Source organism: Ranitomeya variabilis, chromosome 2, assembly GCF_051348905.1.
Source record: "Ranitomeya variabilis isolate aRanVar5 chromosome 2, aRanVar5.hap1, whole genome shotgun sequence".
NCBI classification, from domain to species: Eukaryota; Metazoa; Chordata; class Amphibia; order Anura; family Dendrobatidae; genus Ranitomeya; species Ranitomeya variabilis.
In genome coordinates this window covers 565770552-565992081 of record NC_135233.1, presented here as the reverse complement: position 1 = coordinate 565992081, position 221530 = coordinate 565770552, and the positions used below count along the sequence as shown (strand labels likewise).

Below are 221530 nucleotides of genomic sequence, written 5' to 3'. Positions count from 1 at the left end.
GGTTGACAGCGACGCAACCAATCACAAGCCGGGACGTCACGGGAGGCTGGACTCGCGCGAATTTTAAAATGCGCGCGTGTCCAGCCTCCCGGCTTGTGATTGGTTGACAGCGACGCAACCAATCACAAGCCGGGACGTCACGGGAGGCTGGACTCGCGCGCATTTTAAAATGCGCGCGTGTCCAGCCTCCCGGCTTGTGATTGGTTGACAGCGATGCAACCAATCACAAGCCGGGACGTCACGGGAGGCTGGACTCGCGCGCATTTTAAAATGCGCGCGTGTCCAGCCTCCCGTGACGTCACGGCTTGTGATTGGTTGCGGCGCCCATGTGACTGCGACGCATCCAATCACAAAGCCGGGACGTAATTTTAAAATCCTTAAGGACCTGAAATTACGTCACGGCTTGCTGTGATTGGTTGCGTCGCCCATGTGACTGCGACGCAACCAATCACAAAGCCGGAGCGTAATTTTAAAATACTGAATGACCTGAAATTACGTCACGGCTTGCTGTGATTGGTTGCGTTGCAGTCACATGGGCGGCACGCAACCAATCACAAGCCGGGACTTCACGTAAGGAAAGAAAAGCGCGAATTTTAAGCAAACAACGCTGCCGGTTCCCTCGGAGAGGTGAGTATAGCAATATTTTTTATTTTAATTCTTTATTTTACACATTAATATGGTTCCCAGGGCCTGAAGGAGAGTTTCCTCTCCTTCAGACCCTGGGAACCATTAGGAATACCGTCCGATACTTGAGTCCCATTGACTTGTATTGGTATCGGGTATCGGTATCGGATTGGATCCGATACTTTGCCAGTATCAGCCGATACTTTCCGATACCGATACTTTCAAGTATCGGACGGTATCGCTCAACACTATTTATGAGTACAGTGTACATGGAAAGAAAGCTGTCAATCAGTGGTGGTGGCAGGTTTATACAGATAAGTGATAGATCTGTAGCAATAAAACATTGATTTGATCAAAATGACAGCAAGCAGCTCAGTAAGGGATACATCACTGGAATCAAGGTCTCTGCTCCTACATCATACTGCTATCAGATGGGATAACAAAAACCTTCTTACAGATTTCATTTAATGAGCAGCACTGACCTAACAACTGGATAGGCCATTTTTTTTAAAAGGGAACCTATCAGCTGATACTTGATGTCCAATCCACCAGCAGCATGAATCAGAGACAAGCTCCCTAATTGCAGATATCAATGTTTCAGTCTGAAACAATGCAGCATTCCAGAGGAAGTATAGTTTAGATAGGAATAAGGTCATCAAGGTTGAGCAGCTCTGCTTTCTTCTCTGTCAACTCAGCTATATGGGAAGGTCTCTCATATATGCGTATAATGACTCACCTAGTTAGCCAACTAGGCAAGTCTCCCAATTTGTCAACTATGCAAATCTCCCAATTTGTCAACTAGGTGAGTCTCCAAATTTGTCAACTAGATGAGTCTCCCAATTTATCAACCAGGCGAGATGACCTGTTGAAGCGCAATGTAAAAGCGAAACGATCGTCGTCTGTATTTGCTCCATCGTTTTATCTGCCTGCTGTTGGTATGTTGATGCCACAATAAAGGATTTTGTTGCACGGGACGGTATGTGCCTGTCCGCTTTCTTCTATATGGACATACAGAATCTTTTTCTTTGGAAGTGGCACCTGTAATCCCTGGTGTGTGTGCAGCTTCATTAACCTGAGGTCATACAGCTGTGCCTCCGCCCTGCTTCTCCCCTATGGCTCCCAATTTGTCAGCTAGGTGAGTCTCCCAATATGTCAACTAGATGAGTCTCCCAATTTGTCAACTAGATGAGTCTCCCAATTTGTCAACTAGGTGAGTCTCCAAATTTGACAACTAGGCAAGTTTCCCAATTTGTCAACTAGGAGAGTCTCCCAATTTGTCAACTAGGTGAGTCTCCCAATATGTCAACTAGGCAAGTCTCCCAATTTGTCAACTAGGCGAGCCTCCTAATTTGCCAACTAGGCGAGTCTCCCAATTTGTCAACTAGGTGAGTCTCCCAATATGTCAACTAGGTGAGTCTCCCAAATTGTCAACTAGGTGAGTCTCCCAATTTGTCAACTAGGTGAGTCTCCCAATATGTCAACTAGGCGAGTCTCCCAATTTGTCAACTAGGCGAGCCTCCTAATTTGCCAACTAGGCGAGTCTCCCAATTTGTCAACTAGGTGAGTCTCCCAATATGTCAGCTAGGCGAGTCTCCCAATTTGTCAACTAGGCGAGCCTCCTAATTTGCCAACTAGGCGAGTCTCCCAATTTGTCAACTAGGTGAGTCTCCCAATATGTCAACTAGGTGAGTCTCCCAAATTGTCAATTAGGTGAGTCTCCCAAATTTGTCAACTAGGTGAGTCTCCCAATATGTCAACTAGGCGAGCCTCCTAATGTCAACTAGGTGTGTCTCCCAATATGTCAACTAGGCGAGTCTCCCAATTTGTCAACTAGGTGAGCCTCCTAATTTGCCAACTAGGTGAGTCTCCCAAATTGTCAATAAGGTGAGTCTCCCAATTTGTCAACTAGGCGAGTCTCCCAATTTGTCAACTAGGCGAGTCTACCCTTTTGTTAACTAGACGAGTCTCCCAATTTGTCAACTAGGCGAGCCTCCTAATTTGCCAACTAGGTGAGTCTCCCAATTTGTCAACTAGGTGAGCCTCCCAATTTGCCAACTAGGCGAGTCTCCCAATTTGTCAACTAGGCGAGTCTCTCAATTTGTTAACTAGGTGAATCTCCTAATTTGTCAACTAGGTGAATCTCCCAACTTGTCATCTAGACAAGTCTCCCAATTTGTGACTTTTTTTAAAAGTTTTCTATGGAAAGTATTATTTCAAATAGAGAGACTGTCCTTCCCTGGTTTATTCCGTGGTTGTGCCGTGGTTTATGCCGATAGGTTCCCTATAAGAGAAATTCAAATTCTTAAAATATGGTCTGCAAATCTGTCTTGTATCTATAGCACAGGCAGAACAGGAGTAAACAACCTGCATCTGTTAAAGGCATGTGCAGAAGTTGATTTCCCATGCTCTGAATCATTCTTGCGATTGGCGTACATAGAACAGAGGGTGCCCTATGACGGCAGGTTTATAATGTTACATCCCACCATAAGTACAATTATACAATATGATCTTTACAATGGTTCAGCCCATCTATATTTTTTTTTTTACAAAAGTGGAAGCTGGTAAGTAACCAAGCCATGGATATGAAGTGTATGAGGACTATGAATGATGTAGGAGTAACAGATTTCACTGTTGTAAAGGGGAACATAGGACAGGAATAATGGGCAAATTAGGAAATGAGAAGGCCTGCCTGAAAAGATGTGCAATTGACAATGTTTGTTTGACATTGTTTTCAGAAGTGTTGACCTGTTGATGTTTGCTTAGGGAGAGATGATGTGCTTTTAGGTCTGATGTGTTAATTGACTAATAATGGACTATGGACACTTCAAAGATCTTGACCCTTTTTCTCTTTTTTGGGGCATGCCTAAGGGTACCGTCACACAGTGCCATTTTGATCGCTACGACGGTACGATCCGTGACGTTCTAGCGATATCGTTACGATATCGCAGTGTCTGACACGCAGCAGCGATCAGGGATCCTGCTGAGAATCGTACGTCGTAGCAGATCGTATGGAACTTTCTTTCGTCGCTGGATCTCCTGCTGACATCGCTGGATCGTTGTGTGTGACAGCGATCCAGCGATGTGTTCGCTTGTAACCAGGGTAAACATCGGGTAACTAAGCGCAGGGCCGCGCTTAGTAACCCGATGTTTACCCTGGTTACCAGCGTAAACGTAAAAAAAACAAACAGTACATACTCACATTCCGGTGTCTGTCCTCCGGCGTTCTGCTTCTCTGCACTGTGAGCGCCGGCCAGCCAGAAAGCGAGCACAGCGGTGACGTCTGACGTCACCGCTCTGCTTTCCGGCCGCTGTGCTTACACAGTGCAGAGAAGCTGAGACGCCGGAGGACAGACACCGGAATGTGAGTATGTACTGTTTTTTTTTTTTATGTTTACGCTGGTAACCAGGGTAAACATCGGGTTACTAAGCGCGGCCCTGCGCTTAGTAACCCGATGTTTACCCTGGTTACCCGGGGACTTCGGCATCGCTCCAGCGCCGTGATTGCAACGTGTGACCGCAGTCACGGAGCGATAATCATACGATCGCTGCGACGTCACGGATCGTGCCGTCGTAGCGATCAAAATGGTACTGTGTGACGATACCCTTAAAATGTGTTAAAAACACAACACTAGGAACATAGATGGTCAAAATACCAAACAGTCTAGAAACGTCAGCTTAGAAGGCGCAGGGAGCACTGGCGGTGACACTGGAGGACCTTTATTCTAGAAGAACCTTGACTGTAAGTGGTAACATAGATAATGCTATGGGCATTGTGGTTTGTATGGCTATGGGTGCATTGTGTGTCATGCTAGTAGCTGTGTGACTGTCCTAAGCTTGGAGTATTGTTACATTGGATATTATGGGTGTTTTCCCCTTTGTTGGTGTCAAAAGAGGAAGAGACAAAGGAGTGCCAGGGTGGGCCACAATGTTAGAAGGCTCTACTGGCCAAAAGCATAGCCTCTCTGCTTCCAAGCCAGCTAAATCGTATGACAATGATAGCCACAGTAGATGACAGTGATGAACAGGATGCCTGGATATGTCCTCTCTAACCCCCCCAATACACTTTAGGTTGCTGTGTGCCTAATGACGGTTTGGCCAATTTTTCAGCCAGCAGCTATATCACCCAGCACTCCCATATGCAGCGCCCCAGAGTCCTGGTCGTTGCAGTAATGTTGTTCTTCCACCAGGGGGAGCAATGTTACGTCTGAAGGCAATAAAAGAGATCTTCTGTCCAGGTATCACAACCACACACAACACACTTCACACTCCAGCCACCAGGGGGAGCAAAGGTTCTATTTATTAGGCCACTCCTCACAGTTAGGTAAAACTGGTAGTTGGAGGGAAAGTTAGAGAGTTCCTGGCTGGGGACCGAGACAGATCAGTCTCCAGAATCGAGCTGGCTGGAGGGAGTTCCAGTCAGATCCAGACTGCGGTCTGAGGAGGACGAGGGTCCACGGAGCTGCGCCTGCCCCACGTGCGGCAGCATCCAAAAGAAAGAGATATAGAAGAGAAGTGTATTGCAGTGAGTGAGAAACGAAGGCATAGCAACAAGTGGATACCAGAGAGGAGAGTGGCCGAGAGAAGCTGGTGCGCGATCTGGTAGCTGGTATACCAAGGGAGTAAGTGCTCTACGCCTTGCTTCGGAGACCGGCAGGGCAGGTGATTCCAAGTTACCTGTCTGCCCTTTATACACAGGAGGCAAGGTGGCAACCTTAAAGAGGCCGGGGCGTGCTAGAGTCCCTAACCAAAGTCTCAAGTCACCGGTCATACGTGTTTTGTTCTATCCGACCACGGGGAACAGTGAGAGGAGTAATAATGGTGAGGACCTTATTGGAGCTTATGCAAGTAAGGACCTACTGTGTTACTGTGTGCATAGGAAGGCTATTGAATTCCACCTGGATAAGGGGACTCTGGATGTGCCTTCAGACCGGCCGGACTCTGCCTACCCTGTGGTCCGTACCCTGGACTGTGGACACTGATGCCCTCAGTAAAGGTAAAGAGACTGCAACCTTGTGTCCTCGTTATTCACTGCGCCTCACACCATTCACCATCTACACTCTGGAAAGCCCTGGGGATACACTTCACCTGTGGGAAGGTATACCATCAAGCTGCCACAACATCACCCCAGCGGACCCCTAAGCAACGTCGGTCACTCTGACCGAATACCACAGGTGGCATCATGAACATTTCCCCTTTAAAGACCTTTCCCATATATAAACTCTTTTACTGGACACCCCCGAGAGCCATGGACCGGGTCAGCCACCATGACCTTCCCCCGAACCGAAGGACCCGGTGCCGAGTACCCCATTGCCCTACTCTGGGGGCGATTCACATACACAGCACCCAACTGCCACGTGCTCCTGTATCCTCTCTTAGAGAGCCACTGCCAGACACCTCTTATAGACCGAAAGGATTGGAAGTCCCAAATCGGATATGATGGATAATTCTGCCCCCTGACATCATCTGTCGGGGACAGGATGAAGTTCCCTATACACATTAAACTGTCAACTAATCCTGTTGATATTGTGAGGGGCACCAGGGCCGTAGTCGTGGCCCGCAATGATAGCTGCTGGAGCACACCCTGGCCACTTGACACAAACATACACTGTCCCATTTGTGGCATACCTTCTGTAACGTCTCCTGCACCATCAGGGTCCCCTCTGGTCTGCTGTGGGCTCACTCCTGCTGGTTCCACACAAAGAGAGACAGAGTCCAGTTTAAACTTATAACAAACAACTTTACTTGCATTCTTTTGCAGTACGTCCAGTTCAGTTACAGAAATTTCACAGGGAACATCACAGTATGCATCCTTTTCTTTTCCTTTGCTTTGCCCTACTTCTTCCAGAATGCACCGGGGTCGTACCATTTCATCCAGTACTGCAGCTCTCCTTCTGTCCAGCTTCACTACCTTTATGAGTTCCCCTGTCCGTTTTGCAACAGACATAAGGGCATCTGCCCATGTAGTAAGCTGCCACATCTTGGTGCTGCCTTGCCTACCACTGTTGCTGTTTTCTTCAGTTCCCAAGCCCTGGATGCCTGGGCTCCCAGCTTCAAACATTAGGGGGCCCACTGTGTTTTCCGGGCTCTAGGGCCCTAATGGACTGTCTGGGCTCCCTGGCCCGTCTGGGCTCCCTGGCCCTACTGGGCTGTCTGGGCTCCCTGGCCCTACTGACTAAACACAGGAAATGCTCCTGTCTTACCCTCAGTAGATCCCTCCTATGTTAACTAGTTGCTATTCTTCTACTATCTAGTCCTAACATGCCCCCTCTAGTGGGTTAACCTAGTACTGCACTCTCCCTGTATACAATAGCAGCATTACAATATATAACCATATATACAGAGTGGTACATTTGCACTTAACAAACGTTTAACCGAAATATGTGTGAGGTTTAGAACAGTCTTTGTTACCCCTTGCAATATCAGTCAGTTAAATGTTAATCTAATGTAGTAAGTCTTAAAGGGAATCTGTCAACAGGTTTTTGCTATGCAATCTGGCAGCAGCATGATGCAGGAGCTGAGATCCTGATTCCAGCAACATATCACGTAGGTTACTGGGTGCAGCAGGTGTGTTGCATCACTATTTTCTTTGCTGCAGATCTAGCAGTTCCCTAAATGCTGAGCTGTGTATAACCCCACCCAGACCACTGATTGGCTGCTTTCTGTGTACACTGTAAATTGACAGAAAGTTCCTAATCACTGATAGGGGCGTGGTTGGACCTGAGAGATGCTTGAAATCTAATCTAATCTAATCCTGTAGTGATAATCTCCTGCTGATAAAACACTGATTTTATTGAAACAGCAACACAGCCCACTCACTAAGTGACACATTGCTGGAATCAGAGTCTCTGTCCAAACATCATGCTGATCTCGAATTACATAACGAAAACCTGGTGACAGATTCCCCTTAAATCATAAGGGTTTGAAACAATTTTAACATTTGGTCTAGATTATATTTTTTTGGTCACTCGGGGTCTGACTCCATTGTCCATCATGAAATGAAATAATTGCATTCTTACCTTCTGGACTGGTGTTATTCTTACAACCACAGTGGTTTGTCATGTGATACTTTAAGGGTACGTGTCCACGGTCAGGAAACGCTGCGTGTTTGATGCTGCGTGGGGCCGCAGCGTCAAACACGCAGCGTCCAGATGTTCCAGCATAGTGGAGGGGATTTTTTGAAATCCCGTGTCCACTATGCGTGGAAACATGCACGCGGCGGCCCTGCGACTCCGGACATGCTGCGCGTCTTTTCAGATCGCAGCATGTCCGTGTTCCTTGCTGCAATGCTGCGTCGCCACAAGGAATAACACAGGGCCCTATGCGAGGGTGCGATGATCCCGGATGTGTACAATGAACACATCCGGCATCATCACGTCCCAGAAGGGGGCGGGGCTTAGCACAGAGCGGCTTTGCCGCTCCGACGATACCGCCGGTCATCCTGATCGTGGACACGTACCCTTAGGGTATGTGTCCACGTTCAGGAAACGCTGAGTTTTTGACGCAGCGTTGAGCAGCATGCATAAAAAATGCAGCATCCGGATATTACAGCATAGTGGAGGGGATTTCATGAAATCCTGTCTCCACTATGCAGTAAAAGACGCATGCGGCACACCCGAGAAAACTCACATGTGGCGCGTCTTTTAAGAACGCAGCATGTCCTTACATTGCAGAAAAAACTCAAGGACAACGCAGGTGACCTGCCAGTGACCTCAGGTGCAGATTTGGTCAGGATTTTACCTGCATAAAATCCTGACCAAATCCTGATGCAATCCTGAACGTGGACATATAGGGTATGTGTCCACGTTCAGGATTGCATCAGGCTTTGGTCAGGATTTTCCATCAGTATTTGTAAGATCATCGCCCCCCTCCCATAGGGCCCTGTGTTATGCCTTGCGGGGACGCTGCGTCCCCGCAAGGTGTACGGACATGCTGCGATCTGAAAAGACGCGCAGCATGTCCAGAGTCGCAGGCCCGCCGCGTGCGGGTTTCCATGCATAGTGGACACGGGATTTCAAAAAATCCCCTCCACTATGCTGGAACATCTGGACGCTGCGTGTTTGACGCTGCAGCTCTGCGCAGCGTCAAACAAGCAGCGTTTACTGACCGTGGACACACACCCTAAGGGTACGTGTCCACGATGAGGATGGCCGGCGGTTTCGTCGGAGTGGCAAAGCCGCTCGGCGCTAAGCCCCGCCCCCTTCTGGGACGTGATGATGCCGGATGTGTTCATTGTACACATCCGGGATCATCGCACCCCTCGCATAGGGCCCTGTGTTATTCCTTGCGGCGACGCAGCGTCGCCGCAAGGAACACGGACATGCTGCGATCTGAAAAGACGCGCAGCATGTCTGGAGTCACAGGGCCGCCACGTGCGTGTTTCCACGCATAGTGGACACGGGATTTTAAAAAATCCCCTCCGCTATGCTGGAACATCTGGACGCTGCGTGTTTGACGCTGCGGCCCCACGCAGCGTCAAACATGCAGCGTTTCCTGACCGTGGACACGTACCCTAAGGGTATGTGTCCACGTTCAGGATTGCATCAGGATTTGGTCAGGATTTTTCATCAGTATTTGTAAGCCAAAACCAGGAGTGGGTGATAAATGCAAAAGTGGAGCATATGTTTCTATTATACTTTTCCTCTAAGGCTACTTTCACACTAGCGTCAGGCTCAGCCCGTCGCAGTGCGTCGGGCCGAGGTTCCCGATGCTAGCATTGTCTCCGCCGCACAACGGGGGCAGCGGATGCATTTTTCCAGCGCATCCGCTGCCCCATTGTGAGGTGCGGGGAAGTGCGGGGAGGTGGGGGCGGAGTTCCGGCCGTGCATGCGCGGTCGGAAAAAGAGGACCGTCGTGAGCAAAAAACGTTACATGTAGCGTTTTTTTGGTCCCGACGGTCCACCACAACACGGCGCAACCATCGCACGACGGTTGCGACGTGTGTCAATCCGTCGCAATACGTCGCTTAATGTTAGTCTATGGGGAAAAAACGCATCCTGCAAGCACTTTTGCAGGATGCGTTTTTTCGGCAAAACAACGCATTGTGGCGGATTGCAGTTAACGCTAGTGTGAAAGTAGCCTAAGGCAGGAGACACACTGGTGCGAGATACGGCCGAGTCTCGCTGGTTATGAGCAAGCTGTGGCACCTGCACTCCGGAGCGGAGCATGCAGCTCCATGTATTGCTATGCAGCTGCACTCTCCGCTCCGGAGTGCCGGTGCCACAGCTTGCTTTTAACCAGCGAGACTCGGCCGTATCTCGCACCAGTGTGTCTCCGGCCTAATTGTTCCACTCCTGGTTTTGGCTTACAAATACTGATGAAAAATCCTGACCAAATCCTGATGCAATCCTGAACGTGGACACATACCCTAAAGGGAACCAGTCCAATGACAGCATGAATCAGAGCCTGGCTACCCAGTTGCAGCCAAGTATACTTTTCTCACACAACGAGAGACCTGTCAATCGCTTGGAGCAGAGCTGGGAAAAGCTGAGGTTTGGGCAGCATGAATCACGTGACAAGTCCTCTTTACGCTTGAATTTATTTTAGCTTCAGGTCTAGAGTCTGAATTTTTTAAGGGTACTAGGGTCTAAATACATTTTTGGGGTTCGGATGTACATTAATTATGAACTATCATGAAGGGGTCTTAGTTCATTTTTCTATTTGTAAGCACAAGTTTAGCTTTAATAAAAATTGAAATTATTATGATTCCCCACCAATTTTATAAATATTGGATTACTTATTTGATGCTCATCCTTCATGCACAATTTTTCTTGTTGCTATTGGAAACAGATGTGAAACTTGACATATATACCTCTGAACTGAGCTCCAAGGGCATTTTTTTAGATTACCACCCACTGCTTAATGTATAGACTGTACTTTCCAGGATGCTACTCTCCAAAACAACCCCTCTGTAGATGTTAAACCTGCTAGAAAACCATTAAATGGAATGTGTCATCAGAAAATCAGCTATAGTTCACATTTGGCTTTGGTACTAAATCCATTTTCTTAAAAAAAAAAATCTTTTTTTTCATATGACAATTTGCATTAAAAATAAAAAAAAATTATTGTGCTCCTTTTACATTGGCCACTAGGGACACTTCCTGTTGTTTCTGGAAATGTACATATCAGACCCTATCTTTTGAATTGAAACATCTAATGAGTGTGTGAAAAAATTCACTGTGAAAGGACAGAGATGATGTAAACTGTGACATAAACTATTGTGGGTTGTGTATCCTATGTTACAAGCTTTGTATAAGGGTATGTGCACACGTCAGGATTTCTTGCAGAAATTTCCTGAAGAAAACCGGAAATTTTCTGCAAGAAATCCGCATGTTTCATTTTGCGTTTTTTTTCTTCAAGTTTTTTCGTGTTTTTTTTAGCATTATGCAAACGGAATTAGCTTGCAGAATGCTAAAGTTTTCCAAGCAATCTGTAGCATCGCTTGGAAAACTGATTGACAGGTTGGTCACACTTGTCAAACATAGTGTTTGACAAGTGTGACCAACTTTTTTCTATAGATGCAGCCTATACAGCATCAATAGTAAAAGATAGAATGTTAAAAATAATAAAAAAAATAAAAAAAATGGTTATACTCACCTTCTGCAGACAGCCGATCTCCTCAGCGGTGTCTGTTCCTATAGATGGTGTGTGCAGGACCTTCGATGACGTCGCGGTCACATGTCCGCGACGTCATTGCGGTCATGTGACCACGACGTCATCGCAGGTCCTTCACACACACACCAGCTATAGGAACGGAAGCGGCAGCATGCACCGCTGAGAGGCGGGAAGACTCCGGGGGCCATCGAAGGTGAGTATATGACTATTTTTTATTTTAATTCTTTTTTTTTTTTTTACCAATTATACGGTGCCCAGTCCGTGGAGGAGAGTCTCCTCTCCTCCACCCTGGGTACCAACCGCACATGATCTTCTTACTTCACGCATGGTGGGCATAGCCACATGCAGAAAGTAAGCAGATCAATGTATTCCTAGTTGTGCGGAATCCCCGCAATTCCGCAAATTTAATGAACATGTTGCTTTTTTTTCCGCGATGCAATTTTTTCACGGAAAAAATGCAACATTTGCACAAGATATGCGGAATACACTGAAAATATTGGGAGGCATATGTATGCATTTTTTTTCGCGTTTTTATCACGTTTTTATAGCGAAAAAACGCGAAAAAAACGCAAAAAATACTGAACGTGTGCACATGGCCTAAAGGTGTTACCCGTCATTGTAATCGCTCCTCTGCTGATAAGGAATGCCCTGCAGAAAAGTCTTCCTCAAAGAACAGAAGGTATAAGTATAAAAAAGCCATTGTAAATATTGCAAGATTACTAATTAGCCTATTCAAAAATTCATGAAAAGAAAATACAAATGTCAGTGTTCGTGGGAGCGCACGTATTACACGGACCCATTAAAGTCAATGGGTCCGTGTAAAACACGGACCACACATGGACCTTCTCCGTGTGCAGTCCGTGTGGCATGCAGGAGACAGCGCTACAGTAAGCGCTGTCCCCCCCACATGGTGCTGAAGCCGCCATTCATATCTTCTCTGCAGCAGCGTTTGCTGCATAGAAGATATGAATAATAGTGTTTAAAAGAAAGATCTATGTGTCCGCCGCCCTCCCACCCCCTGTGCCCCCCCCCGCTGTTCTGAAAATACTCACCCGCCTCCCTCGCAGTGTTCTGTGCTGGCCGCCCCTTCTACTGTATGCGGTCACGTGGGGCCGCCGATTAGAGTCATGAATAGGTGGCTCCACCTCCCATAGGGGTGGAGCCGCCTATTCATGACTGTAAATGAGCGGCCCCACATGACCGCATACAGTAGAAGGTGCGGTCAGACCAAGAAGCATCGACAGCCAACGAGGGAGCGGGTGAGTATTTTCAGAACAGCGGGGGGGGCGCACAGGGGGTGGGGGGGCGGCGGACACATAGATCTTTCTTTTAAACACTATTATTCATATCTTCTATGCAGCAAATGCTGCTGCACAGAAGATATGAATCGCGGCTTCAGCACGATGCAGTGTACCACAGGCGTGGGTACCACACGCTCCGTGTGGTACCCACTCGGCACACGGGCGGCACACGTGTGCCGCACGTATGGCCTACGTGAGCTCACGGGCACATGGACACGGATAACTCCGGTACCGATTTTTTCCGGTACCGGAATTATCTGGACGTGTGGGACAGCCCTAAAGGGAACCTGTCACCGCCCCCCAGTCGTTTCAAACTAAAAGAGCCACCTTGTGCAGCAGTAATGCTGCATTCTGACAAGGTGGCTCTTTTAGTTCTGGGTGCTGTAACTGCAGAAATAATCAGTATTATAATTTGTCTGAAATACCTGCTCCTCAGTCAAGGAGGCCGGCGTTTCCCCCCTGCTTCAGACAGCACACAGCTGTCACTCGCATCTTCTTGGCGCCGGGCGCCGCCTCCTCCACACAGCTGTTTTCAAAAGTAGCCGGCGCCTGCGCTCTTTTCCCCTGCCTGGTGCAGGCGCAGTGAGTGCTGCCCGTCTTTCCTCATATGCAGTCCAGCTGACTGCGCCTGCGCGGCCGCCCTGCCTGTGAATCCCAGCCCCGCAATGTGAATAAATCATAAGTCACTGCGGGGCTGGGAATCACAGGCAGGGCGGCCGCGCAGGCGCAGTCAGCTGGACTGCATATGAGGAAAGACGGGCAGCGCTCACTGCGCCTGCACCAGGCAGGGGATAAGAGCGCAGGCGCCGGCTACTTTTGAAAACAGCGGTGAGGAGAAGGCGGCACCCGGCACCAAGAAGATGTGAGTGACAGCTGTGTGCTGTCTGAAGCAGGGGGGAAACGCCGGCCCACTTGACTGAGGAGCAGGTATTTCAGACAAATTATAAAACTGATTAGTTCTCAAGTTACAGCACCCAGAACTAAAGGAGCCACCTTGTCAGAATGCAGCATTACTGCTGCACAAGGTGGCTCTTTTAGTTTGAAATGACTGGGGGGGGGGGGGGGTGACAGGTTCCCTTTAAAGGAGCTGCAGGAATTTCTGGCAAGTACTGGTTGTGTACTGCATGTGACAACAATCTCCTGTATTCTTCATATATCCGGCTTGTATGGTGGGTGGAAATAGGGAAGCCTGTTCTTACATAGAAAAACATCCAAGTTCGGCTACCATATACAGGTCCTTCTCAAAAAATTAGCATATAGTGTTAAATTTCATTATTTACCATAATGTAATGATTACAATTAAACTTTCATTTATTATAGATTCATTATCCACCAACTGAAATTTGTCAGGTCTTTTATTGTTTTAATACTGATGATTTTGGCATACAACTCCTGATAACCCAAAAAACCTGTCTCAATAAATTAGCATATCAAGAAAAGGTTCTCTAAACGACCTATTACCCTAATCTTCTGAATCAACTAATTAACTCTAAACACATGCAAAAGATACCTGAGGCTTTTAAAAACTCCCTGCCTGGTTCATTACTCAAAACCCCCATCATGGGTAAGACTAGCGACCTGACAGATGTCAAGAAGGCCATCATTGACACCCTCAAGCAAGAGGGTAAGACCCAAAAATAAATTTCTCAACAAATAGGCTGTTCCCAGAGTGCTGTATCAAGGCACCTCAATGGTAAGTCTGTTGGAAGGAAACAATGTGGCAGAAAACGCTGTACAACGAGAAGAAGTGACCGGACCCTGAGGAAGATTGTGGAGAAGGACCGATTCCAGACCTTGGGGAACCTGAGGAAGCAGTGGACTGAGTCTGGTGTGGAAACATCCAGAGCCACCGTGCACAGGCGTGTGCAGGAAATGGGCTACAGGTGCCACATTCCCCAGGTAAAGCCACTTTTGAACCATAAACAGCGGCACTGGACTGTTGCTAAGTGGTCCCAAGTACTTTTTTCTGATGAAAGCAAATTTTGCATGTCATTCGGAAATCAAGGTGCCAGAGTCTGGAGGAAGACTGGGGAGAAGGAAATGCCAAAATGCCTGAAGTCCAGTGTCAAGTACCCACAGTCAGTGATGGTGTGGGGTGCCATGTCAGCTGCTGGTGTTGGTCAACTGTGTTTCATCAAGGGCAGGGTAAATGCAGCTAGCTATCAGGAGATTTTGGAGCACTTCATGCTTCCATTGGCTGAAATGCTTTATGGAGATGAAGATTTCATTTTTCAGCACGACCTGGCACCTGCTCACAGTGCCAAAACCACTGGTAAATGGTTTACTGACCATGGTATTACTGTGCTCAATTGGCCTGCCAACTCTCCTGACCTGAACCCCATAGAGAATCTGTGGGATATTGTGAAGAGAAAGTTGAGAGACGCAAGACCCAACACTCTGGATGAGCTTAAGGCCGCTATTGAAGCATCCTGGGCCTCCATAACATCTCAGCAGTGTCACAGGCTGATTGCCTCCATGCCACGCCGCATTGAAGCAGTCATTTCTGCCAAAGGATTCCCGACCAAGTATTGAGTGCATAACTGAACATTATTATTTGATTGTTTTTTGGTTTGTTATTAAAAAACACTTTTATTTGATTGGACGGGTGAAATATGCTAATTTATTGAGACAGGTTATTGGGTTATCAGGAGTTGTATGCCAAAATCATCAGTATTAAAACAATAAAAGACCTGACAAATTTCAGTTGGTGGATAATGAATCTATAATATATGAAAGTTTAATTGTAATCATTACATTATGGTAAATAATGAAATTTAACACTATATGCTAATTTTTTGAGAAGGACCTGTACATACACAATACATATTAAAAGGTCATCTTGACATGGTTGGATGGCTTTTGCACGCTTTGATCAAAAAAACGCTCACTAAGTATGTTATGTTTTTAATGTTTGCAGCAATATTGGAGTTCATGTATGCTAGGGTTGGCGGAACGCACCGAATATATACAGTACAGACCAAAAGTTTGGACACACCTCATTTTTGTAGTGCTTGATGGTTTTTGCCACTGCACTTGGGTACACTTTCAAAGTTTTCCCAATTTTTCGGACTGACTGACCTTCATTTCTTACAGTAACGATGGCCACTCGTTTTTCTTTACTTAGAGAATGCCAAGCAGTCATCAAAGCAAAAGGTGGCTACTTTGAAGATCCTAGAATATAAGACACAATTTCCGTTGTTTCACACTTTTTTGTTAAGTATATAATTCTGCATGTGTTAATTCATAGTTTTGATGCCTTCAGTGTGGATGTACAATTTTCATAGTCATGAAAATACAGAAAAATCTTTAAATGAGAAGGTGTGTCCAAACTTTTGGTCTGTACTGTATATATATGAGACAGTAGGTGTGTTCGCATCCTGGGGTCCACCGTGCAGGAGAGAAACCTGCTGCTAGTAACAGGCGGTACTATATGGTGGTATAAGCAAACTCTGTTACTTCACAGATTCACTACGAAAAGAGAACGCTCTGCCCTGTTAACCTCACAGGAGATCACAGCTACCTAATAGAGCCAACAGTGGTCATGCAGTCAGAATAGCACACAAGCAGTTGGTGGAGCTGGAATTCTAACGGCTATACGCCAACCCTGAATCCACATACACCAAAACTCCTCACCGGAGGTGCCGGTATTCTAGGGGTTTATTTCAGCCACACCCACTCCACATACAACCATGACCACACTGAGGCTGAGCCCATAACATAGGTTTGATACTAGCGCATGGCCGTGCGGCCATCCGAACCTTATATAGTTTTAGCACTCAAGGACCTTCCTAGTGGTCCAACAGGAACCGCTTCAGGACCTGCGCATGTGACTCCCGACCTCCAATGGGAGGTTGTCCCATGGGCATGCCCAGTATGGGAAAAGCGGGACTTAGTCCCAGAAAGATTTGCTCGCTGCTGATCAGCGCTGGCTTCAAAGGCAGAGCCTGTAAGAACAATAGTAACCAGTCGCCCAGTATCAGCCTGAGTCAGAAGATGAGACCGACATCTCCGCTGAGCAGGCTCCACTGTGGCTGGAGAGGAATGGGAGACCGCAGTGAAGATGGTTCAAGATTCCCCCAGTGCAGAGGCGGGAACTCAACACCTAACATTAGGGTCCCTCCCTGGACCTTGCTATGCTCGAAGGCAGCAATGAGCTGCAGAGCTCGAATGTGCTCAACAGGCTCCCAGGACCTGTTCTCTGGGCCATAACCCTTCCAGTCTACCAAATAAAATTTTTTGCCACGTACCACCTTGCACCCCAAAATAGCATTCACCTCGTATTCGTCCGTAGACGAAGCCGATGTCCCGGCAGATGACTCGGAAAACCGGGACATGTATACGGGCTTTAAGAGGGACACATGAAAGGTGTCGGTGATACCTAGGGGTGGAGGAAGGGCCAGATGGTAGACCATAGGGTTAACCTGTTCGAGGACCTTGAAGGAACCCAAGTAACGAGGTACAAACTTAGTGGACTCAACTTGCAGCCTGATGCTACTGGCGGATAGCCACACTAAGTCACCAGGAGCAAAGGTCGGAGCAGGGCGCCGATGTGCATCGGCGGAGGACCTCATTCTCTCCTTGGAGACCCGGATGGCATCCTGAGTGTGGTCCTAAATGTCCCGTGCCTCCACAGCCCAGTCTGCCACCCTGGTGTTGGCGGAAGACACGGGCATAGGCACAGGAACCTGCTGATGCTGGCCGTAATTAAGGAGGAAAAGAGTCTGACCGGTGGAGTCAGCTATGGCGTTGTTAAGCGCAAACTCCGCCCACGTTAGCAAGGATGCCCAGTCATCCTGCCTGGCAGAAACAAAATGTCGTAGATATGTGACCAGAGTCTGGTCGGCCCTCTCTACCAACCCATTCGTCTCGGGATGATATGCTGAGGAGAGATTCAACTCAATGCTGAGTAGACGACAAAGCTCTCTCCAGAATTGAGACGCAAACTGGGGACCCCATTCACTGACAATTTTGTCTGGCATACCGTGTAGGTGAAAGATATATTTGATAAACAACGCCGCCAGAACCCGTGCAGAAGGTAGCCATGGAAGAGGCACCAAGTGCGCCATTTTGGAAAAATGGTCGGTGATCAACCAAATAATGGTGCAACTACGAGACTTAGGTAAGCCCACCGCAAAATCCATCTCAACCATCTCCCAGGGCCTGTCCGCCACCGGCATGGGGTGAAGCAGCCCAGCTGGCCATTGACGAGGAGACTTGTTCTTGGCGCAGGAGACACACGCCCGAACATAGTCTGCGACATCATAGGCCATATGCAGCCATCAAAAGGACACCTGAGCTACTGGCGAGGACCCAGTAGCTCAGATGTCCTTTTGGTACCAAAATGTCCACCCACCCTGGACGAGTGAGCCCAAGAGAGAACCTCCGGACGCAAACTTGATGGTACAAAAGTCTTCCTCAGACTCTCAGAAGGGACAATAAGCCGAGGCTCCTCTTCCTCCTCCTATGATACAACGGAGCAAGAGAGAGCGTCGGCACGAATGGTCTTCTCCCCAGAAAGAAAATGGAGGGTGAAATGGAACCGGGAGAAGAACAAGGACCATCTGGCCTGGCGAGAATTTAACCGCTGGGCTGTCTGTAAATAGACCAAATTCTTGTGGTCTGTGAATACTTGGAAGGGAAAACGAGCCCCCTCCAAAAGATGTCTCCACTCTGAGAATGCCAAATTCATTGCTAGCAACTCCCTGTTCCCGATGGAATAATTCCTCTCCGCTGGTGTGAAGGTCTTGGAAAAGAAGAAGCAAGGATGCTTCCGACCTTGAGCATCCTTTTGGAAGAGGACTGCTCCAGCACCAACGGATGAGGCATCCACCTCCATTATAAATGGCTTATCTACATTGGGGCAATGTAGGATGGGAGCGCTAGCAAAATGAAATTTATTAGAAGTGAAGGCCTTGGAGACCTCCTCAGACCACAATTTGGGATTTGCTCCCTTCTTGGTGAGGGCTACCAAGGGAGCTACCAAAGTTGAGAAATGAGGGATGAACTGGCGATAATAGTTAATAAACCCCATAAAGCGCTGCACCGCTTTAAGAGAATGGGGTTCTTGCCAGTCCATCACAGCCTGTAAGTTTGTCAGGATCCATAGCCAATCCCTGGGCAGAGATGATATAGCCCAGGAAAGGTAAGGACTCCTGCTCAAACACACGTTTCTCCAACATGGCGTAGAGGGAATTTGTTCGTAAGAGGTCGAAGACACTGCAAACATCTCTCCGGTGTTAATATCTGGAGAGTAGATGAGAATATCATCCAAATAGACTATGACCGAGGTGGAGAGCATATCCCGGAAGATATCTTTTACAAAGTCTTGGAAAACGGCTGGGGCATTACAGAGCCCAAAGGGCATCACTAGATATTCATAGTGCCCATCCCTGTTGTTAAAAGCCATCTTCCATTCGTCCCCCTCACGGATGCTAATCAGGTTGTAAGCACCCCGCAGATCTAGTTTAGTAAATGCCCTTGCTCCCCGAAGTCTATCAAAAAGCTCAGATATCAGGGGCAGGGGATACTTATTCTTAACGGTGATGGCATTAAGACCCCTGTAGTCTATGCATGGACATAGTTGCCCGTTCTTCTTCTGAACGAAGAAGAACCCAGCCCCTGCAGGTGACACTGACTTTCTAATGAATCCTCTTGCCAGATTTTCCTGGATGTACTGTGACATTGCCTCTGTCTCCGGGAGAGATAATGGATAGACTCCACCCTGGGGAGGCTCAGCACCAGGCAAGAGGTCAATAAGACAGTCATAGGGGCGGTGAGGTGGAAGGGTCTCCGCAGCCCTTTTGGAGAACACCTCCGCATAGGGCCAATATTGCTTGGGGATAGATCTGCGGGTACCTCAGTAGTAGCAACCTGAACGCTTTCCCCCTGACATCTACCCCCACAACCACAAGATTCACCCCATCCCAAAATTCTGCCTGTGGACCACTCAATATGAGGAGAGTGGTACCGTAGCCAAGGTATTACTAACAGGACCTCATTAATTCCCTCAGGAATGACGAGCAGAGATATAATCTCCTGATGAGATGGCGACATGGACAGAGTGAAAGGGATGGTCTGGTGTGTTATCTGTGAGAGCAGTGTCGACCCATTCACCACTCGTACGGTTACTGGTTGAGCTAGCATTACCGGGGGTACTGCGTAACATTGGGCGAAGGCAGAAGACATAAAATTGCCCTCCACCCCAGAATACACGCAGAGCTCTACCGAGTGAGTGAATGAGCCTATTGTAATTGTCCCCTTAAAGGACAATTTGGAGTCAAACGTCGCCGTGTCTAGAGTACCTCCACATACTACCACTAGATGCTGACGTTTCCTCGACCGATGGGAACATATGGTGGCAAGATGTCCTGACTGCTGGCAAACATGGCAGACCTTGAGTGCACGAGCGGTCTGGGACTTAGAAGATTATTATTATTTAGCCGGAGGGCCCCTTACTGCCATCTGCAGACTTATCCCCACAGCCTGTAACTGTCTCACTGCATGCGTTCTGCCCCTTGGGCAGACTGCCTTGGTGTCTGACAGAACCACGAAGTGTCTTTCCTATTGGAGCGCCCCCACGTTAAGGGCAATGGGGTACTCGGCACCGGGTCTATCTCTCTCAGTTCTGGGGATGTTACGGTGGCCTGACCTGGTCCGTGGCCCTTCTGAGGGGCATCCAATTAAAGGTGAAGTTTGTCTGGTGTTCGTGACGCCAGCTGTGGTATTCGGTCAGGGTGACCGACGCTGCTTAGGGGTCCGCTGGGGTGATGGAATGGCAGCTAGATGGTATACCTTCCCACAGGTGAAGTATGTCCCCAGGGCTTCCCAGATGTCCAGAGTACCGTTCACAGGGCAGGCAGAGTCCTGCTGGTCCGAAGGCAAATTCAAAGTTCCCTTAACCAGGTGGAAATCAGTAGCCTTCCTACTAGCGCCTGTGTGTTGTAGTACCTCCCTGCTGAGCACCACGGGATAGTCCTCACAAGTTTCGTGGATGTTTCTGATGTTCTCTCTCTCTCTGTCCTCCAGATGGTATGGATAGGACAACCCGTATGACTGGGATAGCCTGGGGCTTGTTTGTAGGGACCCTAGAGATGCCCCGACCCCCACAATTTGCCACCGTGTCTTCTTAGGTATTAAGGTCGGGCAGCCAACTTGGAATTGACTGTCCTGCCAGTCTCTGAAGTAATGCATAGAGACAATTACTCCCTCGTTGTTCCGGCCACCGGCTATGTGCCTCAGAAGGAGGCTGCCGATCTCGGGGCAGAACTCCTCCCGGTATTATCTCCTTGTGCTGTGACTTAGTTTCTCACTCTCCACAATACACTTCTCTTCATGTCCTTTCTTAGGATGCTGCCGCACGTGGGGCAGGCGCAGCTCCGTAGCTTTCTATCTCGTGCTAGGCTTCTGCCAGGATCCCACCCCTGACAGGGACCCTCTGTCTGCAGCTCAGATGTTCCTCCTTTTCCCCCTGTCTGCCTGACAGGTCCTCTCTGCGTCAAACCCAGGCAGCTTCTGACTAACTTCCTATCCAACACACCAGTTTTACCCGTGTGTGAGGAGTGCCCTAATAGATAGAAGCAAGGCTCCCCCTGGTGGACTGGAGTGTGAGGTGTAGTGTGTGACTTGTGATACCTGGCAAGGTGAACTCCTTTAGTACCATCAGACGTAATATTACTCCCCCTGGTGGAAGAGCGACATTACTGCAGCAACCAGGACTCTGGGGCGCTGCACTCCCCCCCGTTAAATCCAGTACTCCGGGACTGGGAAAAGAAGAACAACAATACATGTTAGCAAAAGACATACAACATTTTTGGAATGCTGTAAACAAATTAATTTAACAGTGCTTCCCTTTATGGGAGGTGAGGACACTTGAACGTTGCAAACAAGAACATATTTACATTGTGCAATAAGCAGATTGGAAACAGTTATTATCTATCTATAGAACCAATTACCCATACAGGTATTCTATCTACTAAATACTAAGTGCTATCTCTCAACAATAAGTTAACAATTTCTTTCCCTAAGTGCAAAGTTTATCAACCATCTATCTATGGCTCTCTAGAGGACTCACTAACCCCTACGGGTTCACTTTATTGAAATGCTGAACAGGCTTCACCTCCACTACAGGCTAGACCGTATCTTTCTTCCAACTTTCTCTTGTCCTCAATTTTATTTAAAGTACATCATTAAACATTTCTTATCACTAGCTTTCTAACTACATACTATTACTATGTAAAACATTATTACTATCTAACTTCTTAAGGCAACACTATCATGTTTTGACTAAGTGCAACAAGTGAACATTCCCTTTAAGAGGGAATCCAAGTCTTTTCAGAGGTAGTGCAAACAATCACATCATTAATTTTCAAGTTGGTTTAAAGCAGTATGACGTGATCTGAGGGACCCGTTACGAACCCCCAAATGTTGGTCTTGGGTGGGCTACAAGACGTGTAATCCTGACCCGGAATTCTGCCACACCAATGGGGTTTTTCGTCAGGTCTGTGAAGCAAAGCAGTTATTTTACAGCATAATTAACAGCAGTTTCTGTTAAGAGGCAGTCTCTGTAAAAGCCTGTTATGTAAAACCAGTAGAGAGCACCTTTAAGAAGGTGCAAACTATGTACAGGAACAGTTTGTGACCATGCACAGTTCATGATTCCGAAGTTCTTTGGAAGAAAAAATAGAAAAACTTGAAACAATAGGAATCCCGGGTAAACAAAGGGATCCCTTTAAGAATTAACCCTAAACGGGTTTAAGCAGCAAAGGAAGAACAAACAGTTAAAAGAACTATATACAGTTTTCGGTTCTCCGAGGTTTACTCTGGCGGCCTCCACCAGGGCTTTACCTCACATGTAGCCCTCTGTGGTTTGGGATAGTTCGCGTCCAAGCTCACTCCCGGTGCCAAGTACACTCCGTGACTTTGTTTCTCATGCACGGTCAGGTCATGCGCAGCGATAAAAGTCTGGGTGGTCTGGTGGATGATGCACGTTACAGCGGGGGTTGCCGCAGTCGCCTCAGCGGTAAGGTCTTCCTCCAGGGTCCTGGGTACTGCCCAGAGGGCTGTGCATTTCTGCACATCCCGGGCCCACCAGCTGTTTTCTTTTTGGTACCGGCGGTAGGTCACAGCATCTCCAGGTTTCAGGACGGAGTCCGCGCAGGCAGGACTCCACCTCATCCCGGTGAACATGGGCTCTCACCGATGACCCGATCTCCTGGATGAATCCCTTTTCTTTTTGAGGTTGGTATACCACCACAACACCCCACTTCGGTAGTAAGTCGTCCAGCAAGTCGCCTTGAGCCTCCCGCTCAACGTCTCTCTTGTACTCTGCGATCAGATGCCGCTAGTATTCTCCCCATGGGAAGGGCCCAAGGTTATGCTTGCGTAGTTCCGGGCCTGGTGACGGAGGCTCCGGGGTTCCAGCAGCCGCGGAGACAATCGAGGTAAAGGCGGGAGGGATGCAAAATCCCGGCATATCAGGGCACCGAGTACTGTCATGATCTCAATGGCAAGAGATCATAGCATCAGCATATATAGGAACTAGCTCTTGGAAGATGGAAACTGAGCTGACCATGAACTAAACCTAACGCACAACTAGCAGTGGCCGGGTAGCATGCCTACGTTGATTCTAGATGCCCAGCACCAGCCGGAGGACTAAATAAAACTAGCAGAGGAAAATATTAGTCCTAGCTCACCTCTAGAGAAATACCCCGAAAGGAGACAGAGGCCCCCCACATGTATTGGCGGTGAATCAAGATGAAATAACAAACGTAGTATGAAAATAGGTTTAGCAAATTTGAGGTCCACTTACTACATAGCAGAAGACAGGAAGGACACTTTCATGGTCAGCTAAAAACCCTATCAAAACACCATCCAGAAATTACTTTAAAACTCTGGCATTAACTCATAACACCAGAGTGGCAATTCCTGTTCACAAGAGCTTTCCAGACACAGTAACGAAACTACAGCTGTGAACTGGAACAAAAATGCAAAAACAAACATGGACAAGAGTCCAACTTATCTAGTAGTTGTCTAGGAGCAGGAACAAGCACAGAGAGGCTTCTGATAACATTGTTGACCGGCAAGCAACTAACAGAGCAGCAAGTTTATATAGCGACTCCCACATCTTGATGGGAACAGGTGAACAGAGAAGATGAAGACACCAGTTCAATTCCACCAGTAGCCACCGGGGGAGCCCAGAATCCAAATTCACAACAGTACCCCCCCCTCAAGGAGGGGGCACCGAACCCTCACCAGAACCACCAGGGCGATCAGGATGGGCCCTATGAAAGGCACGAACCAGATCAGAGGCATGAACATCAGATGCATTCACCCAAGAATTATCCTCCTGGCCGTATCCCTTCCACTTGACCAGATACTGGAGTCTCCGTCTGGAAACACGAGAGTCTAAGATTTTCTCCACAACGTACTCCAACTCACCCTCAACCAACACCGGAGCAGGAGGCTCAACGGAAGGCACAACCGGTACCTCATACCTGCGCAATAATGACCGATGAAAAACGTTATGAATAGAAAAGGATGCAGGGAGGTCCAAACGGAAGGAAACAGGGTTAAGAATCTCCAATATCTTATACGGGCCGATGAACCGAGGCTTAAACTTAGGAGAAGAGACCCTCATAGGGACAAAACGAGAAGACAACCACACCAAGTCCCCAACACGAAGACGAGGACCAACACGACGACGGCGGTTAGCAAAAAGCTGAGTCTTCTCCTGGGACAACCTCAAATTGTCCACCACCTGCCCCCAGATCTGATGCAATCTCTCCACCACAGCATCCACTCCAGGACAATCCGAAGATTCCACCTGACCAGAGGAAAATCGAGGATGAAACCCCGAATTACAGAAAAACGGGGACACCAAAGTGGCAGAGCTGGCCCGATTATTGAGAGCGAACTCCGCCAATGGCAAAAAAGCAACCCAATCATCCTGGTCAGCAGACACAAAACACCTCAGATATGTCTCCAGGGTCTGATTAATCCGCTCAGTCTGGCCATTCGTCTGAGGATGGAAAGCGGACGAAAAAGATAAATCTATGCCCATCCTAGCACAGAATGCCCGCCAAAATCTAGACACGAATTGGGTCCCTCTGTCAGAAACGATATTCTCAGGAATACCATGCAAACGAACAACATTTTGAAAAAACAGAGGAACCAACTCGGAAGAAGAAGGCAACTTGGGCAGAGGAACCAAATGGACCATCTTAGAGAAACGGTCACACACCACCCAGATGACAGACATCTTCTGAGAAACAGGCAGATCTGAAATAAAATCCATCGAGATGTGCGTCCAAGGCCTCTTAGGAATAGGCAAGGGCAACAACAATCCACTAGCCCGAGAACAACAAGGCTTGGCCCGAGCACAAACGTCACAAGACTGCACAAAGCCTCGCACATCTCGTGACAGGGAAGGCCACCAGAAGGACCTTGCCACCAAATCCCTGGTACCAAAAATGCCAGGATGACCTGCCAACGCAGAAGAATGAACCTCAGAGATGACTCTACTGGTCCAATCATCAGGAACAAACAGTTTATCAGGTGGGCAACGATCAGGTCTATCCGCCTGAAACTCCTGCAAGGCCCGCCGCAGGTCTGGAGAAACGGCTGACAATACCACTCCATCCTTAAGGATACCTGTGGGCTCAGAGTTACCAGGCGAGTCAGGCTCAAAACTCCTAGAAAGGGCATCCGCCTTAACATTCTTAGAACCCGGTAGGTATGACACCACAAAATTAAACCGAGAGAAAAATAATGACCAGCGCGCCTGTCTAGGATTCAGGCGCCTGGCGGTCTCAAGAAAAACCAAATTTTTGTGGTCAGTCAATACCACCACCTGATGTCTGGCCCCCTCAAGCCAATGGCGCCACTCCTCAAAAGCCCACTTCATGGCCAAAAGCTCCCGATTCCCAACATCATAATTCCGCTCAGCGGGCGAAAATTTACGGGAAAAGAAGGCACAAGGCCTCATCACGGAGCAGTCAGAACTTTTCTGCGACAACACTGCCCCAGCTCCGATCTCAGAAGCGTCGACCTCAACCTGAAAAGGTAGAGCAACATCAGGCTGACGCAACACAGGGGCAGAGGAAAAACGGCGCTTAAGCTCCCGAAAGGCCTCCACAGCATCAGGGGACCAATCAGCAACATCAGCACCCTTCTTAGTCAAATCGGTCAATGGCTTAGCAATATCCGAAAAACCAGCAATAAATCGACGATAAAAGTTAGCAAAGCCCAAAAATTTCTGAAGACTCTTAAGAGAAGAGGGCTGCGTCCAATCACAAATAGCTTGAACCTTGACAGGATCCATTTCAATGGAAGAGGGGGAAAAAATATATCCCAAAAAGGAAATCCTCTGTACCCCAAAAACACACTTAGAACCCTTCACACACAAAGAATTAGACCGCAAAACCTGAAAAACCCTCCTGACTTGCTGGACATGAGAGTCCCAGTCATCCGAAAAAATCAGAATATCATCCAGATACACAATCATAAATTTATCCAAATAATCGCGAAAAATATCATGCATAAAGGACTGGAAAACTGACGGAGCATTTGAAAGACCAAAAGGCATCACTAAATACTCAAAGTGGCCCTCGGGCGTATTAAATGCGGTTTTCCACTCATCCCCCTGCCTGATTCGCACCAAATTATACGCCCCACGAAGGTCAATCTTAGAGAACCACTTGGCCCCCTTTATGCGAGCAAACAAATCAGTCAGCAACGGCAATGGGTATTGATATTTAACAGTGATTTTATTCAAAAGCCGATAATCAATACATGGTCTCAAAGAGCCGTCTTTTTTTGACACAAAGAAAAAACCGGCTCCTAAGGGAGATGACGATGGCCGAATATGTCCCTTTTCCAAGGACTCCTTTATATATTCACGCATAGCAGCATGTTCAGGCACAGACAGATTAAATAAACGACCCTTTGGGTATTTACTACCCAGGATTAAATCTATGGCACAATCGCACTCTCGGTGCGGAGGTAACGAACCAAGCTTGGATTCTTCAAAGACGTCACGATAGTCAGACAGGAACTCAGGAATTTCAGAGGGAATAGATGATGAAATGGAAACCACAGGTACATCCCCATGAGCCCCCTTACATCCCCAGCTCAACACAGACATAGCTTTCCAGTCGAGGACTGGGTTGTGAGATTGCAGCCAAGGCAATCCTAGCACCAAATCATCATGTAGATTATACAGCACCAGAAAGCGAATAATCTCCTGGTGATCCGGATTAATACGCATAGTTACTTGTGTCCAGTATTGTGGTTTATTATTAGCCAATGGGGTGGAGTCAATCCCCTTCAGAGGAATAGGAGTCTCCAAAGGCTCTAAATCATACCCACAGCGTTTGGCAAAGGACCAATCCATAAGACTCAAAGCGGCGCCAGAGTCGACATAGGCGTCCGTGGTAATAGATGACAAAGAGCAAATCAGGGTCACAGATAGAATAAACTTAGACGGTAAGGTGCAAATGGAAACAGATTTACCAAGCTTTTTAGTGCGCTTAGAGCATGCTGATATAACATGAGTAGAGTCACCACAATAGAAACACAACCCATTTTTCCGTCTAAAATTCTGCCGCTCGCTTCGGGACAGAATTCTATCACACTGCATACTCTCTGGCGATTTCTCAGTGGACACCGCCAGATGGTGCACTGGTTTGCGCTCCCGCAAACGCCTATCGATCTGAATAGCCATTGTCATGGACTCATTCAGACCCGCAGGCACAGGGAACCCCACCATAACATCCTTAATGGCATCAGAGAGACCCTCTCTGAAAGTCGCCGCCAGGGCGCACTCATTCCACTGAGTAAGCACAGACCATTTACGGAATCTTTGGCAGTAAATTTCCGCTTCATCTTGCCCCTGAGATAGGGACATCAAAGTTTTTTCTGCCTGAAGCTCCAAATGAGGTTCGTCATAAAGCAACCCCAAGGCCAGAAAAAACGCATCCACATTGAGCAACGCAGGATCCCCTGGTGTCAATGAAAAAGCCCAGTCTTGAGGGTCGCCCCGGAGCAAGGAAATCACAATCCTGACCTGCTGTGCAGGATCTCCGGCAGAGCGAGATTTCAGGGACAAAAATAATTTGCAATTATTTCGAAAATTCTGAAACCCAGATCTATTCCCCGAGAAAAATTCCGGCAAAGGAATTCTCGGCTCAGATACAGGTGCATGACAAACAAAATCTTGCAAATTTTGTACCTTCGTGGCGAGATTATTCAAACCTGCAGTTACACTCTGAAGATCCATTGCAAACAGGTGAACACAGAGCCATTCAAAGGAGAGAAAAAAAAAAAAATTTCAGCAGACTACTTATTTCTCTCCTTTCTCAGCCAAGGATTTTAACCCTTTAGTGGGCCGGTCAAACTGTCATGATCTCAATGGCAAGAGATCATAGCATCAGCATATATAGGAACTAGCTCTTGGAAGATGGAAACTGAGCTGACCATGAACTAAACCTAACGCACAACTAGCAGTGGCCGGGTAGCATGCCTACGTTGATTCTAGATGCCCAGCACCAGCCGGAGGACTAAATAAAACTAGCAGAGGAAAATATTAGTCCTAGCTCACCTCTAGAGAAATACCCCGAAAGGAGACAGAGGCCCCCCACATGTATTGGCGGTGAATCAAGATGAAATAACAAACGTAGTATGAAAATAGGTTTAGCAAATTTGAGGTCCACTTACTACATAGCAGAAGACAGGAAGGACACTTTCATGGTCAGCTAAAAACCCTATCAAAACACCATCCAGAAATTACTTTAAAACTCTGGCATTAACTCATAACACCAGAGTGGCAATTCCTGTTCACAAGAGCTTTCCAGACACAGTAACGAAACTACAGCTGTGAACTGGAACAAAAATGCAAAAACAAACATGGACAAGAGTCCAACTTATCTAGTAGTTGTCTAGGAGCAGGAACAAGCACAGAGAGGCTTCTGATAACATTGTTGACCGGCAAGCAACTAACAGAGCAGCAAGGTTATATAGCGACTCCCACATCTTGATGGGAACAGGTGAACAGAGAAGATGAAGACACCAGTTCAATTCCACCAGTAGCCACCGGGGGAGCCCAGAATCCAAATTCACAACAGAGTACCCGCTCATGAGGTGACTCTGCCGACGCCACTCCATTCCTCTGGGGTTGGTGCCAGAGCTGGTACAGGCAGTGGAGGTCCTGTGGACAGCTCCCAGGGGTCCATTCTCTCCAGCGGTGGCATGCCGGAGTAATCCTCCGGTGACGGGGGTCTGTGCGGGGCCATTCTTTTGTGAGGGTCCCCTCTGATCTCCAGCTCTATTCCTTCCTCCCCTGGGGATCGGTTTCGTTTTTGCTGTCTCCGCCCACCATGGAGAATAAGGAGGCGGACTTCGGTTGCTGACGGACACGCCTTCAAGATACAGAAATATTTAGACTGGGCGGCCATTATTCTTCGAGCTTCTCAGTTCGTTCACCCCCACAACTCCACGCCCTTCTTCTTCTCCTGCGCTCCTCGTGGCGTCATAATGGCGGCAGTTTTGGCAGGAATTTTGGCGGAAAATGGCAATACACAGTCTTTAGGCAGATCACAGTTCCACTACAGTTCTGACACAGTTCTTAGGCACACATGACCTGATTTTCAGGCTTAAGTAGATCCTGTTCGTGACGCCAAGATTTGGAGTGCCCCCACGTTAAGGGCAATGGGGTACTCGGCACCGGGTCTATCTCTCTCGGTTCTGGGGATGTCACGATGGCCCGACCCGGTCCGTGGCCCTTCTGAGGGGCGTCCAATTAAAGGTGAAGTTTGGTGTTTGTGATGCCAACTGTGGTATTCGGTCAGGGTGACCGACGCTGCTTAGGGGTTCGCTGGGGTGATGGAATGGCAGCTAGATGGTATACCTTCCCACAGGTGAAGTATGTCCCCAGGGCTTCCCAGATGTGTAGGTGGTGATGGTGGACGATGTAAGGCACAATGAATAACGAGGACACAAAGGTTGCAGTCTCTTTACCTTTTACTGAAGACTTCAGCGTCCACAGTCCAGAGTACCGTTCACAGGGCAGGCAGAGTCCTGCTGGTCCGAAGGCAAATTCAGAGTTCCCTTAACCAGGTGGAAATCAGTAGCCTTCCTACTAGCACCTGTGTGTTGTAGTACCTCCCTGCTGAGCACCACGGGATAGTCCTCACAACTTTCGTGGATGTTTCTGATGTTCTCTCTCTGTCCCCCAGATGGTACGGATAGGACAACCCGTATGACTGGGATAGCCTGGGGCTTGTTTGTAGGGACCCTAGAGACGCCCCGACCCCCACAATTTGCCACCGTGTCTTCTTAGGTATTAAGGTCGGGCAGCCAACTTGGAATTTACTGTCATGCCAGTCTCTGAAGTAATGCGTAAAGTCAATTACTCCCTCGGTGTTCCGGCCACCGGCTACGCGCCTCAGAAGGAGGCTGCCGATCTCGGGGCAGAACTCCTCCCGGTATTATCTCCTTGTGCTGTGACTTTGTTTCTCACTCTCCACAATACACTTCTCTTTGTGTCCTTTCTTAGGATGCTGCCGCATGTGGGGCAGGCGCAGCTCCATAGCTTTCTATCTCGTGCTAGGCCTCTGCCAGGATCCCACCCCTGACAGGGACCCTCTGTGTAATAATTATAGGGGATAATTCAGGAGACTCTTTGCGTGGAACAAAACAACAGGACACAGTTTTATAACTGGTAAAGTTTATATTATCACACGGTGATTCAAGCAGGTGCAGAGAGACACTCAAGTCCACAACACTTGGTGCAAATAATAAACGCAGCTTAGCAGTCAATAGGAAACTTCAGAGGTAGATGCAAACAAACAGAAAGTCTATGAAGCACAGTTATACTTGAGGAAACTTGACATGAATAGATCCTTGACTTAGTCCAGACACAGATAGATACGCTATTAGGCAGTTCAAATGATATCTTAGCTCAACCAGGGAGGCCTGGTTAATAGTCTCAGGTTTTGCAGAGCAGAAACAGCTTACATGTCCAGCAAATGCAGATGGAAGTAACACGAGCAGCAGATGAAGGAGGATTACTGAACACTGGTGTATGCAGCAGGAACTCAGAGCAGAGTGGCAGGATCTCCAACACAGGTTCACAGGAGCAGGTGCAGGTGCAAGGCCAGGGAGTAATCAGGAGCTGGATGCAAAGCAGAATAATCTAGCACAGACTGAAGGCTGGGGTGGAGTTGTATAGCAGGAAGACAAGTGCACATGAGACCAAAGATGCCATGTTGGAAAAGGGCAGTAATGCACAAAAGGTAAAAAATGTTCAGAGTCCTGACATTACTCCCTCCTTAGAAGCGGCCTCAGGACGATCCTGGACCTGGTTTCTCAGGGAATCTCTGATGAAAACGAGAAATCTTCTGTTGGGCATTGATGTTTTCCACAGGTTTTGTCCAAGTTTTTTGTGAAGGAACATTTAACTTCAGATTCTTAGTTGCTAACCACACGGAATCTCCTACCTTAAACATGAGTGCAGGTTTACGGAATCTATCAGCTGATCTCTTATAACGTTCTTGAGCCGTGGTCAGGGATTCCTTAAGAACCTCCAGATTTTGTCTCATCGCAGTCAGCCTTTCCTCCACTGCTGGAACCGGAGAATTAATTGGAGACCTAGGTAAAATACACGGATGATAACCCAGATTGGCAAAGAAAGGTGTAAATTTAGTGGAGGCGCTCTGAGAATTATTATATGAAAATTCGGCTAACAACAACAACTCCAACCAATCATCCTGGGGATGGCTGACATAGCATCTTAGATATTGTTCCAGCGTCTGGTTGGTACGCTCAGTCTGACCATTTGTCTGGGGATGGTAAGCAGAAGAGAGACAGACATTAATATTGAGTGCAGAGCAAAACCCCTTCCAGAATCTTGAAGTGAACTGTACTCCACAGTCAGAGATGATCTCATCCGGCACCCCATGCAACTGAAAGACATTCTGTATAACCAAGTTCACTGTATCTTTAGCAGAGGGGAGGCCGGTGCATGGAACAAAATGAGCAGCTTTAGTCAGGCGATCAACTACCACCATGATTGTATTCATGCCCCCCGATGTAGGCAGCTCCACAATAAAGTCCATTGATATAGACCCCCAAGGGCAGGTTGGAACAGGTAATGGTTGTAGAAGACCCATAGGTGCCACATGAGGAGTCTTGTAACGGGCACACACCTCGCAAGAGAGAACATAGTCCTTGGTATCCTTCAGGCAAGTTGGCCACCAGAAGAATTGGTTCAGGAACTCTTGTGTCTTCTGTACCCCCCTGTGACCAGCCAACTTGGAGTCATGTACCAACTTGAGGATCTGCAGACGGATGACCTCCGGGACGTAGATACGTCGATCTCTGAACCACATGCCACCCTTAAAGGCAAGATTAATATCCACAGGTGAGTTGGCCAGAAATACATCACCTTCATAGGCCTCCCTGCACTCCTTCCACAAGTCCTGATCGTGGATAACTCCGATGAAATTGGCATCAGATAGAATGGTCTTGGACGGAGCTCCAGGTACGGAATCCACAGCATGGATTCGGTATAAAGCATCAGCCTTCCCATTACGAGAACCTGGACGGTACGAGATAACAAAGTTAAATTGATTTAAAAATAAGTTCCAACAAGCCTGACGAGGAGAAAGACATCTAGCGGATCTAAGGAACTCTAGATTGCGATGGTCAGTAAGCACTATGATCTGTTGTGCAGCTCCTTGCAGATGATGCCACCATTCTTTGAAAGCCGCAATAATAGCCAGCAATTCCTTGTCTCCCACGTCGTAATTCTTCTCTGCTGAGGTTAGTCTACGGGAAAAGAAAGCACAAGGATGTAGCAGACCCTTCTCTCCAGTTCTTTGGGAGAGAATAGCCCCCAAAGCATTATCAGAAGCGTCCACCTCCACAATGAAAGGATGTGTTGGATCTGGGTGTATCAACAGCAGTGCTGATGTGAAACAGATCTTCAGCCAATCAAAAGCTTCTTGAGCCTATGATGACCACTTAAAGGGCTTTTCCTTCTTTGTCAAGGAAGTAATGGGACGGACAATATCAGAAAAATTTCGAATGAAGCGTCTGTAGAAATTTGCAAAACCAATAAAACGTTGGACCTCTTAATGTTCTTGGGTGCCGACCAGTCAAGGATAGCCTGAATCTTACCAGATTCCATGTTCAGCCCCTGGGGAGAGATGATATAACCCAAGAAGTACCTCAGAACGATGGAACTCGCATTTCTCCGGCTTGATATACAGTTGTTTCTCTTTCAGACGTCTTAAAACAGTTTTGACATGTTCTTCATGTTCCTGTAGAGAGTCAGAAAAGATTAGTATATCGTCCAAATAGATCACCACAAACTGGTCCAACAAATCTCTGAAGATGTCATTAACAAGGTGTTGAAATGCTGCAGGGGCGTTACAAAGCCCGAAGGGCATCAGAAGAGATTCAAAGTGTCCATACTGGCATCTGAATGCTGTCTTCCACTCATCCCCTGGACGAATACGCACCAAATTATAAGCCCCACGAAGATCCAGCTTAGAGAACACCTTAGCATGGCGGACTCTTTCCAGTAATTCGGTAATCAGAGGCAAAGGGTAACGGTTTCGTACGGTTACCTTATTGAGTTCCCGATAGTCAACACAGGGTATCAGGGTCCCATCCTTCTTCTTTACAAAAAAAATGGGTGCCCCTGCTGGTGAGGAAGAAGGACGTATGAAGCCTTTGGCCAGATTTTCATCAATATACTCCTTTAAGGCTTGAAGCGCAGGTGCCGCCAAAGGGTATACGTGACCAAAAGGAATATCTGCCCCAGGAAGTAACTCAATGGAACAGTCATAATTAGTGTTGAGCATTCCGATACCGCAAGTATCGGGTATCGGCCGATACTTGCGGTATCGGAATTCCGATACCGAGATCCGATACTTTTGTGGTATCGGGAATCGGAATCGGAAGTTTCCAGTGTATGGTTCCCAGGGTCTGAAGGAGAGGAAACTCTCCTTCAGGCCCTGGGATCCATATGAATGTGTAAAATAAAGAATTAAAATAAAAAATATTGATATACTCACCTGTCCAGAGGCCCCTGGACATCACCGCTGGTAACCGGCAGCCTTCTTTGTTTAAAATGAGCGCGTTCAGCACCTTCCATGACGTCACGGCTTCTGATTGGTCGCGTGCCGCTCATGTGACCACCACGCGATCAATCACAAGCCACGACGTCATCCCTCAGGTCCTAAATTCCCTTCTAGGAATTTAGGACCTGAGGGATGACGTCACGGCTTCTGATTGGTCGCGTGGCGGTCACATGAGCGGCACGCGACCAATCAGAAGCCGTGACGTCATGAAAGGTGCTGAATGCGCTCATTTTAAGCAAAGAAGGCTGCCGGTTCACAGCGGTAAGGTCCAGGATGCGTCGGAGAGGTGAGTATATCAATATTTTTTATTTTAATTCTTTATTTTACACATTAATATGGATCCCAGGGCCTGAAGGAGAGTTTCCTCTCCTTCAGACCCTGGGATCCATCAGGGATACCTTCCGATACTTGAGACCCATTGACTTGTATTGGTATTGGGTATCGGTATCGGATCAGATCCGATACTTTGCCGGTATCGGCCGATACTTTCCGATACCGATACTTTCAAGTATCGGACGGTATCGCTCAACACTAGTCATAATGCCTGTGTGGAGGAAGTTGATCTGCATTCTTCTTGTCACAGAGGTCAGAGAACTCTTTATATGCTGGAGGTAAAGAAGATACCTGTACATGTGGTTCCGTAGCCATGGACTCAGGGACAGCTTCTGTTAACGCTGAGTTGCTCCTTGTTGGAAAGATAAACTCCTTTGTCTCCCAGTTGATAATTGGGTTCTGAGAATGCAACCAAGGAATGCCTAAAATCACAGGAAAATGAGGAGAAGAAATTAGCAAGAAAGAAAGTTGCTCCTGATGATTAGGCTCCAACAAAATTTCAAGGGGTACGGTCTCCTGATCCACAGGCCCAGAGATTAAAGGTGACCCATCCACTGTTTCCATGGTAATTGGAGAGGCTCTTTGCTGAATTTTAATACCATGTTCCTTGGCAAATGCGATAGCCATGAAATTGCCACCTGCACCAGAGTCAATAATAGCTGAACTGGAAATCCACTTTCCTGAACACAGGATCTTAATAGGGAGAGAACAGTGAGAGTTCTTTTCCTTCAGCTCCTTGGGGGGTGAAGTCATACAAAGTGAATGGAATACAGCGTTTAAAGGCAGGCTACATTCAGAGATGTCAGATTCATCATCACAGTTGTCATACTCCCCTATTGCTGCTAGCACCTTGTTAGGCCGTCTAGGACACTTAGGACAATTGATCAAGAAGTGGTCAGACTGGCCGCAGTAGAAACATAAACTTTCACAAAGGCGATGCTCCCGGCGCTCATTGATCTCGCGTCTCTGAACGGAATCAATTTGCATGGGCACCTCCTCCACTTCCCGAGATGTTTTACCTGCAGGCTCTTTGGAAGGAAGGGAAAAGTTAGAAATACGGTTATATGCAGCAAATTTCTCCTGCCTACGCTCAGTAAGGCGAATGTCTATGCGCACACAATGCTGTATAAATGTCTCTAGTTCTTGTGGTGACTCTGAGCGAGCTAGTTCATCTTTTACAATACTAGACAGACCCCTTTTAAAAATAGGCAATTGTGCATAACTGTCTCAATTGGTATCTACCGCCAATCTCCTGAATTCAGTGGCATACTCAATAACAGAACGTTTAGCCTGGTGTAAAGACAACAAAGCAGATTCAGCGGTTGCATGGCGATTAGGGTCATCAAACATTAATGCCATAGCGGCCAAGAAATCATCCAAGTCATTTAACCGTGGGTCACGAGACTCAATCATCGGATTCGCCCAGGCGAGCGCTCGTGAGGTCAGTGTAGCATTATTACACACAATACTTTGGATCTATCAGTAGGAAAATGGTCAGCATGCACATCAAAATATAGCATACATTGATTCACAAAGCCACGAAATTTGTCGCGATCACCATTAAATCTGAATGGGGGCAACTTAGGTGGGCTAGCTGGTGGCAGTTGCCCAGAGGGTAAAGTCACTTGTGCAGCTATTTGCGTGCTTATGTCCTGAAAAGCCCGTCCATACTGGGACTCTATGCCAGCAAGTTTGTTTTCCTGGGCTGCCATGCGATTGCTTAAGTCCTGCAAAGTTTGTCCAAACACTTGTTGATTGTGTTCAAAGCTTCCAAACTTCTTTTGCAGACCTTCCACATCTTTCTGCAGTGATCTAATTATGGAAAACACCTGCTCTAATCTGCTCTCTGCAGTCATTGTTCCAGCAGTCTCCTTTTTTTTTTATGGCTAGATTATCCTGTAATAATTATGGGGGATAATTCAGGAGACTCTTTGCGTGGAACAAGACAACAGGACACAGTTTTATAATTGGTAAAGTTTATATTATCACATGGTGATTCAAGCAGGTGCAGAGAGAAACTCAAGTCCACAACACTTGGTGCAAATAATAAACGCAGCATAGCAGTCAATAGGAAACTTCAGAGGTAGATGCAAACAAACAGAAAGTCTATGAAGCACAGTTATACTTGAGGAAACTTGACACGAATAGATCCTTGACTTAGTCCAGACACAGATATATATGCTATTAGGCAGTTCAAATCATATCTTAGCTCAACCAGGGAGGCCTGGTTAATAGTCTCAGGTTTTGCAGAGCAGAAACAGCTTACATGTCCAGCAAATGCAGATGGAGGTAACACGAGCAGCAGATGAAGGAGGATTACTGAACACTGGTGTATGCAGCAGGAACTCAGAGCAGAGTGGCAGGATCTCCAACACAGGTTCAAAGGAGCAGGTGCAGGTGCAAGGCCAGGGAGTAATCAGGAGCTGGATGCAAAGCAGAATAATCTAGCACAGACTGAAGGCTGGGGTGGAGTTTTATAGCAGGAAGACAAGTGCACATGTGTTGTGAATTCTGTTCTCGAGCTCCCTCCTCTGGGTATGAATGATACTTCGGTGAGTTCTGTTCATGGACTCCCTCTGGTGGCTGTGAGTGGAACTGCTGGTTCTGAGATTCCTTCTCCAGCTGATCTCGTTCAGGCCTTGGCTGGCTGCTCTATGTAACTCCACTCAGAGCTTTACTTGATGCCAGCTGTCAATGTCCTAGTACTGGTTCAGTTCTCTTGGATCTTTCAGATGACCTGTCTATTTCAGCAAAAGCTAAGTCCCTGCTAGCTTATTTGTTACCATTGTGTTTTTGTCCAGCTTGCTATTATGATTTAATCTTGTTTGCTGGAAGCTCTGGGATGCAGAGTGGCATGTTGTGAAATTGGATTTTGGGCTCCCCCGGTGGCCACTGGTGGAATTGAACTGGTGTGCATCATCCTCTCTGTTCACCTGTTTCCATCAGGATGTGGGAGTCGCTATTTAGCCTTGCTCCTCTGTCACTTCCATGCCGGTCAACATTGTAATCAGAAGCCTTTCTGTGCATGTTCCTGCTGCTAGACAACTCCCAGCTAAGTTGGGCTTTAGTCCTTGTTTGTTTTTGCATTTTGTTCCAGTTCACAGCTGTAGTTTCGTTTCTGTGTCTGGAAAGCTCTTGTGATCTGAAATTGCCACTCTGATGTTATGAGTTAATACTAGAGTCTTAAAGTAATTTCAGGATGGTGTTTTTTGATAGGGTTTTCAGCTGACCATGAAAGTGCCCTTTCTGTCTTCCTGCTATCTAGTAAGCGGACCTCAATTTTGCTAAACCTATTTTCATACTACGTTTGTCATTTCATCTAAAATCACCGCCAATATTTGTGGGGGCCTCTGTCTGCCTTTCGGGGAAATTTCTCTAGAGGTGAGCCAGGACTATATTTTCCTCTGCCAGGATTAGTTAGTCCTCCGGCCGGCGCTGGGCGTCTAGGGATAAAACGCAGGCTACGCTACCCGGCTACTGTTAGTTGTGCGGCAGGTTTAGTTCATGGTCAGTTTAGTTTCCATCCTTCCAAGAGCTAGTTCTTATGTTTGCTGGGCTATGTTCTCTTGCCATTGAGAACCATAACAGTTTGACCGGCCATAAAGGGTTAAATTAATTGACAGAGAAAGGAGAGATAAGAGAAGTCTGCTGAAGATTTTTTTTTTTTTTTTCCTTCAGTTCTGAGTGTGCTTGTAATTGAATCTCTTGCAAGTCTGCCTATATTGCAGCCTTTCTCTCTCTCTCTCCTTCTAATCCTGGAATGGCTCTGTGTTCACCTGTTTAAAATGGATATTCAGAGTTTAGCTGCAGGTTTGAATAATCTCACCACGAAAGTTCAAAATTTACAAGATTTTGTTGTTCATGTTCCTATATCTGAACCTAGAATTCCTTTGCCTGAATTTTTCTCGGGGAATAGATCTTGCTTTCAAAATTTCAAAAATAATTGCAAGTTGTTTTTGTCCCTGAAATCTCGCTCTGCTGGAGATCCTGCTCAGCAGGTCAGGATTGTGATTTCCTTGCTCCGGGGCGACCCTCAGGATTGGGCTTTTGCATTGGCTCCAGGGGATCCTGCGTTGCTCAATGTGGATGCGTTTTTTCTGGCCTTGGGGTTGCTTTATGAGGAACCTCAGTTAGAACTTCAGGCGGAAAAGGCCTTGATGTCCCTATCTCAGGGGCAAGACGAAGCTGAAATATACTGCCAGAAATTCCGTAAATGGGCTGTGCTTACTCAGTGGAATGAGTGCGCCCTGGCGGCGAATTTCAGAGAGGGTCTCTCTGATGCCATTAAGGATGTTATGGTGGGGTTCCCTGTGCCTGCGGGTCTGAATGAGTCCATGACAATGGCTATCCAGATCGATAGGCGTCTGCGGGAGCGCAAACCTGTGCACCATTTGGCGGTGTCTACTGAGAAGACGCCAGAGAATATGCAATGTGATAGAATTCTGTCCAGAAGTGAACGGCAGAATTTTAGACGAAAGAATGGGTTGTGCTTCTATTGCGGTGATTCAACTCATGTTATATCAGCATGCTCTAAGCGTACTAAGAAGCTTGAAAAGTCTGTTTCAATTGGCACTTTACAGTCTAAGTTTATTCTATCTGTGACCCTGATTTGTTCTTTATCATCTATTACCGCGGATGCCTATGTCGACTCTGGCGCCGCTTTGAGTCTTATGGATTGGTCCTTTGCCAAACGCTGTGGGTATGATTTGGAGCCTCTTGAAACTCCTATACCCCTGAAGGGGATTGACTCCACCCCATTGGCTAGCAATAAACCACAATACTGGACACAAGTAACTATGCGGATTAATCCGGATCACCAGGAGATTATTCGCTTTCTTGTGCTGTATAACCTACATGATGTGTTGGTGCTTGGATTGCCATGGCTGCAATCTCATAACCCAGTCCTTGACTGGAAAGCTATGTCTGTGTTAAGCTGGGGATGTAAGGGGACGCATGGGGACGTACCTGTGGTTTCCATTTCATCATCTATTCCCTCTGAGATTCCTGAATTCTTGACTGAATATCGTGACGTTTTTGAAGAACCTAAGCTTGGTTCATTACCTCCGCACCGGGAGTGCGATTGTGCCATAGATTTGATTCCGGGTAGTAAATACCCTAAGGGTCGTTTATTTAATCTGTCTGTGCCTGAACATGCTGCTATGCGAGAATATATAAAGGAGTCCTTGGAAAAGGGACATATTCGTCCTTCGTCATCTCCCTTAGGAGCCGGTTTTTTCTTTGTGGCTAAGAAAGATGGCTCTTTGAGGCCGTGCATTGATTATCGGCTTTTGAATAAAATCACGGTTAAATATCAATATCCGTTGCCACTGCTGACTGATTTGTTTGCTCGCATAAAGGGGGCCAAGTGGTTCTCTAAGATAGATCTCCGTGGGGCGTATAATTTGGTGCGAATTAAGCAGGGGGATGAGTGGAAGACCGCATTTAATACGCCCGAGGGCCACTTTGAGTATTTGGTGATGCCTTTTGGTCTTTCAAATGCCCCTTCAGTCTTTCAGTCCTTTATGCATGACATTTTCCGTGATTATTTGGATAAATTTATGATTGTGTATCTGGATGATATTTTGATTTTTTCGGATGACTGGGACTTTCATGTCCAGCAGGTCAGGAGGGTTTTTCAGGTTTTGCGGTCTAATTCCTTGTGTGTGAAGGGTTCTAAGTGCGTTTTTGGGGTTCAAAAGATTTCCTTTTTGGGATATATTTTTTCCCCCTCTTCCATCGAGATGGATCCTGTCAAGGTTCAGGCTATTTGTGACTGGACGCAACCCTCTTCTCTTAAGAGTCTTCAGAAATTTTTGGGCTTTGCTAACTTTTGTCGTCGATTTATTGCTGGTTTTTCTGATGTTGTTAAACCATTGACTAATTTGACTAAGAAGGGTGCTGATGTTGCTGATTGGTCCCCTGCTGCTGTGGAGGCCTTTCGGGAGCTTAAGCGCCGCTTTTCTTCCGCCCCTGTGTTGCGTCAGCCTGATGTTGCTCTTCCTTTTCAGGTTGAGGACGACGCTTCTGAAATCGGAGCTGGGGCAGTTTTGTCGCAGAGAAGTTCCGATTGCTCCGTGATGAGACCTTGTGCCTTTTTCTCGCGTAAATTTTCGCCCGCCGAGCGGAATTATGATGTTGGGAATCGGGAGCTTTTGGCCATGAAGTGGGCTTTTGAGGAGTGGCGTCATTGGCTTGAGGGGGCTAGACATCAGGTGGTGGTATTGACTGACCATAAAAATCTAATTTATCTTGAGTCCGCCAGACGCCTGAATCCTAGACAGGCGCGCTGGTCGTTGTTTTTCTCTCGGTTTAATTTTGTGGTGTCCTACCTGCCGGGTTCTAAGAATGTTAAGGCGGATGCCCTTTCTAGGAGTTTTGAGCCTGACTCCCTTGGTAATTCTGAACCTACAGGTATCCTTAAGGATGGAGTGATATTGTCTGCCGTTTCTCCAGACCTGCGGCGGGCCTTGCAGGAGTTTCAGGCGGATAGACCTGATCGTTGCCCACCTGGTAGACTGTTTGTTCCTGATGATTGGACCAGTAAAGTCATTTCTGAGGTTCATTCTTCTGCGTTGGCAGGTCATCCTGGAATCTTTGGTACCAGGGATTTGGTGGCAAGGTCCTTCTGGTGGCCTTCCCTGTCTCGAGATGTGCGAGGCTTCGTGCAGTCTTGTGACGTTTGTGCTCGGGCCAAACCTTGTTGTTCTCGGGCTAGTGGATTGTTGTTGCCCTTGCCTATCCCGAAGAGGCCCTGGACGCACATCTCGATGGATTTTATTTCGGATCTTCCTGTTTCTCAGAAGATGTCTGTCATCTGGGTGGTGTGTGATCGTTTCTCTAAGATGGTCCATTTGGTTCCCCTGCCTAAGTTGCCTTCTTCTTCCGAGTTGGTTCCTCTGTTTTTTCAAAATGTGGTCCGTTTGCATGGTATTCCGGAGAATATCGTTTCTGACAGAGGTACCCAATTCGTGTCTAGATTTTGGCGAGCATTCTGTGCTAGGATGGGCATAGATTTGTCTTTCTCGTCTGCTTTCCATCCTCAGACTAATGGCCAGACCGAGCGGACGAATCAGACCTTGGAGACATATTTGAGGTGTTTTGTGTCTGCAGATCAGGATGATTGGGTTGCTTTTTTGCCTTTAGCGGAGTTTGCCCTCAATAATCGGGCCAGCTCTGCCGCCTTGGTGTCTCCCTTTTTCTGTAATTCGGGGTTTCATCCTCGATTTTCTTCTGGTCAGGTGGAATCTTCGGATTGTCCTGGAGTGGATGCTGTGGTGGAGAGGTTGCATCAGATTTGGGGGCAGGTAGTGGACAATTTGAAGTTGTCCCAGGAGAAGACTCAGCTTTTTGCCAACCGCCGGCGTCGGGTTGGTCCTCGGCTTTGTGTTGGGGACTTGGTGTGGTTGTCTTCTCGTTTTGTCCCTATGAGGGTTTCTTCTCCCAAGTTTAAGCCTCGGTTCATCGGCCCGTACAAGATATTGGAGATTCTTAACCCTGTGTCCTTCCGTTTGGACCTCCCTGCATCTTTTTCTATTCATAATGTTTTTCATCGGTCATTATTGCGCAGGTATGAGGTACCGGTTGTGCCTTCCGTTGAGCCTCCTGCTCCGGTGTTGGTTGAGGGCGAGTTGGAGTACGTTGTGGAAAAAATCTTGGACTCCCGTGTTTCCAGACGGAAACTCCAGTATCTGGTCAAATGGAAGGGATACGGTCAGGAGGATAATTCTTGGGTGACTGCCTCTGATGTTCATGCCTCCGATTTGGTCCGTGCCTTTCATAGGGCTCATCCTGATCGCCCTGGTGGTTCTGGTGAGGGTTCGGTGCCCCCTCCTTGAGGGGGGGGTACTGTTGTGAAATTGGATTTTGGGCTCCCCCGGTGGCCACTGGTGGAATTGAACTGGTGTGCATCATCCTCTCTGTTCACCTGTTTCCATCAGGATGTGGGAGTCGCTATTTAGCCTTGCTCCTCTGTCACTTCCATGCCGGTCAACATTGTAATCAGAAGCCTTTCTGTGCATGTTCCTGCTGCTAGACAACTCCCAGCTAAGTTGGACTTTAGTCCTTGTTTGTTTTTGCATTTTGTTCCAGTTCACAGCTGTAGTTTCGTTTCTGTGTCTGGAAAGCTCTTGTGATCTGAAATTGCCACTCTGATGTTATGAGTTAATACTAGAGTCTTAAAGTAATTTCAGGATGGTGTTTTTTGATAGGGTTTTCAGCTGACCATGAAAGTGCCCTTTCTGTCTTCCTGCTATCTAGTAAGCGGACCTCAATTTTGCTAAACCTATTTTCATACTACGTTTGTCATTTCATCTAAAATCACCGCCAATATTTGTGGGGGCCTCTGTCTGCCTTTCGGGGAAATTTCTCTAGAGGTGAGCCAGGACTATATTTTCCTCTGCCAGGATTAGTTAGTCCTCCGGCCGGCGCTGGGCGTCTAGGGATAAAATGCAGGCTACGCTACCCGGCTACTGTTAGTTGTGCGGCAGGTTTAGTTCATGGTCAGTTTAGTTTCCATCCTTCCAAGAGCTAGTTCTTATGTTTGCTGGCCTATGTTCTCTTGCCATTGAGAACCATAACAGTGGCACCACCGCGCCGTGAGTCGGTGCGGTGGTTTCTTTTGCACCCTCTGCGTGGTTTTTTGTTAGTTTTTTATGCTGACCGCAAAGATACCTATTCTATCCTCTGTCTGTTTAGTTAGTCTGGCCTCCTATGCTGAATTCTATTTCATTCCTGTGTTTGTGACTTCCATCTTAACTCACAGTCAATATATGTGGGGGCTGCCTATTTCTTTGGGGAATTTCTCTGAGGCACGGTAGGCTGTATTTTCTATCTTTGGGGGTGGTTGGCTCTTGGGCTGTGAAGAGGCATCTGGGTAGAGTCGGGAACGCTCCACGGCTGTTTCTAGTTGTTGTGATAGGATTAGGGGTTGCGGTCAGTAGAGCTCCCACTTCCCAGAGCTCGTCCCGTATTGCTAGTTTGGTCATCTGGTCATTTCTAGTGCTCCTAACCACCAGCCAAACATAACACACATGAGACCAAAGACGCCATGTTGGAAATGGGCAGTAATGCACAAAAGGTAAAAAATGTTCAGAGTCCTGACACTCTGTCTGCAGCTCAGATATTCTTCCTTTTCCCCCTGTCTGCCTGACAGGTCCTCTCTGGGTCAAACCCAGGCAGCTTCTGACTAACTTCCTATCCAACCCACCAGTTTTACCCGTGTGTGAGGGGTGCCCTAATAGATAGAAGCAAGGCTCCCCCTGGTGGACTGGAGTGTGAGGTGTAGTGTGTGACTTGTGATACCTGGCAAGGTGAACTCCTTTAGTACCATCAGACGTAATATCACTCCCCCTGGTGGAAGAGCGACATTACTGCAGCAACCAGGACTCTGGGGCGCTGTACTATATCTCCCTGCTCTGTGCTGCTCTGCTCTTTGCCCCTCCCATCTACTTAACTCCTTGCATCCTGTGCCTTAACTAATACTCTTATCTATCCTATTCTCAGTATATAAAAAATGCATCACATTACAATATATGACACTGAACATTAGCATCAGGGAACATGAATAACTGTCAGGGTGCCGCACGTGACACATGTGCTCAGTGTTCAGGAGAGAGGAAGCACACGAGGGTCACTGCCACCTCCTTACAGAGACACAACTTGGAGTCTCCACATTTCAAAAAATTGTTAGTAACATCAGCATCAGTAGCAACAGCAGGCACAAAAGCCATGACAAAGGTGTCACAGACTGGAATAAAGCAAGATCAATGCAGCACATTAAAAACTACACAATCGCCTAGTCTATCCAGTCTGCTACTGGAGTATAAGGGTATGTGCACACGTCCGGATTTCTTGCAGAAATTTCCTGAAGAAAACCGGAAATTTTCTGCAAGAAATCCGCATTTTTTTTTTTGCGTTTTTTTTTCTGTTTTTTTTTGCGTTTTTTTTAGCATTCTGCAAGCGTAATTAGCTTGCAGAATGCTAAAGGTTTCCAAGCGATCTGTAGCATCGCTTGGAAAACTGACTGACAGGTTGGTCACACTTGTCAAACATACTGTTTGACAAGTGTAACCAACTTTTTACTATAGATGCTGCTTATGCAGCATCTATAGTAAAAGATAGAATGTTTAAAAATAATAAAACAAATAAAAAAATGGTTATACTCACCCTTTGCAGACAGCCAATCTCCTCAGCGGCGTCCGTTCCTATAGATGCCGGTGTGGTTCAGGAACTTCGATGACGTCGCGGCTTGTGATTGGTCGCGTGAGTCACATGAGCGGTCAGGTCACGCGACCAATCACAAGACAGCGACGTCATCACAGGTCCTGAACCACACCATCTATAGGAACGGAAGAGAGAGCATGCACCGGAGAGGCGGGAACACTTCAGGGGCCATCAGAGGGTGAGTATATCACTATTTTTTATTTTAATTCTTTTTTTTTTACCAATTATATGGTGCCCAGTCCGTGAAGGAGAGTCTCCTCTCCTCCACCCTGGGTACCAACCGCACATAATCTGCTTACTTCCCGCATGGTGGGCATAGCCCTGTGTGGGAAGTAAGCAGATCAATGCACTCCTAGGTGTGCGGAATCCCCGCAATTCCGCATTTTTAATGAACATGTTGCTTTTTTTCCGCGATGCAATTTTTTCGCGGAAAAAAATGCCACATTTGCACAAAAAATGCGGAATACCCTGTAAATAATAGGAGGCATACGTAAGCGTTTTTTTCGCATTTTTATCACGTTTTTATAGCGAAAAAACGCGAAAAAAACGCGAAAAATCCTGAACGTGTGCACATGGCCTAAAAGTCATTGGAGATTTATGACTTGTTTATCTGTATGAAAGTTAGGTGGTCTGCACTTTCAGTGGACAGTCGGATGCACTTATCCCTCAGGACATCAGCAGCATAGCTGAAGACAAGTTCTGAGAGAATGCTGGCTGCTGGGCATGACAAGATTGACAGGTAAGCTTTTTAAAGACCAAAATGCCAAAGGGTTTAAATCCCCCTGATGGAATTGATATTGAGCTTGAGATACTCCTGCACCATCCTCACCAGTCGTTCACTATTTGTCAGACTTGTACTTTTTTCTGCTGGTGCACGGGCTGGTCTAAAAATGTGTGAAACGACTCATGGAAATTGCTTTGGCCACATACACTACTGCTGCTGTTTTTGCCTCATCAGTGCAAAGTATGAGAACTGATGCAAGGATTCCCGACTTTCCTGGTGTCTGTTCGCCCTGATCCAAGATGGAGTCTTGGATCTTGCCCTGTCATGGATCTTCCTGTCTGTCCTGATTATTTAAGTCCGGGTCTTGTGTTCACCTGTGCCTGAATATTTTGTGCTGCTGGCTCCTGAGCATCTGCCTGTTTGCTGGTTAACTCCCTGCTTCTGCTGCTCACTACTCAGATCTGCCTCACTCCATTCAGCTACCTCTCGCCTCTGGAACTGCCATGACGAGCAGCACACCAGTGGAAGGATTTCCTTTGTGTACAAAACTTTTCCCAGTGTTGTGCCTCTTTGCACCACACCAGGTGAGCAAGATTCAAGCTGTGTTTTCTCTCCAAGAAAGTTCTACTCATCTACTACGCTTAGATGGCGCTCTCCCTCTTTCTCCCCTCATCCTCTTTTTTCTAGGACGTCATTCACATGACGCATCATCTGTGAACTATTGGACTCCTACTAACAAGAACTGTGCACACGTATGAGCAAGTGTTGCTGGACTTCATCATTTAAATACTGTGTGCATTTGCACTATAACCTTATTGGACTTCCTTGTTCAAGTGTCTTGTTTACTTCCACATAATTTCCTTGCTGGACTGGTTTACATTAGCGGTCGCGCCCTGCTACTCAGTTTGCTGTGATTTTCTATATAGAGCTGAGGACCTCGTTACAATTGCAAGAATATCTGTACTATGTTTTGTTTGCTATCCTGTTGGCTATTTTCTATATAGAGCTGAGGACTTCGTTACAGTTGCAGAAATATCTTAGTTCTGTTTACATTTCTGTTTTTGAGTAAATACATCTTTTGCTGCAACTTTGTTCTCAGACTGGCTTTATCCCATGCTATCAGATTCCGTAGTACCCATATAATTATTACAACTGATCTGGCTAGGCGAGAGGCTCTGGACTGAGGTCTAAGGGGTAAGGATTCTTCTTGTGGAGAGTGACATACCAGCTCTTGCTTGTCAAGGTAAGGAGTCTTATTTTGCACTGACGAGGGCAAATAGCCTGAAACACTGTGTCTGCAAATTGAGACACTGATTTGGCTTTTATCCTAAGTCATATTTCAAGACCCGTTAAAGGGTTGATTGTGACTTGTAGGATCACTACTTCCAACAGGTGGCGCTATAGAGTTCAAGTCCTCGTTTTCTCTGAAAAGGCAATTTGCATATTACATTTTCCAGAGGAGCATTGCACGGAGGATAAGCCTCCTTACCTTGACAAGCCAGAGCTGGTATGTCACTCTCCTCAAGGAGAACCCTTACCCCTTAGACCTCAGTCCTACATCTGCCACTCATCCATCTGTTACGGATCAATGTTTAAACTAGAAAAACTAGTCCAAGTACTGTCTCAGTCCCTGTCCCATGCATCCATGCTGCTTAATTATACTATTTTTACCCTGGGTCAATTGATTACACTTTTCCTGGTGTCTTTCACTAATTTGAGGTGTTTTGGCAGCTTTTTGGCCCCCTTGAAGCTGCTGTCTCTGCATTTGTTTTTTCCTCCCATTAAATTCAAAGGGGTTCGGATATGTTCGACAAACCTTTCAGCAAACATCGGGATGATCGCTGATCTGAACTGAACCTTGAAAGGTTTGCTCATCTTTAATGGCGAATAAGCCTTTTGTTCTGCTCTGACCTGGTCAAGCTTTGAAACCTGTCACTCACAGCCCTTTGACTCTCGACCCCCTCTATTATTGCTACTGTTACAACTGCACACTGAAGGGGTTTTTATAATGCCATGCCAAGTAGGATACAAACTATTGGCATGGAATTATATCTCCAATATTCTTCACATATACAGTATATAGATATTTATTTATATATTTATTTGGGAGTGGATCTATATCATGTCTTGATCTTTAAAGACCCTGGCAACACTCCTTGCTATTGGCATAAAAAATCTCAACATTTTACTTATTAGATGACAGTGCAGATTTCCATTAATCTAGTATCTTGTCTTTTTGTTGTTTACTAGTCTTTTGTTGTTTGTGATCCTCAGTAGTTTCCACTTTGCAGGAATTCAACCCCAAAGGCTTGCTTCTTGCAGTCTCCTCTGGAGAGTTGATGTTGAGAATGTGTCTGGTAATCCTGATGAACCTGCAGCACAGGTAATTCTTGGTCTTCCTTTCCTGTAGCGGTCCTCGTGAGAACCAGTTTCATCATTGTGATTGATAGTTTTCATGACAGCACTTGAAGATACCTTAAAGGTTACAGCAATTTCCCAGACTGACTGAGTTTCTTACCGTAAATTAATGATGGACTGTCACTCCTCTTTACTCAGTAGAGTTTTTAGATTGAGTAATAAAGTAGAGCTCAGCAAGCTTCTCCTGCTCACGCCAGGCTCTGTATATACTATGTCCAAAGATAGTGAGCTTATCACAGGAGGGGGTGTGGTCTGACCAGGGATCACATGCCATGTAGTCAAGGCAGTGATAATCTCCTGCTGATAAAACCTCCATTGTATGGAAACAACAGTACACAACCTAACATGTAACATATCTCTGAAATCAGTGTCTCAACCCATACCTCATGCTGCCCTCAGATTACATAGAAAAACTCTGCTGACAGATTCCTTGTAAATAAAAGTAATTCCAGGTGTTTAAGCAATGAAGCTTCTAGAAAGAATGCAAAGAGGGTGTAAAGCTGTCATCAAAATACAAGGGGGTACTTTAAGGAATCTATGGCTTAACTTGTTTACTTCATGTGTGTTTTTTTACGCCTTGTTCCCAAATGTGTCCCTTTCTGGTTTTATTGCTTTCAGCCTGAATCTACAATGTGCACATTCTGATAAGAACATGAAAAATCACTGCATGGAAAGGGGTGTCAAAAGTTTTGCATGATAATGTACATGTAAAACAAAAAAAGCTGATTTACACAACAGGTTCTGACAAAACATCTCCTTTTAAATGGTGATCACAGGTAAATATGGTTGTCCTCCTTTAACATTTCCCTAAAAAAAAAGTTCTGCTGTATGACGCCATGCAATGATTTGATACGTGCGCTCTCATAAAATGACCTTTCATGAAAACTAAGTTTGAAACTCGACAGCTCCATAGTACGAGCATGTTCATCAGATTCGGGAACACGGCCCTTTAACTGAGGGTGAGGCTTCTTCAAACATACAGCAACATCTGAACTTTTCAACTATTTTATCAACAAAGCTAAAGGAACAAAAAGATTCTTTTGTGGGAAACTCGAAAAGAATTACATGGCAGAGTTTTTATAGTTAAAGATCCACTTGGGATAAAAGGAATTTGAGGAGAAAACTTTCTTTTTTTTTCTAAGACTGACTGCAGAAATAGTTTTCATTTGAAATCATAGACTCAGTGTGTGAACCTGCCCATGAGAAATGGTCCGATGTTCTCACCGGAGAGAATCTAACCTCCCCGATCATCCACCATTAGCGGGACAGCAATGCCCTAAGTAACGGGACTGATCCAGCTGGCCGCTCCCATTTCAAGATTTCCAGCCAGCTACACATTTCAGATCTGTACTATATATTCAACACCCTGGTGGCACTAAAAGAGTAATCGTAATTTTTTTTTTCTTTTTTTTAGAAATCAACTTTGTGATATATGTTTTTTGGAGAAATCCGCTTCTTTCTCCTACTGGATTGATCTTTCATTCTCAAAATTCTCAATCCACGTGTAAAATCTGTGTTCGCTGAAGACAGATAGTAACACTACTGAAATAGGAAATGACAGTTAGTGCTCATAAAGTTCTATGGAGAACTGTAACTTCAGGAGATCTTGCAGTAGAATGTCTGGCTCCACCTCTAGCTCCTCCCTCCTCTCCAGAGAATCTTATAAGCACCAACCGTCATCTCCTATCTCAATCAATACAGATTTTACAATTTTTACCCCTAAATTGAGTATGAATTATCGAGAAAAAAATGAATTCTCCTATAAGATATATTACAAGGTTAATTATTTTCATGTGTGCTATTGAGTTACGAAATAAAAATTGAAAATGATGGTTACTCTTTAAAATGGGCCAATGAATGATTGTTCATCATTGATCAATAACTCCAAAATAGAGATCGACAAAAAATATTTGATTGCCCTAGGCTGTTGGCCAATGCTGTCCACGGCTGTTGGCATAGGGCAAGATTTACCTCTATGCCGGCAATCATTTGACCTGCAGTCCGGGCCACTCTGCTGCTTCTTAGGCTCCTGTGATGATATGACATTGTGGCACAGTGGACTCCATGATATCGCAGTGGCTGGGTAAGCAGCAGAGAAGGCCAGGATGCCAGACAAAGGATTGCCAGGGCAGAAGTGCCCCTGAGGAACGAACTACACACTGGATCAGGTGGTACATCGGTCCCTTTCTTGTGGTTCCAGGACCCTTTCTTGCAATTACATTTAAATGTTGTTTTTAAAAATAATTTTCTAATAAAAAGTGTTTATTATGGTACCATGGTTGAGATCAGTGTATTTCTTGATCAAACCCTCTTGTGATATATTTAATAGTAAATGGTACAGTATCCCCTAGGGGGAGTTATATCTAATATTGAGCAAATCACCGTGTATATATAACACTGGATCAGGGTAGTTAGAATCTTGGTGTTTAAGCTCATCCCAAACATATCAGATACCACATTGGACAATATAGAATTTTGTTCTGCGAATGATCATTTGCAATGTTTGAAATCAGCCAATTTATATGAGCATTATGTAATATGTATGGGCTCCTTACACCTCCCAAATCACATAGCACGATGGAGATCTGTCAGCTACATGAATGGGTCATGTTTTACCATCTAAAGGTGAAAGGAGAAATTGCAGGGCCAAAAAGAATACAGAAAATGGGCCTCTAAAAAGCTTTAAATACTGTATATCTTTAATCAAAATGTAATTGTGCCATTTGAGATCATTACCCATGATAGTAATGGCCGGTATGTATTTGTTAGTGATGGCCATTACTCAGCTACCAAATGGTTGAAATGAAACAAAGAGTGAAAAATGTAAAGGGTGTGAATACTTTCCGTACCCACTGTAAATGTATACGAGTATATATACATATATATATTTGTTCATTTTTTGATATGTCTGTGCATATGTGTGATATATGTAAACCTGTACGTTTATGCATGCTAAACAATTGTGGGAATCAGACCTACTGAAATCTAGACATAGAGGGCTTAAAGTGAACTTGTCATTTCCAGAAATGTTATTTACTTTGCAGATATGTGGTTAGTCTGCAGGGAAATAGCATTTAAACTCTCTGCCTTCATGCCTTACTGGATCAGCAGGTGCAGGGAGAAAATGAACTTTTATTACGGTGGTGCAGGGAGCAGGGAGCAGTTACAATCACTACACAATGAGTGCTGTAATCTCTCTGGCACTTTGGTTAAGAGCTTGTCATGCAGCATATGTGTATAGCATGTGTCCAAACTAGGCTATCAAAGTGCGAGGGAGTCATTACTGCACGTTCACTGTATAGTTACTGATGGCTGTAGCCACTCACTGCACCACCCTGATGACTGGACGCAAGTGGCTCAAGGGAGGATATAACATCATTGTCTCCCTGTAGCCGCTGCTCCAGTAGGGCAAGGAGGCAGGATTGTAAAGCCACTTACCTGTAGATTAAATTCAATATCTGCAAGCTAATAGTGATTCTGGACAAGACAAGTTCCTTTTAAAGGGAACATGACAGCTGTTACATGCTGGTCAATCCACAGGCAGCACGTATCAGGCACTGGCTGTATGATTTCAACCAGAAATGTTTGATTCTGGTGTTTCAGAAAAAAACATACATCAAAAGCCACTGGAGACCAAGCTGCATGGGAGACTAGTCGGACAGGCGGGTCCTCCGCCGCTTCTCTCCACCCACTGACATTGAGTGACAGGTCTCTCCTTGCGTACGTGTACAGGGAGACACCTACAAGTCATTGGCAGCGGACGGAGAAAAGCCCCTGGGGACCTGACTAGTATTCCCTGTGGGTCGGTCCCCAGAAATCTTTTAAAGAATGTTTTTTTGTGAAATGCCATGTTTCATCGTCAAACATTCATAGCTGTAATCATATAGCCAGTGTCTTATATATGCGTCCCGTGGATCAGACACCATGTATCAGTTGTGAGGTTCCCTTTAACATCTCGTCTACCTATATATACATGGACTAATCAGGACAAGTTTCAAAAATGTCATGAAATGTTATGTTATACACATTGTATTTAGACCTTGTAACTCTCCGTAGCTGAGAGAGACATATTTCTGGATGTTCTACTACGGAATCTGTTCAAAATTTGTTAAAGTATTAATGCTTAATACTCCTTCATGTCTTGTATCTATCAACAATTATAGAAAGAATTAAAACTGAACTATATGGTGAGTACTAAACAAAATGCAGTTTCTAGCTGCTCTCTGTGTTCTGGCAAGCTACCAATGAAATATTAATTGTCCTTTATTAAATCGATCACATCTGACACATCCTGACTGTGTAACATATCACACAGGTCACAATGGTCCATAATGAAAAATCTGTACAAAACTCCAGGGATTGAGAATAATATATTTTTCACAGGAAACATCCAACCTTTACAAAAGAAGAAAACGAAATACATCCTGAAAGGAAAAAGTTGGCAAATCAACAAACTCAGACTTTGCTTGAAAGCAAATCCATTATAACAAGCATCTGGTCCACTCCTTCGTTACAATGTAGGGTGCAATACTCAATATCAAGCAGCAGCTGAAAGAGCAGACACAATTTAGGGTTTAGGAAAAGATAGGCAAATCAATATGTGCCCCAAACATCATTTAAATCTTTTTAAACCACTCTTCTTTTTTATGCCATGTTATTCGTTGACATTTTTTGCACAAAATTCTTGAAAATGGCCAATGTGGTTCATGAATTTTGTGCAAGATCAAAAATGCCATTTATTTTTGTCTGGTAAATATTTTGCAACTTTTTCATTCATTTTTAGGCTCCGGACTTTAATATAAAGGGCTATAGTGATATAAAAAGATGGGTGATTTCATTAATAAATGAGGTGATGGGACCTATTTGTAATAGTAGGCTGGAAAAGTTGACAGATTTCACTTAGAAAAAAACATACCTTAGATATGGTTTTATGAACATGTACATGGTCATGAGATGGACCTTCTAAGGACTGTACAAATGACCAGGGAATATAATTTATGCATGGAAAGAAGATGACTCAATATGCTTATAGCTAAGGGTTAACTGAAAAATAATCAAATATCTTGATATTTGAATTTACAATTTTTCAATGGAAATTGGAGAATCAATTCACTGCAAGTCAAAAGTTCACCAAAGCCTCAAATTTTTCAATTACATTGTCCTGAGAAATTGATCAAACTATTCCATTTTCCTCACACACTAATCACTTCCACTTCTGTGCTGTCACACATTGTATGTACAGTTTGTCCGTGTTTTATGGCTTAGCTGAGAACTGTGATGTAACGGGCTGGGAACCACTGTGCCGAAGCTCAAGGAAGACCTGGAGGTACATGACTAGAATCCTTACCGAATCTGACCATGGATTCGCAGCAGCTAACGACACCGAGATCCGAGGCTAGGCAAAGGAGGTGGTCCAGGTGCTACTCCAGGACTGACCTTGGGTAGATGGCAGCTGACCCCCTAGGAACAGGTAGCTTGGATAGCCTGAGGGAATGTCCAACAGATGCAGGCAAGCAGAGTAAGATGACAGTTTCCACAGATGCAGATGGGACCAGCTGACATTGAGATTAGCACTGGCATTTGCAGCGGGATCGGCTGACATTGAGATGACAACTGGCAGGTGCAACTGAACTGGCTGATGTTGAGATGAGCACTGGCAGGTGCAACAGGACCAACTGATGATGAGATGAGAACTGGCAGGTGCAGTGGGAGCGGCTGCTGTTGAGTTGAGCACTGACGGGTGCAGTGGGACCAGCTGCCATTGACATGAGTAGGGTTGAGCGACCTTTACATTTATAGGATCGGGTCGGGTTTCACGAAACGCGACTTTTTCAAAAGTCGGGTCGAGTGAAATCGGCCGATCCTATAAAAAAGTCGGGGTCGGCCGAAACTCGAAACCCAATGCAGTGCATTGGGTTTCCAATGGTTCCCAGGGTCTGAAGGAGCGGAAACTCTCCTTCAGGCCCTGGGATCCATATTTAAGTGTAAAATAAAGAATTAAAATAAAAAATATCGCCATACTTACCCTCTGATGCGCCCTGGTACTAAGCGGGAACCTTCCTTCCTTAGAATCAGCCTTCCAGGACCTTGCGGTGACGTCGCGGCTTGTGATTGGTCGCGCGGCCGCCCATGTGACCGCTCGCGCAACCAATCACAAGCCGCAACGTCACCGTGACGTCACCGAAGGTCCTGGAAGAGCTGATTCTTAGGAAGGAAGGCTGCCGGAAAGAAGCCGAGGGTGAGTATATTCCTATTAGGTATATACTCACCCTCGGACACGCCCTGCTTCTTTCCGGCAGCCTTCCTTCCTAAGAATCAGCCCTTCCAGGACCTTCGGTGACGTCACGGTGACGTCGCGGCTTTTGATTGGTCGCGCGAGCGGTCACATGGGCGGCCGCACGACCAATCACAAGCCGCGACGTCACCGCGACGTCACTGCAAGGTCCTGGAAGGCTGATTCTAAGGAAGGAAGGTTCCCGCTTAGTACCAGGGTGCATCAGATGGTAAGTATAGCGATATTTTTTATTTTAATTCTTTCTTTTACACTTAAATCTGAATTCTGATACCAATTCCCGATATCCTAAACATATCGGGAATCGGTATTGGAATTCCGATTCCAGATTCAGAAGATCGCCGACTTCATGGCCGACCCCACACAGGAGTCGGGTCGGGTTTCATGAAACCCGACTTTGCCAAAAGTCGGCGACTTCTGAAAATTGCCGACCCGTTTCGCTCAACCCTAGACATGAGTACTAGCAGGATGAGTACTGGCAGGTGCAGCAGGACTGGCTGATGTAGAGATAAGCACTGGCAGGTGCAGCAGCTGGGATACGAGCACAACATTATACAGGCACCTCCATGTTGGAGAAGGTGCTTTAAATAGTAAGTGTCCTCCAGCTATTGGCTGGGGACACTTTTGAGGAATGCCTGCTGCTCCTTTAAGAAAGGGGAAGTGTGCACACGAGCATCCTAAAAACAGTGCTCGGGGACCCATGTGCAATGAACCCACCTTGGGTAGCAGCAGACATGGAAGAAGCAAGACGGGGAACGTGGCAAGGAGTACGCTTGCGTCTCTGCAAGGAGAAAGGGACTGCAGGTGGAGATGCCGACACTACATGTGACATTCTCTCACTAGCCAAATTCACCAAAACAATGGCTGCTACATTCCCTGCCTTGGCATTTATACTGGCTATGATTATCTTTCCTGATTGACTGTGAAGTGATCGCTGCAATGCATTATCGGGAAGCATGCCATAGATCATGTGATATTACTCGGGCTGATGCAATCTTTTGCAATATATAAAATGACCGTGTACATTTTAGGCAATTCATGCAAAGCAAATAGTAAATTGTACAAATTTACCGGCTTTAGAATACTCCTAAAAAATTCTGCACTAATTGAATTTGCATTGAATCAATTTGTTTATCATTAGTTAAAATTTGCGGAAAGTCTAGAAATTTCAAAATAAAGTACTGTACAATGCAAACGGATGAAGATAACAGGAAGTGAAAAAAATCTGTAACAATTTTAGTGAATGCTGAAGTTTTGACTTTTCTAAAAAAAAAAAAAAATCTGATTTGGTAACACACTAGTTAATTAGCTTATCCGCTTCTTCAAAAGATCAGGAGTTTGGGACAGAAAGATGGTTTTAACTATTAAATGCAAACGCAATTAGGCCAGTGAGGATGAGTCAGATAGAGATCCCCTTTCATGTAGGCATATAAAAGGATATGCATGGTTTTGTCTGAAATGACAACCAGAGCAGGTTTACTAATGGGTATCTAATAGAAAAAGAGAATTTTACGATGCTCATTAATTACAAAAGTGTCATGTGCTCCTGGCAGAGTGATAATCCCTCCCTGTAGATTAGGAAGCTTCCACAAAGGACTTCAAAGGGTTTCTCAGCCTATCCCCTAGGACATGCCTACTGCAAACTGCACAGTCTAACCAAGCAAGGCTAGAAGAAGGGTTTGCGGGTCTGCCTTAGAGAGAATACTAAGAAAAGATACAATAGGTGTATAGCCTGATGGGGAAGCAGTTTGTACAGTCAATAAAAACAAGATCTGGAAGCTTCTCTGTGTGGAAAAGTTTTGTTTAAAGTAAGGCAAAGCCAATTGATCATGTCTACATCATGGCACGAAAGATGGAATATAAATTGGAACTCATATAAAAGCCTAATTCAGACTTCTGTTTTTCACTTGTTCTCTCTGTAATTTTCAAGGATAGAACGCATACTCATTATAGTCTCTAGAGCTAGATAATCCAAAATACGCCAGTAAATAAATCAAACAATCAAAAAAATCTTACTTAAAGGGAACCTGTCACCTGAATTTGGCGGGACCAGTTTTGGGTCATATGGGCGGGGTTTTTGGGTGTTTGATTCACCCTTTCCTTACCAGCTGGCTGAATGCTGGCCGCAATATTGGATTGAAGTTCATTCTCTGTCCTCCGGAGTACACGCCAGTGCAAGACAATATTGTCTTGCGCAGGCGTGCACTCCGGAGGAGAGAATGAACTTCAATCCAATATTGCAGCCAGCATGCACCCAGCGGGTAAGGAAAGGGTGAATCAAACACCCGAAAACCCCGCCCATATGACCCAAAACTGGTCCCGCCAAATTCAGGTGACAGGTTCCCTTTAATAACCATGATTTTATTAATACAAAAGAAACTAAAAACAACATAACACAAAGACGTGATTACTTAAAGAAGTCATGGGAGAGCGGGAGAGGACCAAGTGATCTCATGAACATGAATCCTACAAATAGTAATAATGGTAAATGTATGAACCGAACCAGTGTTTTTATTGGCCAAATTAAATATGTATAATCTAAAAACAATTATTTAATATACCAAATTAATTATATGGAAACTAAATCAATAAATACATAATTTGTTAATATAAAAATTGATTGAATGTGATGAGAAAAGGTATATAAAATACATAATTAATTAGTATAGAATCATATGAATAATGTGCAACTACAGATCTGCAATAACATTGAACACTGGTTGGTCTAGCTAAATTAACAAGAAGTACAGTAAATGAATAAAATGCCCTAGCATGTACAGGCCTACGGCTTCCCATTGCCATGCCATGCACCCCAACATGTTTCACCTACCGCTTCCTCAGGGAGTGACCACATTTCTCTATTAGCATGTTTATTTATTTAATTTAGCTATACGAACCAGTGTTTACTATTATTGCAGGTATTTAGTTAGTTGTATTATTCACATTTATCTATTGGTTATACAGTGTTTGGCCATGGTCTTATACTTGCACTACAGCTGTTTTGAAAAAAAGCTGGAGGTTACTTCTTGTAGAAGAGGTCACCTCTAGTGATGAGCGAGTATACTCGTTGCTCGGGTTTTCCCGAGCATGCACGGGTGGTCTCCGAGTATTTGTTAGTGCTCGGAGATTTAGTTTTTGTTTTCCCAGCCGCATGATTTACAGCTTCTAGCCAGCCTGAGTATATGTGGGGGTTGCCTGGTTGCTAGGGAATCCCCACATGTAATCAAGCTGTCTAGTAGCCGCAAATAATCTAGCTGCGGCAAGGAAAACTAAATCTCCGAGCAGTCACAAATACTTGGAGACCACCCGAGCGTGCTCGGGAAAACCCGAGCAAAGAGTATACTCGCTCATCACTAGTCACCTCATCATCATTCAGTTAACTATAACTATTTATGTATAGTTAACTATACATAAAAAATCACATTATTAATACATAATGAATGCCTCAAAAAATGACCAAGGACCTCAGCAAAACAACACACAACCATTCACATAGAGTAGTTTGTAACACTAGATGATGTGGTCAAGTGGAGTCTATGAAAAACGGGACTAGGAGTACTCACAGCAAAAATTAAGGCAAAATGCCAATCATAGAACCGGAATAATTCAACCTAGCAAAATCAATGTTGAAGGGCAGCACGGTGGCGCAGTGGTTAGCACTGCAGCCTTGCAGCGCTGGAGTCCTGGGTTCTAATCCCACCCAGGTGTAATAATTATAGAGGATAACTCAGGAGACTCTTTGCGTGGAACAAGACAAGTACAGGACACAGTTTTATAAGTGGTAAAGTCTATATTATCACACGGTGATTCAAACAGGTGCAGAGAGAAACTCAAGTCCACAACACTTGGTGCAAATAATAAACGCAGCTTAGCAGTGTTCAGAGAAAAATGCAATCAAGCAGAAAGTCTATGAAGCACAGTTGTTCTAGAGGATTGTTATGATCCCAATGGCAAAGGATCTCAGAGATTACAGCAAAGTCTGCAAACATAAATACCAGCTCATAGGGACGTGGTAACTAGGCTGACCATATACCTGATCCTAGCACAAACACTAACAGTAGCCGGGGAACGTGCCTACGTTGATCCTAGACGTCTCGCGCCAGCCGGAGAACTAACTAACCCTATAAGGGAAAATAAGACCTCTCTTGCCTCCAGAGAAAAGACCCCAAAGTAATACAAGCCCCCAACAAATAATAACGGTGAGGTAAGAAGAAAAGACAAACGTAAGAATGAACTAGATTTTAGCAAAGAGAGGCCCACTGACTAATAGCAGAATATAGTAAGATGACTTATATGGTCAGCAAAAACCCTGCAAAATATCCACGCTGAATATCCAAGAACCCCCAAACCGACTAACGGTGTGGGGGGAGAATATCAGCCCCCTAGAGCTTCCAGCGATATCAGGAATCACATTTTGTACAAGCTGGACAAAAATATAATCAATGCAAATGATCAAAAATAAGAAAGCAGGACTTAGCTTATCTTGCAAAGAACCAGGACCTGAAGACAGGAGCAAACAGAAATGAACTGATTACAACGATGCCAGGCACTGGACTGAGAATCCAGGAAGTTTAAATAGCAACACCCCAGGCCTAACGAAGCAGGTGAGTACCAACCTGGTAAAAGACAATCCAAGTGCCAAATCACTAGTGACCACAAGAGGGAGCCAAGAAGTATAGTTCACAACAGTACCCCCCCTTTAAGGAGGGTTCACCGAACCCTCACCAAGACCACCAGGGCGACCAGGATGAGCAGCGTGGAAGGCACGAACCAAATCGGCCGCATGAACATCAGAGGCGGCCACCCAGGAATTATCCTCCTGACCATAGCCCTTCCATTTGACCAAATACTGAAGCCTCCGTCTAGAGAGACGAGAATCCAAGATCTTCTCTACCACGTACTCCAACTCGCCCTCAACCAACACCGGAGCAGGAGGCTCAACAGCAGGAACCACAGGCACAACGTACCGCCGCAACAAAGACCTATGGAACACGTTGTGAATGGCAAACGACACCGGAAGATCCAAACGAAAAGAAACCGGGTTAAGAACTTCCAAAATTTTATAAGGACCAATAAAGCGAGGCTTAAACTTAGGAGAGGAATCCTTCAGAGGGACATACCGAGAAGACAACCAAACCAAATCCCCAACACGAAGTCGGGGGCCCACACCGCGGCGGCGGTTGGCAAAACGCTGAGCCTTCTCCTGTGACAACCTCAAGTTGTCCACCACAAGATTCCAAATCCGCTGCAACCTATCCACCACGGAATCCACCCCAGGACAGTCAGAAGACTCAACATGACCCGAGGAGAAACGAGGATGAAAACCAGAGTTGCAGAAGAATGGCGAAACCAAAGTAGCGGAACTAGCCCGATTATTAAGGGCAAACTCCGCCAATGGCAAGAAGGTCACCCAATCATCCTGGTCCGCAGAAACAAAACATCTCAAATAAGCCTCCAGTGTCTGATTAGTTTGCTCCGTTTGACCATTAGTCTGAGGATGGAAGGCAGATGAAAACGACAAATCAATGCCCATTTTAGCACAAAAAGATCGCCAGAATCTGGACACAAACTGGGATCCTCTGTCGGACACGATATTCTCCGGAATGCCGTGTAAACGAACCACATTCTGAAAAAACAAAGGAACCAGATCGGAAGAGGAAGGCAACTTAGGCAAGGGTACCAAATTGACCATCTTGGAAAAACGATCACACACCACCCAGATGACAGACATTCCTTGAGACACCGGAAGATCAGAAATGAAATCCATGGAAATGTGTGTCCAAGGCCTCTTCGGGACGGGCAAGGGCAGAAGCAACCCGCTAGCACGAGAACAACAAGGCTTAGCCCGAGCACAAGTCCCACAGGACTGCACAAATGACCGCACATCCCGTGACAAGGAAGGCCACCAAAAGGACCTAGCCACCAAATCTCGGGTACCAAAAATTCCCGGATTCCCTGCCAACACCGAGGAATGAACCTCAGAAATGACTTTGCTGGTCCATTTATCAGGAACAAACAGTCTGTCGGGTGGACAAGAGTCAGGTCTACCAGCCTGAAATCTCTGCAACACACGTCGCAAATCAGGAGATATGGCCGACACGATTACTCCCTCTTTAAGAATACCAGCTGGCTCCGAGACTCCAGGAGAGTCAGGCACAAAGCTCCTAGAAAGAGCATCAGCCTTAACATTCTTCGAACCAGGCAGGTACGAGACCACAAAGTCAAAACGAGAGAAAAACAATGACCAACGAGCCTGTCTAGGATTCAGGCGCTTAGCAGACTCGAGATACATCAGATTTTTGTGATCAGTCAAGACCACCACACGATGCTTAGCACCCTCGAGCCAATGACGCCACTCCTCAAATGCCCACTTCATGGCCAACAACTCCCGATTACCAACATCATAGTTCCGCTCAGCAGGCGAAAACTTCCTAGAGAAAAAAGCACATGGTCTCATCACAGAGCAACCAGAGCCTCTCTGCGACAAAACAGCCCCAGCACCGATCTCAGAAGCATCCACTTCAACCTGAAAGGGAAGTGAGACATCAGGCTGGCACAAAACAGGCGCCGAAGTAAACCGGCGCTTCAGCTCCTGGAAGGCCTCCACGGCTGCAGGGGCCCAACTAGTCACATCAGAACCTTTCTTGGTCATATCCGTCAAAGGTTTAACAACGCTAGAAAAGTTAGCGATAAAGCGACGGTAGAAATTAGCAAACCCCAAGAACTTCTGAAGACTCTTAACAGACGTGGGCTGAGTCCAATCATGAATAGCTCGGACCTTGACTGGGTCCATCTCCACAGCAGAAGGGGAGAAAATAAAACCCAAAAAGGAAACCTTCTGCACTCCAAAGAGACACTTTGAGCCCTTCACAAACAAAGCATTATCACGCAAAACCTGAAACACCATCCTGACCTGCTTTACATGAGAATCCCAATCATCCGAGAAAACCAGAATATCATCCAGATAAACAATCATAAATTTATCCAGATACTTCCGGAAGATATCATGCATAAAGGACTGAAACACTGAAGGAGCATTAGAGAGCCCAAAGGGCATCACCAAGTATTCAAAATGACCTTCGGGCGTATTGAATGCAGTTTTCCATTCATCTCCCTGCCTAATGCGCACAAGGTTGTACGCACCACGAAGATCTATCTTGGTGAACCACTTGGCACCCTTAATCCGAGCAAACAAGTCTGACAATAGTGGCAAAGGATACTGAAACTTAACAGTGATTTTATTCAGAAGCCGATAGTCTATACAAGGTCTCAAAGACCCGTCCTTCTTGGCCACAAAAAAGAATCCCGCACCAAGATGGGAAGAGGATGGACGAATATGCCCCTTCTCCAAAGACTCCTTGACATAAGAACGCATTGCGGCATGCTCGGGTACAGACAAATTAAATAATCGTCCCTTAGGAAATTTACTGCCAGGAATCAAATCTATTGCGCAGTCACAGTCCCTATGAGGAGGAAGAGCACTGGACCTGGACTCACTGAATACATCCTGATAGTCACACAAATACTCAGGAACCTCTAAAGGAGTAGAAGTAGCAATAGACACCGGCGGAGAATCGCAATGAATTCCCTGACAACCCCAACTCGACACCGACATAGCCTTCCAATCCAAAACAGGATTATGGGTCTGTAACCATGGCAGACCCAACACGACCAAATCATTCATTTTATGCAGAACAAGAAAACGAATCACGTCCCGATGTTCAGGAGTCATGCACATGGTCACTTGTGTCCAATACTGCGGTTTATTTTCCGCCAGTGGCGTAGCATCAATTCCTCTGAGAGGAATAGGAACTTTTAAAGGCTCCAGGACAAAACCACAGCGCTTGGCAAACGACAAGTCCATAAGACTCAGGGCAGCACCTGAATCCACAAACGCCATAACAGGGTAGGAAGACAATGAACAAATTAAAGTCACAGACAAAATAAATTTAGGCTGCAAATTACCAATGGAGACAGGACTGAGAACCTTGGTTAGGCGTCTAGAGCATGCTGATATAACATGTGTAGAATCACCACAGTAAAAACACAGCCCATTCCGTCGTCTATGATTTTGTCGTTCGGTTCTAGTCAGGATTCTATCACATTGCATTGCTGGATCGGGGTTTCTATCACATTGCATTGAAACAGGTGTCTGTTCAGACAACACCGCCAGAGGATTAGCGGATTTGCGCTCCCGCAAACGCCGATCAATCTGAATAGCCAGCGCCATAGAATCATTCAGACTTGTAGGAATTGTGAAACCCACCATCACATTCTTAATGGCTTCAGAAAGACCATTTCTGAAATTTGCGGCCAGAGCACATTCATTCCATTGAGTAAGCACGGACCATTTCCGAAATTTTTGGCAATACACTTCGGCTTCATCCTGGCCCTGAGAGATAGCCAGTAGAGCTTTTTCTGCCTGAATTTCAAGATTAGGCTCCTCATAAAGCAATCCGAGCGCCAGAAAAAACGCATCAATATCCGCCAATGCCGGATCTCCTGGCGCTAACGAGAAAGCCCAATCCTGAGGGTCGCCACCCAAAAAGGAGATAACAATTTTAACTTGCTGAGCTGAATCTCCAGACGAACGAGGTTTCAAAGATAGAAACAATTTACAATTATTCCTAAAATTCCTAAATTTAAATCGATCTCCAGAGAACAGCTCAGGAATAGGTATCTTAGGCTCAGACATAGGACTGCTAACAACAAAATCCTGAATGCTCTGCACTCGTGCAGCAAGCTGATCCACACTAGTAATCAAGGTCTGAACATTCATGTCTGCAGCAAAGCTTACAGCCACTCTGAGAAAAAGGGGAAGGAAGAAAGAGGAGAAAAAAAAAAACCTCAGAACTCCTTTTCTTTTAATCCCACTTCTGCAATGCATTAACTATTCATTGGCCTGGCATACTGTTATGATCCCAATGGCAAAGGATCTCAGAGATTACAGCAAAGTCTGCAAACATAAATACCAGCTCATAGGGACGTGGTAACTAGGCTGACCATATACCTGATCCTAGCACAAACACTAACAGTAGCCGGGGAACGTGCCTACGTTGATCCTAGACGTCTCGCGCCAGCCGGAGAACTAACTAACCCTATAAGGGAAAATAAGACCTCTCTTGCCTCCAGAGAAAAGACCCCAAAGTAATACAAGCCCCCAACAAATAATAACGGTGAGGTAAGAAGAAAAGACAAACGTAAGAATGAACTAGATTTTAGCAAAGAGAGGCCCACTGACTAATAGCAGAATATAGTAAGATGACTTATATGGTCAGCAAAAAACCCTGCAAAATATCCACGCTGAATATCCAAGAACCCCCAAACCGACTAATGGTGTGGGGGGAGAATATCAGCCCCCTAGAGCTTCCAGCGATATCAGGAATCACATTTTGTACAAGCTGGACAAAAATATAAACAATGCAAATGATCAAAAATAAGAAAGCAGGACTTAGCTTATCTTGCAAAGAACCAGGACCTGAAGACAGGAGCAAACAGAAATTAACTGATTACAACGATGCCAGGCACTGGACTGAGAATCCAGGAAGTTTAAATAGCAACACCCCAGGCCTAACGAAGCAGATGAGTACCAACCTGGTAAAAGACAATCCAAGTGCCAAATCACTAGTGACCACAAGAGGGAGCCAAGAAGTATAGTTCACAACAGAGGATACTTGACACGAATAAATCCTTGTCTTAGTCCAGACACAGATAGATATGCTTATAGGCAGTTCAAATCATATCTTAGCTCAACCAGGGAGGCCTGGTTAATAGTCTCAGGTTATTGCAAAGCAGCAGCAGCTTACATGTCCAGCAAATGCAGATGAAGTAAACACGAGCAGCAGATGAAGGAGGATTACTGGAAACTTGTGTATGCAGCAGGAACTCAGAGCAGAGTAGCAGGATCACCACACAGGTTCACAGGAGCAGGTGTATAGCCAGGGAGTAATCAGAGGTCAGGAGCTGGATGCAAGGCAGAATACTCTAGCACAGACTGAAGGCTGGGGTGGAGTTTTATAGCAGGAAGACACAGTGCACATGAGACCAAAGATGCCATCTTGGAAGAGGGCAGTAATGCACAAAAGGTAAAAAATGTTCAGAGTCCTGACATTACTCCCTCCTTAGAAGCGGCCTCAGGACAATCCTGGACCTGGTTTCTCAGGGAATCTCTGATGAAAACGAAAAATCTTCTGTTGGGCACTGATGTTTTCCACAGGTTCCCAAGAGTCTTCCTCAGGGGGATATCCCTGCCATCTTATCAGATATTGGAGCCGATTCCTGCGAATCCTGGAATAAATAATTTCATCCACCACAAATTGTTCTTGCCCATCAATCACCACAGGCTGCGGAGGTGGCACAACATGTCCCTGGAAGGTATTAGGAGATACAGGCTTTAGTAAAGATACATGAAAAACTGGGTGTACCTTCATTGTCCTAGGCAGCTTCAGCCGGCAGGCCACAGAGCTCACAATACTGTTGATCTTGAAAGGGCCAATGAATTTCTGTCCAAGTTTTTGTGAAGGAACATTTAACTTCAGATTCTTAGTTGCTAACCACATGGAATCTCCTACCTTGAACATGGGTGCAGGTTTACGGAATCTATCAGCCGATCTCTTATAACGTTCTTGAGCTATGGTCAGGGATTCCTTCAGAACCTCCAGATTTTGTCTCATTGCAGTCAGCCTTTCCTCCACTGCCGGAACCAGAGAATTAATTGGAGACCTAGGTAAAATACACGGATGATAACCCAGATTGGCAAAGAAAGGTGTAAATTTAGTGGAGGCGCTCTGAGAATTATTATATGAAAATTCGGCTAATGGCAACAACTCCAACCAATCATCCTGGAAATGGCTGACATAGCATCTTAGATATTGTTCCAGCGTCTGGTTGGTACGCTCAGTCTGACAATTTGTCTGGGGATGGTAAGCAGAAGAGAGACAGACATTAATATTGAGTGCAGAGCAAAACCCCTTCCAGAATCTTGAAGTGAACTGTACTCCACGGTCAGAGATGATCTCATCCGGAACCCCGTGCAACCGAAAGACATTCTGTATAACCAAGTTCACTGTATCTTTAGCTGAGGGGAGGCCGGTGCATGGAACAAAATGAGCAGCTTTAGACAGGTGATCAACTACCACCATGATTGTATTCATGCCCCCTGATGTAGGCAGCTCCACAATAAAGTCCATTGATAAAGACCCCCAAGGGCGGGAGGGAACCGGTAATGGTTGTAGAAGACCCATAGGTGCCACATGAGGAGTCTTGTAACGGGCACATACCTCGCAAGAGAGAACATAGTCCTTGGTATCCTTCAGGCAAGTTGGCCACCAGAAGAATCGGCTCAGGAACTCTTCTGTACCCTGTGTCTTCTGTACCCCCCTGTAACCAGCCAACTTGGAGTCATGTACCAACTTGAGGATCTGCAGACGGACGACCTACGGGACATAGATACGTCGATCTCTGAACCACATGCCACCCTTAAAGACAAGATTAATATCCACAGGTGGGTTGGCCAGAAATACATCACCTTCATAGGTCTCCCTGCACTCCTTCCACAAGTCCTGATCGTGGATAACTCTGATGAAATTGGCATCAGATAGAATGGTCTTGGACGGGGCTCTAGGTACGGAATCCGCAGCATGGATTCGGGATAAAGCATCAGCCTTCCCATTACGAGAACCTGGATGGTATGAGATAACAAAGTTAAATTGATTTAAAAATAAGTTGCAACGAGCCTGACGAGGAGAAAGACATCTAGCGGATCTAAGGAACTCTAAATTGCGATGGTCAGTTAGTACTATGATCTGTTGTGCAGCTCCTTGCAGATGATGCCTCCATTCTTTGAAAGCCGCAATAATAGCCAGCAATTCCTTGTCTCCCACGTCGTAATTCTTCTCTGCTGAGGTTAGTCTACGGGAAAAGAAAGCACAAGGATGTAGCAGACCCTTTTCTCCAGTTCTTTGGGAGAGAATAGCCCCCAAAGCATTATCAGAAGCGTCCACCTCCACAATGAAAGGTTGTGTTGGATCTGGGTGTATCAACAGTGGTGCTGATGTGAAACAGATCTTAAGCCGATCAAAAGCTTCTTGAGCCTGTGATGACCACTTAAAGGGCTTTTCCTTCTTTGTCAAGGAAGTAATGGGACGGACAATATCAGAAAAATTTCGAATGAAGTGTCTGTAGAAATTTGCAAAACCAATAAAACGTTGGACCTCCTTAAAGTTCTTGGGTACTGGCCAGTCAAGGATAGCCTGAATCTTACCAGATTCCATGTTCAGCCCCTGGGGAGAGATGATATAACCTAAGAACTGTATCTCAGAACTATGGAACTCGCATTTCTCCGGCTTAATATACAGATGTTTCTCTTTCAGACATCTTAAAACAGTTTTGACATGTTCTTCATGTTCCTGTAGAGAGTCAGAAAAGATTAGTATATCGTCCAAATAGATCACTACAAACTGGTCCAACAAATCTCTGAAAATGTCATTAGCAAGGTGTTGAAAAGTTGCAAGAGCGCTACAAAGCCCGAAGGGCATCACAAGAGATTCAAAGTGTCCATACCGGCATCTGAATGCTGTCTTCCACTCATCCCCGGATGAATATGCACCAAATTATAAGCCCCACGAAGATCCAGTTTAGAGAACACCTTAGCATGGCGGACTCCTTCCAGTAATTCGGGAATCAGAGGCAAAGGGTAACGGTTTCGTACAGTTACCTTATTGAGTTCTCGATAGTCAACACAGGGTCTCAGGGTCCCATCCTTCTTCTGTGATACCTGGTCAGGTGAACTCCTTTAGTGCAATCAGACGTAACATCACTCCCCTTAGTGGCAGAGCGACATCACTGCAATGACCAGGACTCTGGGGCGCTGCACTCCCCCCGGTTAAATCCAGTACTCCCGGACTGGGAAGAAGAACAACAATACATGTTAGCAAAAGACATACAAAATTTTGAAATGCAATGAACAAGTAAATTTAACAGTGCTTCCCTTTATGGGAGATGAGGACACTTGAATGTTACAAACGAAAACATATTTACATTTTTACTCAAGGTTATAAATAACACTTATGACTAACTTGACTATAAATAACCATCATTACCCAGCCGGGTATTCTATCTACTAAGTGCAAATTTTGAAAAATAATTTAACTTTTCCTTTAAGGGCGTATAAGCTGAACCCACTAAAGGCTTACTATAAAACTCTAAAATATAAATTAACTTTGTCTTTATTTCTCTTTTCTAAATGCAACACTTTTCTTTATTCTCTGACTTTGAACATGCAGGACCGCCTGGCTACTCGTCCGGGCCTACTGCCTCTTTTCTTCTATAAGCTCAATTTTTATTCACAGTATAAGATCAATCAACCATTTCTCTATGGTTTCCAGGAGGACTCACTAACCCCTACAGGTTCACTCATTGAAATTCGGCTTTCAACTCTTTCCTGTCCTCAATCTCTAGTAACATCATCGAACATTTTCTATTATTTCTCAAATAACTACACACTATTCATTACTATTCAACGTTCTTAAAGTAACATTATACTTAAGTGCAACACCTGAACATTCCTTTTAAGAGGGGACCAAGTCTCTTTGAAGTAGTGCAGACTCTCTATCTGCAAGTCCGTTTAAGGCAAGAACTTCTGCGCTGTATTCAAGAACAGTCTCTTCAAAAAATTCTCCTTTTTGTAAAACCAGTAGGGGGCACCTTTAAGAAGGTGCGAACTATTTACAACACAGTTTGTGAACCATTCACCGTCCATGATTCGGCAGTCTTTGTAAACAATGATGAGCAAAAGCAAAAACAAAAAGCAAAAACAATAGGGATCCCGGGTAAACGAAGGGATCCCTTTAAGGACAACCCTGGTCGGGTACTAGCAGCAAAACAGTAGAAGACAAACAAATAACTATTTACAGTTCCATGACTTTGAGGCTTACTCTGGTTCTGGCGACAGCGACTTCACCTCGCCGACCACCCTTCTCAGCCGAGAACGGGTGGGACCCAAAGTCACACGATGGGCCTGGGCAGCCTGGTGGTCCGTAGCGGAGGCTTCTGTCATCTTTCCCGCAACGGGTACCGTCCCCTGAGTCTCAGTAGTGGCCTGAAGAGTTGCACACCGCTGGACGCCCCGGGCTGTCCAACCGGTCCCTTTTTGCCACCGGGTGTAGGTCACGGCATCCCCGGGTTCCAGGTCGCGGTCCGCATCGATCTCTCCATAGCAAGGCTCCACCTCACTCCGGGTGACGTGGACCTTTAGTGGCTCCCCAATCTCCTGGATGACTCCCCTTCCTTCATGGGAGTTAAAGATGACCACCACACCCCACTTCGATGGTGGGACCTCCACATCACCCGTTAGGTCGATCGTGGCCACAGGTCGGGGCCACCAGGTGTCGTCGGCGTTTCATCACTGGCAGGATCCTCAGGTCCGGCTCCCGTGGCTCACGATCCACTGGCAGGGTTCGTGGGTCTGCCGCGGTCGGAGCTGGTAGAGTGGGGGACACGGGGGACAGGCGGATCTCCATAGGATGGCCCAACCGGGAACTCACACGAGCATGGGCTTCTCGGCAGCGCGCCAGCTGCCGGGCTTCAGCTGCGGCTTCCCAGTCATCAGGAGACTGTCTGCTGGGCCTCCCCATCGGTTGCTCCGCGATGGTCAGTCCCTGCAGCAACGGTGAATCCGGGACTGCCGCGGGTGATTCAGCCCTGCGCTGGGCCTGGTCGTCCCCATGCGGTGCCCTGGAAGTCGCCATCTTTGTCCCCCCCTCTGGATCTTCTTCCCGCACTCTTTTTCGGGGGTGGCCCCGTCTCCATGGTCTCCACCCTCCATAAAGAATGAGGAGGCGGACCTCAGCCGCTGACGGACATGTCCTCAGGATACAGCAATACTTAGACTGGGCGGCCATTATCTTTCGCGCTCTTCAGCTTGTTTACGCCCACTTCCACGCCCTTCTCCTAATCCTGCGCTCCTCTCAGCGCTGTAATGGCTGCAGTTTTGGCGGGAATCGGCAATGCACAGTCTTTGCAATAAGTCACAGTTCAAGCACAATTCAGACACAGTTCCAAGGCACACATGACCTGATTCTTCAGGCTTAAGTAGATCCTGTTCGTGACGCCCCCAGACGCAGGGCCGCGGGGTTACTCGGTACCGGGCCTCTCTGTCTCGGTCCTGGGGTTGTCACGGTGGCTAGACCCGGTCCGTGACCCTGCTAAGGGGTGTCCAATGAAAGGTGTGATGATGGTGCGTGGTGCAAGGTGTGATGAATAACGAGGACACAGGGTTGCAGTCTCTTTACCTCTTTACTGAAGGCTTCGGGATCTGCCATCCAGAGCACTGCTAACAGGGCTGGCTGAGACCGGTCGGTCTGAAGGCACATCCAGAGTTCCCTTTGCAGGTGGAAATCAGTGCCTACCTTCTAGCACCTGTGTGTTGTAGTACCTCCCTGCTGAGCACCACGGGATAGTCCTCACAACTGTTGTGTCTGTTTCTGATGTTCTTCTCTCTCCGTCCCCCAGATGATATGGCTAGGACGCACCCGTATGACGGGGTAGGCCTGGAGTTATTTTATAGGGACCCTAGAGACGCCCCTCTCCCACAGTTGCCTCCGTTGTCTGCTTAGGTGATTTAGGTGAGACAGCCAACCTATAATTAACTGTCCTGCCGCTGTTTGAAGTAATGCTTAGAGCCCAATACCTCCTCGGCGTTCCGGCCACCGGCTACGCGCCTCAGTAGGAAGTTGCCACGATCTTAGGGTACGACTCTTACTGGTTCTATTCTCCTTTGTGCTGTGATCTCGTTTCTCACTTCTCCACAATAAACCTCGCTTCGTGTCCTTTCTTAAGATGTCACCGCAACGGGTGCAGGCGCGGCTCCGTAACGATCTGTCCTTTTCGCTAGGCCACTGTCAGGATCCCACCCCTGACAGAGACCCCCCTGAATCTTCCCAGGAACTCCCTCTCTCACAGGTTGTTGCCTGGGCAAAACCCAGTCAGCTTCTCTCTAACTTCCTATCCAACCCCCAGTTTTACCAGAGTGTGAGGAGTGGCCTAATACATAGAACCCTTTGCTCCCCCTGGTGGCCAGAGTATGAAGTGTAATGTGTGACTGTGATACCTGGTCAGGTGAACTCCTTTAGTGCAATCAAACGTAACATCACTCCCTTTAGTGGCAGAGCGACATCACTGCAACGACCAGGACTCTGGGGCGCTGCACTAGCGGGACATGTCGGTTTCAAGAAAACTCTTGATCTAATATCTCGTTACTACTGGTGGCCAACTCTTTTGAAGGATGTCCAAGCTTTTGTGGTCTCTTGTCCCTCCTGTGCCAAGAACAAAGTACCCAGGCGGCCCCTTCTGGGCTTCTTCTTCCTCTTCCAGTGCCTACCGCTCCGTGGCAACATATCGCAATGGATTTCTTAACTGATCTGCCTCGTTCCTGTGGTTGTACCGTCATCCTCGTGGTTGTGGACCATTTTTCTAAAATGGCACATTTCATTGCTCTTCCTGGTCTGCCTTCGGCTCCTGAACTGGCAAAGATTTTTTTTTAACATATTTTTCGCATTCATGGTCTTCCACAGCACATTGTTTCTGACCGGGGAGTTCAGTTCACCGCCCGTTTCTGGAGATCTCTCTGTAAGTCATTGAACATTTCGCTTGATTTTTCTTCGGCCTATCATCCACAGTCCAACGGCCAAGTGGAGCGTACCAATCAGATCCTGGTTACTTATCTCCGGCATTTCTCCAACGCTCATCAAAATGATTGGTCTGACTTACTACCATGGGTTGAGTTTTCTTATAATAACCACACCAGCGAAGCTTCTACCAAATCTCCATTTATTGTCGTCTACGGACAACACCCTGGTCTTCCTCTACCAGTTCCTCCTGTCTCTACTGTGCCAGCGGCAGATCTTCTGTCTAGAGAATTCTCCAGGGTTTGGCAGGAGACCAAGTCTGCTCTCGAACTAGCTCAGCATAGGATGAAGAGTAGTGTTGAGCATTCCGATACCGCAAGTATCGGGTATCGGCCGATACTTGCGGGTATCGGAATTCCGATACCGAGATCCGGTACTTTTGTGGTATCGGGTATCGGTATCGAAACAACATTAATGTGTAAAATAAAGAATTAAAATAAAAAATATTGCTATACTCACCTCTCCGACGCAGCCTGGACCTCACCGAGGGAACCGGCAGCGTTCTTTGCTTAAAATGCGCGCGTTTACTTCCTTCCGTGACGTCACGGCTTGTGATTGGTCGCGTGCCGCCCATGTGGCCGCGATGCGACCAATCACAGCAAGCCGTGACGTAATTTTCAGGTCCTCAATGCCTAATTCTAGGCATTCAGGATTTTAAAATTACGATCCGGCTTGTGATTGGTCGCGTCGCAGTCACATGGGCGACGCGACCAATCACAAGCCGTGACGTCACGGGAGTCAGGGAACGCGCACATTTTAAAATTACGTCACGGCTTGTGATTGGTTGCGTGCCGCCCATGTGACCGCGACGCGACCAATCACAGCAAGCCATGACTTAATTTCAGGTCCTGAATGCAGAATTAGGCATACAGGACCTGAAATTACGTCACGGCTTGCTGTGATTGGTCGCGTCGCGGTCACATGGGCGGCACGCAACCAATCACAAGCCGTGACGTAATTTTAAAATGCGCGCGTTCCCTGCCTCCCGTGACGTCACGGCTTGTGATTGGTCGCGTCGCCCATGTGACCGCGACGCGACCAATCACAAGCCGGATCGTAATTTTAAAATCCTGAATGCCTAGAATTAGGCATTGAGGACCTGAAAATTACGTCACGGCTTGCTGTGATTGGTCGCGTCGCGGCCACATGGGCGGCACGCGACCAATCACAAGCCGTGACGTCACGGAAGGAAGTAAACGCGCACATTTTAAGCAAAGAACGTTGCCGGTTCCCTCGGTGAGGTCCAGGCTGCGTCGGAGAGGTGAATATAGCAATATTTTTTATTTTAATTCTTTGTTTTACACATTAATATGGATCCCAGGGCCTGAAGGAGAGTTTCCTCTCCTTCAGACCCTGGGAACCATCAGGGATACCGTCCGATACTTGAGTCCCATTGACTTGTATTGGTATCGGGTATCGGTATCGGATTAGATCCGATACTTTGCCGGTATCGGCCGATACTTTCCGATACCAATACTTTCAAGTATCGGACGGTATCGCTCAACACTAATGAAGAGGCATGCAGATAAAAGGCGTCTCGATTCTCCTGTGTTCCATCTGGGGGATAAGGTCTGGCTTTCTTCTAGATTTATTCGCCTTAAAATCCCTTCACATAAACTGGGTCCCCGTTATATTGGTCCTTTTGAGGTTTTGGCACATATTAACAACGTTTCTTACAAACTTAAGTTACCTGCCTCTCTTCGTATCCCTAATTCCTTTCATATATCTCTCCTTAAACCTGTAGTTTTTAATCGGTTTCATACCTCGACTCTTTCTTCACCTTCGCCTGTTTCCGCAGACAATGTTTTTGAGGTTAAGGACATTTTGGCCATGAAAAAAATTAGAGGTAGACATTTGTTTTTGGTCTACTGGAAGGGTTTTGGTCCTGAGGAGAGATTCTGGGAGCCTCGGGAGAATATTCAGGCTCCTCGAATATTAGCTAAGTTTCTTTCTGGCCTAAATAGGAGGGGGTACTATCATACCGCTGCTGCCGCCTCCTCGCTCGCTCCCGGCCTCTGCTTCTCGTGCGCGCACGCATACCAGGTTCAGTGCTGCGCGTGTGCACTTCTGATCTTCTGTCGGCATCTCCTCTATGGTCCTGGAGGACTAGTACCCGGAAGTCGGTCCTCCTTATTGTCCTCTCTATGGTTCTGGAGGTCTGTTACCCGGAAGTGCTACCCTGCCTTTAGGTATTTAAACTGCTTCCTGCTGTCCCTCTGTGCCTGGTTATCATTTGTTCCTTCAGGTGTTCCTGGCCGCTCTTAGTCTCTGTGAAGTTCGTTTTCCCTCTGACTTTGGGTTTATCCGGTCTTTCCTCTATCCTGCTAGCCTCTGCGTTCCCTCAGTTCCTCCGCCAGTCCCTGCACTGCTGCAGTTTACCCACCAGTCCTATGCCTCTGCAGTACTCACCTTTCCTGTGGTCCTACTACCTCCGCCTCTTCTTGGTCTTCTCCCGTCCTGGTCCTCCAGCTTCCGTGGCGATAGTCCCTCACGGGCCTGCCCCTAACTCTCCCTGTATATCTGGTCAGCTCATCCGTGAGGGGTTCGTCGTCGCGGTCTAGAGGGTCCACTTTCCGTTTTCCCTCTTTGAATCGTCACACTCACATTTGGACTGCACTCGGATGACATCTGAGTGCAGCCTGATTCTTACAGCATAACATTTATGTCTAATACATCATTTATCTGAGTCCCTCTTCTATCTAATTTTTGGCAGTTTTTGCTTCCTTCTGAAATGAAACTGAAATTTCCATTTTTTTTTAATAAAAAATTTAATTTTGGTGTATTTAAATTATTATTTTATAAATCCTTTTAAAATTTTGCCTCACATACAAGTCATTATACTGGAAAGAATGTTTTTTTTTTTCCTGTACACTCCAATTTATTGTCGATTTTGAATGTTTTATTGTCAGTCCTTAAAGTAGAGCAAACGTGTAACACCATTGTTCTCAGCAGCAATATGTGAGTCAGAGTTGCTTCCAGGGGTCTTCCCCATACTGTTCTCCTTCCATTCAGCACTTTTTCCATCCATTTCTACATTTTCACTGTCCTCCAGACCTTCTTGTAGGGTCTACTAGAAAAATGCTTGAATTTCCTATTGACTCCCATTATACTCATTACTTGAAATGAGCATCCGAGCATAAAGAATTGCTTGGTTCGAGTAACGAGCATCCTAAGATTTTAGTGCTCGCTCATCACAGTGTCAGTGAGCATCTGTATGCATACTGAGGTGAAGGCTTTTGGAGGCTTGACTGGTGTCAAGAGGGGCAGCAAAGAAGTGACTTTTGTCTAATTACAACATCTAGGACAAACTAATAAACTGTTATTGTGCAGGAAATACAGGTATTGAACTGCATATATGGTTATAAATGAACACATTCAAATCCCTAAAATTGCAAACAATGTATAATTTTATGCCTCTTTAAATATACTCTCACAACGCCTTGTGTGATCTCGACAAAAAGATAATTTAATATTAGATGGCACAGAAAGCTGTACAATATACACTCACCGGCCACTTTATTAGGTACACCATGCTAGTAACGGGTTGGACCCCCTTTTGCCTTCAGAACTGCCTCAATTCTTCGTGGCATAGATTCAACAAGGTGCTGGAAGCATTCCTCAGAGATTTTGGTCCATATTGACATGATGGCATCACACAGTTGCCGCAGATTTGTCGGCTACACATCCCAAAGATGCTCCATACAAGGCAGGATGGATCCATGCTTTCATGTTGTTTACGCCAAATTCTGACCCTACCATCCGAATGTCGCAGCAGAAATCGAGACTCATCAGACCAAGCAACGTTTTTCCAATCTTCTACTGTCCAATTTCGATGAGCTTGTACAAATTGTAGCCTCAGTTTCCTGTTCTTAGCTGAAAGGAGTGGTACCCGGTGTGGTCTTCTGCTGCTGTAGCCCATCTGCCTCAAAGTTCGACGCACTGTGCGTTCAGAGATGCTCTTAGGCCTACCTTGGTTGTAACGGGTGGCGATTTGAGTCACTGTTGCCTTTCTATCAGCTCGAACCAGTCTGCCCATTCTCCTCTGACCTCTGGCATCAACAAGGCATTTCCGCCCACAGAACTGCCGCTCACTGGATTTTTTTTCTTTTTCGGACCATTCTCTGTAAACCCTAGAGATGGTTGTGCGTGAAAATCCCAGTAGATCAGCAGTTTCTGAAATACTCAGACCAGCCCTTCTGGCACCAACAACCATGCCACGTTCAAAGGCACTCAAATCACCTTTCTTCCCCATACTGATGCTCGGTTTGAACTGCAGGAGATTGTCTTGACCATGTCTACATGCCTAAATGCACTGAGTTGCTGCCATGTGATTGGCTGATTAGAAATTAAGTGTTAACAAGAAGTTGGACAGGTGTACCTAATAAAGTGGCCGGTGAGTGTACATTATATACAATGGGTACGGAAAGTATTCAGACCCCTATACATTTTTCGCTCTCTGTTTCATTGCAGCCATTTGATAAATTCAAAAAAGTTCATTTTTTTCTCATTAATGTGCACTCTGCACCCCATCTTGACTAAAGAAAACAGAAATGTAGAAATGTTTGCAAATTTAATAAAAAAGAAAACTGAAATATCATATGGTCATAAGTATTCAGACCCTCAGCTCAGACACTCATATTTAAGTCACATGCTGTCCATTTCCTCGTGATCCTCCTTGAGATGGTTCTACTCCTTCATTGGAGTCCAGCTGTATTTAATTAAACTGATAGGACTTGATTTGGAAAGGCACACACCTGTCTACGTAAGACCTCACAGCTCACAGTGCATGTCAGACCAAATGAGAATCATGAGATCAAAGGAACTGGCCAAGGAGCTCAGAGACAGAATTGTGGCAAGGCACAGATCTGGCCAAGGTTACAACAGAATTTCTGCAGTACTCAAGGTTCCTAAGAGGACAGTGGCCTCCATAGTCCTTAAATGGAAAAAGTTTGGGACCACAAGAAGTCTTCCTAGACCTGACCGTCCAGCCAAACTGAGCAATCGTGGGAGAAGAGCCTTGGTGAGGTAAAGAAGAACCCCAAGATCACTGTGCCTGAGCTCCAGATATGCAGTAGAGAGATGGGAGAAAGTTCCACAAAGTCAACTATCACTGCAGCCCTCCACCAGTTGGGCCTTTATGGCAGAGTGGCCCAACGGAAGCCTTTCCTCAGTGCAAGACATATGAAAGGAAAGATCTGCAAGGAAGAATGTCAGAGGATCCCCAAATCTAGGTGAGAAAAACTTGTTGCATCATTCCCAAGAAGACTCATGGCTGTATAAGCTCAAAAGGGTGCTTCTACTCAATACTGAGCAAAGGGTCTGAATGCAGCGCCCCAGAGTCCTGGTCGTTGCAGTACTGATGCTCCGCCGCTAAGGGGAGTGATGGTACGTCTGATGGCACTGAAGAAGTTCACCTGACCAGGTATCACAGACACCAATACACTTCATAGTCTGGCCTCCAGGGGGAGCTAAGGGTGCTATGTATTAGGCCACTCCTCACAATCTGGTAAAACTGGGGGTTAGATAGAAAGATAGAGAGAAAGCTGACTGGGTTGGAACCAGGCTACATCCTGTGGCAGAGGGTGTTGCAGGGGAAGATTCAGGGGGGTCCCTGTCAGGGGTGGGATCCTGACAGAGGCCTAGCGAACAGGAAAGAACATTAAGGAACCGCGCCTGCATTACATCGCGGCGGTATCTCAAGAAAGGACAAGAAGCGAGGTTTATTGTGGAGAGTGAGAAACGAGATCAAAGCAAAAAGGAGATAACACCAGTAGGAGTCGTGCTGTAAGATCGAGGCAACATCCTATTGAGGCGCGTAGCCGGTGGCCAGAACACCGAGGAAGTATTAGGCTCCAAGCAATACTTCAAACAGAGGCAGAACAGTTGATTTTAGGTTGGCTGTCTCACCAAAATCACCTAAGAAGACATAGGGGGCAACTGTGGGAGAGGGGCGACACTAGGGTCCCGGAAGAACTCCAGGCCTTCCCGTCATACGGGTGCGTCCTATCCATATCATCTGGGGGACGGAGAAGAACGTCAGAACAGACATAAGTTGTGGGAAATAACATCAGAAACAGACACAACAGTTGTGAGGACTATCCCGTGGTGCTCAGCAGGGAAGTACTACAACACACAGGCGCTAGAAGGTAGGCACAGATTTCCACCTGCAAAGGGAACTCTGGAGGTGCCATCGGACCGGCCGGTCTCACACAGCCCTGTTAACCGTACTCTGGATTGAGGACCTTGAAGCCTTCAGTAAAGAGGTAAAGAGACTGCAACCCTGTGTCCTCGTTATTCATCGCGACCTGCACCACGCACCACCACTTACAACTTTCATTGGACGCCCCTTAGCAGGGTCACGGACCGGGTCTAGCCACCGTGACAACCCCAGAACTGAGACAGAGAGGCCCGGTGCCGAGTGTCCCGCGGCCCTGCGTCTGGGGGCGCTCCATGAATACTTACGACCATGTGAAATTTCAGTTTTTCTATATTAATAAATTTGCAAAAATTACTACAATAGTTTTTTTCAGTCATGATGAGGTGTAGAGTGTACATTAATGAGAAAAAATGAACTTTTTTGAATTTACCAAATGGCTGCAATAAAACAAAGAGTGAAACATTTAAAGGGGTCAGAATACTTTCCGTACCCACTGTATATGTATGTATATATGCATATGAATGAAGAACATCGTCAAAGTACATGATGCACAGAATATATACTATATAGATAATGGCACGCACTCACTTCTCCTTCTCCCCATCCACCGGTATCTTTTTCATTATTTCATGGTATGCCAGGATTCAACGCTTGCAATTTCTATTTTTGTACACAACGATGTTGCATGTGCTGACTGGTGTGGCGAGGGAGGCAGAAACAATTATGCTGGAGTGAGTTAGGCATTCTGAACCCTGTACAAGACCGAATATGTTGGAATCCAATTAGCGGGCTGATTATATTAGAACTAGATGGCAGCCCGATTCTAAAGAATCGGGAGTCTAGAATCCATATATACTTTATTTATTCAAATGTAAGAATAATACAATTAATAAATAATAGTACGAAAGAACAAAAAATGGCTGCACTCACCAGCTCTTGACAATTCTTGACAGTACGGCACATTTCTGATTGGTCGCTCGCGGCAGGCGGCAACCAATCAGAAAAGTGCCGCGCACCACGAAGGCATATATCTTTGTCCACCCTGAGCGGGTGTAGGACGCTGGTGACGTCACTTATCTCCGGACATTATCTCCGGACAAAGCCACGGAAGTTGGCACAAATTGCCGGAAGTAGTATTCTAGGCAATTATATATTAGATTTTAATGTTATCAGTGTTTACCTTTGAACGTTTATATTGTATTGTCCTGTCACCAGCCATGTGTACGATTATCGGCCGAAAGCCTCTCTGGAACCAATAATCACCCCATGTAAAGGTATCTTTATAAGTTAAAGATTCAGAATACTATGACTTTTATCATATCCTGAACAGTCAAGTTTTTTATGAACCGTTAAGGTTTTCTGGTTGAAGTAAAAAAAACTCTGAGTGTTTACAGTTTGAAACCATAAAATGTTGAAAAATTATGTCATTCTTGAGTATATCACTCAATGGTGCTCATAAACGTGTCAAATTTGATCTATAATATACTTTAATATACGTTACTTTAATATACTTAAGAACAGGGCCCCAGACATCACACAGGGGGTCTGAAACACCGCACAGTGGTCCAAAATATTGCTGTGCTCTGCCTGGGGCCCCATATGCTGCCTGGGGCCCCTGTGCTCTGCCTGGGGCCCCATATGCTGCCTGGGGCCCCTGTGCTCTGCCTGGGGCCCCTGTGCTCTGCCTGGGGCCCCATGTTCTGCCTGGGGCCCCTGTGCTCTGCCTGGGGCCACTGTGCTCTGCCTGGGGCCCCATATGCTGCCTGGGGCCCCTGTGCTCTGCCTGGGGCCCCATAGGCTGCCTGGGGCCCCTGTGCTCTACCTGGGACCACTGTGCTCTGCCTGGGGCCCCATATGCTGCCTGGGGCCCCTGTGCTCTGCCTGGGGCCACTGTGCTCTGCCTGGGGCCCCATATGCTGCCTGGGGCCCCTGTGCTCTGCCTGGGGCCCCATATGCTGCCTGGGGCCCCTGTGCTCTGCCTGGGGCCCCTGTGCTCTGCCTGGGGCCCCATATGCTGCCTGGGGCCCCTGTGCTCTGCCTGGGGCCACTGTGCTCTGCCTGGGGCCCCATGTTCTGCCTGGGGCCACTGTGCTCTGCCTGGGGCCCCATATGCTGCCTGGGGCCCCTGTGCTCTGCCTGGGGCCACTGTGCTCTGCCTGGGGCCCCATATGCTGCCTGGGGCCACTGTGCTCTGCCTGGGGCCCCATATGCTGCCTGGGGCCCATGTGCTCTGCCTGGGGCCCCATATGCTGCCTGGGGCCCCTGTGCTCTGCCTGGGGCCCCATGTTCTGCCTGGGGCCCCTGTGCTCTGCCTGGGGCCACTGTGCTCTGCCTGGGGCCCCATATGCTGCCTGGGGCCCCTGTGCTCTGCCTGGGGCCCCATATGCTGCCTGGGGCCCCTGTGCTCTGCCTGGGGCCCCTGTGCTCTGCCTGGGGCCCCATATGCTGCCTGGGGCCCCTGTGCTCTGCCTGGGGCCCCTGTGCTCTGCCTGGGGCCCCATGTTCTGCCTGGGGCCCCTGTGCTCTGCCTGGGGCCACTGTGCTCTGCCTGGGGCCCCATATGCTGCCTGGGGCCCCTGTGCTCTGCCTGGGGCCCCATATGCTGCCTGGGGCCCCTGTGCTCTGCCTGGGGCCACTGTGCTCTGCCTGGGGCCCCATAGGCTGCCTGGGGCCCCTGTGCTCTGCCTGGGACCACTGTGCTCTGCCTGGGGCCCCATATGCTGCCTGGGGCCCCTGTGCTCTGCCTGGGGCCACTGTGCTCTGCCTGGGGCCCCATATGCTGCCTGGGGCCACTGTGCTCTGCCTGGAGCCCCATATGCTGCCTGGGGCCCCTGTGCTCTGCCTGGGGCCCCATATGCTGCCTGGGGCCCCTGTGCTCTGCCTGGGGCCCCTGTGCTCTGCCTGGTGCCCCATGTTCTGCCTGGGGCCCCTGTGCTCTGCCTGGGGCCACTGTGCTCTGCCTGGGGCCCCATATGCTGCCTGGGGCCCCTGTGCTCTGCCTGGGGCCCCATATGCTGCCTGGGGCCCCTGTGCTCTGCCTGGGGCCACTGTGCTCTGCCTGGGGCCCCATAGGCTGCCTGGGGCCCCTGTGCTCTGCCTGGGACCACTGTGCTCTGCCTGGGGCCCCATATGCTGCCTGGGACCACTGTGCTCTGCCTGGGGCCCCATATGCTGCCTGGGGCCCCTGTGCTCTGCCTGGGTGTAGGACACTGGTGACGTCACTTATCTCCGGACATTAGCTCCGGACATTAGCTCCGGACATTAGCTCCGGACATTAGCTCCGGACAAAGCCACGGAAGTTGGCACAAATTGCAGGAAGTAGTATTCTAGGCAATTATATATTAGATGGGCATTTCCTGAAGGAAATACATGGTGCTTGAACAGTGCTACCAGCTTTACAGCAGCACTTTTCACACACGGGACTGGGGGGCGCGCTTACTTTTGCACCCGGGGCCGGGGGCGCGCTTACTTTTGCACCCGGGGGCGCACTTACTTTTGCACCCGGAGGCGCACTTACTTTTGCACCCGGGGGCGCACTTACTTTTGCACATGGGGGCGCACTTACTTTTGCACCCGGGGGCGCACTTACTTTTGCACCCGGGGGCGCACTTACTTTTGCACCCGGGGGCGCACTTACTTTTGGGGCCGCACTTACTTTTGGTGGGCGGGGCTCCTCGGCCTCCGATTTGGTTGGTGGGGCCCCTCGTCCTCCGATTTGGTGAGTGGGGACCCTCGGCCTCCGATTTGGTGGGCGGGGACCGGCCTCCGATTTGGTGGGCGGGGACCCTCAGCCTCCGATTTGGTGGGCGGGGACCCTCGATCTCCGATTTGGTGGGCGGGGACCCGAGGCCTCCGCTTTGGTGGGCGGGGCCCCTCGGCCTCCGATTTGGTGGGCGGGGTCCCTCTGCCTCCGATTTGGTGGGCGGGGACCCTCGGCCTCCGCTTTGGTTGGCGGGGCCCCACGGCCTCCGATTTGGTGGGCAGGGTCCCTCTGCCTCCGCTTTGGTGGGCGGGGCCGCTCGGCCTTTGATTTGGTGGGCGGGGCTCCTCGGCCTCCAATTTGGTTGGTGGGGCCCCTCGGCCTCCGATTTGGTGGGCGGGGCCCCTTATCCTCCGATTTGGTGGGCGGGGACCCTCGGCCTCCGATTTGGTGGGCGGGGCCCCTCGGCCTCCGATTTGGTTGACGGGGCCCCTCGGCCTCCGATTTGGTGGGCAGGGACCCTCGGCCTCCGATTTGGTGGGCGGGGCCCCTCGGCCTCCGATTTGGTTGGTGGGGCCCCTCGGCCTCCGATTTGGTGGGCGGGGACCCTCGGCCTCCGATTTGGTGGGCGGGGACCCTCGGCCTCCAATTTGGTGGGTGGGGACCCTCGGCCTCCGATTTGGTGGGCGGGGACCCTCGGCCTCCGATTTGGTGGGTGGGGACCCTCGGCCTCCGATTTGGTGGGCGGGGCCCCTCGGCCTCCGATTTGGTGGGCGGGGCCCCTCGGCCTCCGCTTTGGTGGGCGGGGCCCCTCGGCCTTCGATTTGGTGGGCGGGGCCCCTCGACCTCCGATTTGGTTGGTGTGGACCCTCGGCCTCCGATTTGGTTGGCGGGGCCCCTCGGCCTCCGATTTGGTTGGCGGGGCCCCTCGGCCTCCGATTTGGTGGGCGGGGACTCTCGGCCTCCGATTTGGTGGGCGGGGACCCTCAGCCTCCGATTTGGTGGGCGGGGACCCTCGGCCTCCGATTTGGTGGGCTGGGACCCTCGGCCTCTGATTTGGTGGTCGGGGACCCTCGGCCTCCGCTTTGGTGGGCGGGGCCCCTCGGCCTCCGATTTGGTGGGCGGGGACCCTCGGCCTCCGATTTGGTGGGCGGGGACCCTCGGCCTCCGATTTGGTGGGCGGGGACCCTCGGCCTCCGATTTGGTGGGCGGGGCCCATCGGCCTCCGATTTGGTGGGCGGAGCCCATCGGCCTCCGATTTGCTGGGCGGGGACCCCCGGCCTCCGATTTGGTGGGCAGGGCCCCTCGGCCTCCGATTTGGTGGGCGGGGACCCTCGGCCTCCGATTTGGTGGGCGGGGACCCTCGGCCTCCGATTTGGTAGGCGGGGCCCCTCGGCCTCCGATTTGGTGGGCGGGGACCCTCGGCCTCCGATTTGGTGGGCGGGGACCCTCGGCCTCCGTTTTGGTGGGCGGGGCTCCTCGGCCTCCGATTTGGTGGGCGGGGCCCCTTGGCCTCCGATGTGGTGGTTGGGGCCCCTCGGCCTCCGCTTTGGTGGGCGGGGCCCCTCGGCCTCCGATTTGGTTGGCGGGGCCCCTTATCCTCCGATTTGGTGGGCGGGGACTCTCGGCCTCCGATTTGGTGGGCGGGGACCCTTGGCCTCCGATTTGGTGGGCGGGGCCCCTCGGCCTCCGATTTGGTTGGCGGGGCCCCTCGGCCTCCGATTTGGTTGGGGGGGCCCCTCGGCCTCCGATTTGGTGGGCGGGGACCCTCGGCCTCCGATTTGGTGGGCGGGGACCCTCGGCCTCCAATTTGGTGGGTGGGGACCCTCGGCCTCCGATTTGGTGGGCGGGGACCCTCGGCCTCCGATTTGGTGGGCGGGGACCCTCGGCCTCCGATTTGGTGGGCGGGGACCCTCGGCCTCCGATGTGGTGGGCGGGGCCCCTCGGTCTCCGCTTTGGTGGGTGGGGCCAGGCCCCTCGGCCTCCGCTTTGGTGGGCGGGGCCGCTCGGCCTTCGATTTGGTGGGCGGGGCTCCACAGGTAGACTATTAATCTGTTTTGAAACAAAGCTTTGAAGAATATCATCTTCCATCCATCTTTATCAGCAGCGTAGATTTGGACACCCGGTTTCACCATTTTGTCTTTGTTATTTCAGTGCTGTGATTGATGCCAATTGACCGAGGCTACCCAATTGAGGACGGGAAGAGGAAGTGAACTTTGTTTAGGCCTCCTTTTCTAGAAACTTTTCCATTGGAGCAACAAGTGCTGTCCCTGGAGAGGTCTGTTTGGATATCCAGGGTTCTGTCTAGTGATGCTGTCATTGCCAGGTCAAAATCCAATGACCAATATCTTGGACCATCTGTATGCAAGTTTGGAACTGTGGCTCCCTGTGGAGATTTTCCACCTTGGATTTTATCACTTACCTGTTACTGTAGGGTGTGGTGTTTGATGTGCGCTGAATCCTACAGATCTTTGCAGTGGAGTTTTTACCATGCGCAATACTGACCCTGCATTTTATACCCGAGGTTCATCTATAATTGTCTAGCAAGCAGCAATGATGACCTCAAGGTCTCAGGGTCGTAGGTGTTACATTGGAGTATACTTCTCCTAGATGGTGTAAGACAGCTGCTGGACAGGTCATTGAGAGGAGATATGTATCATCAAGGCTGGTAGCCTCAGTGGTGTAAGCCCAGAAAAGCAGGCTCCAGCATGTATAGTGCTGAAAGAGTTAATAGGGTGTGTTCAGGGCCTGGTTCTTATGAGCAGTCAGAGAGAAGGGTGAGACTGAATGCTCACATATCCTCACCGCTGGGCGTGATAAGGTAGATAAAAAGGGGACAAGTTATCTCATTCAGTGTCTGTGTCTGGAGGTGTGTAGACCTCCAGTATCGCTTGTGTTTGCTAAAGGACTCAAGAGCTGGACACTGACCTAAGCAAATGAACCTGCAATATTGTATGGACTATTTATCTTTTATCTCAGGGAACGGTGTCATTAATGTCGCCTGACCCAGTGCTCCATTCAAACTCTTCCTCTCTAAAACTCTCCCGTTTCTGGTTGGTTTGTCAGGGTCTCATTTCTTGTCTCTTATGTCACACTTTTTACAGTTTTATAACGTATGCATTCAAAAGTAGCAAACTATGTGGTTTTGCCATGTTTCCATAGAGGAGAAACTTGGGATAGAAGGGTGGCTGTTGTAAATTCTGCTTTTGGGCTCCCTCTGGTGGTTGTAGGTGGTAATGCAGTTGTCCCTGAGTTGCAGTCCTGGTCAGGTGTATCTGCTGATTGCAGTTCTGACTGGGGTATTTAGGCGTGCAGGATTCATTAGTCCTTGCCAGTTGTCCATGGTTGTTGGGAGGTTTTGGTCCTGGTTTGGTTCCATCTGCCTTCTGCCAAATCAGCAAAGATAAGTGTCTGGTTCTGTTTCTGTGGCACACATGCTGTGTGCTTAATAATTCTGTGCTATTCAGTGTTTTTTTTGTCCAGCTTAGATTGTCAGTATTTTCTCAGTCTTGTTGGATTCTCTGGAGTGGCAGATATACATTCCATGTCTTTAGTTAGATTGTGGAACTTTTTGTATTATCCGCTGTGGATATTTTTGGAAGGGTTTTAATACTGACCGCTTAGTATTCTGTCCTATCTTTCCCTATTTAGCTAGAGTGGCCTCTTTTGCTGAATCCTGTTTTCTGCCTGCGTGTGTCTTTCCTCTCCTACTCACAGTCAATATTCGTGGGGGGCTGCCTATCCTTTGGGGGTCTGCTCTGAGGCAAGGTAGTATTCCTATTTCCATCTATAGGGGTATTTAGTCCTCTGACTGTGTCGAGGTGTCTAGGGTTTGTTAGGCACACCCCACGGCTACTTCTAGTTGCGGTGTTAGTTTAGGTTTTGCGGTCAGTACAGTTTCCACCTACTCCAGAGAAAGTTCATGCGGCTCCAAAGTCACCGGATCATAACAGGTGACGTTCATTCATTAGAAGTGAAGCGCATCTCCCTATATGTGAAGGGAGGAGGCAGAGCTTAGTACTGCAAATGCTCACAGGCAGCTCTACTAACATTCTAGGGTAGGTTTCTGCCAGTGTAATAAAACAGGGGCAATTTTAATTCTATAGTGATTACCTCCCTTGTTAAAACTATTGTGATATGCTAATTAAATGTATTTAGGATTTTATTTATAACTAGATGGTGGCCCGATTCTAATACATCGGGTATTCTAGAATATGCATGTCCACGTAGTATATTGAACAGCCTACGTAGTATATTGCCTAGCCACATAGTATATTGCCCAGCCACGTAGTATATTGCCCAGCCACGTAGTATATTGCCCAGCGATGTAGTATATTGCCCAGTTATGTAGTATATTGCCCAGTGACGTAGTATACAGTACAGAGCCACGTAGTATATTGCCCAGCCACGTAGTATATTGCCCAGCGATGTAGTATATTGCCCAGTGACGTAGTATATTGCCCAGTGACGTAGTATATTGCCCAGTCACGTAGTATATTGCCCAGCCACGTAGTATATTGCCCAGCCACGTAGTATATTGCCCAGCGATGTAGTATATTGCCCAGTTATGTAGTATATTGCCCAGTGACGTAGTATACAGTACAGAGCCACGTAGTATATTGCACAGCGACGTAGTATACAGCACAGAGTCACGTAGTATATTGCCCAGCCACATAGTATATTGGCCAGTCACGTAGTATATTGCCCAGCTACGTAGTATATTGCCCAGCCATGTATATCACAGGTTAAAAAATAAAAAATAAACATATACTCACCTTCCGAGGGCCCCTTGTAGTTCTGTCGCCTGTGTGCGGTGCAGGCGGCAGCTTCTGGTCCCAGGGTGTGATGACGTCGCGGTCACATGACCGTGACGTCATGGCAGGTCCTTCTCAAGCAGGCGCACAGGACCTGTGATGACGTCGCGGTCACGTGACCATGATGTCATGGCAGGTCCTTCTCGCATACCATCCTTGCCACCGGAACCTGCCGCTTGCATGGAGCAGTCATTGAAGCGTCGCGAGGAGCGGGAAAGGCGGCGGAAGGTGAGTATATAATGATTTTTTTTTTTAATTATTATTTTTAACATTAGATGTTTTTACTATTGACGCTGCATAGGCAGCATCAATAGTAAAAACTTGGTCACACAGGGTTAATAGTGGCAGTAACGGACTGAGTTACCCGCGGCATAACGCGTTCCGTTACCGCTGGCATTAACCCTGTGTGAGCCGTGACTGCGGGGAGTATGGAGCGGGCGTCGGGCAGAGACTGCAGGGGAGTAGGGAGGGACTAATCGGACTGTGGCCGTCGCTGATTGGTCGCGGCAGCCATGACAGGCAGCTGGCGAGATCAATCAGCGACTTGGATTCCATGACAGACAGAGGCCGCGACCAATGAATATCCGTGACAGAAAGACAGAAGGACAGACAGACGGAAGTGACCCTTAGACAATTATATAGTAGATGACATTTTCTTTAGTTATTTACTTTTCTCTATTCCTGGTGAACCCAATAATAATAATAATTCAGTCTACGTATCATACAATCCCCACAGGTTTATGACCACTTCATTCATATTCACATTATTTCTGCAGATCTTATGTAAAAGGATGAATATAATTTAAATGCGAAATTTCCGAAAAATAGCACAAATACAATATAAAAGATATGCAATATAAAAAGGTATATACTTTATAGAGTTTTGCTTTCAACTGCCTTTGTAAATCTCCAGTGGAGTGGGAGAACCTGGAAACATTATAGTATGGAAACTGCTCTCAGTCTAGATGGAAATGCAAATATGTAAACCCCACTGTGCACAACTCCCTTACTTGAACAATAGCTCTTGTGTATGTGTAGTCATACCTTACAGCGATATATATATATATATATATATATATATATATATACATATATATATATATATATATATATATATATATATATATATATATATATATATATATATTGTGAGGTGCCAAGGGGAGAAGTACTAGAAAACAGATATGTTTCTCCCCGTTTCATTTCATATGTCTCCCAGTATTGATTGTGAATAGTGTTGAGCGATACCGTCCGATACTTGAAAGTATCGGTATCGGAAAGTATCGGCCGATACCGGCAAAGTATCGGATCTGATCCGATACCGATACCCGATACCAATACAAGTGAATGGGACTCAAGTATTGGAAGGTATCCCTGATGGTTCCCAGGGTCTGAAGGAGAGGAAACTCTCCTTCAGGCCCTGGGATCCATATTAATGTGTAAAATAAAGAATTAAAATAAAAAATATTGATATACTCACCTCTCCGACGCAGCCTGGACCTTACCGCTGTGAACCGGCGCCTTCTTTGCTTAAAATGAGCGCGTTTATGGCCTTCCATGATGTCACGGCTTCTGATTGGTCGCGTGCCGCTTATGTGACCGCCACGCGACCAATCACAAGCCGTGACGTAATTCTCAGGTCCTAAATTCCTAGAATCATTTTAAGCAAAGAAGGCTGCCGGTTACCAGCGGTGATGTCCAGGGGCCTCCGGACAGGTGAGTATATCAATATTTTTTATTTTAATTCTTTATTTTACACATTAATGTTGTTTCGATACCGATTCCCGATACCACAAAAGTATCGGATCTCGGTATCGGAATTCCGATACCGCAAGTATCGGCCGATACCCGATACTTGCGGTATCGGAATGCTCAACACTAATTGTGAAGATGTTTATTTCAATGTAATCCGGTCCTGGCTTCTTTAGTGATCAGCGTGGAAAGGACTGGTGCTTCCCCTCCACACATGCAATCCAGGTTTTGACTCCTGACTGCTTCAGCTGATATAATCAGAAGCTGCTGGGATCTCACTCTCATCATCTGCTGGTCTGGGGGAGCTGACACAGTAAGACGGCATGAACTTCTTTGTTATTGTGTAGGTTTATTTTGTAGTTAGAATCTTATTGTTAGTTAGTGGCCAGACAGCCTTTGACATTTTATTTTATGTTTAGTAAGCGTAACATTGTATGACAAGTTGTGTGTACAATAAATACACCTGGCTCATATCTGTGTGGAACTCGCCAACCTGCTATTGTCCATTGTGACTCCATAGCCACCTGCTTGGGCTAAAGGAAAGATCCCTGCTGAGTTATATCCCCACAAATGGTGTTTCGAATGCGGGCATAGTGGCTGTTGGACTGTGACTGCAGAGAAAGCGCTCTGTGTATGTCCTGGCTGAAAGCTCCTGTGTTTTTGAAGAGCCAAGAGTCCAGTAATATGGAGGAACTAGTGAAACAGTTATTGCAGGCAAATGTTCAACAACGGGAGACCAATACTTACTTCCAGCAAGCCCTGGACCAGCAAAACCAGATGCAGCAAGAGCAGTTGAATGCAATAAAGCAGGCTTTGGTTCGGCAGCCCCGAGATGAGGAAGACCGTGCACAAAGTGTTGCTAGTGCACGGAAAGCCGTACAAAAGACTCTGCTTAAAATGACTGCTGACGATGATGTGGAAGCGTATCTCACCGTATTTGAACGTATTGCAGAACGTGAGCACTTACCGGTGGATAGATGGGCTGAAGTGGTTGCTCCATTTCTGAGCGGAGAGCCACAAAAGGCCTATTACGATCTAAGTGGAGTGGATGCTATGGATTATACCAAACTAAAAGGCGAAATCCTGGCAAGGCTGGGAGTAAACACATATGTACGAGCACAGAGGGTACATTTGTGGACTTTTGTGGAGCATCAGCCAGCCCGCTCACAAATGCATGATCTCATCCATTTAGTAAAAAAATGGCTGCAACCAGAGACTTTGACATCCACACAGATGGTGGAACGTGTTGTTCTAGACAAGTACCTACGGTCCTTACTCGCTAAGATACAGAGGTGGGTTGGACAGGGGGACCCATCGACGGCCGACCAGTTGGTGAATATGGTCGAACGCTACAATGCTTCTGAAAGCCTACTCCAAGGGACATTATCACCTCGCTGGGCTCCCAAGAAATCGCCAGAAAATCCTGCGAAACCTACTTCATCTTCAAAAGAAGAGAACGTTGCAATGAAGGGTAGCCGACCCACAAAGGACTACGGAGGCAGTACGGTCTCACAGCAAGCCAGCAGACCCTTTCTGGGGTCCCCAGCAAGGAGTCAAGGACCTATACAGTGTTGGTGATGTCACGGGCTTGGCCATGTAGCAGCTAACTGCCCAATGACTACAGAGCCAATGGACTGTAACGCTATGAGGCGTCTTTCGTTATATGTACAGTCGGTCTGTGTTGCAGAGGTCCTTACAGGAGACAAACGACACGTGTGTTGCCTTGAGGTCGATGGCCATAGTGTGAATGCCGTCTTGGATTCCTGCAGTCAAGTAACTCTGGTACATGCCAGTTTGGTGGACCCTAGAGCCCTAACAAACTTAACCGTGGGCATTAGTTGTATCCATGGCGATATTAAAAACTACTCCACTGCCTGGGTCACCCTTGCCACGCCAATGGGAACCAAAAGACATCAAGCGGCAGTCCTAAAGTCTATGGGACATGACGTAATATTGGGGAGAGACTTTCCCTTATTTTGGGACTTGTGGAGCCTTAGAAATGGCATGACCACTCTAGTTGAAGACGGTGCCGTGGGGCTACCCCCTGACCCATTGCAGCAAAATGAAAGGGGACCCATCTCAGAGGAAACTCCAGAATCTGTAGACTCTCCTCTGGCTGTATATGCAGGCGAGGCAGATGAACTAGAGGAGGCTATAGAAATGCTGGGCCTTGAGCTGGCCCGTGGTAAGTTTGGGACCGCTCAACACCAGGATCCTACTCTGGCAAGGGCATGGGAAAATGTAAAGGTCTCTGAGGGAAGACCATTGTACCCAGGGGCTCAAAATGAGTTCCCACATGTGGCGGTGCAACAGGGTATGCTGTATCACATAGATAAAGTGTGAGGAGTGGTGGTAGAGCAACTAGTGGTGCCCAAGTCCTTTCGCCAAGTAGTTTTGGATCTGGCACATAAACATCCCTTGGGGGGACATCTGGCCAGAGAAAAAACAAAACACCGTATTCTGCAACGTTTATTTTGGCCGGGTCTAGGGGGAGACGTGACCCAGTATTGTCAGTCCTGTCCTACGTGACCGCACCTATGTCACATTTTAGAAGCCCCCTTGTGCCCTTACCAATAATAGAGGTGCCCTTCGAGAGGATAGCAATGGATATAGTCGGTCCATTAGTTAAATAAATCTACCCCGGGGTCATCAGTACATTTTGGTAGTACTAGATTATGCCACTCGTTATCCTGAAGCAGTACCCCTGCGGAATGCCAATGCGAAGGCAATTTCAAAGGAGCTTGTTAATATGTTTTCTCGCACCGGCATTCCGAGGGAAATACTAACGGATCAGGGGACCCCCTTTATGTCTCGTATACTTAAGGACTTATGTAAACTACTAAAAATCTCCCACTTGCGTACTTCAGTATATCACCCTCAGACTGACGGGTTGGTGGAGCGATTTAATAAAACCTTGAAGGGAATGTTGAAAAGGGTGGTAGACAAAGACGGGAGGGATTGGGATGCTCTCCTACCATATCTCCTGTTCGCTATACGTGAGGTACCCCAATCCTCCACAGGCTTTTCGCCTTTTGAGTTAGTTTATGGGCGATGTCCTAGAGGCCTGTTAGACATTGCCAAAGAGACTTGGGAACAAGAGGTGACTCCTTATCGTAGTGTAATTGAACACATAATGCTTATGCAAGATAGAATTGAGGCAGTCATGCCAATAGTTAAAGAATGTTTAGAAAGTGCACAACATGCCCAAAGTACGGTATACAACCGAGCAGCTAAAACACGAGTCTTTCAACCTGGAGACAGAGTGTTAGTATTAGTACCTATTGTAGAAAATAAATTTCTTGCGAAGTGGCAGGGCCCATACGAGGTCTTGGACAGAATAGGTGAAGTGAATTATAAGATACACCAGCCAGATAAGAGAAAAACTGAACAAATCTACCACATAAACTTGCTTAAGGCCTGGCGGGACAGGGAGAGCCTAATGGCAGGAGCTGCCCTTGATGGGGGACCTCGAAGGGTACCACCATCTATGGTAAATGACCCCCAGGTAGCACTGCCAGAAGTGGGTATTGCAGAGACACTATCCAAAAGTCAAAAACAAGAGACCAAAGAATTCATACAGAGAAACGCAGAGGTTTTCTCAGAACTTCCTGGCCGTACTCACTTAATTAAACATGACATTGTTACTGATCCACAGGCGTGTGTACGGCTAAAACCATATCGAATTCCAGAGGCTTGGAGACAAGCCATTGCCAAGGAAGTCGAGAAAATGTTAGAGCTTGGAGTTATTGAGGAGTCCCGGAGCGATTGGGCTAGCCCAATCGTACTGGTGCCCAAACCCGATGGGACTATTCGATTTTGTAATGATTTTCGGAAATTAAATGAGGTATCGAAATTTGATGCCTACCCGATGCCAAGAGTTGATGAACTTATAGAGAGACTGGGTTCGGCCAGGTACATATCCACTATTGACTTAACAAAAGGTTATTGGCAGATTCCCCTTACGGATTCAGCCAGGGAGAAAACTGCCTTTTTCATGCCCCAGGGACTGTTCCAGTACCGTGATATGCCATTTGGGTTGCATGGTGCCGCAGCCACCTACCAACGTCTAATGGATATTGTCCTAAAACCCCATGTCCAGTATGCGTCTGCATACTTGGACGATATCATTGTCTTTAGTGATGACTAGGACACACATTTGTCGAAAGTACAAGCCGTCTTGGACTCACTAAAAACCGCTAGTTTGACTGCCAATCCCAAGAAATGTACTTTGGGATTGGAAGAGGCTCGCTATCTGGGATATAGCATAGGGCGAGGAGTCGTAAAGCCACAGTCCAATAAAGTGGACGCTATTCAGAGTTGGCCACGACCGGTCACCAAAAAACAAGTTGGTACTTTTTTTAGGAATCGTTGGTTATTATAGGCTCTTCATCAAACATTTTGCCACCATCGCGGCCCCTCTCACAGATCTTACCAAAGGGTCGAAATCTGTCACAGTAAAGTGGAACGCAGAAGCAGAGGAGGCCTTTCAACATTTGAAAACTGTCCTCTGTGGCCAACCAGTGTTGGTTGCCCCTGACTTTAAATGCGAGTTTATTGTCCAAACGGACTCCTCTGATGTTGGCCTCGGTGCGGTGTTGTCATAGGAAGTGAATGGCGAGGAACACCCAGTGGGCTATCTAAGCAGAAAACTTACGAGGGCAGAAAAGCATTACAGTGTGGTTGAGCGGGAAGCCCTGGCTGTGAAATGGGCCCTATACACCTTACACTATTATTTACTAGGTGGCCAATTTAGGCTAGTGACGGACCATTCACCCCTAATGTGGATGTCCCGGGCAAAAGAGGGCAATGCGAGGGTGACACGCTGGTTCTTAGCATTGCAAGGTTTAAAATTTTCCGTTGAGCACAGTGCAGGCGCAGCGCACTGGAATGCAGATGTGTTGTCTAGAATGCACTGCTTGGCAACTCGTTGTGTCCGACCCTACGGGCTCGAACAGAGGAAGGGGGTGTGTGAGGTGCCAAGGGGAGAAGTACTAGAAAACAGATATGTTTCTCCCCGTTTCATTTCATATGTCTCCCAGTATTGATTGTGAAGCTGTTTATTTCAATGTAATCCGGTCCTGGTTTCTTTAGTGATCAGCGTGGAAAGGACTGGTGCTTCCCCTCCACACATGCAATCCAGGTTTTGACTCCTGACTGCTTCAGCTGATATAATCAGGAGCTGCTGGGTTCTCACTCTCACCATCTGCTGGTCTGGGGGAGCTGACACAGTAAGACGGCATGAACTTCTTTGCTATTGTGTAGGTTTATTTTGTAGTTAGAATCTTATTGTTAGTTAGTGGCCAGACAGCCTTAGACATTTTATTTTATGTTTAGCAAGCGTAACATTGTATGACAAGTGTGTACAATAAATACGCCTGGCTCATATCTGTGTGGAACTCGCCAACCTGCTATTGTCCATTGTGACTCCATAGCCACCTGCTTGGGCTAAAGCAAAGATCCCTGCTGAGTTATATCCCCACAATCTATATATATGTATATATATATATATAATGTCTGCTACTGTCTGCCAAACAAAACAATTACTGGAAATTAAACATTATACAATAGTTTGTAAGGAAGCAATGAAAATACTGTAATACACCTAATACAAAAAATATATAATTTTACAAAATAAAAAGTTAAAAGCACAGAGCTAATTCCATGGCATAGACAGTCACAGGAATACGGTTGAACGATCAATCGATGACAATGAGTTCAATGGGCAGTCTCAATCAATACACTCTCATACACAGAAACAGAAGGATTTCTGCTCTTTTAACTTTAAGTAGCACACAGAAACAAGTAGCGTGGAAGACATTATACAGCAGTACTGAGCAGTGTTTCTGTAAATACAGTTCTGTGGAAAGCTTGATCATTTGCAAGGAAGCTGCTGCTGGATTTATGTGCAGGCTTTAATACCGAACAGATTTGAACTGTTTGAGTGGATGGTGACTTCAGAATTCATTTTGAAAGAGAAAGGATCTATAATATAATGCTGGGAGTGTCACTCTGTCCGAAGCCTTTATAGACTGTGCAAGCGCAAGCGCTGGCGCAGTCTGGACCCCACAGAGTGACGCTCCCAGGAGATCGCGGTATGCGTAAGCACTGAACGCACACCGCGATCTCCAATGGAGAAGCAGGGATGTGCCAGGAGGGTGAGTATATGCTATATTTACTTGTCCCCGTTCCAGTGATGCGCGCTGCTCCATCCTCCGACTGCGACTGTTCAGTCAGAGGGCGGCGCGCATTAACGCGCTTAATGCGCGCCGCCCTCTGACTGAACAGTCACAGGCAGAGGACCCGGAAGATGGAGTGGAGCGCAGCAGTGGAACGGGGGACAGGTAAATATAGCAAGTGCCGGGGGCCTGAGCTAGCGGCGACTCCGGCACCTGACCCCCCCAGCGCGCCGGTGTCCCCGCCTGCTCAGGCCGCCAGCACTCAGCGCCCAGCACAGCCGCCCGCACTCACCACTGCCACGCACAGCCGCCCGCACTCACCACCACCACGCACAGCCGCCCGCACTCACCACCGCCACGCACAGCCGCCCGCACGCACAGCCGCCCGCACTCACCACCGCCACGCACAGCCACCCGCACTCACCACCGCCATGCTCAGCCGCCCGCACTCACCACAGCCACACACAGCCGCCCGCACTCGGCACCGCCAAGCACAGCACCGCCACACACAGCCGCCCACACTCAGCACCGCCAAGCACAGCACCGCCACGCACAGCCGCCCGCACTCAGCACCGCCACGCACAGCCGCCCGCACTCAGCACAGCCGCCCGCACTCAGCACAGCCGCCCGAACTCAGCACAGCCGCCCGAACTCAGCACAGCCGCCCGCACTCAGCACAGCCGCCCGCACTCAGCACAGCCGCCCGCACTAAGCACAGCCACCCGCACTCAGCACAGCCGCCCGCACTCAGCACGCAGGATGGGAGCACATGACAGGATGGGGACGCAGGATGGAGCAGCACATGATAGGATGGGGCGCAGGATGGAACAGCACATGACAGGATGGGGATGCAGGATGGAGCAGCACATGACAGGATCAGGGCGCAGGATGGGAGCACATGACAGGATGGGGATGCAGGATGGAGCAGCACATGTCAGGATGGGGGCACAGGATGGAACAGCAGATGACAGGATGGGGATGCAGGATGGAGCAGCACATGACAGGATCGGGGCGCAGGATTTGAGCACATGACAGGATGGGGATGCAGGATGGAGCAGCACATGACAGGATGGGGGCGCAGGATGGAGCAGCACATACCAGGATGGACACCATATACCAATATAAATGCTCGCCACCCGGGCGTAGAACGGGTTCAATAGCTAGTTAGGTATAAGAAGAGATGGACGGACCCCTGGATGTTCAGGTCTGGCGGGTTCAGCCGAACAGTAAAAAAAAAAGTTTGGGTACCAGAACAGTACCCAGACCTGAATCCCATTCACTTCCATGTGGGGCCTGAACATCAAGTGTTTGCCACGCTGGCATTTGCATGATAGCATGGCAAACATTGCTTCTGATCTGTGGTAAAATCATTATCGCTGGTCAAATGACAGCATGAGTCCATAGCTGTAGTCGGAGGTAAAAATTTAGCTTCCGCTTACTGGTGTTGGCTGATGGGACTACTGCTCCCTTCGGCCTATGACTTCTGCTGCTAATAACAGCAAGAACAGGAGCGGCTGATAGGAGTATTCATCAGCTGGCACCTGGTCTCTAAATAAATAATAATAATAATTTAAAAAAAAACGGCATGGGTTCGCCTGTATTTTTGATAACCAGCCAGGCAAAACTCACAGCTGGGGCTGCAACCCTCAGCTGTCAGCATTACCAAGGCTGGTTATCAAGAACAGAGCAGTCCCCTCGCTGTTTTTTTAAATAATTTAAATAAATAATTTAAAAAAAGCATTGGATCCCCTCATTTTTCACAACTAGCCTTGCAAAAGCAGACAGCTGGGGGCTGCTATTCTCAGGCTGGTAAGTTGCAATGGATATTCCCCCCCAGCCTATAAATAGCAGCCCTCAGTTGCCCAGAAAAGGGGCATCTATTAGATGTGCCAATTCTTGTGCTTTGCCCAGCTCTTTCCACTTGCCCTGAAGTGGTGGCAAGTGGGGTTCATATTTGTGGTGTTGATGTCACCTTTATATTGCCCGTTGACATCAAGCCCACGGGTTAGTAATGGAGAGGCGTCTATAAGACACTAGTAATGAGTGAGCATGCTCGGTAATGCTCAGTGTTTGCCCGAGCATCACAATGCTCGTGACACTCAGTGAGGGCTGACCATTTCCGGGGTTGCTCTGTGGGAGTTCAGCTCTCCACTCTTTAGAGCACCAATCAACATGCAGGGATTGTCTGGCATGCACTGTAATGCCGCAGCCATGTTGGTTGTGGCATTACAGTGATTGGCTGGCCACAGAGCGTCATCAGGTCTATATCAGACCTGGCACTGCCCTGCTCGTCACACAGCTCCGGAATCAGCCAGTGTAGGGACAGTTGCTGCAGAGATAGGGAGAGAATTGTATTAGAAGGTGTGGGTTTACCATTATTGAATACACATATCCAGCTAAACCAACAGTCCTTCTAAGGACTAATTACGGGGTATTTAGATATCAATGCTAGGCAGGCAGGCAGTGTATGTGGCATACTTCTTTGCATACAGCAAGAGGTCCATTCCATTACTGTCTGCTGCTGCTTATTACAAATATTGACTGCATATACATAGCCCCAGGTATCGGTGGCCAGGAATATTTTTTTAGTGTCTTAATCCTGATTATTTTATTCAAAAGCAATCCAGAGCACACATATTTTTTTTTACTTCGTTTGCTTGTTGGCACTGCAGAATAAAGCCAGATCCGTCCCATAGTACAGCTTGAAAATCCAGCTATTTTAAACAGGGGTTTGGCCATCACAGTGATCACATCTGAGTGCGCAGAAAATTCTGCCATTTCTGTGCTACTGTAAAAAAATTTTGGAGTGTCTTATACAAGTTCTTGACACCAGTTTGCTGCATAAAAAAAATTACCTACAGGGCAGATATTTTACACTGGGTTTTATTCACCACATGGATCGCATATCATTGTTCTCCAAATTGTGCCATTTGAGCCCTCGGTTGAATTTTTTTTGCTGTGTCTTAGCCTAGTTATTCACACCAGTTTGCTGCGAAAAAAAAAAAATACAGGCCAGATATTTTAAAGTGGGGTATCTCCGTCACATGCCTCAACTATCAGTGGGCTAAAAATTGTGACATTTGAGGGCTCCATTGAACTGTTTTTGCTGGGTCTTAGTCTAGTTATTGACACCAGTTTGTTGAAAAAAAAACTTGTTAACTACAGGCCAGATATTTTAAACTCTGGTTTTCCCGCACACGGATCACATATAAGTTCGCTCCAAATTCAGGCATTTGTAGTGAATGTGTAAAATATTGTAGTCCATTTAAAATGGGCAAGGCGCATGGCAAGGGATGGGGAAGTGGACGTGATGGTAGGCCGTGGGCAAGCTGAAATTGAGCCACAACAAACACCCACATCTTCTCACTCGACCTTCCTGTCACAATTACTAGGGGAGCACAGCAGCATACCAATATTGAACCCAGAGCAGTGTCAAAAGGTTGTTGGTTGGATAGCAGATAATGCTTCCAGTAACTTTGCCCCCACCACCACCCTGTCTTCCACACAGTCAAGTCTGAGTAGCCGTGAGTGTCGACCGCATATTCCTCACCCTGATCCTCCTTCTTCTCACAATGCCAAGTGCCCAGAGACAACTGATCCCACACTTGGACACTCCGAAGAGCTGTTCACTTTTCCATTTAGAGATTCGGGCCTCTCTCCCAGTCTACTTGAAGCAGAGCAAGAGGAAATTGTATAAAACGATGCCCAAATATTTGAGCAGCCACAGTCAAACAAATGTGACAGTTGGAACATGTCACAAGAGGTGGATGATGATGAGACACAATTGCCAGAAAGTCAGGAAGAGGACCAGGGTGCGGAAGTGGAAGACGAGGTGGTGGATGATATAGTAACTGACCCAACATGGCAGGAGGACATGCAGAGCAAGGACAGCAGCACATAGGGGGAGGGAGGCATAGCACCCCAACAGGCAGGAAGAAGCAGTGTGGTGGCCTCAGACAGAAGGCAGGCAAACATTCCCTTTAACACCAACACGACGGACGTTGGCAGTACAACTGTTAGGTCTTACAGAGTCTGGTTGTTTTTTAAAGACTCTGCCAATAACCCCAAACAGGCCATTTGCACCACCTGCCATGCCTGCATCAGCAGGAGTAAGAAAACTACCAGCCTGACCACCAGCATGATCAGGCACATGACAGCAAAGCACCTGACTTTGTGTGTCAAACCCTAGGGTCCAGGAACAGTGTCTGCGGGTGACACCACTGCTTCTTCCACTGTTGTGCATGCAAGCCAATCCTCTGTCCATGGTGCATGTGAAGATGCCTCCTGCCCTGCACCTGTCATTTCACACACTGAACTAGCACCATCATCAAGTATGTCCACGTCCTTGTCTAAGTGCAGCTTTCTGTTGTCCATATACCATTCCTTGGAATGCAAGTGGAAATACACTGCCCACGCCCCACAGGCCACACTACTAAATTCACATATTTCTCATCTGCTTGCTCTCAAAATGTTGCCTTTTAGGCTCGTGGAAATGAAAGCTTTCCGCAACCTGATGGCGGCGGCCGTCCCAAGGTACTCGGTTCCCAGCCGCCACTATTTCTCCCAGTGTGCCATCCCCGCATTGCACAAGCATGTGTCCCTCAACATTAGCCGTGCCCTCAACAATGCTGTTACTGGGAAAGTCCACATAACCACGGACACGTGAACAAGTGATTTTGGGCAAGGATGGTACATCTTCCTGATGGCACACTGGTTTAACATAGTGGAAGCTGGGACCCAGTCGGACCTTGGGATGGGACACATCCTCCCGATGCCGAGGATTGCAGGTCCTTTGTCAATCAGGGCCCCACAGTCTACAGCTCCTCTTCAGCCTCCATCTCTGAAATGACCACATCAGTCAGAAGTTGGAAGCAATGCAGCACTGCCTCAGCCAAGCGGCAACTGGCTGTGCTGAAGCTAATATGCTTAGGTACAAACTGCACAATGCTGAAGAGTTGTGGACAGCTCTGAAAGAGCAGGCAGATCTGTGGCTGACACCACTGAACCTACAGCCAGGCATGGTCGTGTGTGACAATGGCCCGAGCCTGGTGGCGGCTCTGAGGCGAGGCGAGCTCCTACACGTACCATGCCTGGCCCATGTGCTTAACCTCGTTGTTCAACGATTTCTCAAAAGCTACCCAAAGCTGCCAGATCTGCTTGTCGAAGTACGCCACCTGTGTGCCCTTTTTAGAAAGTCAGCTACAGCTTCCGCCGCCCTTGCCGTGCTTTACCGACTGGTGTGTGATGTCCCCATGCATTGGAACTCTACACTGCAGATGTTAGAAAGGAGTTGTGTTATGATGACCTTGTGGTTAGGAGCACTAGGAATGACCTGATGAGCAAACTAGAAATACAGGACAAGCTCTGGGAAGTGGGAGCTTTGCTGACCGCAACCCCTAAACCTATCACAACAACTAGAAATAGCCATGGAGTGTACCTGACTCTGCCTAGACGCCTCTTCACAGCCTAAGAGCTAACTACCCCTAAAGATAGAAAATAAGGCCTAACTTGCCTCAGAGAAATTTCCCAAAGAAATAGGCAGCCCCCCACACGTATTGACTGTGAGTTAAGAGGGAAGTCACAAACACAGGAATGAAATAGGTTTCAGCAAAGGAGGCCAGACTTAACTAAACAGACTTGAGGATAGAAAACCAAAAAACCACGCAGAGTGTGCAAAAGAGACCCCACACCGACTCACGGCGTGGAGGTGCCACTCTGCATCCCAGAGCTTCCAGCTAGCCAGGCAGAATCATGATAGCAAGCTGGACAGAAAACAGTGGTAAACAAAATAAGCTAGCAGGGACTTAGCTTTTGCTGGAGTAGACAGGTCATCTGAAAGATCCAAGAGCAAACTGAACCAGTACTAGGACATGGCCAGCTGGCATAAAGTAATGATCTAAGTGGAGTTAAATAGAGCAGCCAGCCTAGGACTAAACGAGGTCAGCTGAGGAAAGAACCTCAGAACCAGCAGCTCCACTCACAGCCACCAGAGGGAGTCCATGGACAGAACTCGCCGAAGTACCATTCATAACCACCGGAGGGAGTTCGAGAACAGAATTCACAACAGTACCCCCCCCTTGAGGAGGGGTCACCGAACCCTCACCAGAGCCCCCAGGCTGATCAGGACGAGCCAAATGAAAGGCACGAACAAGATCGGCAGCATGAACATCAGAGGCAACCACCCAGGAATTATCCTCCTGACCATAACCTTTCCACTTGACTAGGTACTGAAGTTTCCGTCTCGAAATACGAGAATCTAAAATCTTCTCCACCACATACTCCAACTCCCCCTCAACCAACACCGGGGCAGGAGGGTCGACGGAGGGAACTATAGGAGCCACATATCTCCGCAGTAACGACCTATGGAACACATTATGGATGGCGAAAGAAGCTGGAAGGTCCAAACGAAATGACACAGGATTAAGAATTTCAGGAATCTTATAAGGATCAATGAAACGAGACTTAAACTTAGGAGACGAAACCTTCATAGGAACATAACGAGACGATAACCAAACCAAATCCCCAACACGAAGTCGGGGACCAACACAGCGACGGCGGTTAGCGAAACGTTGAGCCTTCTCCTGGGACAATGTCAAATTGTCCACCACATGAGTCCAAATCTGCTGCAACCTGTCCACCACAGAATCCACACCAGGACAGTCAGAAGGCTCAACCTGTCCTGAAGAAAAACGAGGGTGGAAACCAGAATTACAGAAAAAAAGCGAAACCAAAGTGGCCGAGCTGGCCCGATTATTAAGGGCGAACTCAGCCAAAGGCAAGAAGGACACCCAATCATCCTGATCAGCAGAAACAAAGCATCTCAGATATGTCTCCAAAGTCTGATTGGTTCGTTCGGTTTGGCCATTTGTCTGAGGATGGAAAGCTGAAGAAAAAGACAAATCAATGCCCATCTTAGCACAAAAGGACCGCCAAAACCTCGAAACAAACTGGGAACCTCTGTCCGACACGATGTTCTCCGGAATGCCATGTAAACGAACCACGTGCTGGAAAAACAATGGAACCAAATCAGAGGAGGAAGGCAATTTAGGCAAAGGTACCAAATGGACCATCTTAGAGAAGCGATCACAAACCACCCAGATAACTGACATCCTTTGAGAGTCAGGGAGATCTGAAATAAAATCCATGGAAATATGCGTCCAGGGCCTTTTTGGGACCGGCATGGGCAAAAGCAACCCACTGGCACGAGAACAGCAGGGCTTAGCCCGAGCACAAGTCCCACAGGACTGCACAAAAGAACGCACATCCCGTGACAAGGAAAGCCACCAAAAGGATCTAGCCACCAAATCCTTGGTACCAAAGATTCCAGGATGACCAGCCAACACCGAACAATGAACCTCAGAGATAACTCTACTAGTCCATCTATCAGGGACAAACAGTTTCTCCGCTGGGCAACGGTCAGGTCTATCAGCCTGAAACTCCTGCAGCACCCGCCGCAAATCAGGGGAGATGGCAGACAAAATTACCCCCTCTTTGAGAATACCAGCCGGCTCTGGAACTCCCGGAGAATCAGGCACAAAACTCCTTGAAAGGGCATCAGCCTTCACATTCTTAGAACCCGGAAGGTACGAAACCACAAAATCGAAGCGGGAGAAAAACAGCGACCATCGAGCCTGTCTAGGATTCAACCGCTTGGCAGACTCGAGATAAGTCAAATTCTTGTGATCCGTCAAGACCACCACGCGATGCTTGGCTCCTTCAAGCCAATGTCGCCACTCCTCGAACGCCCACTTCATGGCCAACAACTCTCGATTGCCCACATCATAATTGCGCACAGCAGGCGAAAACTTTCTAGAAAAGAAAGCACATGGCTTCATCACTGAGCCATCAGAACTTCTTTGAGACAGAACAGCCCCTGCTCCAATCTCAGAAGCATCCACCTCAACCTGAAACGGGAGCGAAACATCTGGCTGACACAACACAGGGGCAGAAGAAAAATGACGCTTCAACTCCTGAAAAGCCTCAACGGCCGAAGAGGACCAATTGACCACATCCGCACCTTTCTTGGTTAAATCAGTCAATGGTTTAACAACACTAGAAAAATTAGCGAAGAAGCGACGGTAAAAATTAGCAAAGCCCAGGAATTTCTGCAGGCTCTTCACAGAAGTAGGCTGAGTCCAATCATAAATGGCCTGAACTTTAACAGGATCCATCTCGATAGTAGAAGGGGAAAAAATGAAGCCCAAAAATGAAACCTTCTGAACTCCAAAGAGACATTTAGACCCCTTCACAAACAAGGAATTAGCACGAAGGACCTGGAACACCATTCTGACCTGCTTCACATAAGACTCCCAATCGTCCGAAAAGACCAAAATATCATCCAAATATACAATCATGAATCGATCCAGGTACTTTCGGAAGATGTCATGCATACAGGACTGAAACACAGATGGAGCATTAGAAAGCCCGAATGGCATCACCAGGCACTCAAAATGGCCCTCGGGCGTATTAAATGCTGTTTTCCATTCGTCGCCCTGTTTAATACGCACAAGATTATACGCCCCTCGAAGATCTATCTTAGTGAACCAGCTAGCCCCCTTAATCCGAGCAAACAAATCAGACAGTAGCGGCAAAGGGTACTGAAATTTGACGGTAATTTTATTGAGAAGGTGGTAATCTATACAAGGTCTCAGAGAACCATCCTTCTTGGCCACAAAAAAAGAACCCTGCTCCCAACGGTGATGAGGACGGGCGAATATGCCCTTCCTCCAAGGACTCTTTTACATAACTCCGCATAGCGGCGTGTTCTGGCACAGACAAATTGAACAGTCGGCCCTTTGGAAACTTACTACCAGGAATCAAATTAATAGCACAATCACAATCCCTATGAGGAGGTAGGGCACTGGATTTGGGCTCATCAAATACATCCCGGTAATCTGACAAGAACTCAGAGACTTCAGAAGGATGGGAAGATGAAATTGACAACAATGGGGCATCCCCATGTACCCCTTGACAACCCCAACTGGACACAGACCTTGATTTCCAGTCCAATACTGGATTATGGACCTGTAGCCATGGCAAACCCAAAACGACCACATCATGCAGATTATGCAACACCAAAAAGCGAACATCCTCCTGATGTGCAGGAGCCATGCACATGGTCAATTGAGTCCAGTACTGAGGCTTATTCTTGGCCAAAGGCGTAGCATCAATTCCTCTCAATGGAATAGGATACTGTAAAGGCTCCAAGAAAAAACCACAGCGCCTGGCAAACTCCAAGTCCACCAAATTCAGGGCAGCACCTGAATCCACAAATGCCATAACAGAATAGGATGACAAAGAGAAAATCAGAGTAACGGACAAAATAAATTTTGGCTGTACCGTACCAATGGTGGCAGACCTAGCGAACCGCTTAGTGCGTTTAGGACAATCAGAGATAGCATGAGTGGAATCACCACAGTAAAAACACAGCCCATTCTGACGTCTGTATTCTTGCCGTTCAGCTCTGGTCAAGGTCCTATCACACTGCATATGCTCAGGCCTCTGCTCAGAAGATACCGCCAAATGGTGCACAGTTTTGCGCTCACGTAAGCGTCGATCGATCTGAATGGCCAAGGACATAGACTCATTCAGACCAGCAGGCGTGGGGAATCCCACCATAACATCCTTAAGGGCTTCAGAAAGACCCTTTCTGAAAATTGCCGCCAGGGCACACTCATTCCACTGAGTAAGCACAGACCACTTTCTAAACTTCTGACAATATACCTCCGCTTCATCCTGACCCTGACACAAAGCCAGCAAGATTTTCTCTGCCTGATCCACTGAATCTGGTTCATCATAAAGCAGCCCAAGCGCCAGAAAAAACGCATCTACATTACGCAATGCAGGATCTCCTGGCGCGAGGGAAAATGCCCAGTCTTGAGGGTCGCCACGCAGCAAAGAAATAATGATTTTTACTTGCTGAATGGGGTCACCAGAGGAGCGGGGTTTCAAAGCAAAAAACAGTCTACAATTATTTTTGAAATTCAGGAACTTAGATCTATCCCCAGAAAACAAATCAGGAATTGGAATTCTGGGTTCCAACATCGGGTTCTGAACTACATAATCTTGAATGCCTTGTACCCTTGCAGTGAGTTGATCCACACAAGAGGACAGACCTTGAATGTCCATATCTACACCTGTGTCCTGAACCACCCAGAGATTTAGGGGAAAAGAAAAACAAAACACGCTGCAGAGGAAAAAAAAAATGGTCTCAGAACTTCCTTTATCACTCTATTGAGATGCATTAACACTTTACGGGCCAGCTGTACTGTTATGATGACCTGGTGGTTAGGAGCACTAGGAATGACCTGATGAGCAAACTAGAAATACAGGACAAGCTCTGGGAAGTGGGAGCTTTGCTGACCGCAACCCCTAAACCTATCACAACAACTAGAAATAGCCGTGGAGTGTACCTGACTCTGCCTAGATGCCTCTTCACAGCCTAAGAGCTAACTACCCCTAAAGATAGAAAATAAGGCCTAACTTGCCTCAGAGAAATTTCCCAAAGAAATAGGCAGCCCCCCACACGTATTGACTGTGAGTTAAGAGGGAAGTCACAAACACAGGAATGAAATAGGTTTCTGTTGTGATCCGCTTTTTGGGCTCCCCTGGTGGTGGCTGGTGGTACTGGAGGCTTGTGTGTGCTTTTCTCCCTCAGCTCACCTGTTTCCATCAGTTTTGGGAGTTCCCTATTTAGCCTTGCTCTCCAGTCACTTCCTTGCCGGTCATCATTGTAACCTGAGTCATTCAGTTGCATGTTCCTGCTACTAGTCTGCTGATCAGCTAAGTGGACTCTTGTCCTTTTTGTTTTGTATTTTTTTGTCCAGTTTACAGTTTTGTCATTCCCTGTTACTGGAAGCTCTTGTGGACTGAAATTGCACTCCTGTGTCATGAGTTGACACAGGAGTCTTAAAGTAATCTCAGGATGGGTTTTTGAAAGGGTTTTTCAGCTGACCGTGAAGTCCTCTTTTGTATCCTTCCTCTATCTAGTAAGTGGACCTCGCTTTGCTAAATCTACCTTCATACTGTGTATGTCTTTTCCTCTGAACTCACCGTTAATATATTTGGGGGCTACTATCATCTTTGGGGAATTTCACTAGAGGTAAGCCAGGTCTGTTCCTTCCTCTTCCAGGCGTAGTTAGTTCTCCGGCTGGCGCGTGGCATTTAGGCAGCCGTAGGAATGCTCCCTGGCTACTGTTAGTTGTGTGGTAGATTTAGGTCACGGTCAGCTTGAGTTTCCATCACCCGAGAGCTAGTCTGTTATTTTGTGCTTCTGATGTTCCCATGCCATTGGGGAATCATGACAGTATGACCGGCCGCTGTTAAAGTAATTGGCAGAAGAAAGGAGAGTAAAAGAAGTCTGTAGATTTTTTTTTTTTTTTTCCTTCTCATGTTTGCTACTTAGTTGGCTCAGTTGTATTTCTGCTCTATTTATAGCCTTGCCTTTCTCTCCTTCTAACCCTTGAATGGCTCTGATCTCTCCGGTTTAAGGATGGACCCTCAGAGTTTGGCTGCAGGTTTTAATAATCTTGCTACGAAGGTTCAGGATTTACAGGATTATGTTATACGTACTCCTATTTCTGAACCTAAGATTCCTACACCAGAGGTATTTTCCGGAGATAGATCTCGGTTTCTGAATTTCAAATGTAATTGTAAATTATTCCTTTCTCTCAGACCTCACTCCTCTGGAGATCCTGTTCAGCAGGTTAAGATTGTGATTTCTTTGCTGCGAGGTGACCCTCAAAATTGGGCATTTTCATTGACACCAGGGGATCCTGCGTTGCTCAATGTGGATGCGTTTTTTCTGGCTTTAGGGTTGCTGTATCAGGAACCTAATTTGGAGATTCAAGCTGAAAAAGCTTTAATAGCCCTGTCTCAAGGGCAAGATGAAGCTGAGATATACTGCCAAAAATTTCGTAAATGGTCTGTGCTTACTCAGTGGAATGAGTGTGCCCTAGCGGCAAATTTCAGAGAGGGCCTTTCTGATGCCGTTAAGGATGTCATGGTGGGGTTTCCTACGCCCACAGGTCTGAATGAGTCCATGACAATGGCGATTCAGATTGATCGGCGTTTGCGGGAGCGCAAACCCGTGCACCATTTGGCGGTATCTTCTGAAGGGATGCCAGAGAAAATGCAATGTGACAGAATTCTGTCAAGAAGCGAGCGGCAGAATTATAGGCGCAAAAATGGCTTGTGCTTCTACTGTGGTGATTCCGCGCATGTTATATCAGCATGCTCTAAACGTACTAGGAAGGTTGACAAGTCTGTTTCTATTGGCACTTTACAGTCTAAATTTCTTCTGTCTGTAACTCTGATTTGTTCATTATCAGTCATTACCGTGGATGCCTATGTGGACTCTGGCGCCGCTCTGAGTCTCATGGATTGGTCCTTCGCCAGGCGCTGTGGGTTTGATTTGGAGCCTCTGGAAGTTCCTATACCTCTAAAGGGTATAGATTCTACACCTCTGGCTTGTAATAGACCACAGTTCTGGACGCAAGTGACTATGCGTATGACTCCAGACCATCAGGAGGTGATTCGCTTCCTCGTGTTGCATAATCTACATGATGTTTTAGTGCTTGGATTACCATGGTTACAATCTCATAACCCAGTACTGGACTGGAAAACTATGTCTGTGTTAAGCTGGGGATGTCGGGGGGCTCATGGGGACATACCTTTGGTTTCTATCTCGTCATCTATTCCCTCTGAGATTCCGGCTTTTTTGTCGGATTTTGGGGATATTTTTGAGGAGCCTAAAATTGGTTCTCTCCCTCCCCACAGAGAGTGTGATTGCGCCATAGATCTGATTCCAGGCAGCAAATTTCCAAAGGGTCGTTTGTTTAACCTATCTGTACCTGAGCATGCTGCCATGCGAGAGTATGTTAAGGAGTCCCTGGAAAAGGGACATATTCGTCCTTCTTCGTCACCTTTAGGAGCTGGGTTTTTCTTTGTCTCTAAAAAGGATGGCTCGCTGAGGCCTTGTATTGATTATCGACTCCTAAATAAAATTACAGTCAAATATCAGTATCCGTTGCCGCTGCTTACTGATTTGTTTGCTCGTATAAGGGGGGGCTAAGTGGTTCTCCAAGATTGATCTCCGGGGGGCGTATAATTTGGTGCGAATTAAGCAAGGGGATGAGTGGAAAACCGCATTTAATACACCTGAGGGCCACTTTGAGTATTTGGTGATGCCTTTCGGCCTTTCTAATGCACCTTCAGTTTTTCAGACCTTTATGCATGATATTTTCCGTGAATATCTGGATAAATTTATGATTGTGTATTTGGACGATATTTTGATTTTTTCTGAGGACTGGGAGTCTCATGTTCAGCAGGTCAGGAGGGTTTTTCAGGTCTTGCGGGAGAATTCTCTGTGTGTAAAGGGTTCTAAGTGTGTTTTTGGGGTTCAAAAGATTTCTTTTTTGGGGTACATTTTTTCCCCTTCTTCTGTTGAGATGGACCCTGTCAAGGTTCGGGCTATTTGTGACTGGACGCAGCCTACTTCTCTAAAGGGTCTTCAGAAATTCTTGGGCTTTGCTAATTTTTATCGTCGATTTATAACTGGTTTTTCTGGTGTTGCTAAGCCTCTTACGGATTTGACTAAGAAGGGTGCTGATGTTGCCAATTGGTCCTCTGCCGCTGTGGAGGCCTTTCGGGAACTTAAGCGCCGCTTTTCGTCTGCCCCTGTGTTGCGCCAGCCCGATGTCTCTCTCCCCTTTCAGGTTGAGGTCGATGCTTCCGAGATCGGAGCGGGGGCGGTTTTGTCGCAGAAAAGTTCCGATTGCTCAGTGATGAGACCTTGTGCGTTCTTTTCTCGAAAATTTTCTGCTGCCGAAAGAAATTATGATGTCGGTAATCGGGAGCTTTTGGCCATGAAGTGGGCATTTGAGGAGTGGCGTCATTGGCTTGAGGGTGCTAGACATCAGGTGGTGGTTTTGACTGATCACAAGAATCTGATTTACCTTGAGTCTGCCAGGCGCCTGAATCCTAGACAGGCGCGCTGGTCGTTGTTTTTCTCTCGGTTTAATTTTGTGGTCTCATATCTACCAGGTTCTAAGAATGTGAAGGCGGATGCCCTTTCTAGGAGTTTTGAGCCTGATTCCCCTGGTGATTCGGAACCTACAGGTATCCTTAAGGATGGGGTGATATTATCCGCTATTTCCCCAGATCTGCGACGTGCTTTGCAAGAGTTTCAGGCGGATAGACCTGATCGCTGTCCACCTGGTAGACTGTTTGTTCCTGATGATTGGACCAGTAGAGTCATCTCGGAGGTTCATTCTTCTACGCTGGCGGGTCATCCTGGAATTTTTGGTACCAGGGATTTGGTGGCTAGATCCTTCTGGTGGCCATCTCTATCTCGAGATGTGTGTGTTTTTGTGCAGTCTTGTGATGTGTGTGTTCGGGCCAAGCCTTGTTGTTCTAGGGCTAGTGGGTTGTTGTTGCCCTTGCCTATTCCAAAGAGGCCTTGGACGCACATCTCTATGGACTTTATTTCTGATCTTCCTGTCTCTCAGAGGATGTCTGTTATCTGGGTGGTGTGTGACCGTTTTTCTAAGATGGTTCATTTGGTGCCATTACCGAAGTTGCCTTCCTCGTCTGAGTTGGTTCCTTTGTTTTTTCAAAATGTGGTTCGCTTGCATGGTATTCCTGAAAATATCATTTCTGATAGGGGTACCCAGTTCGTTTCTAGATTTTGGCGGGCATTCTGTGCCAGGTTGGGCATTGATTTGTCTTTTTCGTCTGCCTTCCATCCTCAGACTAATGGCCAGACGGAGCGAACTAATCAAACTTTGGAGACGTATTTGAGGTGTTTTGTGTCTGCGGATCAGGATGATTGGGTTGCCTTTTTGCCGTTGGCGGAGTTTGCTCTTAATAATCGGGCTAGTTCTGCCACTTTGGTTTCCCCTTTCTTTTGCAATTCGGGGTTTCATCCCCGTTTTTCTTCTGGTCAGGTGGAATCTTCGGATTGTCCGGGAGTTGATGCTGTGGTGGATCGGTTGAATCGGATTTGGGGACAAGTGGTGGACAATTTGAATTTGTCCCAGGAGAGGACTCAGCGGTTTGCTAACCGCCAGCGTCGGGTTGGTCCTCGCCTTCGTGTTGGGGACTTGGTGTGGTTGTCTTCCCGTTTTGTCCCAATGAGGGTTTCTTCTCCTAAATTTAAGCCTAGGTTCATCGGTCCCTATAGGATTTTGGAGATTATTAACCCTGTTTCCTTTCGTTTGGACCTCCCGGCATCTTTCGCTATCCATAATGTGTTCCATCGGTCGTTGTTGCGGAGATACGAGGTGCCGGTGGTTCCTTCTGCTGAGCCTCCTGCTCCTGTGCTGGTTGAGGGTGAATTGGAGTATGTTATAGAGAAGATCTTGGACTCCCGTATTTCCAGGCGGAGACTCCAGTATCTGGTTAAGTGGAAGGGCTATGGTCAGGAAGATAATTCTTGGGTAACTGCCTCTGATGTTCATGCCTCGGATTTGGTTCGTGCCTTTCATAGGGCTCATCCAGGTCGCCCTGGCGGTTCTTGTGAGGGTTTGGTGCCCCCTCCTTAAGGGGGGGGTACTGTTGTGATCCGCTTTTTGGGCTCCCCTGGTGGTGGCTGGTGGTACTGGAGGCTTGTGTGTGCTTTTCTCCCTCAGCTCACCTGTTTCCATCAGTTTTGGGAGTTCCCTATTTAGCCTTGCTCTCCAGTCACTTCCTTGCCGGTCATCATTGTAACCTGAGTCATTCAGTTGCATGTTCCTGCTACTAGTCTGCTGATCAGCTAAGTGGACTCTTGTCCTTTTTGTTTTGTATTTTTTTGTCCAGTTTACAGTTTTGTCATTCCCTGTTACTGGAAGCTCTTGTGGACTGAAATTGCCACTCCTGTGTCATGAGTTGACACAGGAGTCTTAAAGTAATCTCAGGATGGGTTTTTGAAAGGGTTTTTCAGCTGACCGTGAAGTCCTCTTTTGTATCCTTCCTCTATCTAGTAAGTGGACCTCGCTTTGCTAAATCTACCTTCATACTGTGTATGTATTTTCCTCTGAACTCGCCGTTAATATATGTGGGGGCTACTATCATCTTTGGGGAATTTCACTAGACGTAAGCCAGGTCTGTTCCTTCCTCTTCCAGGCGTAGTTAGTTCTCCGGCTGGCGCGTGGCATTTAGGCAGCCGTAGGAATGCTCCCTGGCTACTGTTAGTTGTGTGGTAGATTTAGGTCACGGTCAGCTTGAGTTTCCATCACCCGAGAGCTAGTCTGTTATTTTGTGCTTCTGATGTTCCCATGCCATTGGGGAATCATGACAGGTTTCAGCAAAGGAGGCCAGACTTAACTAAACAGACTTGAGGATAGAAAAGGTATCTTTGCAGGCAGCATAAAAAACTACCAAAAAACCACGCAGAGTGTGCAAAAGAGACCCCACACCGACTCACGGCGTGGAGGTGCCACTCTGCATCCCAGAGCTTCCAGCTAGCCAGGCAGAATCATGATAGCAAGCTGGACCGAAAACAGTGGTAAACAAAATAAGCTAGCAGGGACTTAGCTTTTGCTGGAGTAGACAGGTCATCTGAAAGATCCAAGAGCAAACTGAACCAGTACTAGGACATTGCCAGCTGGCATCAAGTAACGATCTAAGTGGAGTTAAATAGAGCAGCCAGCCTAGGACTAAACGAGGTCAGCTGAGGAAAGAACCTCAGAACCAGCAGCTCCACTCACAGCCACCAGAGGGAGTCCATGGACAGAACTCGCCGAAGTACCATTCATAACCACCGGAGGGAGTTCGAGAACAGAATTCACAACAGAGTTGTGAGCAGATGAGGGCAGTTGTTGACTACCAGCATCAACAAGGCTATCGGTATTCAGTTCAGACTCCACACATAAGACCTTAGGAGTGGACATGCATGTCAAACATATGTACCATCCTACAAAACTTTGAGGAGTCCACCAAGATGGTGAGCGGCAATGACGCCATAATTAACGTCACCATCCCACTTCTCTGTGTTCTGAAACACTCTCTGCTCACAAAGAGGGTGCATTGCAGGTGGAGCAAGATGAGACGGAGCAAGGAACCATACAGGATGATGACACACAGCACAGACTCATCTCCCAATGTGGATTGGGGGACAATGAGAAATTTGAGGAGGAGGTAGAACAGGAGCTAGTTTCATGCACTATAGACAGTACTACAAGCACAACTGTCATACAGTCTGTTCAGCGTGGATGGCCTGAGGACATGGAGGAGGAGGAGGAGAGCATGGTAAGTCATTCACTTGGTGAGGACACGGATGTCTTGCCTGTTAGCAGTCTGGCACTCATGGCTGAGTTTATGTTATGCTGCCTTTCCCGTGACCCTCACATTCTCAAAATTTTGGGTGACAGTCATTACTGGTTGGTGACATTTCTAGACCCACGCTGCAAGGAGAACTTTCTATCTCTTATTCCAGAGGCAGACAGGCATACTAAAATGGTGCAGTACCAGAGGGCCCTTGTTGTGGAATTATTAAAAAGATTCCTATCTGAAAATGCTGGTGGCAGAGATCACAGTTCGTTGGACAACCAATGAGTACAGGTGAGAGAGACACAACTCAAATCCAGGAGAGGCAGGGTAACACAGGTAAAGTTCTGGGAGACTTTTCTAAGACCTTCCCATCACACTGGCACTGAATCGCAGGGTACTCTCACAAGGAGTGCAAAGTTTTGGAAGATGCTGAGGGAGTACCTTGCTGACTGTACCAACATTCTCCATGATTCCTCTGTGCCTTATAATTATTGGGTATCCAAGCTGGACATGTGGCATGAACTGGCGCTCTATGCCTTGGAGGTCCTGGCCTGCCCTGCTGCTAGCGTTTTGCCACAGCGGATATTTAGTGCTGCTGGTGAAATTATAGCTAATAAGTGCATCTGCCTGTCAACTGAAAATGCTGACGGGCTGACTCCTATAAAAATGAACAAGGGCTGGATTGGGCAAGAATTCTCTACACCACAAAATAATAGCATCAAAACAAACTCAACTTTTGGGACATCTATTCCCATGCACATCTTCACACCCACACATGGGTATACACTTCCTGATTTGGACTATTTGCTGTTGTCGTCCTACTCCTTCTCCTCATACTCATCATCCATCAGAAATAGATCACCATGGTGACCATGGACCATGATGCAACACCCACGTTATTGTTTTTAAGGGTGTTTATGATGCCCATAAACCAAATGTTTTGACAGTATGATGCTGTACACCCCCCAGTGTGAAATGTTTGTCAGCCCATACACTTACTGCAAGGGCTTTACAAGTATAGGAGACTTGCTCCTTTGTAATGGTAAAAGATTTTTAGTAGGCCATCCTCCATGTCTCTTCATCCACCACCACTTGATCAACAGGGTTACTATGGTCCGTGATGCAACACCCACATTATTGTTTTTAAGGGTGTTTATGATGCTCGCAAGCCAAATGTTTTGACAGTATGTTGCTGTATATCCCCCAGGGGGAAATGTTTGTCTGCCCATACACTTACTGCATGGGCATTACAAGTATAGGAAACACGCTCCTTTGTAATGGAAAGAGAAATTTAGTAGGCAGTCCTCCACGTCTCTTCCAAAGGGTATTGGGGTGCATCCAAATTTGGTGCAGGCATTGCATTCACTGCGTAGTCAAACAGTAAGGGAGATCCACTTCCTAATAATGTGAACTTTGTTGGTTGGTCAGCTTCAACAACGCAATTCTCCACTGCCAGTTCTTCTTCGGGCTCAACACTTAAATGCTCCACTGCCGGGTGTTCAGCCTCAACACTGCAATTCTCCACTGCTGGTTCTTCGGGCTCAACACTGCAATGCTTCACTGCAGGTTCTTCAGGCTCACCACTGCAATTCTCCACTGCAGTTTCTTCTGACTCAACACTGACATTCTCCACTGCAGGTTTTCCAGTTTTAACACTGACATTCTCCACTGCCGGGTCTTCATCCTCAACACTGCAGTTATCCAATGCAGGTTCTTCAGGCTCAATAATTAAATGCTCCACTGCAGGGTGTTTAGCCTCAACACTGCAATTCTCCACCACTGGTTCTTTGGGCTCAACAATTTACCGCATAGCCACACAGTATGAGAGTACCAAATTTCTACTAATGGGAACAATTCTTTCAGGTGGCCATCCAGGACATCTGTTCAAAGGGTTATTGGGCCTGGTCATTAACGTGCAAACCACCCTTGGGTGTTAAGGGGATAAGCAAGCATTAACCCTCAGACAATCAAACAGAGATAATTCCCCAACAATACCACAGTTATCACAACTATGAAATTGCATTTAACTAAGGACTTATCTGCAACCACGGACTTACTGACAGTCCTCACTCCGCTCAGCGGCCCTCGCTTGTAGTCTCTGGAACTTGCAGTCCACCCAACAGCACAGGTGTTTCTGCTGGAAAGTTCTGAAACAAACACTTACCTCACAGATGCCCGATGTGATATAATGTCACTGGTGATCACTGTATTACCTGTACACTATATATAGACCTCCTGTGTGCAATGTCACTGGTGACCACTGAATTACTTGTACACTGAATCTATACACTGTATACTATGTACATTGCTCCTATGTAAAATGACACTGGTGACCCCTGTATTACTTGTACACTATAAATAGAGCTCCTGTGTATAATGTTATCAGTGATCACTGTATTATTGGTACACTGACACTATATACAGAGCTCCTGTGTATAAGGTAGCTGGTTATTACTGATTACCTGTCCACTACACACTATATACAGAGCTCCTGTGTGTAATGTCAATGGTGAGCCACTGTATTACCTGTACACTGACACTATACACTGTATACTCTGTAAAGAGCTCCTGTGTATAATAGCACATATGGTAATATTAGTATTGTGCTTTTTTAATTAATGATCAATATTGTAGTACTAGATGGTGGCCTGATTCTAACACATTGGGTATTCTAGAATATGTATGTAGTATATAGCACAGCCCACGCAGTATATAACACAGCCCACGCAGTATATAACACAGCCCACGTAGTATATAACACAGCCCATGTAGTATATTGCACAGCCACGTAGTAGATATCACATCCCACGTAGTATATAGCACAGCGATGTAGTATATAACACAGGCCATGCAGTATATAACACAGCCCAAACAGTATATAACACAACCAACATAGTATATTGCACAGTCACGTAGGATATAGCACAGCCCACATACTATATAGCACAGCGAGGTAGTATATAACGCAGCCCACGCAGTATATAACACAGCCCACGTAGTATATAGCACAGCGACGTAGTATATAACACAAGCCATGCAGTATATAACACAGCCCACGCAGTATATAACACAGTCCACATAGTATATAACCCAGCCCACGTAGTATATAGCACTGTGGGCACCATATCCCTGTTAAAAAAACAATTAAAATAAAAAATAGTTATATACTCACCTTCCGGCGGCCCCCGGATCCAGCCCAGGCCTTTAGCGATGCTCCGTTCCCAGTAATGCCTTTTGGCAATAACCCGTGATCATGTAGCTGTCTCGCGAGACCGCTGCGTCATCATCTCGCTACGTGATCTCGAGTCATTGCCGCAATGCATTCTTGGGACTGGAGCATCGCGAGGAGAGGGAAAGGGTGCCGCGGACGCCGGAAGTTGAGAATATAATGTTGTTTTCTTTATTATTATTATTATTATTATTTTTAACATTATCTGTTTTTACTATTGATGCTGCATGGGCAGCATCAATAGTGAAAAGTGAAGCGGTGTTTAACTCCCGCCCCGTTATTGCAGAATCAGCGACCCGGGATTTCCGTTACGGAAGTTACAGACAAACAGACGGAAGTACCCCTTAGACAATTATATATATAGATTTGGCCACTATGGGATGGAAATATGTGGTCTGGTGATGGTGTGGCGATATTTGTTCCTTGTATGTTGTATAATTCAGTCACTATGAGGTGGTAATATGTGGTCTGGTGATAGTGTGGCGGTATTTGTTACTTGCATGTTGTATAATTCAGTTACTATGAGGTGATAATATGTGGTCTGGTCATGGTGCGGCAGTATTTATTCCTTACATGTGGTATTATTTGGTCACTATGTGGTGGTAATATGTGGTTTGGCCATGGGGTGATGGTGTTTTTTTCCTTGTATGTGGTATTATTGATCATTTTAAGAAATGTATGTGACACATTCCCTTAAAGAAAGATAAATAAAAATATCATATAAAGAGTGTTGGGTATTTTTACAAATGTTTAATAGGTTAGAGTAGAGTCGGGCCTGCCAAATGAGTCTAATTTGTCATGGTGGTGGCTTAAAAAAATCTTTTGACCAAAACAAAAGCTGATGGCTATATATGTGATATGGTGTTTGATAAGAACTGTTAATGTGTGATTGGTGAGGACGGAGTGCAGAAGTCGAGTTTTTCCGAGAGTGGGCAATGGGACTGTGGAAGGTCTCTGGGGTGCAGGCGGAAGTGAAGTTTTAAGGGGGCCGGAAATTTTGCTAGTATGTGTGTTAGGCATCAGGATTCCCACGCTGTATGGTATAGATCCCTAGCCTTATGTGTCTCTGCAGTCTCCCATTCAGGTTCGGCTGCTGCTGAGCATGGACATCGGTCCCAGCATTGTGCTCAGGCTCATGGTGTTCGTTTGGTTACTGCTGGCTCACCATTCAAGCCTATGGTAACCAGCGATAGGCAGCGGCAATCTGACACTCTGAAGCCTAAGTCCAGAAATCACCTTACTGAGCATGTCCATGATGTGGCGTCTTCTCATTGGTGGTCGGACATCAGCTGCTCTGGTGATGTGGCAGTGCAGGATTGGTCCATGGGCAAGGTCCTGTTCAACTAGACATGAGCCTAGTGCATAAAAGGTTCTCAGAGGCACACGCCGGTGCACTAGTATCATTTATGTGTGGCTGTTGCCAGTGCATACTCTACCACTCTGTCTGCATGTGTTGTGTGTCTGTCTAGCCTTGGGACTGTACACGTAGGCAGGCAGCTAGTGTCAGTGGGGGCAATTAGCAGTTGGCTTAGCATCTGGTTCCTACATGTGTGCGGTTAGCAAAGCAGAGTTCCAGAGCAAGCACAACCCTAGTCAGGGTATTATGCAGAGCATCTGTTCCATTTCTGTGTGTGTGACACAGCTCAATTGCAGAGCACCTCTTTCATTTCTGTGTGACGTTCACACTGTGTGGCGTTAACCCAGTGTGTACGGGTAATTGCTCGCCGTGTGTTCCATCATGTTTCACTAGCAGCAGTTTTCCATCTTTGCACGGTGGACTCCGGTTTGCGATTGCGCTTTATTATTTATTTTATTTAGCGCAATCTGCCAACCCTAACAATGTGTCTTGAAATTCCTGGTGGCAGCCATGATCAGAGATAACTAATTTACAACTGATCTCTGCATCTAAATGGTTTGACAAACAGAGGCACCAAGATTAGCAAGCAAGGACTAAAGGTACCTTAACACATAACGATTTTGTTAACGATATCGTTGCAACGTCACACTTTTTTGTGACGTAGCAACGATCCCGCTAACGATCTCGTTATGTGTGACAGCGACCAACGATCAGGCCCCTGCTGGAAGATCGTTGGTCGTAGGGAATGATCAGGACCTTTATTTGGTCGCTGATCACCCGCTGTCATCGCTGGATCGGCGTGTGTGACGCCGATTCAGCGATGTGTTCACTTGTACCCAGGGTAAACATCGGGTTACTAAGCGCAGAGCCGCGCTTAGTAACCCGATATTTACCCTGGTTACCATTGTAAAAGTTAAAAAAAAAAAACACTACATACTCACATTCCGATGTCTGTCACGTCCCCCGCTGTCAGCTTCCCGCACTGACTGTCAGTGCCGGCCGTAAAGAAGAGCAAAGCGGTGATGTCACCGCTGTGCTCTGCTTTACGGCCAGCGCTGACACAGTCAGTGCGGGAAGCTGACGGCGGGGGACATGACAGACATCGGAATGTGAGTATGTAGTGTTTTGTTTTTATTAAACTTTTACAATGGTAACCAGGGTAAATATCGGGTTACTAAGCGCGGCCCTGCACTTAGTAACCCGATGTTTACCCTGGTTACCCGGGTGCTGCAGGGGGACTTCGGCATCGTTGAAGACAGTTTCAACGATGCCGAAGTCGTTCCCCTGATCGTTGGTCGCTGGAGAGAGCTGTCTGTGTGACAGCTCCCCAGCGACCACACAACGACTTACCAACGATCACAGCCAGGTCGTATCGCTGGTCGTGATCGTTGGTAAGTCGTTTAGTGTAACGGTACCTTTAGTACCCTCCAGTTGTACCCTGTGTATATTCTGATTAGATCCTGTTTTAAGCAGATGGTCAGAACAACAGTCGGTCAGTGTGTAGCACATTTTACATCAAAAATCCATCACTGATTTTTGTGTCGACTTATCCAATTAGATAGATAAAATTGTTTGCGAAATCTGCCACATAAATTGACAATCTGAATATCCGCGCCACAGGTCAATTTTCATGCAGAAGGGTTCTGCAGCATCTGCAGTTTGTAAAAGTATTAGGGTACGTCTCCACGTTCAGGAAACGCTGCGTGTTTGATGCTGCGCAGAGCCACAGCGTCAAACACGCAGCGTCCAGATGTTACAGCATAGTGGAGGGGATTTTATGAAATCCCGTCTCCACTATGCGTGGTAACACGCATCCGGCGGCCCTGCGATTACGGACATGCGGCACATCCTTTAAGATCGCAGCATGTCCGTTTACCTTGCGGCAACGCTGCGCCGCCGCAAGGTAAAGCACAGGGCCCTATGTGTGGAGTGCAATGATTCCGGATGTGTGCAATGAACACATCCGGCATCATCGCGTCACAGAAGGGGGCGGAGCTTAGGGCGGAGCAGGTTTGCCGCTCCATCCAAACCGCCGGCCATCCTGAAGATGGACACGCACCCTTCGGGCTCTTGCACATGACTATATTTTGGGTCTGAGTGCACGCCTACAAAAACATCGGATGGTGCTCAGACCAATGTTATTCTATGGGGCCATGCACATGTGCAATTTTTTCCTCCCAATAAGCCAGTCCGTGGAAAAAAATCACAGCATATCTGATTTAGTTCCAATTATCGGATCACACATGGCCCGGCAAGTCAATGCGCCCTTGGAAAAAATTGTCCTGCACTTGGAATACATCTGAGTGCAATCCAACTTTCATGGACTGAGATAACGGAGAACATATCTGATTTTTTTCTCCATCTTCTCTCCCAAGAGAATTGGATCACACTATGCTCATATTCTCAACAAAATCTAATCAGAGTTTGATGAGAGTGTGAATAGCATAATTGGCCCGATTCTCTCAGATGAGAGAAAATACGCTGGTGGGACCCTGGCCTTACTGTAATTTCCTGTGGATTTTACCTGTGCAAATCAGGAGATAAAATCTTCAGCATTCTCCCTTGTTTGGCTACCTAGTTCTCACGATGAGTCTTTTGTGCGTTTTGTCCACTGCGTACTTTTGTGCATAACAGACTGGTGTATTACAGTTCTAGCAAAGGGGATGCGACTTATGTAAAACTCATGCCAACTGTGCTGTTTTTTAACAATGCAAACAGGAATTCTAGTGCCACCTATTGGATGTAACAATACTAAAAGTCAATAGCGACCCTCTAAAGGGCCTTAACATATAGATCAGGATAAAAAGCCAAACCAAAAGCTTAATTTGCAGACACTATTTTTTTTTCCTAAGGTGTTTGCCCCTTATCAAAGCAAATGAGAAATGTTACCCCTTAAATCCACCTTTCAGAGGCCTCTCACTCTGCAAAATAAGTGCTCCTACTTTGCACTGATGAGGGGCAAACACGCTAAAACATGTATATGCAAATGGAGATTCTGGGTTGGCTTTCATCCTAAGTCATGTGGCAAAGTCCTTTAAAGGGTCGATAATATCTTTTAGGGTTGTTTGTAGTGTTGAGCATTCCGATACTGCAAGTATCGGGTATCGGCCGATACTTGCGGTATTGGAATTCCGATACCGAGTTCCGATATTTTTGTGATATCGGAATCGGAAGTTCCCAGTGTATGGTTCCCAGGGTCTGGAGGAGAGGAGACTCTCCTTCAGGCCCTGGGATCCATATTCATGTAAAAAATAAAGAATTAAAATAAAAAATATGGATATACTCACCCCTCCGGAGGCCCCTGGACCTTACCGATGTAACCGCCAGCCTCCGTTCCTAAGAATGAGGAGTTTAGGACCTGCGATGACGTCGCGGCTTGTGATTGGTCGCGTGAGCGGTCACATGAGCGGTCACGCGACCAATCACAAGCCGCGACGTCATCGAAGGTCCTTCACTGCTCATTCTTAGGAACGAAGGGTGCCGGTTACGTCGGTAAGGTCCAGGGGCCGCCGGAGGGGTGAGTATATCCATATTTTTTATTTTAATTCTTTATTTTTTACATGAATATGGATCCCAGGGCCTGAAGGAGAGTTTCCTCTCCTTCAGACCCTGGGAACCATCCAGGATAGCTTCCGATACTTGTGTCCCATTGACTTGTATTGGTATCGGGTATCGGTATCGGCGATATCCGATATTTTTCGGGTATCGGCCAATACTATCCGATACCGATACTTTCAAGTATCGGAAGGTATCGCTCAACACTAGTTGTTTGATCTAATATGTGGCTCTAGAGTTCCTATCCTCCTCTCAAAGAGGTCTGAAGAGGCTATTTGCCTATTTATATTTTCAGGGATTCATTGCATGGCCTGTAGGTCTCTCTACACCAACTTCACTCTCCACAAGTAGAAACTTTACCTCTTAGGGCTTGTTCACACCATCCTTTTTGTCCTGCAGATTTTTCAGGTCCTGATTTGGAAATCCCGCAGTGCAAAACCGCGGTGGATTTCCGTGCTGTTTTTTGTGCGGTTTCTTCTGCGGATTCCACTGCGGTTTTACAACTGCACTTTCCTATTGGTGCAGGTGGAAAACAGTTGCAGAATCCGCAGAAAGAAGTGACATGCTACTTCTTTTTTACCGCAGAAAATCAGCGCGGATTTTCCAGCGGAAAACAGGAAAGTGGGAACAGCGGATTTGGTTTTCCATAGGGTAACATTGTACTGTACCCTGCATGGAAAACGTCTGCGGATCCGCAGCTGCAAATCCGCTGCGGATCCGCAGCAAAAACCGCAGTGTGTGAACATATCAAGATAAAGATACAAAAAGCATAAATATTTAATCTTAGCCAGGAGCATAACTGTGATTACTAGGGTTGAGCGACTTTCATTTTTTTAAGATCGAGTAGGGTTTTTGGGAAACCCGATTTTGTCCAGAGTCGAGTCGAGTGCAGTCGGCCGATTATCGCTAAAAGTCGGGGATCGACCGAAACACGAAACCCAATGCAAGTCAATGGGGAAGCATAGTCGGCAGTGAGTGGAGGCCAGGAAAACACCTACAGTGCCCATTTTAATGCCAAAAACATCCATTCTTGTTTCTGAAGCTTGCCAATCTTAATTAACTGTATAATAATAGTTGGGCATAGGGAATTGGGGGAAAGTTGTGGGGGGAGTAGGGCTGGCTCAAGTTTTTCGTGGGCCCAGGAAATGCGGACTACGTCACGGCGGTGTTGCAGGGAAAGGTAAGTATTTAAAAGTTGCAAGTGCTGTGATCCTGAGCAAGCAGGGGGGGGCCCACTCGTTCGCATTGCCACTGGCACAGGGCCCCTCAAAGTACGGCGGTGTGTTTGCATGGCGGGGGCGCCTCCCACCAGCAGCGACACTTTTGCGTACTCTGAGGGGCCCTGTGCCAGTGACGTCGCCAACGAGTATGCCCCCCCACCTGATGAAGGAACCTGCACTTTCATCTGCACCTTCCTCTTTGTCCCTGTGTAAGGTGGTATAACATGCGGGAAGGGGAACCTTACTTTCAGCAGGGTCAGATTCTGGCTGTGTAGAGTACAAGGGGAATGTAGTGGTCTAGGTCAATGTACCAGCAGACTCATTTAGCAGTGGCTGGGCAATGGGCAGGATGAGGAGGAAACAGATATAGGGCCAAAGAATAAAGTAGGCTACATGCAGTTCAAAATTGGTAACAGGACTAAACAGGCGGCATTGCTTTGTTCAGTGGAGTAGCAAACCCAAGAGCAGCAGACACTGTTTCAAGGGCCTAACCACACTAGTAGGCCAAATGCAGTTTAATATCTGATAGTATAGGGCGAAAGCCAGAATGTGGAAGCTCAGCTTTGTTCAGTTGAGGACAACACCAGGGAGGGGCAGACACCTTTAGTAGGCCGGAAAAGCCTATTGCATTTTTTAAAATGGTAATTTGGAGCAGAAGGTTGAAGCTCAGCTTTATTTAGTTGAGGGCAACACCAGGGAGGGGCAGAAGCCGTTAGTAGGCCCTAACCACCATTTTTTTTTTTTAAAACCACTTAATGAGAGCCGGAAGGTTGAAGCTCAGCTTTATTTAGTTGAGGACAACACCAGGCAGGGGCACACAGACAGACACCTTTAGTAGGCCGGAAAAGCCTATTGCATTTTTTAAAATGGTAATTTGGAGCAGAAGGTTGAAGCTCAGCTTTATTTAGTTGAGGGCAACACCAGGGAGGGGCAGAAGCCGTTAGTAGGCCCTAACCACCATTTTTTTTTTTTAAAACCACTTAATGAGAGCCGGAAGGTTGAAGCTCAGCTTTATTTAGTTGAGGACAACACCAGGCAGGGGCACACAGACAGACACCTTTAGTAGGCCGGAAAAGCCTATTGCATTTTTTAAAATGGTAATTTGGAGCAGAAGGTTGAAGCTCAGCTTTATTTAGTTGAGGACAACACCAGGCAGGGGCACACAGACAGACACCTTTAGTAGGCCGGAAAAGCCTATTGCATTTTTTAAAATGGTAATTTGGAGCAGAAGGTTGAAGCTCAGCTTTATTTAGTTGAGGACAACACCAGGCAGGGGCACACAGACAGACACCTTTAGTAGGCCGGAAAAGCCTATTGCATTTTTTAAAATGGTAATTTGGAGCAGAAGGTTGAAGCTCAGCTTTATTTAGTTGAGGACAACACCAGGCAGGGGCACACAGACAGACACCTTTAGTAGGCCGGAAAAGCCTATTGCATTTTTTAAAATGGTAATTTGGAGCAGAAGGTTGAAGCTCAGCTTTATTTAGTTGAGGACAACACCAGGCAGGGGCACACAGACAGACACCTTTAGTAGGCCGGAAAAGCCTATTGCATTTTTTAAAATGGTAATTTGGAGCAGAAGGTTGAAGCTCAGCTTTATTTAGTTGAGGGCAACACCAGGGAGGGGCAGAAGCCGTTAGTAGGCCCTAACCACCATTTTTTTTTTTTAAAACCACTTAATGAGAGCCGGAAGGTTGAAGCTCAGCTTTATTTAGTTGAGGACAACACCAGGCAGGGGCACACAGACAGACACCTTTAGTAGGCCGGAAAAGCCTATTGCATTTTTTAAAATGGTAATTTGGAGCAGAAGGTTGAAGCTCAGCTTTATTTAGTTGAGGGCAACACCAGGGAGGGGCAGAAGCCGTTAGTAGGCCCTAACCACCATTTTTTTTTTTTAAAACCACTTAATGAGAGCCGGAAGGTTGAAGCTCAGCTTTATTTAGTTGAGGACAACACCAGGCAGGGGCACACAGACAGACACCTTTAGTAGGCCGGAAAAGCCTATTGCATTTTTTAAAATGGTAATTTGGAGCAGAAGGTTGAAGCTCAGCTTTATTTAGTTGAGGGCAACACCAGGGAGGGGCAGAAGCCGTTAGTAGGCCCTAACCACCATTTTTTTTTTTTAAAACCACTTAATGAGAGCCGGAAGGTTGAAGCTCAGCTTTATTTAGTTGAGGACAACACCAGGCAGGGGCACACAGACAGACACCTTTAGTAGGCCGGAAAAGCCTATTGCATTTTTTAAAATGGTAATTTGGAGCAGAAGGTTGAAGCTCAGCTTTATTTAGTTGAGGACAACACCAGGCAGGGGCACACAGACAGACACCTTTAGTAGGCCGGAAAAGCCTATTGCATTTTTTAAAATGGTAATTTGGAGCAGAAGGTTGAAGCTCAGCTTTATTTAGTTGAGGACAACACCAGGGAGGGGCAGAAGCCGTTAGTAGGCCCTAACCAAAGTTGAAGGCCAAAGGCAGTTTAATTTCTGATACTATAGGCCGAAAGCCAGAAGGTGGAAGCTCCGATTTAGACAGTGGAGGACAATTTGAATTAGGGACTGCAGACAGACTTAGTAGGCTGTCCCCTGTGGACCATGCATCCACCACATTAACCCATTGCGCCGTAATGGACACGTAATCTTCCGTGGCCATGCCTACAGGTCCATGCGTCTGTTGTCAGGTGCACCTTTGTACTCACAGATTGCCAGAGTGCATGGACAAAGCGGTCTTCTACATGCTGGTGGAGGGTTGGGATGGCTTTTCTCGCAAAAGAAGTGTCGACTGGTTAGCTTGTAGCGTGGTACAGCGTAGTCCATCATGGCCTTATTAATAGTAAATAAAATATATAACTAGGCTCTATGAACTTTTAAATAGGTTCCAGGGGTACACGGGCAGCATTGGTGTGGTCAGTGGAGGAGTATTGCAAGTAGGGGCTGCAGACAGGCTATCAAAGGCCTAAAATAACAAACAGTAGGCAGTCATGGCAGTTTTACATCGGTTACATGGATACACAGGCAGGCACTCCAGGCAGCATTGTGGTCAGTGGAGGAGTATTGCAAGTAGGGGCCGCAGACAGGCTATCAAAGGCCTAAAATAACAAACAATAGGCTCATTGCAGTTTTACAGCGGTTACATGGATAGACGGGCAGGCAGCTTGGTGGTGAGTGGAGGAGTATTTAAAGTAGGGACCGCAGACAGGCTATCAAAGGCCTAACATAACAAACAATAGGCTCATGGCAGTTTTACAGCGGTTACATGGATACACGGGCAGGCAGCTTGGTGGTCAGTGGAGGAGTATTTAAAGTAGGGACCGCAGACAGGCTTCAAAGGCCTAACATAAGAAAATGGGCTGGCTGTAGGCACTTTATAATTGGTTCCAGGGGTACACGGGCAGCAGTGGTCTGGCCAGTGGAGGACTAGTGGAAGGAGGGACCGCAGACAGGCTTCAAAGGCCTAACATAAGAAAATGGGCTGGCTGTAGGCACTTTATAATTGGTTCCAGGGGTACACGGGCAGCAGTGGTCTGGCCAGTGGAGGACTAGTGGAAGGAGGGACCGCAGACAGGCTTCAAAGGCCTAACATAAGAAAATGGGCTGGCTGTAGGCACTTTATAATTGGTTCCAGGGGTACACGGGCAGCAGTGGTCTGGTCAGTGGAGGACTAGTGGAAGGAGGGACCGCAGACAGGCTTCAAAGGCCTAACATAAAAAAATGGGCTGGCTGTAGGCACTTTATAATTGGTTCCAGGGGTACACGGGCAGCAGTGGTCTGGCCAGTGGAGGACTAGTGGAAGGAGGGACCGCAGACAGGCTTCAAAGGCCTAAAATAACAAACAATAGGCTCATGGCAGTTTTACAGCGGTTACATGGATACACGGGCAGGCAGCTTGGTGGTCAGTGGAGGAGTATTTAAAGTAGGGACCGCAGACAGGCTTCAAAGGCCTAACATAAGAAAATGGGCTGGCTGTAGGCACTTTATAATTGGTTCCAGGGGTACACGGGCAGCAGTGGTCTGGTCAGTGGAGGACTAGTGGAAGGAGGGACCGCAGACAGGCTTCAAAGGCCTAACATAAAAAAATGGGCTGGCTGTAGGCACTTTATAATTGGTTCCAGGGGTACACGGGCAGCAGTGGTCTGGTCAGTGGAGGACTAGTGGAAGGAGGGACCGCAGACAGGCTTCAAAGGCCTAAAATAACAAACAATAGGCTCATGGCAGTTTTACAGCGGTTACATGGATACACGGGCAGGCAGCTTGGTGGTCAGTGGAGGAGTATTTAAAGTAGGGACCGCAGACAGGCTTCAAAGGCCTAACATAAGAAAATGGGCTGGCTGTAGGCACTTTATAATTGGTTCCAGGGGTACACGGGCAGCAGTGGTCTGGTCAGTGGAGGACTAGTGGAAGGAGGGACCGCAGACAGGCTTCAAAGGCCTAAAATAACAAACAATAGGCTCATGGCAGTTTTACAGCGGTTACATGGATACACGGGCAGCTTGGTGGTGAGTGGAGGAGTAGTGCAAGGAGTGTCTGTCCCAGTACTCCCAAAATATAAATAGATGTTAATGTCTCGCAAAACAACCAAAACAAAAAAAAAGGTGGCATACTTAGGTACAGGGGTGGGCTCATCTGCTGAGTTTCTGACATAGTAATTTGGCAGTAACTATTTAATGGTGCCAATATAGGACACAGACACAGACTACTTTAAGTTGCATCGTAGATGTCTACAAATTTGTATTGTCAGTGCCAGACATTGAATGATGTCAGCGAATAGACTAAAGATTGGTGGAGCTGTGCGACATAATTTTGCATGTGGTAGAGCACATTTTGAGCTGGGGTAGGGGGGAACTCTCTAGAGGCCGGCGGGACCGCCCCAGGGCCCCTCATGTTACAACGGTGTGTCTGACGTTGGGTGTGCACCACCACCGCCAGAGACACTACATTGTACTATGAGGGACCCAGTAGCAATGCCGTCAACCAAAAGCGAGCACACCCACCTCTTCAGACAAACAGCAGTCTCACGGGTGCTTGCGCCAAGTCGCGATACCACGGCCCCGTGTGGGGAGTTTGGCCATTTAGGGAGGTGTAAACATGTCGTATGCTGTACAATCAGCTGCAGCAAATTAGACATTAGAAAAGTAATTCACAGGCAAGAGCCTTTCATAGGAAAGCTAGGTGTCGGCCGGGCAAGGTGGGGCAAAAGATTTCGAAATCCAGTTGTGGTTCATTTTAATGAATGTTAGATCGTCAACATTTTGGGTAGCCAGACGAGTCCTTTTTTCGGTTAATATTGAACCTGCAGCACTGAATACTCTTTCTGATAGGACACTTGCTGCCGGGCAAGCAAGCTCCTGCAATGCATATTCTGCCAATTCTGGCCAGGTGTCTAATTTGGAGGCCCAGTAATCAAATGGGAATGACGGTTGAGGGAGAACATCGATAAGGGATGAAAAATAGTTAGTAACCATACTGGACAAATGTTGTCTCCTGTCACTTTCAATTGATGCAGCAGTACCTGTCCTGTCTGCGGTCATAGCAAAATCACTCCACAACCTGGTCAGAAAACCCCTCTGTCCAACGCCACTTCTGATGTGTGCACCCCTAACACTCCTAGTCTGCTGCCCCCTGGAGCTCGTGTGAGAACGATCACGTGCGCTGTGTGCTGGGAATGCCTGAAGCAAACGGTCAACAAGAGTTGATTGTTTGGTTGCTAATATTAGTTCCAAGTTCTCATGTGGCATAATATTTTGCAATTTGCCTTTATAGCGTGGATCAAGGAGGCAGGCCAACCAGTAATCGTCATCGTTCATCATTTTCGTAATGCGTGTGTCCCTTTTTAGGATACGTAAGGCATAATCCGCCATGTGGGCCAAAGTTCCAGTTGTCAAATCTCCGGTTGTGATTGGTTGAGGGGCAGTTGCAGGCAAATCTACGTCACTTGTGTCCCTCAAAAAACCAGAACCCGGCCGTGACACGCAACCAATTTCCTGTGCCCCCGGGAAAGGTTCGGCATTAAAAATATACTCATCCCCATCATCCTCCTCGTCCTCCACCTCCTCTTCGCCCGCTACCTCGTCCTGTACACTGCCCTGACCAGACAATGGCTGACTGTCATCAAGGCTTTCCTCTTCCTCTGGTGCAGACGCCTGCTCCTTTATGTGCGTCAAACTTTGCATCAGCAGACGCATTAGGGGGATGCTCATGCTTATTACGGCGTTGTCTGCACTAACCAGCCGTGTGCATTCCTCAAAACACTGAAGGACTTGACACATGTCTTGTATCTTAGACCACTGCACACCTGACAACTCCATGTCTGCCATCCTACTGCCTGCCCGTGTATCCTCCCACAAATAAATAACAGCACGCCTCTGTTCGCACAGTCTCTGAAGCATGTGCAGTGTTGAGTTCCACCTTGTTGCAACGTCTATGATTAGGCGATGCTGGGGAAGGTTCAAAGACCGCTGATAGGTCTGCATACGGCTGGCGTGTACAGGCGAACGCCGGATATGTGAGCAAAGTGCACGCACTTTGAGGAGCAGGTCGGAGAACCCAGGATAAGTTTTCAATAAGCACTGCACCACCAGGTTTAAGGTGTGAGCCAGGCAAGGAATGTGTTTCAGTTGGGAAAGGGAGATGGCAGCCATGAAATTCCTTCCGTTATCACTCACTACCTTGCCTGCCTCAAGATCTACTGTGCCCAGCCACGACTGTGTTTCTTGTTGCAAGAACTCGGACAGAACTTCCGCGGTGTGTCTGTTGTCGCCCAAGCACTTCATAGCCAATACAGCCTGCTGACGCTTGGCAGTAGCTGGCCCATAATGGGACAACTGGTGTGCAACAGTGTCATCTGCCGATGGAGTGGTTGGCAGACTGCGTTCTGTGGAAGAGCTGTAGCTTCTGCAGGAGGACGAGGAGGAGGAGGAGGAGGGGGTGCGAACGCCTACAGCCAACTGTTTCCTAGACCGTGGGCTAGGCACAACTGTCCCTAAATTGATGTCGCCTGTGGACCCTGCATCCACCACATTCACCCAGTGTGCCGTGATGGACACATAACGTCCCTGGCCATGCCTACTGGTCCATGCATCTGTAGTCAGGTGCACCTTTGTACTCACAGATTGCCTGAGTGCATGGACGATGCGCTGTTTAACATGCTGGTGCAGGGCTGGGATGGCTTTTCTGGAAAAAAAGTGTCGACTGGGTAGCTCGTATCGTGGTTCAGCGTACTCCATCAGGGCTTTGAAAGCTTCGCTTTCAACTAACCGGTAGGGCATCATCTCTAACGAGATTAGTCTAGCTATGTGGGCGTTAAAACACTGTGTACGCGGATGCGAGGATAAGTACTTCCTTTTTCTAACCAGAGTCTCATGTAGGGTGAGCTGGACTGGAGAGCTGGAGATCGTGGAACTTTCGGGTGTGCCGGTGTACATGGCAGACTGAGAGACGGTTGGAGACGGTATTGTTTCCGCCGGTGCCCTAGATGCAATATTTCCTCCTACAAAACTGGTGATTCCCTGACCCTGACTGCTTTTGGCTGGCAAAGAAACCTGCACAGATACTGCCGGTGGTGCGGAAAATGGTGGCCTTACAGTGACGGAAGGGATGTTGCGTTGCTGACTAGCTTCATTGGCCGAGGGTGCTACAACCTTGAGGGACGTTTGGTAGTTAGTCCAGGCTTGAAAATGCATGGTGGTTAAGTGTCTATGCATGCAACTAGTATTTAGACTTTTCAGATTCTGACCTCTGCTTAAGCTAGTTGAACATTTTTGACAGATGACTTTGCGCTGATCAGTTGGATGTTGTTTAAAAAAATGCCAGACTGCACTCTTCCTAGACTCGGATCCCTTTTCAGGGATTGCAGACTGAGCTTTAACCGGATGGCAACGCTGTGCTCCAACAGGTTTTGGCTTTGACACGCGTTTTGGGCCAGATACGGGCCCGGCAGATGGAACCTGTTGCGATGTTGATGCCTGCTGCGGCCCCTCCTCCACCTCCGCTTCTGAACTACTGCCGCCTGCACCCTGTTCCCCCAATGGCTGCCAATCGGGGTCAATAACTGGGTCATCTATTACCTCCTCTTCGAGCTCGTGTGCAACTTCGTCTGTGTCACTGTGTCGGTCGGTGGTATAGCGTTCGTGGCGGGGCAACATAGTCTCATCAGGGTCTGATTGTGGATCTGTACCCTGAGAGGGCAATGTGGTGGTCTGAGTCAAAGGAGCAGCATAGTACTCTGGCTGTGGCTGTGCATCAGTGCACTCCATGTCAGAATATACTTGTAATGGGCATGGCCTGTTAAATGTTTCACTTTCTAAGCCAGGGACGGTATGTGTAAAGAGCTCCATGGAGTGACCCGTTGTGTCGCCTGCTGCATCCTTCTCTCTTGTTGTAGTTTTTGCTGAGGAGGACAAGGAAGCGACTTGTCCCTGACCGTGAACATCCACAAGCGACGCGCTGCTTTTACATTTACCAGTTTCGGAAGAGGAGGCAAAAGAGCTAGAGGCTGAGTCTGCAATGTAAGCCAAAACTTGCTGTTGCTGCTCCGCCTTTAAAAGCGGTTTTCCTACTCCCAGAAAAGAGAGCGTTCGAGGCCTTGTGTAGCCTGACGACGAAACTGGCTCCACAGCTCCAGACTTAGGTGGAATATTTTTATCCCCACGACCACCTGATGCTCCACTACCACTACCATCATTACCAGCTGACAATGAATGCCCACGACGACCTCTTGCACCAGACTTCCTCATTGTTTTAAAATCTTAACCAAAGTAACTTTATTTGTTGCTGTCAAACAACTTACACGGTGAGCTATAACTTCAGTATGATTTCAATATCCCTTAACAGGTTGGTGAGACCACAAGGAAAATCAGGCACAATGTTACACACTCTGTTTTCTGTGGCACAAAATCACAGAGATGACACACACGCAGGACTGTCACTCAAGCACTAATGTCAATATTAATCTCCCAAATAATTTATTTATTTTTTTTCTCAGGGAGACTTTAGAAACCAAATAATATTAAAAAAAAAAAAAAAAAAAAAGGCTTTCTATGGCCCACAATTAGAGAGAGAGAGGTGGCACACCCAGGAGTCAAGACTGGCGCACAAGCTGAAAGGGCAATATTACTCTCCCACTGTTTTTTTAAGTTTTTTTTTTATTTCAGGGAGACTTTAGAAACCAAATAATATAAAAAAAAAAAAAATATATAGGCTTTCTATAGCCCACTGAATGAGAGAGAGAGGTGGCACACCCAGGAGTCAAGACTGGCACACAAGCTGAAAGGGCAATATTACTCTCCCACTGTTTTTTTATGGTTTTTTTTTTTTTTTCAGGGAGACTTTAGAAACCAAATAATAAGAAAAAAAATAAATAAATAAATAGGCTTTCTATAGCCCACTGAATGAGAGATAGCACACACAGCAGTGGCACACAAGCCCTGACTGAGGCCAATATTTTTCTCCCACTGATTGATGTAGTGTTTTTGTGTTGAGGTAGATTTTAGAACACAAATCAAGGAAAAAAAAAAATGCTTTCTATGGCCCACTGAATGAGAGAGAGGTGGCACACCCAGGAGTCAAGACTGGCACACAAGCTGAAAGGGCAATATTACTCTCCCACTGTTTTTTTATGTATTTTTTGTTTTTTAAGGGAGACTTTAGAAACCCAATAATATTTAAAAAAAAAAATAAATAGGCTTTCTATGGCCCACTGAATGAGAGGGAGAGAGGTGGCACACCCAGGAGTCAAGACTGGCACACAAGCTGAAAGGGCAATATTACTCTCCCACTGTTTTTTTATGTATTTTTTTTTTTCAGGGAGACTTTAGAAACCCAATAATATTTAAAAAAATAAATAAATAGGCTTTCTATGGCCCACTGAATGAGAGGGAGAGAGGTGGCACACCCAGGAGTCAAGACTGGCACACAAGCTGAAAGGGCAATATTACTCTCCCACTGTTTTTTTATGTATTTTTTGTTTTTTAAGGGAGACTTTAGAAACCCAATAATATTTAAAAAAATAAATAAATAGGCTTTCTATGGCCCACTGAATGAGAGGGAGAGAGGTGGCACACCCAGGAGTCAAGACTGGCACACAAGCTGAAAGGGCAATATTACTCTCCCACTGTTTTTTATGTATTTTTTTTTTTCAGGGAGACTTTAGAAACCCAATAATATTTAAAAAAAAAAATAAATAGGCTTTCTATGGCCCACTGAATGAGAGGGAGAGAGGTGGCACACCCAGGAGTCAAGACTGGCACACAAGCTGAAAGGGCAATATTACTCTCCCACTGTTTTTTTATGTATTTTTTTTTTTTTTCAGGGAGACTTTAGAAACCCAATAATATTTAAAAAAAAAAATAAATAGGCTTTCTATGGCCCACTGAATGAGAGGTAGAGAGGTGGCACACCCAGGAGTCAAGCCTGGCACACAAGCTGAAAGGGCAATATTACTCTCCCACTGTTTTTTATGTATTTTTTGTTTTTTAAGGGAGACTTTAGAAACCCAATAATATTTAAAAAAAAAAAATAAATAGGCTTTCTATGGCCCACTGAATGAGAGGGAGAGAGGTGGCACACCCAGGAGTCAAGACTGGCACACAAGCTGAAAGGGCAATATTACTCTCCCACTGTTTTTTTATGTTTTTTTTTTTTTTTCAGGGAGACTTTAGAAACCAAATAATAAGAAAAAAAATAAATAAATAAATAGGCTTTCTATAGCCCACTGAATGAGAGATAGCACACACAGCAGTGGCACACAAGCCCTGACTGAGGCCAATATTTTTCTCCCACTGATTGATGTAGTGTTTTTGTGTTGAGGTAGATTTTAGAACACAAATCAAGGAAAAAAAAAAATGCTTTCTATGGCCCACTGAATGAGAGAGAGGTGGCACACCCAGGAGTCAAGACTGGCACACAAGCTGAAAGGGCAATATTACTCTCCCACTGTTTTTTTATGTATTTTTTGTTTTTTAAGGGAGACTTTAGAAACCCAATAATATTTTTTTAAAAAAATTAATAGGCTTTCTATGGCCCACTGAATGAGAGGGAGAGAGGTGGCACACCCAGGAGTCAAGCCTGGCACACAAGCTGAAAGGGCAATATTACTCTCCCACTGTTTTTTTATGTATTTTTTGTTTTTTAAGGGAGACTTTAGAAACCCAATAATATTTAAAAAAAAAATAAATAGGCTTTCTATGGCCCACTGAATGAGAGGGAGAGAGGTGGCACACCCAGGAGTCAAGACTGGCACACAAGCTGAAAGGGCAATATTACTCTCCCACTGTTTTTTTATGTATTTTTTGTTTTTTAAGGGAGACTTTAGAAACCCAATAATATTTAAAAAAATAAATAAATAGGCTTTCTATGGCCCACTGAATGAGAGGGAGAGAGGTGGCACACCCAGGAGTCAAGACTGGCACACAAGCTGAAAGGGCAATATTACTCTCCCACTGTTTTTTTATGTATTTTTTGTTTTTTAAGGGAGACTTTAGAAACCCAATAATATTTAAAAAAAAAATAAATAGGCTTTCTATGGCCCACTGAATGAGAGGGAGAGAGGTGGCACACCCAGGAGTCAAGACTGGCACACAAGCTGAAAGGGCAATATTACTCTCCCACTGTTTTTTTATGTATTTTTTGTTTTTTAAGGGAGACTTTAGAAACCCAATAATATTTTTTTAAAAAAATAAATAGGCTTTCTATGGCCCACTGAATGAGAGGGAGAGAGGTGGCACACCCAGGAGTCAAGACTGGCACACAAGCTGAAAGGGCAATATTACTCTCCCACTGTTTTTTTATGTTTTTTTTTTTTTTCAGGGAGACTTTAGAAACCCAATAATATTTAAAAAAAAAAAATAGGCTTTCTATGGCCCACTGAATGAGAGGGAGAGAGGTGGCACACCCAGGAGTCAAGACTGGCACACAAGCTGAAAGGGCAATATTACTCTCCCACTGTTTTTTTATGTATTTTTTTTTTTTCAGGGAGACTTTAGAAACCCAATAATATTTTTAAAAAAAATAAATAGGCTTTCTATGGCCCACTGAATGAGAGGGAGAGAGGTGGCACACCCAGGAGTCAAGCCTGGCACACAAGCTGAAAGGGCAATATTACTCTCCCACTGTTTTTTTATGTATTTTTTGTTTTTTAAGGGAGACTTTAGAAACCCAATAATATTTTTTTAAAAAAATAAATAGGCTTTCTATGGCCCACTGAATGAGAGGGAGAGAGGTGGCACACCCAGGAGTCAAGACTGGCACACAAGCTGAAAGGGCAATATTACTCTCCCACTGTTTTTTTAGGTATTTTTTTTTTTTTCAGGGAGACTTTAGAAACCAAATAATATTAAAAAAAAAAAAAAAAAAAATAGGCTTGCTATAGCCCACTGAATGAGAGATAGCACACACAGCAGTGGCACACAAGCCCTGACTGAGGCCAATATTTTTCTCCCACTGATTGATGTAGTGTTTTTGTGTTGAGGTAGAATTTAGAACACAAATCACGGAAAAAATAAATAGGCTTTCTATGGCCCACTCAGTGAGAGATGGCACACACAGGGATGGCACTGTAGCAGAAATGCCAATCTTAATCTCCCACAAAAAAAACAAAAAAAAAACAGGGACTGTCCTACAATTACTATCTCCCTGCAGTAATGTAAGCCAGGTATGGCAGGCAGCAATAGGAGTGGACTGATGCACAAATTAAATAAAAAGTGTGGACAAACAAAAAAGATAGCTGTGCAGAAAGGAAGGAACAAGAGGATATGTGCTTTGAAAAAAGCAGTTGGTTTCCACAGTGGCGTACACACAGCAATACAGCTATCACGGAGCCTTCTAGGGCAGCCCAATGAGCTACAGCGCTGAGGGGAAAAAAAAAAAAAAATAGCTTCCACAGTCCCTGCACACCGAAGGTGGTGTTGGACAGTGGAAATCGCTGCAGCACAAGCGGTTTGGTGGTTAGTGGACCCTGCCTAACGCTCTCCCTGCTTCTGACGAAGCGGCAGCAACCTGTCCCTAAGCTCAGATCAGCAGCAGTAAGATGGCGGTCGGCGGGAACGCCCCTTTATAGCCCCTGTGACGCCGCAGACAGCAAGCCAATCACTGCAATGCCCTTCTCTAAGATGGTGGGGACCAGGATCTATGTCATCACGCTGCCCACACTCTGCGTTCACCTTCATTGGCTGAGAAATGGCACTTTTCGCGTCATTGAAACGCGACTTTGGCGCGAAAGTCGCGTACCGCATGGCCGACAAGCACAGGGGTCGGATCGGGTTTCATGAGACGCCGACTTAGCCAAAAGTCGGCGACTTTTGAAAATGATCGACCCGTTTCGCTCAACCCTAGTGATTACTCCTCTCAATCTATACCACAAGTCCAAAAAATGGTGGACAATTATATACTATTGCCAAAAAATGAGTACTAAGTACTCACAGACCACCATACTACCAAAGATAAAATCAATAAAGTTTATTGAAACAACAGACACTCCCCTTGAGAAAGCACGTGAGTTGCGAAACGCGCGTCGGGGCGTTCTTACAGCGGCACTTGTGATGGGTAAGCACTGACAGAGAACATTTTCTAACTGCTTTTTGTGCTTTCATTGTGCTTAAAGCTCTATCTATCCGGGTACAACATATTACTTATCTGCCTTAAAGGATTTTTTATGAGCTGCACCTTTAGCACAAAGATATATTTTACATCAATAATGTTCATTATTATGTTTACAACTGCTGCTGGGCATGGAATTTAGACTGACTCTTTTTGTATATATCCTCATACAGTATGATGTATTATTTTAAATGTTGTTTCAATAAACTTTATTGATTTTATCTTTGGTAGTATGGTGGTCTGTGAGTACTTAGTACTCATTTTTTGGCAATAGCGTGTGAACATAGCCTTAAATTCCCTATTTAAAACATGACACACCATAAAAGGGATTAAAAATGTAGCCACCCACTTGTCATTAAACATAAAAGTGTACACTCACCGGCCACTTTATTAGGTACACCATGCTAGTAACGGGTTGGACCCCCTTTTGCCTTCAGAACTGCCTCAATTCTTCGTGGCATAGATTCAACAAGGTGCTGGAAGCATTCCTCAGAGATTTTGGTCCATATTGACATGGTGGCATCACACAGTTGCCGCAGATTTGTCGGCTGCACATCCCAAAGATGCTCCATACAAGGCAGGATGGATCCATGCTTTCATGTTGTTTACGCCAAATTCTGACCCTACCATCCGAATGTCGCAGCAGAAATCGAGACTCATCAGACCAAGCAACGTTTTTCCAATCTTCTACTGTCCAATTTCGATGAGCTTGTACAAATTGTAGCCTCAGTTTCCTGTTCTTAGCTGAAAGGAGTGGTACCCGGTGTGGTCTTCTGCTGCTGTAGCCCATCTGCCTCAAAGTTCGACGCACTGTGCGTTCAGAGATGCTCTTAGGCCTACCTTGGTTGTAACGGGTGGCGATTTGAGTCACTGTTGCCTTTCTATCAGCTCGAACCAGTCTGCCCATTCTCCTCTGACCTCTGGCATCAACAAGGCATTTCCGCCCACAGAACTGCCGCTCACTGGATTTTTTTTCTTTTTCGGACCATTCTCTGTAAACCCTAGAGATGGTTGTGCGTGAAAATCCCAGTAGATCAGCAGTTTCTGAAATACTCAGACCAGCCCTTCTGGCACCAACAACCATGCCACGTTCAAAGGCACTCAAATCACCTTTCTTCCCCATACTGATGCTCGGTTTGAACTGCAGGAGATTGTCTTGACCATGTCTACATGCCTAAATGCACTGAGTTGCCGCCATGTGATTGGCTGATTAGAAATTAAGTGTTAACAAGAAGTTGGACAGGTGTACCTAATAAAGTGGCCGGTGAGTGTATATTCGCGCTTAGACCTCAAGTCCTAGTGGGATATGGTGTACCTTATGGGAACCCTATTAGCAGCCAAAAATAAAAAGGGTTAGAGCAATTAAATCAAGAAAGCAGGATGAGAAACAGTATGGGCTGTAATCTAGGGAAACCCACAAATAAATCACAATAACAAGCTCAATGGCTCTTGTTACACAGGTTAATAGCAATCTGGCATTTGGGTTAAAACAAATGTTAGTTCCAGTTGATGTCCATGTAAAGTATGTAAACATAGAGAGACCTCCTGTAAGGTGCACTTGTGCCTGCTGACCCTGAAGAAGGAGACAAACGTGTAGGAAGTTTGGTCCTCCTCATGCTCCGTAGCAGCTTCAGTCACATGCCGTTGACATCACACAGGTCCTGCATTGACCAGAAGCAGATTCTACCTGAACAGTGTGACCGGCGTATCGTGTACTGCGGGAGCCCGGAGCTGCTGTCACCGGCCGGGAGAGCGCTACCTTTTTATCAGTCTAAATAGACTGCAACGTTCCTACTAGAAGCCCCAGACCAGGATTTTACCTAAATCCTCGCGGAGACATTTTTGCCTGGACATCTGCACAGGTATTAATACCCTCATGCATTCTCATTGACTTTACTACCCTGGATATAACTATTGTTCACCACTTTACCGCCAAGTAAAGCAGTTTATATTTCAGCAGGCACAAGTGCACCTTACAGGCGGTCTCTATGTCTACATACAGCAGGGGTGTCAAACTGCATTCCTCGAGGGCCTCAAACCATGCGTGTTTTCAAGATTTCCTTAGCATTCCACAAGGTGCTGGAATCATTCTGTGCAGGTGATTAAATTATCACCTGTGCAATACAAGGTAATCCTGAAAACATGACCTGTTTGCGGCCCTCGAGGAATGCAGTTTGACACCTCTGACATACAGTATGTTACATGGACATCAACTGGAACTAACATTTGTTTTAACCCAAATGCCTGATTGCTATTAACCTGTGTAACGAGCTATTGAGCTTATTGTGATCTATTTGTGGGTTTCTCTAGATTACAGCCCATACTGTTTTTTTTTTTTGTGTGCTGCTAATAGAGTTCCCATAGGGTACACCATATCCCACCGGAACTTGACGTCTAAGCGCGAAGATACACTTTTATTACAAAATGAGAGTGGTCTAAGTTAGATAATTTTTGCAGAAAATCTACAGAAACAAATACTCACTGTGGGAACACAGGCCAATACTGACAAACCTAATAATTGAATATTTCGAGTTCTAGAGTCGAATCAGTATTGGGCTGCTAACCAAGCATATATCAGGATCTGATGTATCCGAGCAAAGGAGGCACAGTTCTTGCCACACTGCACATAGTGGATCGGACATTTTTGCCCCTTTGCCTTTATTACTTTATGAACAATGGTTCTCTTCAGCATTCACTGTTGCACCTGTACTTGAGACATTGCTATCTTCTTTACTGGGGTGTCTATCTATCAATGTTTTTTTGTTGAACACCTGGAATATTAGTTGGGAAACACATATTACAGGCTTGTACCCAGATCACGCACTAGTCTATTAATAAAGAATAAAAGACTATTCTGTGATTAAATAAAAGTGACACAGTGTTCTTTATCAATCCCTTATGCTTTTCATGTTTTTCTTTGCAGTCACTCAATTAAAAACTTCATTTTTCTGGTTACGTGAAGGTCAAATTACATTTAAACTCGGTAAAAAATTCATAAACAAAGTGTATCAGAAATTTGTAAAACTGTAACAGCTCTTTAATTCAAAACCAGGCCATTTACACCTATTTTTGGGATTTTTCATATATGCAGTTCAAAGAGCTGTGTATTTTTTTCTCATATAGATATTCAATTAATTTTTTTTAACAAATACATGGAGTTTAATTTTTATGTCATTTTCATACTTTTTTCGTTTATCTTTTTCCCAATTTCTAGCGATATCAGTGGGAAATTAAAAGAAATGTGTCTGTCTTTACATTTCTTCATTTGTTTTTTAAAACCAGAAAGGACTTAACTCTTACCAAAATTTGTCCTTACCAATCCGTCATGAATGCAGTGGCAAGGATCATATTTCTGGCTAGTCACCATACCGATGTCTCCACCTTGTGCCAGTCATTGCACTGGTTACCCACTTGCTACAAAATACAATACAAATACATTGCTCTCACCCATAAAGCTCTCCATAGTTCTGCACCGCTCTACATCTCCTCCCTCATCTCTGTCCATCACCCTATCCATGCTCTACATGGTGTAACTGGTCTAAGGCTAGCATCTTCCATAATCCGAACCTTCCACCTCCGTCTTCAAGACTTATCACTTGGTGCCCCATTTTTCTGGAATGCAGTAGCCTGGAAGCTCTGATTGAGACATGGTGGCTCAGTGGTTAGCATTGCAGCCTTGCAGTGCTTGGGTCCTGGGTTCAAATCCCACCAAGGACAACATCTGCAAGGAGTTTGTATGTTCTCCCTGTTTTTGTGTGGGTTTTCCGGTTTCCTTTTAGAGAAATCTAGATAGTGAACCCCAAAGGGGATAGTACTGATGATGGTCTGTAAAGCACTGTGGAATTCATAGGGCTATATAAGTTTGTAACATCAATAAAAAAAACTAAATAAGACCCAGCCCCCAAATTTAAAAATACTTCTCTTTAGAAAGACCTGTCACCTCACATCACTGATCTAACTGTTCCCCTTTCTAATTTTTCCTTAGAATCTGGTCCATCCAATTCATCTGCCTCCATGTACCCAGTAGCACTTGGTAACTGTACTTAGACAGATATTGGCTGGTGACCGGATCCTGCAGCTTTATATTATAACCACTATATATCTATATATATAATTGTCTAAGGGTTTTTCTGTCTGTCTGTCTGTCTGTCCCGTTTATTCATTCGCTGATTGGTCGAGGCCGCCTGGGCCTCGACCAATCAGCGACGGGCACAGTATCGACGTAGAAATCCCGCGTCTCTGATTGGTCGAGGCCACCAGGCCTCGACCAATCAGCGACGGGCACAGTATCGACGTAGATGTCATAATGGTTGCCATGGCGATGATGATGTCAAAAAGGTTGCCTCGACCAATCAGCGACGGGCACAGTCGGAATCCTCATTGTCCATATACTACGGGGACATGCATATTCTAGAATACCCGATGCGTTAGAATCGGGCCACAATCTAGTATATATAAAATTGTCTAAGGGGTACTTCCGTCTGTCTGTCTGTCTGTAACGGAAATCCATTGTCGCTGATTGGTCGCAGCCTGGCGGCCGCAACCAATCAGCGACGACCCCAGTCCGGCCGAGAATTAGTCCCTCCCTACTTCCGTCCAGTCAGTGCCCGATGCCGGCTCCATACTCCCCTCCAGTCAGTGCTGACACAGGGTTAATGGCAGCATTAACGAACTGCGGTATGCCGCGGGTAACGCACTCCATTAACGCTGCTATTAACCCTGTGTGACCAACTTTTTACTATTGATGCTGCCTATGCAGCATCAACAGTAAAAAAATCTAATGTTAAAAATAATAAAAAAGCAAAAAACCTGCTATTCTCACCTTCCGTCGTCCGCCAATGCGCGCGCAGCTGCCGCCAGCTTCCGTTCCCAGAGATGTATTGCGAAATTACCCAGAAGACTTAGCGGTCTCTCGAGAACACTAAGTCATCTGGGTAATTTCGCAATGCATTACTGGGAACGGAAGCTGGCGGCAGCAGCGCGCGCATCGGGACAGCTTCGCTGGACGCGGGCGGGTGAGTATATAGCTATTTTTTACTATGTGGGCTGTGTTATATACTGCGTGGCTGCTATATACTACGTGGCCAGTGTTATATACTGCGTGGGCTGTGTTATATACTGTGTGGGCTGTGTTATATACTATGTGGGCTGTGTTATATACTATGTGGGCTGTGTTATATACTGCATGGGCTGTGCTATATAACACAGCCCACATAGTATATAGCACAGCGAGGTAGTATATAACACAGCCCACATAGTATATTGCACAGCCACACAGTATATAACACAGGCCAAGTAGTATATAGCACAGCGATGTAGTATATAACACAGCCCATGCAGTATATAACACAGCCCACAGAGTATATAACACAGCCCACGTAGTATATAGCAGTGTGGGCACCATATCCCTGTTAAAAAACAATTAAAATAAAAAATAGTTATATACTCACCTTCCGGCGGCCCCCGGATCCAGCCCAGGCCTTTAGCGATGCTCCTTTGTTATGACCTGGTGGGTACGGAGCGGTACTGAGATGACCTGGTGGGCAAAACCAATCATGGACTCACTACGGAGCAGCACTGAAATGACCTGGTGTTATGATCCTAGTGGCTGAGGATCACAAAACGGACTAGCTAAGTTTATGAACATAGACACGAGCTCTAGGGAGGTGGTAACTGGACTGACCGCAAACCTGATCCTAACCAACACACTAAAGGTAGCCGGTGAACGTGCCTAAAATCCTGGACGTCTCGACGCAGCCTGAGAAACTATCTACTCCTGGAGGGAAAGTAAGACCTCACTTGCCTCAAGAGAAATCACCCCAAAGATATAGGAAGCCCCCAACAAATAATAACGGTGAGGTAAGGGGAAAACACAAACGTAGAAATGAAAACAGATACAGCAAATGAGGCCCGCTAATACTAGATAGCAGAAGACAGATAGGGAACTGTGCGGTCAGTAAAAAACCCTATGCAAAATATCCACGCTGAGAATACAAGAACCCCCACACCAACTAACGGTGTGAGGGGAGAAACTCAGCCCCCTAGAGCTACCAGCAAGCAAGGAAATCACATATTAGCAAGCTGGACAAGAAACAAAAATAACCCAAGAAACATATGACCACTGATGGTCAAAAAATGAACCAAGCAAAACTTAGCTTCTCTTGAAGAGACTGATAACGAAGGACTGCAGGAGAGCTCCAAAATAGCACTGAAGACATTGACAGCAGGCAACAACTGAGAGTCCAGGTGAACTAAATAGGAAACCAGCTAACAGATAACGAGACAGCTGATCAAGCCTCAGACCTGCAGAATGACACAAAGAGCCACCAGAGGGAGCCCAAAGACAGCACTCACACAGTACCAGTTGTGACCACAAGAGGGAGCCCCAAAACAGAGTTCACAACACTTGGTGGGTAAAACAAAAATAGGACTAGCTCTGAGGAGGTGGTAACTTTACTGACTGCAATCCCTACTCCTAACACCAACACTAGAAATAGCCGTGGAGTGTACCTAACTCTGCCTAGACGCCTCTGCACAGCCTAAGAACTAGCTACCCCTAAAGATGGAAACGGAAAGCTTTCTCGCCTCAGAGAAACCCCCAAAGGAAGATAGCCCCCCACAAATATTGATGGTGAGTGGAGAGAGAAATGACAAACTCAGAAATGAAACTAGATTTTTTAGCAAAGGAGGCCAATACTATCTAAATAGACAGAGATAGGATAGGTTGCTGTGCGGTCAGTATAAAAACTAAAAGTCCATGCAGAGTTTACAAAAATAACCACCACACCGACTCACGGTGTGGAGGGGCAAATCTGCGACCCCAGAGCTTCCAACTAGCTGGAATATTTCATAATGACAAGCTGGACAAAAGAGACATAAATTGAACTGAACAGAAGGTCATAAGCAGGGAAACACCCAAAAAGTAGCAGACTTATCTTAAGCTGAAAATGGACTGGCCAACAGAGAACTTCCAGGAAAGGACTGAATCCACAGGAAATACATTGACAGCTGGCATCCACTAAAGCCCAAAGCCCAGTTAAATAACAAGGCCAGGAAACCGATTAGTGAACGCAGCTGCTAAGTTCCACTTGAAACCACAAGAGGGAGCCCAAGAGCAGAACTCCCAAAAATACCATTCGCAACCACAGGATGGAGCCCAAGAACGGAATTCACAACACTCCTTGCACCGCTCCATTCCCAGTAATGCCTTTCAGCAATAACCCTTGATCATGTAGCGGTCTCGCGAGACCGCTAGGTCATCATCTCGAGGGACCGCTACGTGATCTTGAGTCATTGCCGCAATGCATTCTTGGGACCGGAGCGTCGCGAGGAGCGGGAAAGGGTGCCGCGGACGCCGGAAGGTGAGAATATATATTTTTTATTTATTATTATTTTTAACATTATCTGTTTTTACTATTGATGCTGCATAGGCAGCATCAATAGTAAAAAGTGAAGCGGTGTTTAACTCCCGCCCCAATATCGCTGATTGGTCGCGGCCGGCTGGCCGCGATCAATCAGCGACCCGGGATTTCCATTACGGAAGTTACAGACAAACAGACGGAACTACCCCTTAGACAATTATATATATATAGATTTGGTCACTATGGGATGGAAATATGTGGTCTGGTCATGGTGTGGCGGTATTTGTTCCTTGTATGTTGTATAATTCAGTCACTATGAGGTGGTGATGGTGTGGTGGTATTTGTTACTTGTATGTTGTATAATTCAGTCACTATGAGGTGATAATATGTGGTCTGGTCATGGTGCGGCAGTATTTATTCCTTACATGTGGTATTATTTGGTCACTATGTGGTGGTAATATGTGGTTTGGCCATGGGGTGATGGTGTTTTTTTCCTTGTATGTGGTATTATTGATCATTTTAAGAAATGTATGTGACACATTCCCTTAACCCCTTCCCGACCTTTGACGCCACGTAGGCATCATGAAAACCCGTGCCAATCCGACCTATGACGCCTATGTGGCGTCATGGAAAGATCGCATCCCTGCAGATTGGGTGAAAGGGTTAACTCCTATTTTACCCGATCTGCAGGGAGAGGGGGAGTTGTACTTCAGCCCAGGGGGGTGGCTTCACCCCCCCGTGGCTACGATCGCTCTGATTGGCTGTTGAAAGTGAAACGGCCAATCAGAGCGATTTGTAATATTTCACCTATGAAAATGGTGAAATATTACAATCCAGCCATGGCTGATGCTGCAATAGCATCTGCCATGGCTGGAGACCCCGATCTGCCCCCCCCACCCCACCGATCGCCCCCCCAGTCGTCCTTTCTGCCCCGATCTCCTGTCCGCTCCCCTCCTCCCTCCTGTCCGCTCCCCCGGTCCTCTTGTCCGCTCCCCCGGTCCTCCGATCCCCCCCCCCGTGTTCCGATCCCACCCCCCCATACTTACCTAGCTTCCATGTCCCTCCCGGTGTCCGGCCGTCTTCTCCATGGGCGCCGCCATCTTGGAAAATGGCGGGCGCATGCGCAGTGCGCCCGCCGGATCTGCCAGCCGGCAGATTCATTACAAGTACATTTTGATCACTGTGGTAGGTTCTATCACAGCGATCAAAATAAAAAAATAATAAATAAACCCCCCCCTTTATCACCCCCATAGGTAGGGACAATAATAAAATAAAGAAAATATTTTTTTTTCTTTTTCCACTAGGGTTAGGGTTAGAACTAGGGGTAGGGTTAAGGTTAGGGGTAGGGTTAGGGTTACGAGTAGGGTTAGGGGTAGGGTTATGGCATGTGCACACGCAGCGGATCGGCAGCGGATCGGCAGCGGATCGGCAGCGGATCGGCCGCGGATCCGCAGCGGATCGGCAGCGGATCGGCAGCGGATCGGCCGCGGATCCGCAGCGGATCGGCCGCGGATCCGCAGCGGATCGGCCGCGGATCGGCAGCAGATCGGCCGCGGATCCGCAGCGGATCGGCCGCGGATCGGCAGCGGATCGGCCGCGGATCCGCATTGGATCGGCAGCGGATCCGCAGCGGATCGGCAGCGGATCCGCAGCGGATAGGCCGCGGATCCGCAGCGGATTGGCAGCGGATCCGCAGCGGATTGGCCGCGGATCCGCAGCGGATGGGCCGCGGATCCGCAGCGGATCGGCCGCGGATCCGCAGCGGATCGGCCGCGGATCCGCAGCGGAACGGCCGCGGATCCGCAGCGGATCGGCCGCGGATCCGCAGCGGATCGGCCGCGGATCCGCAGCGGATCGGCAGCGGATCCGCAGCGGATAGGCCGCGGATCCGCAGCGGATTGGCCGCGGATCCGCAGCGGATTGGCCGCGGATCCGCAGCGCATTGGCCGCTGCGAATTCGAAGCAGTTTTCCATCAGATTTACAGTACCATGTACACCTAAGGAAAACCAAATCTGCTGTGCCCATGGTGCGGAAAATTCCGTGCAGAAACGCTGCGTTGTATTTTCCGCAGCATGTCAATTCTTTGTGCGGATTCCGCAGTGTTTTACACCTGTTCCTCAATAGGTATCCGCAGGTGAAATCCGCACAAAAAAACACTGGAAATCTGCTGTAAATCCGCAGGTAAAACGCAGTGCCTTTTACCTGCAGATTTTTCAAAAATCGTGCGGAAAAATCTCACACGAATCCGCAACGTGGGCACATAGCCTTAGGGTTAGGGTTGGAATTAGAGTTAGGGTTGGAATTAGGGCTAGGTTTTGAAATAGGGTTAAGATTAGGCTTGTGGTTAGGGTTACGGATAGGGTTAGGGGTGTGTTGGGGTTACAGTTGTGGTTAGGGTTGGGATTAGGGTTACGGTTGGGATTAGGGTTAGGATTAGGGTTAGGGTTGGAATTAGGGTTGCGGGTGTGTTGCGGTTAGGGTTGTGGTTAGGGGTGTGTTGGGGTTAGGGTTGTGATTAGGGTTATGGCTACAGTTGGGATTAGGATTAGGGGTGTGTTGGGGTTAGTGTTGAAGTTAGAATTGAGGGGATTCCACTGTTTGGGCACATCAGGGGTCTCCAAACGCAACATGGCGCCACCATTGATTCCAGCCAATCTTGCGTTCAAAAAGTCAAATGGTGCTCCCACCCTTCCAAGCCCCGACGTGCGCCCAAACAGTGGTTTACCCCCACATTTGGGGTACCAGCGTACTCAGGACAAACTGGGCAACAACTGTTGGGGTCCAATTTCTCCTGTTACCATTGCAAAAATAAAAAATTACTTGCTAAAACATAATTTTTGAGGAAAGAACAATTATTTTTTATTTTCACGGCTCTGCGTTATAAACTTCTGTGAAGCACTTGGGGGTTGAAAGTGCTCACCACACATCTAGATAAGTTCCTTCGGGGGTCTAGTTTCCAAAATGGGGTCACTTGTGGGGTGTTTCTACTGTTTAGGCACATCAGGGGCTCTGAAAATGCAATGTGACGCCCGCAGACCATTCCATCAAAGTCTGCATTTCAAATGTCACTACTTCCCTTCCGAGCCCTGACATGTACCCAAACAGTGGTTTACCCCCACATATGGGGTATCAGCGTACTCACAACAAACTGTGCAACAAATATTGGGGTCCAAATTCTCCTGTTACCCTTGTGAAAATAAAAAATTGCTTGCTAAAACATCTTTTTTGAGGAAAGAACAATTATTTTTTATTTTCACGGCTCTGCGTTGTAAACTTCTGTGAAGCATTTGGGGGTTGAACGTGCTCACCACACATCTAGATAAGTTCCATGGGGGGTCTAGTTTCCAAAATGGGGTCAATTGTGGGGGTTTTCTACTGTTTAGGCATATCAGGGGCTCTGCAAACGTAACATGATGCCCGCAGACCATTCCATTAAAGTCTGCATTCCAAAACGTCACTACTTCCCTTCCGAGCCCCGGCATGTGCCCAAACAGTGGTTTCCCCCACATATGGGGTATCAGCGTACTCAGGAGAAACTGGACAACAACTTTTGGGGTCCAATTTCTCCTGTTACTCTTGCAAAAATCAAAAATTCGGGGCTAAAAAAATATTTTTGAGGAAAGGAAACACATTTATTATTTTCACGGCTCTGCGTTATAAACTTCTGTGAAGCACTTGGGGGTTCAAAGTGCTCACCACACATCTAGATAAGTTCCCTTGGGGGTCTAGTTTCCAAAATGGAGTCACTTGTGGGGAGTTCCTACTGTTTAGGCACATCAGGGGCTCTGCAAACGCAACCTGATGCCCGCAGAGCATTCCATCAAAGTCTGCATTTCAAAACATCACTACTTCCCTTCCGAACCCCGACGTGTGCCAAAACAGTGGTTTACCCCCACATATGGGGTATCAGCGTACTCAGGAGAAACTGGACAACAACTTTTGGGGTCCAATTTCTCCTGTTACTCTTGCAAAAATAAAAAAATTCTGGGCTAAAAAAATATTTTTGAGGAAAGGAAACACATTTTTTATTTTCAAGGCTCTGCGTTATAAACTTCTGTGAAGCACTTGGGGGTTCAAAGTGCTCACAACACATCTAGATAAGTTCCCTTTGGGGTCTAGTTTCCAAAATGGAGTCAATTGTGGGGAGTTCCTACTGTTTAGGCACATCAGGGGCTCTGCAAACGCAACCTGACGCCCGCAGAGCATTCCATCAAAGTCTGCATTTCAAAACGTCACTACTTCCCTTCCAAACCCCGACGTGTGCCAAAACAGTGGTTTACCCCCACATATGGGGTATCAGCGTACTCAGGAGAAACTGGACAACAACTTTTGGGGTCCAATTTCTCCTGTTACCCTTGGGAAAATAAAAAATTGTGGGCTAAAAAATCATTTTTGAGAAAAGAAAAATTATTTTTTATTTTCATGGCTCTGCATTATAAACTTCTGTTAAGCACTTGGGGGTTCAAAGTGCTCACCACACATCTAGATTAGTTCCTTGGGAGGTCTAGTTTCCAAAATGGGGTCACTTGTGCAGGAGCTCCAATGTTTAGGCACACAGGGGCTCTCCAAACGCGACATGGTGTCCGCTAATGATTGGAGCTAATTTTCCATTCAAAAAGCCAAATGGCGTGCCTTCCCTTCCGAGCCCTGCCGTGCGCCCAAACAGTGGTTTACCCCCACATATGGGGTATCATCGTACTCAGGACAAACTGGACAACAACATTTGCGGTCCAATTTCTCCTATTACCCTTGGGAAAATAAAAAATTCTGGGCTAAAAATCATTTTTGAGGAAAGAAAAATTATTTTTTTATTTTCACGGCTCTGCGTTATAAACTTCTGTGAAGCACCTGGGGGTTATAAGTGCTCACTATGCATCTAGATAAGTTCCTTGGGGGGTCTAGTTTCCAAAATGGGGTCACTTGTAGGGGAGCTCCAATGTTTAGGCACACAGGGGCTCTCCAAACGCGACATGGTGTCTGCTAACGATTGGAGCTAATTTTCCATTCAAAAAGTCAAATGGCACGCCTCCCCTTCCGAGCCTTGCCGTGCACCCAAACAGTGGTTTACCCCCACATATGAGGTATCGGCATACTCAGGAGAAATTGCCCAACAAATTTTAGGATCCATTTTATCCTGTTGCCCATGTGAAAATGAAAGAATTGAGGCTAAAAGAAATTTTGTGTGAAAAAAAAGTACTTTTTCATTTTTGCGGATCAATTTGTGAAGCACCTGGGGGTTTAAAGTGCTCACTATGCCTCTAGATGAGTTCCTTGGGGGGTCTAGTTTCCAAAATGGGGTCAATTGTGGAGGAGCTCCAATGTTTAGGCACACAGGGGCTTTCCAAACTCGACATGGTGTCCGCTAACGATGGAGATAATTTTTCATTCAAAAAGTCAAATGGCGCTCCTTCCCTTCCGAGCCTTACCATGTGCCCAAACAGTGGTTTACCCCCACATGTGAGGTATCAGCGTACTCAGGACAAATTGGACAACAACGTCCCTGGTCCAGTTTCTCCTTTTACCCTTGGGAAAATAAAAAAATTGTTGCTAAAAGATCATTTTTGTGACTAAAAAGTTAAATGTTCATTTTTTACTTCCATGTTGCTTCTGCTGCTGTGAAACACCTGAAGGGTTAATAAACTTCTTGAATGTGGTTTTGAGCACCTTGAGGGGTGCAGTTTTTAGAATGGTGTCACTTTTGGGTATTTTCAGCCATATAGAACCCTCAAAATGACTTCAAATGTGAGGTGGTCCCTAAAAAAAATGGTTTTGTAAATTTTGTTGTAAAAATGAGAAATCACTGGTCAAATTTTAACCCTTATAACTTCCTAGCAAAAAAAAAAATTGTTTCCAAAATTGTGCTGATGTAAAGTAGACATGTGGGAAACGTTATTTATTAACTATTTTGTGTCACATAACTCTCTGGTTTAACAGAATAAAAATTCAAAATGTGAAAATTGCGAAATTTTCAAAATTTTCGCCAAATTTCTGCTTTTTTCACAAATAAACTCAGAAATTATCGACCTAAATTTACCACTACCATGAAGCCCAATATGTCACGAAAAAACAATCTCAGAATCGCTAGGATCCGTTGAAGCGTTCCTGAGTTATTACCTCATAAAGGGACACTGGTCAGAATTGCAAAAAACGGCAAGGTCATTAAGGCCAAAATAGGCTGGGTCATGAAGGGGTTAAAGAAAGATAAATAAAAATATCATATAAAGAGTGTTGGGTATTTTAACAAATGTTTAATAGGTTAGAGTAGAGTCGGGCCTGCCAAATCAGTCTAATTTGTCATGGTGGTGGCTTAAAAAATCTTTTGACCAAAACAAAAGCTGATGGCTATATATGTGATATGGTGTTCGATAGGAACTGTTAATGTGTGATTGGAGTGCAGAAGTTGAGTTTTTCCAAGAGTGGGCAATGGGACTGTGGAAGGTTCATGGGGTAGCACTTGGTAACTGTACTTAGACAGATACTGGCTGGTGACCGGATCCTGCAGCTTTATATTATAACTAGTGTTGAGCATTCCGATACCGCAAGTATCGGGTATCGGCCGATACTTGCGGGTATCGGAATTCCGATACCGAGATCCGATACTTTTGTGGTATCGGGTATCGGTATCGAAACAACATTAATGTGTAAAAGAAAGAATTAAAATAAAAAATATTGCTATACTCACCTCTCCGACGCAGCCTGGACCTTCCCGAGGGAACCGGCAGCGTTCTTTGCTTAAAATGCGCGCGTTTACTGCCTTCCGTGACGTCACGGCTTGTGATTGGTCGCGTGCCGCCCATGTGGCCGTGATGCGACCAATCACAGCAAGCCGTGACGTAATTTTCAGGTCCTGAATGCCTAATTCTAGGCATTCAGGATTTGAAAATTACGTTACGGCTTGTGATTGGTCCCGTCGCGGTCACATGGGCGACGCGACTGTAGCGCCCCCACCGCCGCAGGGCCGAGGGGTACCCGGTACCGGGCCTACGGGTCTCTGCTTCTGGGGTTGTCACGGCGGCTAGGCCCCGGTCCGTGACCCTGCCGTGGGGCGCGCAGTGAATAATAGGTGCGACGGGTGTTGTAGATGGTGGTGCGGTGCAACAAATAACGAGGACACCAGGTTGCAGTCTCTTTACCTCTTTACTGAAGATCTCTGAGTCCACAGTCCAGAATACGGTTCACCAGGCTGCGCAAGTCCGGCCGGTCCAATGGCACCTCCAGAGTTCTCTTCACAGGTGGAAATCGGTGCCTTCCTTCTAGCGCTATGTGTTGCGGTCCTTCCCTGCTGTGCTTACGGAAAGTCCCCACAACCGTTGTGTCTGTTTCTTAAGTTCCCTCACAACTCGATTAAATGATGTTCTTTTAATCCTCCGTCCCTCCCTGATGTTCTGGTTGGGACGGCACTCGTTTGACGGGTAGGCTCGGAGCTCTTCCGGGACCCTAGAGTCGCCCCTCTCCACAAGGTGCCCCCCAAGACTTCATAGGTGATTTGTGTGAGACAGCCCGCCTTAGACTGACTGTCCTGCCGCTGTTTAGAGTATTGCTTGAAGCTGAATGTTATGATACTCCCTCGGCGTTCCGGCCACCGGTAATGCGCCTCAGTAGGGTGTTGCTCCGGTCTTACAGCACGACCCCTACTGGTATTCTCCTATTGCTTGATCTCGTTTCTCACTCAGCACAATCTATCTCGCTTCTAGTCCTTTCTTGGGCACCGCCGCTTCCCGGAGCAGGCGCGAACCCGTTACATTCTTTCCAATGCCAAGCCTCTGTCAGGATCCCACCCCTGACAGAGACCCTACTGTATCTTCCCCCACAACACCCTCTGCCACAAGGTGTTGCCTGGTTCCAACCCAGTCAGCTTTCTGATCTAACTTCCTGCCTGACCCTCAGTTTACCCACTATGGTGGGGAGTGGCCTAATGAATAGCACCCTTAGCTCCCCCCGGAGGCCCAGCTGTGAAATGTATTGGTGACTGTGATACCTGATCAGATGAACTCCTTCAGTGCCATCGGACGCACCGTAGCTCCCCATAGTGGCGGAGCCACAGTACTGCAACGACCAGGACTCTGGGGCGCTGCACGACCAATCACAAGCCGTGACGTCACGGGAGGCAGGAAACGCGCGCATTTTAAAATTACGTCACGGCTTGTGATTGGTTGCGTGCCGCCCATGTGACCGCGACGCGACCAATCACAGCAAGCCGTGACGTAATTTCAGGTCCTGAATGCCTAATTCTGCATTCAGGACCTGAAAATTACGTCACGGCTTGCTGTGATTGGTCGCGTCGCGGTCACATGGGCGGCACGCAACCAATCACAAGCCGTGACATAATTTTAAAATGCGCGCGTTTCCTGCCTCCCGTGATGTCACGGCTTGTGATTGGTCGCGTCGCCCATGTGACCGCGACGCGACCAATCACAAGCCGTAACGTAATTTTCAAATCCTGAATGCCTAGAATTAGGCATTCAGGACCTGAAAATTACGTCACGGCTTGCTGTGATTGGTCGCGTCGCGGCCACATGGGCGGCACGCGACCAATCACAAGCCGTGACGTCACGGAAGGCAGTAAACGCGCGCATTTTAAGCAAAGAACGCTACCGGTTCCCTCGGTAAGGTCCAGGCTGCGTCGGAGAGGTGAGTATAGCAATATTTTTTATTTTAATTCTTTCTTTTACACATTAATATGGATCCCAGGGCCTGAAGGAGAGTTTCCTCTCCTTCAGACCCTGGGAACCATCAGGGATACCGTCCGATACTTGAGTCCCATTGACTTGTATTGGTATCGGGTATCGCTATCGGATTAGATCCGATACTTTGCCGGTATCGGCCGATACTTTCCGATACCGATACTTTCAAGTATCGGACGGTATCACTCAACACTAATTATAACCACTATCTATATGTAAACTTGTCTAAGGGGTACTTCCGTCTGTCTGTTTCTGTAATGGAAATCCCGCGAGAATTGTTCCCTCCCTACTTCCGTCCAGTCAGTGCCCAATGCCCGCTCCATACTCCCCTCCAGTCAGCGCTGACACAGGGTTAATGGCAGCGTTAACGAACTGCATTATGCCGCGGGTAACGCACTCCATTAACGCTGCTATTAACCCTGTTAATATTACGTGGGCTGTGTTATATACTGCGTGGCTGCTATATACTACGTGGGCAGTGTTATATACTACGTGGGCAGTGTTATATACTGCGTGGGCTGTGTAATATACTGCGTGGGCTGTGTTATATACTGCGTGGGCTGTGTTATATACTACGTGGGCTGTGTTATATACTGCGTGGGCCGTGCTATATATTATGTGGGCTGTGTTACATACTACGTGGCTGTGTTAGATACTGCGTGTCTGCTATATACTACATGGCTCCTATATACTACGTGGCCTGTGCTATATACTATGTGGCTGCTATATACATGCATATTTACATATTCTAGAATACCCGATGCGTTAGAATCGGGCCACCATGCTGAATATGTTGGCGCTAAGTAATTAAAATTATTATTATTAATATTATGAAAGAACGATGAAGCACATTTTAAGTTTTACATCCCTCTCCATAACAATTATGTTTGTTTATCGGACATTCTTTTAATGGGGCATGGATAGTAACCGAAATTTGGATTAGTAGCATCTTTTTTATTAATTTTTTTCCTGATTTTTATTTATTTATGCAATAGTTTAATTTATTTTTCATTTACTGCATACAGCGTGCACAGTATGCAGTGCAGTAATAAAAGATTTTTTTGGGGGGGATGGTATTTTAATCATTTAACTCCTTTTTTTTATCCGATTTTCTCTTTAGCTGGGGCTGGTGTATTAGCCCCAGTTACAGTGAAAATTTAGCTTGATTTCTGCACAGCAGAGTTGACTGGGTCTCTTAGGAACCAGCATCTCCTGCGCCATCACTGCTTGGCTGAACCATCTTGGGAATGGTGAAGCGCAGGAACAAAATACAACGTCAGATTTAGGAGAGCCATGACATGTTAGACAAGATAAAACAATTGCATATCTACTTGAAAAAAGGCCAAGTCATCGTAAGAAGACTTATAGGTCATGCAATGCTTCCTGGGAATGTAAATATGCAAATAGCCTCAGCAGAGAGGTAGAGGACTGGAACATTTATGCCACCTATTGGAAGTAGCCTAAGTCATGTGGCAAGGCACTTTAAATTACTGATACTGACTTCTAAGATTGCTTCTTCCAATAGGCACTACAGCTCCAGTTTTATTCTTCTATGAAGAAGCTTTACCCCTCATACCTTCTGTCAGAGGTATCTCTTCCCTTGCCAAATTAGACCTCCAGCGTTACACTGAGGAGGGACAAACTCCCAGAAACAGATGTCTGCAATGCAGTTTATGGATTGGCTTCTTGTTCTAACTCGTTGTGAGGGAGCGCCAGGGCGGTAGTCATGGCTGAGGACTTCTGCTCCATCACACCCTGGCCTCCCCTCACATAAACATAGTGTCCATTAGTAAATGTACCTGTGTCTCCAGGTCCAACTCCTTCAGAGTCTCCTCTCTTGTCTTGCAGGGACTCTCTCCAGACGATGTCACACAAACTGAGGCACAGTCCATTGCAACTTTTAAATGAACGACTTTACTAGTTTCTTTACACAGCACATCCTTGTACTCCACATCTTTTATCACAGGTTGCACAATACACTTATCGTCATCTTTCCCTGCACTTTTCTTATGGCTACACAGCATGTACCTGGGTCGGACTGTCCCAGATGGTCTCTCAGCATCCTCCCTGTTTGACTCTGCCACGGTTAGACACTCCTCTGTCTGTTTCGCACCAGACGTCAGATCATCTGTACCCGAAGTCAGTTGCCACATGGTGAGTGACCTGCCCTCCTGTACTGCCATAGCTTTTCCTGTGATACTTCTTATGGCCTCCAGTACATTACAGGGACCTACCACCTTTAACGGAAATGCAGCATCCTCTCTGCTTACACTCACTGCAGTTGGGGACTCCCTCAGCCGCCTCATGCCGGATCCGAGAGCATCAGCCCATGCGACAAGCTGCCACATCATGGAGTCTCCTGCGTCCCTGTACTCTCCTGGCCTTTCTTTCAGTTTCTGCACCACACTGCTGTATCCCACTGTAGCTCTATCTTGCTGCTGTCCTGGCCTGTGGCTATCGATGGCTGGGCTCCTGTCTTAAAAAATTACGGAGCTACCTGCCCTGTCAGGGCGCTCCCACCTAACTGATTCAAATTCCACATGTTTCCCAGGTTAACGGCAATTAGCTCCTCCCACGTAACTATGTACAAGCTGAGTATCACTCCACCCCCATCTAGTGGGCCAACTAGGGTACTACGCTCTCCCTAATAAATATTAGAAACAATACAGTATTTAAAAGCATAAATAAACATTAAATATGCATAACATCTTTCATGGGTTTAGTCAACCCCCTTACAATGTGACAAGTCCTTTAACCCTTTCACCCCGGAGATTTTTCGGTTTTGTATTTTCATTTTTTGCTCCCCTCCTTCCCAGAGCCATACCTTTTTTATTTTTCCATAAATATGGCCATGTGAGGGCTTATTTTTTGCAGGACGAGTTGTACTTTTGAACGACACATTGATTTTACCATGTCCTGTACTAGAAAATGGGGAAAAAATTCCAAGTGCGGTGAAATTGCAAAAAAAGTGCAATCCCACACTTGTTTTTTTGTTTGGCTTTTTTGTTAGGTTCACTAAATACTAAAACTGACCTGCCATTATGATTCTCCATGTAATCCCGAGTTCATAGCCTAGGTTCTTCTTTATCTAAGTGCTGAAAATAAAGTCCAAACTTTGCTAAAAAAAATTACTTAATTTTCCGATACCCGTAGTGTTTCCATTTTTTGTGATCTCAGGTTAGGTGAGGGATTATTTTTTGCGTGCCGAGCTGATGTTTTTAATGATACCGTTTTGGTGCAGATACATTCTTTTGATCGCTCGTTATTGTATTTTAATGCAATGTCGCGGGGACCAGAAAAATGTAATTCTGGTGTTTTGACTTTTTTTTTATAGCTACGCCGTTTATAGAGATACCAAATATGTGAAGGTTTGATTTTTTTATTGTTTTATTTTGAATGGGGCAAAAAGTGGATGATTTAAACTTTTATATATTTTTTTAAAACATTTTTTTTTTACTTTGCCATGCTTCAATAGTCTAGGAAACTAGAAGCTGGCACAACTCGATTGGCTCAGCTACATAGAGGCGATGTTCAGATCGCCTCTATGTAGCTGAATTGCTAGACTTGATATGAGCACCGACCACTGGGTGGCGCTCATAGCAATCTAGCACTGACAACCATAGAGGTCTCAAGGAGACCTCTGGTTGTCATGCCGACGAACCAATGACCCCCGATCATGTGACGGGGATCACTGGTAGAGTTGAGAGGTGTTCGAGTCGAACTGTTCACCAATTTCAAATTCGAGCTGTTTTGGGCGCTGCTCGAGTCGCGCGACGAACCCGAACAATTTGCTTAAAATTCGGCTATTCGAGTTTCTGTTCGATAACTGTTCATTCACCAAAAGCCCAGCTTGATTTGCACATTAAAACTGTTTATCATTGTTAATAGACTGTTTCAGTGTATAGTGGGCGTGGAGGGGGGGGGGGCCGGGGGATAGATCTGTGCTGAAATAATGCCGACCTCCTTTTTTTTTTCTTTCCCGCATTTACAGATGGGCGGTGCAGTCTCTCAGCCTATCAGCAGTGCACACACACACAGCAATGTGCATGAGATGCACATGAGCAAGGGCATGTGTCATTGGCTGTGTATGTCACATGTCCTTGCCCTATAAGAACCAGCCATTTGCCCCGTCGCCACCATTTCCTCACTGCTGCAGCTTAATGTTAGACGGCACCGCTGCTGCTGTGGGCGCTATACAGACTAAGAGTGTTTTTAAGCAGCGAATTGTCAGAGAGATAGGTTTAGGGAGTCGGGAGTTGGGACTAGTTGTAATATCAGCCCTTTTCAGGGTAAGTTACAGCAGTTCATAGCACTGTTTGCCAGGCAGGTCTGAGCCAGTGCTGTGCAAGTGTTAGTCACAGCATTTGGTGTAATCTAGCTCAGCCAATCCTTTTGGGCTAGTAGCATTGTCTGATAGTCATCTGAGTAGCCCGCCTGTGAAGCTAGCTACACCGCCTGTGTATCTCAATTTTTACTGCATCTAACCCAGTAAATCGTTTTGGGGTTTTGGGCTTAGTAGCAGTGTCTGCACGTCAGCAGAGTAGCCCGCCTGTGAAGCTAGCTACACCGCCTGTGTATCTCAATTTTTACTGCATCTAACCCAGTAAATCGTTTTGGGGTTTTGGGCCTAGGAGCAGTGTCTGCACATCAGCAGAGTAGCCCGCCTGTGAAACTAACTATACCGCCTGTGTATCTCTATTTTCACTGCATCTAATCCAGTTAATAGTTTTGGGCCTAGGAGCAGTGTCTGCATGTCAGCAGAGTAGCCCGCCTGTGAAACAAACTATACCGCCTGTGTATCTCTATTTTTACTGCATGTAACCCAGTTAATAGTTTATGGCCTAGGAGCAGTGTCTGCATGTCAGCAGAGTAGCCCGCCTGTGAAACAAACTATACCGCCTGTGTATCTCAATTTTCACTGCATCTAATCCAGTTAATAGTTTTGGGCCTAGGAGCAGTGTCTGCACATCAGCAGAGTAGCCCGCCTGTGAAACAAACTATACCGCCTGTGTATCTCTATTTTTACTGCATCTAATCCAGTTAATAGTTTTGGGTCTTGGAGCAGAGTCTGCACTCTCTGACGAGCCCTGGTTCAATACGTTATGACATATAGCCTGGGCCAACGAGCTCAAGAGGTGGGGCAAATCACGCTGCAGGAGTGGTCTCAGATCAGGGACCTATGCACCCTTCTGCACAGTTTTGAAATAGCAACGAAGATGTTTAGTGCTGACGATGCCATTATCAGCATGACCATTCCAGTGATTTACATGCTGGAGCACACCTTACACAGCGTTCGGAGTCAGGTGGTGGAACAAGAGAAGGAGGAGGAACAAGAGGAGTCATATGCGGAAGGGATCATGTCTCCAAGGTCAAGAAGGTTGGCAGCACCAAGGCGGCTAGCATTGGAGGCTGGGGGAGAGGGATTACCGAGGGCGCATGGTAGCAGCCAAAGTGTTGAGGAAGGTGCAGGAGGCGAGGACGAACTGGCGCTGGGCATGGAAGACTCATCAGATGAGGGAGACCTTGATCAAATTTCTGTTGTGCGAGGTTGGGGGGAGAGGGCAGACAAAGGAAGCATGATTCTCACCTTGCCACCACCAAGACAACAAGGAGTTGGTCCTCCTGGATGCGCAAGACACATGAGTGCCTTCTTGCTGCACTACCTGCAACATGACCCTCGGATTGTCAGAATCCGAAGTAATGCCGACTACTGGGTTGCCACACTCTTAGATCCCTGGTACAAAAGCCAATTTGGCGAAATAATTCCGGCCATAGAAAGGGATTCACGCATGCAGGAGTATCAGCAGAGACTGTTACAGAATCTAACATCTGCTTTTGCACAAAACACCAGTGGTGCACGTAGTCAATCTCTGAGTTCTAACTTGCCAACCGTGGGACTATCGAGTCATCACTCTAACCGTAACAGTAACATCGTATCTGGTAGTAACAGCAATTTTTTCCAATCGTTTCAAGATATTTTTAGACCATCCTTTGCAAGGCCACAGGAGACAAGAAGTCTGACGCACAGCCAACGCCTAGAGAGGATGGTACAAGAGTATCTCCAAGTTAACATCGATGCCATGACTGTGGAACTGGACCCTTGCTAATTTTGGGCTTCCAATCTTGAAAAATGGCCTGAGCTCGCCACTCACGCCTTGGAGATCTTGTCGTGCCCCGCAGCCAGCGTTCTCTCTGAACGTGTGTTCAGCACTGCTGGTGGTGTGCTGACAGAAAAGCGCACGCGGCTGTCCAGTGACAATGTAGACAGACTAATGTTCATCAAGATGAACAAATCCTGGATCCGCAAGGACTTTTCTACCCCTGTGTCATCTTGGGGAGACAAAAAGCTTGATGATTTTTGAAAATCACCTCACCAACCATTTTAAAAAACTCTGGTGAAATTAATGCCACTTAAGTGGTGTCTGTGGCCAAATTTTTTGAAAAAATGGAGACTCTTTTATTTAGTCCCCTTGCTGAGTTTTACATGACGTTGCCATCGTTAATTCCAGGTGGGTGGGGTCGTCTGCAGAGTTGTTTACTAATACTATGGCCTGGGATTCAGAGGTCTGCTCCAAAGCTTCAGTGTCTGCTAGTCAGCAGAGTAGCCCAGCCGCCCACCGCCTGTTTACCTAAGTACTATTTTGTAACGGCATCTAGCCAAGGAAATCCTTTTGGGCCTAGTAGAATTTAGTGCTACTCAGCAGCGTACCCCACCCATGAAGCAAGCTACACTGCCTGTTTACCTAAGTACTATTTTTTTTTGTAACGGCATCTAGCCAGGGAAATCCTTTTGGGCCTAGTAGAATTTGGTGCTACTCAGCAGCGTACCCCACCCATGAAGCAAGCTACACCGCCTGTTTACCTAACTACTATTTTGTAACAGCATCTAGCCAGGGAAATCCTTTTGGGCCTAGTAGAATTTAGTGCTACTCAGCAGCGTACCCCACCCATGAAGCAAGCTACACCGCCTGTTTACCTAAGTACTATTTTTTTTTTTCAGTAAATATGTTTATTGAAATTTTAAACAGGAAAAACAGTAAAAAGAATCATTATAATGTCCAGAGCTATACATTACGTCTCTGAGAACACAGCACAAGTGTAGTTGAACAAGAACTCTGGCACATAAAGGGTACATGGTTCTCATCTTGAGAATCACTTCGGGACATAGACCTTATATACAAAATACAGAACCTGCAAGAAAAGCAATTGTAGAAATAGGAGAAAGAAAAGAAAGAGAAAAAGAGAAAAAAAAAAAGGCGGGGGAATGGGGGAAAAGGGGAGTAAGAAGGGAGGGGGGAGGGGGGGTTAAGGGAGACCCAGCAATGTACACGCCCACGTATTGAGAATTATGAGTATGTACGCAGCCAAGTCAGGAACCCTGTGCTCTCCTTGAAGGATTGCCAGAGGAATCAGGTGTGCCCCTGGTCATATGCAGCATCACCATCACCCGCCACCAGCGACTCCAGACGATGTAATCTATCCATTTCAGCTATCCATTCCTCCGTGGAGGGGACCTCAGTAGATCTCCAATGCCGGGGAATAACTGCCCTGGCAGCTATTAGGAAAAATCTCAGGATCCCCTTTTTAACGGAAGCTATCAAACTGGGTATCAGGGACAGTAAGGCCATTTGGGGGGAGGGCTCGTGGCGGACCCCAGTCATCAAGTGAAAGGCATCGAAAACTGATTTCCAGAAGGGTTGCAGGGGACCACAGGACCACCAAACATGAAGCATAGAGCCCGTGGCGGAGCCACATCTCCAGCAGGCGTCCGAGATCTCCGGGTTAATCCTATGGAGAAAGGTGGGACACCTATACCAGCGTGTCAGTAATTTATAATTCCTCTCCAGTGCCTGACTGGACATCGTCATCTTAGGCTGGTTTCACACTTGCGTTTTGATCTGCAGCGTTTTAGCGCTAAAAAACGCATGCTTTTTTTTTCTATACTTAACATTAAAAAACGCATGCGTTTTTTAGCATGCGTTTTGACGAGTTTTCGGCAACGCATGCGTTTATTCGCGGCAAAAAAATGTATTGCTGTCTATGTAAACGCATGCGTTTTTAAGCACATGCGTTTGCTTGCATTAAAAACGCATGCATTTTTATAGAAAAACACAAGAAAACCCTAACCCTAACCCTAACCATAAACACAAGAAAAAACAAGAGAACCCTAACCCTAACCCTAAACACAAGAAAAAACAAGAAAACCCTAACCCTAGGGTTACTAGGGATCCTAACCCTAACCCTAACCCTAACCCTAAGGTTAGGATCCCTAGTAACTAGTGTTGAGCATTCCGATACCGCAAGTATCAGGTATCGGCCGATACTTGCGGTATCGAAATTCCGATACCGAGTTCCGATATTTTTGTGGTATCGGAAATCGGAATCGGAAGTTCCCAGTGTATGGTTCCCAGGGTCTGAAGGACAGGAAACTCTCCTTCAGGCCCTGGGATCCATATTCATGTAAAAAATAAAACAACCGCCACAGTCAAGACATGGAATGCCAGAAAGAGCTGACCCCCTGACGAAGGAAAGTGTTTTCCGAAACGCGCGTCGGGGTGCGCGGTGTCAGGACCTGGCGTCTCTCCTCACAGGTGATTCACAGATAGAATACCTCAATATTTCTTTCGCACTCAGCACTTTTTTGGTGTGATCACTTTGCAGCTACATGCTGCTTTCATGAGTGGCTTTGCACGTATTGAATGGTGTGCTTTTATATCTTGTGGTTCCACACACTAATATATATGTGGCACAGGGTGGGATTTTTATTAGCACTATAGTGTCATTCAAGAAATGGGCTACATTTTATTTCTTTAATTGTTTTATAACCACCATATAGCATTCATAATTTTTGCACTTATGCACTTTAATGCGTTTTTCTTGAGTTGAAATTTTAGGTGGTCACCGTTTACATACTTTTTTTATTCTATATACTTATTTTTTAAGTAGGTTTCTATCTGTACTAACCAAGATTGGAGGTCACCATATATTATATTTTTTGTAAAAATATATAATTTTTCTCTATTGTCCTGAAATTAAATCGCGTACTTGTTTTTATTGTATATTTTATTGCAAATTTTATGTATATATAACCCTTTTTTTGCCACTCACTGTAATAAAGGCTATTTTATATCTATCTCCTGTGTGGGTCAACTCTTTCTGGCATTCCATGTCTTGACTGTGGCGGTTGTTTCATACTCTAGTGTTTAGTCACTATTTCTCACAGAGCACCGATACACAATATATATTCTGTTAAATTTTAAATTTTTATTATTATTGTTTCAATTTCTATTGGTGCATCTGTGTGTTCTAATATGTAAAAAATAAAGAATTAAAATAAAAAATATGGATATACTAACTCACCCGTCCGGCGGCCCCTGGACCTTACCGATTGTAACCGGCAGCCTCCGTTCCTAAGAATGAGGAGTTTAGGACCTGCGATGACGTCGCGGCTTGTGATTGGTCGTGTGAGCGGTCACTTGAGCGGCACGTGACCAATCACAAGCCGCGATGTCATCGAGGGTCCTAAACTCCTCATTCTTCGGAACAGAGGCTGCCGGTTACAATCGGTAAGGTCCAGGGGCCGCCGGACGGGTGAGTATATCCATATTTTTTATTTTAATTCTTTATTTTTTACATGAATATGGATCCCAGGGCCTGAAGGAGAGTTTCCTCTCCTTCAGACCCTGGGAACCATCCAGGATAGCTTCCGATACTTGTGTCCCATTGACTTGTATTGGTATCGGGTATCGGTATCGGCGATATCCGATATTTTTCGGGTATCGGCCGATACTATCCAATACCGATACTGTCAAGTATCGGAAGGTATCGCTCAACACTACTGGTAACCCTAGGGATCCTAACCCTAACCCTAGGGATCCTAACCCTAACCCTTAGGGTTAGGATACTAACCCTTAGGGTTAGGGTTAGGGTTAGAATCCCTAGGGTTAGGGTTAGGGTTAGGATCCCTAGGGTTAGGGTTAGGGTTAGGATCCCTAGGGTTAGGGTTAGGGTTAGGATCCCTAGGGTTACTAGGGATCCTAACCATAACCCTAACCCTAACCCTAGGGATCCTAACCCTAACTCTTAGGGTTAGGGTTAGGATCCTAACACTTAGGGTTAGGGTTAGGATCCCTAGGGTTAGGGTTAGGGTTAGGATCCCTAGGGTTACTAGGGATCCTAACCCTAACCCTAAACCTAGCTATTTCTGTTTATAGTGGGTTTTCTAGTTGATTTTGATGATTAGCAGCTGTCACACACTTCTCAGCATGTGTTTAAAAAATGCAAACGCAGGAAAAAACGCATGTAAACGCGGAAAAACGCGGTATTTTTGTTTCTGCATGCAAAAACGCATGCGTCTAAAAAACGCGGCATTTTGCCGCGTTTACGTGCGTTTTTTTCACCACCTGCGTTTTTTAAAAAAACGCTGCAGATCAAAACGCAAGTGTGAAACCAGCCTTATGTGCAAGAGTGAAAATTTTCAGACTATCCGCCTCAGAAAAGGTGATCCCCAGGTCCCTCTCCCAAGCCTCCATAAATCCCAGCGTAGTAGGGGGAAGTGAATTCAAGACCAGGCCATAGAGCACCAAAACCACGTGGGAGGGACCCTCGGTAGGGAGCATCAGGGACTGAAATGGCGTCAACTGTTATGATCCTAGTGGTAGAGGATCTCAGAAGTTCCAGCTAAGTCCGCAAACACAAAAACCAGCTCATAGGGAGGTGGTAACTTGGTTGACCGTATATCTAATCCTAGCACAACAACTAGAAGTAGCCGGGGAACGTACCTACGTTGATTCTAGACGTCTCGCACCAGCCGGAGAACTAACTAACCCTTTCAGAGAAAATAAGACCTCACTTGCCTCAAGAGAAAGGACCCCAAAGTTATAATACAAGCCCCCAACAAATAATAACGGTGAGGTAAGAAGAAAAGACAAGTGTAAGCATGAACTAGATTTAGCAAAGAGTGGCCCACTAATTAATAGCAGAAAATAGGAAGGAGACTTATACGGTAAGCAAAAACCCTACAAAAGTATCCACGCTGAAAATCCAAGAACCCCCGCACCGACTATCGGTGTGGGGGGAGAATATCAGCCCCCTAGAGCTTCCAGCAAAAATCAGGAATCACATTATAAACAAGCTGGAACAAAATAGAAGCAAAGCGAATAAACAAAAATAAGAAAGCAGGACTTAGCTTATCTTGCAAAGAACAGGAGACTAGGAGTAAGGAGCAAACAGACATAGACTGACTACATCGATTCCAGGCACTAGACTGAGTTTCCAGGAAGTCTAAATAGGAACACCCAAGGCCTAACGAACCAGGTGGGTACCAACCTGGAGAAAGATGATCCAAGTGTAATACCGCTAGTGACCACAAGAGGGAGCCAAGAAATATAGTTCACAACAGTACCCCCCCTTTAAGGAGGGGTCACCGAACCCTCACCAAGACCACCAGGGCGATCAGGATGAGCAGCATGAAAGGCACGCACCAAATCGGCCACATGAACATCAGAGGCGACCACCCAGGAATTATCCTCCTGACCATAGCCCTTCCATTTGACCAGATACTGAAGCCTCCGTCTAGAGAGACGAGAATCCAAGATCTTCTCCACCACGTACTCCAACTCGCCCTCAACCAAGACCGGAGCCGGAGGGTCAACAGCAGGAACCACAGGCACAACGTACCGCCGTAACAGAGACCTATGGAACACATTGTGAATGGCAAATGACACCGGAAGATCCAAACGAAAAGACACCGGATTAAGGACTTCCAAAATTTTATAAGGACCAATAAAGCGAGGCTTAAACTTAGGAGAGGAAACCTTCAGAGGGACATACCGAGAAGATAACCAAACCAAATCCCCAACACGAAGTCAGGGACCCACACCGCGGCGGTGGTTGGCAAAACGCTGAGCCTTCTCCTGTGACAACTTCAAGTTGTCCACCACATGATTCCAAATCCGCTGCAACCTATCCCCCACGGAATCCACCCCAGGACAGTCAGAAGGTTCAACATGACCTGGAGAAAAACGAGGATGAAAACCAGAGTTGCAGAAAAATGGCGAAACCAAAGTAGCGGAACTAGCCCGATTATTGAGGGCAAACTCAGCCAATGGCAAAAAGGTCACCCAATCATCCTGATCCGCAGAAACAAAACATCTCAAATAAGCCTCCAGCGTCTGATTGGTTCGCTCCGTTTGGCCATTAGTCTGAGGATGAAAGGCAGATGAAAACGACAAATCAATGCCCATCTTAGCACAAAAAGATCGCCAGAATCTGGACACAAACTGGGATCCTCTGTCAGACACGATATTCTCAGGAATGCCATGCAAGCAAACCACATTCTGAAAGAACAAAGGAACCAGATCAGAAGAGGAAGGCAACTTAGGCAAGGGTACCAAATGGACCATCTTGGAAAAGCGATCACACACCACCCAGATGACAGACATACCTTGAGACACCGGAAGATCTGAAATGAAATCCATGGAAATGTGTGTCCAGGGCCTCTTCGGGACGGGCAAGGGCAAAAGCAACCCGTTGGCACGAGAACAGCAAGGCTTAGCCCGAGCACAAATCCCACAGGACTGCACAAAAGAACGCACATCCCGCGACAAGGAAGGCCACCAAAAGGACCTAGCCACCAAATCTCTGGTACCAAAAATCCCAGGATGCCCCGCCAACACTGAGGAATGAACCTCGGAGATAACTCTGCTGGTCCATTTATCAGGAACAAACAGTCTATCAGGTGGGCAAGGGTCAGGTCTACCAGCCTGAAATCTCTGCAACATACGACGCAAATCAGGAGAAATGGCCGACAAGATTACTCCCTCTTTAAGAATACCAGCTGGCTCTGAGACTCCCGGAGAGTCAGGCACAAAACTCCTAGAAAGAGCATCGGCCTTCACATTCTTCGAACCAGGCAGGTACGAGACCACAAAGTCAAAACGGGAGAAAAACAACGACCAACGAGCCTGTCTAGGATTCAGGCGCTTAGCAGACTTGAGATACATCAAATTTTTGTGATCCGTCAAGACCACCACACGATGCTTAGCTCCCTCGAGCCAATGACGCCACTCCTCAAATGCCCACTTCATGGCCAACAACTCCCGATTACCAACATCATAGTTCCGCTCCGCAGGCGAAAATTTCCTAGAAAAAAAAGCACAAGGTCTAATCACAGAGCAAGCAGAGCCTTTCTGCGACAAAACAGCCCCTGCACCGATCTCAGAAGCGTCCACTTCAACCTGAAAGGGAAGTGAGATATCAGGCTGGCACAAAACAGGCACCGAAGTAAACCGGCGCTTCAGCTCCCGGAAAGCCTCCACGGCTGCCGGAGCCCAATTAGCCACATCAGAACCTTTCTTGGTCATATCCGTCAAAGGTTTAACAACTCTAGAGAAATTAGCAATAAAACGACGGTAGAAATTAGCAAAACCCAAGAACTTCTGAAGACTCTTAACAGACGTGGGTTGAGTCCAATCATGAATAGCTCGGACCTTGACTGGGTCCATCTCTACTGTAGAAGGGGAGAAAATGAAACCCAGAAAGGAAACCTTCTGCACTCCAAAGAGACACTTTGAGCCCTTCACAAACAAAGCATTATCACGCAAAACCTGAAACACCATCCTGACCTGCTTTACATGAGAATCCCAATCATCAGAAAAAAACAGAATATCATCCAGATAAACAATCATAAATTTATCTAGATACTTCCGGAAGATGTCATGCATAAAAGACTGAAACACTGAAGGAGCATTAGAAAGCCCAAAAGGCATCACCAAGTACTCAAAATGACCTTCGGGCGTATTAAACGCAGTTTTCCATTCATCTCCCTGCTTAATGCGCACAAGGTTGTACGCACCATGAAGATCTATCTTGGTGAACCACTTGGCACCCTTAATCCGAGCAAACAAGTCCGACAATAGTGGCAAAGGATACTGAAATTTGACCGTGATTTTATTCAGAAGCCGATAGTCTATACAAGGTCTCAAAGACCCGTCTTTCTTGGCTACAAAAAAGAATCCCGCACCAAGAGGGGAAGAGGATGGACGAATATGTCCCTTCTCCAAAGACTCCTTTATATAAGAACGCATTGTGGCATGCTCAGGTACAGATAAATTAAATAATCGTCCCTTAGGAAATTTACTACCAGGAATCAAATCTATAGCGCAGTCACAGTCCCTATGAGGAGGAAGGGCACTGGACCTGGACTCACTGAATACATCCTGATAGTCCAACAAATACTCCGGAACTTCAGAAGGAGTAGAAGAAGCAATAGACACCGACGGGGAATCGCAATGAATTCCCTGACAACCCCAACTTGACACAGACATTGCCTTCCAATCCAAAACTGGATTATGGGTCAGTAACCATGGCAGACCTAAAACGACCAAATCATGCATTTTATGCAGAACAAGAAAATGAATCACCTCCCGATGTTCAGGAGTCATACACATGGTCACTTGTGTCCAATACTGCGGTTTATTCTCCGCCAATGGCGTAGCATCAATTCCTCTAAGAGGAATAGGATTTTTCAAAGGCTCCAGGACAAAACCACAGCGCTTGGCGAACGACAAATCCATAAGACTCAGGGCAGCACCTGAATCCACAAATGCCATTACAGGGCAGGAAGACAATGAGCAAATTAGAGTTACAGACAAAATAAACTTAGGATGCAAATTACCAATGGCGACAGGACTAACCATCTTTGTTAGGCGTTTAGAGCATGCTGAGATAACATGTGTAGAATCACCACAGTAAAAACACAACCCATTCTGACGTCTATGATTTTGTCGTTCAGTTCTAGTCTGAATTCTATCACATAGCATTGAGTCAGGTGTCCGTTCAGACAACACTGCCAGAGGATTAGCAGATTTACGCTCCCGCAAACGCCGATCTATCTGAATGGCCAGAGCCATAGAATCACTCAAATTTGTAGGAATGGGAAAACCCACCATCACGTTCTTAATGGCTTCAGAAAGGCCATTTCTGAAATTTGCGGCCAGAGCACACTCATTCCATTGAGTAAGCACGGACCATTTCCGAAATTTTTGGCAATACACTTCAGCCTCATCTTGGCCCTGAGAGATAGCCAGCAACGCTTTTTCTGCCTGAATTTCAAGATTGGGCTCCTCATAAAGCAATCCGTGCGCCAGAAAAAACGCATCAATATTTGCCAATGCCGGATCTCCTGGCGCCAATGAAAAAGCCCAATCCTGAGGGTCGCCACGCAAGAAAGAGATAACAATTTTAACTTGCTGAGCTGAGTCTCCAGACGAACGCAGTCTCAAAGATAGAAACAATTTACAATTATTCCTAAAATTCCCAAATTTAAATCGATCACTAGAGAAAAGCTCAGGAATAGGTATCTTAGGCTCTGACATAGGAGTACTAATAACAAAATCCTGAATGCCCTGCACTCGTGCAGCAAGCTGATCCACACTAGTAATCAGAGTCTGAACATTCATGTCTGCAGCAGAGCTTCAAGCCATTCAGAGGAAAAAGGGGAAGAAGAAAAAAAAACAAAAAAAAACCTCAGAACTTCTTTTCTTTTAATCCCGCTTCTGCAATGCAATAAATATTCACTTTCGGCCTGGAATACTGTTAAGATCCTAGTGGTAGAGGATCTCAGAAGTTCCAGCTAAGTCCGCAAACACAAAAACCAGCTCATAGGGAGGTGGTAACTTGGCTGACCGTATATCTAATCCTAGCACAACAACTAGAAGTAGCCGGGGAACGTACCTACGTTGATTCTAGACGTCTCGCACCAGCCGGAGAACTAACTAACCCTTTCAGAGAAAATAAGACCTCACTTGCCTCAAGAGAAAGGACCCCAAAGTTATAATACAAGCCCCCAACAAATAATAACGGTGAGGTAAGAAGAAAAGACAAACGTAAGAATGAACTAGATTTAGCAAAGAGAGGCCCACTAATTAATAGCAGAAAATAGGAAGGAGACTTATACGGTCAGCAAAAACCCTACAAAAGTATCCATGCTGAAAATCCAAGAACCCCCGCACCGACTATCGGTGTGGGGGGAGAATATCAGCCCCCTAGAGCTTCCAGCAAAAATCAGGAATCACATTATAAACAAGCTGGAACAAAATAGAAGCAAAGCGAATAAACAAAAATAAGAAAGCAGGACTTAGCTTATCTTGCAAAGAACAGGAGACCAGGAGTCAGGAGCAAACAAACATAGACTGACTACATTGATTTCAGGCACTAGACTGAGTTTCCAGGAAGTCTAAATAGGAACACCCAAGGCCTAACGAACCAGGTGGGTACCAACCTGGAGAAAGATGATCCAAGTGTAATACCGCTAGTGACCACAAGAGGGAGCCAAGAAATATAGTTCACAACAGTCAGCGCCCCCATCGGCACACTGGAAAGAAAGCTCCGCAATTGCAGAAACTATAGCCAGGACAGCGGTGTCGTAGGATCAGAACCTCGTAACCCCCGCATGCCGGAGAGCCCCGCAAGCTTATCCTTCACCTGACCCAGTCCCACCCCGTCAAGTCGTGACCAACACAGATACATAGATCTATTCATTGCTGGGGGAAAAGCCGGATTGTCAAAAAGGGGACTCAGTCTGCTCAACCGGGAGGTCAGGCGTAATTTCACATAGGATCTATCCCAAAACCTCAAAACAATCTGTGTGAGTGGAGCAAAACTCGACACAGGTGGGCGTTCGGTCCCCCCCAGCCAAGGCAGCCAGTACAAAGAAGATGGCGATAAAAGTTTCTCCAGAAGCACCCACTGTTTATGAGCATCACTGAACCTCCAGTCGACAATCCTGGAGAGCAAGACTGCCTGGTAATAACATTTAAAATCAGGAAGGCCTATCCCACCCTTAGTCTTGGGTCTCACTAACACTGAGAATCGAGTCCTCGGCTTCTTAGTTCCCCAAATAAAGCTATTGATGGTCGACTGCAGGCGCCTGAAAAAGCAATCCGGAACCTGCACTGGAGCAGTCTGAGAGAGATAGAGGAATCGGGGTAAAATATCCATTTTGACCACGCCCACCCGTCTGAACCAAGATAGCTGAGGTCTGCCATACCGTTTAAGGTCCAAGATAGTTTTCTGCAAGAGCGGGACATAGTTCAGAGCATATGTTGCGCTAATGTCAGCAGGTATTAAGAGTCCTAAATATTTTAAGGCGTCGGTCTTCCACTTAAAAGAGAAGGATGCCTGGAGCTGAGAGACTAGATTATCAGGCAGGGAGATATTGAGCGCCTCCGTCTTGGAGTAGTTGACTTTAAAGTTTGAAACCTCCCCGAACCTACGGAACTCTCGGAGAAGTACAGGAAAAGCCACGGTCAGGTTGGTAATGTACAGCAATAAATCATCCGCATACAGGGATATCTTAAACTCATGTTGGCCAATCCGCAGACCCTCAATATCAGGTGTCTTCCGTAATGCCACTGCCAGATGCTCCATCGCAAGGATATAAAGTAAGGGGGAAAGGGGGCAACCCTGACGGGTCCCGTTTCTTATGTCAATGGGCGGGGAAAGGGTGCCGTTCACTCTAAGACGGGCAGTAGGCCTATGATACAGAGCAAAAATCCTCTCCAACATGTTAGGTCCCACTCCCAGTTGTTTCAGGGAGGCACGTAGAAAGGTCCAGCCTAGGCGATCAAACGCCTTCTCAGCGTCAATAGATAATAAGCATGCTGGTACCTTTCCTGTGCGTATGTACGAGGTCAGAAGCAACGTCTTCACCGTGTTATCCTTGGCCTCCCTGTGCGGCACAAAGCCTACCTGATCACTATGGATGGACACAGGGAGAATAGGGTTCAGTCTACCAGCTAACACTTTCGCGAACACCTTCACATCCACATTAATGAGGGATATGGGCCTATAGCTTGCACAGAATAGGGGATCTTTTCCCGGTTTAGGAATCAAGGTGATTGTGGCCATCAGCGTTTGGGGGGCAAAGGGGCAGCGGGCCGAGATGGATTTAAACAGTTTGGTCATGAAGGGGACCAGGGAATTCGCATATAACTTATAGAAGGCGGCGGAGAATCCGTCAGGACCAGGGCTTTTACCATTAGCCAAAGATTTTATCATGTCTAAAACCTCCTGTTCCGAGAGATGACTCTCCAGGGCCTCAGACTCCTCCACCAACATAGGAGGGAGCTCAGTGTCCCGGATGTAGTCGTCCACCCATGCTTGAAACTCGGAAGGGGACATATCAGACAACGGGCCTCTTAAATTGTAGAGAGAGTCATAATATGCTCTGAATGAGTCCACAATCTCCTCAGGAAAATGGACCAGTTCACCCGTAGCAGACCTCATGGTATGGATATAAGTGGTGGGAGCACGGGGGTGCAAAAACCTCGCTAGAGCTCTCCCTGGTTTATCAGAGTACTTGTACAGAAATTTATGAAAGCGGTCCCTCTGTCGTGCTAACGTCGTGTCCAACAAGGCACTCAACTCACAGCATGCCCGGAGGAGATCAGCCAGCACCCCAGCATCTCTAGTCCGTCTATGATCCAACTCCAGAGTTTGGATACGAGTCAACAAACACACCATGTTAGTCTCCCTCTCTCTCTTCAGTCGGGCCCCCTGTTGTATAAATACTCCCCGTATAACTCCTTTCAAAGCCTCCCATTGGTATGTGGGCCGTGGGGTCATGCTTGTGAAAATCTAGAAAGTCCGAGATTGCTGTTCGCATGGCCACCTGACACGTTAGATCTCTGAGGAGACCAGGGTTTAAAGACCAGGTCCATTCTCTCGGAGAAAGGCTCGGCAGCTGGAGGGAGAGCAAAACCGGGGCATGGTCTGACCACAACATTGTGTCAATGTCAGACTTTGGGTCAAGAGACAGGAGCCTGTGGCTGATCAAAAAATAATCCAATCTACTATAGGAATTATGTACTGTGGAGAAGTAGGTATAATCTTGGATAGTGGGGTGCAGTAACCTCCATATATCCACCAACCTTGAGTCGGTCAGGGCCCGCCGTAGTCTCTCCAGCTGTGAGAGGGACACCGCCGACCTGCCCGAAGAGGAATCCACAGCGCGGTCCAACACCATATTGAAGTCCCCTCCCATAATCACATAGCCTTCCGCAAAGGCCAAGAGGTCCCGTAGGTACTTTCTGCACGCTCGGACCTGGTCTTGATTGGGGAGATAAATGTTAGCTATGGTGAACAAATCATGGGCAATTTTAAGCTTCAAAAACACATATCGACCATTAGAATCCGCTTTAGAGGCAACTACCTGAGCCTGTAAAGACTTGTGCAATGCAATGCTGACTCCTTTAGACTTGGAGTCAGAGTTACTGCCATGGAACCACTGTGTGTAGTATTTATGGTTAAGCTTAGGGATTCTGTCTGTTCGGAAATGTGTCTCCTGCAACAGAAGTATGTCAACCTGTTTCTTATGCATACCGTATAAAACCTTTGATCGCTTTTCAGGGACCTTAAACCCCGTGACATTAAGCGAGCAGAGTTGTAGGGATGCCATAGGAACTATCGGGCCTGCGGGTGGTACAATCTCGTCGGAAAGGAGTAGAAGGGGTGGAAAGTGTGTAAAAATAGAAACAGAGAAAGTAAAGCACCAAGGAAAGATAGTAGTTCAGCCGGAAGACAGGGTTCCGACCAAAAAGAAAGAGAAAAACCAAGAAGCCATTAGACCTCAAGGGTACAGAACAATATCAGAGAAAACTCTGAGAAGTAGTGTCAGAGACACACCCTAGTGGGGAGGTGATTGAGCAGAGAGCAACCAGCCGAGCCCCTGCAGCAAAAAAGAAAATAAAAAATCCAACTCTACCCAGAAGGCCCACGACCCTGGTAACATAAACATTGTTAACGAACATAACAGCAGATCGTGGGCCAAGTACATTTGTCAAAATGAGCAGAGTCATAACAAGCCCCCGAAGGGGTATCATCAAAAATCACATTTCAGGAGAAAAAGCAGCGTTAGCCAACATGGAATAACATTAGCACATTAATGCGGTAGTGAAACAGTTGAGCACAGTACATGAGGAGTCAATTGAAGTAGGTGGACATTCATAGATAGTGCAAAATGAACCATGCTAGGAACCCCGCACAGGAGTCCCAGGTAGAATCAAATAGAAATGTCACCACTACAAAACATGCAGCTCCAATCCATCCACAATAAACAGGCTAAAGCAAAGTCACGACCAAGCCCCCCGTGGGAGCCCGGCCACATGGAGGGACAATGTAGGCGGCAAGAAAGCAAAAAGAGACAAGATAAAAGGTGCAGTAGTGATCATAAGGTCTGAATTGGGTGATCAAGTGTCATCAGCATGAGTAACGGAGGCACGTCTACGGCGGGAGCCCTGTTTCCTCTTTCCCAGCGACCCGGCGGGGGGGGCCACCAGTACGGCGTGGGCCCCATAGGTCAGACGCAGTAAGGCGAGGCCAGTCTCCCAGTGTGACCATGGGTAAGCCCAGTGCAGCGGTGAAGTTCTGCAGATCTGACGGGGATCTCAAATTTATCAATCCTTTATCACTGCGTACTTGTAATTGAAATGGGTAACCCCAACTGTAGGGGATCTTATTTTCTTGCAGTGCCTCCAGGAGGGGGCGCAAAGCCCTCCGTTTAGCCAGGGTGAAGCGTGAGAGGTCAGACAAGAGAAGAACATCAGACCCATTAAAGTCAATAGCATCGTGGTCCCTCGCCTTACGCATGATCTCATCCTTAGTTTGGAAGTAGTGAATCCTACAGATGACGTCCCTCGGCTTAGATGTATCGGGATTCTTTGGGCCTAGCGAGCGGTGGGCTCTGTCGATTTCAATGTGTTCAGTGGGTGACCTCCCTAAGAGAGAATTGAAAATGCCATGGAGGGCCGAGGAGAGATCACGTGGGGCTACGGACTCAGCGATCCCACGGAGCCTGATATTATTCCTCTGGTTCCTGTTCTCAGAGTCCTCCAGCATATCTAGGACCACATTGAAAGTCTCCGAATGCAGATCCAGAAGCTGCTGCTGACTGTGCAATTGTGAGGAAAGCGACTCCACTTTAGCTTCTAATGCAGAGACAGTGGTGGTTAGATGGGACACGTCCTCCTTAAGGGACCTCACTTCACTCCTGCACACTGCCTCCAGATGCTGTATATAGACCTCCATGTCAGCCTTTGTAGGGAAGGCACTTAGCTGCGCTCTCAGCTCAGAGGCAGTTATATAGTCATCAGAGCCCAGGGACCTAACAGGAGCCTGTCTGGGGAGGCCATGAGATGCAGTCATGGTGGGCACAATGTCCTGGGGCACTAGGCTGGGAGAAGCCCCTCTCTCAAGTCTCCCTGGTGGTAGTAGTGGGGGGTCCATTTCAGTTTCCTGAGGCTGGTAAGGGTGCAGTATAGGGGGAGACAGGTCCTCAGCCAGCTCAGCCTCTGACACGGTCTGTCCAGGGGGGGAGGGGCAGGTCACAACTCTCACCTCTCCCTTGCTCTGTGCTCGGCTCCCTCCTGTCAGCTTCTGTGGTGAGCGGCTGGTCCCTGGTGCAGCAGTTACTCATCCTCTCTCGTGCGCCTTCTCTGCTGTGGCCCCATTCTTCTGTGTGCCTGCAGTCCCAGATGGGGAGCTCCTGTGTGCATGCTGCTGCATGGAGGATGAGGTACCTCTCCCCTCCACTATTATTATTATTATTATTATTATTTATTGTTATAGCGCCATTTATTCCATGGCGCTTTACAAGTGAGGAGGGGTATACATAATAAAAACAAGTACAATAATCTTAAACAATACAAGTCATAACTGGTACAGGAGGAGAGAGGACCCTGCCCGCGAAAGCTCACAATCTACAAGGGATGGGTGAGAATACAGTAGGCGAGGATAGAGCTGGTCATGCAGGAAGGAGCTGAAGGAGCTGCTCTCTTTCCCATGCTTCCAGACACCGACATGTACCTGGTGATACTTGAGCCTGCCAGACCCGCTGTGAGCTCCCTGGGTGCCTGGGAGCGGAGCCCGACCTTGTTCTTCCACTTCGGTGGGTGAGTGGAGCTGATGGTGGCTATATAATTGCTGCAGAGGACTCAGGCACACTGGAGCTCAAGAGAGGTGTGTGCTCACAGCTCCATGCCCAAGCCACGCCCTCACCTAAGTACTATTTTTAACGGCATCTGGCCCAGGAAATCCTTTTGGGCCTAGTAGAATTTGGTGCTACTCAGCAGCGTACCCCACCCATGAAGCAAGCTACACCGCCTGTTTACCTAACTACTATTTTGTAACAGCATCTAGCCCAGGAAATCCTTTTGGACCTAGTAGAATTTAGTGCTACTCAGCAGCGTACCCCACCCATGAAACAAGCTACACCGCCTGTTTACCTAACTACTATTTTGTAACGGCATCTAGCCCAGGAAATTCTTTTGGGCCTAGTAGAATTTGGTGCTACTCAGCAGCGTACCCCACCCATGAAGCAAGCTACACTGCCTGTTTACCTAACTACTATTTTGTAACGGCATCTAGCCCAGGAAATCCTTTTGGGCCCAGTAGAATTTGGTGCTACTCTGCAGCGTACTTCACCCATGAAGCAAACTACACCGCCTGTTTACCTAACTACTATTTTGTAACGGCATCTAGCCCAGGAAGTCCTTTTGGGCCTAGTAGAATTTAGTGCTACTCAGCAGCGTACCCCACCCATGAAGCAAGATATACCGCCTGTTTACCTAACTGCTATTTTGTAACGGCATCTGGCCCAGGAAATCCTTTTGGGCCTAGTAGCAATTTCTGCTACTCAGCAGAGTACCCCACCCATGAAGCAAGCTACACCGCCTTCTTTCTTTCTCAATCTAACCCTTCGGCTCTGGGGTGTCCACTCTCCCTCCAGCTCTCTCCTTCTCACAGGTGGACTACCGCGTGTTTTCACACTGTGGCAAATCTTTTGGGCCCAGGCATAAGAAGTTGTCGAGGTAATGGATAATATGTGCCGCCTTACAAACGTCCATGATGACACATTCGAGGAAGCAACTAAACACCTCAAATAGTGAGCAGGATATGGAGCACCCCATGGGCAAACAGCGATCTTTGTAGTATGCTCCTTCACAGAAGAATGGGAGGACACTATTCGGAGGCACAGGTAGTAACCAGAACGCCCCCTCAATGTCTGTTTTGGCCATTAGGGTGCCCATTACCAACTTCTTGACCCGCCTGATTGCCTCGTCAAAGGAGGTACAGTACATAGTGTTGTACTTGGTTCCGCGTCGATGTTGTCGTTTACTGACCTGCCCCTTGGATATGACAAATGGTGGATTAGTCTGAATGTATTGGGTCCATTTTTTGGGTTAAAGCTCACAGACGCACAAAGAGGACTTAAAAATCCTCCAGAAAATTGACAAAAAAAATCACAGAGAAAAAAAGCAGAGATGGTTACCTGCTGAAGCCTCCAAACAAATGCACCAGCAGGGTGCATCGGACCCAATTAATGATGGCAAAAACACAGGTGCAAAAAATACCGATGAAACAACCACTTTCAATCCAGTATTGGTTGTCTGGCATTAGTGTACAAAAAGATAAGCGATAATAGTCTGTATGTGGCATTGTTCACACAAGCAATGCAGAGCATCTGGTCTACAGCCTATTACTAACGCACATACAGGCGGGCTGCCCAGTGCTACAAAATGCATGCTGTGTGAATAGAGCAATTGACCCGCCTGATTGCCTCGTCAAAGGAGGTACAGTACATAGTACTGTATTTGGTTCCGCGTCGATGTTGTCGTTTACTGACCTGCCCCTTGGATATGACAAATGGTGGATTAGTCTGAATGTATTGAGTTCATTTTTTGGCACAACTCCCAATGGGGGTACCACTACGTCTTCTAAGGAAAGTGTTCTGAATGGACCCGCCGCCATTCTACCTAAAGATATTTCTTTTTTTTTTGTCAAGACGTCTGGGTGTTGGTAGAGTGAGTTTAGATTTTTACTCCAGCCTTTCTTGATTTTAGAAGGGCATGACATGCCTATATCTGTGTCTCCTCCTCCTTTTACTCCTCCACCTCTTTTCTTTTCACATGACTATATGTAGTTGTGACTTTTCCATGTGTTTGTTGTGTCTTCTGAGCAGTTTGTCAGCTTTTGGACACCTTTTAAGGTGTTTTCCATGTGTTTGTATGTGTTTGTATTTGCCTGCCATTGGTTTCAATGGGGTTCGACAGTGTTCGTCGAACGTTCGACGAACAGTTCGTCGAACATGTCCCTGTTCGACGAACCGAACCCGAACACTGGGGAGGTGGCTCATCTCTAATCACCGGTGCACGCATTTCTGGCCCGATGGCCGGAAGCGTTATTTAAATGCTGCTGTCAGAGTTTTCCAGTGACATTTAACTAGTTAATAGCTGTGGGTGGATCACGACTCTACCCTCAGCTATTGCAGGCACATGTCAGCTTTTCAAAACAGCTGACATGTCCCAGAAAAGATGTGGGCTCACCGCCGGAGCCCACATCATAGGGACAGATACCGACATCGGCGTACTATTGCGCCCAATGTCGGTAAGGGGTTAAAGGATCAATAATTAATTTTACCATTGTTACTTCCAATAGATGTCTCTAGAGTTCTAGTCCTCTACCTCTCTGAAGCCATTCGCATATTTACGGTCCTCCTTAAATGCTGAAAATATTTAGACATCCGTGGCACTTTAAATGAGAAAATGCATAACGAGTTTCATGCTTTTTTGCAGAGTTCTGTGAAAGAAAGAGTTAATGGTATGGTATTCTTGATGCCCAAGCTTTTGTTCATGTTGTTTGTTTTACAAGGAGAATTACCAGTGGACACTTTGATCTTAGAAGCTTTTGAACTTTAGAAAAAAATAAAATATTGCATCAGATAAAAGTCACCCCTCATGTAGAACAATTAAATTCACTGGAGTGTAGATAACTGTCAGAAAGGTGGTAGGCACATCTCACTAATGCATATACGCATGTGTATAGGAATTATTCAACAGGCCAGGTCTGATCTGCCTCAAGGCATCATGAGTCTTGTAGCCGCATTCATTATCTGTATCACATGAACCACAAATATGGCATCTAACGCTTGATATTGGCCCATATTTTGGGAGTTTTCTAGCAGCATTGTGGCCCAGCGCTCTAGCGTTACAACTAGTGATGAGCGATTGTACTCATTACTCGAGATTTCCGAGCATGCTCAGGTGTTTTCTCCGAGTATCTTGGGTGTGCTCGTAGATTATGTTTGTGTCCCCGCGGCTGCATGATTAGACAACCTGAACACATGCAGGGATTGTTTGTTAGGGAATCCCCATACGTATTCATGCTGCCTAGCAGCCGGAAATCTCGAGTAACGAGCATACTTGCTCATCACTAGTTACAACACGCACCTTCATCTCCTCCTGTAACATGACATCTGAAAAAAATATTTAGTTCTATAGCCAGCCACAGTGACAGAAAAAAAAAGTTCTCCCACCTCCTCTTGTCTATAATGCTGGGAAAAATAGACAGCTTTTTTTTTTCAAATTTTGATTCCATTATAAAATTTTGCATATTGCTTATTGTCTATTGATATCTGCCTTGTTATGCCAGAGTTGTCCCATTTATTGTCCACTTATATTATAGTCTTTATTGACTTTTCTATGGATTAATCCCAGGTATGTGCTTGTGCTGTTTTTGTATTGTTTTTAAATGTTTTTAATCATTTTTAGCTGTTTCTGTATGTCATTGAGTTAATACATTTATACCTGTTTTGCAAAAAAATAGTGCACCATTTCCATTCATTGATCTTTTTCTTTTTCTCTAGGACAAGCTATGTCTATGCTGGTAACTAAGTAAATTAAAAAAACTAAAAAAAACTATGCAATTAGAGATCCTGCTTACCTTACAAAGAATTATCATTTCACCCTTTGTTTGAAGTTTTTATTATTATTAACGGCCTTTAGCTCGAGCCATGGCGCTTGATGGATGAATCCTCTGTAGAAAGATCGATCTTGTGCAAGCCTAGATAGTTCCTTCAGGTCTTCTCCGCCGGTATCTTGGTAGCATGAGGCAATCAGGTTGCTGGTCTTCCTCTTCATCTTGGTTCTTTTATTCTTCTGACCATGATGTCCTTCTCCACTGATGTCTCTTTTGGTATGGTATGATGTGTCCAATGTAGGCATAGACTACATATTGGTATAAAAAATAAAAAGATTGAAATAGATAATTTGCACTGACATATTTTTATATAGATATTTACTTTAAAGTATAGCAAGGTCTGGCTAAATTAACTTCATGTCTCATGTATTCTTTGAGTGAGTAACTAATCCATTGTGTTACATCCAATGATGTCCTCACGGGTGGCCAGAAAACCAAAATTGTAGTGCTTAATATAGTGCATAGGAAAGATGTATTCTATCCCATGGTAATCTGCAGCCGCAGTGTGTAATATGTATTGCCATAATTACAGCCTACATGAAGGGAATCAATAACTACAAGAGAAGATGGTATTTCTGGGCAACTATTCTTAGAAAAACGTCTTATACAAGAGCCCAGTTTATTCATCAAATCCCACAAAAACCTAAAGTATCCTGGAATATTTCATCTTCGACATAAGCAGAGGAGAAAACGACAACAATCATTCAATTTAATAGGATATTGCCCAAATAACCAACTCTTCAAAAGCAGCTGATAAGTTATCAGTGATAACTAGACATATCTGTGCAGTTCTGAGCTACGACCACTTTTCACCCATCACAGGTTCCAATAGTGATGGTCTCTGACGTTCACTAGTATATATCAATCTGAAGCTAATGCGAAAACCTTGTGGGTGGTGCTAAACTTTGATATGATGTCATGGCTGCAGGACATTATCGGAAAGGCTATGCAGAACATAATTGACCCACCCTATGATGCTTCAGCAATGTGTTTAATGGTGCTGAAAAAATTAATTTTTCCTTGCAATCCTCGTAAATTGAATTGCAAATTTTTTTGAATTTGCATAAAACCACAAATTTTAGGAAATTGGACTCAAACTCAATCGTCCGCAGCTTGATCAGCTTATCTCTGTTATCCAGTATCCCATTAACCATTGGGATGAGATTTAAAGACGGGGTAAAATTCTGGGAAAGTTACATCAACCAATTTGAGCTTGGTGACAATTTAGTGCTCAGTAATAGAGATTGGAGAACCTGAACGGTTAAGTTCGTGGTCTATACCGGGCCACGAACATAGACTTCACCCAGAAATCTGTGTTACTGTTTGAGTTCAGCAGCCTGAACAAAGCTTGTTAAAAGGCTGCAGCCAATCAGCAAGCTTTTCCTATGTGGGCACTTCCAGCTCCATCACAGCCAGGTCAAGTATTGGCATGGCTGTTATTGGATGGCGAATCATGTTAAAAATAAATGTAAAAAAACACATGCAGTTTCCTCTATTCTTAATAACCAGTGCAGGTAAAGCTGACAGTTGCGGGCTGCATGCCTCAGCTGGGGCTAATACTCTCAGACTGGGAAGGGGGCATGAATATTGGCCCTTCCTAGCCTAAAAATAACAGCCCGCAGTTACCCAACAAAAAGACGCATGCATTAGATGCATCAATTTTGGCATTTTACCTGGCTCTTCCTACTTGCCCTGATGCGTTAGCAAGTGGGGTAATGGTTTTGGGGTTGGCGTCAGCTGTTTTATGTTTGCTGACACCAAGCCAAGGGATTAGTAATGGTGTGGCATCTATAAGACACCCCTATTATTAACTCCATAATCAAAAGCAAGAAAGACACACACATAAAAAGTCCTTTAATTCGACAAAATACTACCCCACAAATAACCCTCTTTTACCCTTTTATTAATGTAAAAATAGAAATAAAAAAGCAAAGTTATGTTCACCTTTACACTGATAATGCATATTACTGATGACCCACGATTAGTGTTGAGCGATACCTTCCAATATGCAAAGGTATCGGTATCGGATTGGATCAGCCGATATCCAAAAAATATCGGATATCGCCGATACCGATACCCGATACCAATGCATATCAATGGGACACAAAATATCGGAATGGTTCCCAGGGTCTGAAGGAGAGGAAACTCTCCTTCAGGCCCTGGGATCCATATTCATGTATAAAATAAAGAATAAAAATAAAAAATATTGATATACTCACCTCTCTGACGGCCCCGGCTCTCACCGGTCCAAGCGTCTGCCTCCGTTCCTAAGAATGCAGAGTGAAGGACCTTCGATGACGTCGCGGCTTGTGATTGGTCGCGTGACCGCTCATGTGACCGCTCACGCGACCACAAGCCGCGACGTCATCGAAGGTCATTCACTCCCTGCATTCTTAGGAACGGAGGCACCGCTAAGCGCCAGGGTCCGCCGGAGGGGTGAGTATATCAATATTTTTTATTTTTATTATTTATTTTTTACATGAATATGGATCCCAGGGCCTGAAGGAGAGTCTCCTCTCCCCCAGACCCTGGGAACCATACGCACCGCACACTTCCGATTCCGATTTCCGATATCGCAAAAATATCGGAACTCGGTATCGGAATTCCGATACAGCAAATATCGTCCGATACCCGATATTTGCAGTATCGGAATGCTCAACACTACCCACGATGATCCCCAAGTCTGCTTCACCTAGGTACATTGCTGAGAGGGGTTAAAATGGGGGTCTCTGACAGACGCATCTCCATTACTAACCTCTGGGTTTGGTGTCAGTGGACACAAAACAGCTGACATCAACTCCAAAACTAATACCACTTGCACCAGGGCAAGTGAGAAGAGCTAAGGCCAAGCACCCGAATTGTCACATCTAATGGATCTGGTGCGCTGTGGTTTGGTCTGGGAATAGGCCAATATCCATGACCCCTTTCCAGCCTATTAATATCAGCCTGCAGCTGTCTGTTTAGCCTTTGCTGGTTATTGAATATAGGAGGACCCCACATCATTTTTTTAGGGGTTCTCCCCATTTTAACAACCAGTAAGGCCATGCGGACAGCTGTGAGCTGATATTAATAGCCTTGGAAGATCTATGCTTATTGCCGCCTTCGCAGGATAATAACACCAGCTCTCAGCTGTCTGCTTTCCCTCAGAAGGTTAGTAAAATTAAGAGGAACCTCAAGCCATTTTTTCTTTTATTTATTAGCTAAATAATATTTTATTTATTTATTAGAGAAATACATGTACAGTAAAGTACACACACTGCACTAATTATCTCACTGACATATATATATAAAACTATGGACAGGGGCTGTCTGGTGAATGCTCTCTTTTGGGCTAGTTTATCTGCAAAGGTTTCTTGTTATTAAATTTCTGACAATTACATGATAATAAAACGAGTCCATAGTTACAAGGAAATGTGGAAGTGCACCTCTTCGAAGAGGTGAATATCACAAAAAGTGTTGACACGGAATCTAAGCCAGGAAAATGTTATTTTCCATATAGCCAAAAAACATATGGTTTATTTAGATATGTAAATACGCCGCCATATGTATACCTCTGAATATATCAGTTTGTCTGTGTTTAGACTATATAGTACATGGCGAATGGGTTAATCATGTCAGTGAGTCTTTTCTATCAGTATACGGGTAATGTATCAACAGGAAGATTAAAGAAAGTTTAAGTAGATGTTGGTTTTCACACATTGCTTCAATTCCTGCTGGCATGCTATACTTAATGTGCATGCCATTGGAATCTCACTTAACATATGGAAGCTTAACACTTGCTCTGCCAAAAGTAGAAGATTGACTATTATTTCAATACATGCACAATGCTAAACTGAGAAAACAGTGAACATATAATACTGGTTAATTAATTTATTCACAACAGCCAAATATAGGTCAGGTAGAAATAACTATTCACAATTCTGTTAACTGGTAATCAAACTGCCATATTAAAGGGGCCACATTTGATGCTCCTGATACAATTAGACAGCAGGGAACATGTGGTTAGTAGGGAATCTATATTTCAAAGTTTATCTTGGCACTGTTTGCTCATTTTCTATTTCTTGGCCTTCATGCTGAAGGAAAAAAGATTTCAGAGAGCTTATTAGTTAACAGATGATGTGATGAGGAACTCAGTATGAACAGCTCTGCCTGGTCCCATGGCAGGTCTCCGTGAATCTCTTTACAAGTCAACAGGGTCTTTTGGATGACAGTGGAATCCAATGACTGTTTCACGAGTTCATGGGTGAGGTGGCTTCTTGGAGCTGTAGGTTAAGGTGAGCAATAAGGAATAAAGGCAATGGCATAGTGGGCAGGACTTGCTTGATGGCATGTGGATCAGCAAGGTCTAGGGCAGCAGGATATGCAGAACGGCAGGTAGACAAGCAGAAAAAGAAACACTGGAAAACAGAAAACCTTGAGTATAGACATGCATCGGAGCTATAGATGTATAGTGACCGCAGGGATACAGACTTTTGCAGCTGTGTTCGTAGTGTGAACAGCTCCAGAGAAGAGCTTGCTTTGTTTGTTGAAGATGAATTCTTAATCAGCAGCTCTGAGCCAGGAAGTAAATGGAAATGGTACAGAACAAAAACATGAGCTTGTTGAAAAGATGATTGCTAGTTGAAAGAACTGCATGGTGGCAAACTACAAATCACATGGTAACTTAAAACAAAGCTGACTGAACATTTAAACATTGTATAACTCAGCCATCTAGGGTGATGATGTCACTGGAGTTCAAAAGGCAATATGAGAAACCTAAGGTGGACTACAGAAAACGAGGCAACTTTAGGAGAGGGGAGCAGGGCCCAGCCATGGAGCTGACCGGTGACTAATGATGTGAATCTGACAAGTGAGTATTCCTATCTCTTATAAACTAACACGTACCAGCGTCTGGGAAGAAGCGGTACAGTTTGCACTGTTCCTAGGCACCGGTGGCTGAAAGCAGCTTCATCATTGTCTCCTACTCAGCCTGAGATCAGTGCGACCAGGTGACAATGATGGGAGTTGTATTCAGCAGCAGCTGTGTAACTCCTGTGTAAAATAAAGATTTATATAAAAAAATGGCATGGGCTCCCGCTCAATTTTCATAACCAACAGAGAGAAAGCCGTCAGCTGGGGACTGGGCAATAACCTGTAAGGTTCCCAGGCTATTAATAACAACTCACAGCTTTTTACTTAGCCTTTCCTGGTGAATTTATTGTGGACCCCCCAAAAAATGATCTTACCAAGAAAAATGGAGTACAAGTCCAAAATAGTACAAAGATATAGATTTATTACAAAATTACATCAGACAATTAAGATCACATAGACAATTCATCAAAAACACATATCGTGCTCAGCGAGGAAAAAACAAGATGGACACAAACCGTGTAGCCACCTAGCACTGCAAAGTATATGAAGTAAAGTATCAAGTGCTATATAAGTAAATAGGATAAGGGGACACTATAGGGCATATTAATTAATGTATCACACATATAAATCCATAAAAATGGATCACAATCATAAATATTTCATCAACCTAAGTGCAAATACAGTCCAAAGGTCCCTTACCCATATTGCAGTGACAGGAGATCCACACAGTGCAGCCCCAACGTGCGTTTTGCATCACCTTCGTCAGAAAAAAATGATGTAGGGTTCCCCTATAAATTCAAACCAGCAAAGGCTAAACAGACAGCTGTGGGTTGATATTAATAGCCTGGGAACCGTTTGGAATATTTTCCCAGATCATTAACATCAGATTATTAGGTCTTACTCATATGAGCTTAAATAACATTGAAAATGCCTAAGAAAGTCAATATGTATTAAATACTAACTATAATGATTAGTGATAAGCGAGTGTACTCCTTGCTCGGGTGACCTCTGAGTATTTATGACTGCTCGGAGATTTAGTTTTTATCATGGCAGCTGATGAGCAGTACCCCGAAACACAGTGTCTGCAAATTGAGATTCTGATTTAGTTTTTATCCTAAGTCATGTAACAAGGCTCATTAAAGGGTCGACATTGACTGTTAGGATTGCTACTTCCAACAGGTGGCACTAGAGTTCTAGTCCTCTTCCTCTCTGAAGAGACAATTTGCATATTTCCCAGAGGAGCACAACCAGCTGTATCCTCACCTACTGTATTCTCACCAATCCTTTGTAGATTGTGAGCCCTCACGGGCAGGGTCCTCTCTCCTCATGTACCAGTCGTGACTTGTATTCATTAAGATTATTGTACTTGTTTTTATTATGCATACCCCTCCTCCCATGTAAAGTGCCATGGAGTAAATGGCGCTATAATAATAAATAATAATAATAAATAATAATACTGTTTAAATCCTGAAATATTCCAGACATTTTTCAGTGCATGGAATACTGAGAATATCAGTGGGGGTCCTGGTCATGAGAACCCTATCGACCTGTCAAAACACTTGTTACATGTGCTCTCCTTAGGCATCAGGAGCGCTACGCTGTTTCACGTGCATGGAGACTGAGAAGTTTATTGGCTCTAACATAGTCTATGAAGCTATATTCTGCTTTGTGTGTGTGCTAAGGCATGAACTGTGCCTTACTACTTGGTGAGCAGAGCACACATTACTAGTTTTTTGATGGATTGGTAGGGATCTTATGACCCAGTATGCTACCCATCTGCATGGCATTTCATGCAAACCCAAAAGAAGTATGGGTACTTTTAATTAAACTTTCATGGTTTATAAGATATTGTGAAAATAGAACTGAAAACGAAGACAGACTTTTAGGATTTTGTGTAGTACCCTACCACTGCTACAAGGCCTACATGGTTATCTTGCCTAATGGTATGAGCACACGAGGTCTTCAATCCAACAGTGGCGTAGCTAGGGTTTTCCAAGGCGATGCCTCTCTAGTAGAAAGTCGGTAATCTTTTTCCTTAAGCTGTTTTGCTGCTCCTTTTTTTGGTGTCTTTTTCTTGTTTTTTTCATCAATTTTAAAGAGCAGGTGACTTCCTAATGATAAAGCCTAAAGCCTGAACATGTCACTTCATTTGACCGATTCTTAAAAGATGTTACAAAAGAATTAATAAATACACAGCAATGTTGTTTTTATATTACTGTACATTATGTTCACTTTCTGCAGTAGTTTCGCTTCCCTTTTTCAAGTGAGTTCCAGGCAGAATCCATCTGAAAAAGACATTGTTTGAGCAGACCCAAAGTGCAGACTTTAAGTTACACAATTAGAAGTAATCACAGCCTCCTAGCAATCCACTCCCAAAATGTTCCTTTATTTTCCAAAAACTTGTTTCCTACTGTATTTATTTCAAAATATTATTTTTACTATTTCAGAAGTTATTCACATCATTCAACATTGGTACACCTTCTCCTGTTGAAGGCCAAAACCCCCAAGCCTGCAAGTTCCCAAGCTTAAATCAATATGCTACAAAATTGTTGCCAAATTTAGTAAATCGAAGTGAACGTATGCAAACTTTAAGGAACCTTCATGTTGATACATACAGATGAATTTGTGGATTTGTTGGGGTTTTACAATGTATGTGAACATTATTATGCCTTTTATAGATAGCAAAAAAAAAAGAGAACAAATCTCCAGCAGTCGGATGTATAAAACACAATGGGGTCATAAGTAAAAAGGAATAGTAAAAGTTTGATTCTTTAAAAATTCCTGTTATAAAACTCTTTTTTTATGCTTTATCTTACTTTAATGAATATCCTGAACTAAAATGATGCCCTAGACACATGTACAGTCTGGTTACTACAAGTCTTCATACTACCTTGAGACCCAGGAGAAGAACATTTTGCAATCTTAGAATAATGTCAGCACTTTGAATGTTGAATGTTTTTGTTCTCTTTCACTTGACAGAGTAATTGCAACCGTGTGTAGAGAAGGTTGTGTGATGACTGAGTGAATTTTTCCAGGAGCTACGGAGTAATAAGAGCTAAGAGCAGTTGCCTTTCTCACCGGTTAATGAAGAAATACTTAATACTTAACATTCATGTTCATTATGTATATACAGTAGCTTAGCATTATTTATATTTGCACATTACCTTCTTTTTTTTTCCACTTTTACTATTTACCCTTTTATTGTTATTGATGGGAGTTCTTTATAATGAGCTACTGGTCAACAAGGGGCCCATATAACATTTTGCACCCTTCACTGTGTTCTCTGCCACTAAATTCAAGTCTGGAACTGTGGGCAACCCCTTTAACTATGTTTTACTTGTCGGAGTACAACAGCTGCAGGCTTATGTTATAGAAAGACTATGTTAAGAGGACAACAGATGGTGCTGTGTTAACTGTTAGCCTACACGCCCACAATAAATACCATAGTTGGTGAATTTTTCATGTTGCAGCTTTTCTGCACCTATTATGTAAATTAGATTACTTGTGCTTTTCATTGTGTTTTTGTATGTGATTTTTACATTCATTTTTATCTCGTTTTTGATGGTGCTGTTTTTGTCTCTTTTTGGAGTGTCATGTTTCAAATTGAGCTGCTTTTTTTTATATTTTCTGATATTTGAATTTGAAAAAACTTTACTTGTCAAGTCATGTGCGGATGATATGCTTTTAGTGCGTTTTTTTGCAGCGGTAATGTACTAAAAATGTACATGTGTCTTTTACATGTGGATTTTGCATGCAGGATTTTTTCTGTTATCTGTCAATTCATTTAAACTATTGGTGCTTTTCAAAAGGATGAAAGACAGAATATCATTTTTAGAAAATGTTGTCAATTTGTTTTTCTATATCTGATCTTTTTTTTTTAATGAAAATTATTAATCATGTAATTTTCACACTGGCCACTTGGCCTATTTTAGATTAATAGTTCCTGCTTTTACAGTGATCGGTAACACCTCTATACACAGCTGATAAGGCACACTGTTTTTTTTTTCAATACATACCTCTTGTACTTTCAGGAAATGTTTTCAGCAGATTCATTATCATCAGAGGCAGGATTATAATGACTTGTTACACCTCTATACACAGCTGATAACACAAGATCCACATTTAACGCAAAACCTGATGGCGCACTCCCTTCATTGGGATTATTAGCATTTCATGCAGACAATATAATGGATGCCACAACTGAACTATGATGAATCTGTAGGTCAAGGTCTTCCATGTGCTACTGGTTTTCATGTCATCATTGATCAGGATATTATATATGAAAGTTGTGAAAAGAACCTAATCAATATCTTTACACTACCTGTGCACTAAAAAACAATGCAAAAAGAATAATAATGAAAGATTATTGGTTAGCCAATAAAAGTATCACTCCTAGAATACTTCTGTCATCATTGGGCAGAAAAGTATTCACAATGAAAGATTAAAATGTATATATTATTTACAAATATATTTTATTATGAAGTCACAATTGATTGGATGTTGATTATTTGTATATGTGCCTTTTTTTTAGTATTTTAGAAATGTAATAAATGAAAGACAGAGAACAATTTTGGATGCCAACTATCAAGCCCTTTTACTATTGCACCCAGCTTTGTGTACTTTACCACTAAGGATACAGCTATGTTTCGCCCTTGGGCACTTTTTTCATCTTTTTTGTTATCACTGAGTTCTAAGAGTCATGACTCATAGGTCTTGGACCTCCCACAGCTTAGATATATATATATATATATATATATATATATATATATATATATATATATATATATATATATATATATATATATATATATATATATAATGTATTAAAAAACAGCAGTGCCGTAATTTTACAGTTTTTTTGTTTGCAGTGCATCAGTAATACTAATATGTTAACGGGGTTATGCAGCCTTGTGGCGCAAGTCTTCAGTCATGCTATATGACTTCAGTCTTCTTCACACTGTGCCCGCTGTCAGGATTTTCCAGTGTTAGGAGGGGCGGTCATGTGTCCACAAGTCTGCGGTTTGCTTACTTTCAGCTACATTCCAACTAGATGTGTCCGGCCTCGCTCACTTCACTTGTTGTGAGTAAGGCCTCACACAGCTAGTCAGTACATGATCGCAAACGGGTCCTGGCGCCGGCACCGAAGAATCCTGAGAGCATGCACACTGCGCACTGTGAGGATTCACAAGTCTGTAGTCACATTGAGGCTTGGACAACCTCTTTAGCTTTATTCTATAGATCAGTATGTTTATGGATATAGCAAATTTATATAGTTTTAGTAACGATTTTCTACTTTTGGGCAATATGCTGACAGAGGGATCCCCCTCTGTGTGTCTGTCCACTTAGAGGCCATTGTCCCTATTGAAAGCAGATCATTGTGCCTCCTTATAATAGTATTATGATGATTATTATTATGAGTCATGATGGGCATTATATTTATAAGGAAGCAATAGGAATTATCATTATTAGTGCTATAAGGAGGCAAGGGGGAATTATTATTATTATTGAGGGGTTATAGGGCATTATTATAATTAATAATACCACCTGTATATAATAATAATAATGTTCCCTGTCGTACCTATTTTTAATAATGCCCTCTGTTACATGTTCTTTTAATAATGCCATCTGTTGTGCTTCTTTTCAATAATGACCCCCAACCTGTGCCTCTTAGAAATAATAGTTCCCGTTTTGCCTCAGTAGAACTGCTTCTGACTACTGAGAATATTTTTGCTAAAACAATTGCACTGTCTTGCTTTCGCTGTATAGTGCATTAAAATGGAGAGCAAAATTGTGTAAGGCTATGTGCACACGTTGCGGATTAGGCTTAGGAATTTCTGGTGCGGATTCTGTCTCTCCTGCCAGAAAACGCACCTGCGGTTTTTTGTGCGTTCCGCAGTGTTTTTTTGTGCGTTTTTGCTGCGGTTTTCTTGCGGATTTGCTGCGTTTTTTACCCCTGCGGTTTTCTATAATGGAATGGGTACAAAAACGCTGCAGATTCACAAAAAAGAAGTGACATGCTACTTGTTTTAAACCGCAGCGTTTCCGTAGCAGATTTTCCGCAAAGTGTGCACAGCATTTTTTTTTTCTCATTGATTTACATTGTACTGTAAATCAATTGCGGATCTGCAGACTTTCTGCACTGCAAAAAACGCTGCGGATCCGCAGAGAATTCGCAACGTGTGCACATACCCTAAAGCTGTTTTCACATGCATAAATAAATGCTGCATTACTTTTGCTGCTTTTTGTTTGCACATTTTCTGTGGATGTCTGCACCAAAATATGCAATATCAATCTTTTATTATTGCATTCCCTGAATACACAATTTATAGGTTCAGCAATGTGTTAAAAGGCAGTGGTAATTTTTTTTCTTGATTTGTAAGAATTGAATTGCAAATTGTTAGAATTTGATGTAACCTATAAATTTAATAAAATTTGACATGAATTTGATTTGCATGAAATTGATTTGATCATATCTAGAATATCTGTCTATATGCAGAGGTCACAGGTGGTCGAGACCACAGAAACCGCTGAACAGGCTGTTTGCATGACTTTCATAAAAATTAATCAGTTAGGCTGCTTTCACACTAGCGTCGGTACGGGGCCGTTGCGCTGCGTCGGCCCAACGCATACTGTGAAAAAAATGCCCGACGTGGGCAGCGGAAGCAGTCCTACGACGCTTCCGCTGCCCCATTGCAAGGTCCGGGGAGGAGGGGGCTGAGTTTCAGCCGCGCATGCACGGTCGAAAATGGCGGTCTCGACGCACAAAAAACATGTAACTTTTTTTGTGGCAGTGGTCCGCCAAAACACGACGCAACCGTCGCACGACGGTTGCGACGTGTGGCACTGCGTCGCAATGCGTCGCTAATAAAAGTCTATGGAAAAAAACGCATCCTGCGGATGCGTTTTTTCTCCACAACGACGCATTGCGACGTGCAGTGCCCGACGCTAGTGTGAAAGTCGCCTTAGGGTATGTGCACATTCTCTCTGAAACCTGCCTGAAAAAGTGTTTGTAGATGCTAATAAGAATGAACATATACACTTCAATGCCAAAACGACCGACTGTACATATATTCAGTATTTTTGCGCTGCTTTTATCTGTTTCAGGATTTGAAAACCACAAACCAGCTAAAAGAGATGACCGGATAACTCTTCGGGTGGCTTCTGAAGCCACTCACTAGTGTATATATATATAAAATATTCCAGTTGCGAACTCAAATTTTTATTCATTGCATAGTGGAATGTGTACAGAACAATAAAATATAACAATTATCAATGTAAATACATAGTAACATAGTAACATGGTAACATAGTTAGTAAGGCCGAAAAAATACATTTGTCCATCCAGTTCAGCCTATATTCCATCATAATAAATCCCCAGATCTACGTCCTTCTACAGAACCTAATAAATAGTAACATAGTTAGTAAGGCCGAAAAAAGACATTTGTCCAAATCAAAATGAATATCCCATGGAGGTCTGGATTTGGAATGATATTCAAAATCAAAGTGGAAATCAAATTACAGGCTGATCCAACTTCAGTGGAAATGCCTCATGACAAGGAAAAGATACTCAGTATTGTGTGTGGCCTCCAAGTGCCTGTATGACCTCCCTATTGTACAACACCTGGGAATACTCCTGATGAGGTTGCGGATGGTCTCCTGAGGGATTTCCTCCCAGACCTGGACTAAAGCATCCGCCAACTCCTGGACAGTCTGTGGTGCAACGTGACATTAGTGGATGGAGGGAGACATGATGTCCGAGATGTGCTCAATCGGATTGAGGTCTGGAGAACCATATGCCTTCATCTTGCATGAACTGCTGACACACTCCAGCCACATGAGGTCTGGCATTGTCCTGCATTAGGAGAAACCCAGGGCCAACTGCACCAGCATATGGTCCCACAAGGCATCTGAGGATCTCATCTCAGTACCTAATGGCAGTCAGGCTACCTCTGGCGAGCACATGGAGGGCTGTGCGGCTCTCTAAAGAAATGCCACCCCACACCATTACTGACCCACTGCCAAACCAGTCATGCTGAAGGATGTTGCAGGCAGCAGATCACTATCCATGGCATCTCCAGACTCTGTCACGTCTGTCACATGTGCTCAGTGTGAACCTGCTTTCATCTGTGAAGAGCACAAGGCACCAGTGGCGAATTTGCCAATCCTGGTGTTCTGTGGCAAATCCCAAGCATCCTGCATGGTGTTGCGCTGTGAGCACAACCCCCATCTGTGAAAGTCGGACACTCAGACCATCCTCATGGAGTCAGTTTCTAATCATTTGTGCAGACACATGCACATTTGTGGCCTGCTGGAGGTCATTTTGCAGGGCTCTGGCATTGCTCCTCCTGGTCCTCCTTGCACAAAGGCAGAGGTAGAGGTCCTGCTGCTGGGTTGTTGCCCTCCTACGGCCCCTTCATGTCTCCTGGAGTACTGGCCTGTCTCCTGGTAGCGCCTCCAGCCTCTGGACACTAGGCTGACAAACACAGCAAACTTTCTTGCCACAGCTTGCATTGATGTGCCATCCTGGAGGAGCTGCACTACCTGAGCCACTTGTGTGGGTTGTAGAGTCCGTCTCATGCTACTACGAGTGTGAAAGCACAGCCCACATTCAAAAGTGACCAAAACATCAGCCAGAAAGCATTGGTACTGAGATGTGGTCTGTGGTCCCCACCTGCAGAGCCACTCCTTTATTGAGGGTGTCTTGTTAATTGCCAATAATTTCCATCTGTCGTCTATTCCATTTGCACAACAGCATGTGAAATTGATTGTCAAACAGTGTTGGTTCCTAAGTGGACAGTTTGATTTGATTTACTTGGAGTTACACCCTGTTGTTTAAGTGTTCCCTTTATTTTTTGGAGCAGTATATATATATATATATATATATATATATATATATATATATATATATATATATATATATATATATATACACACATATATTGTTAGGGTTGGCGGAACGCACCGAATATATTTATTAGAAGAGATAGGAGCGTTCGCAACCCGGGATCCACCATGCAGGAAAGAACCTGCTGCTAAGTAAGGCGGTAAAGTAAATTAGTATAAACGGACTCTGTTACTTCACAGAGCCCATAGTAAAGAGAACGCAGTGCCCTGTTAAGCACACAGGGGACACGGCTACTGAGTTGAGCCGACAGTGGTCATGCAGTCCAAACCAAACACGCAGCTCCTCTCCGGTGGAGCCGGAATACTAATGGCTATTAGCCAGCTCTGAATGCACTCATAAGAAACTCCTCGCCGGAGGTGCCAGCATTCTAGGGGCTTATTTCAGCCAGGTCCCTGACTGCATACACACAAAACTCCTCGCCGGAGGTGCCAGCATTCTTGGGGCTTATTTCAGCCGGGTCCCTGGCCACACACACGACCACACTGGCACTGAGCTCGTACATATTTGATATGGCCATGCGGTCATGAGAACCTTTTATAGCTGCAGCAACCTCAGGACCTTCCTAGAAGGACCAATAGAAGGCTGCCACAGAACTTGATCAGGTACAGTACCTTCCTGGAGGACCAATGGAAGTTGCTGCAGTACCTGAGCATGTGACCCTTGATCACCATTGAGAGATCTTACCCTGGGCATGCTCAGTGTGTGAAAAGCAGGACTTAGTCCCAGAAAAGCCTGCTCATCGCAGACCAGTGCAGGGAACAATAGCAGAGCCTGGAGAGGCAGCAGTAACACTTTGCACAATGTCAGATTCAGTGAGACGCTGGGACTGACGTCTCCGCTGAGCAGGCTCTACTGCGGCCGATGCAGAATGGGAGACTGCAGCAGACACGGCTCGAGATTCCCCCTGTGCAGCGGTGGGAACTCGACTCCTAACATATATACAGTGGCTTTCGAAAGTATTAACCCTCTTGGCATTTTTAATGTTTTGCTACCCCACAGCCTGGAATTTCATTTTTTTTCAGGGTTAGTATCAGTTCATGTACAGAACATGCCTACAACTGTGGACATTTGTTTTTTTTTTTATTGTGGAGCAAACAACAAGTAGGGCAAAATAATTGAAAACTCGGTAGAGCCTCCTTTTGCTGCAATTACAGTTGGAAGTCGCTTTGAATAAGTCTCTAGGAGCTTTCACATCTTGGTCTTCGTGGTGTTGTTTGGTTGGTGGTGCCTCTTGCTTAATGGTATTGCAGCCTCTGTGGCCTTTCAGAAAAGGTGCGTACATACTGACAGACCATGGGACACTTAGATTGCACACAGGTGGACATCCTTTCACAAGTATGTGACTTTGGAAGGTAATTGCTTGCACCAGAAATTTTTAGGGGCTTCATCGCCAAATGTTTGAATACATATGCACATTGTACATGCCAATTTGTATTTATTTAATTCCATAAATTTAATGTATTCTTATATTTTTCACACTTCACTTCACCAACTAAGATTACTAGGTGCTGATGTATCACATATAAATTGAATTACAAAAATATTTAAACTCGTAACAAAATAGGTATATGTACATATACTTGAACTGAAAGCCGCCACGCCTCATGGGCTAAATAAAGTCCACTTGTTTTGGTAATTACTGGAGTGCGGTCTACTTTTTCATTTTATATATATAAACATCCATAACGAACATTCCTCAGAAAAAGCACTGCTTGCGTTTTCTAGATGTGTCTTCTGCTTGAAAAGCCAGTGTCAAAAAGATGCCATGCGCACATAACCTTGTGGACCAATGTAGCACAGCCTGCTCATTGTTCGTATTCCTGGCCACCTCTGACTGCTGTATACCGGCAGGTATTCTTATCTCTCCTATGGATGGTTGTTTCTTGAGTAGGGGTTTACTAGGGACCGTTCATGTCAGACTAATTTGATCAGCTTCTATGAAGAGGTAAGTTCCGGACTGGACCAAGGGAACCCAGTAGATGTAGTGTATATGGACTTTTCTAAAGCTTTTGATACAGTGCCACACAAAAGGTTGATACATAAAATGAGAATAATGGGGATAGGGGAAAATATGTGTAAGTGGGTTGAGAGCTGGCTCAGGGATAGGAAACAAAGGGTGGTTATTAATGGAGCACACTCGTTCTGGGTCGCGGTTAGTAGTGGGGTACCACAGGGGTCAGTATTGGGCCCTCTTCTTTTTAACATATTTATTAATGACCTTGTAGGGGGCATTCAGAGTAGAATTTCAATATTTGCAGATGACACTAAACTCTGCAGGGTAATCAATACAGGGGAGGACAATTTTATATTACAGGATGATTTATGTAAACTAGAAGCTTGGGCTGATAAATGGCAAATGAGCTTTAATGGGGATAAATGTAAGGTCATGCACTTGGGTAGAAGTAATAAGATGTATAACTATGTGCTTAATTCTAAAACTCTGGGCAAAACCGTCAATGAAAAAGACCTGGGAGTATGGGTGGATGACAAACTCACATTTAGTGGCCAGTGTCAGGCAGCTGCTACAAAGGCAAATAAAATAATGGGATGCATTAAAAGAGGCATAGATGCTCATGAGGAGAACATAATTTTACCTGTATACAAGTCACTAGTTCGACCACACTTAGAATACTGTGCACAGTTCTGGTCTCCGGTGTATAAGAAAGACATACTGTAGCTGAACTAGAGCGGGTGCAGAGAAGAGCGACCAAGGTTATTAGAGGACTGGGGGGTCTGCAATACCAAGATAGGTTATTACACTTGGGGCTGTTTAGTTTGGAAAAACGAAGACTAAGGGGTGATCTTATTTTAATGTATCAATATATGAGGGGACAGTACAAAGACCTTTCTGATGATCTTTTTAAACATAGACCTGAGACAGGGACAAGGGGGCATCCTCTACGTCTGGAGGAAAGAAGGTTTAAGCATAATAACAGACTCGGATTCTTTACTGTAAGAGCAGTGAGACTATGGAACCCTCTGCCGTATGATGTTATAATGAGTGATTCGTTACTTAAATTTAAGAGGGGACTGGATACCTTTCTGGAAAAGTATAATGTTACAGGGTATATACACTAGATGCCTTGATAGGGAGTTGATCCAGGGAATTAGTCTGATTGCCGTATGTGGAGTCGGGAAGGAATTTTTTTCCCCAATGTGGAGCTTACTCTTTGCCACATGGGTTTTTTTTGCCTTCCTCTGGATCAACATGTTAGGGCATGTTAGGTTAGGCTATGGGTTGAACTAGATGGACTTAAGGTATCTTCACACTAAGCGACGCTGCAGCGATATCGACAACTATGCCGATCGCTGCAGCGTCCCTGTTTGGTCGCTGGAGAGCTGTCACACAGACAGCTCTCCAGCGACCAACGATGCCGAAGTCCCCGGGTAACCAGGGTAAACATCGGGTTGCTAAGCGCAGGGCCACGCTTAGTAACCCGATGTTTACCCTGGTTACCAGTGTAAATGTAAAAAAACAAACACTACATACTTACATTCGCGTCCCCCGGCGTCCGCTTCCCCGCACTGTGTAAGCGCCGGCCCTAACAGCAGAGCGGTGATGTCACCGCTGTGCTTTGCTTTACGGCCGGCACTGACAGTCAGTGCAGGAAGCTCTGAGCAGCAGCGCGGATGCCGGGGGACGTGACAGACATCCGAAGGTGAGTATGTACTGTTTTTTTTTTTACTTTTACAATGGTAACCAGGGTAAATATTGGGTTACTAAGCGCGGCCCTGCGCTTAGTAACTCGATATTTACCCTGGTTACCATTGTAAAACATCGCTGGCATTGTTGCTTTTGCTGTCAAACATGACGATACACGCCGATCTGACGACCAATTAAAGTTCTGAACTTTCAGCAACGACCAGCGATATCACAGCAGGATCCAGATCGCTGCTGCGTGTCAAACACAACGATATCGCTATCCAGGACGCTGCAATGTCAAGGATCGCTATCGTTATCGTTGTAAAGTCGCTTAGTGTGAAAGTACCTTTAAAGTCTTCCTTCAACCTTAATAACTATGTAAACTATGTAGTTTTCTGATTATCGAGTTGAGTTTTTTGAGCCTTTACGTATTTCATTGTTGGCTGATTTCCTGTTTATGGCAGCATTACACATCAAGTATGCCCACCATAGGAGAAGACGCATAAATCAGTAATAACGTGGGAACATGTGGATCAGTGGATGAGACATATTAGCAGGCAGTGGTCACACACTAGGTTTGTTTTTTTCCGATGATGTACTGGATATTAGTTCTACTTAGGAGCAACATTTTTAGTCTTCTACAGAACGTGCAAACAAGTGTTATGTGTAATTTCTTTCAAAGGCCTTTTAAAGTTAAATCAGCATTCCGAACCATTGAGCAATTTTGTACATCTTGCAGCCATATGATGAATAAACCACACAGAAAGATTTTTTTTCACTCATCAAAATTATATTCCAAGAGCTAATTCTAATTTTATGGGCAGCACTAATTTTCTTCAAATTCCAGGAATTAAAGAACAGCCGGATGTCTAGATCTGTACTCTCAGACTAAATGGACCTATCTGTTAATCACAAAAGTACATATAAAAAGTACATATGATACAGGCATCTCAGCAGGACACTAAATGGTAAGCTTGTGTTAAAGCTTCTCAAGGCTATTTGATGAACTGTGCTTTTCTAATGTATGGCAGATAGCTAGTTTTAGTGGGAGTTCGAATCACACATGTGGTTAATTTTTGGCATTCATTATTAAGAAAGTGGTAGTCTATGGCAATTTATGACCAACAGAGCACTGAGTGTTGACTGAACAGACTTCTAATTGCCATGCTCAAGGTCTCAAGGTACCAAGTGAACAGTCCTGGCCACATAATAGTGTCCTATGTGATCTTTAAAAAAAGGTGCACTCTTCGTCCTCTAATTTTTTGTGGCATACAAAGGAATGTTTAGTAGAAGACTGGCACTGTCTCTTTAGGACTTTAATGGTGCCTCTTTGTGTTGTGTGGACCACTGGAGTCTTGTCAACATGATGAACGCGGATGGAACCAATGTATATGGATGCTGGGTGGCAGGATAGGAGGACTGAACGAGGGTGAGACAGAACGAGGGTGAGACAAATTAGTATAGATGTTTGGGAAGAGAGTGCTACACTAAGGATGCCACCTGATGAACAGGTTAAAGCTGTTCCAGAAAATAACGCTACATACTTTAGAGTAATGTTGAACAAACTGAAATTTTGGCTGGACTGGCTGACAATTTATTTTATATGGGGCACTCTTGTTTTCCTTGACATCACCTGGCATAATTTTATTCTCAGGGAAAATAACCAAGTGTCTGGAAGTTGTCTATTACCCTCTGGGTTGTATGCCAACAAGAAAAGGATTAACGTGTATGAGATAGTTGTCTTTTGGTTGACACTCAGCTATCTAATGTGTAAGGAAAAACAAAGCCACAGCAGAGCCACAGACCTAGTGACTCAGGTTTGAAGGGTAAAGAGGGATTTGAGTAACTTGATGGGTTAAAACTTTAAGGGCTGTAGTTGGAGAAAGTGCAGGCGTATATATACAGTGGGGTTTGTAATTTTTATCGTAGGTACACTTCAACTGAGAGAGACAGACTCTAAAAATAAAAAGCATAAAATCACATTGTATGACTTTTAAATAATTAAATTGCATTTTATTTTATTAAATAAGTGTTTGTTCACCTACTATCCAGCAAGAATTCTGGCTCTAACAGCCTTGTTAGTTTTTCTTTACAAAGACTTAGTACTCTGCACTCATTATCTATATTAATTGCACCTCTTTGAACTTGTTACCTGTATAAAAGACCCCTGTCCACACACTCAATCAATCACATTACAACCTCTCCACCATGGCCAAGACCAAAGAGCTGTCTAAGGACACAGGGACAAAATTGTAGACCTGCACAAGGTTGGGATGGGCTACGAGACAATAAGCAACATAACCACAAAAGAAAAAATAGTGTACCAGTCCTAAAGTAGAAAAAATCAATTTTATTAGAGCTAAAAACTATGAGACAAATCAAACAGTGACAGCAATGGGTTAAAACCGGCGCACAGGCCGTAGCTACAACAAAAGAGGAACAACATGGCACCCATTATAACGAACATAATGGTACAAGCCCACATGGAGACCATCCATAGGCAAATAATCTATATATGCTCCATAATCCACTGTGGGAACGCATATGAACAGGACAACATATGGGCTGAAACGTACCGGTGTAGATAGAAAATAAATATACGGCAGGTACCGTGATGTCCCCTTCCTCCCGACGCGCGTTTCGGGTGTCCCTTCCTCAAGGGAGGCATACCCGAGATGTAATTCCCCGTCTTCATATACAGGAGCCACCGGAAATCCATCAACTCAAATCCCGCCCACCACGCCGATACACATGGGCCCATGTGATCAGGCGCGGGGGGACGGAATAGAGGGACGGAAAACCGGAAGTGTGTGTCAGAGCTATAACCGGAAATGTGGAAGCGGCCATCTTAGTATAGGTAAGGTGCGCCCATAAAGCAGAGCGCACATGCATACTTAATACATATATGTATATACATTGAAATATACCCAAAAATAAGAAAAAAGAAGCAGAAAGACAATAACAAGCCATAAATATGCAATATTATAGAGACCTCATATGGTATGATGCATGACCAAATAGATGAATATTGCACACAGATTGCAGCAATATGGCAACGTGCCATGGGTAATACACCACATCAAATCAAAAGACCACACATAGTGAACTTAATAAAGAGACGCAACTAAATTCACCGATGCAAAAGCAAATATACATCTATTCTTCAGGGGGCATGGCCAATCTTACGGATAGATCCCAATATTGCCAAATTGCTTCCTGAGAAACCCTCTATGGCATTCCGACGAGCAAAAAATCTTAAAGACCACTTGGTCTCCAGTCACTACTCAGGTGGTGGGGTAGTTACATTCCTTGATAGGTTTCCTAGGGCTATGGGATGTTATCCGTGTGGCGGATGTGTCGCCTGTCCCAACATTGAAAGACGTAATGTATTCTCAAATTTTAATAACACCAGACAATTTTTTATTAGAAAACGGATTACCTGCACTACGAGATATGTGGTATATTATGCCACATGTCCATGTGGATTAATCTATGTGGGACTGACAACACGTCAGTTTAAAGTCCGTGTAAGAGAACATGTGTTGGGCATTGAGGCGGCACTCGTCCACACGGATACATCCACCTTGAAGACCCTACCCCGCCACTTTAAAGAGTTCCATAATTGTGATAGTACCGCCCTCAAGGTTAGGGGTATTGATGCCCTTAAAATTGACATCAGGGGGGGCGGTCTCACAAAAAGATTGGGGAGACTGGAGACCAAGTGGATCTGGAAGCTCAACACTGTATCCCCTTTTGGTCTTAATGAGGGGCTATCCTTTGCCCCATTCTTGTAATCCGCTGGCTGCGTTGTGTTTTGAACCGGGTATTTGGTCGTGCTGCATTTGTTTTTAATTGTTTTTAACTTCATTTTTCTTATGTTACATTTTCAGATTTAAGCCTGTGATGTTGTTCTCCATGATAGAGACGCAATACGGATGTCATATGATGCACTAACATCAAGTTTTCAGCAATCGGCGCGTTTTTTGGCTTTTGTTTTTGTGCATTTATGTATATTTGCTTTTGCATCGGTGAATTTAGTTGCGTCTCTTTATTAAGTTCACTATGTGTGGTCTTTTGATTTGATATGGTGTATTACCCATGGCACGTTGCCATATTGCTGCAATCTGTGTGCAATATTCATCTATTTGGTCATGCATCATACCATATGAGGTCTCTATAATATTGCATATTTATGGCTTGTTATTGTCTTTCTGCTTCTTTTTTCTTATTTTTGGGTATATTTCAATGTATATACATATATGTATTAAGTATGCATGTGCGCTCTGCTTTATGGGCGCACCTTACCTTTACTAAGATGGCCGCTTCCACATTTCCGGTTATAGCTCTGACACACACTTCCGGTTTTCCGTCCCTCTATTCCGTCCCCCCGCGCCTGATCACATGGGCCCATGTGTATCGGCGTGGTGGGCGGGATTTGAGTTGATGGATTTCCGGTGGCTCCTGTATATGAAGACGGGGAATTACATCTCGGGTATGCCTCCCTTGAGGAAGGGACACCCGAAACGCGCGTCGGGAGGAAGGGGACATCACGGTACCTGCCGTATATTTATTTTCTATCTACACCGGTACGTTTCAGCCCATATGTTGTCCTGTTCATATGCGTTCCCACAGTGGATTATGGAGCATATATAGATTATTTGCCTATGGATGGTCTCCATGTGGGCTTGTACCATTATGTTCGTTATAATGGGTGCCATGTTGTTCCTCTTTTGTTGTAGCTACGGCCTGTGCGCCGGTTTTAACCCATTGCTGTCACTGTTTGATTTGTCTCATAGTTTTTAGCTCTAATAAAATTGATTTTTTCTACTTTAGGACTGGTACACTATTTTTTCTTTTGTGGTTATGTTACTTCTTGGTGTGTCCTGCACACTTGTATCCATTTAGGTTTCCCTGCATGGTACCATGATGGTTCTATTGTTTGGGTTCCTTATATGCTTTCTACAATTTCATACGAGACAATAAGCAAGCAGCTTGGGGAGAAAGCAACAACTGTTGTCACAATTATTAGAACATGGAAGAAACACAAGATAACTGTCAATCTTCCTCGGTCTTGGGCTCCATGCAAGATCTTTCATTGTTGGGTAAGGTTGATTCTGAGAAAGGTCAGGAATGAGCTCAGAACAAACTGGGAGGACCTGGTCAATGATCTGAAGAAAGCTGGGACCGTAGTCTGAAACATTATTGATAGTAATACACTTTGCAGTCATGGATTAAAATTCTCAGGGCACGCTAGATCCCCTTGCTTATGATAGCACATGTCCAGGCCTGTGTGAAGTTTGCCAATGACCATCTGAATGATCCAAAAGAGACATGGAAGAAGGTCATGTGGTCAGATGAGACCGAAATAGAACTCTACTCGTTGTGATTGGAGGAAAAAGAAGGATGACTGCAACCCCAAGTACACCGCCCCAACTGTGAAGCATGGTGGCAAAAACATCATACTTTGGGGGTGCTTTTCAGCAAAGGGGACAGAACGACTGCACCGTATTGAATGGAGAATGGATGGGGTCATAGATTGCAAGATTTGGGCCAACAATAGTGATGAGCGAGTATACTCGTTGCTCATGTTTTCCCGAGCACGCTAGGGTGGTCTCAGAGCATTTGTGAGTGCTCGGAGATTTAGTTTTTGCTGACGCAGCTGCATGATTTACAGCTGCTAGTCAGCCTGAGTACATCTGGGGGTTGCCTGGTTGCTGGAGAATTCCCACATGTATTCAGGCTGTCCAGCAACCATAAATCATGCAGCTGAGGTGACGAAAGCTAAATCTCCGAGCACTACAAAATATTCAGAGATCACCCGAGCATGCTCGGGGAAACCCAAGCAACGAGTATACTCGCTCAACACTAGCCAACAATCTCATTCCCTCAGTAAGAGCATTGAAGATGGGTTGTGGCTGGGTCTTCAAGCATGACAATGACCCTGTAACACAGCCAGGGCAACAAGGGACTGGCTCCGTAAGAAGGATTTTACGATCCTGGACTGGCCTAGCCAGTCTCCTGACCTGAACCCAAAATAAAATCTTTGGAGGGAGATGAAACTCAATATTGCCCAGCCACAGCCCCGAAACCTGGAAGATCTGGAGAAGATCTGTACAGAGGAGTGGGCCAAAATCCCTGCTGCGTTGTGTGCAAACTTTGTCAATAACTACGGGAAACATCTGACCTCTGTAATTACAAACAAAGGTTTCTCTGCCAAATATTAAGGTCCATTTTTCTATTGTATCAAATACTTATTTCATGCAATAAAATGCAAAATAATTATGTAAAAATCCTACAATGTGATTTTCTATATTTTATTTTTAGATTCTGTCTCTCACAGTTTAAGTATTCCTACGATAAAAATTACAGACCACTCCATTCTTTGAACCTGGTAAAACTTGTAAAATCAGTAGTGTATCAAATACTTATTTTCCCCACTATAGTTAGGGAAGGGGTGGGGGCTGTTAAACAGCACTTAGGCACCACTGAGAAAGGGATCTCCTGCCCTGTTAACTTGGGAGTAGATAAACTTCAATTAAAGTAATGTATGGGGGTCACTGGGTTATTTCGGCAAGCCGTTCTTGGAGTTGGTGGCAAAATTGTGGTGAGGGGTTGTACATCTGGTAGATGGTAACCTTCCTATTATGTTGAGAATTTGGTTAATTGCCTGGTGGATTTTGGGACTCTTCAGCGTGTGATCATTGGGAGTCTGTGATATGGAAATGGTTTTCCGGCAACAGAATTGCCCCCGAGCCTGTGTTTGTGTCTGGGGCTAATTCTGGATGGTTTATTGTTTTGGTTTCCTTCTGGTTTTTGGAGCTCCAAGAACCTCCTTACCTTAAGTTATTTATTATTGTAATGTTTGTTATAATAAAGGCCGATTTAACCAGTTTAATCCTTATTCCTAAAGCCAATGGGAAATGAAAAAAGAAAATGTCAGCTTACCCATGGTTGTAAAATAGATGCCAGGAGAAACTTGAGGGGCCACAGGAAAACAGAAGAAGCAATAGTTCTAGCATCCAGATCTTCATAAAAACATTCTTTATTGAAAAATAATAAAAAAGTCACAAGTCCAGTACCGACTTTCACAAGAAAGCATGTTTGAGACTGCTATCTTCATTATTGAAAGGGTCCACATTTCACAAATGACACGATAGGAAGGTCAATGTTTAAACCTTTACAGGACTTCTTGGCAAAAATATTGAGCAAATGAGTGAAAAACGGAACAACATATTAAATATGAGGAATCTCCGAGTTATCCATAACTATATCTACTTCTCTTTTCCTACTTGGCCCTATATATAAAATACCAGTTCTGTGTTGTTTTCCTTGCTAGAATTTAATACTTTGCGCCAACAAGTAAGGTTCTCCGGATACTTTTTCCCCAGTAGAGAAGTTGTTGAGAACGTGCAAGTTATTTTCTATAATTATCATGAAAGAATTTATGTTCCCAGATTGTTTCCTATCATCAGGTTCTATCGCCTTTATTTATAACCCCAACCAATAAATTGTTGGAATCAATGCACCATTTTTTTTCAATTATAGAGCCTTGTCTGAGAAAACATTTCAAAACAGCAGTAAGTGATTTCGTCAGTATTCCTTTCCCCCCACTCTTGGACCTGCCTTTACATTCTCTGAGAAACTAAAAAAGACACAGCTTTAGTCTTTTGTTAATGTGCGGACATGGTGATGTCATCTGGCTCCAGTCCAACGTTCTGCTGCCCTCTTAGCCATGGGAAATTGTTTCTCAGATGAAGGTGGCCCTCATTTCAACATGATGAAATGATTCCTGCATTTCTCTTGTTTTCTTGGCTTTGAAATCTATGCCGAGGAAACACTATGAGAAAGAAAATTACCAGTCGTGTTTTTACAACAAGCTGAAATATATAATCATTTTCTGGATGGGAAATAAAATGGATGTTACTGTTATAAGTGAAAATTACTTCCAGTGGGAAAGACGCTTGAGTGTAGTTTTCCAAATGACTTAGAAACAAAAATTTTGATGGAGTTTTTCTGTTGTCGTGTCTATATGTATTAGTTGTATAATTCTCCAAAGACACCGTCCTCTAATTTTTCTCATTGTTACTCAATTCTTTCTTCTTTGTAGGTTTCTTTCACTTATGGTGGGTTCACACTTGTGTTCGGGAGATCTGTTTGTGTTTTCCATTTTGGAGACAAAGGAATTTAAAGTTCAATAAAAAGTTTAGCAGGAGTCTTTTCCAGTGGTCACACTGGTAGTCCATGGCTTCCTGATCAGAGCCCTGCAACCCTACTCCTACCCACCAGTCAACACTCCCAGTTCCTCTTCAGTTTATTAGGCATCATTGTTATTGTGTGGCACACACATGATGACAGGCAGGACAATCTAAACAGAAGAGTTGTCGGGGATGGCAACTGAAAGGAAGACTTTTGACGGGCTCTTGTTCGGGCTGTTATGTACTACTGACATGACCAGTGGTCAAGGATCCTAAAAATCTTTTTGCTCAAGTCTAAAGGAATTCATGTAAAAAACAAATCTGTTTCAACTCATGCAAAAAGGGCCCGTTGATTAAAGGGGTTGTCCTGTTCAAATCGATAAGTCTGCAGTCACTCTGTGCACACACTATGCTCTACGGTGATTCACGGGGTTTTGACCCAGAATTGGAGGGCATGTATGAGTTATACATACCCCGGCCAGAATTTGTGCCCCAGGTGCTTGAAATTATATGTTAATGAGTTGAAAGTGTAATAGCTGGCCCTGCACTTACAGCTCTTGGTCTCTCTACATATTTCCCACTCACAGCCTGCCTCCTGTCTGACTGACATGTCTCTCATGCTTTAGTAACCTGTAAGTCAGTAAGAGGAGACAGGCTGTGGGCAGGGAGTAAGGAGAGAGGAAGGAGAGCTGTAAGTGCAGCGCCCGCTTACTGCACTTGCAACTCATTAGCATAGAATTTCAACAATGGATTTCGCTAAGACAACAAAACAGATTTCTACAAGAATGGTAAGAAAGAATGTAATCAACATTAAAGCACCTTTACACACATGCCATTATTTGGGCTAAAACATTCTTATAGCAAGCTATATTTAACTTCTGACCTGAGAGTTACAAAGTCTACATACAGTTTTGGTCACACGCTTGGTAGTAGCAAAAGAAAATAGGAAAATGTTGATTTAATGAGACCACAAGGTTCACATCAAATAACATAATGTTGAACCATTCTATAAAATGGATGCAAAAAACCCTAAAAACATAAATAAAATAAGATGAGACATTTCTCAATGGTGAGAGAACCCAAGAAGAGTTGTGTTGCCCTTGTTTTGCAGCCATTGTTTGTCAAGATAATGAAAAATATTTTTGGAAAGTGTCCCTAATTAGTCTTAAAGTCTTAATTTGTCCACAAAATACTATTCACATTATTGTAATATCTGTGCAGATTAATAAGAAAACGTTAATGTAGCAGTCTCACGTTGAGGCTACGTTGTGATTTTTTTGCCGTGATGTTGGTAGAGCTGCATTATTTTTGCTGAGGCTTTGGAAATTGTGGTAAAACAAAAGAAAATGCAATGTGGCTACAACATGTGAATGCAGTATTAAGATTTTACTTAGCAGTTTATGAATTGCATGTCCCTCTAACATGTGCCATGGTTCCCATTGCTGTTTCTAAATGTGATCATATTAGCCTATGAATGACAAATGAATTGGAAATGTTACTCTCTTCTGCGGTTCTGGTATTGTGTTCTTGACCAAGGTTGTCACCTAATACATATACACAGATCCCACACAGCATCAGATATATCACTGTGAAAATAGACAATCCATGTGATTATCATCTGTAAGCATTGCTGCATTCATATGAGGGGCACCAGAAAAGACATTTCTCAAAACTGATGGTCAGATAATGCTGTTCAAGGCAGATTTGATCTTTTCTCTAGTCTCTAGTGAAAGGATTGTAAAAAATGAAAATATTCAAGTGAATGTCTTTGACGTGCATTAGGAAATGTTCAAACAATATTTTTTAAGGCGTTTTTTGAGCAGGTTAACTATGAAAAAGACAGCAAAAGTGCTTGTAAAATACTCAAAAATCTCTTCCTATTCATTTTTATTGCAAAATTACTTTGTTGTTTTTACATTCACGATTTTGAGTGTTTTTTAACCCCTTCAAGTTTCCAAAACACCGTGGTAAAACAGAAGTGATGTATATTTTTCACCCAATTTTCGCTATGAATCCGCTTTATGATTTACGATAGAAGCAAATGAGAAGGCTAAAAAAAGCTCGGAGGAAGCCTGGGTGTCTTTTTGAGCATTTTACAAGCATTTCCATAAAATGTTACTGGTTTATTCATTGCTAAAAGAACTTCAGAAAACATCAGGAAAAACGTAGAAAAATGTTTTAAAAAGGGTTTATGGAAAATGACGAAAGAAAAACACTAAAAAATACATTTCAGGAAGTGTCAACAAAACATCAACAAAATGTTAGTGTTTTCTGAATTGATTTCTGCTTGAAAAACCTCAGACCAGACCCATGCATTAGGTACTAAAAAGGGTTGTCCATTTTTAACTTTTATATTCTAATGTACATAACCTTACCACTTAATATATTTTTATTACAGTGGTTGTACCTTCAGGGTTGAAGTCTCATCTACCTGTCAGGTGGTTTGGTGCATACCCACCATTTCTGTACTCGCAGAAATTATATGCTCCTATTGGAAGTGTGTGTTTGTGTAAGAGGGCAACATAAGAGACCAAAGGAACTATAGTGGATTAGATTAGGGTTGAGCGAAACGGATAGGACAAATTAAAAAATCGCCGACTTTCGGCAAAGTCGAGTTTCATGAAACCCGACCCGGTCCTAGTGTGGGATCGGCCATGACGTCGCCGATCTGCGCGCAAAAGTCACGTTTCATATGACGCTTTCAGCGCCATTTTCAGCCAATGAAGGAGGACGCAGAGTGCGGGCAGCGTGATGACATAGGTCTCCGTACCCACCATCTTAGAGAAGGGCATGACAGTGATTGGCTCGCTTTCTGCGGCATCACAGGGGGTATAAAGGGGCGTGCACGCCGACCGCCATCTTACTTCTGCCAATCTTAGCATAGGGAGAGGTTGCTGCAGCTTCATCAGAAGAAGGGATATAGTTAGGGAGGGAAGATTAACCCCCAAACTGCTTGTGCTGTAGCGATTTCCACTGTCCAACACCACCTTTTTTTGCAGGGACAGTGGAGGCTAGATTTCTGTGCCTCAGCTCTGTAGCTTATTAGGCTGCCTTATAAGGCTCCCTGATAGCTGCATTGCTGTTTGCATGCTGCTGTGCAAACCAACTACTTTTTTGAAAGCAACAATCCTGTTGCTCCTTTCTGCACAGTTATCTTGTTTATTTGTCCACACTTTAGTGTGCAGCAGTCCTTTTTATTGCTGCCATACTTGTCCTGAGATCATTGTAGGGAGATTGAAATTGTACTACAGTCCTTGTATTTTTTCATATATCTTCCCGCCACTTTCTGTCACTTACATTGTGTTGTTTTATACACTGGGCCTGAGTTTTGGTTCAGTCTCCAAAAAAAAAGTGAGATTCAAATTCTCACAAAGTGGATAGACTTCAGTCCTGTTAGTTTGTCGTATATCAGCCAGTCACTTTCCGCCACTTGCATTGTGTTGTTTTATGCACTGTGTTATGGACTGGTAATTTAGGAGCGACATGCGACTAGCTCTGGGCAGGTGGTAACTATACAGACCGCAGTCCCTGATCTTAACACAACACCAGCAGTAGCCGTGGAATGTTCCTGTCACTCCCTGGACATCTCGTCACAGCCGGAGAACTAGCTACCCCTAAAGGTAGAAACGGAAAGCTATCTTGCCTCAGAGAAAATTCCCAAAGGATAGGACAGCCCCCCACAAATATTGGCTGTGAGAGGAGAAGGAAATGACATACGTAGTATGAAACAAGATTTAGCAAAGGAGGCCAATTCTAGCTAGATAGACAGTAAGGAAAGAAACACTGTGCGGTCAGTAATAAAAACTAGAAAAAGTCCACCGCAGAGATATGCAAAAATCTCCACACCTGACTAAAGGTGTGGAGGGCAAAATCTGCAGCCCAGAGCTTCCAGCTTAGCTAAATAGATACATACTGATAAGCTGGACAAATGAACAAAACATAAATGTGCTGAACAATAAGTCCACAAAAGTGGACTGCAAAAGGACAAGCAAGGACTTAGCTTTGCTGAACGGGTCAGAGTGTCAGGGAAATCCAAGAGCCGTGCCTCCAGGCAAGAACAATTGGCAACTGGCATTGATTGAGGGATAAAGCCAGACTAAAATAGCCGAGCAGAAAGAAGATCAGTGGAAGCAGCTGCTGATACTATATCCCAGAAGCAGCTATACCACTCAAAACCACAGGAGGGAGCCCAAGAGCAGAATTCACAAAAGTGCTACTTACAACCACCGGAGGGAGCCTAAGAGCGGAATTCACAACAGTACCCCCCCTTGAGGAGGGGTCACCGAACCCTCACCAGAGCCCCCAGGCCGATCAGGACGAGCCAAGTGAAAAGCACGAACCAAATCGGCGGCATGGACATCGGAGGCAACCACCCAAGAATTATCCTCCTGGCCATAACCCTTCCACTTGACAAGATACTGAAGCCTCCGCCTCGAAAAACGAGAATCCTACATTTTTTCAACCACATATTCCAATTCCCCCTCAACCAACACCGGGGCAGGAGGATCAACAGAGGGAACCACAGGTACCACATATCTCCGCAACAACGATCTATGGAGAACATTGTGGATGGCAAAAGAGGCTGGAAGGGCCAAACGAAAAGATACTGGATTGATAATCTCAGAAATGTTATAAGGACCAATAAACCGAGGCTTGAACTTAGGGGAAAAAACCTTCATAGGAACATGACGAGAAGATAACCAGACTAAATCCCCCACACGAAGCCGAGGACCAACACACCGACGGCGGTTAGCAAAACGCTGAGCCTTTTCCTGAGACAACGTCAAATTGTCTACCACATGAGTCCAAATCTGCTGTAACCTGTCCAGCACGGAATCAACACTAGGACAATCAGAAGGCTCAACCTGCCCTGAAGAAAAACGAGGATGGAAACCAAAATTACAAAAAAAAAGGCGAAACCAAAGTAGCCGAACTGGCCCGATTGTTAAGGGCAAACTCGGCCAACGGCAAGAAAGCCACCCAATCATCCTGATCAGCAGACACAAAGCATCTCAAATAGGTTTCCAAGGTTTGATTAGTTCGCTCAGTTTGGCCATTTGTCTGAGGATGGAACGCCGAAGAAAAAGACAAATTAATGCCCATCCTAGCACAAAAGGAAAGCCAAAACCTGGAGACAAACTGGGAACCTCTGTCAGACACAATATTCTCCGGAATGCCATGCAAACGAACCACATGCTGAAAAAACAATGGAACCAAATCAGAGGAGGAAGGCAATTTAGACAAAGGTGCCAAATGGACCATTTTAGAGAACCGGTCACAAACCACCCAGATAACAGACATCCTCTGAGACACAGGAAGATCCGAAATAAAATCCATGGAAATATGCGTCCAGGGCCTCTCAGGGACAGGCAAAGGCAAAAGCAACCCACTAGCGCGGGAACAGCAAGGCTTAGCCCGGGCACAGGTCCCACAGGACTGCACAAAAGAACGCACATCCCGCGACAAGGAAGGCCACCAAAAGGACCTAGCAACCAAATCCCTGGTACCAAAAATCCCAGGATGACCGGCCAACACAGAACAATGGACCTCAGAAATTACCTTACTTGTCCATCTATCAGGAACAAACAGCTTCCCCACAGGACAGTGGTCAGGTTTATCAGCCTGAAATTCCTGAAGCACCCGCCGTAAATCAGGGGAGATGGCAGAAAGAATCACCCCTTCTCTAAGAATGCCAACCGGCTCAAGAACTCCAGGAGAATTAGGCAAAAAACTCCTAGAGAGGGCATCCGCCTTAACATTCTTAGATCCCGGAAGATACGAGACCACAAAATCGAAACGGGAGAAAAACAGGGACCATCGAGCCTGTCTAGGGTTCAGCCGCTTGGCCGACTCGAGGTAAATCAGATTCTTATGATTGGGTCAAGACCACAACGCGGTGCTTGGCTCCCTCAAGCCAATGTCGCCACTCCTCAAATGCCCACTTCATAGCCAACAACTCCCGATTGCCGACATCATAATTGCGTTCCTCAGGTGAAAACTTTCGATCGATCAGGGGCTTTACCACACTAGAGAAGTTGGCAATGAAACGGCGATAAAAATTAGCAAAGCCCAAAAATTTCTGAAGGCTCTTCACAGATGTGGGTTGAACCCAGTCATGAATGGCTTGGACCTTAACAGGATCCATTTCTATAGACGAAGGAGAAAAAATAAACCCCAAAAAAGAGACCTTCTGGACCCCAAATAGGCACTTAGACCCCTTCACAAATAGAGCATTATCACGAAGGATTTGGAATGCCATCCTGACCTGCTTCACGTGAGACTCCCAATCATTGGAAAAAATCAAAATATCATCCAAATACACAATCAAGAATTTATCAAGATAATTGCGAAAAATATCATGCATGAAGGACTGAAATACAGAAGGAGCATTAGAAAGCCCGAAAGGCATCACCAGGTATTCAAAGTGGCCTTTGGGCGTATTAAATGCAGTTTTCCATTCGTCACCCTGTTTAATACGAACAAGATTATACGCCCCTCAAAGGTCAATCTTGGTAAACCAACTAGCCCCCTTAATCCGAGCAAACAAATCAGAGAGCAAAGGTAAAGGGTATTGGAATTTGACCGTGATCTTATTAAGAAGGCGATAATCAATACAGGGTCTCAAGGAGCCATCCTTCTTGGCAACAAAAAAGAATCCTGCTCCCAATGGTGACGAAGACGGCCGAATATGCCCCTTCTCTAAAGACTCTTTAACATAGCTCCGCATAGCGGCATGCTCTGGTACAGACGGATTGAAGAGTCGGCCCTTAGGGAACTTACAGCCAGGAACCAAGTCGATAGCACAATCACAGTCCCTATGAGGAGGAAGGGAACTGGAATTGGGCTCATCGAATACATCCTGGAAATCTGACAAAAATTCAGGAACATCAGAAGAGGGGGAAGAGGAAATTGACATTAAAGGAACGTCACTATGTACCCCTTGACAACCCCAACTAGTCACAGACATCGATTTCCAATCCGACACTGGATTGTGTACTTGTAACCATGGAAAACCCAGTACAACAACATCATGTAAATTATGCAACACCAGAAAACGACAATCTTCCTTATGTGCTGGAGCCATGCACATAGTCAGCTGAGTCCAATACTGAGGTTTATTCTTGGCCAACGGTGTAGCATCAATACCCCTCAAGGGAATAGGACTCTGCAACAGCTGCAAAGAAAAGCCACAGCGCCTGGTGAAATCTAAGTCCATTAAATTCAGGGCAGCACCTGAATCCACAAATGCCATGACAGAAAAAGACGACAATGAGCAAATCAGGGTCACAGACAGGAGAAACCTAGGCTGTACAGTACTAATGGTAACAGATCTAGCGACCCTCTTAATACGCTTAGGGCAATCAGAAATAGTATGAGCAGAATCACCACAGTAAAAACACAGCCCATTCTGACGTCTGTATCCCCTCTGTTCAGCTCTAGTCAGAATCCTATCACATTGCATAAGCTCAGGATTCTGTTCAGAGGACGCTGCCATATGGTGCACCACTTTGCGCTCGCGATGGCGCCGATCAATCTGAATGGCTAGGGACATAGATTCTCTCAAACCAACAGGCGTGGGGAACCCCACCATAACATCTTTAAGGGCTTCTGAAAGACCCTTTCTGAAAATTGCTGCCAGAGCATCCTCATTCCATTTAGTGAGCACAGACCATTTTCTAAATTTCTGGCAGTACAATTCTGCCGCTTCCTGACCCTGACACAGGGCCAAAAGTGTTTTCTCAGCATGCTCTACAGAGTTAGGTTCGTCATACAATAATCCGAGCGATTGAAAAAATGCATCTACATTAAGCAATGCCGGATCCCCTGACTCAAGGGAGAATGCCCAGTCCTGAGGGTCACCATGCAGCAGAGAAATAACTATTTTAACTTGCTGAGTGGGGTCACCAGAGGAACGAAGTTTCTGTTGTGAATTCCGTTCTGGAGCTCCCTCCTGTGGTTTCTAATGGTATTTTTGTGAGTTCTGCCCTTGGACTCCCTCTGGTGGTTTCGAGTGGAACTGCTGCTCCTTTAGGTAGCTGTAGCAGCTGCCTCCACTGATCGCCTTGCCTGGGTTTGTTATTTAAACCTGCTCTGGGCTTTAGTTCATGCCAGCTGTCAATGTTCTTGGTTGGATTTGGTTCTCTCCTTGGATTTCTCATATGGCCTGTCCTTGTCAGCAAAAGATAAGTTTTTGCTAGTTTTTGTTTGTCCATTTGTTTGGACTCTATTGCTCTGCAAATATGTCTCTTTTTGTCCAGCTTGTCACTATGTCGTATTCAGGCTAGCTGGAAGCTCTGGGGAAGCAGATTTGCCCCTCCACACCGTGAGTCGGTGTGGAGTTCATTTTTGTAAACTCTGCGTGGATTTTGTAGTTTTTAATACTGACCGCACAGTATCCTTTTCTCTCTGTCTATCAAGTTTAGTATTGGCCTCCTTTGCTGAAATCTGATTTCATTTCTGTGTACGTCATTTCCCTCTCCACTCACAGTCAATATTTGTGGGGGGCTGTCTTTCCTTTGGGGTTTTTTTCTGAGGCAAGATAGCTTTCTATTTCCTACTTTAGGGGTAGTTAGCTCTTAGGCTGTGACGAGGTGTCTAGGGAGAGTCAGGAACATCCCACGGCTATTACTAGTGTTGTTGTTAGGATTAGGAACTGCGGTCAGTAGAGATACCACCTCCTCAGAGCTCATCCCATGTTGCGTTTTAGCCACCAGGTCATATCAGTGTGGCCTCTTAACCACCAGGTCATAACATCATAACAGTACAGCTGGCCCACAATGTGTTAAATGCATCTCAAAAGAGGGAAAAGAAAGTTCTGAGTCATTTTTGTTCCTTTGTAGCTTGTTTTGTCTTTTTTTTCCCCTTAATATCTAAGTGGTTCAGGATTTTGGTGCTGATATGGAGGTTCAGGGTCTGTCCTTGCGTGTGGATCAACTCGCTGCAAGGGTACAGAGTATCCAAGATTATGTTGTCCAGACTCCGGTATTAGAGCCTAGAATTCCTATTCCTGATTTGTTTTCTGGGGATAGATCTAAATTTTTTAACTTCAAAAATAATTGCAGACTGTTTTTTGCTCTGAGACCCCGTTCTTCTGGTGACCCCATTCAGCAGGTGAAGATTGTTATTTCTTTGCTGCGTGGCGACCCGCAGGACTGGGCATTCTCCCTTGAGCCAGGAAATCCTGCATTGCTCAATATTGACGCATTTTTTCAAGCGCTCGGATTGCTGTATGACGAGCCTAATTCTGTGGATCAGGCAGAAAAGACTTTGCTTGCTCTGTGTCAGGGTCAGGAAGCAGCAGAAGTATACTGCCAGAAATTTAGAAAGTGGTCTGTGCTCACAAAATGGAATGAGTATGCCCTGGCAGAGATTTTCAGAAAGGGTCTTTCTGAAGCCCTTAAAGATGTTATGGTGGGGTTTCCCACGCCTGCTGGTCTGAATGAGTCAATGTCTTTGGCCATTCAGATCGATCGGCGTCTGCACGAGCGCAAGGTGGTGCACCATATGGCAGTGTCCTCTGAGCAGAGTCCTGAGCCTATGCAATGTGATGGGATTTTGACTAGAGAAGAAAGGCAGAAATTCAGACGTCAGAATGGCCTGTGTTTTTACTGTGGTGATTCTGCTCATGCTATTTCTGATTGCCCTAAGCATACTAAGAGGGTCCCTAGGGCTGTTACTATTAGTACTGTACAGCCTAAATTTCTCTTGTCTGTTACCCTGATTTGCTCATTGTCGTCCTTTTCTGTTATGGCATTTGTGGATTCTGGTGCTGCCCTGAACTTAATGGACTTAGAATTTGCCAAGCGCTGTGGTTTTTCCTTGGAGCCTTTGCAGAGCCCTATTCCCTTAAGGGGGATTGATGCTACGCCATTGGCCAAGAATAAACCTCAGTACTGGACACAGTTAACCATGTACATGGCTCCAGCACATCAGGAAAATATTCGCTTTTTGGTGTTGCATAATTTGCATTATGTTGTTGTGCTGGGTTTTCCATGGTTACAGGTACATAATCCAGTGCTGGATTGGAGATCTATGTCTGTAACTGGTTGGGGTTGTCAGGGGATACATAGTGATATTCCTTTGATGTCAATTTCCTCGCCCCCTTCTTCTGAAGTTCCTGAGTTTTTGTCGGATTTCCAGGATATTTTTGATGAGCCCAAGTCCAGTTCCCTGCCTCCTCATAGGGACTGCAATTGTGCCATTAATTTGATTCCTGGCTGTAAGTTCCCTAAGGGCCGACTTTTCAATCTGTCTGTGCCAGAGCATGCCGCTATGCGGAGTTATGTAAAGGAGTCCTTGGAGAAGGGGCATATTCGCCCGTCTTCGTCACCGTTGAGGGCTGGATTCTTCTTTGTTGCCAAGAAGGATGGCTCCTTGAGACCCTGTATAGATTATCGCCTTCTCAATAAGATCACGGTCAAATTCCAGTACCCTTTACCTTTACTTTCTGATTTGTTTGCTCGGATTAAGGGTGCCAGTTGGTTTACTAAAATTGACCTTCGAGGGGCGTATAATCTCGTGCGTATTAAACAAGGTGATGAATGGAAAACAGAATTTAATACGCCCGAAGGCCATTTTGAATATCTTGTGATGCCATTCGGGCTCTCTAATGCTCCATCGGTATTTCAGTCCTTTATGCATGATATCTTCCGGAATTATCTGGATAAATTCATGATTGTGTATTTGGATGATATTTTGGTTTTTTCCGATGATTGGGAGTCTCATGTGAAGCAGGTTAGGATGGTGTTTCAGGTCCTTCGTGCTAATGCGTTGTTTGTGAAGGGGTCTAAGTGCCTCTTTGGAGTTCAGAAGGTTTCTTTTTTGGGTTTCATTTTTTCTCCCTCGGCTATTGAGATGGACCCTGTTAAAGTCCAGGCCATTCATGATTGGACTCAAACCACATCTGTAAAAGAGCCTTCAGAAATTTTTGGGCTTTGCTAATTTTTATCGCCGCTTTATTGCTAAATTTTCTAGTGTGGTGAAGCCTCTGACCGATTTGACGAAGAAGGGCGCTGATGTGATGAATTGGTCCTCTGCGGCTGTTGAGGCCTTTCAGGAGCTTAAACGTCGTTTTACTTCTGCCCCTGTGTTGCGTCAGCCAGATGTTTCGCTCCTTTTTCAGGTTGAGGTTGATGCTTCTGAGATTGGGGCAGGGGCCGTTTTGTCTCAGAGAAATTCTGATGGCTCTTTGATGAAACCATGTGCTTTCTTCTCCAGAAAGTTTTCGCCTGCTGAGCGTAATTATGATGTCGGCAATCGGGAGTTGTTGGCTATGAAGTGGGCATTTGAGGAGTGGCGACATTGGCTTGAGGGAGCCAAGCATCGCGTGGTGGTCTTGACTGATCATAAGAATCTGATTTACCTCGAGTCTGCTAAGCGGTTGAATCCTAGACAAGCTCGGTGGTCTCTGTTTTTCTCCCGTTTTGATTTTGTGGTCTCGTATAGTCCAGGATCTAAGAATGTCAAGGCTGATGCCCTTTCTAGGAGTTTTTTGCCTGACTCTCCGGGAATTTTTGAGCCGGCTGGGATCCTCAAGGAGGGGGTGATTCTTTCTGCCATCTCCCCTGATTTGCGGCGGGTACTTCAGGAGTTTCAGGCTGATAAACCTGACCGCTGTCCAGTGGGGAGACTGTTTGTTCCTGATAGATGGACTAGCAGGGTAATTTCTGAGGTTCATTGTTCGGTGTTGGCTGGTCACCATGGGATTTTCGGTACCAGAGATTTGGTGGCTAGGTCCTTTTGGTGGCCTTCCTTGTCGCGGGATGTGCGTTCGTTTGTGCAGTCCTGTGGGACCTGTGCTCGGGCTAAGCCTTGCTGTTCCCATGCCAGTGGGTTGCTTTTGCCTTTGCCTATTCCTGAGAGGCCCTGGACGCATATTTCCATGGATTTTATTTCTGATCTTCCTGTTTCTCAGAAGATGTCTGTCATCTGGGTGGTTTGTGACCGTTTTTCTAAGATGGTCCATTTGGTACCGTTGCCTAAGTTGCCTTCCTCCTCTTATTTGGTTCCATTATTTTTTCAGCATGTGGTTCGTTTACATTCCGGAGAATATTGTGTCTGACAGAGGTTCCCACAGTTCGTTTCTAGGTTTTGGCGGTCCTTTTGTGCTAGAATGGGCATTGATTTGTCTTTTTCTTCAGCATTCCATCCTCAGACAAATGGCCAAACGGAGCGAACCAATCAGACCTTGGAAACCTATTTGAGATGCTTCGTGTCTGCTGATCAGGATGATTGGGTGACCTTTTTGCCGTTGGCCAAGTTTGCCCTTAATAATCGGGCTAGTTCGGCTACCTTGGTTTCGCCTTTTTTTTGTAACTTTGGTTTTCATCCTCGTTTTTCTTCGGGGCAGCTTGAGCCTTCTGACTGTCCTGGTGTGGATTCTGTGGTGGACAGGTTGCAGCAAATTTGGACTCATGTGGTGGACAATTTGACGTTGTCTCAGGAAAAGGTGCAACGTTTTGCTAACCGTCGTCGGTGTGTTGGTCCCCGGCTTCGTGTTGGGGATTTTGTCTGGTTATCCTCTCGTCATGTTCCTATGAAGGTTTCTTCCCCTAAGTTCAAGCCTCGCTTTATTGGGCCTTATTATTAAGATTTCTGAAATTATCAATCCGGTGTCTTTTCGTTTGGCCCTTCCAGCTTCTTTTTCCATTCATAATGTGTTCCATAGATCCTTGTTGCGGAGATATGTGGTACCTATGGTTCCCTCTGTTGATCCTCCTGCTCCCGGTGTTGGTTGAGGGGGAATTGGAATATGTGGTGGAGAAGATTTTGGATTCTCGTTTTTCGAGGCGGAAGCTCCAATATCTGGTCAAGTGGAAGGGTTATGGCCAGGAGGATAATTCTTGGGTTGTTGCCTCTGATGTTCATGCTGCCGATTTGGTTCGTGTTTTCCATTTGTCTCGTCCTGATCGGCCTGGGAGCTCTGGTGAGGGTTCGGTGACCCCTCCTCAAGGGGGGGGTACTGTTGTGAATTCTGTTCTGGAGCTCCCTCCTGTGGTTGCTAATGGTAATTTTGTGAGTTCTGCTCTTGGACTCCCTCTGGTGGTTTCGAGTGGAACTGCTGCTCCTTTAGGTAGCTGTAGCAGCTGCCTCCACTGATCGCCTTGCCTGGGTTTGTTATTTAAACCTGCTCTGGGCTTTAGTTCATGCCAGCTGTCAATGTTCTTGGTTGGATTTGGTTCTCTCCTTGGATTTCTCATATGGCCTGTCCTTGTCAGCAAAAGATAAGTTTTTGCTAGTTTTTGTTTGTCCATTTGTTTGGACTCTATTGCTCTGCAAATATGTCTCTTTTTGTCCAGCTTGTCACTATGTCATATTCAGGCTAGCTGGAAGCTCTGGGGAAGCAGATTTGCCCCTCCACACCGTGAGTCGGTGTGGAGTTCATTTTTGTAAACTCTGCGTGGATTTTGTAGTTTTTAATACTGACCGCACAGTATCCTTTTCTCTCTGTCTATCAAGTTTAGTATTGGCCTCCTTTGCTGAAATCTGATTTCATTTCTGTGTACGCCATTTCCCTCTCCACTCACAGTCAATATTTGTGGGGGGCTGTCTTTCCTTTGGGGGTTTTCTCTAAGGCAAGATAGCTTTCTATTTCCTACTTTAGGGGTAGTTAGCTCTTAGGCTGTGACGAGGTGTCTAGGGAGAGTCAGGAACATCCCACGGCTATTACTAGTGTTGTTGTTAGGATTAGGAACTGCGGTCAGTAGAGATACCACCTCCTCAGAGCTCGTCCCATGTTGCGTTTTAGCCACCAGGTCATATCAGTGTGGCCTCTTAACCACCAGGTCATAACAGGTTTCAGAGCAAAAAACAATTTGCAGTTATTTTTAAAGTTCAAAAACTTAGATCTATCCCCGTAAAACAAATCTGGAGTAGGAATTCTAGGCTCTAAGGCTGGAGTCTGAACAACATAATCTTGGATACTCTGTACTCTTGCAGCAAGCTGATCCACACGAGAAAACAAACCCTGAACATCCATGTCTGCACACAAATCCACCCAGAGATTAAGAGGAAGGAAAAACACAAAACAGACTAAAGAAAAAAAAAAATGTCTCAGAACTAGTGTTGAGCGATACTTTCCGATATCGGAAAGTATCGGTATCGGAAAGTATCGGCCGATACCGTCAAAATATCGGATCCAATCCGATACCGATACCCGATCCCAATGCAAGTCAATGGGACGAAAATATCGGAATTAAAATAAACCCTTTATAAACTTGTAGGTTCATTCTACATGAAGGAAAACAACTAAGAATAATGTAGGATGTATTGGGGGACGTGGCGGAGACATTAAAGGCACAGAGGTTTAGCCCAATGTAATAGAATAGCAGGTTTTTGTTTTTTTTTTATGACGTTCGGCGGTAGAAAGATTTAGACTATGTTAATTTTTTTTTATTTTGTCAGATATTGATGTTTCACTACTTCCACGCTCTTCACCTTCTTTTTTACTTCTCCCACACTTTCTTCTTCATTATCCTCATCATCAGCTTCTTTGACATCAACTTCTTCACCTTATTCATCTTCTTCATCTTCTACCTATTATTTTTTTGGTTACATTGTTCATATTCTTTTTATTTTACTATTATCTTCATCATATTCTACTTCTTCATCATATTCTTATTTGTGACAGGCATTCCCGTAGTTGTTATCTATAAAAGTTTGAAGATTACACCTTCCGTTCTGCCTGTCACAAAACAGTTACATTTGTCCGCGTTCAGTTTGGCCTGCAGCATCAGGCTTTATCCAGGGGCACCACGAGGAGGAACGGACTCACCCCCATACACTGCTTAGTCTTCTTCTGCTTATAATTTAGATAATATTTTTTGCTCTGATATTTAGTGTTATGCTTAATGTTCTTCTGCTCTTTGTTCTGCAGCCTCTTGTTCTTCTGCTTCTCGGTCTTCCAGGTCGTCGTCGTCTCCAGGGTCGTCGTCTCCGGGGTCGTCGTCATCGGGGTGGTCTTCAGGGTCGTCGTCTCCGGGGTCGTCGTCATCGGGGTGGTCTTCGGGGTCATCGTCTCCAGGGTCGTCGTCATCACAGTGGTTGTCGTCTCTGGTGTCGTCGTCATCTTAGGGGTGGTCTTCCGGGTCATCGTGTTTAGTCTCTTGAACTTGGAAATGTAGCAGAAGGTACAAGAAGGCTGAGAAAATGCCGAGAACCAGCTGATGGAACTGGAACTCGGATGGCTACCCGAAGGTCCAAGAGCCAATGGAACTACCGAGGACCAGCTGACGTTACTGGAACCCGGTTACTAAGCAGGAGGTACCCGTGCCTGAAAGCACTACCAAGGACCACCTGACGTTGGTGGAACTCGGATACCCAGAGGGAGGCACCTAAGCCAAAGGCTCTGCCCGGAACCAGCTGACGGTACTGGAACCAGGATGGGGAGCAGAAGGTACAAGAGCAAAAGACACTGCCGAGAACCAGCTGATGGTGCTGGAACCCGGATGGGTAGCCGAAGGTCCAAGAGCCAATGGAACTACCGAGGACCAGCTGACGTTACTGGAACCCGGTTACTAAGCAGGAGGTACCCGTGCCTGAAAGCACTACCAAGGACCACCTGACGTTGGTGGAAATCGGATACCCAGAGGGAGGCACCTAAGCCAAAGGCTCTGCCCGGAACCAGCTGACGGTACTGGAACCAGGATGGGGAGCAGAAGGTACAAGAGCAAGTGTCTGCGTGGCTTTTGCAGGACACGATGCCGGCTGCACAGCAGGGGAACAGCTGGCGGTGCTGAACCCCACTGACACATTGGCTGGTGTTTTTCTCTGTGCAGCTAGCAGTACCGGGCCCCAACTGGCGGTGTTGGAGCCCGGGGTCAGCAGGAGGAGGAGATGGAGCAGAGTGTAGGCCGAAGCCTGCACTGGCGGCAGCTTTTAGGTCTGTTGTGCCTGCGTGGCAGTTGCAGGACACGTTGCCGGCTGCACAGCAGGGGAACAGCTGGCGGTGCTGAACCCCACTGACACATTGGCTGGTGTTTTTCTCTGTGCAGCTAGCAGTACCGGGCCCCAACTGGCGGTGTTGGAGCCCAGGGCTCTGCAGGGGGAGCAGAGTGTAGGCCGAAGCCTAATTGAACCAATTTCAAAGGTAACCTTTAACCCCCCCTCAGGGGTTACAAAGTAGAAGAGCCACAGCTTATGCAGCAGTAGTGCTGCACAAGTCAAAGGTTGCTCTTTTAATTTCGCTCCTTGCACACGCTGAATGAAACACGTATAACATTTAGCCCTTTAAACAGTCAAACTGTGTTGGAGGCGCGAGTTCCCTTTGTAATGAGACGCAGCACAGATGTCAAGAATCCCACCTTGGTGCTGGGTGCAGCCTCCTGAGCGTTGTTATTTGCTGTACAGGAGTCTGCGCTGTCGTGTGATCCCCTGGCCTAGCGCTGTTAGCGCTGCCCATGTTCTGGCATCATTTAATGTCGGCCGGTGCGGTTCGCGATGACCATGAATCCCAGCCCCGCAGTGTCTTAACATTGTTAAAACACTGCGGGGCTGGGATGCAGGGCCTGGCGCAGCACATATGTTCGCCTCTGACACTCGGGTCCTTACACCCGCTTCAGACTGTGCGGCGTCATCTGATCCCTTATCGCATGCCACGGCCATGAAGCCGCACAGTCCGCAGAAGGCGGAAGGAGATGAGGGACAGGCGAACTGATGCACTGATCATGCCCGTCAATCACACCCTCGCAGTCCCAATAAATAAGACAACGAGGGGCGTTGTGTGGGTCAGGGCGGCCGCAGAGGCGCAGGCAGCCAAACAATGATGCCAGAAGACGGGCAGCGCTACCAAGGGGGTTGCAGCGTGTCATTACAAAGGAAAGTCACACCACCGGGACGGTTAAATGGTCACACAGAGGACACATTTTAGACGTGTTTTCAGTTCCACATGTGCGAGGAGAATACGTTTATGAGCCACCTTGCACACATGCAGCATTACCGCTGTACAAGGTGGCCTTTAAAACGTACAAACGCCTGGGGGAGGGGGGACAGGTTCCCTTCAATTTCAGTTCTTGTGTCTGCGTGGCTTTTGCAGGACACGATGCCGGCTGCACAGCAGGGGAACAGCTGGCGGTGCTGAACCCCACTGACACATTGGCTGGTGTTTTTCTCTGTGCAGCTAGCAGTACTGGGCCCCAACTGGCGGTGTTGGAGCCCGGGGTCAGCAGGAGGAGGAGATGGAGCAGAGTGTAGGCCGAAGCCTGCACTGGCGGCAGCTTTTGGGTCTGTTGTGCCTGCGTGGCAGTTGCAGGACACGTTGCCGGCTGCACAGCAGGGGAACAGCTGGCGGTGCTGAACCCCACTGACACATTGGCTGGTGTTTTTCTCTGTGCAGCTAGCAGTACCGGGCCCCAACTGGCGGTGTTGGAGCCCAGGGCTCTGCAGGGGGAGCAGAGTGTAGGCCGAAGCCTAATTGAACCAATTTCAAAGGTAACCTTTAACCCCCCCTCAGGGGTTACAAAGTAGAAGAGCCACAGCTTATGCAGCAGTAGTGCTGCACAAGTCAAAGGTTGCTCTTTTAATTTCGCTCCTTGCACACGCTGAATGAAACACGTATAACATTTAGCCCTTTAAACAGTCAAACTGTGTTGGAGGCGCGAGTTCCCTTTGTAATGAGACGCAGCACAGATGTCAAGAATCCCACCTTGGTGCTGGGTGCAGCCTCCTGAGCGTTGTTATTTGCTGTACAGGAGTCTGCGCTGTCGTGTGATCCCCTGGCCTAGCGCTGTTAGCGCTGCCCATGTTCTGGCATCATTTAATGTCGGCCGGTGCGGTTCGCGATGACCATGAATCCCAGCCCCGCAGTGTCTTAACATTGTTAAAACACTGCGGGGCTGGGATGCAGGGCCTGGCGCAGCACATATGTTCGCCTCTGACACTCGGGTCCTTACACCCGCTTCAGACTGTGCGGCGTCATCTGATCCCTTATCGCATGCCACGGCCATGAAGCCGCACAGTCCGCAGAAGGCGGAAGGAGATGAGGGACAGGCGAACTGATGCACTGATCATGCCCGTCAATCACACCCTCGCAGTCCCAATAAATAAGACAACGAGGGGCGTTGTGTGGGTCAGGGCGGCCGCAGAGGCGCAGGCAGCCAAACAATGATGCCAGAAGACGGGCAGCGCTACCAAGGGGGTTGCAGCGTGTCATTACAAAGGAAAGTCACACCACCGGGACGGTTAAATGGTCACACAGAGGACACATTTTAGACGTGTTTTCAGTTCCACATGTGCGAGGAGAATACGTTTATGAGCCACCTTGCACACATGCAGCATTACCGCTGTACAAGGTGGCCTTTAAAACGTACAAACGCCTGGGGGAGGGGGGACAGGTTCCCTTCAATTTCAGTTCTTGTGTCTGCGTGGCTTTTGCAGGACACGATGCCGGCTGCACAGCAGGGGAACAGCTGGCGGTGCTGAACCCCACTGACACATTGGCTGGTGTTTTTCTCTGTGCAGCTAGCAGTACTGGGCCCCAACTGGCGGTGTTGGAGCCCGGGGTCAGCAGGAGGAGGAGATGGAGCAGAGTGTAGGCCGAAGCCTGCACTGGCGGCAGCTTTTGGGTCTGTTGTGCCTGCGTGGCAGTTGCAGGACACGTTGCCGGCTGCACAGCAGGGGAACAGCTGGCGGTGCTGAACCCCACTGACACATTGGCTGGTGTTTTTCTCTGTGCAGCTAGCAGTACCGGGCCCCAACTGGCGGTGTTGGAGCCCAGGGCTCTGCAGGGGGAGCAGAGTGTAGGCCGAAGCCTAATTGAACCAATTTCAAAGGTAACCTTTAACCCCCCCTCAGGGGTTACAAAGTAGAAGAGCCACAGCTTATGCAGCAGTAGTGCTGCACAAGTCAAAGGTTGCTCTTTTAATTTCGCTCCTTGCACACGCTGAATGAAACACGTATAACATTTAGCCCTTTAAACAGTCAAACTGTGTTGGAGGCGCGAGTTCCCTTTGTAATGAGACGCAGCACAGATGTCAAGAATCCCACCTTGGTGCTGGGTGCAGCCTCCTGAGCGTTGTTATTTGCTGTACAGGAGTCTGCGCTGTCGTGTGATCCCCTGGCCTAGCGCTGTTAGCGCTGCCCATGTTCTGGCATCATTTAATGTCGGCCGGTGCGGTTCGCGATGACCATGAATCCCAGCCCCGCAGTGTCTTAACATTGTTAAAACACTGCGGGGCTGGGATTCAGGGCCTGGCGCAGCACATATGTTCGCCTCTGACACTCGGGTCCTTACACCCGCTTCAGACTGTGCGGCGTCATCTGATCCCTTATCGCATGCCACGGCCATGAAGCCGCACAGTCCGCAGAAGGCGGAAGGAGATGAGGGACAGGCGAACTGATGCACTGATCATGCCCGTCAATCACACCCTCGCAGTCCCAATAAATAAGACAACGAGGGGCGTTGTGTGGGTCAGGGCGGCCGCAGAGGCGCAGGCAGCCAAACAATGATGCCAGAAGACGGGCAGCGCTACCAAGGGGGTTGCAGCGTGTCATTACAAAGGAAAGTCACACCACCGGGACGGTTAAATGGTCACACAGAGGACACATTTTAGACGTGTTTTCAGTTCCACATGTGCGAGGAGAATACGTTTATGAGCCACCTTGCACACATGCAGCATTACCGCTGTACAAGGTGGCCTTTAAAACGTACAAACGCCTGGGGGAGGGGGGACAGGTTCCCTTCAATTTCAGTTCTTGTGTCTGCGTGGCTTTTGCAGGACACGATGCCGGCTGCACAGCAGGGGAACAGCTGGCGGTGCTGAACCCCACTGACACATTGGCTGGTGTTTTTCTCTGTGCAGCTAGCAGTACCGGGCTGTTATGGTTCTCAATGGCAAGAGAACATAGCCCAGCAAACATAAGAACTAGCTCTTGGAAGGATGGAAACTAAACTGACCATGAACTAAACCTGCCGCACAACTAACAGTAGCCGGGTAGCGTAGCCTGCGTTTTATCCCTAGACGCCCAGCGCCGGCCGGAGGACTAACTAATCCTGGCAGAGGAAAATATAGTCCTGGCTCACCTCTAGAGAAATTTCCCCGAAAGGCAGACAGAGGCCCCCACAAATATTGGCGGTGATTTTAGATGAAATGACAAACGTAGTATGAAAATAGGTTTAGCAAAATTGAGGTCCGCTTACTAGATAGCAGGAAGACAGAAAGGGCACTTTCATGGTCAGCTGAAAACCCTATCAAAACACCATCCTGAAATTACTTTAAGACTCTAGTATTAACTCATAACATCAGAGTGGCAATTTCAGATCACAAGAGCTTTCCAGACACAGAAACGAAACTACAGCTGTGAACTGGAACAAAATGCAAAAACAAACAAGGACTAAAGTCCAACTTAGCTGGGAGTTGTCTAGCAGCAGGAACATGCACAGAAAGGCTTCTGATTACAATGTTGACCGGCATGGAAGTGACAGAGGAGCAAGGCTAAATAGCGACTCCCACATCCTGATGGAAACAGGTGAACAGAGAGGATGATGCACACCAGTTCAATTCCACCAGTGGCCACAGGGGGAGCCCAAAATCCAATTTCACAACAGTACCCCCCCCTCAAGGAGGGGGCACCGAACCCTCACCAGAACCACCAGGGCGATCAGGATGAGCCCTATGAAAGGCACGGACCAAATCGGAGGCATGAACATCAGAGGCAGTCACCCAAGAATTATCCTCCTGACCGTATCCCTTCCATTTGACCAGATACTGGAGTTTCCGTCTGGAAACACGGGAGTCCAAGATTTTTTCCACAACGTACTCCAACTCGCCCTCAACCAACACCGGAGCAGGAGGCTTAACGGAAGGCACAACCGGTACCTCATACCTGCGCAATAATGACCGATGAAAAACATTATGAATAGAAAAAGATGCAGGGAGGTCCAAACGGAAGGACACAGGGTTAAGAATCTCCAATATCTTGTACGGGCCGATGAAC

The 221530-nt window shown here is 46.0% G+C and overlaps 1 long non-coding RNA gene across 1 annotated transcript; it reads left to right on the top strand.

Annotated features, from left to right (window-relative positions):
* Positions 1-47284: 47284 nt before the first annotated feature.
* On the top strand, positions 47285-182380 carry LOC143809721 (uncharacterized). The gene is made up of 3 exons (XR_013222418.1): positions 47285-47337; positions 174893-174912; positions 182304-182380. It is a non-coding gene; the product is annotated as an uncharacterized LOC143809721 (long non-coding RNA).
* Positions 182381-221530: the final 39150 nt, after the last annotated feature.